Source organism: Stegodyphus dumicola, chromosome 7, assembly GCF_044657685.1.
Source record: "Stegodyphus dumicola isolate Sdum_Otavi_A_Nest chromosome 7, ASM4465768v1".
NCBI lineage: Eukaryota > Metazoa > Arthropoda > Arachnida > Araneae > Eresidae > Stegodyphus > Stegodyphus dumicola.
This window is the reverse complement of record NC_140774.1, coordinates 161,170,386-161,457,678: the sequence shown is the minus strand read 5'-3', so window position 1 is coordinate 161,457,678 and position 287,293 is coordinate 161,170,386. Positions and strand designations below refer to the sequence as shown.

The following is a 287,293-nucleotide window of genomic DNA, read 5'->3' as shown; positions in this document are numbered from 1 at the left end:
TTTCAGACTCAGACACTGAACAGCTTATTGCTGACTTCCACTCCATTTTTACAACACAGACATGCACAGACAACATTATCTCAGGCATGCCATCGGAGGTCTGTCTCTATATCATGCGAATTGCAAAAAGGAAGAGCCCTGGAGTAGACGGGGTCACAAATGAGATGATCAAGCACTTTTCTGTCAAGATAATACTTTACTTCACCAAGCTAGTGAATATCATACTACGATGGCAATACTTCCCAACTTCTTGGAAAACGGCCAAGATTGTCCCTCTGCTAAAGCCCAACAAGCCTGCGACTGCTCCTGAGAGTTACCGACCAATCAGTTTGCTAAGCTCAATTAGCAAAATCGTGGAAGCAGTTATTCTCCATAGACTAAACATCTTCCTGGATGAGCAGAAGATCTTCATACCCTATCAGTTTGGGTTCAGGCGTAAGCACTTGACAACGCATCAACTCTACAGAGTTGTTGAGTTAATAAGCAGTGGGATGCAACAACATCGTGTCACTGGTGGACTTTCCTTAGATGTCGCCAAGGCCTTCGATAGAGTATGGCTGGATCCCCTGATATACAAATTACACAACCTGGGACTCCCAAGCTACACCACAAACATAATTAAATCCTACCTAACCGGTAGACACTTTGTCGTTCATGTTTCTGGTTCATTATCCACAAACCGGCCTATACAGGCTGGTGTTCCACAGGGATCCCTTCTGGGCCCTACCCTATTCAATATTTACGTGAATGACATCCCCACTACACACAACACAACACTAGCCATGTATGCAGACGACACAGCGATCCTTACGCAAAGTGCATTTGTTAGTTCAGCAATACAACAGCTACAACACCACATCCACTCGCTAGAGACTTGGCTGACCAAATGGAAAATCAAAGTGAATTTCGACAAGACATATGCCATACTGTTTACTACTAAGAAGAATTTCCCGACTCACCTGCAAATGTATGGTGTGGACATTTCCTGGGTCAAGCAGGTCCCTTATCTTGGGGTGATCCTCAGTAAATCTCTTACATGGAACCCACACGTTACACATATTCTCAGGAAGTCAGTAAAGCTTCACTCTTCCCCTTAATTGCTCGAAAATGTGTTCTATCTATTGATAATAAGTTGCTAATGTACAAAACCATGTTGCGTCCAATTCTTAGTTATGCATGCCCGGTCTGGGCATACTCGTGCAAATGTTTGAGAAGGCAGTTACAAGCTGCCCAAAACGGGGTATTGCGTATGATATGCAATGCCCCCTGGTACATTCGGAATAACCAAATTCGTAAAGAGTTAAGAATAGAGAATCTTTGTGATTTTTATTGCCGCCTATCTAGGGCATTTTATGATAAACAGGAACTTCTGGACAATCCTGTGGTTGTTAACTATTGTTATGATACTAGGGACCCCAATTTCAGTAAACGCCCAAGGGCGATCCTAAATGTAAATAATATGTAATTTTGTATATGTGTTATGCAAATCGTTGCTCAGATTCTTTATTGTATATTGTTCTTTTTTACTCCTGATTGCATTTTGTTTTTACTAGTGGCACTAAGGCGTCGCACTTCGTATTTTGTTTCTCTTGTGTGTACATGTATTCTTCTGTGAAACAGTTGTTAAAAAAATAGTTAATTATGTATGGATTAGTAATTAGGTACTTAAGGAAAAAAATATGTATTTAACTATTAGCAATTATGAATTTAAACTCTTACTCAGTTAATTATTTAGCACATTCAGTTATATTTCTCATAATTCGAAACTTTTATCATGTTATTCGATGAGGGGTAGGGCTATGGCGTCCAGGCACCCTGGTGGTTAAGCACCGCAGTTCAATGTATCTTTCTTTCTGAATAATGTCATCTTGTGTTGCATAAGGATGCACAAATCGATTTTCAAAAGATTCCTGGGATTATTTTTCACGCGTAAGTATTAATTTTTTTTATGTAATTTGATAAATATGTTGAAAAATATTAGTGTCGTGACTTTCTTTCCAGATGTGAAAAAAAAAAAAAAAAAAAAAAAAAGGGGGGGGGGACTTGATCAAACTATGTTAAATGCATTTTAATGCTTCTGTTTATAGCTGGTATCTTCGTTCCTGAACGTACAGTGATAGATGCTAGGATTTAAACTGTATAATTTGAACGTTTTAGGTAATTCGTTTTATAATTTTTATGAAAAGTAAAAAATCAATTGTTACTATTTTTATGAATTGTAATGGTGTTGAATAAAGTATACGTTTCTTTATGTAATAATTATTTTTCATTTTTTAAGTTTCGTGAACTGTTATGAATATAATTTGTGCATTTGACAAGATAAACTGTTCTGTTGTTAAAAATTGTTTGCATAAACTTACAAATTTCTGAACAGTATAGCGATAACAGTAAGTAAAATATTAACACAATTCAACATGTGGAAAGACGAATCCAAAAATTTATATAGGATATTTCTGCAATTCATCTTAATTCAATGCAATTTGAACTTTGAGATTCATAAATATGAAACACGGATAAACTGAACTCATTAAATTCACACAAATCTCTTTTATTTTATTAATATTTATTTTCTTGTTGTTATAAGGTTGTTGGTTCTGAAAAAGGATATAAATTAAAAACTTTCATTTAAAAAAATGTAACCTGTGACTATTTTTTAGATTATTGCTAAATACGCGAATTTCGATTTAGTGTATTTCAACTTAAATCTGAAGTATTTAAGCATACTAAAATAAAATAACTTTCTTTCCTATCTCTTTGTATATGAAATGATTCTTTAATAAATTATGATAATACTGTGAATAAATCAGAAATATCACTTCTTAAAAGCAACAGGTTGCTAATAAAACCTAAACCAATCCTCGAAATATGCAGAACCATCATTTTTAAAACTTTAATGTTATACATATGCAATAGCGAAACATTTCATTATAAATTTAATATATTTTTACTGAAGAATATATGCACAGAACAGTTTAGAAACACGTACGTTTCATTGCCGTAATGCTATGTATTGACAGAACAAACGTGGACGACACTTGTTAGGTAGGGTTTCATTCCCCGATAGTGGAGGAAACTGTGAATCCTTCCTCTTTGTCTATCACCTATCATCTTTGTCTATCACCTTTGTCTACCACCTATCATCAATTTTCAGTTTCAGGATATCTCACTGGTTCACTACTGCAAAAATTTAGGAAGGACAAAACTTTAAGCGAAACATTTAAATTTCATTTGAAAATGTTCCACATAGTTAGCCAGGACATAGATTCCAGTTACAGGAACTTTCTCCTAGCAGAAAAGCTTGTTTGAACCCACGTGTCATTAGATAGGATAGTCCCATTCCCATTAAGAATAGCTAAGGATAAATACAGGAACAAATATGAATAACTCAGAACTTTCTAAGTTTTGCATCTGAGCATGCATGTGGTTATTTGGGCAAAAGATTTTGAACCAAATTTGGCAGTTAAAATAGTTTACCAAAGTACAATTTTTGGTTTTGAAAAAAAGCTTTAATTGTATTTTTACAACTCTTATCATTTGAAGGTCTGTATGCAGAGCATATTTCTGACATGGATTAGGTATCTGTGATTAGCTGAATTTTTTTTTAATAGTTTGAAGTTATTAATGCTCTCTTTTGCGCTGCCTTTTCCGTGCATATGTAAATATAAGCTTGCATGTGCTTTTTTTTATTAGATCAAATATCTCTGTTTTCATCTAAACTCAAGGACTGATGGTATAGATTTTTCTTTTATAATTTTTACCATGTTTAGTTTTGTAAAGTTCTTCGAAGTTGTCATCGTGCATACTGACAAAATTACATACTTGCCAACCTATGACACTCAAAAATCAGGAGATTTTTCACAATGTTAAAAAGACTTTTTAAATGATAAAAATATAGTTTTTAATAATGAATTAACTTTAAATAGTAATATAACTAATTCTTAAATGAAGCAGCACAAAAATACCTTACACATAAAAAACATTTTTATTACTTGCACCGTTTAAGATAAAAAAAAATAGACACTTTAATCAGTTTTCTTACAAATGTTATAAACAATGGCAGATTTTGCTTTCTTTAAGAAAGAAACTTCATAATTTTGTTCATAGCAATTGCCATGTAGGCTTGCTTTCGTTAATAAAAGTTTTTCTAATGTGTCATCGCTAATATTAGATCTAAATTTAGTCCTCGGTTTCGCAACAACATTGAAAATCCTCTCACACTCTGCATTACTATGGGGAACTGTCAAGATGGCCAACATGATTCTAGACCGTTCACTATATTTTAAAATTCCATCAGCACCTTTCAGTTTTCAAATTAAACTCCACTGGCTGTCAATCCTAGTTGATTTTATAACTTCATCCAATTTTTCTAATTGTAAACTGCTGTTATGCAGCTGTTGGAACTGTTTCAATTTTTCTTTCCTTTAAGAACTCCTTTCAAGATAATACTAAATATAAACAATGTGTTCATCCACATTTATTGGTAAAGAAGCTACCCCTTTTTCAGCTGCTAAATTTAAGAGGTGACAGGTGCACCTCATAATCTGCAAATCTGAATTTTCCTTTCTTAAGATGCCTGCAACACCAGCCTTCAAGCCTACCAATACTGGTGCATTATCAGCACCAAGTGCTAAGCAATTATTTAGAGGGACTGCATTTTCTTTTAAAAGTTTAATAATTAGCTGTGATATATTAAAGCCTGTCAAATGTCCTTCTAAAGTGGGGACAGAAAGTAAACTGCACTCAATTTCTGAAGACTCTGGATTAAAAAAAGAATTGGATACAGTTTTGAATTGGTATTATTGCTTTCATCCGTAGAGAGGCAGAACACAGCTGTTTTAATGCAATCAATAATTGAAGATTTATTTTTCAAACCCATTTCTTTAACAATCGCACCTGTTTTGGTTCTTGCACCTGAGCATTTCTTAGCGATTTCACTATCGGGAACATTTTTCTAAATAAAGCTGCAGCGTGATCCGGTGCATTCAGTGGCAGGTTGTGCTCCAGTAAACAGGCAGAGAACAGATATTCTGCATTAATAACTTTTTGGTCCTTTGTTTCCGAAGAAAAATTAAATTTTTCGTTTTTTTTTCAAAACAACTCATGTTGTTCTTGTGTTTTTGTGTACGCACATGTTTGAGAACATCGCCCTTCCACCATGCGAAATCGAAGAACCGCAACGACAGGCGTTACACATCGCAAATTTATTATATTTCCTTGAGGAAATAATGGAACGAAAGTCAATTGTGTACGAGTTTTGAAACGTACACGAGTATTTCTCCTTTCTCACAGAGATAACAAAAGATGATAATTTATAAAACTATTTCTTGAAGGCACGTGTACTCACACAACTCAGGACAAAATGAACGAAATAACCAAAGAACATCCAAATAACAGCTTGCTTTGTCCTCATTGGCTAATATACGCCAGATGACACGCAATGGAGCTCGATGCCTATTGGAGAACTGGAGAACGACGTTTCTGGATACGTATATGCTCTCACTCACAAAGCAGAAGTTATCTGATTCGCAAGGTTTTGTTTTAGATATAATCTAGAGAAAATTCAATTGCTTTCAGACATCCAAAATCACTTTTTTTTTGTTCATATAACAAAGTATTAACCCAAGTTCCATAAAAATCGCGAGAAATTTTAAGAATAAGAAAAAGTCGGGAGAAATATACAGTACACTCCCGATTATCCGCGGAATTGGGTGGCGCGGCCGCCGCGGATAATCCGAGAAAAGCTAAAAACGTGTATAGTACAAGAGAAAACAGTCATTCCAACTTTGAAAAATCGTTTTTTGTACAATAAAACGTGAAATAAACAGCAGGAAATGTTTAACTAATCCTTAATATTTTAGTATATCACTCAAAACTAACCTAAAATGCATTTTGTTAATGAAAACAGAAAAGTGCTTTGTACTTACGAGAGGCCTCAAGGATACACAGAAAAATTAATACATATGTACTCTTTTAATACTGCAATGTATTATGTAATTACAAAAGCATAACTGTAAAACTACACCTTTTTGAAGAATTCAGTCATTTGTGTTTGCTTCTTGCTTTGGAAACATTTTCTCTTTATCCGAGATTGCATTTTTCGTAGCATAATTTTCTCGGCCAACTCCACGTCGGCTTGTTGTTCCAAATAGCTCAGCAGTCCGTTGCAAAGCCGCTTCGTGAGTCTTCCGCATCTGCACAATGGGCTCTTCTTCGCCATCACTTCGTTCTCCTTCATTCTCGGTTTCTCCCCTTGCTTTCTTCACAATTTCATCATCTGTCAAGCGTTCGAAGCCAGGTTCATCGACGTCACACTCCAACCACTTGTTAATGTTTTCAGCATCGACGTTCTCACTACCCGGAACTGTTTTTACCATATCGGCAAGAGTTGGCATGGGCGTGTCTACATATTCATTCTCTTCCTCACAACTCAAAGGGTTGTTGTTGGCTTCAACATTAGGCATGAGTTTTCTCCATGATTTTATGAGGGTTGACGGTTTCACTGAGTACCATGCAGATGCAATATCGTAGATGCTGTCCAAGATTGTGTAGTGTTGCCAGAACTCTTTCAGATCATAACCTTCTTCAATTTTGGTCATTAGCAGCTTGGTTCGGTATGTTCTCTTCATTGTTGCAATGACTCCTTGGACCATGGGTTGGATTAGCGCAGTAACGTTTGGTGGGAGAAACTTTGCAAAAATTTGTCCATCAGGAGACTTTAGCACGCTTGTTGTTGGGTGAGAGGGTGCGTTGTCGATCAATAGCACAGCTTTTTCAGGCAGGTTTTTCGATTTAAGATGTTTATGCACTCGAAGAACAAAGATTTTTTCGAACCATTCTTGAAAAATGTTTCGGTTCGTCCATCCTTTTTTTTTTGGTTCAAGTAATCAACGGGCAAATTTTCTATCGTTGTGCCTTTGAGAGATCTCGTTTTTTTTACTTTCCAATGACAACAAATCTAAGTTTATGTCCACCGGTAGCGTTACTGCAAGACATTATTGTGATCCTTTCCTTGCTGCTTTTATAACCCGCCGCTTTACTTTCACTTTGAAATGCTAAAGTGCGAGTGGGAAGACATTTCCACAAAAGTCCCGATTCGTCGGAATTGTAAATTTGTTCAAAAGACAGCTCTTCTTTTAAAACAAATTCTTCAAATTCATGGTGGAAATCGTAGGCTGCTTGTTGGTCACCACTAAGTTTCTGGTCCAATTTCTGGAATTCCATGTCACTGCTTAAAACGAGTCAACCAGCCAGAAGACGCATCAAAATTTCCTTTCAGACCTAACAACTCAAAAAAGGTTTTTGCCTTCGCCGCAATGTGATAGGACCATTTACAGGAGTACCCTCTTTTCGAACTTGAGCCAAGCACTCTGTCAATGCCGTGTCTAGCTCATCAAAGGTGTTTTCATAGTTTTTCGCATTTTCATTGCGGCAGCACTGTCCGACATTGATGCAAAGTTCACCAGTTTGTCTTTTTGCTTTAGAAGGTCACGCACTGTTGTTTCCGCGATTTCGTAATCCAATTCCATCTGCTGCCTTGTAGCGCCGTTTGCTACTTTGGAAATTAATTATAGTTTTTGCGCAATCGTCAACACAACCTTCTTCCGTTTTCCTGACATTTTAAATCGATAACGAAAAAACAAAACTAAAAAGCACAAACACTAAACACAATAAAAGATAAGAAATTAACTCCGACCGGTTCGCAAACACCATCAGTCCACACAAAAAACTCAGCATACTTCTCTCCACCTTCAACTTCATGTGGACTAACTCGTAATTCCCCTCCTCCTGGAAACAATCTCTCATCATCCCAATCCCTAAACCAGGAAAAGACCTCTCATCCCCATCTTCCTATCGTCCCATCTGTCTCAACTCCTGTCTCGGAAAACTCTTTGAAAAACTTGTTAAGAATAGACTCTCTTGGGCCTTCGAAAACTTCAATATTTATAATCCTCATCTGTATGGCTTCAGATCAAATAGATCTGCTATCGACATCGTTCTACTCCTTACCCTCGATATCCAAGATGCCTTTCATCACAAAAAAGAGACTTCTGTTGTCTTCTTCGACCTCAAAAGTGCATTCGACTCTGTAAATCCAAAAGCACTCCTCTGCAAATTTCTTAAACTTGGATTTGGTGCAATTATCAACGAATATATCGAATTCTTTCTTTTTCCCCGTGACTCCAGTATTAAACTCGGCTCCAATCTTTCCAGCCCCTTCTCCATGGATCACGGCATCCCACAAGGAGGTGTACTCTCTCCTCTTATCTTCAACCTCATGCTCAATGACCTCCCCTCCCTCATCAACAGCAACATCAGCATCGCCATATTTGCCGATGATATTGCGATTCGGTCCATCTTGAACAAGGATATTAACTTATAATACGCAATAGACCAAGTCTGTGACTATTGCACAGAATGGGGTTTCTCCCTAGCCCCAGAGAAACGCCGCCATCTATGCTTCTCCAAAAAACGACGTCCATGCCCCCACCACTCTCTTGATCTATGACCTCCCCATTCCTCTCATCTCTTCTCACACATTCTTGGGAGTCACTCTTGACAAATCACTATCCTTTATACCACACATCAAACAACTAACCTCTAAAACTAAGTCTACATCTAACATTCTAAAATCCTGCACTAGCACTTCTATCGGCTCTAACCCACACTCGCAGCTCCTCCTTTATATCTCTACTGTCCGCTCTATCTCCATTTACAGCCTCCACGTGCTATGTAATCTATCCACAAATAAGCTCAAACCCCTGGAGATTGCCCACAAAATGGCCATTAAGAGAGCTGTCGGACTTATCCGCTTCACCCCCTCCACTGAGGTGTACATCGAATCCCAACTAAAACCCATATTCCTTGAAGCCCAACACCAACTCCTCCATCTTCTTCACAGAGTGTGCATCTCAGCCAACAATCATCCCCTAGCTCCTCTGCTACTTTCACCTACGCGTTCAGGCAATATAATGGAATTCCTCAAAATTAAAACTCCATACTTTTCTTTTCTTACAACTCCCCCTGCTTCTCCTACCAATTCCCCAGCCCCCTGGGATTTCTCTCCAGCACCCACTCGATTCTGTATTCCCTCCCTTCCCTCAAAAATCCTCACTAACTTCATCAGCTATTCAGTCCATTTGCCTGGACACTCTAGCTAATCTTACCCCTAATTCTATTTTCATTTTTACCGATGGCTCCCTTACACCAACCCACAATGGTGAAGCATATGTTATCCCAAAATTGGGCATTCAGCAAAATTTCACTCTTCAGGACAAATGTACCATTATGGAGCTGGAACTCCTTGCCATACGTGAGGCACTCTCCTGATTCTCTTCTTCTAATCTTTCCCATAGCTTTATTCTTACTGATAGCAAATCTGGCCTACTGGCCCTTCAAAAGCTCCCTTCATCTACTTCCCTTCATACGCTTCTATCAGAAATTTACTCCCTTTATCAGACTTGCATCTCCTTAAATAAATCAGTTAAATTTCAATGGATCCCCTCCCACATTGGCCTTATTGGCAAGGAAGAGGCGGGACCGACTTGCTAAACTTCCTACAGGTACTCCTATTTCTCTTCCACCTTCCGCCCTCCAAACAAAAAAATCTCTTATCCTCTCTCTCAATACTGACTTCACCTCCTATCTACAAGATGATTCTGCCAACCTTTGGCGCCCCCCTCTTCAATCACTCTGTCCAATAAGCTACTTTCTCATCCCCCCAAAAAGTTGACATCTGCCTGCGCCGACTAAGAACAGGCGCTATCCTCACCCGCGAATTACTATTTAAATTTAATAAAATTGACTCCCCCCTTTGCCTATTCTGTAAGGTTCCTGACACCCTCGAACACCTCCTACTTTATTGCTCTCTCTACTCCGTGCGCAGGAACACTCTTCAAAATCACCTTCTTGCACTTTCTGAATCCCCCTCTATCCTCACTGCACTCTACTCCACTTCCACTACCATTCTCAAACTCCTAGGAGACTTCGTTAAAGACTGCAATTTCATAAATATGCTTTAAATCACCTCTTTGTCCCTTCTACCTCCAGCCCTCTGTCTTCCTCAACCACTACCTCTTCACCAGCATCTTCTGGAGCTCTACATGCCTGATGTCTTTAGTCCTTCATTTACATCTGCCCACTATACCCAACTTTCATCTTCCCCTTCTCCCCCTATTATGCATTTCTACAAGACCGAGAGTCCAAAGCACTTCCTTCTGTAAAAGACAAATCATTCGACAAACGTTCTTCAACCGAGAAACTCTTCTCCTCGCTACCTCCAACACCCTACAACCAGCACCGACAAACCTCTGAAACAAGTAAGTACCCAAATTTATGCCTCTCTTCCTATTCTAAATTACATCTTCACTTCACCACGTCAGCTCATCACCTGCTCTACCTTCCTACTCTGAAATTGGTCATGCAGATCTTCATCTCCGGTTCTTCTGCTCCTTCATTCTACTTCCTTATTACCTCCATCTCTAAATCCTGCTCTCAAAATATTCCTCCTCAAGACGCACTTATCTCTACATTCTTTCACATATACCTGACCTTACTCTTTGAAATCTCATCAATCACCTTACATGGGTAAGTATGCACGAATATATGGATGAATGCTACATTCTCTGAATTTTCCTGACTTTACCTTCCTTCGCTTTCCCTTTACTCTATGGATATTTCAAGCTTTCTCGGTCTCTCTCCCCTTTATTATAATAATTTACATTTATACTTCTCTTCTCTCCAATGCCTTGAAAGGGGCCACTCTATCTCCCCCTTTCCCTACTAAACAAAATTCTCTGTCCATTCCTTTCATCCATTTGGATTTAGACTCTATCCCAAAGATTTCTGAAAATCCATACATTAACCATTCTAGACTGATATTTAGATTCCAGTGAATTGAAAGATAAAGTTCTTTGGCATCGTCAAGTTCTCGGGAGCCGATCAGGACATCGAAATCGGGACGCCAATCAGGACGTAAGAAGACCTAAAACAAGGAAATTGGTTTGAGACACTCCTGCAAAACTGTAAGAACTTTCCTTTTTACCCCCAACACTTTTTTTTCTCCAAAAATAACCTTTTCTTTTATATTTATGAATAAAATTAGTGTAAATTTTTCTTCCCCCCTTTTTTTTCCTCCATTTCTATCAAACATTTAATTCCTTACTCTTACTGAAGTTATGTGATAATATAATTTCTATGCGCAACTAGATATAACTATTCTATGTAGTTAAGTTCTCCTGACCATGGATATATGTTGTATTTACTTATTTATATACCCCCAAAAATATTTATTTATTTATTTTTAATTCTTCTTTTTCCTCTACGTACAACATGATGGCTTCAACCGTATATTCTATTGTACAGTATATATGAAAGAATAAATTGTGCAAATTAAACTACTTATAAAATTTCACAAGTCGACATGCTCTAGCACTGTATAATGTACTTATGTTCTCACCTGTTTTTTTCCCTCTCCCTCTTTCTGTAAATTGTGTGAATTTTAATTATGTTAAATATTTAATGCTTCTTTTGATATTAATATTCACTGACTGTGGACACAAGAATCTTAAAATCATATTATTTATCTAATTTTTTAACCTCCACTCATCACATAGTTCCACCATCATCATACTCATGTACGCATTAGCTAATTAGGTTTTTCTTCTCTTCCTTTTCCTCTAGAGGCCCTTTTTTATATATACATATATATATATTTCTTTCTTCTCGATATCGCTATGGGCCATTTATTTTGTCTCAACTTTTCTTTCGGGCCTTTTGAACTCGTATAAAACAATACGAAGTTCCTTTTTACTATGCTCTAAATCCCGAAATTGCCCCCTTTCTATATACCTTTCCTTCGCACCTATGCTTGATTTTTCGCCCATCGGTGCAGAAAGACTTAGCAGATGCAAAACAATACATCTGTCTACTTTGTCTGTCTAACAATGGCGAGTGGGAGGAAGTGAACGTGTCAGTAACATTAAGACGAGAGAGGGATGTGGAGCGGGCACTGCAAGGGTGAGTAAGAAATCACTTAAGGCCTGTCCACACGAGGACGCTCGCGACGTAGTTGACGCAATTTTTTTGACGCCGGCGTAAATTCGCGTGACGCAGAATACGTAAAACTCAGTACGCACCTGTTCAGCTTTTTCGCCCGCGTATTGCCAATAGCCGACCGAGTTCTTATCACGTGTCATAATCAGAAAACCTTCTTGCTTACCCGTTTCAATATGGCGTCAGAACCACACAGAGATGAGTTTTTGCTTAGAAATATCATAACTGTATACAGCAATAAAATTATCAGCATTGTTCACGCCATCTTCAGATTTCTCAAACCGTATAAATTTGAAATTCTTATTAAAGGGGAAAACTGTATATCCATATGTTTCACCTATTTATAACACCGTAAGTAATAGTAACCTAAATAAATTAGTTTCTACGAAATTAAAGTTTCTGCCTTACAAAATTCTCCTTAATTATTATAAATATTGGCTACATCATGTGTAATAAAAACCTCTATAAATATCCCAATATTAAATACACCAAAAACTAACTTCAGCAATATAACAACTTCTAAAATAAAGCAGTTGACTGTGAAAGAGTATTCAATAAAATAAAATTACGAAATTTTGGAGGAAAGTTACAACTTGTGCCATACAGCAATCATTTATTGAAGTTTAATTAAATTACCTTTGCAGCGACTTCTACTTGTTACATCATTTTTCACAAACACTGCTATCACAGATAGCTGAGTGGTCAACGCGCTGCTTCGCAAATGGAAAGGTGGCGAGTTCGAACCTCACCCGTAGACAGTATATAATTCAGTCAGCTTTTCTCATTTTGAAACGTGTTTCTTATATTTAATCATGAATCATTATATTCTTAACGCATATTTTATCATGCTCATAATTTCTCATAAACTGTACAAAGTTTGAACCTCATTCTAAATTCAAAAATGAATAAAAAGAAAAACAAAAGATCAAGGAAGGGAGAGTTAAAAAAGCATGAAGTTGGTTTTATTATATTGTGGATGGTGTCTATAAAGAGAATTAAGTAATTTAATTCTCTTTATATACTGTATTCCAAACCAATTTTATAAATACTAATTTTCATACAATATAGAATCTGCAAGTCTGTCAAACTGGTCGATACTCATCCTGCAGTAATTAAAAAACAAGTAATATACAAAAAAAAAAAAAAAAAAAAAAAATTCCTACTTAGATCCACAAAGAAAAATTAAAAAATACACACAGAATTTTTTAAAATTAAAAATTTTAATATGTGAAAAAACTGTATTAACATCAAGTGTCTTTCACTAAAAGTTTAAAAAATTGTATTTGAACTTGAGTGGATGAATAAAAAGCATTTTATGTACTCAAAATTTGAACAAGATATAGGGAGTGTGAGCTAATAGTAGGATTTTAATAATTCCGGATATTCATTTCGCAAACGAGGCAGTAAAAAAAAAAAAAAAAAACCTCTTTGAACAAGTCGTTCTAAATAAATCTATCGGACCCATTCTTGCGGGTTTGCCTCTGCTTAATAGTAAAGTTTCAGCTAGATATAAAAAAAAAAGTCATCTGATTCGGACAACTTGCCGCAAACATACAGAAGCACAACGAAGTAATAAGATACAGCTCTGTTGACGCTATATTACAGCGTCACGTGATTTGTGCGCAAAATAATTCTATTGGTTAAACGCACTCTTCGCAAGCGTACTCGTTTGGACGCTTTTACGCTGGTAACGTAAAAGCGCGTTCGTCAGCTACGTTTCGAGCGTACTCGTGTGGATGGGGCTTGACTCATCAGAAGGGAAGGTCCCGAGAAGGCCTCGGATATTTTTGCTATAAATAAGCACGTGGGCAAATTTAACGTTTCGCTCAGATTTTTGTTTTCTTTGCTTTACGCTTGTAACGGCAGGCGCAGATAATCGGGAGTCTACTGTATTGTAAATCGGGTTGGCGGGAGAGCGGTCGAAAATCGGGAGAGTTGGCAACTCTGGAATTAGTTCTCACACAGTATAACACTGCTGGTTAATACTGAATTTTTTTTCTGTACTCATGATAAGCTTTTTACTTTAAACACCTCTCTTAATGTCCAATACCTTATTCTGCAAACATGAAATTTTAAGATTAGGCCAGACTTTACCGACAGTGCTGTGAAATTAGCATAGCAAGATAACTGTGCTTCACAAAATTTAGGGAAGTGTCGTGCAAAATAAGATACAATGACGTCTCAGGAATGGAGTGAGGAGTTCCTACACCGATGATTAGGTGGTAAAAGGTGCAATGCAGCCAGCCCGTTTGTCAAGGTTAGCTTCCAGTGAAAACGGTTTTGACATGAAACCTGTAATACTTTGTTATGAAATGATGCATCAAGGAATTCTACTTTAACAAGTTGCATAATCATGAATAAATCTTGTGAATTCCATATTACCTCTCTAGAAGTTTCAGTGTAGCTGCAAATAAGAATATAACTTCAGGATTCCTTACTAAAAAATTTTGCCCACGAATTCAAATGTGCATATTTTTTCCTCAGGGCTCTGTCATTCACTTCATTGTAGAACATATCTTGAGTGATTTTTTGTTGCTAATGTTATGGTTTCATGTTCTTTATTTATGTAGAAACTGCATATTTGCCACAGTGAACTTACCACCTTTTACATCTAGCCCATAGACCAAAACATGATCTCGAACTCCAAAATATTATAAACTAAAGTATTTATTAAAGAGAACTGGCCCTAAGAAATTCTAGAAGGATCACTGCATAATAATCATTGAAAAAGCATCCTGCTTTCAGAAACTATCTTACATCGTATCTCTCACCAAGCCAATGAGTTAGTGGGCAATGATAACAGAACTTCACTCACAAGCAGATGATTTCTTTATAGAAAAGATGAATGAACCTTACTTAGGAGTTTGCATACTCCTAAGAAAGTTCCTACTGCTTTGCTACTCAATTTATGAAATTTTCTCCCAAAGTAACCTATTGGATTACATAATGAAGAATATCACCCCCTTCCAAATGCATTATTTCCTCTTAACATTTTCACAGGGGGATAGAACATATATTACAAGCAAGTTGTAGATGCACTGGGGCCTCAGGATACTATTTTTGTCAGTCACAGCAGGTAGAAATTCTAGTGCTTAAGGACTTTTACGATAGCCTGGAGATTGCATTCTTTTGTTGCAGCCCATTAATGGGTAAGAGAAAATTATCCGTCTTTCAAACCCACCTGGCATGCTAAGAGTTTAATTTTCTATGTTAAATGTTTTGTTGAAGGAAAGAATTTACTTCTTTTTAATAATATTTACCTTTTAAAATTAACCTTGATTGTTGCAAATATAGTCACTATATCTTTCAGCTAGTATATTTTATTATTTAAAAGCAATCTTGCAGAAATATATGTTTACTTCTTGTAAAAACTTTTAACAAAATGCTTGACACTAGAATATATTTTTTGCTAATTAGCAAAAATTATCTTACTTTTATGAAAATGTACTATTTTGAATTCATTTTGTAAACTATCGAAACATACTTTTGTACAGTGGATAGCTACTGTGCAAAGTATTCTGCTTCACTGCTTTTGCAAAAGTGGGTTTCCTCTAATCTTTTAATATTAATTCAATGATACCAATTTTGCCACCCAAAGCTAATGTATCGTGAACAATCTAACTCCAGGAATGGTTTGAACAATCTGAATGGTTTTTATTAAGAGCATATAAATAACAACAACCCTCTCGAACAGTAGTTATTAACTTTTTTTTTTTGCCCCATGCACACCTTTTAACAGATGTTAGGTTATTTCCCCCTTTCCAAAGCTTGAAAAATAGATTTGGATTACTTTAAATGAATCAACTAAAAGTATAGAAAATATTGATAAATACCATAACTTGAACTAAAATAGCTTTATATATGCATAAGCTAAATAAATGACCGACCATATTCACTTCTGGTAGAACTCTTCTAGGGATTAAAAAAAAAAGTTTAAGCGACACTTGCAGTATTGACGAAATTTAAGATTGTAGTACCCAAACTGAACTCTACAAAGGCAAGACAGACCATCTTGTCCCTGAAAGGGCACCAATCACCTATGTAAAAAGCCTCCAGTGAAGGAATACAGCTATTTTTGGAGCCCAAGTCCCAAGCCAAGGTTAAAAGCAAAAATGTATGGTTCTTGTGCAGAACTGAAGCACTCTCTGAAAGTTAAGGAAAGAGCTGATATTTTGCTTATTTACTTTTTCCTAAGGTGCATACTAAATCTTTGAATATTTCACTTTGTTAGTTAAAATTCTAATTACTTCTTGATTAATTAATGGTAAACTCATATCCAGTAACCTAAAGTTTTATGTAAAATATGTTGATAAATTGTTTATCACAGACTTTCAAACAACATCAATTAGTTAAGGAAAGTTGATGAAATATCCGGACTCGTGCATTTAACCTTTGTTCTCGACATTGTGCTACTGAATTTCCTTCATGGAATGCTCAACATTACTGAATGTTGTACTGAATTCTCCCTCGTACATTAAAATTGAATATGCCGAGGCCAAAGTCAACACTTAAACTGCAAATTATCAAATGTCAACCAGGCTTATGTCTGCATTAAATGAATAAAAAATACACATCCTTATTTAAATTTATTTATTTCTCTTTTCAATTTTTTCTTAACAGTCCTAGGGCCATCCACCATCTGCCCAGTCATTAGATGGAGGTATCGGTGCAGTAGTTGCAGGTCCTACTGGTGGTATATTAGCTGGCGTGGACCAATCATTTGTCTGAGCAGACCAGTCTTCTGCAGGATCCGTATATCCAACTGTCTGAGGTTCAGCAGCAGACCACTAGAATAATAATAAAACTTATCAAATTTCATTCATAAGGTTAAAGAGAACATAATTTCTAAAGCTTTAAATGCAATGTTTATTCCCTTAAAAATAACTTTAAAGTGATGTGCTACACTAATGATAAACATTACTTATTGGGGAGAAAGAATTTCACACTTCAATAGCAAACTGAATACATTACAAACCCATTTTGTAATGGATTGAATGCATGCAGAATCAATGACAGGTTGAGAAAATTTATTTTCTTAATAGAAACTATTTATAGTTCCGGAACTTTTCACAAAAGTACTTGTACAGATCTTTTCAGAATGACAGAGCACAATCAGTAGTTACACTTCAAACTATTAAGAACGTTGAATGCAAGACAATATAAAAAGCCCCAATGTGTCATATCACACAGCAATCTCTCAATAATCTGAGCTGAATTTGACGCTCTCTCTGAATTCATACAGCTTTCTCCATCTGCCAAAAAATTTCTAGTATCTTTGATCCCTCAAAACTGGTGGAAAGCATACAGTTATATATAGGTATAGGACCAAATAGTTCCAGAGTTTGGCAAATCTTGTCAAATTTGGTTACAAAAATTGTATCTATTTCTCCGGCCAAGCTTCATTCTTGGGGGCCTTTCATGTTACATTGCAGTACAAGAGATATTGCAATTTACATACAAGTCTTTCCATATATTTCATTATGTTAAGAACTTGAGCAACATTTTTAAAATTAAGTGGCAGGACTAAAACCATATCTGAAAAATGTTACTTTTATTTCATGTGCACAATGAGAAATATTATTCCTTGATAGAGTTTTGTGATAGTCAATTAAAAAATAATCATCAACTGCAATAAAAATACGATATAATCATGTAAAAATAAGTTATAATTACTGTGCTTGATTCAAAGTTCAAAACTTTTACTCAAAGTGTGTGTGTGTGTGTGTGGGATATTACCTCTATGTTTAAATTGCCAGACTAAATAAGTTTCCTAACACATGCACTGAAAAAGATTTTTCCACGAATCCTCATTTACAACAATTTAATAAATTCCAAGATTTTGCATTCTTTCTAATTAGTTGACCTATGTGAAACAAGTGCCAGATGGTACTCTTTTTTTTTACGACCATCTTAAAATAGCGTGGCTGGAAGTTCTCTGATTAACATTAGTCATGGGAGAATGCATTTCTAGGAAAATTTTTATGTTACGTCTGGTCATGTACATCATACTTTACTCACACAGATACTGCATAACATTTAACTGGATGATAATGGAAAGAATGATGTGGAGGAATCTGATTTGTTTAAAAAGTGCAATACCATTGCATATAATGGAATAAAATATTATGACAAAAAGAATAACCTCTACAATAAAGAATTTGCATAAACAAAAAATTCATGCTATGCTGTCAGACATAAGACACATCTTAATCAAATTTAATTTCTTATACGATCTTACAGTATAAACATTTTCAAAATAATATATTAAAATATACTGATGAGAAGAGCTGCTATTAATTTAAGATTCTTTAACTGCAACATCCACAAGATATGGTAACAAATATTGAAACTTAAAAAATTATTGTGTCAAACTTACATCAGTAACTTCAGTAGGATTAGGTGCAACATCTCCACCACCCCATGGTTCAGATGGAAATTCAGGCACATCTTTGACAGGTCTTTCAGCTTGAACCGCTGCCTGCTCTTCCTTTTCAGCCTGGAAATACATATGACATTTTAGTATTCTGATAAATTACCTTATATTGTAAAATTATTAAAAATATAATATCAAGAATTAAGTTCTTACATCTTCAGGATCTCTATAGAAATACAGATCCACCATAACATCCCATTTCAGTTCACGACTGATTGTTCCTCTCATGCGCAGAACTTCTCTTGCAAGCATCCACCACATCAACCCAATGGAATGAGGCCCCTGGAAATTTGAAACTCATGAACATTATAAATGCACAAAGGCAAGATAAGTACAATTAAAAGTAAAAAAATTATGAAAATTAAGTCCAACGATTGAGATGGCCTGTTTTCCTTAGTCCAGTTACTCTTTTTATTCTGTTTACAGCATGCACTAATTTGTTTTACTCTGTAAAATGGAAGCAATAATGTATATAGACCCACGGCCAATGATTGATATTTTGCCCACCTTGTGTGGTTGGCACATGCTCTAGTGCAGTCCTGTACAGACCTATTATTCTGTTAACCTTTCATACATGAAGTAATTCTTCTTTAAAAAGTGAATAAACAAACAAATCACACGACATTTCACTTCCTACACAAAGAATTTGTTTTATAATATGGAACTTTCTACTTCCTAATCTTTTCGACGATTCTTTCTGTCCTTACGATGAGTTACTATTTTCTTACTAAATTACAAAGGGTATATAAATATTTTTTGAACTATTTCAGGGTTAAGTTAATAGTTAAAAAATATTGAATAATAATTGTTTAAAATGTTTGATCCGATAAGCTTTTTCAGCACTAAGTCTGCGCTGTGATTTCCATGACTGAAGAACTTATTTATAAATTTTTCCAGAGTATTGATTTTCATTCCTCTTGTCAATCATGGGAGTTTGCAAAAACACATTAAAAGGGTATATATGCAAAACTTGTCTCAGTCATCTTTTTCAAAGTGACATGTTACTTTGTCTTGATGATGTTTCACTCTTTGAAAGTCATAATATCAGTCGTAAAACTTTCTCCTGATAATACACCGAGTTGATTTTAACATCTTTCTTTTCTTAATTTCCTACTGTATGAGAATCCTGCAATAATCATAAACCACTTACTGAAACTTTCTTTGCATTGATGGAAACAAACATGTAGCTTTTTTTCCTTTCCTCTTCATTTTTGGTATTTTTTGTTGCAATCATTTAGATAAACCCATGCTTAATCAAGGATCAAAATGTATTTCCCACTAAATAATTTTCACGCAGAATTCTACAAATTGCTCTGTGTTGAACCATATGCCTCAGCAAAAGTTAGCGAACATTAGCTTTCTTAAGTTATAAATCTTGATTTATTATTTTATTATTGCCACAGATGTATTTAAAGATTTGCAATTTATTTCTGCAACGGTGGATTTTCTCTTGTTACCAATGATTTAACTTAAGAAACAATGCATAACCTTTCTGGGGTATTTGTTTACAGTCTTTCTTTTCATGTAGAAGTAATGACTGATGGTTTTCCTCTTTCTGATTAACAACATTGCTTATTTTGCACTTGGAAATTTTAATACCATGCATTTAACAATGTTTATGAATTATGGATCAGGAATATTTCTCTTCAGAAAGAGTAAAATCATGTCTTTCAATCCCCAGCTTGTTCACAATGTGATATTTTGGAAGAAGAATAATTTTAAAAGTTGCATATATTTCTCACTTCAAATAATAAGCTGCTCCCAGAAATTGTTATTTTTAAACATTTGCTTTCTTTAAATTTTTTTATCAAAATTGTACTAAAAATTTATTAACACCCTCTGTACATTTTACATCATCACTTACAGAAAATATAAATACACAGTCAACCGACAGAAAGTTGACATTATCCAGATTAAAAAAAATCTAGATTGTGATTAGTTACTCTAAAAAACTGAACCTCTACTATAGTTCTACCATCTAAACCCCAATCCTGCTTGGCATTCTGCCCAAACATCTAGACTCGTCGGTTGTTATTATTTGCTACAATGTGAAAGTCTTCTTCTCCATAAAGAGAGTATTTATATGCTCGAGGGTCAGAAAGTCCACATCCCCATTTTGTGAATAATTTGAACCGAATTGCGCATGCATGTTTGCTCTCATGGTCACAGATGAGGCGATCAAACTATAATAGTAAATTAAATATAAGCAGTCTTACAGGATTAGACAGATTTATTTTATCAGGGCAAAACATAATAATGCTATCTGCTTAAGGAGAAAAGGCTTTATGCAGGACTCTGCGTGTGAAACTGGCTCATAGTCATGACATAAATAATGAAAACAGGAGATGAGTTTTGGAGACTGGTGTACTTAGAGGTGATTAGATGTGTTTTCAATTTGCTCATGCTGATAGCCCTCGCTAGGTGACCCACGCAGTTTTTTCTCGTGCCATTTTGGAGTGCAATTGTTTTCGATGTGATTTACTAATGATTCTTCGCTTATGTGATCTAATGACTGTGTAATTTGGTGCATTTTCTGTGTTTTCATCATGGCGGGAAAGGAAATTCCCCCATTTATGTCTGATTCTGGGATTAAAACAATTGCTGCTCGAAATCAGCTCACGGATGATCTGTTAACATATGCAAATACAAAATTATTCGAATACTGGCAAGATCTAATCGCTAAAGAGGCCTATTCGGAAACAGAATATGTGGACGCTATGTTATTCATGGACAGAATTAAATGGAATATAAAACGTGATGCAGAGATTATTGCAGACTATTCCAAAATTGTGAAGGATGAAACGTTTACTAAACAGATGCAACTGGAATATGAAAAAACCAAAGCCTTTGGTTAAGGACTTTACAGTATTTATAAAGGTAAGTGCGATTCTTTTTTGCACTCTGAATCCTTCCTATGCAAATTTAACTCTTCATGAATTACATGTTATGAAATATATGAGTAAAATTTCTTGTGTTACTGATAATGTGAATACTGACTGTTATGTCAAATGACAATACTAATGATGCAAATGTTGTTACCCCAAATGTAAATGATGCTAGCAAACCTAAACCTCGACGAGCTTCCAAAGAAGTGTCAATACATGTTCTCAATGAGGCTCAAGATCATGGAGTTAGGAAAGGGAGGAGGGGCCAACCCACGCTAAAAATGAAGCACTGATTTGAAGCTTGGGTCACCAGATGGGGTGTTCTTTGTTTACATTCAGAAGCTCGCTTGACAAGATTCTGATAGTATTTCGACACACGACGGTTCCATAGAAATCGAAAAAGGGACACTTTCGCATGAAAGAAACATTTATAGTGTGATGGATAATAGCAATTTGTATAGTTTAGTGACATTTACGCAAAAATCAAATCTTGGTTATTTTTGGATAACTAACAACAGCGATTTTGATTATGAATTTGTTTTATAAAATTCTAAGCTGTCGCACTACAAAAATATAGATTTTAAGAAAAATGTTATGCTTAAAGAATACTTATAATTTTCATTCAAATTATATTCATATATATTTTTTATGTAAAACTTTCGGGTGTATGCTAAATTAGTGTAAATTACTTTACACGAAAAATATAGTGAATGCGCAGAAATTAAAGATTTGCACATGCCGGAAATGAAAAATAGGAAATATGTATGGGTATTTATGCATGTGCTTGCAAAAAGCATGCATCTGCCTTTGACAAAATACTTAAATATTCATTAAATTATTTATAAATGTATTTGAAATGAAGAATTTATTCACTTATAAACAACTGTGAAAGTACTGAAGAAATCTAATGATTAAATGTATCTAATTTATAATGATTATAAATGTTATCTAAATATATAATAATCTTAATATTGAATTGTAAACATAAATTGAAATCCTGTTGACAAATACGTTATAAAACTATTTAAGCAAGAATTGTTCGTATTGGAAAGCAATCTGTTAAAAGGAATTGTGAAGCAAATGCTATGAGATGCGCACTTAAGAACGTAATAAAGAGTTTTGGAATATGTATTGTTGAAATGAAGGTTAAAAAAAATCTGATAAGTATAATTAAAAGAATTATTCCCCTTACATTTTATAATAACTCAGTTACAAGTTTTAAATAATACTTAAAAAAAAAAAACTTATTTTATTCCCTTTCAGAAATGTTCAGAGAAAGTCAAGTACTATTTAAAGTATTTCGCTAATTCCTAATAATTCTCTAATTTAAAATGAACCGAATAGAGCATTAATTATAAATTGACTTACATTTTTTGATTTAAAAGATGCCTCAGAAGCCAAAAAATCATGTCATATTTAAGAAATTATTTTAGGAAGAAGCTCTATGAATAGAAAATAATACAATAAACTTTGATCTTAATTTTTGTACCTTAACCGAATAAAATCGAATTACCTTAATTTTTTTTTCTAATGTAATTAACGAAAACTTGTGAAAATATTTCATTCAAATTAAACCATTCTGAGAAAACTGTCCTGTGAAAAGTATAGCATTAAAGTTTTGTGAACAACCAATGACTTTAAGATAACAAATGGTCAAATCTGCCGATGGCTGAAATGAAGACAATGTAAAATTGCGAAAAGAGTCTCTTAGTAAGCGCGAAAAACGACTATGGAGTGATCTCACCTGAAAAATTATTATTATGAAGTATACTAATTAAAAATTTCAGTAGCATTAAAGATTTAAAATACAGTTTCTATAAAGTGACTGAAATAAAAGATACCTTGTTATTACAGGGTATGGCTATGTCGACATAACGAAGTGGAGAATCGGTATTGCAAAATGCAATAACTGGTATATTGACGTAAGAAGCTTCGGTCAAGGGTTGATGGTCAACACGAGGGTCTGTTACAACAAGTAACCTAGGCTCTCGGAAAGCAGCTTGAATCTGATTAGTGAAAGTTCCAGGAGTAAATCGGCCAGCAATTGGAGTAGCTCCGGTGGCAGATGCAAATTTGAGAACAGCACGCTGTCCATATGTTCTGGAAGAGATAACACAGATATCGGCAGGATTTTCAATGGCTACTATAGCCCTGGCAGCAAGCAGAAGTTTTTCCCATGTCTTCCTTAAATTAATCAAGTAAACACCTAAAAACACAAAATAAATTTCATTAGATCTGAAATAAAAAAATAATATTAAAAGTATTCTTCATATGGATTTATTAATGTTATTACCTCTCCATAATTTGAATGTTGATTGAAGATCTCATCAACTTGATTGCCTAATACACTAGAATACTATACTTGTTTTGGTCAAACACTGATATTTAGCTCTTTGCTTTCATACAAACTCATGATATTAATATTTTGACTACTCTTATATGCTCCCTAAGATCACCAAATGTGGCGATATGTGTTCTGCGCTAGTTTTTGGCATGATTGCGAGTTGTACGGCAACCCTTTTGACGTTGACTCTTTTGCTGGAGTGGTTTAATTGTTCTTTGGTTCGTGTCGTGTGTGTTTTGAAATGGCCTATGTTGCAAGAGGGTCTTGGGCTGTGCATGATAAAAGTAAGGAAAAGCTGATGCAGTGCATTAACCCTTTTCCGGGCAGTGGTAAATATCCTACCACTACGCAATTTGTTTCCTAGCACTAGACGGAAAATTATTTACCATCGCCCGATATCAGAAATTGTCCTCAGGAACCACAGCTTCAATTTTTTTTCAATAGATGGCAGTACGGGCCACGTAAACCGCTACATTTCTGGATTCATTCAGTTTTCAAGCAAAAGGGAGAGGGTAAGCATGTATTTTTTTAATTTTGTTGTGTAATAATAAATAAAAACATGTTAAAAACTATATATTGATATATCTTGTATCTTAAAAGGTATGATAGCTAAATTTTATTATGCATTTAAAAAAATACAGCGAAATATTTTGTATTATACATACTTGCATTTGGTGGTAAAATATTTACCACAGCCTGCTTAGTGATTTTAGAGGTGGTATATAATTTACCACTGCTTGATCGAAGCATAGTTTTACTGAAATGTTTCGCTTTAGAAGCATTTGTTTGGCATGTTACTTGATTTCTTTGTATATATATTTATTCTAATAATTTTATATTATTTCAATTATTGATTATTATTAATATTATGGAAAATATTTTAGCATTTCTTTAGGATTACATAAATATTTAGATATTTAGAAATTATAAAATGTTACTTTAGTTTGCTATAAAGGTACTATTTTGGTCAGCATGTTCAAGCGATTTCATAATATAAGTAACTAATAAAATGTAATGAATATTATTTTAGGTAAATGCATTGAAAAAAAAGAAAAAATTAAGGAGAAATAAAGAAAAACTGAGGAAGCTGCAATCTATTGATGAAATAATGGTAAAATTCAAAGGAAGATCCACAATGAAACAATATATGCCAGGGAAACCCATAAAAAGAGGACATAAGATTTGGGCTAGATCAGATGCATCAAATGGTTATCTATATCACTTTGAAGTTTACACTGGGAAAAAAGACGATGGTTCCATTTCTGAAGGTTTAGGATATAGAATGAAAAATAAATCTAACCAGTGATTTACAGGGTACGTTTCCTCTTTTGGTGGTTATTGATAATTTTTTCACGTCAGTTCCACTGATGAACACTGTTTTAAAAAAAACATATATGCCATTCATTGGTACTGTCAGAACTGACAGAAAATAACCTTCCTGTAACTATGAAGAAAAAAAAAAAAAAAAAAAAAAAAAAAAACTTATGTTGTCATGTAAAAACACTGTTGCAGTGCAATGGAGGAATACCAAGATTGTTACTCTTCAACTGTACATAGTCTAAATGACATGACAGAGGTGAATAGAACACAGAACGATGGTTCGAAAAAGCAGGTTGCTTGTCCTAAAGTAGTTGCCGACTATACGAAATATATGGAAGGAGTGGATAAATTTAATCACTTGAAATCTTCATATAGTAAAAGTAGGAGATCAAAGAAATGGTGGCATCGACTATTTTATTTCCTATTAGATGCTGCTCTTATCAATTCGTATATTTTGTATGGGGGACATTCACAAATTGGCAAGAAATTCTCATCTTGAATTTAGGTTGAGAGTAGCTCGCGGTCTAATAGGAGGCTTCTCTAATAAAAAACGGAAGCTGCAATCAAACTGGTTATCAGCGAAAAACGAAAATGCTATACCGAGAGAAATCCGAACAGCTAATGTTGGAACCCACATGCCAGTCAATGGAGAAAGTTACAGAAGGTGCATATATTGTAGCACAAAAGTAAACCAGAAACGTACCAAAGTGTTATGTTCAACGTGTGTACGTACCACTGTGTGCAGCTCCTTGTTTTAAATTATTTCATGAAACTCAATAGAAGTAGTATATATCTAGTTATATTCATTTCTATAATCAATTTTATATTATGAATACATATGTATTTAAATAATCGAGAATAAATAGTTTCATCAAAAATATATGTTTATTTGTGATATTTTTTGTAATGCACATTTTTTTCTTTTGCAAAAATCAGTAAAACGCCATTGCTCACATCGGGCGGTGGTAAATATGTTACCACCCCTATTATAAACAACACCAACAACAACAAAATTTTTAAAATAGCTTTTTTGATCATGAACAAGCTACTTTTCCCTAATAATGGCATAAAATATTAATTTTGAAAATAAATGGCCTGCGCCCGATAAAGGGTTAAAGAGTGGATTGAGGCTTGCATAACTTTTTCTTCGAGTGGCTGGAATCTTACAAGGATTTAGGAAAAGGTTTTGAACATTTATTTGTGAACCATAGTATGAATTTTGCGGATAGTGAGTCTGGCTGTCATATAAATAACAAAGAGATTACGTGGCGGCATGTTAAAGATAGGTTCTGCTGTCCGAAGAAACATCTATTATGGCAAGTGCATTTTATTTTTTACTATGAATTTCTGTTATTGTTTTTTTGAATTATTTGTAATTTTAGTTTATTTTGTTGGTATGTGTGCAATGCCTAGATTGTGCAATTCGTAATTTTTTTTAAAGTTTAAAGAGAATGCTGTGTACATAGTATTCTTTGATATTTATTGTTGTTGGTGTGCGTAGTTTGTAGATTCCTTTGCTGGCTAGATTGTGCAATCGTAGATTTTTTTAAAGTATATATTGGTATGTACATGGATTCTTGTCAAATATTTTTGGTTAGAAACTTTATTGCTTTTGCTAAATTTTTTGTTTTGGATTTAAGCTTAAATTGTGTGTTCAAAACGTGGTTTTTGCATATGCGAAAACCGCGTTTTGAGACTTCGCTGTGTTTGGCGATCTGAGGGTGCATATAAGGGTAGTTCCAATATTTTTAATTCTGATGCATATCCTAGAGAGGAATAGAAGATGTCACAATACAAGAGGTCTAATTACTACTAAATAAATGTTCTTTTGAGAAAAGAAGCTTCATTTAGCAGCAAGGGCCAAGATACCATTAATTCTCAAATAAACCATGATCATAAATGAATACAAATTTTCTATTTAAAGATGCCATTAAAAAAAAATTTCATCTACATCATTTCATGACAAAACTTCCTAGCAGTGATACCAGTTCTCAATTACATGAACCAGCTTTAATTTGCATTACGCATGGAAGTTATAAGCACTATGATATCAACATGCACTAAAGGTCCTTTAACCCTTAACTTCCCACTGTTGCATTTCTGCAACACATGATTTATTTTAATTTAACAAACTCAATATTTTTTTAAATTACCCACAAATCACTTATCTAAGAAAAAAGATTACTGCAACAAAATATATGCTACTTTTATCACTAGATGGCAACACATTTTCCCCAGAAATCATAACAATTATAAAAATCTCTGATGCCTCAAGAACTGTGTTTTTGCTATAAAGAGAATCCATTATATTTTATGCTTCCCCTTGTTTATTGACGTAATAAAATTACCAGGTAAGAAATTTAAACATTTTATGTTCATTTAAAAGTAGGTTTGATTTTCTAATGAAAAAAGTTTGAAAGAAATTTGATTTTAATTATACGTTGCAGGTTTGCAACATTGGTCTTTGGTTACCATTTTGACATGGCCAAAACGCGTATACTAACCCAAGCTGAAATTGCTAGATATATGAATAATTTGGATGAATTAAGTGATTTAAGTGAGAATGGTCTCGAATATTCTGATGATAATGTTGATTTTTTACATGATTGTGTGTCATCTAATGAAGATTCGGATAGCGACTGTGAATAGTATTAGTTCATAAAAATACAATTCAGAATATAAAAAAATCCGATGATGATAATAAATTAAATAGAAATATTTCAGTCAAAGAATCTTTTTTAAATTTAACTGTTAAGAATAATAAAAGATTGTCAAAGAATATTTTATGGAAAAATAAAAAAATTCATTGAATGAAGAAGTAATAAAATTCCATGGAGATGATACACTCCCAAGAGAAATTGTGGATTTGGACACACCATGCGATTTTTTAAAATATTTATGGACGGACGAGATCATACATAACATTTATGAAGGGAGCAAATGATATGCAATTGAAAAGAATCCAAGTAAGCCTTTGACTATATCAGAGAATGAAACAAATCAATATTTGGGCATTTGTTTTTATACATCTCTAGTTCACCTGCCAAACTATAAAACATACTGATCAGAAGAGCTTGGATCTGATTGAATTAAAGAAACAATGCCTCTTGAAAAATTTGAAACTATTAGACAGTATTTCCATTTTAATGATAATGATAAACATCTACCAAGAGATCATCCTAACCATGATTAGGCTGCATAAAATTAGACTGCTTTATGATCTAAATAAAATTTTTGCTAAAGTTACTTTAGAAAAGCATCTGTCGATAAATAGCAAATATGCTCAACTAAAGTAATATATTGTATGAAACAATACTTACCAATGAAGCCACATAAACGGGGATTTAAATTTTTTGTACTTTGTGGGATATCAGGTTTTGCACATAAATTAGAGTTATATTCAGACCAAGAAAATAATGAAAAGTATAGGCAGAAGGGTGAACCAGATTTAGGTGCTAATGCAAATGTCGTAATACGATTAGCAAGAATTAAGTCGTAATAAAAATTTACTCCACTTTGATAATTATTATACTTCTATTACTCTTTTAGCATACTTATCTAAAGAAGGGATATATTCTTTAGGAACCATAAATAGGAACAGAATTCCTAATTCCAAAATTTCTACTGAAAACGTTTTCAATAAAATGGAACGAGGACATTCAATGGGATTTGTTGGGAATTATAATGATGTAGAAATCTCTGTGACAGCATGGAAAGACAATAAAATTGTAATAATGGCCTCAACATTTGCTGGTGAAAAGCAACTTGGAAAAGTATCGAGATATGACAAGAAAACTAAAGAACGTATAGAAATTATTAGGCCTCACGTCATCGAAGAGTATAACAAACATATGGGAGGTGTTAATTTACTCGTTAGCATAATAGCTCGACACAAAACATTAATGAGAAGCAAGAAATGGTATATGAGAATTCATTTGTTTTGAATTTTCATTTGCTAGATTTAGTTACGTAAATGCATGGTTACTGTACAAGTGAGTGGAAACTGATAAGAAATCTGAAAATACAAAAATCTAATGAATTTACAAAAATTCAAATCTGAAGTTGCATCATGCTCATGCAAAATGGGGTACCATCAAAATGCTAAAAGAGGAAGACCTAGTAATACTTCAATAGAACAAATGTTTCAGACTAAAAGATGCAATCCGTTCCATGTAAAGTCTTGTAATTTACAGCACTGCTGCAACAAACAAAAAAATGACTGAAATTCAATTTAAAAAAAAAAAAAAAAATTTTCCCCTTTTATTGCTACTTGAGAACTAGCTGATGTAGTTTTTTTCACAGAAATTAAAAAAATTGGGAAGTTAAGGGTTAAAGTTGGCTGTACAAAAACAGAGATTAGCACTGGCTCAAGCATAGATTTAGACTACTATATTTTCAAAAAGGCAGCTAAGTTCTTTTCAATACAAACGGAACAATATGTACTTAATAATTGATATTAAGGATTAGTGCCCTACCATGTTTAGGTATATCAAGTGGTAAAATTTTTATGGCACACATGATCAATGACATGCAACAAATTATGTATGCATATCTGCTTTCCTAATTAAAAAATATGACACAATAAAAATAAAGTCAACTGTTTCACATAAAAATATTTATTATCCACAAAAAAAGAAGAAAGGTTGAAGTACCTAAACATATGACAAATCAAGACAAGTTTCATGGCTATCTGAATGAATACATTATATGAATTTAGAAAAAATGGAATGACTTTTCCAACAAAGAAAATAAGCAATATACACTCATGTCCAAAATTATCTTTACATACCCAAAAATGATGATATTCAATGAAATATCGAATCAATGTGATCCGTATTTGCAGGGAATGTGTGAAAACCAAGCCTAATTAGCATTATCCAATCAAAAGTAATCAAACGGTTTGTGATATGCAAATCTCGACGTTACGTCATCCAAGGGTGAATCAAGCGCTTTGCGCAAACTGAATATTTGAGTGAATTTCTGCAACATAGCGTTTGATTTCAGTGTGTAGGGACTCAAAGCGGTTTGTTATGGCTTCGAAGTATCATTTGGAAGAATCTGTAAAGTGGCGAATTATCGGCCGTTTAGAAGCAGGGCAGTCAATCATGGAAACAGCCACATGTCTGAATATTTCAAGACAGACAGTCTCTAAGCTATGGAAACAGTTTCAAAATGATGGAAGTGATGTAAGGAGGCCTGGACAAGGTCAGAAACGAATGACAACTGCTTCTGAAGATCGGTATCTGGCATTAACTGCCCGTCGTAACAGAAAGGCTACTGCTCGCCAGTTAAGTTCAGAGCTTGCAGCCGCCACTGGAACTGTTGCATCACGGCAAACAATATACAGAAGGCTTAATGAAAAAGGCCTTTATGCCAGAAAGCCAAGGGTATGTGTTTTACTGTCTTCACAGAAAAAAAGGGATCGCTTTAATTGGTGCAAAGAACATCAAAACTGGACTGAACATCAATGGTCCCATGTTCTCTTTACTGATGAGTCGCGGTTTAGTTTAACTGGTGATTCTAAATGTGTTTACATCTGGAGGGAGTCAGGAACACGAAATGATCCCTCGAACATTGTGGAACGTGACCGTTTCGGTAGTGGAGGTGTGATGGTATGGGGTGGAATAATGATCGAAGGACGTACGCCCCTACACGTGTTCAGCAGCGGATCTGTGACAAGCCAGATATATCGGGATGAGGTCTTAGATCCTTATGTAAGACTTTTCAAGGGTGCATATGGACCTGACTTTTTATTTATGGATGATAATGCCCGTCCACATCGAGCAAACCTCGTTGATGAATTCCTTGAAAGTGAAGACATTAAGCGAATACCTTGGCCACCAAACTCTCCTGACCTTAACCCGATAGAGAACTTATGGGACTACCTTGGAAGAGCAATTGCACGTATACATCCTTCTCCTAGAGATGTAAATGCTCTGAAGACGGCATTGCTGGAAGAGTGGAGATTAATTCCCCAAACTGTGGTTAACGTTATTTCCAGCCTTAAAACACGTTGTGATATGTGTGTACAAGTCGGGGGAGATCATATTCCATATTAAATTCGTAAGACTTAATTCTTTTTCTGAATCATTCCTTTTTTTCTTGACTCTCTTTGTCACACTTTATTACCATTTTTATTGTTTCATGCTACAATTTTATATCATATGAGGTGATCTTCAATTTTTTCTTTTGCATTTATGTGTCATCATGTTATGTATGATTCCACGAAAATTCATTAAATTATAAGTCATAGTCTCTGAGAAATCCGTGAATTTATGCATGTAAACATAATTTTGGACATGAGTGTATTTCATATAGGCATAACTAACTACCTTCAATTTTTTTGAAAAGGGAAATGTCATTCTATTTTAAGGTTTGTAATGTAAGTATTAACACTTTAAATCACAGGATACACAACAGCTTCTCAGACAAAACTTATATTCATGTAAAATGTCTACTTTAAATTCAGAATGTGCATACATCTGCAAGAACAGCACTTTTATATACCATAATGCCATACTTATAAACTACCAGACCTTCATTGTAACATTTTATTTAAGATACCAATTGTTATGCTTTGTCCTTCAAGTTTTAAGAAAGATCAAAACATTTCTATGACATTTCCATTTTATTAAATCACGTAAAAAATATTTCAACAGCATTATCACATTTTAAATCTCAGTTTAGCACATACAATTAAGTGATTTAAACCTTAACTACATACATTAACACTACAATTAGAAACTGCAAAACTAATGCTAAAATCTTTCTTTTGAAAGATAATAAATATGCTATGTTAGATGGTTTAAGGACAATTGCCTGCCTGCATAATATATTTAACTAATCCTTCAGTAAGAGTAGGTATCAAAGATATTTTTCTTCATTAATTAAATAGACTGTCTACCTCACCATATTGTCGACTAGGATTTAAGAGTCAATAGCAGTATTTTATTTTCCATATCTAAATTATGACCTAATATCAAAGCTATATAATTTCAAATAAAGCAAGCCCATTTGTAAAAACGTACTTTTAATGACACATAAATGATACTTTATAAATAACAACTAACAGGGAAAAATCCCCATGGAAATACTTTTGAATATAACACATTTAACTGAGAAATAGATATCAAAAACACATTCTAAAAACAAGACCAGTAATTATGGTGATTTACAAATTTAGAGAATATGCACAACAGATATAAACTTGTATGTTATTTTACATGAAAAAATACGATTTCATAAAATATTATGGCATATCTTGTCCAGGAGGTAATGGTTCATTTAATCGATCACCAAGATCTTGTGAATGTGTTTCTGGTTCTGATTTATCAGCATCTGGTTTGAAAACTGCAATAACATCCATAATAGCTTGAGGAATGTGAGCTTTTTGATGTTCAGTGAAAGTTTCAACATGCTGGCACAAGGGATCGCGCAGATCAGGGCACGACTGCAAAACTTCTTCTAACTGAGGTGGAGGTAACTGCAATAATACTTGAAAGGACTGTGGTTTTGTTCGCTGACAACATTTAATGAAACCTTCCCATATCCTCTTTTGCTTCCAAACTTGTTTCACTATTAGTCGTTGCAGAATATTTGTAACAAAACCCAGAAGATGAGGATAATTAGCAAGAGACTGAATAACTGTTCTCATCAACAAAATTGGAAGAGGATTTTGGTCCATTAATTGCTGCATTACCATAGCTAAAACTACCTGTGTATAAACATTTTTTTCTTCGAAACATAATGAAGTAGCTTTGATAATTATTTTAAGATTACATTTTGCAGGATCAATATTATGGAGTGCTACTAGCAATTCAGCAGGTGAAAGAGGACTTGCAAAATTACTTCCCAGAAGACGATGAAATACTTCTTTAACCACTGTAGGATTGAGTTTAATAAGCTCTGGCAAAGCAGCTATAACTTCACGTTTAGTGAGACCATTAATTATTGGAATAAGGAAGCGCACATCAGGTACCCTCTTGTGATATAGGTCACGAACACGAGCTACAAGTTCAGATGATGGAGGAGCTTTGTCGGTAAGGATGTGGATTATTCTGGTAACTAAAGTTTCAGCCCCTTTTGGACATTTTTCAACAAACAGTAACAATTCTGGAGATGACATACTCATCCCTTTAACAGGAGCTTCTAAAGCTCGAAGAATTGTTCTTTTTACATCAGCTGTAGTTTCAACATAAACAGTTCCCAGATCATGAATTAAATGATGATTAATTGGCAATAATGCCAAATACAAGTGTAAACATACTTTTGTCAAATCCTCTGACCATATAACAGGTGGCTGACTGAACATTATAAAATCAGAACTTGGTGGAGTTGGATTAAGTAAAAATTTAAGACTTCTTAAGGCAAAAGCTTCAATAAAAGACTTCATATGCCCACTCTTATGAAGCTCTACTGCAGTATCTACAGCTTTTGAACGTACTTCAGATGATTCATGCAAAGTAAGATCACATATAACACTCAGAAATAATAACTTTTTTGGTGGCCTCCTAACTGTCATGCCTTTAGCTATCTGAAGAGCTTGGTTGGTAGCTGTTTCATCAGTACATATAACTTTAAGAGATTCTATCATTCCATCAGTAATAAATGGAGGATCTATGAAGAATCTGCTAAAAAGGATATTGTTCTGTTCATCATTTTCTAAAATTCCACTAAGAAGCTCATTCACCGTTTCATCATATTTCTCAATAGGGCCTTCTACAGATCCTTCAAACCCCCTGTAAGCAGCATATTCTTGATAAAACCAACTAAAGGCCAACTCTAATCGACCACGAGGATTTTCAAGAATGTGATTTTTTAAATCAGTGCTAAGGTCACCCCTAAATTGTGTAGCCAGTGTGGTAAGAATTTTTGTTCGCATAGCAGTAGCTCCTCTTTTATTTACACTTCTTTCTGCATTTAAAATTCGCTCATATGCACCTCTACAAAACTTGTTAGCATCTTCTTCATTCAAGGGCTTAGTAATAGCTTGGAAATCAAGCTTTTTTGAAAATTTAGATGTTTTTACTAGTGAGCCACTAGGCATTAGAACAAGACCAGGCTTCTTAGGCTTAATGTCAGTCATTCGACCTACAACTGTTTGTATCTGCTTTGCAGTAGAATCATCATCTTCATCATCATCGCTTTCTTGTTTTATATTATCAGTATCCATCTTCACTTCCTCAACACCTTTTCCAAGACCAGCAATAGTTAACTGCGTAGCCAAAAGTCGAGCTAAATGGCGTATTTGAGGTTCTGTCCCAGCAGCAGCAATAGGTGTATAAGTGGACTGAAAGTGAGCAGGCATTGCTTCAGGCAGACTTAACATGCTAACAAGAACTAAATCTGCAACATTTGTATTGCTGAATTTTGGAACTAAATCTTCTGCAGTAATATCAATCGCAGTATTTTTTGCTTTTAAGCTTCTTTCTGCTTTTGCGGATTCAACTTTTGAGCTCGCAGAATCATCTTCTGTTTTTATTCTTTTGTTCCATCCTTCCGTTTCTTTAGGTGCAATAGAACGTTTTTTATTTACTTCCACAGTGGGAAAACATTTACTTATTTGCTGTGGTGTTGCACCTAAATCAGAAAGCATAATAGATATACGCGCATGAAATTCTACAGCACCAGGATGTTTTACCAATGTCCATAATTGTAATTTTAAATTTTTTCTGACACTACTAACTTGAGACTGACTTAATGTTGGTGGTAAATTTGCATGCAAAGATTCAAAGGCTTGCAAAACTTTTGGGAAAAACTCAAATCTTTTCTTTCCTATAGTTGTCAGAACTTGCATACAAGCCATCAAATTATAGCTTGAGACATGAGAAGCACCATGAAAATCTATAATTCTTTGAAAAATTTCTTTTGCTTCTTCTTCCATTTTCTTCGGGCGAAATATTTTTAATATGACAGGAATGTCATTTAAAGACAAATCAAGATTTTTAGGATCTGCATACTGGTCCTTAAAAGTTTGTGTAATTACTACTGCTTCCATAAACTTGATAGTTAAAGCTCGGACACCTTCATTATCAGATTCAAGCAATGAAAAAATCTGTGTTTTAAGCTGTGTTATAGATGCCCAAGTAGCTTCCATTACTTCATCGACACTTTTTGCATTGCATAACCATCTGATGGCTACAGGATACAGCTGGGTTGTTGTCTGTATTACTTTCTTCTGGACATTTACAGAACTATCATGAAGCATCATGTTTAAATTGCCAACAACTTTTGGAAGAATCTGTGGATCTTTCTTGCAAGCTTCTTCAATGAATTGCACAACAAAACGACGGACTTCAGGATTTTGATCATGCTGAAAACTCACAACTTCATCAAGAAAGTTATCCAAAAGCTTTGGCTCTTTATGAATAATGAGCTCTTGAACAATGAGCAAATTTTTTAATGTTGCACCTTCTTCTTTAGGAACAATGGCATCATTTAAAAGCTGAACTACTCTATCAGTAGTTACAGTTTCTTGAACAGTCTCCTCTTCTACAAAGAACTGCGCTGCAGTACTGCGACGGCATTCAACTGCTTTCTTTTTGGATTTCTGGGAGGATTCACCTTCAGCTGAAAAGATGAGTTAAACACCTTAAGAAGATTGAAGCTCACATGGTATACACAGAGGCCTACAAAAGTCCTGTAATGTATACCACGTTATGCTTCTCAGCTTCTTTTAAGAAATGTTCCACAAAGTTCTTGATTAGTACAAAAGGCCCAGTTAAATTTTAAGAAAATGCTTGTAAAAATTCATTAAAATTCATATTTCAGATACATGCAAGACTTTTGATGGCCACTGTTACATTTTATAACATACAAAACAACCAATCTAAATTTACAGCAAAGTTAAATTATTAAAGTTCACTTTTCATAAAAATATTATAAAATATCACATGTGTAATCCAATGTGATTTTTCCTTTCTTGATGCACGTTACTGACATTTCAGACAGAAAGAACATGTCATTTGTCCATGAATAAAAGATATTCTTGCAAACTATATATTCACTTCAGTATAATTAAAACAGAAAAGTGCAGGTATGAAAACAAAAAGAATATAAGGTAAATTACTCTGAACACTGTCGACTGCAGTTAAAATTTTACTTAAATAGGAACACTGATTTGAATCTAGCATGCAAATGTGTATGAAGACAAAATTAAGATATAATTTTAAATGCTATTTCATTATGTTTCACCAGTGTTACTAGCATCAATTTTGGAACTCATATGTCTTCTTATACTGCTGTAATTGAGATACCTATAGATTTCAGCAGTTAATAAATAATAATAATAAATTGTATCAACCACACGCCGAGAATGTTTTACATGGAATGAAGACAAATATATCCATATTACAACAGCAGCTTTACTCCTGCTTCAAAAAGTTACAAAAAAAAGGGGGGAGGAAAGTACTTGAGGATTATTACAAAATTTGGTGGCTTCTAACTAAGGTCTAGTAAATATCCCCAGATTTTGTGCCAAACTATGGCAACCATAGCAGTAATAATCCTTTCAGTCATACAATGTTGCCATTTTTGTATGTGCTTCTTTTATTGCATTTCAAATTCCAAGTTTTTTAAAAATAAATCATGATATTTTGTACCTTAGTTTTAAAATATCTGGCTGTAGAAGTAATATTTCTACAGGAATACAGAATTTTGCTGCAAAATCTCTGAGGCATAGTGGCCAACTTAAAAATGGGAGGTCTTCATGTTGCACTGCAACACCATTTCAAAGGAACTCCATACTGACTATTCATCTAATTTATAATGCATGGTTCAGGTTATTGAACATTTTGTAATTCAGTTCTGATGTAAATATGTTTTATCACAAAAAGTATGCACTCAGAAGAAAACGAACTATCACAAAAAAAAAAAAAAAAAAAAAAAAAAACTCAACATATATGTAGCGTACGAGACGATAAACAAATGACTTCAAATTCAGAACAAAAGTTTGTTTTATTAAGAAGTTACAGCATAAAAAGGTTACAAATCAGTAAGTAGTAGAGCCACCTTTTGCAGCTATACAAGCCGAAACATACATGGTGTGGCACAGAATCAAATAGGTCAACTAGAACACACCCTGTGGAAGATCATGCCAGCCTTTGCAATGGGCACTTAATTCATCAATATTCCAGAATGGCTGCAGTTGCCTTCCAAGCATATCCCAAAATGTGCTCTATTGGCCAGAAGTCTGGTGACCTGGCAGGTCACAGGAATATGCCATATCCTTCAAGACACTGTTGGGAGAGTCGTGCAGTATGTGGACAAGCATTGTCTTACTCATAAACGGAACCTGGACGACTTGCACAGGCAGTACAACCGGCATTAAAATATCGACGAAGTAACTACGAGCAGTCACAGTGCCTTGAGGGATGACTAGAGTTGATTGTGTATCAGAACAAATCACTCCCCATACTACGAATGCCGCTTGATAACATATGCCAGATTTAACCGCTGGCCTGGTTGCCTCCACATGTGTGTGCATTGGTCAATCAGCATAGAGACTACATCAGGATTCATCGAAGATCACACTCCAGCTTGCCCGAGTTTAGCAAACATCCAACCGACACTACATATGATGCAAGGTCAGTGAGAGGTGTCTTAACGGACATCGGCAGCATATACCAGCGTCAGCCAGTCGTCTCTTAATAGTTTCCTTTGATACCACCAGATGGCTGGATGGAGGAAAATGATGTTGAATTGATGCTAACAATGTTGGTATGAAGTGGCCATTTTTAGATTGTGCAATCCTTGCACTCACGTATGTTCCTGGTCCGCAATGGTAGACTATCCCTTCCGTGATTCGTTGTCGCCAACATCCAGCAATTACCATATTGCTCCGACCAAGGTAATGGCTGATACACCTGCTTCTCTGAGGCCTACTATTTGCCCCTTTCTCAAAGTCTGACAATTGTCCGTACTGCCACTGGTTACATCTCTAGGGATAATAATGTCCATCTAAGTCGACAGACTTGTTTGAATAGCTCTACAGCACAAGCTATCATGTTTTTAAACATTCCCAGCAGCATACATTCTTGTCCCACTGGCAATGAAATTGTTTTCTGATTGTGGCTCGATTTCTTTTGGGTGCACATATTTTTTGTGACAGTGTATACTTTTTGCGACATAATTGGATATTGCGAGTTTTATGTTTTTTTGGCCAACTTCATTTTAAGACTTTTATACTGAGAAAATCTTGAATAACGAAGGAAAGATTTTGTTCGGTTTGGTTTATTAGGTTACGGCAAAGGACTCGGGGGCTATCTGCCTTAAGGGAGGGATGCCTTCATGGAGGACTTTTTAAGGAAAACTGGCTCGTAGACACATTACACATAGGGAAAACCACGAAAACACCCATGCAGCCAGCCCGTTCGGGGGATTTGAACCTCGGACCGAACTACCAGTGTTCAGCGACATTACCGCTTGGCTGTTGGTGGACCCAATTTTGTTTGGAAAAGTACTTTTAAGTATGATGAAAATAATAATTAAAGTACATAGTGCAGCAGTATTCAAACTATGGGTAGCGAATATTTATAATAGAATCATAAAGTAGATAAAAATCCGAATCAATGGTATATAGCTAAGGATCGAAATATATTACTCCATAAAGTTTGAACACCACTAAAAAAGTATTTTATGTAAATAAATTTAGTAGACTTATGAACTGAAGTAAACAAAAACAATCGAATAACCCCTTAACTGCTGCGGCTGTATATATACGCCCTTCAGAAATGCTTTCATTTGCTTTGCGCTGCTACCAGTAAAATTATCCTCAAAGCTTTGGAATGTAACACTACAATGACAGTATGCAAAGGATATTTCAGAGAAGGGGGGATGTTTCCGAAACAATGGAAGTAGTGACTGCACATTGCGCAATTACTGGTCGTGCTTCTGTTTGAGCAAAATGTATTTTTTTAATTATCTGTCTTCTGTTTTCGTTAACTGTTTGTAGTAGGTGCTTTTTAAAAATATGCCTGACAACGATGACTAATGACTGTGAAGTTATTGCTAGTGTTTCTGTTTGAGTAAAACATTTTTTGATTCTGTGTCTTCCGTTTTAAACCTGATGTTATACTGGTCAAATAAATGATCGAAACTCCATTTTTGGGGATCTTTTTTTATTATACTTTTTCTCTAAACATGAAACTTTTGTATTTTCCTTTTTTTGTGAAAGTAAACAGTTTTAGGCAATAAAACTTGCACTTTATTTCCTTCCTAATACATCACATAATTATGTGTGCCTCTGTAAAAAACGGTGGCCCTGGGGAATAATATCTTGCATGTTTTCTGCGGCAATTAAGGAGTTAAACACTGATTGAATCTTCATATAAAATTCTACAACAGATTAAGACAACTCAGATGAAATTTAATAACAAAGATCTGTATTTTTTCTGTTATTGGGACTGGATTCAAAATGTTATGTATGTGTTGACATATAGATGTCTGTACATATGTATGTAGTCTCAACAATAGAAGAGTACACAAGGATCAATAAACTGTAATAACAAACTTTACATAAAATAAAATTTAGCCTGAAAATTGTTTGAGGTGGGAGAAATAGAATTTTCTCCAATTTAAGTTTCATAATTAACTAAATTCCATTTATTGCTGGAAAACATTTTTCTTAATAAAGGCTAAAAATCTAAAGCAGGATGATTTCATGATCTGACTATGTACAGGTATGTCAAACACATGGCCTGTGGGATTGCTATTCAAATAGTTGCTAGCGAAGTTCTCAGAAAGCTGCAAATTTGCATTACATGTGATTTCCATGTACAATAGTATATATTACCGTGAACAACTATTCTCGCTTACAAAAAACATGTTTCCAAAGATCCAGTCACTGTGAGAAACATGCCAGACCGAAAATGGTGGATATTAGGAAAAACAACACGAGTTGTTCAACATGCTTACGTACCAGCTATCTTGATAACAGCAAATAAAACTCCCAGATCTTGCATATAAAGTGACTTGACTTGTGACAGGAACCTAATTCTAGTTAAAGAAACCCCAACCTCTAAATGTGATATAACAACAACAAAATCATCTTTCTGATTATTATGGTATTGTATGAATTCAGTCAGATCGTTTAAATCAGGTATATCTTTTGTAGACAGTTCGCTAATTTATAACTGACCATCTTGATATATGAAAAATTGGAAGTGTCCACACATCATTAAGTCCCGGAGGAATTAACCATAAGCATGATTAAGATTACTGAACTACTTACAGTACGATTCTTATGCAAAATAAATTTAGCTAGATAGTCTAAAATTATCTAGTACACATTTTGCCTATTCTGCAATTTTCTTACATTTTTTCGATGAAAAAATTTTGCGAAGTGAAGAAATGCTTTTATTATTTAACAATTCACTAATAAATATATTAATATGAGATTAAAGTTAGCAGCATTTCATTTATTGATGCAAAATAAAATTAAATACGAACATCACTGATTAAACGCCCACAAAATCTTCATAAAAATTCTGCAGATATCTGTAGTAGATTAAGACAATTCAGATGAAATAAAATTTAATACAAAAAATTAAGCTGGAAATCACTAAGTGCTTACAGAAAGGAATTTGCACAGTTTAATTCAAATGATTGCATTTATTGCTCAGAAATATTTTCCTCGGCAATTCTTTAAAAACCAGGAGATTCAGTAATCTACTGGAAGATGTGATGAATAACCAGTTGGTAGCTACACTCCACAATATCCAAATGCAATTACTTTAATTTTTGTGCATGTTATTCGACTTTTCAGCAAGCTTTAAAACACAGAATATATTGCTATGAAAAAAGCCTTTACAAAAAAAAAAAAAAAAAAAAAAGTACTTTTCAAAGATTGAAAATAATTAAACGTATGGGAAAGGTTTAAATTTATAAGATATGTATTTAGGCATTTCATTATTATTTTAAACTAAAATTCAATAGGTTAATGTACTTTTTATAAGCTCTGACATGTTACTCAATTCAGATACAGACAAAATTTTAAATTTTTCTTTCAAATCTAAATCATGAAAAATATCTGTGACAGATCTTTTTGTTTCTATGTGCTCTTTTACAGTTACTGCTTGTAAAAGTTTTCTTTCCATCTTTCTTTGATCAGTTTTAGTATATTTCCTTTAAAAAATACTATAGTTCTTATTTGACGAATTAATAAGCAATATAAAACATCTGTAAAACACATATACCCCTGAAATTAGAGATTTCTTTTGACCCCCCAAAAAACAAAGACAGATGATATAAACTAATCAAAATATCAAATGATCACTGAATGTAGAATTTGCTGCCTCTTCGATTAGCGACAATTTAAAAAAAAAAAAAATTGGCGATAAAACCTTGCTTTTGGTTACTATGATAGTTTTAACTTCCTGATTTTATTTAAATGAAAATAGACTGATGTGTACATGGACAAATTTAAGGCAGTGCACAATGCCTAGTTTGTGCAATTCTAGGATTTTTTTTTAAAGTGAAAACAGATCAATGTGTACATGGACACAGAGTTTGTGCAATTCTTTGATTTCTTTTGGTTTTGTGTTGCGTCCATCTTGAAATTGTCTTCCTGGTGCTGATCTTTGCGTCAGAAAAGAATCGCCAAAAACAAGAGGCACCCAATCGTTAACTTTTACCTATCACATATATTCAGCACAACTAACAGCAGATGATGTCTTGGGCTTTTAAAACAATGTTAAACACTTATGAAATGCAATGTTTGCTTCTGTTGCATGTTCATGAAACTTTTAAAAGTCTGTATATACAATTCATCACAAACATAAAACATTATCTCCTCAATAAATTCATTTCAAAAGAAGGTTAATACTCTCAAATATGAGGTAAAAACCTAAATATGCTAATCAAAGTCCACAACAAAATCTGAACTTTAGATTGACAAATTTATTTAATACTTAGCAACACATGGCTAATTTCATGCATATGAATACTTTAGCTCCAAAGGTATGTCAAAAATGAACTCCTCTGCCAAATGCAATTAACTATACTGATACCAGTGTTTATTCGGTTCTTATACACTTTTTGGGGAAAATGCAGAATCACCCACTGCTTGGCATGTTTTCAAGAATTGCACAAACTCGGTATCCATGTACACAACAACCTATTTTCACTTTAAAAAAATTCTAGAATTGCGTACTCCCTTGACCTTATCCATGTACACATCGATCTATTTTCACTTAAAAAGAAAATCGACAAAAATACAATTCTTCTTACTCTTGTAAAAAAGGCATCAAACAAATAAGTGAGCGATTCTGTCCTTTAACCTATTCTTCTATACACTGTGAAACTTGGCAAGGATACTGCCAAATCTGTGCCAAACAATCCTGGAGATTTCTGAGGAACAGGTGGCATTTTATTAAGTTAGATAATAAGATTCTTTCTTTTGATAGATAATCGAGAGAAATTACCATTACAACTGTAAAAAAAAGGACCTAAGCTTATCTGCCAAAGCAAATTCATTAAAACTTTTACCAATAATTTTAATGGCCGAAACTTTTGAAACTATTCCAGTGCTTGCTGTTAAGGGTAGGTCTTAATTTTTTACCTTCACAGTCAAGTCACCCAAAACACCCGACCATTCAGACATTGGCAGGCTCCCTGAATCATTTCCTACCTACTGCTTTCCTCCTTCACGTCAGTGCATTATTCATTGCTTTGGGGAATTGTTAAATGACATGCTTTTGGAGCGACTAAAAGTAGTTATGTTATTTGAATGCTCGTTCTTTCTATTTTGTTTAATGTCATTGTTTAGCTATTGATGCCAAAGTTGCCACTTTACTTAAGGAGGTTATTGTTAGCACTGTAGCTACTTGTCATAAGGGAAGGAAAGTTTTTGTTTGTCGACATGACTGACAGAAAATGTGAAGTACCATTTATTTAAACATCTTGTCATAAAAATAAGAATTTAAATTTTAAAAATATATATAAAACTTACCATCCGTCCTCCTCTTGAAAACATATTGTTCCATTTGAAAATCTAAATTAGTTGCCCCAATATGGGTTCCAGAAGCTAAGAACTTCGTGACATCTTCATCTTTCAAAGCTAAAGATGGAATACCTCCCGACATCTTGGAGTTGCCTTTTGAGTTACGTCGGCGGACCTAAAAACAACAAAAACTTCTTAAATAAAAAATTTTGCAATTTTCAAAAAGGCAGTGGAAAAATAAAATAATGTGGCTTAGTAGATAACAATATCAGCATCCTAAACAAAAAAAGAAGGGGGGGGGCAAATCAATGGTAATTTTTGAAATTGGTAAAAAATATGGATAAAAATCATAGTACGCAGCACAGCCTCGATGCAATTTAGAAAATTGTTGCCAACACCAAAATGATGCACTTACTGCTCATCATAAATGTCACCAAATCCCATGTGTACCATATAACGGGATTAAACCAAAACATGTTTGGCTTAAGTTTAACAAGTGCCCCACCCCACAATGATATACATTTACAAACATCCATGACTCTGCTGTAATTCACAGGTAAGCCTATAGCAGTGAGCATTAACCACCATCTTACCAAACAGAACACAAATATCATGTAAATTAAAATGCACCCATTCAGCACAGTACATAAGTTTATTTTGTATAAATTCGGGTTATGTAAATGCAACAACAAAACTTATAAGAAATAGTTAGATTTTCGTGAAAAATCCAAATATTTCTCAGTTACTTATTCAATGATTTCCAATTCAAACTAGCACAGAAACATCAATGCTGAATCATAGTAATAATTGTCAATAAATGACAATTGAGATTACTGAGTTACCCTATAAAAATGTCTTAGCCTTTCCAGATTCCCAATGCGAAGTTAATACAGACATAAAAACTGAGCTGATACAATAACGCAGTTTAATTAGTTCCTACGATCACTGATACGACATATAATGAGACCTAATAGAATTTTATTAAGTATGCTCGGGTTTTTGCACACGGTCTCAGCATCTGCCTGCTCAGACATGTAAATTTAATTCTACATGTAATTTTGAATGATAAGCTATAGCAAAGAGAAAAAAAGTAAATGAAGATAGTCTTTTGTACATTAAATACAAACAACACTGGTGCTTCAGAATTAAAGCAGCCAGCTTGATTACTCACCAAAATTACAACAGGAGGCAACCAAACTTCGTAAATATAATACCGATATTTGAATTTTAGACTATTTTGACTGTGATATCAATTCAGCAATTAGCTTTTTTCCTCTAATAATACCCTGATATTTGAATTTCAGACTATTTTGACTGTGATATCAATTCAGCAATTAGCTTTTTTCCTCTAAAATGTTTAACATTTTAATTAATTAGATAAGAAACAGTAACAGTTTGCGCTACATTTTTGTATGTACACAGAAACTTCTGAATCAAGTCCCGGTAACAGAAAAGTACCGTTATTTATGTTCCCCACATTCTGAAGGTTGACATGCTTTTTAATATTCATCAAATTAATTTTAAATGCCATCAAAATTTCGCTGAAACATAGACAGTGCTTGCTTTCGTTTAATACTGACATAGAGTACTAAATGTAAATCAAAAGAATTCACAGCAAGATGCCTCTAGGAAAACTCATTCATCGTCAAATGTAAATTTTTTTTTGCATCCTAACATAGTATTCTAGGTTTGGTACAACTCTGATATACGCCCTAATTTCACCAAATGTGGCGATATGCGTTCTGTTCTGGTTTTTGGCGCGATTGCGTGTTGTATGGCAACCCTGTTGCCGTTGAAAAATCTTTCGCTGGAGTTCGTTGGTTCTCGTCATGCTTTGTGTCTGAGAAGCTTAGGGGGAAAGATTTAATGGTGAAAGTTGTTGAATTGAAGTTTGGCATAATTGTCGTGGCCATCCTGTTGAGGGGCAATGGGTATTTGGAGGTATGGAAAGAAGGTAAGGGAGATTATTTTTAGTGGCTGTGCGTGATAGAAGTAGGGATTTGTGATTATTTGTTATTTTATTTATTTGCGAAGCATAGTATGAATTTTCTGGATAGTGTGTCCGGGTGTCATATAAATACGATAGTGATTACGTGGCGGTATGAAATTGGTATTTCTGCTGTTTGAAAAAGCATTAATGGTAAGTGCATTTTATTTTATTCTTGTTCTTATTTTGTAGAATTTTGTGAATGTTATGTTCATTGTTTTTCTAGTATGAATTTCTGCCATTATTGTTTTTTTGAATTGTTTGAAATTTACTTTAGTTATTTTGTTGATTAGTGCATACCGTCTAAATTGTGCAATTCGTAGATGTTTTTTAAAGTTGAAACAGAACGCGGTGTACATGATATTCTTTGAAATTTATTGTTATGTTAATTTATTAAAGTGAAGTGTGCGTAGTTCGTAAATTCGTTTATTGCCTAAATTGTGCAATTCGCAGATGTTTTTTTAAGTTGAAACAGGATGGTGTGTATATTGTATTCTTTGAAATTTATTGTTATGTTAATTTATTAAAGGGAGGTGTGCGTAGTTCGTTCGTTGCCTAGATTGTGCCACTCGTAGATGTTTTTTTAAGTTAAAACATATCGCTGTGTACATGGACTCAAATCAAATAATTTTGGTTAGAAACTTCACGGTTTTGCTATCTAAATTTTTTGTTTTTGTTTCGGATTTTTAGCTTAAATTGTGTGTTCAAAACGTGGTTTTTGCATTCGCAGAAACAGATTTTTTGGAGACATTTTAGGCTTAAAGTTCGAAATGTAGAAAAAATTTTAGATAGCAATATGGCAGCGTGGAGTTCCTCGCCAAAATTGGTGCCTTGAGGGCGCATATCAGAGTAGTTCCCTAGGTTTTTTCACTGTACATAACTCTTTTAGAGCGCTTTTGAAACACTAAATTACGTACTTTGAGAATCACCAATCACGAGCCAAAATGATTTCTATAAAATGCACGGAATATTAAAATCAGTGAAAAATAAAGATACGTAACAGGTACTATATTCTGCAAAACTTTGTAAATGTTTCCCAAATATCTTAAATTTGGGCACACTTATTGATCAGGAGTCATATAATACTAATTACAAGAACTTTAAATAAAATCATCTTAATTATATAAATGAAATGCTAAAAGAATTTACAAGGCTATGCAAGAATACGTTTTATTGCAATGGCATGATTTCAACACGTGGGTAAAAAATTCTGAAGATTAAAGCGAAATTTGTATAATATTCGCTATACTGAATCATATAAGGTAAAATATATATAGTAACCTAAGCATGATAATAATACGTTATGATTATTACTCATGCCGATTATTAGGCTTACACGTGGAATACTAAAAACATTTACGAATATGTGTAATTTTACATAGGGTAAATTAAATACACATAGTTTATACTACTGGAATGAAAAGAATTTCACAATTAAATCTACAACTGAAATTCATATTAATATTTCAACAATTTAATATTCTAACTTCAGTTACTTACTCTAAAACAATGCCACTGGGAGAAACGCGCACCAATAATCTACGGGGCCGTAAAATCTGCCACAGTGTAAATTACGGAGTTACAGTTATGATGAAAGATTTGTCGAGTGATAACTTTTCAGCGGCAAAAAACTGTAGGTTTCAGGATGTTTGGTATATTTTATTTATTTATTCTTTATTTTAAAACCTTTTCCCACTTTATATCTTTAGGCTATTATTATAAATACTAATACTATTTGAAATGACCACCTTCCTGTGAAACGCACACACACAGATCAGAGCATAATATTTTTGGAGTGACGAAAATGACTCTCAAAATATTTTAAGAAAAATTTTAAAACAAATAGAGAAACAAACATACATTTATGCAGATTTTAGATTACTTAATTTCTTTAAATATAATACAGGCCTCTAATATTTGGTGGCAACAACTTAAAAAGTGATTTGCTGTATAACATTATTTTGGTTTTCGTTGCTATGAGTTACCAGATTGGCAGCATTGAGTTGTAGTAGGCAGGTCGCCACAGTACTCCCACTCCAGTGTTAACGATACCTTACAAATACTTTGGGTTGATGCGAACTCGACCACCTGAGCGTGTTCTTGTCGTAGCATCTGATAAGTCGGAAGTCCTGGTTTCTGTCGAAGGCTTGGAACAGCTTGCACTGAAGTCTGTTGGAGACAAATGCGGATCTTCAGATGGAATTTGTGATGGTGAAGACGCATTCGCTCCAGTGGCTTCTGGTGTCCAGATAAATGCCGGCTTAAGACTGTCGATACTAATGACGACTTTTTTTCGTTGACCAAAATTTTAAAAGTTTTCTCGTTTCGAGCTAACACTTGATGGGGCCCTGAAAATTGTGGTGCGAGAGAAGGCTTTGAAGCATCACATCTGAGAAAAACATGAGATGAGTTTCTAAGTTCTTTATGCACGAACACAGTTTGTTTGCAATGAGCGCTGGCAGGAACTGGTCGACTGTAACAGGATCTACTTTGCATTTAGATGGATTGACTGAATGTACGAAAACTCCAGGCAAACGGAGATTGGTACCATATACCAGTTCGGAAGAAGATGCATTCAGATCCTCTTTTAACGCTGATCGAAGACCTAGAAGTACAGTAGGTAACACATCAGTCCACTGTAATGCAGTGTGGCATCGAATTGATTGTTTTAAGGAGCGACGAAATCTCTCAACTATTCCATTGGAACTTGGATGGTAGGGGCTGGTTCTCACTTTGTAAGTGCCCAAATACTCAGTTAGTGACGTGAAGAGTTGGGACTCGAACTGACGCCCTGGTCAATAGAAATCTGCTCCGGAACTCCAAATCGAGAAATCCAAAAGGTGTAAAATGCCTTTGCCACAGTATCAGGTGAAATATCTACCAAAGGAACGGCTTCGGACCAGCGAGTAAATCGATCAATGCAAATAAGAATATAGGAATATCCATTAGAAGGCGGAAATGGCCCGACCAAGTCGAGGTGCACGTGATTGAAGCGAGGTGATGGCAAATTAAAATTTTTAAATTGGCTGGTAATGTGTCTGGCAATTTTAGACCTTTGGCACTCCAAGCACGGACGTGTTCAGCTGGCCAGGAGAAATTCAAATCATTTTTCCACGGAGCCCATGGTGCTATTGTCGTGTACGACGTGACACAGAAACAAACCCTGTTAGAAGTAAGGAAATGGATAGCAGAAATAAAACACATATGCGTCGATGTGCCTTTCGTCACGGCTGGAAACAAATGTGACTCCCCGTCAAAAGATCGAGTGCCCGATGAAGAGATACTGGCCTTCATCGATGATTTGGTTTCTCAGATATTCATTTGTAAGTGCAAGGACTGGAGAAAATATAAGCAAGGCCTTCGAAGCTCTTACGGGTCTACTCGTGGACAGTATGCATGTGTTTAGCGTATCATAAGGTTGCGCGTTCAAATCACGTCCGAGTCACCAATTATGGTGGTAAAATTTTTTGAGACAGATAATTACACACTGCTTTTAATATAATAATTTAATTTGTATAATAGGCCCTTTTGAACAATAATAAATAAAGCGTAGCTGAACATGCAACTATGATAACAAAAACAGATCGTTAATCATATCAATCTTCTTCGAATCTATATTAACAACAGAAATAAACATTATTTTGTTTTTTTCGTTGCTATGAATTACCAGACTGGCAGCGTTGAGTTCTGGTAGGCAGGTCGCCACAATTAACATTATTTTATTCCCCCTTGCAATGCAGCGCGAAACGAATTTTAAGAGAAAGCTATGCCGGAAAAGTAAAAATACATGTGTACGTGCATTTAACATTGAATAAATGGATATCTATGTAATTTACATTTATATTGAATAAATGTAATTGACTTCTATGTTAGCTGTAACCATAATTCCACACTCATTTTGGTTTTCAGAAATCTCAAGAAGCAGAAATTATTAGAAAGATCTCGCGCGACCAATTGAAGGCTATAAAAAGCCAGAGAGAGAACATTTCAGCTCAGTTGTTTAGTTAGCTGCTGTTTTTCTTGTTGAGATTCGTTGTACTTCCGCGTAAACTGAGATAAATATGATTAACATTTTCTTTAAATGCTCTGTGAATTGCCTTCTGCAGAGCACCCCATCGAACAGGAGATAAGACCATTCCGCAACAATGGGGCAAGAAACAAATTAGTGGCCATTTCGTGGAGCGGAGTTTGAACGATAATAAAAAACCTCTTTTTAAAGCATTCAACATTTCTGCAGTGAGTGGCAACAGTAATGGACTATTCATCAATGGGCGTATCGATGGAGTTCCTTGCAATAGGACCATCGACACTGTTTGAAGAAAGAGCTTTAAAAGTTTATAACTGAAAAAAAAAAAAAAAAGTCTACTTGCAATGAAGATCTGAGCAATGAATTTCGGGAGTAATGAAAAGGACTCCAAAAATAATATTTAGCAGCGATGCGAAATTATTTTTAATAAGTACTGAAAGAGTTATCCAAAATTTTAAACTTATCGAGTTTCCAGGCTGATACCATAATAGACAGAAAATCAATAAAGTGATCTAGGTAACCCGCTACAGCTGAGAGCAAGCAGAGAAACAAAGTCTATTGCACATTGTAGTCTTTCCAACAGAAAATGAGATCAAAGAGGATCTTGCATCCAAATGACACTATTGCTCCTCTTCCCTTTTTTTTTTTTTTTTTGAAATTTAGTGTTTGTCCAAGTAAATTGCTTTTAATAACATCGCATATCCCTTTCCTATGTTTGTATATAAGTATAAACATTACATACTTTAAATCAGGCGTCGAAAACTTCTTTTGGCTTCTGGTAAAAATCAACCAAAATTATTTATTGTTGTGTGTATTCAGGTCAAGGGTATTTATATTTTAGAACAATTTTTCTTAGTGAATTAATACGATAAATTTTAAGGAGAGTATAATTGCAACGCACTTTTAACTTTAAATACAAAAATTAAAATTAAAATTTAATTAAAATTTCAATTCTACTTATTATAAAAACAAACATAACTGAATGAACTTTATTTTTCTTTTCGATATCAGTGGCTTCACTGATGCTAAACTTGTCGCGTCAATTAAGCCAAGTAGTTTATAGTTAGTCATCTTAAGACGAATACAAAAATCTTAATTTTCGGTAGTTAAGCTGCTCCTGTTCTTATTTAAAATAAATTTTATGTGTAAAAATATTTGCTCGCATTTAGAAGTTGAACCGAATGCGGACAAAATAGCATAGCCAGCTTTTGGAATTACGAAATATGTATCGACGTTGCCAAACTTATCGTTTTCTTCTTAAAATAATGTTTCAGTTTTTGTTTTTAAAAGATAAAATGCGTGTTTTTTACTGCAAATTTGTAATAACAAAAATGTCATTATTATTATTATTCTGTACTTTTTTATATATATTCTCTACGTGTTCGTTTCATATTTCTGTTTCATAATTTATTTTTCCATTACATTTTGTTTTATATATTATTTTCGGAACCCAAGTGGGTCATCTGAAATTGTGAGTTAGGGTCGCTCGGTTACCTTCTGATTATTAGTTTCCGAGGCCTGCTTAAATCATTGCATATGTATGAATTATTGCATATGTATGAATGTAAATTAATCGTGATTGCATTGCAAATAATAACTATTTATAGTTCGATAAATTTCTGTACAGGAACTTTAATTTTTTAAATAGTAATCTTTTGATTTCTTTGTATTGAAATGTACTTAGTTATGCAATAATACATTAATGAAATTAATGAAAATATAATATTATAAATTTTACAGTCAGTGAGGTACCCCAGGTTAAGAACCTGGATTATATTAGTTCAATTCTTCTCCGTCTTTTTTCATAACTTAGAAAGTTTATACATATCGGTCGTGAAATAAAAAAATGATTTTTATTAGGTTAGCGATTTTATTTCTGAATAACGCTCATCTATAAAATGGTTTGTGAGTGGATGTATTTAGCTGTCTTATCTCTTATCAAAAGTAGAATCACTTTTAACCAGCAACAATAGACTGCGCCTATCCCGGAAAGAGATTTTTACGGATAACTGACTATATATTTCGGAACTATATATTTCGTTGATGTTTTTGGATGACATCTATAGAAAGCGTAGCGTAAGAGATACATCGGTAATGTTTTTGATCTATCGGAAAAAATTAAATAATATCTAAAATAGTAATAATACTTAAAAAAAATTATTTAAAAAGTATATACACAGCACGATTTTATATTTCAGAAAAACAAAACTGAACAACAATTTAAAGTTACAATACTTATTATCAGATGAAAATTACGACTTTCTTAGTATGATATCATATATTTTCAAATATCTGCTTGCTTATAAGACTGTCGCGGTATTTTTAAAAATTCGCTATGTGTGTAATGAAACTTCCTTAAAGGGCGTTTCTTGTAACCTGAAAAACATTACTTTAAAAAAAATCTCTGAAAAAAAAATATCTGCAAAGAAATCTCAATTTTATCTCCCAGTCGGTGCTGTGTAAAACAATTTAAATGCAGATCTTATTAATTTTTACTTTTATAAAAGAATTAACCCTTTTTCTTTGTATACATGAAAAATACCAAAATCTTGCTGTCAAAGAAGTATTTAGAGATATAAAACTCGTCTTTTTGTACAAGAGTTTCCAGCATGGAATTAGCAATGTAGATCAGGAGGATGGTTAACAGAGGCCTCTGAATTACTGGTAGAACTGTTGAAGTGAATACTGAGAGATTCTGCCATTCAAAGGCCTTTTTCTATAACAAAGTGGTCGTGACTCATATGTTTGGCTGTATGACTATGGTTTACCTGAATGGCTTCTGAGAAGTGTTTATATACTTGAATTGGTCGAAGCTTGACTGGAAGACTTATTGTTCCAAAGGGAGTCATTCAGACACCAATAAAATTTGAGCAAAAAATGAGCACGAAGAATTATTGTGCTCTTTTGGGATATATTATATTTTTCTAATTTTTTTCATTTCTAAAATTTTTTCTCTCTAGTTTCTCAAAATACACAAGCGCTTTTTTCAAATGTGGATGACCCAATAGCGGTAAGATCGCCGAAGACTGGTAATTTGAAACGAGATCATGCCCCGGAAAATGAGCTGATTGCAGGGGAGATTTCGTAGTTTTTCTTCCATGTGTAACGTAATACGAATTGTTTTCCTTTAAACGTCCTCTACGAGACATAACTGCGTTAAGGCATACAGTACTCGAGTGTTTTGCTGCAAATAGTCTTAAATGTAAATCTGGATGATATAAAATTTCATAAAAAAATTAATCACAATCATTAGTAACAGCTTTTTTTATATTATAATGTTACGAATTTTGTACCTATGTAAATAGTTTTAGTGAAATTATATGTGAAACTGCAGTTGTTTTTCGGGTACAATGGAACATGAAAATCTAAAGAAACGAAGCTTTGTTGGAAAAGAATACAGAGGTAAGTCTATTTAGCATTGAGTAAATGGCTATCTAGCTAAATTGGCAAGATATCGCAAGTTAGCGAGAGTTCTGGTGACTAATTTTCGTCACCAAACTTGGCCACCATTTGGCGATATTTTGGTCTGGTCTCTGAATAATTGTAATGGGTACTGTAACTGAATAACTGTAACCGATCCTATATGTAGCTGTAACCGTATCTGCTCTCATAAGCCTTCCAGTTGTTGTTGCCTTGCCCGTGTTACATGGAACAATGGTTGCCAGAGCCTACTCGGAAGAGAGGTTGGACTTCTAATTTTCCACACCCTATTTTGAGGAAAACCACTCCAGGAGGATTCGGGGTTTTCCCTTCTATCAATACACAGGCGAGGACTTTCGGCCCGCCGCATATTTAGAGTGCTGCCGCACCGACACTATACATTTACAAACATACCTGTCTTCTCCGAGATTCGAACCAGGGCCCTTCGGTACCGTAGTAGGCTTCCCTAACCACTGTACCGTCTGGGCGACTGGCCTACCACTAATTTTCAGAAGTGGAAAGCACTAGCAATTTCCCGGCGACCGGGAGAAAACTATATGAGACCAGTTAGAGTACCGGTTTCTGAGTTATTAATGGCTTACTTCAGTGTGAGTTCGGAGTATTGAGTTATCTCCATGTGATATTCGTTCTTGAAATGCAGTTTGCACTGCGTTGTGGTTAACGCTATTAGTAGTTTGAAGTGCAGTTACTGACTGTACTGAAGAGTTGCACAAGTATTTTTGTGGAAAGTTCCAGAAGAATTGTTCCTTTTGGTAAAATAATTTTATCAAACTACCATCACTTCAAACTAATTTAACACTAACTAAAATAGCCGAAGCTAGACGCAAATATCTAACGTAGTTGGCCCTTAATTTAAACTAGCCGGCGATTATCAACAATACGGCCTAGCGTAATACCTTCAAGAATGAATTAGCCAGAAGGCAACATGCGCCGCTAAGGACTCCTAAGAACGCTCTCTTTTTGAAGTAAAGTAAAACTTTCTTTAAATACTACTTCTAACTCATTTGCATTCAACGCGATTCTAAAAGCTCATTCCGGTAGGGAGTTGTAAATGGGAAACAATAACTGAAAGCAAAGGGTTTCACAATTAAAAATAACTGTTATGAAATCAATATACACCTTACGCAGATTAGAATGTTTTTTCATTAAAGGACAGTATGCGCCAGACAGTTTTCTACAAAAAGAGCTAATTTTATACATACAGAGGAAAAGATATTATCGTCATTAAATTATTTTGGCTATCATAAAAGTTTTCTAAGTTTAAGATTCTGGATTATGGTAAAGCACACAGGGGTTATCTTCTAAGGAGAGAGAAGTCTTCTTGGAAAAGTAAAAAAGTAATATTCTCAAGACCTGCATATATTGCTTTTAAATGGCTTCGTTTGTTTTTCAATAACATTCTGTAAGAAGAATTATTTAATCTTTTATTCCCATTAAACTATATGATAAATTATTTTCCTCCTTTTAGTGCATTAACTATGACATTCATTTTAAATAAAAGTTTATTGCATAAAATCCATTTTTTTTTAAATAATATTTTAATTTTAGCCTGAAATGGCTATTCGAAACATAACTTTGCATTGATTTACTTTAAATGCGCTTTTCCATTTTTCACTCGGGTCTAATGAATGAATGAATGAATGAAAGCTTATACAAAGGTGTTTACACATTTTTAGAACGATTTCGAAGCCATTTAATTAATGTTTAAAATGAAGAGAATATTTATTTAAATGTTTTGTCTGATATCTTTTCTTTTTCCCTGGACTATCTGTGTCGTGATTTTCAGGATAGACGTGCTTTTCGTAAAATTCCCAGCGATATTGATTTCCAGTTTTCTTCAGCTACTTTTCAGAGTAGATTAGTCGTGGTGGGTTTGCATTTAGAAACTCTTTTCAGGAAACCAGAGACAAAGGGGTCCTGAAACGTCAGGGAACTTCGCAGGAATACGTTGAAACAGTTATGTATTCAATACCTGTATCAGTCTCCATTTTAAAAGGAATACAGTGGTACTCTTCGAAGCACGACTTGTTGTTCTGTCTTGCAGAAGTGACATTTTATGAATGGTCACTGGGTTAAAGAAATAAAATTTCCTCTGTAAATATCGGGCGTAAAACTTTCTCTTTACTGCGTTGACGGAACATGGTTTGTTCACATTTTCTTTCTTTGTTTTCAGTAATAAATATACCTATCTTTTTTTGGAATTATTTAAGCAAATACATGTTTGTGTAGAGTTGCAATGTATTTCCATTTATCTGTTGCTAAATAGCTTTCATACATTGTTCTAAAAATTGTTTTGCATTGAGCAACATCCTTCTACAAAATCTCGTGAAAATTAAACTTCTTAGCTTTTTTTTTAAGTTGTAAACTTTGGTTTATTATTTTATTTATTATTGCTTCATATGTATTTAAAGACTTTGATATGTTCGGTAGCGGATTTTCTCTTGTTACTAACGATTTCACCTTAATGAAAAATTAGAAACAACGTGTACCTTTTCATTGGATATTCTTTTTTTCATGTAGAAGTAATGATTGACGGGTTTTCCCTTCCGGTTAATAATGTTGCTTATTTCGCCCTTAGAAACCATGCATTTCACAACATTTTTTTTTTTATGGAATAGGAATATTTCTCACCGGAAAACGTAAAAACATCCTTCAATTCATAGCTTGTTTATATACCACAACTTGTAAAAAGTTTAAATTTAATAGTAGCAGATTATATTTCTCACTTCAAAAATAATAATGTGATGCTAAAAGTTTTTATTTCAAAGATATGCTTTTATTTTCCCTTTTCTCCACTTTTGATAATCATGAATTGAATAATCAGAGTAAATTTCTAAATTTTATGAAGTTATCGGCATCGAAATAGTTCTGCTTTTATGCAATATATCTATTTTAGTTCTCTTTAGGAAAGCTATATCTTTTTTAACATATTTTTCTTTTAAACAAGTATGTTTTCTGCTCTGTAATAGGGCTATGTGCAAGTTGTACCTTAGGTTACTAACTTTTCTCTGGTCTCACCTATAGTGTATATTATAATGAAGACTTGACGACTCTGGATATTTTTTAAGGTTGTATAAGGTTTCATTCAAATGAAGGGTTTTCGGTAGCAAAGCTTTGTGTTTTAAGGTGTAAAAGTTTTTAAGTCCATTTACATCTGCGTAACAGGGCTTAAGTCGTAGTCATTGAGAGACAGTACAGGTTACGCATGCGCATATGTGCATAAGACTCAACGTCGGTCGAATGTTACTTCTTGTTTGCTTCACCGTTGATTGATCGTTTCTTATTTCTTATTTTCATCTTGTATCTTGTTTTCTTTACCGTGATTGATCATTCTATCAAGTTGGCATAAAGTTGAAAAGTTAAAACATTTAGTCAAAATCCTCAAATCAGTTTTTGTGATGGAGAAATGTCAGGTTGACTAGCAACAAAGCTCAGTGTATACTTTCCATGACCGAGAAGTCATAGTATGAAAAGATCCTTTACGGAATAGTAAGTTCATGGAATGAATTCATAATAACTCTACAAATGATTTGATAAAGGAAAACGAAATCTGAAAAGTTTCAGATTTTTGAAAGCTTAATACGGTTTTCCAGCAGACTGTGACAAAATGGCTAACACAAATCATGAATCGAAAACAAATTTTCTATACGAAGTACAAAAAGAAAAAATTTGTGGAATAACGAGCAGTGGTAGTGGATGAAGTCACGGTATTTGGAAATTATTTTCAACTATAACGGTATGTAATTTAATTGTGTGCAACCGCAATATTTAAATACTGCACTGTTAAAGGAAGGGGAAAAAATCTGAAAAAGTTCAGATTTTAACGGTCACTTAAAAGGGCTCTTTTAAAATTTAATATCGTTTATCAGTAGAGATTATCAATTGAGACGGGCCAGGTTAAACATTTATAAGATGAATATACGTTTAGACATACCAACATGGGAATGATGTATACCTTTTGTATATTTGAAAAGTGCAAAAATATATACAGCAATTTTGTAAAAATATTTGATGCTTTTAATTAGCTATATCCTGAATTAAATGTATTTTTATTTAACTGAATGATGTTCAGAAGTAAAAAAAAAAAAAAAAAAAAAAAATATTCTAAAGAATTGCATCTATTGCTTTTGATAGTTTAGTTTGTTTATCAGTAGCAGACAGATTAAATATGAAAGAATAATGTCTTCTGTTTTTCCAAATGGCAGCCCTCGAATGAAAAGTAAAATAATGCTTTTACGATGGACCACGTAAAATCATGTTACGAATTTTTTTTGAGATGTTAGTAAATGTACTTATTACGAGTTAAGAGAATGAAATAATTTCGTCTGTTCTTTGAGAAGCGGCCATTCTAGGACTATAATGTATTCTTCCACTATAATATTAACTTTCAAATTAAAGTCTCAAAGGAATAATATTGAGACTTAGCCGTAGCACGTGCAAAATGACTGATTTTTGTGAAGGACCTGGGATTTAGGGATTTAAGTGTGTATTAAGGAATAGTTGAACTGCTATTCGGTGCGGGATTTCAGGTCACTGGCTATATCAGCGGGCTAGTAATTAGACAACACTGACCATTGAAGTGACTTCAGAGTCTACAATAACCTTTTCATAAAAAGTGCTAAATATGAGCTCAATAAATAAGAGACGTTAGTTCAGAATTTCTTTATTTTCGATGTACACTGTTTTTTTTTTTTTTCATGTCATAAGGAATATCCAACATTCAAAGTAAACAAATAAATAAAATAATACCATTATTTTCATCTTTACCACACAACATCTAAAATATATATATATATATATATGGATACATACAGTTAAAATTCATAACCTATACATCAAAAACACAAAGCACCTCTGAAATGTAAATCTATATGCAACTCATCATGCTAATCTATCGACAACATTTGTTTACCACAAATGAAGTTTCGATAATTCTAAAACGAACATGCGTATATAATATGCTGAAAAGAATTTCATATCTGCCAACTCTCACGAATTTTTCATTACATTTTACGAAACTTGTTCTAGCATTATAATGTTACGTGAAAAACTCATTTTGTAAATTTATACGAATTTTGCTAGGCGCGAAAAACTGCGCCAATTTGTCGCCAAATGTGCAGACAGACAGACACACAAGATAGCTAAAATAGACACATATCTTGTTTTGCACCTACTAAATCTTTCTGCCCATTGGGCGAAAATTTTAAAGCGTATGTCATTGGTAGGCATTTACAGTTACCGTTTCAAATTTTTTTTTATTATTTAAGAAAAAATATTCCCTTCTAGATTATGAATTCTTTTGTTACGCATCTCTAAAGTCAGCGACTTATGACTAACATCGATCTTTGCAGGACGATCTACTTACAAAAGTTTTAATTCGGTGGTTTGCGAATTTCATCATGAATTTTTTTAACATAATTTTGTTGTGATAAAAAATGATTTTTTTTATCATAACATTTGTTATGATATCATTAAAATGAAGCAATATCTACAGTAAAATGCTTCATTAAAAGAGTAAAGCCTTTTTACCTAATCTTTTTCACATTTTAAAATGTTTTTGTCTTACATTTTGACAATTAAGGGATACCTGAACACTGAAATTTAAGCAAGGCAACAAATATTTATTAATAATGAAAGCGAAAAAACAACTATAACTAAGACAAAATTGGTTTTATTTGTAAAATTTCCATTTTTTATGATTAGAGCCCCTTCCACTGTGTAATTGTTTCAAAATATTCAGATATCTTCCAATTTTCTTCATAAAATTTTCATTATGCAGTTTTCTGACATTTTTTCAAAACCATCTTGTGGTTTTTATTCTCACGAAGTTGGCAGGTATGCAATTTGGATATAGAATTGATATAACATGCTCAATCAACTTTCAGAACAATCTATCTAATCAATTGATTATGTTCTTTAAAAATTATGTTTAAAAAATTCGTCTGAATTCCGATTAGAACACAAAGAGAGTTTCATTTAATTTTTCTCGAAAATGCAAATGAATTAGGATGTCAATGGTGGTAATAAAATCTTTTCCAATGAAGTAATTCCAAATAAGATTATATCGGAATTAAATTATTAATTAGTTAAACTACTAATTAATTTAAATTCTAAATTTTAGGAAATTATTAATCCTTAATTAATTAAAAGTCTAAGAATTTGTAACAAGTTCAAACAGCTGTCTGCTTCATAAAATTTCCAACTGAATTATTAATTAGTTCATATTGAAATTATCAATTAATTTAGATTAACATTACAAAGAAATTACCAGTTATTAATTGATACAAATTTAAATTCTAGGTATTATGATTTAATTCGCATTCAAACTTAGGAAATTCACTAGAATTTGAATAATGAATTACAGCTCACTTTATATCAGTTAGAGTTTTCTTTTATATTTCAGTCGCCCCCCCAAAAAAAAGGCAGTTTAATAATTCAGTCTTGTTATTTGTCTAATAATTCCACTTTTCATAAAAAATATTGAGTGAACTGTAGGCTGAAGTACAACATTTCATATTCCGAATGCTAATCATTTTACTTCTGGTTAAGTATGAAATAGCAACTCGTTTGTTTGCTACAAATCACTGCTAGATTTTCTACTCTTTCTTTATAAAATGCCATTACAAAGCATGAACCCAAAAATGGAAATAAAAATATAAAGTCTTCATCCATTAGAAAGTTATTTTTTGTATATTAATGAGGTCCAAAAATCCCAAGAAGTATAAATGTATCGAAATTTCTAAAGCTGGTCTTTATGTGCTCTCAAAGAAGTTGCACATTAAACTATTTGGTAAAAGTAGAAACATTCAAGGCATTCAACCGTGAAGCTCTCAAAATGGTCCTCAAAGAACAGAGATAGAAGAGAACTGCTCTACAATAGGGAATACGTTACCTGGTATTGTCGTTTATTAAATTAAAATGAATCTCGAGATAATAAATCGCAGTTTCTTGCGTTTAAGAGATATTATCTTCTCTTTCTCAAATAGTATGAGCTACCAAAGAAGCAAATGGAATTGAAAAGGCTGTAGCCGTTTTCAAAAATATTGTTTCAATAAAACTGATTTTAAGATTTCCCTTTCAATAAATTTATTTTACAATGTCTTAAATATTTTCTTTTCGCTAAAAGTTCTTATTTAATACGTTTTATACTGAAATATTTTCCCACTTAAAATTCTCCGACTAATCTTTCGAGAAACTTTTTCTTCCTTCCAAAAATTTTTTTTCCTATTTTACTTTACTTTAACTTCTTTAAAGAAATTCTTAATAACTGCAGTTATTTCCCCAGTTTGAACTAGAAACGAAAGGTCTTATTTTTAAAACAGTGATGGCCATTTTTTTAGTTTTGTCAATACGTCTCGTCTGACAGTATACAACTTGCTGTTATCATAATGGTTAGCAAGATTCCTAGGCGAATTAGCTATTTAATGTGGCGAGAAGCCTCCTAAATGGGATAGTGACTTTGACTACCGCATCTAATCCCGGAGAAGGCATGGGTGCTTATAAATATGTATAGTATTTTTGCAATGACTAAATTGCTAACACAAATCATCAATCGAAAACAAAATTGCCTATGAAAATGCAAAAAGGAAAAATCGTAGGTTAGCCAAAGAATAGGTATTGATAAGAAGGAAAGCTTCGCAGCAGCAGGAGTGGCTCCTTCCGAACGAAAAGGGACACAACTGCGCATGAGTGAAATATCTGTCGCCAAAAAGCGCCAAAGCTCGAAGCTGATGTCGAAGTTCGAACAGGTTCGACGGTCACGTTTATCAAGAGTTTAAAGCTGTGTCACTCCATTTTTTCCCCATACATATTGACAAATATAAAATCAGACATCAAACTGCGCTATGGATAATACAACTTCAACTAGTAAAGCATGAAAATTCGAGTTTAAATTATCGCGAAAAGTCAAAGAACGATTCATCTTAACCCGTGTTCCTCAATTTCCTGTACACGTGGCGGAGGTGGAAAATCTCGGCCAGGTACATCACAAAGGGAGAAATTCTCGCCAACAGGTTCCGTCGCCAAATCCCTTGGCGAATTATCCCTTTTCTTTCTAGCGGCGTAGAAGACAAACTGGTTTACATTACGTCTATGGAGCCTTTCCTTCTTTACATAGACTTTCTTTGGGTTAGCAGCAGTGATAGTAGATGATGTCATCGTATTTGGAAATTATTTTCAACTACAAAGGTATACAATTTAGTTGTATATTAATGTATGGAGGCATTCTAAATATTTGGCTACCTGAACGGTTCCCTCATGTGTATTGCTGGTAGAGGAAGAGGGATTGGACACCCTCGGACTCATTTCCCCGGGGTGCTTTCTCCCAAAACTGGGCCCGGAACTGGGCAAAATCGTACTGTCACCTATATGATGCCCAAGGCTTTTACCAACGATAGGTGCAATCTTGTACTCCTTGCCGCAATGAATTTCATTGGATTTTCTGATTTCAAACAAGCGAGATAAGTCACAACAATAGGTGGCAAGAAAGGCTGTTAAGTTTCAGGCCGTTTTAAAGACGTTAGTATCTAAAAAATTATTTATTTGGATCCCTTGGAAAACTTCCGCTGTGCATGGATTTTCCCAGCTGATAAATCTGAAAGGAAGAAAGGGTTATTTGGCAACACTGAGTATTAGTCCAGAAAATATATTGTCATTAAATACGTCAATAAAAATGTACCAATCTGCAGTGGCGAATCTTTGCATTTAGCAAGTCCTCTAACAGGATTTCAGCCTTGAAATATTGTAAACCTTTGAAAAATAGTATTTAGAGAATGAATATTTTATTTTCACTTCCTACTTGACTCTTTTTCTTTAAGACTTATAAATTAAAATTAGTAAGCAAGGTACATTAGTAAGCAAGGTAACATTTAGAATTTTGACTCTGCACTTTTTTATAATTCGCTTCTGAGCTAAAATTGCATCAGAAACTTAGTTAAACAAAAAAGTATCTGACAAGAATTGCATAATTTTGATGAATTTGATGAGCTAATACATTTTTAGTTTTAAAATGATAGAATATTTTAGGGGCAGTTTTGAAAAATGTACTACATTATTCAAGTTTAATTAGAGAAGTATAAAAGCAAATTTAATGTGAAGCTTGTGTTTTAAAGTAGAAGGTTTTTTAAAATGATTGAAGCAATTTCGAATGACTTTACTTTTTGAAATTACAATCAATAAGTGCCAAGCAATCCATTAAATGTAAGGAAAATGTAACCGAATTTTACTTAATCTGCCTTGCTTCCATTAGGTACTTGGGTAACGTAATGATCATAATAAATTCTTGCCGTATGCAGTCGAGCACTTAATTTGCTATTGCCTCTACTGCAGTAAGACTAAGTTTGTTTATGTATTTTCTTTTTTGTTGGAAAAAAAGTAAGTAAATAAATAAAGTAAGTAAACAAAAAAGTAGTAAGTAAACAAAAGTAAAGTAAGTAAACAAAAAAGTAGTAAAGTGTTGTTTTGTTACATTTTTTGTTGTTTACTTTTTGTTTGTTTCCTTTTTCCTTTTATTTCTTGTAGACGTGTCGTAAAGATGATGCAAACACAAAATCTTTCATATACGTCCAAGAAAATGCCCTGTCTTCATAACGGTGCCCTTTTATAAAAGTACCGGAACTTAAGCAAATCGGCTTACTTTACGAATACACAAAAGCTTTTTTAAGGATGCCCCGGCATAAAAATGTCCGCAATCTCATGAAGACTAATTTTTACTTCCTTATACGAAGTAAAGGAATTATTGTAATCACGAAAAATTCTGGGTATCAAATTTCAACGAAAATATTCATTTTGACCTCTATCGAATGAAATTTAGCAACGTTTTTGCATGACATCTGTATGTAAGGACCGGATAAAGAACTCTTTCTCCCCAAACAAATTATAAAACAGATTCAAAATGGATTTTTTTTTTTCTTTTTTTGCCACGAAACGTACGTACGTAAACGCCATAGGTACACTGCGAAAGTAAAAAGAAGAAGGGGACAGTTCTGCATCTTCCGTTTTACTGGGCCGTTTGAGGAAATTTAACTTGCGTTTTTCATGTCTCGAAAGCGCGACTTAGGATATGTATTAGATTTATATATAGCATTGTTCTAACATAGGTATTTTGACACGAAATCGGACTTTTTCTAAAGTGACATGCCAATTTTTTTTCATATATCGATTCTAAGACTCAAATTATGCCAAACTGCCAAGTTTTGTAAAAATCACAAGAGCAGTTTTTAAAAAATTAGCTTTGAAAATTTTAACTCCTCAATGCTGACTTATATACATTTATTAATATCTTTTTTTTCATTAAACTTATTTGATTCTTCCTTTTATTATTACTATTTATTTGATCCTTCCTTCTCGAAATTTATTCCTAATAAAATTCACCTATTTTTTTACGATTTATTTTTAAAATTTGTATTTTTAAATAATTTTTATAAATTTTTCGAAAAAAAATTTGAATTATAACCTATAAGAGTTTTTCGATCATCTTAAAGTAGATTGGGAGTAATTTAAAATCCGAAACCTTTCAGATTTTTTTTTTGGCGCAGTGTATGTTAATCACACAACTTGTGTCTTTTTTGCCGAGTTGGATCAAAAGGAAAACTTTTAGTTTTGTGCACGGAAAAATCTGCCTTCTTGCCCGCTGGCTGAATTGCTTGTTTTTGCGTAAAAACTGTACTTTTAATTGTAAAAATTGGTTTTTACTTGCTTTAACTGTATTTGGTGTTTTATGATTTTTTGATCTTTCAATTGTTAATGAAGATATTTTAAGTTTTTATGTATTTTTGCCTTGCCGCGAAATGAGAACTGAATTAATTGAATGAGAAATATATCGCTAATGAAATTCGAGGAAGTAAATTTAAAAGAAATGCAGGAAAACCTGCGTATAATTTATTATACGCATTGTATATTATTATATTCCGTACAAGTATTCCGCAATTAATACTATATTATAATATTCCGCACAAGGAAGTCGTGGTGTATACATCAGATTTTTTATAAAGTAAGTTTTATAAGAACTTGCAAAGAGCAACATTTATTGTAAAACGCAATCTTCACATATTTAACAGATTTTATGACTTTTTTCGTAATTTTCACAAAAATGTCTTCAGTTTTTGATTTTTTACAAATTTGTTTTTTCAGTAGTGCTAATAAACGTGCCAGTCAATGATCTGCATTTTGCCAATTGGTCGATGATTTGCATTTAAAGTATGTAAATTTGGTTGACATTTGGGTTACTGTTTAAATTCTCGTTCTTTTTATTGCATCATAAGGAATTCCCCCCCTCTTTACAATGCAATTTTCTTTTTGTTGGGCGCTGCCGAAGATTTTTTTTTCTCGCAAATTTAAGAACGCTATTACGATAATGTAAAATTAAAATAACGACTATATGTTAAAATTAAGAATTTTTTTCGCAAAATTAGTATTAAAATATCTTTATTTCATGTTTTAAAATAACTTTACGTTTCATTTTGGTAATTTTTGAATATCTAAAGTGGGAAATTCAAACAAGAATCTAAATATACAGCAGCAAGACTCTAAATGCAAAGCAGAATTTTGAAAATCTTCAGATATGAGTTAGCTTTCTTTGTAGTTCTTTTTTCTCTTTGTAGTACATTTTACGCTTATTTTTGAATTGAAAAATGCAAAATTTCTGATTTTTATTTTGACAAAGTTGGTAGGTATGCCTTCGTAAAGACGCAATCACGTTTATAACAACAAAAGCTAGTTAGTTACACTTTATGATAGCGCCCCGATATATACGTAGAATTTACATGCATTTTGTTAATCAGAGTAGCAAATTAAAGCACTGTATTGCACAGCAAGGGCTTTGTGAAAAGATGCTCGTACCTCTATGAATATTGTTATATACAATTTGGAAACCGTTCTCTTTAAGGGTGAAAAACTCTTGAAGGCTTATGTCTTTTCGAACCAAAACCGACTTGTAGAAATACTATGCCGGGCCGCAGTTATGCAACGGTCCCACATAATTTAATATCCGGCGACCTTAAAAACAGCTAGATGTGAAAGTCATCAATACGCTGTTACCTATCAAATGTAGGCAGAATTTTCAACCTTCATTTCATGAAATTCCTTCAATTAATATACGGTTAATAAGTAAAGAATTTAGTTCACCCGAAATCCAATCAATCATGTTGAATAATCTTCTGATCTGGCATATCATTTTAAATTCAAAGATGGACGTTTACTGAGAGAGTTCTGTTATAAGACAACTCGCAGTAGAACCATTTATATTTATGTATATTCGGCACTAATATCATATGTGTGGAAATAATTTAAATACATTAAATAATTTTCTACTGTTAAATGGTCTACTTTACAATCTGATTACATTTTGAGGAAATACCATTTCAGAGTTTTGGTAACAACTGAGCTGAACTACAAAGACGTAAGAAACATTCAGTAAAATGGGAAAAAAAAAAAAAAAAAAAAAATCTGATGTGTACACCACATAACTTCCTTGTACGGAATATTAAATTATACGCATTTTTTCTTGCATTTCACTTATTGGATTGAATTAAATCTATTTCCTCGATAGAGCATAAACCACAATAGAATAAATGCACTCTTTAAAATTCACTATGTTTATTTATCATAGTGACTTTTTGGTGCTAAGCTCATTTAACAGCGTTACATTTCATTAATTTTATAATTCAGAATGCACAAAATTTACATCGTCTGAAAAATAATCGTTGCCACATGTTCTATTCAAAAATTATAATGAATCTAAAACTATGTACAAAAGAAATTAAACAACCAAACAAAAAAAGAAGTTTTTCACAGACAATTCAGTATTTCTGATTCAATTAATTCAGTCCACACTTCGCTACAAGTCTAAAATACATAAAAACTCAAAATATCTATATTAAAAATTTACTAAAGGTATAAAAAGCTTAACCAGAAGATAAGAACAACATAATTCAATAATTTTTAAAGCAAAAAAAAAAAAAAAAAAAATGCACAGTCTACAAACATATAAGAATAATGAAACTGAGATCACTGAGCCGAGTAACAGAGTGGATATATTTTTAAAAAACTTATTTTAACTTTAAATTTTCTTTTTTAAGTATATACATGTTTGTTAAAATTAAAATTTATATATGTACATATATTTATATACTTTTGGTGCGGCAGATTGCAACCAAAATACGAGGTGCACATCTACATGTTATCACAGTCCTATATACAAAATTTCAACGCTCTGAGGCTACTCGTTTTTGAGTTATGCCACATACGTATGTACGTACGCACAGATGGCACGAAAAATTCTCCTTAGAATTCATTTTAAATCAGTTTTATATTTTTTTGGGGAAAAGAGTCCTTTATTCTGTCCTTACGTACAGAAGTCCTGCAAAAACATCATTAAATTCCATTCAATAGCTGTGAAAATGGATATATTTTTTTTAAAATATGATGCCTGAAACGTTTCGCGATTACAATACCTCCCTTTTACTTCGTTTAAGGAAGTACAAAAGAAAAAGTAAAATGTTTCAGGAATTCAAATGTTAATTTTTTCCATTAAGTTAAGTAGATGATGAGCTTCATCACAATCCATATTTGAAATAATAGGTTGCTGCATAATAATATTTTTAAACTTGTGTTTATCTTTCTTGCCTTTTTAAACAATGAATTTTTTTAAACATGTCAGGAACTTTCTGAATGCTATATTTTGCCGTGATAATTTATCACTCATCTTTACATGATTAGTTAGTAGTTAGTAATGAAAAAATGACAGTATATTCTGTTCCTTATAAAGTCAGTTCGCCACACTGACTTTTAAAAAAATTATCAAATTAAATAACTTAAGATTAGTATATAATATAGAATGTGAAAATAATATTGGATACTATGTATCACATTTTTGCATTTAAAAATTATTTTTTTTTTTTGTTTATTATTTTCTGTTTTAATCTCCTCAAACAACTCCAGAAATGCAAGTTTTATTTCGTATTGTAAGAATGAATTTCTTCGCCCATTTTCTCAGTCACATGCATAAGGGAACTGCAACAAATATGGGATACAAAGAGTATAGATCGGACGCGAATATGAATATATTAAAAAACAATCCACTATAATAAGAGCAAAACTCTTGCTTTTCGCAGAGAATGGATAAGTAAACTTTCTTTGGATACACATTTTTTTCTCAGGGTGCATTATGTACGTTCATAATACTTATTTTATTTTAAATCTGATATGAACTCGGCTCAAGAAAGAAATTTAGAACTACGGTACTCATAGTTTCAATAGAGTAACATCTTTGACTTATCAAGGTATCATGATTATAAAACATGGCATGCACGACAGCACTCAGAATACTCACAAAATGGAAATTATGTTAATCTCCCTATGAAATGGACATTTAAGTAACATTTTTATGTCTTGATTAATTTGTATATATAGAAGCTATTTCCTTACGAATGATAAGAACTAACTTGTATAGGACAAAGAATAATAACACTCTTCACATTCAAACAACGTACACAACAAGAAACACAAGACGGATGTGAACGACAGAGCCACCCGTCGCTCGTTTTCCTAATTCAAAGAGAAACATCGGGAAAGCTCTTAAATATTTCAGAGAAAGTTCTTTTGTTCCACAGTTCTCACCAAATCGTCAAATATAAGTCAAGATATGCAGCAGTCATCAATGTTGGCAGTGGTGCCTTGAGATCCAGATGCAGGATCAGTTCTTTTAATTTTCTTGCTGCTTCTTCTGATAAGACTACGACTTCGAGGTTTGAAACTTCGCTGCGGAGGACTTGCTGCCACTTCGCCATCGGCTGGTGGACATTGCAGCCTGCCCGGCGTTCCATTGGTGGAAGAGGAGGATCCACCTGCAGCTGCATGAGCACTGGATCTCCTACGGAGGCCTTCAGCTGGTACAGGCAGCTTGGACATTTGTAAGAAAGCTCTAAAGATGTCCTTTATGTGGACATTGTCTTTAGCTGAGCATTCCAAGAGCTTGGCTCGGATCCGAGGCAGCTCGCAGTAGAACCATTCAGAAACTATCTCGCGAGGGATGGCTCGTCTTTCGTCTCCGAGATCGCATTTGTTCCCCACGATGACTATCGGCACTTCCTGGAAGTCAGACTTTTGTTCCCGAATTTCCTGTAGAATAGAAACAGAAATATCAGAAATACTGAAATTTTAAGAAAGAATGAGACAACTACATTGGCAAAGTAAGAGCCAATAAAATAAACATGCATATTTTTTAAGTTGCTTATTCTTTCTTTCAAAACAAAAGCTAGTTAAGTTAAATACTGTAATCGTTGACAAAATGGCACCTCATTTAATGGAAACTTCTAAGAAAGAAAGCGCTTTTAGAATTGCCATGGCAAAAGGAGAAAAACTGAAATGCTTAAAAGTTCCGAAAATCGTCAACTATCAAAAACCATGATTTATTCAGTTTTAAAACACTATATCTCTATATCTCCAATTAAGCGTAATAACCATTTACCTCAATATTAATTGAAATTGCCCCTGTAACCTTATTTTTCCAGCTAAGCTGAACTCTTTCAAGGCCTTTCATGTTACATTATACAAGAGATACTACAATTAACATGTAATTTTACTAAAATTGTTTATATATATGCAAAATTCGTAACAGTATTTATTATATTCAAATACGTATGTTACATCAAGTGAATTATACTTTTTCTAGTTATAGTTACTTTTATATTTATTTTATTATATTTATTCTGTTTTTGTAAAGATTAAACTTAAACAAATAATTTTATTTCCTTAAAATAATCCACAAAACAATCTTTTTCCACAAAATTATTTGATGAAATATTTTTTCTTATTTGCTTAAAATAAAAAACAAAATACCGTTACTTCATCCAATTTCTGTTTATTTACGTCCCATCTCTTTTTACTTCCTTGTACGAAGTAAAAAGGAAGTATTGTAATCGCGAAAAGCTTCAGGCAGCATATTTCAACGAAAATATCCACTTTGACCGCTTTCGAATGCAATTTAACGGTGTTTTTGCATGATATCTGTGCGTAAGGGCAGAATAAAAGACACCTTTCCTCCAAAAAAATTATAAAACTGCTTTAAAATTAATTCTGAAGAGAATTTTTCGTGACGTCTGTACGAACGTATGTACGTACGTATCTCGCATAACTCAAAAACGAGTAGCCTCAGAACGTTGAAATTTTGTATACAGGTTTGCTATAACATGTAGATGTGCACCTCGTATTTTGGGTGCAATCGGCCGCACCAAACGTATATAAATATATTTATATATATATCCACTCTGTTACCCGGCTCAGTGATCTCAGTATCTTTATATTATATGTTTGTAAATTGTACATTTTTTGCTTTAAAAATCATTGAATTATGTTGTTTTTATCTTCCGGTTAAGGTTTTTATAATTCTGGAAATCCTTTCGTAATTCTGGAAGCCATATTTGTAAAATTATCAACAATTTAAAAAAGCTGTTTAAGTACGGTTAAGTTTTAAATAACATGGCGGACATATTTGTTTACATTTGAAACAGCAGAATTGTAAATTTGTTGCCAATATAGAGAGACTAAGCTTCGCAACACAAAAATAACGCCTTCATTTATTATTGCGAATTAAATCATGCTTAATCCTTTCTGGAATTTTTTCGAGGAAATAAGTGTTAAATAAGTGTTTCGTAATTTTAATGCAGATATTTTGAGTTTTTATGTATTTTTGCCTTGTCGCGAAGTGAGAGCTGAATTAATTGAATGAGAAATACTAAATCGTCTGTGAAAACTGTTTCTTTTCTGTTTTGTTTGCTTAATTTCTTTCATACATCGTTTTAGCTTTATTATAGTATTTGAATAGAACATGTGGCAACGATAATTCTTCAAATGATATAAATTTTGTGCATTCAGAGTGTCGTTATAGTAAACAAATATAGTGAATTTTAAAGAGTGCATTTATTCTATTGTGGTTTATGCGCTGTCGAACGAAGTAGATTTAATTCAATCCAATCAATTTAAATGAAATTCCAGAAGAAAGTGCGTGTAATTTAATATTCTGTAAAAGGAAGTCATGTGGTGTACACATCAGATTTTTTAACTAAAACAAAACAATGGAATTAATTTTCATCCAAGTTAAATACTGTAACAGTTAATTTGGTCGGTATGCGATGGTACAGTCAGTCAGCTTATGTCCACTATGAACAGTATTGGTAACATAATGCCGGTTATATGTCTATGACGGCTGCAGGTGAGAAACTGCATCAATTATCCTGCTCAAAATTATATCATTATCGAAGAAACGTCTTTTTAAATTTATTACAGAAATCGTTTTACATTTGCTGTCATTTTAGAATCGAAGAAATATTATAATTTTCTTACCGCAAAACAATCTTTGATTATTTGAAATGATTCGGCATTGTCGATGCTGTAGACCAGAAGGAAAGCACTGGCAGTAGCGATGGACAGCCGCCTCATGGCCGGGAATTGAAAGTCGCCCGCAGTGTCCAGGATGTCCACCTTAAGTGTCATCGTGTCCAAGTCGAATTCTCTGCAGTGGAGGTCCTCGACAGTGGGTCTGTGCTTGTCACAAAATGCATTGAAGAGAAACCGCTTGATAATGGAACTCTTCCCCGTAGCACAGCCTCCCAAGACTACCAGGCGAATGCGATATTCTTCCGCCATCTTTAACTATCTGCAGTCTCCTGAAACAGTTAAAAGCAACTGTCACCATGACATGGAATGTGATATAAATTGGTTCCAATAACCACGTATTCACAGTAGTTTTTAAGAAAATTCCTTGAAAACTACAAATTATGGCCTTATCGGATCTACCGACGCGAAACGCAATGAGAAACGTTTTCAAGAAATGCGTCTCTCTTAGAACTAATTTGAAAGGCAGATTTCTAGCTCAATCTTTGGGGGAAAGTTACAGCAGTCTTTTTCACGTACCTACCCACAATATTTTACGACGTTGTGGAAAATAATGCGTTGACATTGTTACGCATAGGTCAGTCAATCACAGAAAGATTCTGCTTCTGGTTGGATTGTTTTGATTGGAAAAGTTTCTTACCGTATTTCGCGTTAGTAGATCACATAAGAGTTTTACAGAACACAACCTATGAAACACACAGACACACACACATACATATCTATTGAAATTTTGCATCAGGAAAGAAAATTGTTGTGAAATACGGAAGTAAATTTTTTTCTTCATTCTTATATGATGCATTTATTCCCGTGAAAAAAATGATTAAAAATTGATTGTGACAACATTTATTATGTGGTAGTTTGACAGCTGTGTGTACCTAAATATTATTAAAAATACACAATGGTCCTTTTTACATTTGTTTGTATATAGCTTTAATTACAAATCTTTGCTTTTTATCATTTTTATTATATGTATGCAATAATAAACAATTAATAAGTAAATTTGATGAAGTACATAATTTTCCAACTCTGTGCAGGCTTTCGAAATAGGTAGTTTTATTCAAAAATCTATGTTAAAAAAGGCTGCCTTCTTTGCATTTTAAACGGACAATGTTGTTAAGCAAGCTCATATAATAAAGTGCCACTTCATATCAGTCGGTTCATACAGATCTGAACTAAAATGCAGAATGGAAAGAAAAAGTAGATTCATTGCATTTCTAGCTCTAAAATCATAAAAAGCAATTAGAAAAAACGAAAAGAGTGAAATATAAATCCAAGTAGATGCAATTAGCCATTGTTCAAATCCTTTTTTAAATAGGAAAAAAAATATAGCATATTTGGTTCTGAAAACGAAGAATTTCTTGCTGTCTAGAATTTCAAACCTCATAAAGGCACAATACAATTGCAAAATCGCTGAGAGGGCTAATGCTATGCCTTGCTAAAGCTCAGAATTTGCACTCAAGGTGACTACAGAATTAGTTTTGCTATATGATATCTGAACTAAACTAGCGACATCTTCCAGCAGCTCTGATATTTTTTTTTTGTGGAGTGAGGACAGGAGAAAAAGATTTAGAATTTGCAGCTAAATTCCTTCAGCAAGCTTTTAGGATAGCAAGATCTCGTTTCAGGAAAATTTCACAACATCCCCAAATTTAGAGAGAATTTTCCAAGGGCAGCCAAAGTTCGCAAAAAACCTGATGTGGACACCACATTACTTCTTTGTACGGCTTATTAAATTATGCACATTATTTGCTGCATTTCATTTAAACTTATATGAACCGAATATTATTAGAGATATATTTTCTTTAAATCAATTCACTTCTCACTTCGCGGTAAGGAAATAATACATAAAAACTCAAAACATCTACCTAAAAAAATTGAAAAATACTGAAAAATCTAAAACACCAAATAGAGTAAAAACAGTTAAAAAACAATTTTTGCAATTAAAATTAGAGATTAAATTAATTAAAATTAGGCAGAAAGACAGATTTTTTGGGCACAAAAAGACACTGAAGTTGGTGCAGAAACTGAATTAATTCACTATGCTACGAAGTTTAGAATGTAAACAAATGGCGGCGTCGTTAGGCTTAGTGGAACTTAACGAACTTTTAAATTGTTAATAATTCTACAACTACTGCATGCAGATTAACTAAAGGCCTAAAAATCTTAACCTGAACATAAGAACAATATAATTCAATATCACACTTATGTATAATATAACAATATAACACTTTTAAATCAAAAAATGCACAATTTACCAACATATAAAAATAAAAAAACTTAGCTCACCGAGCCGGGTAACAGAGTGGATATATATATATATATTCTTTATATATATATATACATATACAGATATATATATATTTTTGGTGCGACCGATTGCAACCAAAACGAGAGAGGTGCACATCTACATGTTATAGCAGTCCCATACACAAAATTTCAACGTCCTGAGCTACTCGCTTTTGAGTAATGCGAGATACATACATACATACGTACGTAGAGACTTCACGAAAAAATATCTTCTGAATCCATTTTAACTCCATTTCACAATCTGTTTAGAGTAAAAAGTTTTTATTCTGTCCGTGCGTACAAATGTAACCTAAAAACATCGTTCAAATGGAATCGAGTGCAGTCAAAATAGATGTTTTTGTTGAAAAACGGTACCCAAAATTTTTCGCAATTACAATACTTCTTTTATTTCGTACAAGGAAGAAAAAGTTTTTTGCAGAGGATCGGTAAACTTTAAAAGCGCTATCTGAGCTATTTACAAAATTCCATTGGTTAACAATACAGAATTTAAATACGAACAAATTCATCTCATTGTATATGTAACATGTGATAACTAATATGTTTTATATTCAATTATGGATTTAGATTGTTACACACAAACTAAAAATAAAACAAAATATTAAGTTATAGCAAAACAAGGTAAAAAAAAACAGATAATTAATAAATATAAATTAATACAAAGTAATATAGTGTTATAAAATAGACTGAAACTAATTTATAGTTATAAAAGGTAGACCTTTGTCTGTGTTGTGTGTTAGTACAGACACGAATAAGCCCAGAGCTATGCAATTGTGAAGGTGTTCTCCTTGAAGTGATTTTTTTAAAATTTCATTTAGAATTTCCTTCATTTAATACTAAAATGCTTTTTTTTTCTATTTTCGCAAATATTTTAATTTAATTAATAATAAGCTCATAATACTGGACTAATAATCTTATGCCTCTTGCAAAATCTGCTAGAGCGAAAAAAAAAATCTTTTAAACAAAGTTTGTTCCAAGTAAAAAATTTTGCGAATTTTTAGGAATAAAAAAAATTCCTCTGTTTTTTTCAATGGATTCCAAAAACTGTTGAAAATTAATTTTGCCATATGATATCTATATTTGTTATATGGTTTCTATACAAATGAATCTACTATGATATCAGTGCGAATGGATGGTGAGCTATCGGTATTTTTTATATAACATCTGTGTTTTTCCTATCTCAAATGTCTAATATTACAAAGCAGGAGGGAAGAAAAGAAAAAGGAAAAAAGGGGGTGGCTTTGGAAAAAGAAAGAAAAGAATGAATCTAGAGGATTTCCTTTTTTTTTCACGGGCAGCAACAAAATCTATTCCCTATTTCTTTTGAGCAATAGGCAACATATTTAAGTTATTCCTTGGAATCAATACGGAGTATGTGGAACAGTTTATATCTGAGATTCGTACAGATAGCCAGGAAGCAAAATAAAATGTAAATAAAAATCAGAAAGATGACCAGAAGGGAGACGTATCAGTACGTTCAAATAAGACAGTTTTCAAATAAGACAGATTCAAATAAGACAGGTTAAGACCTGTCAGTCAAGACATAGATAGAGAACTTGCACCCAGATAACAGTACGGCTTCGTCTCCTATCTGCCCAAAATCGTAACACGTTTGATACATCTCATAAAACCCAATTTAAAAAGAGTTGTTTCACTAAATCTTGAAATTTATAAAATTCCTATTACCTAGCGACCAACTCCCTGTTTACTGGGATTATAAGGAGAACGATGTCCATGCCTAACTCAAAATTACTGTTAGTACGCAGACAGTTAAAAAATAGAGGAAATAGAAATAACCAATTTTATAACTAACAGGAAAAGGATATTCACAATTACCAGATTTTCAAGCAATTTAATTTGAAGAGAAAGTTCATTTGGTTATGTAAATGAAATCAGAATTCAAAACAAAACAAAACAAAACAACAACAACAACAAAAAAAAAAAAAAAAAAATGCACACTTTAAATAATTGGAGAATAAGCATCATTACAAATGGATTGGATCAGAATTCAACAAAGTACACGAGGTCTAAAAAGCAACCTTAGATTAACTTCGATTTTCAATAAAATTCCATCCATTTCGAGGGCAATCTGACATAGATCCTTCTTCTCCAAAGGCAAGAAAGTTTTGCAAAAGTGGAAGGAGCAAGTATCAAATTTTATATGAAAAACCATTGAGGAGTACAAACAAAAAGTGAAATTAGCGCCATCTATCAAGCAAGATGATGAAAAGTGATAAAAGCTAAAATATTAGCTTTTTGAAAGTGCTAAGAGACAACTGAAACAAGCCTGAACTCAGGCGATAACAATGAAACGAAGGAAATAAAGCTAGTGGTGCCATTGACTGATTAAAAATATAAACAACTGTCAAGTAATTTCCTTAAAAGCTGAGTGTAAAGACATACTGGAGGTGGGATCGTTAACTAGAACTAAAAGATTTTTATGAATGTGAAACGTTTCGAGAAAATCCAATTAGCTGATGTAAGATGCTTTTTGAATAATTTTGGCTGCAGAAAAATGAAAAATATGCGTTTCTGATCAACCGTATTGAGCAACAGAGAATTTCTGAGTTTCGTTTTTTTCTAACTTATGCTCTTAGCGCGAAATTTTAAGGCTCTCCTAGTTTGAAGAATGTAAATTAAACTCCATTAGCAAGGAATCCTATGTATATTCCAGAAGTTCGTACCCGGAATGGGGTCTTTAAGTATGGAACTGTGAATTTTATTGAGAAAAGAGAAAACGACAAGTTAAATTTCTGCAAAACATGTGATTTTATACACTGACGGACCAAAGCATTATAACCATCCCCACGTTTTTCAATGAACTCATCTGGATGACGTAGAGGGCATGTGATTAAGAGGAAATGGTATCTAACTGCTGCTAGAGAAGATAAGGAATAAATCTCTCACGTGACAAATGGTCACTCCCCCTACACCTGCAAAGCCGTCCTCTGGACTAACAGTCATGCATTTCCTCATCTGATGTACTCGAAGAAGCGTCTACATTATGACAGCCGGAATACAGTTGGCATTGCAGCGAGCTATTCGCGGCTCACAGCGGAACTTGGAACTTGAAATAAGGAATCATTCTTGCACTTACTTTTGCAAGTGATGAGAAAGGTTGAAGCGAATTCGATAGAGGGCAGATTGTAATGGCCCGAAGACTAGAAACTAGTATCTCCGAAGCTGCACGACTGATAGACTGTTCACGATCTGCCGTTGTTAGTATTTACGCAAAATGGATAAATGACGGTGAAATCAGCAGTAGACGCCAAGGTATTGGACGTTCTGGTGTCATCAAAGAAAAAGGACTCTGGTGACATTCCCGCTTGGTACAGCAAAATCGGCGCTATACAATGACTCATCTGACAGCCCTACACAATGTATGTCATGTTTTTCGGAATACACAGTTCAGCGGAAACTGTTGGGTATGGGACTGCGCAGCAGACGTCCCACTTGTCTGCCTCTGTTGACCAAGAGTCATTGTCAGCACGCCTAAAGTGGAATCGGGAACATCGAGACTGGGCCATAGGTAAATGGAAGGTAGTTGCCTGGTCGGATGAATTACGATTTCTCATTCATCATCTCGATGGCCGTATCAGGGTACGCCCTCTTCCAGGGCAAACAGTTGCTCCCCCTTGTACAGCAGGTCACACGCTGGCTGGTGGTGGCTGCATTAAGCTTTGGGGGAGTTTCATGAGCACTTTGGAATCCTTAGTTTGGGTAGAACAGACGAGGAAAGCTGCGGACTATCTGAACATAATTGCGTATTAGTTGCGGCCTTATATGGCGTCTGTCTTTCCAACTGGAAATGAAATCTTCCAACAGCACAACGCCCCATGTCACAAGACCCGAACTGTGTTGGGGTGTTTCGAGGAGCATAAGGGTGGACTCATACTAATACCTTGACCACCTAATCCGCCGGAATTCCGACATGATGGTGTTTGAGATCTGAGCTGCAGCTCAAAGCTCAAACACCATCATGCCAGAATATCTCGAATTTGCGTGACCGCTGATAAAACATTTGGTTCATCCTGTCTAAGTCATGCACTGTGAACTTGTGGCATCCAAGCCAAGGCGAGTTGCAAGCGTCTGGCAGGCCAAAGGCCGCTCAACGTATTATTGAATAGGGGGTCATAATGTTTGGTTCTTCATTGTACTTAATCGAGTTTTGGCGTATTGAGATGAGAATGTTTTTATGTCAGAAAACTGAAGAAATCCGCAATGTCCTTGCCAGGATTCGAACTCTGGACCTCCAGAATGTGCGTCGAGTGTACTTTCAGTTACATCACGAAGGAACACGGAAAGGAGGGAGAAACACTACCTTATAAGTCGGAACGACATGATTTGAAATACGGAGTAAAGCAAACAGATGAGGGTTTACTGTATACTTTAGTACTGAAGCTAGATATGTTGCGTTTGACCATGACATCGAAGAGTGGAAGAAAATTGAATGTCTCAGATTCAAAGATGAACTGAATAGCAGGATCAGTGGAATACATTGCTTGAAGAACTTTATTTAAATCACTTTTATCATCGTCAAATAAAATAAAGATATGGTTAGCATAGCAAAAATACACTGGGAGGTTTAAAATTTCAAATAATCTAGTTTCGTAATAATGCATATAGATATCAGCAAGGAAAAGACTAAGAGGGCATGCCATGGCTAATCCTTCCGTCTGGTTGTAATATTTATTTGGAAAACAAATGTGTTAACATTTAAGCGTTTAAAAGTATAGAAACCAGACTTCCAGAATTTCAAATCTCATCTGTCGAAATTGATGAGTTAATTTCCCTTATTCAACTTTGTCTGAAGCAAAAACATTTTGTTTTTAAAAATAAGTATTACAAACAAACTGAGAGATTAGCCATGGGAAGCCCTTTTTAGTCCTATCCTTACGGATTATGAATCCAGATTATATAAAATTTTAAACTTCATCGTGTGGTTCTGCTACTTTGAAGATACCTTTACTCCGTTTGACTATAATAAAGAAGATTGAAATAAAGTTCTTTCAGTAATGAATTCCTCTGATCCTGCTGCTCAGTTCACTTTTGAATTTGAGACGTCCAATTCCTTTCAGAATCTCGACATCTCGGGCACACGCAACATATCTATCTTCACTATTACTGTATAACGTGAACGTTCATCTATTTACCTTCCACCACCCTTCAGATCATATCATTCAACTAAACAGAAGTTAGCTTCATTTTTCCCCTCCATTTTCTGAGCACTTCTATCTAAATCGGCTCTTGAACAAGAATTAAACTACTTAAAAGCACTTGCTACTGACAAACGCCCTTTTTTCCATGCCAATTTTCTTGAAATTTTGCACACACACAAATTTGCGACAACAATAAGATATTTAACATAGATTATTTTTTCCAAAATTCAATGCAGATATTTCCTAAATTAATGCTAAAGCAATTTTTGATGATTTTTCTAAAACATTTATTATTGCTTAATGATCGAACAAAATTATTCTTGCTTAATGATCTGAAATCAAAACTGTCTAAGAGAAATTTAAATAAACTGAATATAATCTTAAATCATTGGATAACTCGGAAGACATGGAGAAAAGATAATGTGTCATGTATTTCGGTGCCGTGCTGATTGGAGGAGAGGAATACTTTCTCAACCTTCAAAGCCATTAATTTTTCATTCTTTGTTATTTTTTCTTCTATGGACTGAAAATATAAAATGGTGAATATATATAAATATATATATGTTCAATTTAAAAAGTTTAATTATTAGTCCAAAGAATATCTCTGAAGGACTATAGTTTCCGTTTTGTGATTTTGCGTTGAATCATGATAAATATCCGTTTCACGTTTCAAACTGTTTCCACCAAATGTCAGAGTCCTGACTTATATTTGAAGAAATTACATAACGAAAAATCTGCATAAATGTATGTATATTTCTCGCATTGTGATAAAACAACGGTACATAGAGCCATCGAATTTTGAATGACGTAATCCTCCTACAAATATGGGCATGTGGAAGACCAAATTTGAAATTTGGAGTTTGTTTTATTATCGATTTCATATTTTGTAAAACATTAACGAATTTTTGATTATAAAACTCAAGGATTTCAAAGCGAGCAATGGCAACATTCTACGAAAAAAAAAAAAAAAAAAAAAAAAAAAAAAAAAACCTTTTTATCTTCAGCGCGCGGAACTGTGTATCGGAAATTCTAAAGATATGCTCAATTTAAAATTATTTTGCGACATTGCTGTTGAACTGATATTTATAGTTAACTAAAACCATAAAATTAAATAATTATATAAATAAAGTATAACTTTTATTTATTAAATATCATGGAACATGATATTTAATAAATAAAGGTAACAACACGATACGTTAAAAAAACGCCCCTTTGGGCGTAATTTAAAATCTGAAAACTTTCACATTTTTTTTTTGTTTTTGTTTTCTATTTAATTTCCTTTAATAACAATTTTTCACTTATCCATGTTTGTGATCGAATTATTTGAAAATCCTTTTCAGCTCGCACACAAACCAGACCCTAAACTTCAGTAACTAAAACATTTGCTAAAAATTCTCGGCTAATATATGGAAATATCCGCTAATTCTATGCAAAGTGTTCAGATGATATACGAGAGTTTCTTTTTCCTCTGAAGCTTATTATTAGTGAAGATTATTTGATTAAAATGTAAGAGCTAATATTACCGATGAGATCATATACACAACCTCATCGAACAACCTAACCTATTCATACCATAAAACATAATAACGAAAAATTATTAAATAATATTGAACGATCAATTACTTATTAGTATTCTCTAGTGACAGCATTGTGTATTGCAGACGCTTAGACATTTTCTCGAAGAAGTTCAATTAATTTTTTGTATTTTGTTCTTCTAATGGCAACGGTGAAAGGAAGTAATAAACGTTTTAGCTGCATTGCAAGTGTCGGGAAGTAATAAACGTCTCAATGACAGGAAATTGGGAAATAAATATTCTGTTTAAGGGATCAGGGTTTTTTAAATGGTTTTCCCAAACATTAAACAGATGTAGGTTTAGAGAAACTATCCTCTCATATTAGTTTCAACGAATGACCGAAAGACCAACGGAAAGAGGGCATTTTGGAGGAGGAGACTACCTAATCCTAAAAGCATATTTGTTATAAAATGCTAATAAACTTGCTTATTTTATTATTTTAATATTAAACTCATATTTTTATTAGGTTTACGAAGGTTATTTAATACATTATAAGCCTAAGTATGACATAACACTTTTGACATGACGAGACGTTAACATTTCGGAGGGTGGGGTAGGAAGGCACATGCATACCAGAAACATAGAATGACCGAAATAAAAAAAATAACTAAGATGTAATTAATCAAAGACGCCCTTATGGTGTGGCGGCATAGGTTTGCCATAACCTTGAGCCTGGGCTCGAATTTCGGAGAAGATATGGATGTCTGCATGTGTCTACTATTTTTGCAGCATGGAGGCACTTAAAATACTGTGAAGCCTAAAATCCTTTCGAGGGGTTGTCGTACAGATACAGGTACAAGAAGGGAGCACCAGAATTTCACCAATTTTCACTGGTCGTACAGATATAGTCCTACCTCATTAATTGTGCAGATTCACCCAAATTTTGATAGAGAGCACCTGAGGTATGGCCCGAGGTCTCTTTCCTTTTCTCCCTTTACAAACAAACCAATTAGGGAGACTTTCGGGTCGTCAGTATTTTAAGTCATTCTCTCTCTTAGAATCTGACCCAGCAGTATGGCAGCCAGCGTTGATAACTATTATACAGATCAAAGCGGTTGAGAGGTTGCGGTCGGATACCTTCGGCATAAATAATTTCATGACACATTATAAACAAAATTTTTTATTTAACAAGATTAATTTTTTCTATTTCATACTAGAAGATACAAGTTTGAGTCTTCCTTGTAGAAAACAAGTCAGTTTCTTTTCAGTTTTCCAAGAAGGCATTTCTTTTCCAGGCAAATTTTCTTAATGTGCTCTGCCATAATCTAAATAATCCTAATTGGTTCGAGTCTCAGGGTGGGCGTAGTTAATTTCTGACGCTTCTCGTTCCAAAAACTCTAAAAATGTTTATACACGTTTTCTGAAATTTTCAGCTATCGTTCTGAGTCTAGCCAAAGAGGCAGCTTCAGGAATGCAGATACTCAAGTCAGTATCCCATGGCCTATTTCTTATCTAAAGAAATGCCTGAGATCGGAGGCCATTGGACGATGGCAAGAGGAATGGGACCAGGGCTCAACCGGTCGACGAACGCAGTATCACATAGCGTATGTGGATACCGACCGTATCATTTACAACCCTCAGCTGGTTCGATTTATCACTGGCCATGCTCCATTTCCGCAATATTTTGCGAAACTCGGACTCAGTCATACTGAGTTCTGCTGCTGCAGAGATACTGGGTCCCTAGAGCATTACCTGACACTTGTCCATTGACATCTGACCTTGATATTCAGCTGCCAAGTACCAACAGGCAGGCTTTCTGCAAATTTATCATAAAGCAGAGATATATGATTACAAAGTTGTCAATTTAATGGACAAACTGTCTGTGCTGGGCGTGGACTTATGTCAGACAGCGTAAATTCTCCTGCTGCCATACACGTATGCTCCGTATTGATTATGTGCAAATTTGTATCAGTAATATAACAGTCATACATCAGAAAAGTATAGTACCAGTATTAATCAGTATTGTGTCAGTATTAATACCAGTAAAGTATTGTATCAGTATTGTAACAGTTAAATATTGTATATGCATATTTGTATCAGGAATGTAACAGTCGTACATGAATAAAGTACGACAATTGTATCAATATTAGTATTATATCAGTCCTGTATGCGTAGTGTATCTGTCATATTTGCATCAGTAATATACCAGTAATGTAACAGTAATGTGTCGATAATGCATATGTGATGTGTTAATTAGCGTTAGCTTGAGTCTTTGTAACGTGTTATTTCGTGATTTTATTTACCGACTTGTACAAAATCATTCCCATTTACAATTAATCACTATTAATCAGTAATGTATGAGTATTAATACCAGTAAAAGTATTGTATGAGTATTAATATCAGTAAAGTATTGTATGAGTATTAATATCAGTAAAGTATTGTATGAAGTATTAACACTAGTAATGTATATGGATATTGCTCATGCATATATTGCATGAGCAATATAACAGTCTTACATACGTAAAGTATTGTATCAGTATTATATCAGCCTTGTATCAGTAGTGTATCAGATATATTTCATCAGTAATGTGTAAGTAATGTAACAGTAGAACAATGATCTGTGATATTTTAATTCGCAATATCTTGAGTCTCTGTAACGTGGATTTCGTGGATTTATTTACCGACTTGTGCAAAATCATTCCCGTTTAATCAGTATTAATAATCAGTGTTACATCAATGAATCAGTACTGTAGCAGTATTAATCAGTATTAATATCAGTACCAGTATTATATCAGTCTTTTATCAGTTCTGCATCTGTCATATTTGCAACAGAAATGTACCAGTAATGTATCTTGAATATTAATCTGTAACTCTGTAATATGTTATTTTTGTATGTCTTGACGTGGCATTATGTATTTTGTCTTCATGCGGCATTATGTATTTTGAGCGGGTGCTATAGATAGTGGTGGACGTGGTGCTATACTAATTAACTGTTTGATAAGGGGATAGTGCCCGCGTCCTCCGTTCTCTCTCTCATTGTTTGGTTGATATTCTTGCTTAGTTACATCATCATTCTGAGTTACATCATTATTCTGAAATTGCGTTATTTATATGCTCGCTTAACGTCTGAAACATCGGTATATGAGAAACAGTAATAGTCAATCCAAAGCAAAATTTGGCACAAATAAACAAAAAATAATTAAAAAAAAAATCTCGCTGACTGTAGTTTCGTTGGAGCTTAAATCAGTTTTGCCTACACCGGCAAAAAAGTTACATTGCTACACATTGCTTGAACGAAAAACAAACGTAACTGGCACGTAGTATTTACCTGTAACACATCAAACTAAGCTTGCACTATGAAGATGCTCTATGTCAGGGGTGGTGAACAAGTCGATCGCAAGGCTAATTTTGATCGATCGTCGATCGCTCGCAATGACTGGAGTGGAATTCCATGTACAATGATTTTGAAGCGATTGTAGAAGACAAAACCTTACAGCAATAGTACAGTGCAGTCTGGGAATTTGCCGAGGTCATAAATTCTTAGAATTCTGACAGCCGGACACTGTGATCTCCGCCCATCCAGTACAAATACATTTCGACTTATGTTTTAAACATGTCACCGGACGTAATACGTGAACGCAACTGTTAGGGCTCGACTCATCGAAGAACACAATCGATTTGCTCGAATATTTGGTAGTGTCATACGATAGCTTCTTTTCTTTTGTATTAACAGTATTATTATTAATCAATATTATTTATCCTCAGTGACCACTTTACGTTTCAATTTTTCTTCTGTTTAAAATGTAAGTACTTTTTCTTTGTTTTAAATAAAATTGATTTTCTTACATATCTATTTATTTGATAAGTGAGCATTCTCAGCAACAGATCTCTAAACTGCGGTTATTACAGAGAGAAAAATAAGGGGCAGTATTACAAATATATTTAGAAATAACAATAATTCTATTTAAATTAAGATTTCAGTATTTAAACCGTAATAAATATATTATAAATTTAACATACTTCTTGCGAATTTGAATATATCTTTATTAGATTTTAATACACTTTTATTGCTGTGTCCGATCGCAGTATACAGTACTGGTATCATTTCTCTCAACATAACGGAGATAATAGTCGCAGTTCATGAGTTTTTAATTTTCTAGAAAAATATTTAATTCAATATTTATTCTTTCAATTGTTATATTCATTTGCATTCTAGTATACCCATTATGAACATGAGTAGTAAACCGAAGAAATCGTAAAGTTATCACTTCAATGAAGAATGGGAACTCGATTACTTTTTTACAATGTTGAATGATAAATGTTGTTGTTTAATATGCCTTACCTCAGTAGCCATTGCTAAAAAGGGTAATCTGGAAACACATTTTTTTAGCTTAACATAACAAATATAAAACAGATTATTCATCAAATTCTGAACTGAGAAAACATAAAGTTAGGGATCTTAAAACTCGAGTAACAAATCAACAAAGCGTTTTTAAAGTCTCAAGCAGTAACTACTGCATCATTCCAAATAAGCTATCTCATAGCAAAAAATGTTATAAGGTATTTCTCCCGCATTCCAAGCGTCCTTCGTGGTGTAGTGGTTCTGCAAGCTGGCCCGGTATTCCAGAGGTCCGTGGTTCGATTCCCGGCGAAGGCGTTGTTAATTTTTCATCCCTCCGGCCTCCAAAAAATATCCTAATGACTCTACAAGTGGCGCCCGAACTAAAAGGGTTGTGGATGATGATTCTCCACACCCAGGATTTGGCGACTAGGTCCCCTAAAACCCTAGTCGCCCTTTAAAAAGGGGAGTATATAAGGTATTTCTCCCGCTTTCCAAGCGTCCTTCGTGGTGTAGTGGTTCTGCACGCTGGCCCGGTATTCCAGAGGTCCGTGGTTCGATTCCTGGCGAAGGCGTTGTTAATTTTTCATCTCTCCGGCCTCCAAAAAATATCCTAATGACTCTACAATGTAAGCCATTTTCCGACGGTGAATTTGTAAAAGCAATATTTTTTAGAAATGTCAGATTCACTTTTTAATGATTTTAATAGCAAGAGTGAAATTGTTGCTGCAATTCAAGATCTACAATTGTCTGGAACCCAGTGATGCAACGAATTGAAAGGATGAGTGGAATGTAAAAGAGCAGTTACATAATTACATTAATAGCTGTTCTTATTTTTTCCTTCAGTATGATGAATCAACAGACATAGGTGATAAGGCACAATTATTTGTTTTCGTTCGTATGGTTCGTATGTAAAATCCTTACTTTACATCTAAAGAAGAATTGTTGGGTATGACTTCTTTGAAGGAAAAAATTAGAGGTGTAGTCATATTCAAAACCTTGCTCAATGATTTGAAAGTACCTTTTTTAAAATTAGTCTCAATAATAACGGATGGCGCAACTGCAATGATAGGTAACATAAATGGATTTCTAGCCCTAAATTTAATTTTATAGCCTAGCCATAAATGGATTTCAGACATTTTCCTATGTCAAAAGCCTTTTTAAGCTATCACTGCATAATTCACCAGCAAGTGTTAGTTAGCAAGAGACTAAACACAAAAGAGGTCATGGACATAGCATTTTAGAGTTGTTAATTCAGTTTGAGGAAGTTCAATTAAACGGCGTCTCGTCCAACTGCAGCTCGATGAAGTGCAACCTGAATTACTACTACATATCGATGTAAGATGGCTAGGCAGAGGTAAATTTTTGCAGCGATTTCGTGATTTATTGCCTGAAATTAGAGATTTTCTTCACGAACAGTATGGAAACTGTGAAAATTTAAATACTGAAACTTGGCTTAGTGACTTAGCATTTCTTAGTGATTTAACTTCATTAAGTCATTTAAATTTAGAATTACAAGGTAAAAATAAAACAGTAATCGATATGATCAGCTCCATAGACGCATATAAAACAAAATTTATTTTGCTAATAAAAGATCTGCAACAAAATAATCTGAATCATTTTTGAAACATGGCGGATAACCTACAAAAACATAAAAATATGAATTATAAGATCGACAAATGTGTCGCAGAAATTCAAAAAGTAATTGAAGATTCTGAGATAAGATTCCAGGATTTTGAAAAAATTAAAGAAATTGTTGACTTCATATATTTTCCTTTTGAAAAAAAGATTTAAGTGTGAAAAGCATTATCCATAAAATTTCAGACATATTTCATGTGGATCAAAAGGCATTAGAAAATAAAATTATAATTTTACAAGCCCGAAAATTTGAAGAAGATTTTTGGAAATATGTCAACCGAGAAAACTATCCAAGTATCCCCAAACGTAGCCAATATATCTATTCTCGTTTCGAATCTACATACCTATGTGAATCGGCATTTTTATACTTGAAACTAACGAAGACTAAACAACGTTCTGTCCTGACTCATACTGAATACTCCTCATTATTATTATCTTTGTCAGGATATACAATTAATTATGATTCCTTGGTTAGGAGCATGCAAACTAAGTCTTTTCATTGATGTTAAGGCAACAAAGTAAATTCTAAATCTGTCTTTATCTGTAGCTACTTTGAATTAATAAATATTGTTAATAATTATCCATGTTCTTTTTTCTTCCTCTGACATGAGTTTTTGGGATCTTTAAATAATAATAATTGTTGTTTTTTATATAGAAAGCTTATATCTATATTGCAGTACTAAGTATGCTCAGCGAGATATTGATGGATGAGGAAAAAATTAAGCCATGTTATTCTTTGATGATAAATTCTCCTGGCTCCCCAAAAATGCGAAACTGAAATATTGAAATCAAATTATCAACCATACTGTGCATTTTTAAAACAACTTTTTCATATTAACGAACAAACAGTACAACAACTTATACATGGTAGTAGATAAAAAAAATTTGCATTTTAAAAGTTAGTAAAAGTATGTCTTGAAAAAATGGCGGAAAATCGAATTTTTTAGGTACCGCATGTACGGGATGCTGCTACTAAAAGTTGGGTATGGAAATTAATTTTCTTCATGAGCCTGTATCTCGAAAACGTAATAAGTGATTTAAAAAGTAAAAAATAGTTTTGAACGTATATTTTACTTACCTACCCATACCTTCCTGAAATGCACCTTATACTGAAACACAATGTATAAACATCGTATGTATTTTACACCCTTTTCCTCCCTTAGATTACACCTATGACAAAAAGTCGATCGCGACATATTTTTAAGATAAAAAGTAGACCTTATATACAAGAACGTTGGCCACGCCTGCTCTATGTGATACCCTTTCGACACACATCCAATTTGAGGGTAAACTGCAACGTATGGCTGAAAATTCGCAAGATGTTTGTCTTTCCAAATTAATTTTTCTTTTTTATGATGTTAAAAATATGGCCTCCATTGCCATCCGACAATAATGAATTCAAAATCCATATAGTTCTTGTCTTGATGTCAATCACCTCTCGTATACTTCAAGATGAATGGACTGAAATGGGTGATAAACTGCACATGCGCTGCGAGATAAAAATATCCCACTTCGAACATCTATTAAGTATTACAAGAAACTCGAACAGTCAAAGTTTAATTTAGTATATATCTTAAGTAAATATGAGCAAAATCACCATCGACATTGCAGCCTTAAATTTTCAAATAAGGACACTTTGGTTCTTTGATTCCTTCCATTTGGTTGCCATTCGTCTTTAAACTCAGCGCTCTTCTGTTAAAATGATACATCCAAACGTTTTCGGCATCACATTTTAAAAGTCTTTTGACAATAAGTTTCTTTTTCAGACGCATATATTGGGAACAATAAATGAATGAGTTTGAAAGCTTCGTTAGCGAAATTGTCTGCGTTTTTCATTTTCTCTTCTTTTATTTTTTTCAAGCTGTTTACTGAATGAAGTGATGGGTTAATTTGTTATGAAATATTAAAACTGAGTAACTAAAACTAAATTCTTTATTAAAGAGAAAAATCAAAATAATTAAGAATAACTAAGTAAACTAAAAATTAAATACTCTAAAACTAAAAAACTAAAAAGCTCTAAATCCCAAAGAAAGAGCTTGAATCATGTGTATAGTGATTGATCTCCATTTTAGTCCATAACGAGAGAACTGCTAAAAATGGATCGATAATCTGTAGAAGATGGTTCTCGTGATTGCCGACCATTGTAGACATTGACACCAGAAAATATTGCCTGCAGGAGAAAATATTGATTGATGGGAGATTAAAAGTCAAGAAAACGGTAGCAGGATTGGATGTAGCTGTTTAACGTAATCTATTCGAACATCTTTACACGAGCAAAGTATCTGCCAGATAGTGTGTCTGTGTGTGTGTGATTATGGCAAAGCCTCGAGGGCTATCTGCCTAAGGGAAGGAATGCCTTCGTGGAGGACTTTCTAAGGGAAACTGGCTCATATACATGTTACACATGGGCAAAACCATGAAAACGCCCATGCAGCCAGCCTGTTCGCAAGATTCGAACCTCGGACCGAACTACCAGTGTTCAGCGACTTTACCGCTCGGCCGCTGGTGGGCCCATCTGCCAGATAGATAGCCCGAGATCTTTCAAAAGTTCAAAAGCAGCAACACGTCGTTTGCTGCGAGCAGTTACTGCAGCTTCACAGAACAAATCGGAGAAATGTTTTACGCTTAGTCGTAACTAGTAATAAAACAGGAATCTAGAAGTATGATTCTTTACTGACGACAGAATCGATGGCATGAAGAGAGCCTGATGAAGAATATAAAAATGCAAAGATACAGCATTCAACAAAAAAGGTAATGGCCACAACTATTTGGGATTGTCATAAACGTTTTCTCATAGACTTCAAAAAATGACACATAATCATTAATGGGGAATATTATGGGGCAACTGCACAATAAAATTAAAACGAAAAGAGCTAGAGTTCTGAGCCGCAGAGTTTGTCTTCATAATAATGTGAATTCAGCTGTCTTTGTTAAAGAAGCAGTAAATAAATGTGAGATAAATGGAGATTGACTCTCTTTCTTTTTGCTAAAATTTAGCTTTAAACGATTATTATCTGTTTTCCACACTAAAATGCAACTTTCGTGGAAAGTTTAATGACGGTGATTATCCGAAAACAGCAGTTATGGAACATTTTGAGAACAAACCTTCAAATTACTTTTCCCAGGGCACCGAGTTGCTCATTAAGCGACGTGAAAAGTATATCCAAGTACAAAGAGATTATATTGATAAAAATATAAAAAAGTTAAAATTTTCTCTCTTTTTTTTTTTTAGAAGTACTTCAAACCAGAAAATTTTGGATCCAATCAAGTAAATGCTTCAGTAATGTATAATTTTCCAACTTCTACAAATTTTTTTGTAAGCTTTTTAAAAAATGTGATTTAGTTTTACCATTTCACAGCCAAAATTCATTATAAATTTTTTTTTTTTTTTTTTTTTTTTTTGCAAAAGTGATTGCGCCAGTTTGTTGATTTCTCGCCAAATTTGTATTTAAAGCAATACTCTTGGCGGGCATTTGGATTATATTTTGAATTACCTCTCATTCTTTATCAGAAATGAATTGTTCTCCTTTTGAATAGGGAATTGTTTTTGTTGCCTATTTGTAAATTTGGTTACTTATCAATAATTAGGCGATTTTTTTATATAAATTTGTTTATGTAAATTTTCATTTGATGGTCTCGCAACTTTTGGATGATTTTTTTACAAATATAACCACATTTTGAGGGTGCCATTAAAATAAATGGAATATAAACAAACTACATTTTTTATACATGTTTTTTTTTCTGGCAGTTTGCGTTGTAGGATCCTAACATAAGACGGGACGAAAACTAATCTGTCAGACTAGTGATGTAACAAAATGCTTAAATTAAATGTAATTTAGTGGGTAGGCTTATAAGCTGTATAGCATTTCATTCCTGAAATCTTGTTTTTGAGGAATGAAACGAAAATTTCAGGAAGTTTTACACAGATCTCGTTTTTCGGAGGTTTAATTTATTGCTCGCCTTAACGCCTCTCAGTCGGAATTTCTTGGAAGCTTCCAAAATTTTCATGTATAGCAATCTCGTTAATGACTTAGCTTTCGCTCCGTTTTTGGCTATTATATGCCCTCCCGTTTCTGTTTTTCGACAAAGCTATACAAATTTTACGTCAAACAACTATAACTTCTACTCCGTTCACAATAGTAACGACGCTTCATAAGCTTGGATCCCTAACAAAATTCATTTTTTGTTATTTTTTGGCAATATTTATGCATATATTGCATATATTGCATGAGCAATATAACAGTCTTACATCCGTAAGGTATTGTATCAGTATTATATCAGCCTTGTATATATAGTGTATCAGTTATATTTCATCAGTAATGTATAAGTAATGTAACAATAGAAGAATGATCTGTGATATTTTAATTTGCAATATTTTGAGTCTCTGTAACGTGGATTTCGTGGATTTATTTACCGACTTGTGCAAAATCATTCCCGTTTAATCAGTATTAATAATCAGTGTTACATCAATGAATCAGTACTGTAGCAGTATTAATCAGTATTAATATCAGTACCAGTATTATATCAGTCTTTTATCAGTTCTGCATCTGTCATATTTGCAACAGAAATGTACCAGTAATGTATCTTGAATATTAATCTGTAACTCTGTAATATGTTATTTTTGTATGTCTTGACGTGGCATTATGTATTTTGTCTTCATGCGGCATTATGTATTTTGAGCGGGTGCTATAGATAGTGGTGGACGTGGTGCTATACTAATTAACTGTTTGATAAGGGGATAGTGCCCGCGTCCTCCGTTCTCTCTCTCATTGTTTGGTTGATATTCTTGCTTAGTTACATCATCATTCTGAGTTACATCATTATTCTGAAATTGCGTTATTTATATGCTCGCTTAACGTCTGAAACATCGGTATATGAGAAACAGTAATAGTCAATCCAAAGCAAAATTTGGCACAAATAAACAAAAAATAATTAAAAAAAAATCTCGCTGACTATAGTTTCGTTGGAGCTTAAATCAGTTTTGCCTACACCGGCAAAAAAGTTACATTGCTACACATTGCTTGAACGAAAAACAAACGTAACTGGCACGTAGTATTTACCTGTAACACATCAAACTAAGCTTGCACTATGAAGATGCTCTATGTCAGGGGTGGTGAACAAGTCGATCGCAAGGCTAATTTTGATCGATCGTCGATCGCTCGCAATGACTGGAGTGGAATTCCATGTACAATGATTTTGAAGCGATTGTAGAAGACAAAACCTTACAGCAATAGTACAGTGCAGTCTGGGAATTTGCCGAGGTCATAAATTCTTAGAATTCTGACAGCCGGACACTGTGATCTCCGCCCATCCAGTACAAATACATTTCGACTTATGTTTTAAACATGTCACCGGACGTAATACGTGAACGCAACTGTTAGGGCTCGACTCATCGAAGAACACAATCGATTTGCTCGAATATTTGGTAGTGTCATACGATAGCTTCTTTTCTTTTGTATTAACAGTATTATTATTAATCAATATTATTTATCCTCAGTGACCACTTTACGTTTCAATTTTTCTTCTGTTTAAAATGTAAGTACTTTTTCTTTGTTTTAAATAAAATTGATTTTCTTACATATCTATTTATTTGATAAGTGAGCATTCTCAGCAACAGATCTCTAAACTGCGGTTATTACAGAGAGAAAAATAAGGGGCAGTATTACAAATATATTTAGAAATAACAATAATTCTATTTAAATTAAGATTTCAGTATTTAAACCGTAATAAATATATTATAAATTTAACATACTTCTTGCGAATTTGAATATATCTTTATTAGATTTTAATACACTTTTATTGCTGTGTCCGATCGCAGTATACAGTACTGGTATCATTTCTCTCAACATAACGGAGATAATAGTCGCAGTTCATGAGTTTTTAATTTTCTAGAAAAATATTTAATTCAATATTTATTCTTTCAATTGTTATATTCATTTGCATTCTAGTATACCCATTATGAACATGAGTAGTAAACCGAAGAAATCGTAAAGTTATCACTTCAATGAAGAATGGGAACTCGATTACTTTTTTACAATGTTGAATGATAAATGTTGTTGTTTAATATGCCTTACCTCAGTAGCCATTGCTAAAAAGGGTAATCTGGAAACACATTTTTTTAGCTTAACATAACAAATATAAAACAGATTATTCATCAAATTCTGAACTGAGAAAACATAAAGTTAGGGATCTTAAAACTCGAGTAACAAATCAACAAAGCGTTTTTAAAGTCTCAAGCAGTAACTACTGCATCATTCCAAATAAGCTATCTCATAGCAAAAAATGTAAGCCATTTTCCGACGGTGAATTTGTAAAAGCAATATTTTTTAGAAATGTCAGATTCACTTTTTAATGATTTTAATAGCAAGAGTGAAATTGTTGCTGCAATTCAAGATCTACAATTGTCTGGAACCCAGTGATGCAACGAATTGAAAGGATGAGTGGAATGTAAAAGAACAGTTACATAATTACATTAATAGCTGTTCTTATTTTTTCCTTCAGTATGATGAATCAACAGACATAAGTGATAAGGCACAATTATTTGTTTTCGTTCGTATGGTTCGTATGTAAAATCCTTATTTTACATCTAAAGAAGAATTGTTGGGTATGACTTCTTTGAAGGAAAAAACTAGAGGTGTAGACATATTCAAAACCTTGCTCAATGATTTGAAAGTACCTTTTTTAAAATTAGTCTCAATAATAACGGATAGCGCAACTGCAATGATAGGTAACATAAATGGATTTCTAGCCCTAAATTTAATTTTCTAGCCTAGCCATAAATGGATTTCAGACATTTTCCTATGTCAAAAGCCTTTTTAAGCTATCACTGCATAATTCACCAGCAAGTGTTAGTTAGCAAGAGACTAAACACAAAAGAGGTCATGGACATAGCATTTTAGAGTTGTTAATTCAGTTTGAGGAAGTTCAATTAAACGGCGTCTCGTCCAACTGCAGCTCAATGAAGTGTAACCCGAATTACTACTACATATCGATGTCAGATGGCTAGGCAGAGGTAAATTTTTGCAGCGATTTCGTGATTTATTGCCTGAAATTAGAGATTTTCTTCACGAAAAATATGGAAACTGTAAAAATTTAAATACTGAAACTTGGCTTAGTGACTTAGCATTTCTTAGTGATTTAACTTCATTAAGTCATTTAAATTTAGAATTACAAGGTAAAAATAAAACAGTAATCGATATGATCAGCTCCATAGACGCATATAAAACAAAATTTATTTTGATAATAAAAGATCTGCAACAAAATAATCTGAATCATTTTCCAAATATGGCGGGTAACCTACAAAAACATAAAAATATGAATTATAAGATCGACAAATGTGTCGCAGAAATTCAAAAAGTAATTGAAGATTCTGAGATAAGATTCCAGGATTTTGAAAAAATTAAAGAAATTGTTGACTTCATATATTTTCCTTTTGAAAAAAAGATTTAAGTGTGAAAAGCATTAACCATAAAATTTCAGACATATTTCATGTGGATCAAAAGGCATTAGAAAATAAAATTATAATTTTACAAGCCCGAAAATTTGAAGAAGATTTTTGGAAATATGTCAACCGAGAAAACTATCCAAGTATCCCCAAACGTAGCCAATATATCTATTCTCGTTTCGAATCTACATACCTATGTGAATCGGCATTTTTATACTTGAAACTAACGAAGACTAAACAACGTTCTGTCCTGACTCATACTGAATACTCCTCATTATTATTATCTTTGTCAGGATATACAATTAATTATGATTCCTTGGTTAGGAGCATGCAAACTAAGTCTTTTCATTGATGTTAAGACAACAATGTAAATTCTAAATCTGTCTTTATCTGTAGCTACTTTGAATTAATAAATATTGTTAATAATTATCCATGTTCTTTTTTCTTCTTTTGACATGAGTTTTTGGGATCTTTAAATAATAATTATTGTTGTTTTTTATGTAGAAACCTTATATTTATATTGAAGTACGAAGTATGCTCAGCGAGATATTGATGGATGAGGAAAAAAGTAAGCCATGTTATTCTTTGATGATAAATTCTCCTGGCCCCCCAAAAATGCGAAAGTGAAATATTGAAATCAAATTATTAACCATACTGTGCATTTTTGTTACAACCATTTTCATATTAACGAACAAATAGTACAACAACTTATAAATGGAAGTAGATAAAAAAAAATTGCATTTTAAGATAGTAAAAATATGTCTTGAAAAAGTGTCGGAAAATCGAATTTTTTAGGTACCGCATGTACGGAATGCTGCTATTAAAATTTGGGTATGGAAATTAATTTTCTTCATGAGCCTGTATCTCGAAAACTTAATAAGTGATTTAAAAAGTAAAAAATAGTTTTGAACGTATATTTTACTTACCTACCCATACCTTGCTGGAATGCGCCTTATACTGAAACACAATGTATGAACATCGTATGTATTTTACACCCTTTTCCTCCCTTAGATTACACCTATGACAAAAAGTCGATCGCGACATATTTTTAAGATAAAAAGTAGACCTTATATACAAAAACGTTGGCCACCCCTGCTCTATGTGATACCCTTTCGACACACATCCAATTTGAGGGTAAACCGCAACGTATGGCTGAAAATTCGCAAGATGTCTGTCTTTCCAAATTAATTTTTCTTTTTTATGATGTTAAAAATATGGTCGCTATTGCCATCCGACAATAATGAATTCAAAATCCATATAGTTCTTGTCTTGATGTCAATCGCCTCTCGTATACTTCAAGATGAATGGACTGAAATGGGTGATAGACTGCACATGCGCTGCGAGACAAAAAGATCCCACTTCGAACATCTATTAAGTATTACAAGAAACTCGAACAGTCGAAGTTTAATTTAGTATATATCATAAGTAAATATGAGCGAAATCACCATCGACATTGCAGCCTTAAATTTTCAAATAAGGACACTTTGGTTCTTTGATTCCTTCCATTTGGTTGCCATTCGTCTTTAAACTCAGCGCTCTTCTGTTAAAATGATACATCCAAGCGTTTTCGGCATCACATTTTAAAAGTCTTTTGACAATAAGTTTCTTTTTCAGACGCATATATTGGGAACAATAAATGAATGAGTTTGAAAGCTTCGTTAGCGAAATTGTCTGCGTTTTTCATTTTCTCTTCTTTTATTTTTTTCAAGCTGTTTACTGAATGAAGTGATGGGTTAATTTGTTATGAAATATTAAAACTGAGTAACTAAAACTAAATTCTTTATTAAAGAGAAAAATCAAAATAATTAAGAATAACTAAGTAAACTAAAAATTAAATACTCTAAAACTAAAAAACTAAAAAGCTCTAAATCCCAAAGAAAGAGCTTGAATCATGTGTATAGTGATTGATCTCCATTTTAGTCCATAACGAGAGAACTGCTAAAAATGGATCGATAATCTGTAGAAGATGGTTCTCGTGATTGCCGACCATTGTAGACATTGACACCAGAAAATATTGCCTGCAGGAGAAAATATTGATTGATGGGAGATTAAAAGTCAAGAAAACGGTAGCAGGATTGGATGTAGCTGTTTAACGTAATCTATTCGAACATCTTTACACGAGCAAAGTATCTGCCAGATAGTGTGTCTGTGTGTGTGTGATTATGGCAAAGCCTCGAGGGCTATCTGCCTAAGGGAAGGAATGCCTTCGTGGAGGACTTTCTAAGGGAAACTGGCTCATATACACGTTACACATGGGCAAAACCATGAAAACGCCCATGCAGCCAGCCTGTTCGCAAGATTCGAACCTCGGACCGAACTACCAGTGTTCAGCGACTTTACCGCTCGGCCGCTGGTGGGCCCATCTGCCAGATAGATAGCCCGAGATCTTTCAAAAGTTCAAAAGCAGCAACACGTCGTTTGCTGCGAGCAGTTACTGCAGCTTCACAGAACAAATCGGAGAAATGTTTTACACTTAGTCGTAACTAGTAATAAAACAGGAATCTAGAAGTATGATTCTTTACTGACGACAGAATCGATGGCATGAAGAGAGCCTGATGAAGAATATAAAAATGCAAAGATACAGCATTCAACAAAAAAGGTAATGGCCACAACTATTTGGGATTGTCATAAACGTTTTCTCATAGACTTCAAAAAATGACACATAATCATTAATGGGGAATATTATGAGGCAACTGCACAATAAAATTAAAACGAAAAGAGCTAGAAATCTGAGCCGCAGAGTTTGTCTTCATAATAATGTGAATTCAGCTGTCTTTGTTAAAGAAGCAGTAAATAAATGTGAGATAAATGGAGATTGACTCTCTTTCTTTTTGCTAAAATTTAGCTTTAAACGATTATTATCTGTTTTCCACACTAAAATGCAACTTTCGTGGAAAGTTTAATGACGGTGATTATCCGAAAACAGCAGTTATGGAACATTTTGAGAACAAACCTTCAAATTACTTTTCCCAGAGCACCGAGTTGCTCATTAAGCGACGTGAAAAGTATATCCAAGTACAAAGAGATTATATTGATAAAAATATAAAAAAGTTAAAATTTTCTCTCTTTTTTTTTTTTAGAAGTACTTCAAACCAGAAAATTTTGGATCCAATCAAGTAAATGCTTCAGTAATGTATAATTTTCCAACTTCTACAAATTTTTTGTAAGCTTTTTAAAAAATGTGATTTAGTTTTACCATTTTACAGCCAAAATTCATTATAAATTTTTTTTTTTTTTTTTTTTTTTTTTTTTTTGCAAAAGTGATTGCGCCAGTTTGTTGATTTCTCGCCAAATTTGTATTTAAAGCAATACTCTTGGCGGGCATTTGGATTATATTTTGAATTACCTCTCATTCTTTATCAGAAATGAATTGTCCTCCTTTTGAATAGGGAATTGTTTTTGTTGCCTATTTGTAAATTTGGTTACTTATCAATAATTAGGCGATTTTTTTATATAAATTTGTTTATGTAAATTTTCATTTGATGGTCTCCCAACTTTTGGATGATTTTTTTACAAATATAACCACATTTTGAGGGTGCCATTAAAATAAATGGAATATACACAAACTACATTTTTTATATATGTTTTTTTTTTCTGGCAGTTTGCGTTGTAGGATCCTAACATAAGACGGGACGAAAACTAATCTGTCAGACTAGTGACGTAACAAAATGCTTAAATTAAATGTAATTTAGTGGGTAGGCTTATAAGCTGTATAGCATTTCATTCCTGAAATCTTGTTATTGAGGAATGAAACGAAAATTTCAGGAAGTTTTCCACAGATCTCGTTTTTCGGAGGTTTAATTTATTGCTCGCCTTAACGCCTCTCAGTTGGAATTTCTTGGAAGCTTCCAAAATTTTCATGTGTAACAATCTCGTTAATGACTTAGCTTTCGCTCCGTTTTTGGCTATTATATGCCCTCCCGTTTCTGTTTTTCGACAAAGCTATACAAATTTCACGTCAAACAATTATAACTTCTACTCCGTTCACAATAGTAACGACGCTTCATAAGCTTGGATCCCTAACAAAATTCATTTTTTGGAAATATTTATTAATTTTTGCTGTCAACTTCTTAATTTCATAAAGCTAATTATTTAATCTAAACACTAGTTCAATTTTCTTAAACTGCTGGATAAATAATCGTCACGTTTATGTCTGTGCTACAAGATTAACTTTTCCCACCATAAATCTTTGTGCGTGTGATGTCACTGACTCAAAATTTGCTCAAAAGCAAAAAAAAAAAAAAAAAAAAAAAAAAAAAAAAAAAAAAAAAAAATAGGAAATCGATCATAAAACAAATTTCAAATTTCAAATTTGATCTTCCACATGCTCATATTCGTTGGAGGATTACGTTATTCAAAATTCGATGACTCTATGTACCGTTGTTTTATCACAATACGAGAAATATACATACATTTATGCAGATTTTTCATTATTTAATTTCTTCAAATATAATGCAGGACTCTAACATTTTGTGGCAACAGTTTGAAAAGTGAACCGACATTTATGAGTCCGACGCAAAATGCCAAAACGAAACTAATAGTCCTTCGGGATTCAAATCCCTTTGGACTAAAAAAAAAAAAAAAAAAAAAAAAAAAATCTTCCTAGTTACTTTTGTACTTCTTTTCCCTCGATTTCCATAAGCTGATGTTGCTGAATTCGACCGTTGGAAAGAGCATAATCTTGTTTGTCCACTGACTTTGGTCTCATATTCACTTTTTAATCACTAAATGATTACAACACATGTAACATGTAAAACAATTAACTAATTTGAACTTCAGCTTGAAAATACAGAAAATAAATCTAATAAGAAATTTAACTTCCCTTCTTGCGACGAAATAGACAACAGGGTTTCAAATTATTCACAATTCAAAATTCAAATGCTAAAATCTTGGTTTCGCTTTCACTTGATAACTAACTTACTTTCAATCACAGACAATTACTAACTAGTTAGCAACAGAGCTAAAGGCGACAGCAACGAAAGAATTTCGCTACAGTCGTCTGAGGTTACCAGTCCTCTCTCTCCACACTTAGATTCTTGTGCTGCTTAAAACTCATTTCATTTATACGTTCTGGTTCAGTAGATGAAATAGCAGAAGCGCAGGAAAGATTCACCCTGAAAAATGACAGGTAATTAAAATAAAACTTACCATTTTCTTAGTAAACTGTACAAAGTTATTTTCTTGAAATATATCAAACAGTTTTGTAACAAGAGAATACCATATCCAGTTATTACTCAGTTTTTCACTTAGGTCCTTCAGTTAAAAAACACTATTCTTCTCTCTTTCCACTACTCTGCCCTCCCTTTTTTCTCCCAGTCAGTCTGGAAAATGAATCATGTCATCAAATGCATTCATTCTCGAAACTTCCTTAGGAATAGCCGAAGAAATACTTCAAATTTTAACTCATTCGTCAGAAACTTCATCATAAAAATATCCTTTTCAATAAACAATCCGGAAATTTTTCCTCTATTAAGACTCATTCCTAGAGACTTGATTTATTACCGAATTCCTTTTCAGGAACAGATTTCAGAAAGACATTTTTCAGTTCTTGGTACATCAAGGGAAAATCCTTTAATCCTTTGCGAAACAAGAGCTCTACTACTCTTTCAGCGCAAGAATTTCGGGACGTCGGATTACTTTTCGAATATTTCTGTCTGACACAACAGAAAGAGGATTCGGAAGGAACATCATTGTCACAAGCTATCTTTCTAAAAATGTGCTGCAGAAGAATAGTTAGTAAAAATGTGCTGTAGAAGAATAGTTACGTGTAGTTTTATGATTTGGATTAGAATCGGGCTTTAAGATGTTCGCTAATTGGGCAATTTTATTACAAATAAAGATGCAGAACAATCAGAATGGCTTCATTAAAGCCTGTCTGGAAACATGTCAAATTTTTCCAAATGAATTTACTAACTACCAACGGAAATTTTTGCAATTTTGCTTAAGAAGCGCTAAATAACCTAAACAAGGATATCTAGTATGTTAAAGATGAAAATTCGCAACAAGCGTCGGCGTAATGCGGTAAATTTGTAAAGATAGTTTTGAAGGTCCTATAGAGCTGTCTTCTTCAGCTGCAGGAGTGAAAATCGCAGAAAACATTCGTACACGATTAAAAAAAATTGAGGTTTAATGTAAAGCAACGGTGGGCAAAAGCAGGCTCGCGGATGTTTGTATTATATAGATGTCCTGTAAACACGGCAACGCTTCGATCCCTAAATTTGTTCTCTTATCACTCCCCCCCCCATTCATAGATCACCTTCCTTCAAACCAATTTTAAACAATAGAAATTCCTATAATGACTTTAGAGTGACACATGGAAGGATTAGGGAATAGATTATTTTGGAATTTTCTATGTGTTTCAGCTGAACTTTTTCACATAATGGATGACGACATGATATCCCATACAGTTGCGGAGACTAACCGGTGTGCAAAACAAGTAAGTGATCATTCTTTTAGTGTCGTTGAATGCTAATTCAAACAATTCTTAGGTGTCTTCTTTTACAATGGATATCATATTTTATCACGTAAAAAATGTATTGGGAAAATGCCCTGACAGTGGTAGAACTTGAGTGACCCAGGAATTGATAAAATGATATCAAATGTTATGTTCATTCGAATGAAGACTCTAAAATTGTTATAGATGACCGTTACTACAAAATTCGACCACTATTAGAAAAACCGAACAGTTTGGAGTGTTTTCAGAAAATCTAACAAACGAGGAAAGAACAGTAGGTTATTTTGGTAGTCACGGTTGTAAGTTGTTCATGAAGAATAAACGCATAAAATTCGGCTACAAATTATGGATGCTGACATCTTAGTATAGATATTCCTTCAATAGTATTTCTTATGAAGGAGCACAAGAAAAATGCAAGGAACTTTTTTCTCAGCGCGTTGTGGAAAGCTTGTTTTCCACAGTGAAAAACCTGAAATTTCACAGGATATACATGGTCAGTTTTTTTCATATCTCGTGGGTTACTTTAAAAAAAAAAATTAATTTTATGGAACTGGAACTGTAGGAGAGGATCGAACGGCAAAACTATCCCTTGTGCCTTCGAAAACTTTGAGTGAAATGGAGAAGCTCTTCCGGTGACGGTTCGATGAAACAAACAAAAAGCTGCAATATGATGGAATGATAATCGTGTGGTATCTGCTGACAAATTTTTAAGAAACAAAACTGAAAAACAAAATGGAGCGCTGGGTAAAAGGAAGCAGAAAGGTAACTGTTGTTCCATTTTGTGTGACTTCATGCAACAAATACAAAAAATGGGGTAGATTTATTTGACAGCCACGTAGAAATTTATTTTATTCCTAGACAAGGGGAACTATCTTTTGTTTTGAACTACTACTTTGAAACAACTCTCATTTTCGCAGTATGGTAACTTTCCTGATTTCCTTGTTTTCTCCTGAAGAAGAGCAAGATATTTTAACATTTCGAAGATCCATTACCATAAGTTATTTAAGCTAGGCAGTACCTAGAAACAACACCAGGGAACGCAGTTCGCTGCCAAATAATAGAGCTCCTCGGTCTCAGCGACGAACATGCATTGATAAAAAATACCAGGGGGCGCCAAAGAAGATGCCAGTTAAAAACATACAAGAAAAAAATCAACAACAATATATGAAAATTTTTTGTTTTACATGTGGGACTATCTCATATTATTTAAGTGTTGCATTTTTCCAGCTGAAATTTTTAAGAGTTGTCCAATATGGATTAAAAAGGCATTTTTCAGCAAAGTATTTGAAATATGAAATATTTTTATCAGAGAAACTTTCACTTCAAAATAATGTCGACACAGCTACAAAAGCTAGTTATGTTGCAAAGTTGTGCAAAATGTTTGCTGAAGCAGAATTTGTCAAGGAATTCTTAGTTAAATTTTCAGAAATATATTACTCTAAAAGCATGCTAATATTTGAAAATATAAGCCTTTCTAGAAGAATGGTAATATGGCAAAGTGAAAATATTTCCATATTACCAGTCTTCATTATATATTATAATAATTATATATTATAATAATTATATATTATTCATTATATATTATAATAATATAAAAAGTGAATTTGTTTAATTAGCTGAGAACAAAACTTGCAGATTTTAACTATTGTTCTCTCGCTTTAAGGGATTTCTACGATGTAACTGACACAAACCAATTAGACATAGATAAGAAATTCGAAATTAACAAGGAACTGGTTAGCACACATTCAATGAAAGACACGATTACCGGGGAGCAATTTTTTTTTGTTGTTGAAGAGTATCTAATTAAATTGCATTAAACTTGAAACAAAGTAGTAAGCATCACAACGGACGGGTGCCTTGGCTGAAATAGGAAAACTTGTGAGACAATAAGGAAGGCACAACATGAAATAACTTTCCTGCACTGTCTCATTCATTAAGAAATGCTTTGTAAAAAAGTTTTAAAACTAGGTCATGTCATGAATGGTGTAACAAAAGTACGAATTTCATCCGGAAATGAGCTCCAAATCATCGGTAGTTACTGAATTCTCAAAACATACCTTTAAAGCAATTTTACTAATTTATGATATTTTTAAATGAATTTCACGAAATGTTGTACTGTACAGATGAGAGATGCCTTAGCGTCGGCAAGGTTTGAAGCGATTCAATAGTTTTTTTAATTAAATCGTAATTTTCTTGTGGATTAAAGGAAAAAATCAACAACTTTTCTGACTTGAATGATTTCTCCTGTTCTGTTGATAAGAAAAGTTAAACCACTTTATAGCATTGGAATCACTATGAGAAAACTTGAGAAATAATTATTTTATTAAGTATGGAAAAATAGTAAAAGAGTTACATGCTAAATTTGGAAGTTTTGAGGACTTAAAAAATTAAATTGAAAACGACCTGTGGTTAACTTAGACAAGTTAAAAAAAGACTTGGGGTTAAATTAAACGGCATAACTTCATCGTTTAATTTGTATGAGCAAGAAGCTCCAGTCAGATTCCGTTAGAATTGATTGATCTCCAATCGAATGATTTGAAACGTTCCATTCAAGTGAAATGACTTTTTGTTGTGGTTCCCTGAATGCAGTTAAGTTTAAAAAAATTCTGGATTATGTCAAAAAGTGTTTAATTTTATTATTTGGATCGACATAGATTTGTGAAAGATCATTTTCGTTAGTAAACTACACGAAAAACTAAATATCGATCACAAATTATTGATGAAAATTTACATTTGGTATTAAGGATTGTTAAGTTGGAACTTAATTTGAAACTTAAAAGTTGAAACTTAAAATAATCGCAAACGAACTTTCGAGATTTCGCGTCTCACACTGAGTACATATTAATTAATAACTGCTTTCACAATACACTGTTTGTAATAAAAATAAAAATGTATGAAAAATTAATAAACTTATGTAAATGTTTGATTAATCATAACTGGCCTTATTTTACTTCATAATTCTTGAAATTTACTTGTACATTTTATAGTTCATTGGTTGACCAAGGAGCAGGTATTTACCGTTTGGAACCCATATATAGGTGTTTACAGTTTTGATTCCTGTATTTACATAAAAATCATGAAATTAAGTGCATAAGTTTAACGTAAAAAGCAGGAAATTCAATGCATAAAATGATATTTAAATTGAAATGTCTTAAAACAATTTCCACTAGATATGGGATCTCCCATAGTAACGTGGCAAACAGTAGAGGAACTGCAAAAGTGCCCACTCCTGTTATAAATCTTCAAAATGTCAAAAGTCAATCCAAAATAAGGAATAGCTTAGAATATGCTCATTAAAAATAAGCCCCGTAATTACTCAAATACCATACTTTTGTCTATTTGAAGCACGCATTACAAGAATCTCCACCAGCTCCCAAATATGATTGTTTAAATGCTCAGAGAAAAGATGGTAACACCACCTTCTCAGTTTAACAACAGGAAAATAGAAGCTAAAGAACGATCTTCTCGTACTTCGCGAGAAGCCGTTGAGAGCATCTTATGAATCGGACTTCTGAATATGCTGATCATAGTGTTCTATCTCCTCCTCCTGTAATGGGATTGGCAACCGGGCAATCTGCCCGACTCTTGAGGCGGGCATAAAGTGCAAAGCATGCACGTTTTCTCTAAGGACCTCCCTGAACAACAGAATAGGATTTTGCACGAAACTCCTCGATCAATTTCCTTCCAACAGGGTTAAGATTTGTTGGGATCTTTGTGCTGACGGCAGCGAATCTTTTCCTGAGAAGGTTTCCACTCAAGAAAATCTTTTTTTTTTTTTTCTATTGTTTTTTCGAACTTAAGAGCGCAAGAATCTGAGAAATATTGCCACGAGTATTAAAATTCAAGAATGTTTGCTAGTAAAATTTTATAGTATACAGAGCATTAACACAGCAAAGCACACCAGGGCTATCTGCGTAAGGGGTGGAATGCTTTCTTGAGGAACTTTCTGAGAGAAACTTGTATTCTCGTTAAACATTGGGAAAACAACAAACTCCCATAAAGCAGTGAATGAGAATTCACTCAAGTGTTCAGCGGTCTTAATTACTCGACCACTAGTGAGGCCGGTATACAAAGGGTGCTAACGCATTTTTAGAACGATTTCGATAAAGGGTTGAAGAATGTAAATGCTGTAGAATAAAAAATTCTGGCAACAGCTTAATATTTGATATGAGACATATTTAATGTTACTTTGAAATTTATTCTTCTTTTAAAATGTCGCATATAAAAAGGCTGTGAATTGAACAGTATGTTTTTGCCCTTTAGGAGTCCTATGAATTCTGTTATATGCATTAGTCAGAAAGGCAGGCATTTAACACCTAAGGTGATAATTTAAAGGAAAATGATTTTATTTCTTAGTAATAAAATATATGATAAACAGATTCTAATGTTAAGCCAGAAAAATCATGTAATACTTATATGAAAGAATCCTCGGAAATTTTGTTTGAGGCGGCTTTGTTTGAGCCTTTTTAACTACAGAGTGCTTAGGTTAAATTTAATCCACAACAGAGACTGTGAATTTATAAGGTATTTTCTCACGGGCTCTAGTGTGCCTTCGTGGTGTAATTGGAAGCAAGCTCGGCAGGCAATGAGGAAATACAGAGTTCGAATTCCGGCGAAAGTGCAGATTTTTCGTGTTTTGCGATTCTACAAATTCTAATGGCTTTGCACATTTATCGAAGTTTTCAGTTACCGCTAGTTCAACAAGATTGTCAATAAAAACCGGTTTAAAAATTATTAATAAAAATTGTAAAAAAGCATTAGTTAACATAAATTGCAATGCTTATTATTCACAAAATGTTGAAACTGAAACCAAAAATTTATGGAAATTGAAAATGATGGAAAAATTAAGTCACCTCTTGTGGAAAACATTTTTTTAAATGTGGTGTATAATCCCCTCGAACAGATACATATACCACACATCTTTATTTCATAGAATGTTTCAGCTCCTACAGTATCTGGAGAGGAGTTCGACGTGTTGAAATTCGGCTCCCTAAGATATCCCACATATGCTCAATCGGGTTCAAGTCGCATGAGTAATGTTGCCGATTTTTTCGAGTGATATCTTCTGTTTGCAAATATTCTGACACCGTACATGCTCGATGAGGCCGAGCATTGTCATCCATTAACAAAACTCTGGGCCAACAGCACCCTAAGCAGTCTAATTTGGGGTTCCAATATCTCGTCCACATATCTTCGAGCAATTACAGAACGTTCTTGAAAGACATATGGTTTAGTGTGGCCATTTGTCATGATTCCTGCCCAAACCATTAAACCGCGGTCACGGAAACCGGATTTTTCACTGCCAACGGAAGGGAAGTTGGGTGTTTCTGCCTCTCCCCAGATCAAAACACATTTAGGATCACTGTTCAGACAATATCTGGACAGCTCAGTTAACAATACGCGGGCCCAGTCGTCTTGACTCCATTGAACATGCCGACGATAAAAGTTTAAAAGGGCCCCTCTGGAAGATGGAGTAAGTGGGGCACAAACCATTGGTTTTCTCGTATACAGTCCAACTCGTTAACTTTGAAGGCTATGCAAATCTTGTGCGACCTGCATTTGTGTTTCACCTCCCTTGATTCTACCAATTATTTGCCACTTTTGACTTCGCTTAAATGATGTCTTTGAGCCATAACTACTAAATACTGATCACTCTCAGAAACCACATTATTCACTTTAAACAACATTACAGACCGGAGTTCCAGCATGCGACCATAGCGCACCACAGTATCAATCACCGAATTTGCATGTTTCCGACGCTAACGTTTGCGTGGAAGTGCAATTTTGTGTTCAGTTGCATGTAATTAACATAAATAATTACAGTATTGGGCATTGATTGCATTATTAACTTAGTGAGCATATTTTTTCTCAATATCTTTTAATTTTGATGAATAAAAATTATCGCTAATTTTCTAGTATATTTCTTACCAAAATATTTATCAAAATATACGAATAAATGCTATAAAAATAAGATATTTTATATGAAACTTTTCAAACATTAAAAGAATATAGAAAAATAATCTGTATTTTGAATATAAAATGATGTAGTGCATGTGAAAAAATAATTTTAAATAACTTGCAATATGCTAACAAATTATTTATATAAATACAAAAACATTATCATTAAAGCAATGAAAAAATTCTTCATTTGTATGCATCAATACGTTTTTACTTATAGATTAATTTCAAAACGTAGACACAGAAAAACATAATTTATATAAATTTAGTCTCTGAATTGAAAATCTAACTTTTGTGCAAAATAAGCAAGCCTCTGAGAAAGATCTCTTGGGTATCAAATGTTTTGTCCTGGCAGTCATTAGAAAATCATATGCTGCTTTAAATATACTATTTTACTCTTCATTTTTTTCACTAAAATGCACCATCTTGTTTTGAAAGTTTCAATTTACCTTTTATTTATTTATTTATTTATTCATCAGAATTGATTCCTGAGGGGACACAAAAGTTTTGGTCTTTATTAGGAATTAAAGACTTTCCTTCATCAGTAATATAGCAGTAGAAAGTCGATGGAATTGAATCTGGAAAATTTTTGAAACCTTTAATACATACTGGTTCACCTAATTCAGTAGCATCTTTATTGTTATTATATGTATGGTACATTTAACTAATTCCAAGACTTAGATTCCACTCTTAGGAATCTTTGTTTCACTGGATTTATTGAAAACTCTATACTCTTCAACACTGCGGTTTTTCAAATCATGATCAAAACAATACTGTAGAATATTAGAATAAATAAGTGGCCTTTCTTTTATGTGATTTTTCAAAATATTTCTAACTTGATACTACGTTTTTATTTCGGTCCGTCAAGTTTGAATTTCATTACGACGTCCGAAATATATAAATTAACAGTTTTGCAGGAAAGTGTTCCAGTATCAAATTTTATCGGTTATAACTAAATGCTGCATCGAAGAAACACGTATGTTCAATGCTTATGAGATTTATATCAGATTTTAAATTTGTGAAAGTTTTTCTAATCCACTGGGGGCTGAATTTAGCGGCGTCAGATTTTAGAACTGTCATGAAGACCTGTATTTAAACAGCAGTTATTAGATAAATTTGTGTAATTACTTATTTTGGTCTCTATTTTCATAAACTTAAATTCATTAAGATGATGTTTACATTATCAAAAGCAAAATATCTTAAACAAGAAAGCAAAATATCTTAAACAATGTGCATTTAGAAGATTTCGAGGCAAATATCATGTTCTTCACAATTAAATTATAAAATTCAGTCAACAGCAATAGCGCAAAATAATCTTAAAATGAGAATTTCCGATACATAGTTCCGCTGTCGCTGGAGATAAAAAGGCTTTTTTCCCCCCGCCGTAGAGTGTTGCCATTGCTTGTTTATAAATCGTTGAGTTTGTTAATCAATAACTCGTTAAAGTTTTACAAAATAGGAAATCGATCATAAAGCAAATTCCAAATTTCAAATTTGGTTTTCCACATGCCCATATTCGTAGGAGGATTACGTCATTCAAAATTCGATGGCTCTATGTACCGTTGTTTTATCATAATGCAAGAAATATACATATATTTATGGAGATTCTTCATTATTTAATTTCTTCAAATATAATACAGGGCGATAGTACTTGGTGGCAACTATTTGAAAAGAGATACAGCCTTTTAAAGTTTTGCGATCGCAAAACGAAAACAATCGTCCTTCAGGGACAAAGCCCCTTTTGACTAATTATAAGCTGATATAGGCCCAGTGATAAAACATCTGATGACCGAATTGTGATGGAATAGCACCATTATGTACTGGTGTGTAGTTATACTAAATGAGATACGCTCTAGGCGTAGAAAAGAAAGTCATGTGTGCCCAATAAATTGCTGACCTACACTAAAAATTAGCACATTGCGCTGATAACCCTAGACAGAGATACACATAAAACATTTCTCTTACCCACTACCTTGGTACAATGCCGTTCAATAACTGCACTCGTAATGACATCAAATTAGTTTATTTAATCATTCATGAATGAATAACAGCTTACTCTCGGTTAAATATGGGACATAAGAACATTATCACTACACACACTGGCTACACACGCCACACGTGCAGTCAATTACTTTCGGATATAATCTGTCCACATCGCAGGGTATCGCTCTTTGCAAACATAAATTCATTCTCAGTTTCATTGGTACAGTCAAGCTGATCACTTCATATCACTTATTTTCTGCAAAAGGAATCTCCGTGGGATGGAATTAACTTCATTTTTTAAGCTCGAGCATTAGGCCTTTTTCAGCTACATCATACTTTTCAGAAAATGCGCTTCACGTGCTTCAATTCCGACGAGGGAATGCATAAAAACTGCAAAAATATAAACCATGATGAAATACACAAACGTTGTAGAAGTGTATGAAAACTCTGAAAACTTTTAAGAACATGCAGACTTGATTCCTTTCTCGTTTTCTCCAACTCGTACTTTTTCATTAAGCCTCAACTCCTCGTACCTTCTCGAACTCCATTACGGGAAGAGCGAAGGCCGAAACCCCACTCACACGTTCGGCGTCGTCGTCAGAAAGAGGAAGAAAAATCCGTTCTGCGAGAATTCATTCCCACGTGCAGCTATGCGATGAAAATTCAACTTACGATTAAATGGATGACGATTAAATCCATCAGTGAGTAAATTGTGTTCTCACATGAATAAAGCCGGTCATGGCGCTCAAAAGTTTTAAGACCTACACGGATAATTTTAATCTACGTTATACACCGCAATGCGAATAAAATTTAGTCATTTCGCAGGAAAAAAATTAGTTTAAGTTTCTCGATTTATCCATAAACCAGTATTAGAAGGGTTAGACAAAAAATGGTGGCAACACATCGATAGATCCTGAAAAAACTTTATTACCATAAATACCCAAATCGACATTTCCACAATATGATCGCCTGCCTTGTTATTAAAATTCTTGTCACTGAAAGAAGTCGGACGCCATCAGCGCGTCCACTTTTGTAGACATTTTGCAGCAACCGTCCCTTTAGCAAGGATAACTTTTTCTCTACTGTTGTACTGAACCCCTTGAGAACTAGATCTTGAGCGAAGAGACACGGACTCGTATCCGTGTCTCTTCGTTGTGTTACGTCGCCTGTAAGAAATACAGTGGATGTTTACATATTTTTAGAAAGTTTTCTGTACAGAATTAAAAAAATATGGTTTTGGTTTAGAATATAACCTTATGGCAACAGCTTATTATTTGAAATAAAAAATATCGCCTGCTACTTTTAAATTTCTTCTTCCTTCAAAATTTCGCATGTAATAAATAAGCTGTGGATTGAAGGCTATGAAGAGAAATATTCCTATTCCATATTTTAGAAACGTTACGCACGGAAAGAAGACTTCAAATGCTTTGGTTTATTTCAGAAACAATGGGAAACCTAAAGAACTTCCACACTGGCGGTGTGAGCTCATTATTTTGGCAGCACTGGAAGTTTTCTCCCATAAAATACCAAAACTTGACAGTGTGGCATTCTCCCACTAATTTGCGGGTACTTCAAAACTTTCCTATTAGAATCTCGTACATTTTTGGGGTCAAATAACTTTCTCTTTTTTTTTAAAGGAGCAGACAAACAGAGACAGTTAAAGAGAAAGAGACTTGATTGTTGGGATAACTGTAATATCGACAATGAAGTGCTCGCATGTCGAAGATGATTCTCTTGGCAGAGAGGATCTGCGAGCTGACGCGCGTTCGAATCGCAGCTTCGTATTCGGTTGTCATTAAGCGCTTATTTTGTGAGCAGCGAATACCCTTACTGCATCCATCTCTGACTCTCCGCAAAAGAGCACACTAACGTTGCAAGGAAATCCTTTCCTGTAACCCGATTGACTCCCATTATTTCGTTACAAAGCAGATAAAAGAACCTTAATATGAATCACTAATTTTTCTTCGGTATACATGAACAGATTATTCACTATGAAATAAAGCGACTTCAGAATGAAAAAAAAAGGAGAGAAATCCTCCTTACAAAAATTACTTTCTTGTAAACTTTTACCTCTACATATTGTTGAGAGGTACGAGTTCGTGGAGATTTTCTTGCTGCAGACGATCCCGAAGGAATTCGCAACTTATTGCAATTCGTAATAATACACAGCAAAAAGTAACAATTGTAATTCAAGGAGAACGCAGAGAGAGACAAGGTAAATCCTCCTTAATACGTGAGAAATATTTTAGATTTTTGATGTTACTCGCAGAGTAAATTCTAAAATGCAATGCTCTCAACTAACTCTTTGAATTGTACTTTGAAGTAACTCAGAATTAAACTGACTTTTGCGATTCAAACATGATCGCTTTTATAAATTTGTTTCTGAAAGCTTCTGGAAAAATAGCTCCTGTAGCTTCCTGCTTTGGAAAACTTCAAGAAAGTCCCTAAGTTGGAAAGATAACTCCTATATTGAAAAAAAAATATTTCGTGAAGACCCGGTAAGGTTTTATTTTATTCTAACCAGTTATTTTAGTTGAACTTTTCTGTTTATCCCAATTTCAGTTTCCCGCCGGAATGAAAATCTTGTATGACGTAGATGTAAATTTCAAACGTGTTTAGAAGCAGTATTTAAGCTGCATTTCAAGAGTTCAAAAGAGGAGTAGCGGACTTAGTTCCGATGTTTATGCTGCAAGTTTAAAATTAGCTCTCTAGTTCAGTGTTTGGCACATTCCAGTTTGTACTGATATTCCTCAGCTCGGCTCTGCTGTATGCAGTCGATTTAGCATTAGTTTAAGCTGAGGACCCAGCGATTAGATTATCTTAATTTTTCTAATGAGTTCTTATTTTCCTATTACGTAGCCACAAGCGGTGGTGATTTGAGAACGAACACAAAGTGCGTGCATCTGTTTTAATTTTATTTAAATAAAAAGGTTATTTAAACCTTTCTTCTGCAGTATTATGTTCTTAAAGACATAGCTAGAATTCGCTACTTAGTCTTCAACGTAGGGTCAAGGGTTTATGCTATCAAAGAAACCCGCAGACTCTATAAACCCGTCAGGACAGTTTTGCTGGCTCTAGTTGAACCATTCTCGCAATTTAAACTTTGGTATATTCAGAATTGCAAGATCTGCAATTCTATTAAAGAAATGAGCTCTGAACATATGTGGCCATAAATTGAATTACACAAAAATACATCCTAAAATGATCACCTAAAATGCAAGAAATAAAATAAATAAATAAACAGAAAACAATACATACTATTATAACAACACACAGAAGGCAACAATATAGTCAAATGGATTCTCAGATTTTTTATATAAATTTATTGCAGTATTTTTCGAGATGATATAAGAATTCTTTTAGAAATTACACTTCCATTTATTGCCATTTTCCAAGATGAATGAAAATATGTCACAAGAAGGTATTAAAAATTTCCACAAATGACAAAATGAAATTTTCCTGGAAAATCGAAACACATATTTGCATTGTATTTCGAAATTAATAACGTTCTGCAAATGGTTTTACTTTTCCCTGGCCTGTTGAAAGGAAGCAGCAGGTAGTCCCAGTCACAGCTTATGTGGAATCCTGGGCGCAGAAGTCCATTTCAGTAATATATATTCCTTTGAATGCACCTTTGAGTTCCGCCCCCTGAGCCTTCTGTCAAACATTCGAAAGCTCTCGCATTAAATGTATTTGAAAATCAATTCGCTCCAAATCCCTCACTTTGCTCCTTTAGGGATTGGGAAGAACGAAAATAAATCAATAGTTGAGCCATCACGGACCTCTTTCCAATAGATGGATGGAATGTTCTATCTAGCCTGTTCCTTGAGGGACGGCTTTTGGGCATTTAAAAAAAAAAGTTTTACAGGAGAAAGGCGAAGAGAGCCTCCCCCCCTCTTCAATCCAAGAAGAGAAGTTATTTCTTTGAAGTAAATGTTACATGTAATTTTCCTTAACTGTTGCTTATTGTTATATTCTTCTTCCGCTAAAAGAGTATAAAGAGTGACAGCAAGCGCTTCTGAAAATAAGGAGACTTCGAAAGTACTACATCAAAAGTGTGTTTTTGTTTTTAAAATAATAAAGATATTTATCATTTTCCATTGAAAAAAATATCTTCCGATAAAAAACATGAAATTTACTCAAAGAAACAAAAATCTGACAAAGGCATTCAGTATCAAAACGAATTTTATATACAGTAGACACTGGTACCTTGATAACAGTTCTTAATACCTGACTACTACTGAAAATGCATTCTAGTAAAATTCTTCGAAAGACCGACAATAATAGCTTCACACAGTAAGAGTTTCACAATAAGAGGTTCTCTAAACCAACAAGATAGCTAGTTCTTGAGGGCTGAAAACAACATCTTGTTGGTATCTGAAGGTACAACATGAAACAATTTAGGTCCATTGTCCCACATAAATATGAACAAATGAGTAATCAGTAGTGTAAACGAACAGAATACAATTATCAGGAAGTAAATTACATAAAGACATGATAAAAGAGAAAGTAAATGCAAATAAGCCGGTCGATCAGCAGAACCCCTATAAACCGGACCTTTATGTTAGTGGACTTGCCAGATCAGATATTTGAATGACTAGATAATTCGAAAAATGGCGTAAAATATCATTTGTAATAAAATAAGCTATAAATATATGATGGGAAATTAGATGAAAAACTTATGTTCTTGTATGCAAATATTTAGTATCTAAAATATCAACAAAATTTCGTGCGTTTTTTAACAATTAAGAATATTATTCAACAATTTTCTGTATCATTTACATTTTGCCAATGATTTCCGAAAGATCATTGGAACTTGTGACGCGTAATATTCCCAGTTGTTCTAAGCATTCTTACCCTAAACAATAAAGTATTCTAGTGGTGCGGGAGATGCTTTCGACAAGTCAGGTCTTTCTTAAAACGGTTTTAAAATACGGATCTGCGCTTTCAATGGAGAAACGGATAAACATTCACGCTAATGGCGTTCAAAAGTGAAGCGGGACCATTAAAGTGGTCACACCAAAGTGGATAAAAAATTAAGAAATGCTGATATTTTTACTTCAGAGTTGACTTAAATTGTGCTGATACTGTACATCCGAATTTCTAACAGATGGCCAAATTAATAACAAAGAACACTAGGCGAGTGTTTTACGGAGACTGCGTGAAATGATTCATTGAAACTTCAATTGATGTGACATAAATCATAGATTTTACATTGCTATAATGCACATGGTTCGCAGGGCTTTTGTTCGGGAACATTTGGCTTAAAATTTTAAAAACTCTTAAGCTCCGTATTAATCAGGCGTATAACCGTCTGTGACTTTTTTCCCCCCGTCACCGTCTTAAATCTATTTATGTATAAAAGAAAATTCGATGCGAATTCTGATAAAGTTTCATGAAAATGACTACATAAAGCACATTTCGAGGGTAAAAAAAATTGGTACAGGTACGTTGCAGTCACAGATGATTATTTAAGAGAATGTTATAAATATTGCCCAATAAAAATGGAACTGTGTTTTATGGAATCACTTCCGATACTTCTTGATCACAATTATATTTGCATCGATACAAGAAACTAAATCTTTTGTTTACTATAATCTTGCAGGTGGAAAATAAGGCTTTTATCTCAACCTGTAGGAGAAAATTACTTATTGTGTTATCGGTGCTTCATGGAAAGAACTTAGAGATCTCCAGAAGATTTATCCCAAAAAGCAAGGATTTGGGAACATTTTTGGCACAAGATCCTCCGTCTGTGATCATATGACAACGGCAATGAAATTATTGGCGTGTACTTTGGAAGAAGCCCAACGTGTCATGTACTTCTGAAGCAGTAATGGAAACTCTAGCGACGAAGTTTTCAGGAGAAACAACTCGTGTCTCGTAAACGAGATCTTTCTTCTTTATGATGCATGTACCGCAGTTGCTGGTCTTCCATTTGAACAAGTTATCGTAGGTATCAAACCATTTCGTGCAGGTATCCATGATAGAAAAACGACTTCTCGTTTTACATGAAATACTTACTGTCTTTTTGCCTTTCTATTTCACATTATACCATACATTGTATTATGAAAATTATTGCTTTTACCATGCTCTATCACCTCTCAAAGGGGTGCTCATCAAGCTTGTTCATCCTGTATATATACCCAGTATCACAGGTTTTCAGTTCAGTTAAATCTAAATCTTTGGAATCTTCGAATGGATGTTAAAAACTCAGTTATCCTTCATTATCTTATATATCTTCTTTAGGTTTTGTGAGAGACCCTGTTTTCTAGAAGTTCTCTAAAGCGGTCTCCCTGTTCTACAAGATGATCCTGAAATCATGCATGACATTATCATCGAAGAGATCACACTGTTGACCTTAGCGCATTAGAAGGCCACTGCTGGGCTATAATGCGGACTTCGTTCCACTTCTAATGAAATTAGTTTCTCTTTTATGAAATATGGATTCAATCTAATTTCCACTTCTTCAGAAGGTTTATGATAATTTCAGCTAACATAGATTGTTGTGTTCTGCACCACAATGAACTTTGCTCTAGACTTCTCCTGAAGTTCCTGGTCATGGAGGACTTGCATATTTTTAGTGGTTTAGTGGCAAAACAATGATGAGAAATATACTTGTTTGCTTGTTGAGTTCCTTGGGTCTCTTGTTTATGCACAGATCAGGTAGGTAATGAAGGTCGCAAATTAGGTGCCTCCACAAGAAAATGACCACCACTTCTGAACATAATAGTGGCGAAAGTCTAAAAATGGTTAGTGCCCACCATTAAAAAAATCACTTACAGTAGAATACGCTTGATAACATTTTTTACAAAAGAGAGTATTTCAAAAATGTAGGAGTTTGGTGATCACCGTGGGGTGCCAACAATAATAATAAAAATAGGTGTTAAATAAAAATATATAATAATAATAATAATAAAGAGATCTATTATAATAACAATAATAATAAAGAAATCTATCGTAATAACAATAATAAAAAATCAATGGATAATTTTATTAAAATAAAGTTCATTTATGTGGATTGTAAAATTTTAATGTTCTAGAAATTTTTTTTTTAATTGCAAAAGCGTGAAATGAATAATGAAAAAAAGGAATGTTACAGCACGCTATTCATAAATGTTACTAGCAAAGCAAGAAAATTACAAATTGTTGTTGTTGTGCACCTAAACTAAGTTGTTGATATACAACAATCAGCAGAAATAAAATTCTTTGTACAAATCATTACAAAAGCAATTTGTTTGTATCTTTTCACTGTCTTTTAATTTAAAGAGTACTCTTCTTACATCTCGAAATACAAATGCATGAAATGACAAGTGTATGTAAGAACAGAGGTTACATATCTAAACCGTGGTTGGGCAGAAGATAATAAGGAAAGAAAATAACTCACTGTATGTGGAAACAGAAGTTTCGAGCAGTCGAAAATTCATTCATCTAGTCATGATGTCGCTAAGATTCATATTTTGTCAAAAATTTAATCACAGTTCGAAGAGCTATTACTATGGCGATGATAAAAAAGGAATTTTTCTAAAACTATTCATTACAATACTGTGATTGATCATTTATCGTGGCAGTAGCGTCCATTCTTGTAGTAATGCATGCCGGAGATCGTGGAGGGCGCCTGGTGGCACACTGCGACCTGCTGTCCGTCGTCTCAACATGTTTCACACACGCTTTACGTAATTCAGGTCCGATGATCTAGCAGGCCATGGCATATGTGAAAACGTTTCACTCTCCAGATAACTCTGCACCACCCCCTCGAACTCTTCACGGGCGAGCGTTATAAATATAGCGTAGGTACTCATTGCAGCTATAGAGAACGCACAAGAGGGTGTAGAATTTCGTCGCGGTATTGGACGGGTTTGGCAGGATTACCAGGAGTAACGTAGAGGGTCGTCGCGGCCTTTCGTTGCTATCCCAACCCATACAAATAAGTACAGCACGAGCATATTCCTTATAAGTATATTATAAGAATAATAGTGCATTGCAATTTCTTATAAGTAACACGTGAAGCGATAATTCGTTATAAGTGGTATGTAAAATAATAATTCCTTATATATATATTATAATAGTACATTCCTTATAAGTATGTTAAATAGTATAGTCCTTATAAGTGTATTCCTTATAAATATATAAGCATAATAGTATATTGTTACGAAATGTCCAGGCGCGGTAAGATAGCTTTCCCAGCAAAGCATGTTTAGAGTTGCCATAAGATGGCAAAGGAAGATAGGGTTGCCACATTTGGCGAGAAATCGCCTATTTGGCGACAAAATTGGCGATATACCATGGACGGGTGGAGAACCTTCTGGAACGAATTCTTACCGATATAGCACAGAATGTTCTCGAACACAAGCCAAAAACAATATAAACCCTGCTGGTATGCGGAGAGCGAGTGCGAGATAGTTAGTCAGCCCGTGCTGAGTAGATCGAGTTGACAGCCGGGCAGTGACTGTAAGCTCCGGGAACAACTGAACCGAAGAGTCGGGAGCTGTGTTCTGTGTGTCGTCGAGTGCATCGCGAGCTGTAGCGTTGAGATTCGCGAGAGTGCGGGGAGTTCCGAGAACGACCGAGCAGAGTCGGGAGCTGTACTCTAGTGCTTTGCAGTGAAGCCATCTTCACCGTTATTGCCTGAAAGTGTGAAGGCTGTGTCGCTGATTGTTCTAGCGTGTTTATAGTAGATCTTCGACGGCAGTAAAAGTGTTTTGAAGCTGTCCTGATTCATATTGGTAAATAAAGTGTGTTTCGATATCTCAAGTAGTGTTGTCATTATTCACTCCAAATCCACACGGGGTTCCCGTACGAACGTGAAGGAAGAAAATAACGTAACAGCTGGTGTTAGGAAAAAAAAAGTAACAATATTATAATTCCTTGTAAGTAATACATAAAGCGATAATTTCTTCGTCTCTCCCACTTAAAGAAATCTATGAAAGCCTTACTGAGCTGCCAAATTGTTTCCTGAAATGCTTACTATTCTGGATTAGCAAAATTAGAAAGAATATCTCTAGTTCTAGCTTTTCAGTAACTACATAAAACATTTAAAATTTCTTTACCTACAAAGCAAATGGTACACCTATGGGAAGTTCTTATTGTACTCATTTATGTAACCTATATTTGTTTTCTAAAGAATTTAAATTTCTTAAAAACCTTTCCGATAATAATTTACATAATTCTGAGCACATTTTCAGCTGTACTGATGACACCACTTTCGACAATAATAACCTTATTGAAATTATCAACATCTACCTAACTGTCTAAAACTTAATAAAACCAATAAAAATAAATTAGTTATAGATTATCTATATCTTAGCATTCATAATCTTAAAGAAATAAGACTATTTGATAAAAGAGGAGAATTTAATTTTTCTACAATAAAATTTATAATAAACTGGTTCTCGAACATCTCTAAAAAAGTAATAGCAAACACAGTTTTCAATCAGATTAACATAATGCACTGAAATAGAACAGCAACAAAAAGAAATTGTTATTCGCACTAAAATTTTAAAAGAAAAAAGGGAATCCAATGAAATTCATTTACAGTCTTTTAAAAAAAGCTGGATTAGTCTACACGCTAATAAAATTTTTTAAAAGTACGAATGTTTTATCTGGAGGCTCAAAGAAGGATGAAGAAGGATGTTTTAGAAAATTTTATAGTTTTCTTCTATTTATGTATATTTTTCTTAACTTACTTAACTTACTTTTTCTTATTTTCTTAACTTACTTTTTCTATTTATGTATATTTTTCTTTCTTTTACTTTTACTAAATGGCTACTGTATTCTAGCGCTAGTCGACATGATAAAGCCCATGACGTAAAGACTATTTACTTTTCTAACCCTTTTTTCTTTACTTCCCTTTCTTACTTTAAACGTTTTCATACTTTACACTTTTACACATTCCTTTTATTAATTAAAAATTTTTTTACTAGCATTTACATCACCGTTTAGGAGATTTCTAACTGGCCATCGCCAATCTGTTTTGTCAATGAAGCCAAACTGGCAACCCTAGGCTTCCGTTTGGAATTTAACATTTCTTAGTTTCGAATTTTATAGTTTGATTGCAGTGATCTCTGTTAATTTCTAGTGATTTTGTATTTCAAATTTTAATTTCAATTTCTTTCAGTTTTAATTTTACATTCTGTGAAAAAATACACTTAATTATTTACTTTATTCAACTTTGGGATTTTTCATTTGGATGTGTTCAATATTTATTTTTATCTACGGACTGCTTGTTCGTTCTCTGAGTACGTTTTAAGTTCATGTTCTCTGTTAATTTATTAGTATTTTTGTATTTCTACTTAATTTCAATTTAAAATTCAGTGTCAAGTGTCTAATCAAATTGATTTGACATTGGAATTCTTACACTTTTGAGAGAAATTCAGAATTTTTGGGTAACCTATTATAACTAACTTGGAGTGGTTCATCAGCTAATTTTGGATAACAGAAACGCAGTGGTTTTTCAGTGGGGAAGAGGGCGTTTAATTTAGTCTGATATAGCTCCTCTTGATAACGTTATATCAAATATGATTGCATTCTTCTTGTTTGTTTGTTTTTTCATGCATTCGTATTTATTTTTTGTGTTTTTTGTATTTTGAAGGTTTTTAGTATTTCACATTTCTTTAGTTCTTCTGATTTTGGTTAATTTTACATATTTATAGGAAATTTTGAAATTTAATAGTTTTGAATGTCACTTCTTTTGAGTTTTTCTGGAATTGTTTCTAAATTTCTTAGTTTTTATCTATACTGATTAACTTTCAGCGCATATTGCGCGGAAATAATTTGGGATTATTTTGTTTGAAATAAAAAAACTGTGATTCCATATAAGTATATTATAAATATATTAGCATATTTTTATAAGTGTATTATCATTTCTTATAAGTAATACGTAAAGCGATAGTTCTTTGTAAGTACACTTTGAATCAGTCCCGCAAACGACACATTTGTAATAACAATATTAAGAATTGTTCTCTGTCTCTTTCAAAGGAAAATAAAACTTTTTCCTGCATAAACAAACACACAAACAAAATCTTAATTATATTGCTTTCATTTGTGGAAAGCTAATTTTTTATCTTTATCAGATATAAAAGAAATCCATAAACAAAGTAGGGTAAAGTAATTGATTTCAAAAGAAAAGGAATTAAAAAATTTTCATCCTCTTTTTTCAAAGAAAGGACGAGAAGAAATTCCGTTTTCATTTTGAATAAATTCTTGTAGAGATGATTTTTTTTCCTCCTCTGAGAGCATGTTTGCAGCTTTCAAATCTTATCTTACCATTGCGTCTCTGTAGATGAACATTAAAATAATGCATTTTACTTATTGCCGTACTGCAACTTTAACTCTTCGCTAAAGCTATGCCTGTATTTTTTATTCCCACTTGCATTTATTATAAGTAACACATTTTTATATGAGAAATTCTAAATCCGTTTCAATTTCACTCAAATGTCGCTGTGGGGTTTCCCAGTGTTTTAAATCAGCTTAATGTAGTTCGGTCGAAGAATGTGAAATCTTATTAGCATATTTAAAAGTTCTCATTATAGGCGTATTTTACTTTTTTTAGTTTAACACCCTATTTTAATCAGATATCGAAATATTATGAAATAATAGCTTTACTTCAGACAAAGTAACTAACTTTATACAGTTTCTTGTCATCGCGAAAAATGCAATAATTTTTATTATAAAAATATAATATAAAAAGTATATCCCTTTATTTTTTAAATATTAAAGTATAATATATACCAGGGGTTGCCATACCGCGGTTCTCGCAGGCGAGTGGTGCGGCTCTTAAGCAGATAAAATGTATGCATGAAATATGCTCAGCTATAAATACTTGGTGTCCAAAAGAAAGTAATAAATTTATTTAATTTCTTTTTACAAAGTTATTAGTAAACTTAATTATTATTAGATAATTACAACTTAATTATTAATTTAGTTATTAGTAAACGATGTCCAAACGTAATTATTTTATGTTATTTCTTGTTAGTTAAGAAAATAATGTTGTAATATCATAAATAAAAATTTAGCTAATTTTTAGACCTTGAAAGCTAGAATATTTAAGAACTGGGTAGCGAATTATTGCAAATTCCTCGTACGTAAGTAAATGATAAGTCCACAGAAGGGTTAAATTTACCCTTTATTCCAACTCAAAATGATTCACTGATGGCCCCTTCTCGAGCTTACAATAAGCCTTCACGAGGGTTTTAACTTAAGGTAGAAAGTAGGAAACTAAACTAATACTAACTAAATGAAAACTAGCAGTAGCTACACAGAAATAATTAACGGAATTGGTCCTTATTTTAAGATCACTGGCGATTAGTAGCAAGCCGAATACGGAAGAATTGTAGTGAGATTAGATTTAACGGAACAACATGGCCAGAAGGCTCTCTGTCTTCTAGGCTCTTTTAAGCTGTTTTAGTGAAGTGATTGAGACTTGAAATTAAACGCTATTTTCTAATTTATTTACATAAAACGTGATTCTGAAAACTCATTCTGTCAGGGAATCGTAGGTGGGAAACAAGAAAGTAAAGGAAAGGCTTGTTTCAAAATAAAAATAACTATTAGAAAATTAAAATAAATCCCTACATCGATATTGAAAAACATGAAAAATAAAGAGGTATTGTACTGCTTCTATTTAACAATTTTGTAAAAGCCTTTAAAAGTTAGATTTACTTGTGGATGTGGAAAAGTTTGCTAAATTTCTGAATCATTAGCAGAGGTAGAATATGAACGGAACAGGAAAAAGCATGTAATGCGTCAAAAGCGTATAATATCGTACAAAATTTAATACAAGTTAAAATAATTTAAAAGTTCCTTCAGTGTTCCAGGTAATGATAAATTTATGGAAGCTGAAAGCTTTGGGAATTTCTAATAAGTTCGATGACAGTCACATCTTAGAAGATGATAATGCCTTTAAAAAGTTTCGAGAATCTGTAAAATTTGAGGACAACAAGTATAGGGATTACTTGCCGTGAAACACACATACAGGGAATTAACGGGATAATTTTGAGATAGCAGAAAAACATTTGAGTCACTGTGGCCAAGATTTCAGAGGATTGGGAAATTTCATTAGCTGTGCTAGATCAACATTTGCAAGCTTTACATCAGTTTACGCATTTAACAACGCGAAAGAATCGGAGTATTAACTTTTTACTTATTACGTACTCCGACCTCAGGCACTCTACGGAAAGGAAGGGATGTCCCTTGGAGGTCTTTTTAATAGAAACTTGGATCGTTAACCACGTTACACATGGGAAAAACCACGAATCGCCCATGTAGCCAGCCCGTTCGCCGGGACTCGAATCCCATATCGAACTACCAGTGTTCAGTGGCTTTTACCATTCGGTCGCTGGTGGACTCTAATCGGAGTATTTAAAAACAGAAAAAAGGACTTAACCATATCAAGATGTAAGTAGGAAAAACAAAGAAACCACAAAACTATACGTTTTCTTCGGCACATCATCACATGTAAACTGTCATTTTGCATGTGATTGTTTAGAATGAGAAGTTTCTTTACATTTGAAACACCTGTTTTACCGCTATTCAAGTGATGTATATGTATATATCAGGGGTGACCAGACTTCATGTGAATAAGATTGGCAAATAGATTTTCCAAAAGCAATATATATATATATATATATATAATTTATTTCCTAAACAGTATTGATTAATTGATTATATTATCTCCTAAGTTTAATTAAAGTAGAATTATTTTAATAGTGTGCATCCATACTGGTAAGTTATATTTTGAAAGATGTTTTGAAGTAATTTGAAAGCAAAATGATAATAATGTTTTAACGGGGACTGGAGTTAAATCATCACGAAGATATTTAAACAATTGTTTGCCAGTAAATGACATTGATGTGTTATCAGGGTCAATGTTCCTTCTTACCTTCTTCGGGAACATACAAGGACCTGACTCGGAACAGAGAGCTTACTAAAGCTATGTTCAATAACTATGGGAAGTAGACAGGATACACAAGAAGGGTATACAAAACCCTTTATTTTTCTCTATTTACAATAACTTCCGTACTTCGGAATACAAAGACCCACTACTTGTGGTCTAAACGTAAAAATATAAAAATAAAACTAAACTCTAATTTAACTTTAGAATAATAAACGTGGAAGATTGGCCTTATATTAACAGGAAGCGTATGTAGTACAGAGACTGTGAACACTACAATACGTTTAAAAGTTATCAAGAGGATTAAAACCTCTGGCCTGGAAGGCAACAAGCAACTGCGTAACTTCTAAGGTAAGCGGCCTGCTTTGACTCAACTGCTTCCTCTCTCTCGCTTGGCAAAAGGCCACAACTTAAATACTTGGCGTTCGCCAGACAACTTTGCATAAAAACCTTAACGCTTATAATTCTGGCCGGAAGTAGAAAATAAGAAGTGATAGTAAAGATTTAAAATAAAATAAACGTTAGTAAAACTTAAGATCCTTACATACTTCCCGCCAGAGTTAATTAGTTTGAAACTGAGGTCTAAAACGACCTTGTTGAAAACTTTTAGCTCTAGAAACTAACGCGAGGCCAACCTTTTACAATCATAACTTAGCTAGAAACTAGAAAATTTAAAAGAAAGAAATTTGTTACAATAGCAGCTCCCGGGATATACAACAATCTTTTTTTTTTTTCATCTGTACTGCATCTAAACAGGAGCTTTATTCAATTCTGGTGGAAGGAAAACTAGTTTAATGAAATGTTACAGAATGACATTGCAAATAACATATAGAATATACTTCTCTTAACATTCTTATTTCATTCATGACTATTTTAATTATCTCTCCCCGTGCTCTCTGACATGTGTTGTAAAAGAACACCAAACACGTATGTGTTTCTGTCTACGTGTGCCACACTTCCTCCTACAATCAAAACACTAACGTGTTAAAATTCAACATAACCAGACCTCTTAACACACCCTAATTTCAACTCTAAGCCCTGAGGTACTATTCTAAAAGTGGCTAACTCTAAAGTGTAGCGTCAGAGAGCCTAACTACATCATTCAACCTTTAACACACATTCGCCATGCTTTAGTCTTTTTACAGTCACACGAATAAAAAAATTTTAACATTCACTTTTACCATATCACGGTATTTCTTAACATTTAAAATAACAGTTCACATTGTATATAAGAACATATCAACATGCCGTTAATTTTACACATTTGAAAACATACATTAGTAGTACATTGTTAACTTCTATTCTTTTCAAAGCAAGTGCCAATTCTTTCTACATTGAAATACTACATTTCAAAAAGTCTTTCAGACTAAAACTTCTCTCTTGCTAGAATGTTTTAAATAAAATTTATACAATAACTTTTTTCAATATTTAAGTCTTTACACAACGCTATTATACATCAACTTTAGTTTTACGCGCGAGTAATTTAAAAACATGATACGAAAATCGGTAACAACTCATTTCTCGCCCTTTTAGCGATAAAGGTAGACCTCGCATGAGGTAAAACTTCTTGAAATCTGCCACTTGCAGTAAGAATGAAAGATTAACTTAAGTTTGCAAAGTAACATAAAATTTTACTTATCTTTGTGATATTCGGACATCCTTTTCTGGACCCAGTCTTTAAAGGTATTGTAGATAGTTGTGTGATTTATCTTCCTTCTTGTACGGGCTCGCCCTTCAGTGCTTTCCTCTGGAAGCTTCCTTTTTTCACCAGTTCGGTCATCCTTGAATACCTTCTTTTTCTCCTCTGCTTGTGGTCTTGGCCGTTTGATGGCAGCTGGTCTTGGCGGAACCGGGAAACTTCTGTCGTGTTCCTGCTTGGACCTCGTTGTTGGCCGTTCAAATTTTCCTTGTAACTTTTCTTCCGTCGCTGATGGCCCTTCCGCAGTTCGTCTACATTTACTGCGGAGAGTTCTGTCGGATGAGTCGATCTTCCGTTTTAGAGCCGGGTTATAGTTGCCGTCATTTCTCCTGGTTCTCTTCACATACGTCGTCCTTCTCCCTTCTTCATTCTGGTGGTGTTCGTGAACTCTCTTTTCTGGACGGTGGAACGGCTTCTTTTTCTTGCTACCTTGAATTTTTCCGCGGGGCAATTTTCTTTTCACTTGCTCCTGCCTCTTATTGGCTTGCCCTTGTACTTGTCGTTTTTCCACCTCTGGAGCTTGTGCCTGCGGTGTCTGTCGTGCCTTCCTTCTTTTTCCACTGGCCTTGAGACTTTTTTCCTGGGTTGCTATTGAATTGTCGACGTTCGCCGGCTGTTTTTGAATGCTCGGGTTTCCTTGCCCACTGATTCGCTTTTTCTCCGTAGCCATGTGCTTGAGTTTGCTGTAGTCTTGGCGTACCAAATTGGTTTCGCTGTTGATACTGGCGTCTTCTTTCGACGTCCGCCGTTCTTCTACTTTCAAACTGGATTGCTAGCTCAAATAACTTTTCCAGTGTAGTCGGATTTCTTAATTCAATAAAGTCTTGCACTTGGGGTAGTAACCTCGGCAAAATCACTTGAATTATTTCAGGATCCGGACGGTTTCCATACAAGAGCTTGAAAACGTGAATTTTTCTTAAAATAAAGCTCGAGAGGTTTTCGATTCTTTGCTGATATATACTGAAAAGTTCCGTTTCTAATTTCGCACGATCCCTTACAACAGGGAAGGCTTTTAGTAGGGCAGTCTTGAAATTTTCGTACGTATAGGTAGGACTTCCTGCTTGACCCAAGAGACTTCTGCCTATACATTTGAACCAGTTAAGCGCTTGGCCCCTCAAAGCGCTGGTAGCTAAGGTAACTTTTTGAAACTCGTGCACGGGGTAGAGCATGAAGTGGTCATCCAATTTTTCCAAAAAACTGGTTACCGGTGAGTTTCCATTAAATGTTGCTTCTGGTTTCATCGAAGCGCGCATGGTCTGGACGATGTAACCAAATCCTTCCAGGGCGGCAGCTGGCATTTCTGGATTCTGAGCCGTTTCTGCAGGCAGCACAGGTTCTTCTTGAAACTCAGCCATGGTTATTCTTCTTCGTTGGGCGCCACTATCAGGGTCAATGTTCCTTCTTACCTTCTTCGGGAACATACAAGGACCTGACTCGGAACAGAGAGCTTACTAAAGCTATGTTCACTAATTGTGGTAAGTAGACAGGATACAGACGAAGGGTATACAAAACCCTTTATTTTTCTCTATATACAATAACTTCCGTACTTCGGAATACACCGACCCGCTACTCGGGGTCTAACGTAAAAGTATAAAAATAAAACTAAACTCTAATTTAACTTTAGAATAATAAACGTGGAAGATTGGCCTTATATTAACAGGAAGCGTATGTAGTACAGAGACTGTGAACACTACAATACGTTTAAAAGTTATCAAGAGGATTAAAACCTCTGGCCTGGAAGGCAACAAGCAACTGCGTAACTTCTAAGGTAAGCGGCCTGCTTTGACTCAACTGCTTCCTCTCTCTCGCTTGGCAAAAGGCCACAACTTAAATACTTGGCGTTCGCCAGACAACTTTGCATAAAAACCTTAACGCTTATAATTCTGGCCGGAAGTAGAAAATAAGAAGTGATAGTAAAGATTTAAAATAAAATAAACGTTAGTAAAACTTAAGATCCTTACAGTGTAATCAAAGAAGTATATATGATCTGAAGCATGCCTTATTCCAATAAGGCATGTTAGTAACGATGACAGCGAATTCTAGACAATTGCTTTGGAAGAACTGTGTATTTTGTGCCTTTATGCTCAATAACAGGTTTTATAATACAAATTGTGAATTTATTAATAGTATTTAAGTAGTTGATGAAACCACATATACATTAAATGTATATACTTGCCGACTCTTTGAAAATAAAAGTCCGTGACAGTATCAGCGCATTTAAAAAACAATTTCTGAATAAAGCGTGATGAGAATTTTACAGAAAAACAGACATATGCCTGAATATTTTGTAATAATATCATAAAAGGGAAACTCTTACCACAAAAAATGGAAAATTAGACAAATATAATTAATTTAACTTAATTTCAGTAGCCTTTCCTTTTCCTGCTTTTCATTCTTTTTCTCTCTTTCTTTCTTTTAAATGTAATTTGCAAACTGTGCTTTATAACATTTATTATGTTATTCAGAATTAAGGCACTATTTTCCTTAAATATCAAAGATCGTCAAACTTAAAGGCATTTAAAAACAATATAAAAGTAAACACGATTTTTTTTTACTTATATTTATTCAATTCGAGTTTTGTTAACAATGGCAAGAACAAGCAAACTTTTGTTTTTCAAAATTTATTTTCAGTAGAAATTGAGACAAGGAATTACACTGAATAAGAAAAGAATATTCAACAAGAGACGCATAAAAAAAGAAACGTAGCATAAACACTAGTAGAGCCATCTGTTCATTGCCACTATATCATCTTAGTATCTATACCAGCCGGGCGACGATATTAATGCTAGTCGTTTAAGGTGTGTCATCAAAAGTCTATAACTTAATAGCTACCTAAACGTTTAAACGGCATATCGTCTGCGCAAAAATAAAGAAATTTTAAGCAACTAAATACATATGGCAGCTATTACGAATTTTTCTAAAGTTTTACAAAAGAACGTTCTACTTTTGCTATCTGGGAGAAATTAATTTTCAATGATTTTTGCAATTTTTTTTAACTGCACAAAAATTACATCAGTTTGGCGATTTCTTGTTAAATGTGTTAAAAGAGCAAGCTCTTGGACGGCATTCGAATTACCGTCTGAATTTGTCCTCTTTATTACATCAATAATATGTTCTTTGCTTTTCGGATAACGAATTTTTTATGTATCTCTGAATTATACTACTTATCAATAATTTGGCGATTTTAAGATCAATTTACTATAAACAGCTTTAGTTTACAGATCTGCTTCAAATCAGCTAAACAGGTCTGGTGGTTGGCGAATTTCATAATTTTTAAATAAATATAATAACATTATTTTGATATCATTAAAATAAGGGTAATACAACAAAATTATATTTTAGAAAATAACATAAAAATATATTCCTTTGTCATGTTTAAAAATCTCTCATCTTTCATTTTGCTGAGCTCAATAACTTCTTTCCTTTATCGCATTTTCTTCCAGGAAGAAAATTAAGATCCTGGTTCAAAATGCATAAGCTTATATTTTACAAGAACGCATAATAAAGCTGAAACCATGAAAGTAAAACATTCTAAACTTGAAATAAAAAAACCTTAGGACTAAGTAATGTCTACCAGGAGGGTCAGGTTGCGCCAACCACATCACAAAACATGATATATGTATATTTTACTAAAGAATTTTAAATGAAAAAATTGTAAACTATTAGAATATTTCTGAAAATGTCATGCCAGTAGAAGAGCTTGTGCGTTACATTTCTGTTCTATTTTAAGTTCACGTGTAACCTTTACTCAACTGAGTATTCTGATTTCCATCTCAGCATTTGCATCCTTTTTATTTATTAATAATTCACCTCACCGGATTGCGAACGATACTTAGCGCATCGCATACTGCAGTAAGTTGACCAAAAAAAAAAAGTGAATGTCGGAGGCTCAGATAACATTTCTGTAACATTTAATGTTTATTCTTTTTTATATCAGAGCACATAAATAATTCAAATTCTGATAAAAGTTTCATGTCCGAAGCCTAGATAGCTTATGTTTCTATCCAAAATCAGAAAGCTCGAGATGTGATTTTTTTCCATCTTTCATGACGAGACAGGATATGCTTATTTATTTGTTTTCTTTTTATGGGGAAAGGAAGTTAAGGATTTTTGTATTGGTGTCTGTTGAAATGAAATCTAGTCTATCGTTATAGAAAAGGATTGAAAAATGAGTAAAAAAGCAAATAAATATTTTTAGTTAAATTAAATAAAATAGCAGAAATAAAAAAAAAGCAGTATAGGATATTCATTACATATTTTTCGTATTAAAATTCTTTTTCTCCATTATTAAGAAAACATCTTATTCTGAAAAGATTCGAAAATTTTCTCTTCCACAGTGTTTGTTAAAAACATTTAACAAATTTGAATAAATTCTAACGAATAAATGCCATATTTTTATTCGCATATTTCATCCCTTCGCGTATTTTTCTCTGTAGTGTTTTTAGCATATGATAGCACTTCTGATTTATGGTAATAATAGAAAATATATGCACAAAACAAGAACTTATTTTCTGCAAGTAAATAGGACAGTACTGAAATCGCTAACTCCTTTTAAATGCATAATATGATAATATTAGTGCGTCTTTTTATGTGCTTTTAAATGTTCTATGTTTATTATTTATCTTCAGAAATTCTCTTTTCGTTTCTTCAGAAATAGTATACATAGCGTATTTCCTCCTACTTGGTTTTCATACGGTAAAATTAACAGAAAAAGGGGGATATGCCAGTAATTACTGTAGTTATTATAATTACTGTACATTTTTATGTTATGTTTGTAGAAATAAATTTGTCTTTTTTTCCTCAACATTTTTAAGGATTAAATGACATACTACGACGTTATTCAGATTATCCTGATGCTTATCTATTGAAATATTATTTCTTCTTTAGGGTTAAACAGTACTTTTCAAAGTGATTAATTTCTATATTAAATTAATATATTTAAAACTTGTTATTTCAAACTTATTATTTTTGCATATTTATGTAAATATCTGTGTTCGTCTGCATAGATTTCTAAAGTATTTTCTAAAGTTAATTAATTTATTTATGCATTTTTACGCAACAATATTTTTTTTTCAATTAAACCCTCTTACTAGGTCTTTGTAACAGCTTTTATCACAAAACGATGATTTTTTCCCAAGTTAGCGACATTCCAGAAGTTTCTAGAAAACTCATTTTCGAAGCCGAAGAAGAGATTTTTCTCGAATCTTTCAGATGTGGCTGGCCAACCTTACAAAAACGGTTGCGTTCCAGCCAAAAGTCACTTAGCGTTCTACAATGTTAAAAGCTGTTTCAGACACTCCTAGGAAGATGAGATTTTTATTTCGTGTTATTTTGTTTCGTTTTCAATTTTTATTGGAGTTTATGTGTGCTAAGAAAGAATGAGACTCTTTATTTTCTTTTTCTTTTTCCATTTCAGAAAGTTCAAAACAGTTATTGCACCCTCACTGCTTGATATTCTTTTTGGTAATCTTTCCTCGCAGAAAATCCTTCGGACAACGTTAATTCGAAAGAAGACCACTTCCTCTTATTTAACAAAGTTGATATGGAGACACATTAGATCCGGAGAATAATAAGTTACTGGGGCGATTTTGAATATGATAGCAAATCGTATTCACCAAAAGAAGAGGAAAAATGATTTTGTTTCATATTTTTTGCTGAAATCTCAAATGGCTGGATACTTTCAATTTAATGCATTCGTCGAGAATGACCCAAACCCACTGAACATTTAATTATCTCATAACCAAAAGGTTATCCAGGATCTAACCTCTCGACAGGATTTACATCTTGACAGTAATTAAAGTGTCCACATATCGCAAATACAGTATGCACTAATAAACATCTATGACTTCTCCGGAATTTGAACTTGGGTCCAAAGCTCTCCTACCATCAAATCGGAAGGGCTCCTTTCTGATGAAGTTAAAAATACATCTCATTGAAGAAAAGATGCCAAGAGATTATTACGAATGTAGCGGAGGATATTAGTTAATTTTCAAGGACTAAATTATATATATAAACTAAACTCAGTTGCGAAACAGTCCTAGTGGGCCACGGCCTGCAGCGCCCTTTTTTTCTTTCTTGAGCTTTGGACCTCGGAGTGCATCAGTATATACCCTGAGCAAGTGGTCAGGTTGTCGCAGGAGCCCCCCCCCCAGTGTTGAGTCCCCAAGTGAACTTGGTACTAATTTTATCGACGCATTTAAGAGATGAAAGGCTGAGTACCCCTTGCCGAGCCCAGCAATCGAATCCCGGAACTGTGGTGCAGCTGCACGACGCTCTAGCCACTTATATATATATATATATATATATATATATATATGTAATGAAATATATCTTATATATATATATAAACGATTATATATGTAATGAAAGCACAAATTTTTGAAGCACTATGGAAGTTAGTTCCACGCACTTTTTCTGAAAGAATTTGCAAAATGAAGTAAGCACCATATTTGAATACTCGATGATATCTAACTTTAAGAACAATGAACTTGCAGATACTTTTCCCATTGGAGCTCTAAGCAGCAGGTAAACGAATCCTACCGGCTGAAAAATGTCATGATATAAAACGAATGATTTGGAGCTTGGTGGTGGCGTAATAGATGAGAAGCGAAAGAAACGTGGCAAACATGCCCGGATTCAAGATAACTTTATTATTGAAGAAAGCAAGTCGGGATTCGCAATATTTGGTTCACATACGGACGAGCGTCTTATGCGCTATCCATTTTTGTTACATCAGCACTTTGAACAAAGAAAGTAGCCGCAAAAGCGTCTGGCCAGGAGAAAAGCTTAAGTGAAAGCTTCTTAACAGGATTGAAGCATAAGCCATAAGAGAGTGAGTGTCGAAGTAGTAACACAGAGGAAGAAGGGGCGTTGGCAAAAGTTTCAGTCTTGAGTTTTCGTTTACAATAAGCCCCGTGTTGTACATTTGTGGTGCACGGGGAGTCTGTATGTTCTCAAAGGAAATTAGGTGATTGGTCATGAGAAATCTGCATTAAGGGTTACGTAAGATCACATGACTAATTTGAATGACGCAGTTTAGACTTAAGTGCTGTTTTTAGAACAGATAGATGAAGTTCCAAATGAAATAGAGAATAAGAGATTATAGTGAATTAACTTTAGAAGTTTGCTTTCATATTTTTAATCTTACACACACACACACACACATATATATATAAGTGTAAGATAAAAGATATGTAAATCAGCTTTATAATTTAATTTAGCAATAGCCTTGCAATTCCTCTTTTTCTTTAAAAAAATAGGTATTTTCTTTCCTTATTATCAAAGTAGTAACTTTCCTGACTGCTCCATTTCTAGATTAATATATGCCCAGAGCTTGCGTAAAGCTGATGATGTAGCTTATTCGAAACTTGAACTTAAAATTTTGAGAACTGGAATTTTTCTAACCTAAACGGAAACCTTCCTCTTGGTAAGCTTCCATATCGGATAAATGCGCACTTTGCTTCTAGCTCTCTTTGCTGTTCAGACCCTGGCGTGTTTCTTTTCTTCCTATCGCAATGGTATTCAAAAATGTAAATGCTCTTGAATAGGCATCATTAGAGTGCCGAGGAAATTGTGGCCATAAATGTGAATTGAAATAAAAATGAATATTTAATATTACTCGTCTGCCTAAGTTTCCTAGTTATTACGGATTCAACATTTTAGAATTCTACGCAATCAAAATAGCATCACTTCAGTATTGGATCTAAGTTCTATGCTATTAACATTTTCTAAGTCATTTTTCTTGTTTTCATTATATTTATTTATAAGAATAATTTCAGCAAACGTGAAGGAAAGCCATAACGACTAATGCCATGAAAGCTGCATCATGTAAAATGTTAAGGAATAGAGTAAATTAAAACAAAAAGTTGTTTAAAAGGGTATGTTGTCAAATCAGTTACAGATTTCATTAAAATCAAATATAAAGTAACGATCAAAGACAGTAAGAATAGGCTTTTAGAGCAAACAAAGGCAGAAAACGCAATATATAATAAAAGAGTTTTAAGTTTAAGTAAGCAGTTCAAATTAAGTGTATATTTGCTTTAAATATCAAGGAATGGAATTTAAAAATTGCCAACGAAAGGTATAAAACTCGAAAAATACCTCCCTGTAGCTTTGTCACAAGCTGAACAGAGATTAACTAATAATGTTTACTGAAAATTCTATTTATCTTGTCCCCATTGACTTCTAATTTATTTTGAATCAGCAGTTTTTGGCTCTTTGTTTGCTTAAACCATTTGTTAGCCATTGTTTCGAAACACCTTTTTTTATAGTTTTGCATACATCCCAAGGCGATCGGCTAAAGTATTTTTGTTTTAATTTATTCTTCGTTCGATTTTTATATGCTTTTACGCATACAGACCCATTCATACAATGCAATTAATTACGAGGGACTATTTTCAGTCGTAATTAATGTTTAGATGTACTCCGAAAGTTGAGAACTCCAAAAATATCACTACGTAATGTATAAAAAGAACAAATCATTCGGTACCTTTTAAAGTACGGATGAAACGACAGATAATGAAAATCAAAAAATTGCAGCTATTTTCCCGCATCATCGAGAGAGTGGAGTGTTTGTTTAGATTTATAAATGAAAGAAACTTGCTTAAATTCCTCAGAACAAAAGGAAATTAAAAATGAGAAACAGTTAAATATAAGGCAAAGAATCGCAAGTTCAAAACACAGTCAGCAGCTATTGATTGCCCGATGGCTTTGATGGTTGATTCAAAATCATGGTTAATCAGGAGACAGTAAAAAAAAAAAAAAAAAAAAAAAAAAAAACAGGAACATGATATTACTAATTTATCTATAATTTCCAAACAGTTTAATATGGGGAAAAATCTCATTTGGTTATGCGAAGTAAACCAATATTTAAGATAAAAAGGAACGTCAATAACAGAAGAATAAATACCATTAGAATAAAAAAGAATTGTCCATAGTCTAAGAATAAATATTAGAAACGAAGAAATTAAAGTTATGAATGGCATAAAAAAACAACATTTACGTAAGATATATGTTCTTATCTGAACAATGACAGGCCTGAACATTCAGGTTAGAAATTGAACAATGCCATGTTCCAACTCGCGTAAAAATAGTAGGTTAGATTAGTTGTCGCAAACTCGTGGCCCGCAGGCCAAGGAATTTTATGCGGCCCGAAAATACAGATATGAAATGATCTTGTGCCCGACTGCTGTTGATGGAAAAAAGACATAATGGATAGGTTGGAGCTTTGTTACTATATACTTGTACGTCAGACCACTTGACAAGATAGTGTGGGAGAATATCCTACGTTGGTGAAGGCAGTAAATCTAGTCTACTGGTGGCACTTCGGAGCAGCTGGTGGTACTTCAGTATTCTGAAATTTCCAATTTTATGCTATAAGGTTTTTCTCCCACCTTCTTGGCATGCCTTCGTGGTGTGCTGGTCTGCACGCTGGGCGCGTATTCCAGAGGTCCGCGGTTCGATTTTCGGCGAAGGTGTTGCTAATTTTTCATCTTGCCTGCTTCCAAAAAGAAATCCTAATGTCTCTTATTTTAACCGTATAAGGTTAAAATAAGGTGGTTAGTGGTTAAACAACCACTAAATTATTTAGTGGTTAACTCAGCCTATCTGAATTAGTTGAAATAAATGCTATCTAGAATTTAATATTTATCTGTAAGTGTTCTTGAATTGCAAAGTGTAACCAATACAAATTTCTTGCTGATGCCAAACTTAAGACTTCAAATATATAATAAAAACAAATTTGAATTTTCCTTTTGTGTTACTTATTATTATTATTCATGCATAGTTTGATAAATATCCATTAATTGAAATTTTAAATTTCTTCTTTTTTTTTTGCATTTATTTACTTATTTTTTGTTTTGTTAAAAATAAGTTAAAAATTTTTTAACAAATTTCCCTGGTCCATCAGCTACTTTCAGCATTCGGACCGCATGTAATTAGAGTTTGAGTTGTTGTGTTTTGTATTTGTAGATTTTTCTTGTGTCACGTCTGACACCTAGTCTGGTTAAAAACAACCTTTGTGTCTTTTTTCGCCAGCTTGTGTAAGTTGCATTGAGAAGAGCCTAATGCTGTTAGGCTCTTCTCAATGCAACTTACACAAGCAATGCAACTCAATGCAACTTACTGTCAATAATGTTTCTACATTCTGTATTACGTACGATTAAATTATGTATGATAAATGGTATACAGGGTGATTCAGAATTCCTCATCAATATTTGGTGGGGAGGTAGGGAATAGGAAAAGAAGATTTCACATAGGAATGCATGGGCGCATATGCCACGTAGTAAGGCAAAATGACCCTAGTTCAATGATGGAAAGAACACATAAAAAAGAAGTAGTAAAGGGAAAAACATTTATTATCTTACATGTAACATTTCTTTGCATCCGTTTTACAGACTTACAAGAATTGCTCGAACTCCTGACCATGTGCTAGAATGCACGACTCACAACGGCGTTGCATGGACAACCAGACCTTCTGGAATATGCCTGGCATTTACATGCAAATCTGTAAGTTCATTCCACGTATACCGGTTCATGTTACTTCTGAAAAGTCACCTAGTTGAATGACGATTGGCTGCACACATCAAACAGCTGTGCTTATGTATGGAAGTTGTATACACACGGCGCCCTCTACACCACCATGCGTGCATCTGCGCCCATACGTTCCAATGTGAAATCTCTTTCTTTTCCTATTCCCTACCTCCCCACCAAATATTGATGATGAATTCTGAATCGCCCTGTATATGATATATATGATTTGGGTATTGCGTATAAAAGCAATACCCAAATAGTATAGTATCGTCTGCTATCACTATTATTTATCTGTACATTTTTCTTTTCTTTGTTGTATCATCTTAAATTCAGTTAGTTCGAAAATAAGTTTTTATGTATTTTACTTAGACAGCCTTCCCCGCTTTTCGTTTTTTCGTTTTTTTTTTGAAGCTAATAGTAATATCCATCCCCGGTTAACCGAGATTGAACTGTAAGATGAAAAGAAATATCCCTAATTTGCCTTCGAGAATCTTCAAGGCAAAAGAAAACGATAAACAAACGATTGCGTGTTTTCTTAAAATATAATTACATGTGAATTTATCTGTAGATAAACTTGTTGGTGTTAAAATGGTTAAACATTCGCAACTTAATGAATGCATTCATCGGAAGTGGTGAATAAGGACTCTTATCGGTACCAATAATTTAAGAACACTGGAAATATGGAACATAGGAAAGGCGTTGGCAGGCCATAGATCTCGATCAAGGATGTTGATCGCGTGAGGGAAGCTTTTATGAAAACCCCGAATACGTCGACTCCTCGTGCCAGTTTGAAGCTGAGAATACCGAGAACAACTGTTATGAGAGTTTTGCATAAACGCCTAAAACTTCATCTATATAAAGTGAAATTATTGCACGAATTAAAACCAAACGACAAACCTAAATATTTCGATTTCGCCCTGCATATTCTTAACAAAATCAACGAAGACAACTCTTACTTAGAAAATGTCATCTTATCCTATGAAGAACTTTCCATATTTCTGTTTATGTTAACCTTCATAAAAGCACGTAATAGGTCGAAAGTGAATGTTTGCTGGGCATTGGTTGAAGAGGAAAACTTCGGATAATATTTCTCCATCGAACAGAAAATGACAAGCGTTACATAGCTGAAATGACAAGAGCACTACGATTTTCCTCAGTTTGAATGCCGTCAGCCTCCACTTACCTTTCAACAACACGGCGTTCCACACACTCGGGTTCCACAGTTCTAAAAGAGCTGGACAAAACATTTCCTGATCGCTGGATCGTTCATGGGGTCATAAAGTCGGGGGCCATGGACGCTGAGATAACTCAATAATACACCCCTTGACCTTTTATTTTAGTGGTATGTTAAGGACGAGGTGTGCGCAGCTCTTCCGGATAGCGATGACCTAAAATTACGAAACGCTGAAGTCACTGGAGGAATATCTGATGAAATGCTGCAAAACACTAGACGTGAAGTTGAATGTTGGCTGGATATTTTGCGTGCAACAAATGGAGCTGATGTAAAAGCTATTTAATGTTTAAAATTTGTGTAAAACTGTTTTAAATTGTCTTTCCAAGAAAAGAATAAACACATGCATACCTCATTTTGTTCTTTTTTTTTTTCCAAACATGAAATGAGCTCAATAATTTTGGACCATCCTGTCAAAAATCAGTTAGTATCAAATATATATTCTAGAGAGGTTGGTGGATGAGAAGAAAAGAACTTTTGGATTTTATTTCCAGGGCAGCACTTGGTCAAAACCCAAAAACTAATTGACAAAGTCATATTGCCTTCATTTGATGCCCATAGATGCATTTCCTCCTCCCTTCCAACGTGATTATTCGTGGGTTTCACCATACTAAATATTCGGAACGAATATATATAACTACAGCATAATAACATCTGTCTTTTGTTAGTTGGTGTTGGTGTATTTAATTACGGCAAAGCACACTAGGGCTATCTGCCTAAAGGGAGGGATGCCTTCGTGGAGGACTTTCTAAGGGAAACTGGCTCGTATACACGTTACACATGGGGAAAACCACGAAAACACCCATGCAGCCAGCCCGTTCGCGGGATTCGAACCTCGGACCGAACTACCAGTGTTCAGCGACTTTACCGCTCGGCCGCTGGTGGGCACTGTCTCTTGTTAAAAGAAGTTTAAAAGATAAATTGCCAATAAAAGCAGCCACGTTTTCAACTCATTAGAAATAAAATCATGTTACATATCTCAGCAAAAAAAGACACGCTTCGCTACGGAAACATCAGTTTGGTAATTATCGTCTGGAAAAATCTAAATGTAAAGACAAAGAAGATTTGTTTCAAACATAAATGAGTGCATTTGGTTCTTTCAAAAAAGAACAAGGTATGCTAAATAGTAAATACAAAAGTGTTTTGTCTTTTTTTTTTAGAATGAACAAGGTATTTATTCCCACAAGTAATTAAATTTTAATTTTTACACGCATGAATATGCATCAGATATCTAAGTGGTGAAATGCCTTTTAAAGATCAGTTATTTTTTGAACGAGTCATAAACTTTTCGGGTTTTAACAATGCTTTTAAGAGAATGGAATTCATTTTGAGTTTAAAAGTTTTTTTTTAACTTAAACATGTATTTATAAATTGGAATTTATATTAACAGAATTATTAATTGCTCTTTTAACGGTTAATGAGCAATGTTTACTTATTAGAATGTAAAAAAATTAATCAGGAATGTTATTAAATTTTTAATATCTAATTATATATTGCTTTTTTTTCAAGTTTTTAATACAAGCTTCGGTATATTTGCTAGAAGAATTCTTCCTTGGGTTAAACGAAGCAGTGGAAAAAATGGCAGCGTTTCTCATCAAGCATTGTTTTATACTCTTGTTCTTTCTCTTTGTCAACATCAGCTCTAAAAATTGACTATTTCTAAACTATTTACAATTGTTTAATAAGAATCTCGAAATGGTTATGTGAAAGTTTTTTTTAAAGATTTCACGTAGTTTGTTCACCTAGTAGATTTTTTGAAAAAGATTTCACATCAATTTTTGCACTCCGAAAATTTTAATTTACGGTTTAACGCTTTAAAGAAGAGTTCAGCGTCTTACCGCTCAGCCATTGGTGGGTGGGCCCGTTATAGAAAGGATGAGTATAAAGGTTTTGCGTGATTACAAAAATTTTACAGTGAGGAAACTATTATTATTACTTTTATGTCATTGTTTGGAAACGATAATCGCAGAAACTGAGTATTCTTTTGAAACAGTAGTACTGCAATAATAAATTTCACTGCATACTAAATCGTTATATAGAGGCTGATAGAGCTGTATAGAAATTCTTATATAACTTTATAAATAGTTCCCTAGAGAAACTTTCCTCTATGAAATTCTATAGAAATTTTATCATATAGCTAATTCACAGAGCTGAATCCTATTGAATTGCTGTTCTGAAAATCATTTAGAAATTGTATAAAGCATCTGTAGAACGGCATACTGTAGAAATCTGTAAAAGTTTCAAACTGTAATCAAAGAAAATTTTTAGCTTCTGATGGGATGAGAAACAGCGTAAATAAACAGATGTTATTCGTTAAGCATTAAATCCGTTTTTAATGTAAATTTTATCTTTTTACTTCAAACTTAAGGTTGTTTTGACTCCTAAATTTATCTAACAGCAATCTTTTATCCTCTGTTGCCTGCAAACTACAAAATCTTTTTAATCTAAGGACCTATTCGACCACGGCTACTCTTAAGATCCAGAAGTAGTGACCATTTTATTGCGAAGACATCTACTAGATGGCCACCGTTTCTTTCTATGCAGGGACGGACAGTTTACAACCATACCCTTACCGGGATTCGAACCCGGGCCCTTTGGTATCGTAGTCGGCTCTCCTAACCACTATACCATCTGGGTGGCAAACTAAAAAAATTAAGCTTCGTAAGAGCGTAAATTCAGTTTAACTTTTGACGCAGCACCTGTTATTCTGCCTTTCAAAGTCAGTATCATTACAAAAGTTCTTTACAATCGCATCGCTCACATTAAGCTTTCCATTTCTTGGAAAGTAAGCAATTCTACCAGTTTCATTACAATATTTCCAAACCAATTTTGATGCTCTTATTACAAGTGGAGGATTGCTTGCATAAGAATTTCCAAGCTGACGATGATAGGTGATTTAGTTTCATGATGCTACGAAGCCTTACTTGACCTTTTTTCTTTCACCAGTGCCCTTTTGTTACTATCTATTCTTGTTTACATTCACTGTGAAGTCATCTGCTGTATGGCAAAAAACTCTGTAAGGACAAAAATTTTACAATTCTACCTATGGCAGTTATTTCACGTACAATTTTTTAAATCAGAAAAACCTTTCATGCTCATCTTGTGGGTGCGAGCCCATTTAAATGCGCGAAATGCTCTTCAGCGATAAAAAACTTATTTTAATACAGTATCGTTTGCTTTCAGAATTATTTCACTTTAAGTTGACTCAAAATCTAAATTACTTGTACCACGATTTACGTGTCACCGTTGCAGATGGGCTAATCTTCAGACTTCGAGATAGGAAGACAGCTGAAGAAGTTGTCATTTCTAAGAAACAAAACACATAATACCGTGAAGAAAACATGCAGAGAGGAAAGAGCACTCAGCGCCATTTTGTTTTACAGCACTACTTTATTCTGCCACATAAATTACCTGATAAAAGTTGTAGCGACTTATTTTAGAACGTTATGCATAAGAAAGCGAAGTCATTGACATTCAACGTGGGCAGAACTCATAAAATGAAGTCCTGCCTCCTCGAAAGAAGTGAAAGTGGTAAACTTCGAACAAAAATATTCTGCTCTGAGTCTTATGGTGATGAAGTGCTTCCTCCAGCAGTAAGTCGTATGAGAAACTTCGAGTAAAATTTCATTTTCGACTCAACTCACGAAACCATATCACCTGAAAGGGAACATCGAAAAAAGAGAATATTACTCTTTCTTTCTTTTTTTTTTTTCTTTTCATTTTGCGGTATTTTTCCCATTCGTCGGCATTACAGGTATTACCAAAGAATGGATCGCAGAAGAGATTTTGTGGGTATATGCTACTTCTAAAAGAATATTTTCCCCCTTTCTCATACAATTCAAAAATCATTGGTATTCCTTTGAAAGAGTTTTGTCCCCACCCGAAAGACTTTTAGAACATAATGTAAAGGAAAAAGTTAAAAGAAAACTACATTTAAAATAAAAGTCTGCACTATATTTAAGGCTAAAAGATACTCACACGTTTTGGCGTGATGATTCTCCCGGATAAATATGAGACAACTATGTTTCGAAGTACGAATCTATAAACACATTGCATAATAAAATAACTGGTTATTTCCTTCTAAACTACAGCAGTTTCAATTAAATGTTAGGTGGTTTATGGGGAATTGGCTCGTATACACGTTACACATGGGAAAAACTACGAAAACGCTTATGCAGTCAGTCTTTTACTTCTATAATTGTGATGTCAAAAGAAATCAAAATGCTATGTTAAAGAGTTACAGAAATGGTCTGAAAGAAGGCGTCTGGTTTGGTTTATGTAATTATGGCAAAGCCTCGATGGCTATCTGTCTGAGAAGATGGATGCCTTCGTGGAGGACGTTCTAAGGGAGACTGGCTCGTACACAGGGAAAGCTCCGAAAGAGCCCATGCAGCCAACCCGCTCGCGGGATTCGAACCTCGGACCGAACAGTCAGTACTCAGTGACTTTACCTCTCGGCTGCTGGTTGGCCGGAAAAGAAGTCTGAAAAAAAGACATAAGAATGCTGCAAATAGTTAAAAATAGCACTTTTCTTGGGAATTCCTCAAGAAATTGGACATTTCCATTTTTCAGATAGCTTCAAAAAGTGAGGATACGAAAATAAATTGTTAAAGAAGACCTGAACTTAAAATCTTATAAAAAAAGACAGTTCTAAAGTACAAAAAAAGTTTAAAGAAATTAGAGGTAAAACTTGCCTTAGAATCGAAAGCAATTGATCCGATCTGGAAGTGAGTGGAAATTCATCATAGATGATAAGATGATGAGTCATATTTTATGTGTAACGCCTAATTTCAGAGTCTATTCTAAATATTACCATTCGACATTCCCATGTGCACAGCAAGATAAAAACTAAATAAAAATGTCACAAAGAAATTAATGATATGGCCTGAAAGGATAATGTTCATAAACTTCCCTTTTAAAGGGATTTTGTAAATGGTTCTGTTTATTTAAATTAGAGTATTAAGGAAGGTTTGCTTCATTAGCATGATCAAAATGAAGATAACCCCACCCATGGTCGACTGTAAGACCGCTAAGTATATCGATTTCGAATTGAGATTGACCCCATTCAAACGGGCTGGCTGCATTGATTTTAGCAGTTTAACTCATGTGTAACGTGAAAGTGAGCCAATTTCATTAGAAATACCTCCGCAAAAGCCTGCCTTCACTTAAACAAATAACTTCTGCGTATTTTGCCACATTTGAATAACCTAACAAAAATGAAGGTAATTTATTTTGGTCAAATTTAGCAACCATCCGTTACACGAAAGTTCTTTCAATAGTCAGTAATTTAACTTTTTTGGCTATATCTAATAATACCCTTAACGTACCCGGAATTAAAAGTAAAAATAAGTTTTGAGGTATTATTAAAAGCAAGCACTTCACTGAAAACAAATCCTGAAATCTCGATTAAATCCTCAGCATTAAATATAATTTTTGTTTAATCAGTAACTATAGTATTAGTGCCAATTTCTAAAGAAACAGCCCAAGATGCATTCAAAGGGAGCCTTACCAAATCTACATAAGATGGACCAAAAAGGAATTTACCCAGCAAATTCAATGTGCACATGGGGAGGGGGAGGGATAAGACTAATTGAATAATATTTTGATGTACGTTTTAGTTTTATAGGAATCAGAGTGAAGATACTTTTGTCTAATTCTTGTCTGGAAAATACTTTATTTACCTCTTTACAGAGATAACATTTTACAAGGTTCTTTTATTCTAGTTCCACTTTCAGTTTGTTAGATTGTTTCTGCGAATATCTCAATATATATAAGGACTAACTTAAAGGAGTAATGCTTTCATGGAGGAAATTCTAAAGAAAATCGGCTGTAATACATTTTAGGTTTCTTAGCTAGTACGGTAGCCAGTAGAGGCTCCTTTTGGGCTGGATTTGAAGCGCAGATAATATACGGATGTTTATTCCTGAGCACTCTACTCAAAGGAAAGGCTCTTAAAATTGATCTGCTTTCTTTAAAATTACGTGAAACAGCAGCCTTATTTTGACGCAGGTTTTGAATAAAACTCTATCGATCTCGAGGGTAATGGGATGCAGGTTTCTCTTCTTCAGGAGAAAACAAAATCAGCAAAATGGGAACAGTGACGATAGTATTTAAATCAAAACATTCGGTAAAGCAAAGCGAATGCAAATGCAACTTAATCTGACAAAGAAAACAGTAATGAAACATGAAAAATTAAGCGAATAGATTTCTAAAAGCTTTAAGAAGGACTTGATTAGAATTAATGCCATTAACTAAAGAAGATGAATTTTTTTGAATGTGAAAAGCTTCAAGGAAATCTATTTGACCAACTCAAGAAGCTTTATTGAACCCAAGTCAAAATTGTGATTAAATTTCCAACCACGAAGAGCTATCCGAAGATTTGTCTATTTTACTTTTTCAGACATAACATTCATGTTCCTTGAGCCGAAAGTTTAATCCTCTTTCAGTTTAACCGGTATATCTAAAATTATACTGACAAGATTGCGACAGATTCTCAAGAATTAAAGTCAGAGAATCGGAAAAAAATTAAGAAACTAACAACGAATGTTATAGGTTAGAAAAAACGATCTGAAAGTTGAATTTCTGGAGAATCGACACAATTTTATTACTAACAGAAGGATGAAATAAAATGAAGACACTATTAATTAATTATTCGTAAAATGAAGACACTATTAATTAATTATTTCTATCTGTGGACTGTCTTTTTCGATGGCAAGATGAAAATAGTTTAAAAGCGTTCAGAGCATAGGAGACAATTTGCCTTCGGCAACCGATTTCAAATAATTGATATGATTATAAAGCAAAAATTTTAAGGAACAAACTGTAGTCATTAGTTTTCTTTCTTTCTTTCTTTCTTTTTTCTTTTTCTTGAAGAAGGAGAAGTGAAAAATGTGCATTGCCTTTGCCGGAACTCGAACCTTGTACCTCTCGAATACGAGTCGAGTACGCTTTCAACTACAGTGTTTATATCTGTAACATTGAACTTAAAGCTAATTAAATAGCGTATTTATTTATTACCAGTTATTATGCTTAGTAAAATTAAGCAATAAATATTTCTTTCCGTTTTTTATTTTTCTTTTCTTTCTTCTTCTTCTCTTTTTTAGCTCAAAGGAGCGTTAGCTCATAAATTTTTACCCAACAAATATTATTGGGTAAAAATTTATTTGCGGGTGCCACTTGGCGAAAATTGGAGATTTTTGGCGGCACATGGACACCGAGTTTGTGCAATTCTTTGACTTGTTATTTTGGCTTTTTGCGCCAAAAATTGCCGCTACGAAAAGCCACAAAAAGCCAAAATAAGAAGTCAAAGAATTGCACAAATTCGGTATCCATGTACACATCGATTTATTTTCACTTAAAAAAAATCAGAGAATAGCACAATCTCGGCATTGCGCCTCCATTAACTTTATCCATGTACACATCGATCTACTTTCACTTAAAAAGTCAAGGGAGCAGCCATTTCTACACTAGAGCCAAACAAAAAGAATATAATCGCAATAAATTACATTTTAAATGAAACAATGAAATGACATAAAGAAGGAAAGTCATTTTACAGCATCTTAGCTTTACACAAAGGAAATCTCTACTTACCTTATTTAGAAATTTGAGTGTCTTCAGTCTGTGGGATACAAAATTTCTTAACAGCGTCCAAATCTTCCTAAAATTGTCTGAATTAGAATCTGTACTTTGGATTCGTCACATAAATTCACAATAAGAGTAAAAGTTATCCTCCATAGTGCCGCTATCCTCCGCGTTTGACCATACGCATTTACTTCGTACATACAAGACACTTATAATAGCTACTAAGTAAACCTTCATTTACACACCAGTCAATTAACGCTTTTTTTTTCCTTTCGTTCCAAATCGTTCAGGAACTTCAAATTAATTTTACCACATTCATCCATTTTACCGTGTAAACCATAAAATAAGCAACGTGCTTCCTAACATCCAACACACAAACAAGCCCTTACAAATCTTTTTCCATCAGTCAAATTTACCGCAGTCATTCAACCTATTACGTCATAATAGGAATGTACATAACATTCAACTACTCAGGTTACCATAAGTAAAACAATAATTTAGCGATAAATGAAACACCAACTTCGCGATAATCCAAGGGGCACCCTTAAATGTAGTCTAATCTGTTACTGCCCTGTAATATTCCAAAAGAAACTAAATAATTGGAGAATGTGCATGAATGTAGGTATTTTTCTGGAATTGTGAAAAAACAACGGTACCTAGACCCATCAAATTTTGAATAACGTAATCCTCCACCCGAAAATTAGCACTTGGAAGCCCGAATTTTGAACTTCGAATTTGTTTTATTATCCAATTCCCATTTTGTAAAACTTTAACGAATTTTTGATTAACAAACTCAACGATTTCAAAGCTAGCAATGGCAACACTTTACAGAAAAAAAAAAAAAAAAAAAAAAAAAAAAGGGGGGGGGGAGTTTTATCTTCAGCTTTCGAAACTGTGTATCGGAAATTCTAAAAGTATGCTGTTTTTAAATATTTTTGTGATATTGCTGTCGAAGTGAATTTTATGCGGTTTAAGTGAGAAGAACATGCTATTTAATAGATACAGATAGCACACAAAACGTTAAAAAACGCCTCTTTAAGCGTAATATAAGATCTGAAAGCTTTCGGATATTTTTTTAAAAATGTATGTAAACTAAACTCTTGACTTTTTCTATTCAACTAAATTAAACTGAAAGAAATTAAATGTTGCATGAATTCTCAAATATGATACTGAAAGTGAATTAATGGAAGTGTTTAAAATCAATTGAGGAAAAGCGGATTTTGCGTCAGATAAGTATGTGTCGCGAATAATTGTTTAAAACAACCCCGTAATATGAAATTAACTTAAAAGACGACGGTAAAATTCAACAAATTCCTCCCACGCTAATCTCATTTCTGTTTGAACAAATCTTCATGACGTAAGCTAGCTACGCCCACTTTAATTTGGTAACTCAATTAAGGTAGCATTCACGGCGATAATTAATTTACCAAGAGAAAACGTTGTTTAACCAAACAACTAGAAAAGAAATGGAATTTGCTTAAGCATAGAAATGGATGGAATTCTTGATTTCGTGCATTGCTTTTTTCGTTTGATCAGAATCGCAAAATTACTGGAATATCTTACATTATTAAATGAGTTGAACAAGTTGTTAAAGCATAGGAAAGTTTCTCTTCCTTTCTAATCAGGTTTTGTTCGATATATTCTGAAATGAATATTGAAGCATAACGCAGGCGAAATACAACAGAATTTCAGTTATTCGCAATTAAAATTCTGAAATTAATTTATATAATGCATTCTGAAATACAGTAGAACTCCAGTTATCCGTACCTAAAATGTTGCCTTCTGAAATTAATATAATACCAGCGGGCTGCGGCTAAAGCAAAATTTATAAGTTCTACGTACGCCTGAAAAGAAAATGTATAAAAACATTTAAATAAGAATTAAATCAGTTCATTCTTTCCAAGCAACAGCCAATTCGTAGATAATGTTTTTGTTGCCAAACCAGGAAACAAAAACTTTTGACACTTCAAATATGTGTATGATATCATGAATTAAATTTAATGTAATATAAAAACTTCGTTTCAATATCAATAACGTAATTAAAGTGGCAATAATATAGCGGGCTGCGGTTAAAGCAAAATTTATAAGTTCTAAGTACGCCTGAAAAGAAAATGTATAAAAACATTTCAATAAGAATTAAATCAATTCATTCTTTTCAAGCAACAGCCAATTCGTAAATAATGTTTTTGTTGCCAATCTAAGAAACAAAAACTTTTGACACTTCAAATATGTGTATGATATCATAAATTAAATTTAATGTAATATAAAATCTTCTTTTTAATATCAGTAACGGAATTAAAGTGGCAATAATATATCGTGTCAGTCATCCTAACCTGAATAAAAAAAGTTGCCAACAGCAGCCGTTTATTTAAAATGCTTAAATGACATTAACAAAATTAAATCAAATAAATTAAATTTTAATTTAATTTATTAAATTTTAAATTAATTAAACTTTATTTAAAGTTTAAATGCTTAATTGACATCAACGAAAAATTTTCGAAGTACAGTGCACATGCAGTCATATGCAGTCACGTGCTTTATTCAACGTCAGAATACGACCTTATATAATAATAATATTATGAGGTATTTCTCCCGCCTTCCTGGCGTGCCTTCGTAGTGTGCACGCTCGGCCGGTATTCCAGAGGTCTGTGGTTCGATTCCCGGCGAAGGCGTTGCTTATTTTTCATCTCTCCGGCTTTTCCAAATAACCTAATGTGTCTACAATATATTTAATGTTTGGCAATGTTTTATATCAGATTTTGTAAAACTTGAAAAAATTTTTGATTAACAAATTCTCCGATTTGAAAGCAAGCAGTGGCAATACTTTTCGAAATAAAGCATTTTTATCTCCAGTGCGCGATACTCTTTCTACTCGAAAGAATGAGGCAAAAATGAGCGTTTTCAGAGTTTTTAATTCATAACACGGAATTTTGGAATCCAAGGGTCTCTCGATTCTTTGCCTTTCAGAGTCCACCAGCGGTGAAGCGGTAAAGTCGTTGAACACTAGTAATTTGGTCTAAGGTTCGAATTCCGTGAACGGGCTGGTTGCATGGGCGTTTTTTGGTTTTCCCCATGTGTACCTTGTATACGAGACAATTTCCATTAGAAAGTCCTCCACGAAGGCATCCCTTCCCTTAGGCAATTAATCTTGGAATGCCGTAATCACATAAATCAAAAAACCATAGTTCAATTCCAGACAGACAGACACGCACAGATTTTAATAGTATAGATAACGCAATCCGACATACAATAGCACTCCAGTTATACGTAATTAAAACATCCAGAGCTCTTCTTTCTAGATAATTAAGTTTCTTGTTAATTATTTGCATATTTGTTCTACTATGATCAGAAAGTAACGGAAATGATTTATTCAACATGCGCAAGAGTAAGAAATTGCTTGCAAGCTTTTTGAGAAATTCTTATGACTTTCGTGAACATCTTGCATTTCATTTCCTTTCATCATTTGCAAATAAGTTCATTTTTAATGAATAAGGAAGTTCTGTTTTTGCAACTTTTTCGCCAAAAAATGAATTTAATTAAGGAAAGAATATGCATTAAACATTGTTTCAGCAATGGGATTTCTGCTACAAAAGCGTTTAAAACGTTGAAGAAAGTCTTTAAAGAAGTACATTATAAACAATAGTCTCTCTCAGTTATATAAGGTGTTTAAGGATGGCAAACAACGAAGATGAACTCTACACTGATACATACTTCACATCAATTAAGTCTGTCTGATATTTGGTATTTAATGATTGCTCTCTAACAATTAGCAACATTATCAAATCAATTTTTGCATCGTTTGGACCCTGCTAAGTACATTTAAGAGATCATTCAGGCTTGCGACATTCAAGTACTCCAAACATGTTGAATTTAAAAAAAAAAAAAAAAAAAAAAAAAAAAAACAGCAACTTGTTAAAACGGCTAAGTAATGATTTCTGAATCTCTTGGTTTTTTTCAGGCAACTAAAAGTAAGTTTGTTACTAATTCATAAAGATCATTAGGTTTTTCGAAGCACGAAACATGAGAAATGTGCCTTTGCTGGTATTCGAACCAAGGATCTTCCAGTCGCAAGCAAGATGGCTTACGCCACAAGAGCATGCATGAGAACAGCGATAATTAGTTACAAATTCACTTATACCTTTTTGATATATTTATTGATTTTAGTAGAAAAATGGTAATACTGTATCGAAAGTAGCTTCTAAGGTTGCTGAACACTCGCAAGAATCACATGCGACATGCGACGGAGGACGTGGGCACTACCCCTCTACCAATACAGTTAATCGGTATAGCGCCACGTCCACCTTTATCTAGACAATCATACGTAGTCATTGTGCTAATACGCTGTTCTATATTAAGTATAGAACATTATAACATATAGTCACATTTACAATAGTTATTACCAAACATCATCACTGTATAATAGAAAATGTTCATGGTATAGCTAATATGGATTTTGGATGATATGGATGATGTGTGAATATGTTCAACATCAGTAAACATTTTCTCAACCAATACTGTGCCAATCACATTAATTAACAATTCGTGTAAAGATCAGAGTGAAACCAATAAAACAATTCTAAATTACAAAAAAGGGTTTGCGTTGTGTTTCTATTTATCGGGCAAAAATCCGTTCAATTACTATGGTCCAGTGCAAAGTTAATTAAAATTAATTACTATACAAGGTAAGTAAAATCAAACTAACGTTTATTCATGGTGATACGATTAAGAATACAAATCACATTACAAATTGGTAGTGACTGGTCATCTAATTATCTGAGGAAACAACGGTAAAAGTAAAACATATCTTCTTTAACATATATAACATTTCACAGTTCCCAGATGGGATCCATCATACAAAATTTTGGATACTTTATACAGGTGCAAAATTAAGACAGGATAATCACGAGGCGGGGAATAATAACTATACGTCGGAAGCTACATCTGCAAGAAGAAAAGAAAATATGAGAAAAGTTAATCAAAGAAAACTGTTTCGGATTCTAGGCTTCCCTCCATTTCGCCGCTTCCAACCGGTAGGAAACCGGTTTTCCCAAATCCACAGGCCATTATTAAATCAAGAACTGAGCAAGAATTATAAATTCAGTACGTCTATCTTCGGTGCAGGTTATTTAAACGTTCTTCACATCCTCGTCTCCGAAACTGCTGGCCTCCACGCTGTTCCGTAGAAGTGTCATCGTTAGTTTTTCTTTGAACATCTATATGAAATTTCTTTTCTCCGTCTCTCCTCGTCTCCACTGCGCAGCCACTTTAGTACCTGGCGGGAACTTGAAAAAATTGGCGAAGTATGATTATCGGAAGAACGCCAAGCACAGCAACCCAAACAGAGAAATCTTCACGGGAAGGGATTTCCCTACTACCAGAAGACGCCAACTATCGCGGTTCAACCATGCAGCCTTCAAGATTACTGTGCTGGATCCACCTCTCTCTGCTGGTGGAAATGGGGGGGGGGAACACTAGCCTCGTCTCGAGGTGCAGCTACAATACTGCGAGCATCCTATCCAACGACTTTTCACTCTCATAAACAAACTTTCCGTAGAACATTTCCCCGCTAGAGATGTCACAGCAGACGGGGTCCCGGTTATGCAAATACTGCAGGTGTTGCAGTCATCAGAACATGTGGTGAAGACATCAGACATGTGTTAAAACGCTTGCCGAAAGAATTTAGGGGTGCAGAAAAACTCCAGATAAGAGATTCTGAGAATGAATTCCAAGCCGACGGTTTGGGTGTGAAAATTACCTAACCAGTGAATAGTTTTTCAACGCAAAACGAATTTAGCACACTAAAATTAAACTATTACATAACAATTAAATTCATTAAAAATGTCAGCACCATATAAATTGTTTCTTCAGCAGAAATTAAGTATGCACACTCATTATTCAGATTGAGTTTCAATTACTATTGATTTACCTTACCACCAGTCAAAAAATATGAATTCAATAAACTTTAATAAGAGAAGGGTAAAATTAAAAAATTAACACACCAAAAGTGCAACAACAAGGCTTTATAATAATTAAAGTTAAAAGTTAAACAACCTTAAGGGTCAAAAACAAAAAGTACAAAAACCAAGTGAACTTAAATCCCTAAACTCAAATTAAAATAACAACTTCAACTAAAGAAAACTTTTAAAGCAACCAGACCTAAATTTAAAGTTTACAAAAAGTTACAGTTGAAACTTACAACCAACTTTAAACAACTAAAGAAAAAATTAATAACTTCAATTACTAATCAAAACTGAATTAAGTAAGCAAAACTTAAAGCTTGAAAATAATAACAATTAATACATAACAACGCTAAGACATAAACATACATACAAATTTGGTACCTAATATAGTGTTAAAGCTAATTAATGTTAGGCACTAGATAATACATTGCCATGTTACAAGGTGTATGCAAAAGCATGGATACGGTAGCATATAAACATAACGTCTGTACTTTTATGTTGGTTACACTATGATTCTTTGAAGCATTATCATTAGATGCACAACACATGTACATACTGAAACATTAGGTGCACAATGTTATGCTAGAAAACTAATTAGTAGAGTGAATTAAAAGTTAGACCCCAGATTAGAACTGTGTGGTACAGTGTCTTGCTACTGGATTATTTGTACTGTTTCCTAAGTATACATTAACCTATGTAGATACACAATAAGCAGTGAGTACTCAAGCTTTAAGTGCGTGCTACTTTAACATACATTAATAATAGGTACTTAATACAATGCTGAACAGATAATTGGTGCAACTAATTTTAGATTGGGACCATAGTTTGATTTTTGCGATACGGTGCCGTGTTACAAGATAAAATGTGCAAATGCATAGTTATATTATCACATATACAGAACATAAATTCATATACATATATGCAGGCATTTTGGGTACACAATAGCTATTGGGTATACACACATTAGGTACATGATTATTCAGTGCGTAAGAGATGTATATTAAGCTATATAGTTCCAAGTTATGTGGTAATATTAGTAGATGCATGGATACAATTACATGCACAAACAAAGACATACAGACAAAATTACATATAGACAAAAGTGTATATACGCTTATATTTGGCACATAATATTCATTGGTGACATAAACATTTGATAGTTACATCATATACTTACATAAATTCTAGATCCATAAAACAATGTTATAACTAGTAATGGGTGCTTATTAATTTCATAATAGGACACTAGGTTGAAATTTTGCCTTACTGTGTCACGTTACGTAGAAATATATGCGGGTGCATGGGTAACCGCTTCCTATTCACAATGCTATGCTGTACTACCTATGTACGAGTACCTCGTACAATACTTATCTCATTCGATTCATAAACAATAGGTACATGGTACATTTATTACATGTGCAGATGGTATATTGTAGAGTGCCATTGAGGGTAATTGATGTAATTAATTTTACAGTATTTTAAAAATAAGACCCCTAGATTGACACTATGCGACACAGTGCCATATTATGTGATGTTATATTCGGTTGCATGGGTGCAGTAACATTTATATTGGAACAATTATACGCAATTATAAGGTGCAAAATTGTCATTGGGTACATATACATATTTATACATCAGTTTCGTAATACAGTGCTAGCGCAAGTAATTGGTGTTGTTATGTTTACTGTTACATGATGCTGTATGCGGTTGCATGGGTACACTAATATATATACTAATATACATATACACAATTATTAGGCACATAATAATCACAAGATTCTCAGACATTAAATACATTGTATACATACATATATATATATCAACTGATGGTTCATAATACAGTGCTATAGAAAATAATAAATGCAGTTAATTTTAGAGTAAGATTCTAGTTTAACTATGCGAAACGGCTTCATGTTACGCAATGTTAAATACTGATTCTTCATCACTAGGACTTGGCGAGTAGATCCCGTAATCCCTAGTAGCCGTTTAAAAGGGTGAGTATATAAGGTTATAAGGTATTTCTCCCACTTCCCTAGCGTGCCTTCGTGGTGTAGTGGTTCTGCACGCTGGGCCGGTATTCCAGAGGTCCGTAGTTCGATTCCCGGCGAAGGCGGTTGCTATTTTTCATGTTTCCTGCTTCCAATTAACCTAATAACTCTACAGTGGCGCCCGAACTAAAAGGATTGTGGATGATGATTCTCCACACCCAGGAATTGGCGACTAGGTCCCCTAAAACCCTAGTCACCCTTTAAAAAGGGGAGTATATAAGGTATTTCTCCCACTTCTCTAGCGTGCCTTCGTGGTGTAGAGGTTCTGCACGCTGGGCCGGTATTTCAGAGGTCCGTGGTTCGATTCCCGGCGAAGGCGGTTGCTATTTTTCATCTTTCCTGCTTCCAAAAATATGCCTAATGTCTCTACAAGGTTACAAATGAGAGTAATACGAACCGATCCATCTGATCTAAAATAGACCTTATAATCTTGTTTGGGTCGCCTTTAAGTTGAGTATATAAGGTATTTTCTCCCTCCTTTATGCATGCCTTCGTGGTTAACGGTAGCACACTCGACGCGTATTCGAAAGGTCCAGGTTCGAGTCCCGGCGAGGCCATTGCACATTTTTCATGTCTTCTGCTTTAAAAATAACCTATTGACTCTATAGTGTATCGTCGGATTCCGGTTAATATACAAGTATCAACAAGTCGTAAATTTCTATTTCGAAAGCGATTAATGAATTAAAAGTAACGACTGCTTCTGTAATCATATTTGGAAAAGATATGCTGCACTTTTAATAATTTAAATTATTATAATTAGCATGAATACTTAGCTTTTAACTGAATATATTTGGTTATTCAACTTTGTAAATAAACTATCAAAGGAAAACTTATTTAATGCTTTCATAACTGCTTTGCGGCATTCGAAAATTGTTTTTTTTTTTCGATTGGTATGTCAATAATTAAAATGCGCTTTGAAACAAGTAATATATTTATCAATTATAGAAAACGAACGGTAGCTGCTGCTGAATGAAAAATAAATATTAGCGGCGTTTCTGCAATCAGTATTTTAAATTACTGTCGGAGAACTACTCAATTAAAAATTCGCTTCCTTACTGCAAATGATTTTCTTTGCTTTAAGTGTGTGCATCGAGAGAAGTATTATGAGACAGAGAATGGGCTCTGATTAATAATTAATTAAATGTCAGTTTGAAATCCGAGAACGCATTTTCCTTTCCCCTTGCAATTTAAAACAAAACTTATAATTGATAGTAAACTAATTATTTTTTGGAAAGGGTTTGAAAGGTTAAAGGTATAGCCATTTTGCTTTAATTTTTATTCATGTATTTCGTATGACAGCTTCCGTAACTTTTAGCGTCCTCTTTTGCTATTTTATTTTCTGTCGTCACACTTAAAGTTTGGCAAGTATTTTGCGCTTATAATACTTTCCTACGCCTCAGGATCATTCAAGATTGTTTTATTAGAAAAAATTGCTCTGCTGCCAACTCAGAAATAAAATGCTGGATTTTTAATTTTAATTATAATTTCGAGAAATGAAATTCATTATCAGTAATATTTTTAATGTCGCTAAGGTCCCTGATGCGACATCATTGAATTTAAAGGAGCAGTGGAATAATAAAATTGAGCTTGAGAAATAAATCGACAGTAAAATACTATGGCATTGGAAATTCTGTGAAACAACCTACAAGTATAAGATATTTACTAGCCTTTACTGTTAGATCTAAAACGTTGATATTAAAAAATATGTGCATTAATTTGTATTTTGTGATTAAAATCAATTAATTTCAGAACCACGTTATCCGGATAATATATCACAAATAGTATGCACAAATGTATTCATTCTTTAGAAAGAAAATAAATTTCAACCAGTTAGATATCCATAAATCAGTTGTAATCACATTGCTTTACTCTAGAACTTGATAATAAAAAAATATTTTAACATTTCCAGTTTTTCCAACGCTTGAAGAAATAAACACAGTAACGATGGAATTTTCGAAACTGACTTGAGAAAATATGTATGTTGAATTCCTCAGTTATAAAAAAAAATTGGGTAATAAATTTATGTTGCACATATGTAGTGGCAATAATAAATGAATAAATTTGAAAGTTTTTTTGGGAAAATCGTCTGCGTTGGATTTTTGATTGTTTAATGAATGGAGTGATGTACTAGTCTGTTCTGAGATGTTTAAAATTGTATATCGTTCTGTGATTAAATTTTTGAATAACGAAGGTCTTAATTCTAAGGAAAAAGAAATAGATCTTGGATATGTTGATTTGTTTCCTTCCTATTCTACAATGAAAGAATGGATAAAGAAATTTTCGTGGACCGAGAGTCTGTAAATGATGATTCTCGTAAACGTCGAGCATTGCAGAGATTAATAACAGAAAACATTACCCGTGTTTAGGAGGAAATACAAAATAATAGGAGATTAAAAGTCAAGAAGATAACAGCAAGATTGGATCTATTTAAACCAACCGCTTTGCTCATTCTACATGAATATCTTCACATGAATAATATCCTCTACGCGATGGGTATTCCGGCTCCTTTGAGCAGGTCAAAACCAGAAATATGGATTTAGGAAGTTTGATCAATCCTTTTACTGCTAAGATTAAACTTCAAGTGATTATTATCTGTTCTCCGAGCAAAAATCTAGCCTTCGAAGAAAGATATTTAATGATCACGACGGCATGAAAAGTGGAGTTATGGAACGTTTTTGAAGACAACCCTTCGAATTACATTTTTAGGGGCATAGAGATATTTAATGAAGGAAATGAAAAGTGCATAGAGTACAAATAGATTATATTAAAAAAAATTATTCTTGGCAGTTCCTCTATTTCTTTCTTCCTTCTTCTTCTTTTTTTTTTTTTAGCCCAAAGGGCGTTAGCCCAGAAAGACTATTAATTTGTTGTTTTGTAGCGTTTTACTATAAACGATGTTTCACTCTTCAAATTGTTGCCTCCAAATATTATCGCCCTGTATTATAGTTAAAAAAATTAAATAATAAAGAATCTGCATAAAATATATATTTTTCGCATTGTGATAAAATAACGATACCTATAGCCATCACATTTGAATAACGTAATCCTCCACCGAATATGGGCATCTGGAAGCCCAAATTTGGAATTTGAAATTTGTTTTATTATATTTTTCATATTTTGTAAAGCATTCATGAATTTTTTTTAAAGAAATCCAACGATTTCAAACTCAACGAGAAATGCCAACACCGTACTGGGAAAAAAAAAAAAAAAAAAAAATCTCCAGCGTACGAGATTGTATCGGAAATTTTAAAGATATGCTGTATTTAAATTATTTTACGATATTACTGTTGAATTGAATTTTATGGTTTTCATTGCAAAGATAAAGGTAACATAGAAAACGTTAAAAAAACGCCATTCTGAGCGTAATATAAAATATGAAAGCTTTCAAATTTTTTTTAAAGAGGGCTGGACATTTTAGAATCTACCTATGCATTTTGAAAAGCACCAGCCAAAAATATTTTTGGTATCCTTAGAATTTAACTTACCGAAGAAGCAACATCAGATGATTAGAAATGCTTGTTTCAAACTAAATGTAGAATCATGAATAGTTATGTCAGAAATCAAATTTTAATTTCAAAATTTCTGCAAAGTAACGCGATATTTAGTAGTTTATATTTTATATTTTCTCTTCATTTAAATCCTTTAAAATCTATTTTTAATTTTAAAAATTGGGAAAGAAAACAACTTTATTCTGGCGTAAATTTTAAACAAAAATTCTACCGATTTCGACGGTGATCAAACAGGTCCTTTTTCTTCAGAATTCGTTTTACTCTTGAAGAAGAGGGATCCGTGTCTGATCACCTTAGAAATTGATATTATTCAATGTCTATGTCACAATAAGGCTGCTGATTTGCCTAATTTTCAGTTTTACTTTGGCATTTCTCTTCCATTTGAGTTTTTGATATTTTTAAATGGTTCATAATATAATTTATAATTTTGTTCTATTTATTTATATATTTTGCTCATTTGTAGATAAAAAAGGCCTATTTTTTGCAACTACTGGTAAAAAGTAACTGTATAATAAGTTTTTTTTTTCCTTTCCCAAAGGGTAACTTCCTAAAGAGGTTTGACAATATTCAACAAAACGAAAAGAACTGTCGAAATGATTTTATCTCAGAATTCCTTTTAACCACATGTACTGTACTGTTACAAGGCTTTCGGAAGATAAAAAAAATATATTTCCCCCTGAAGATAATACTAAAATTATTAACAATATTTAAAGAAGTGACATTTAATTATTTTCTAATTTTAAATGGCTTTTATTGCGTTTAAGTGCAGCAATATAGTGTTCAGCTACATTTTATATTTTACAATGTTCTGTCCCTTTATTACCCTTTACTCACAACTACTCGTATATTTAAGAAGTTTATGAAAATCTGAACCACGCGAGAAGTTAAATACTGCGTTTTTTTAATTGCAAGATTAGTACTACTAGCAAAGGTGCTAGTGGCTGTTGTTAAACTACACTTGCCCTGTTGATTGCCGCGATTCTGAAGTCTTGAGTTTAGTTGTTGTATCTTGAGTTTAGTTGTCTTGAGTAAGTGTGAGTTTGAAGAGACTTAAAACATTTTCAAGAGGCTTATTTATTAACCAGTTAGAGTTGTGTATTTTAGAAACTGTAGATAAGTTGTATATTTATTCGTAAGTTAGTGAAAACTTCAAGTTTTGCATCATACATTCATAAAAAAAATCTTCAACGATTACCACATTTACATGGTTTAATTTTATATGAATTTTTAATATTACAGAACTAGCGTAGAAGTTAGATTGAGGGTAGTTTATCTAACAACGGAGAGAACGATGCCGTTGTAATTCTCTAATAACGATTCAAAAAATACGATTCATACTCATACATTTTTCTATATAAAGCGATTTGGAACCCACATAAAAATTCGATAGAAAAATAAACTAATTCTATTTCATTATATCAGCAACAATGGCACGTAGTTTTTAATGATTTTCGTCTTTCTAATCAAATGGTCGTAAAAGATCAAGTTCCATCCAATATTTCACCTATACTCAAGTTTAGTCGATTAAATGTCGCAAAAATTGATCATAATGGATCAGAAATCAATAACGCAAACAAACACACAAACAGGCATTCTCCTTTATATGCATAGATTTTGTAACACTTACAAATTTTTGACTAACAAACTCTACGATTTGAAAGCGAGCAGTAGCAACACTTTTCGAATAAAGTATTTTTATCTCCAACGCGCGAACTGTTGCCACTCGGAAAAATGAGTGCGAAAATTAGTGCTTTCAGAGTTTTTAATTAATATTTCGGCAGATTAAAGTCGCACAAAGATGGGAATAGTCGAAATGGCTTCCCATGAATTTTTGGAATCGGGAATAATCTATTTAGAATTTGGGCAATGCTATTTTTATTTCATCACGTAAATTTTTTATTAACAAACTCTAGGATTGAAAGAGAGCAGTGGCAACAACTTTGAAATAAAGCAGATTTTCATCTCCAGCTTGCGAGACTGTTGCCACTCGGAAAAATGAGGGCGGAAATTATAGTTTTTTAGAGTTTTTAATTAATATCTCTGATTTTAGCTACTCATTTTTGGAAAAAAGTAGAGGTCGACCTTTTCCAGGACACAGAAAAGATATGCAGAAAGTTTGGTGACGATAGCTATAGTATTGACTGAGTCATTAGCGAACAAACAGACTTTCTTCTTTATATGTATAAATTAAAACAGTATTTCACTATAAATATAATGAAAAAACAATCACATATTGTTGTACGATATGATCCACTTTATAACTATTCTTTTGTGCTTATTTTTATACTTAGTTTTCCTGTAAATCCGTGTCTACCTATTGGTTTACATCAGCGGCTGGCAGAAAACACTGATGAAAAGGCTAACGAATAATAGAAAATGAAAGAACAAAAGACTGTTGGATAATAGAACCTGATATTCAAAAAGTACGAATAATAGAAACTGATACTTAGAAGATGACGAATTATAAAAACGGATGGTCAAAAGGGTGTCGGTTAATAAGCAATGGTGTTTAGTTGATGAATGATAGAATGTGAGGTTCAGAAAACCGATGTTCAAAAGACTGAGAGATAATAGAACGAGATGGTCAAAAGGGTGACCGGTAAAATTAGAAACAAATGTTAAAAACTGACTTGTTATAGAAATTGATGTTTGAAAGACTGACGTATAATAAAAGTTATGGTTTCAAGAGTGACAGGTAACAGAAAATATTGTTGAAAAGAATGATGGATAACAGAAACTGATTTTCAATACTGATGGATTATAAAACAGATGGATAATAAAAAGTTATGTTCAGATTAAAATTTAATTTGAAACTAATGTTCAAAACTTTGATAGGTACGAGACTTTGGGTAGGTACTATACTAGTTAAAAGACTGATGGGAAATGGAAATTGATGTTAAAAATCTGACAAACGACGTTAAAAAAACTGACGAATAATAGAAATTGATATTTAAAAGACTGAAGGATAATCGAGTTTCCACTAAACTTTACTAAACTGGTGAAAAGAAAATCCACTTATCCGGAATATCCAGACGAACTGTGGGCTGCAATAAACGAGCATTTGAAGTTACTCACATAATTACAGCACTGTTAATTTTCAGATTACAAAACCTGCTGCCCGCAAATTCCGAAGACAAAACGAAACATGTTCAACAACGTAAATGTGAGGGAGTGGATCTCGATTTGACAGCAAGACCTCAACAGGCGAGCTGCGAAACCATCAGTTGCACCCTCGTTTGATTCGGAGTCTCCTCTTCGCTTTCCCCTCATCCATCCCTCTGTGTCTTACTCAAGCACACTCCTGAGGTTCCGCTCCCCCATCCTCGCTCTGTTCGTGTCATTGACCGAGGGGCTATTTAATCGAGAGTAATTGAAGGAACCCATTACAGTTTGTCACGTGCCGCCGCAGCCACCCCCTGTTTTCTCATAAATAAAATCGGGCGGATACACGAATGCTCTCGCCCACAGAATTTGTGTTCAATCAGGGAGACTGATTACCTCCGTTGTGCTTTACGACTCTTTCTTAACCATTATTAATGTCATAAGGAAAAATATGGGGTCAGTAAAAATTATTTTCGGTCAGGAACTAGCCTGAGATAACTCAGCTCGCGTTGAGTGGGTTACCATTCAGGAAAAGGATCATCTTTCATATATTGTTCTTCTCTTGATTATCCCTAGTTGCCGCCTTTTTGTTTCATTTTAAGAAAAACAGTACAAATAAAAACTAGAAAAATAGTAAGATTATTTAGGAAAAACGAGCGAACTTCCATAACATCCATTTCATTATCAACATCCCCGTATACTGACTTATTAGAAACAAAATGCAGTTTCTTCCTTTTTCCTCTTTAATTTCCTCGCATAAAGGTTGAAAAGAGAAAATTAAGTGCTGTATAACAGCGCTGAGAATAAAGAACTTTTCTGAGAACTTTATTAATTAAGCGTGAAAATATTACTCTTAGTAATTATTTTAGTACATTTTTGATATTGTGCATTGCTAATTATTATTGTACATTCCTGGGCTTCAGTATCATACTCGTATACATTCACTACGGCTAAAAGTAAAATTTCAAGTTGAGCTACGTTGTTAAAATCTGAAGTTTTTTATTGCTGTAAAAGTTTTAAAAGGAACTAAAAATATAGGAAATGGAGAATTTGTCTTCAATGCCCCTAGCACCATATTGCAACTAGTTGCTGCAAGTGGACCCACAGGGAAAAAGATAATGTTATAGTATTCGATAACTGCAACTAAGTCTTCAATGGAAGGTAGGTGTCCACTCTCAAAGAATTAAAGACTCATTTTTTTATCTTTCATTTTTTCCCTACCTCTAGATCCATGAGGGTCTTTGTGTTGATTTTATTTCCCTCATTTTCTTTAAGCGAAAGGAATGATGTCTTGGTTCAGACTGAGTGCCTTTAAGCCTGAAGTTCATGTGCAAGGAATAAAAATCTCCGAAATTCAGGAATCTACTCATTTTTCTAGATGTATCTCTATTTTCCTATCTTCACTAGATCTTTTAAAATTCCTTTTCTAATCTTTTTAATTTTGTGTCCACTTCAGTTGCCTCTTTTATTTTTGATGTAAAGGAAAGGTACGTACGTATTCCTTTCAAGACATCAAAGTATCCCTAGCATACGGCATATTGTTTTTCTATACCCGTACAATATCCCGTATTCTGACCTAATGAGGAACGCCCAGGTATATGAGATAAGACACTAAGCACACGACAGGATGTGTTTAGGACGTTAAGGGGAAAATTTGGAATGTTTTGTGGATATGAAAAATTAAGATTTTAAATCCTTACAACATCTCATACACTGTCGGGGAACCAGGATGTCCTTGTTATATACTGGGATGTGACATTAAATCACTCGGTAGGATATATTTAAAAAATATTCTGGGATGTCTTGAGGATATGCGACGGGTCGATGAACGTCATTCTAAAGATATCTCGAGGAGGTTTTTGTACCATGTGGGTGTGCAAAGAATAGATAGATTATTTGAATGTGGCAAAGCACGCGAGGGATATCTACCTAAAGGGAGGGATGTCTTCTTTAGGACTTTCTAAAAGAAATTATCTCGTATTTACACTACATGTGACGAAATACCCGAAAGCCAATAACAGGGTGCATTTCGTAGTCCGAGTTAAATGAAGAGAAATCATGGTATATATCATTGAATACATCTTCTCTTTATGAAGCCTATCGTTTATGGCAGGGGTTTTAACCGGTGGTACGCAAGAGAAAAATAGGTGGTACGCAACGAAGCAACGTATTTTTAACTTTTAAATTCAAAAATTAAAGCCCCAAAATACTGAGAGTTTTTTCTCTAACAATCGTAAGTTTATGCGATCTGAGCTTTGTTCAAGAGTGGTGGTGGTAGTAGTACTTTATAGTGGTGGTACTAAAGGTTTTAAATTTTTATTTAGATGGTACGCGTTAGTTAAAAGGTTGAGAACAGCTGGTTTATTGTATATCTGGATAGTCGAGTTCCTGTACCTGCAAGCGCACTCCTCTGTAAGCTAGGCTTACGTCTGGTTGGCTTTCTTTTAGCAAGTGCTGACACATAAGGATCTTGAGAATTTGTTGGGGCATATTTGCGACCATGAGCTGATTGTCTGTATACATCTCTAGAAGCTTTAAATGGAATACAGATCCTTGACCCTTCGCACTTTTAGCTACTTTTTAGTCTTTACAGATCTACAATCTATCCTATTTCCATTCTCCGAATGGCAAGCCATTTTTCATACCCCACCAAATGCCTTCTCAATTACATATTCCATGTACCATGCGCGAAAATTTTATCCTGCTGTTCGTAAAATCCTCGAAATGCAAAATCTGAAACACCCCCTTGCAAACCTCTCCACAGCTGTAGAAGGAATGGCCGCAAAATTTTGCATATTTCTTTGAGGCGTATAGAATATTTTTTAAAAGGTTTAAGTGAGAAATATTCGAGCGGTGAATGTGCGTATTACTTCGTCGTATGAGAATTATTAAAGCATTCAAAAATATTTCGTCATGCGTTGAATAGACTAAATGACTGCTAATATTAATTATAGTTTTTTTTGAAAAATATTTTCTTTAAAATTTCAGTTAAATAAAAAGTATCATTGATTAACATTCAATTTTTTTTCCTTCTGTAATCCTCATGTTAAGCAGGAACATTTTAAAGGGGATCCAAAACGTTCGACATTCAGTAGATGCGATTCCGAAGAATGAATTTTGTTTGCATCTTTTTCACTAAGGTGCTTCAAGATTATATATATATATATATATATATATATATATATATATATGCTTATACATATTTCTTAGAAGGCATGAGAATGATAAGATAAAATATTCATAATATCTTGTTTTTATTTTTGCGCTTCTCTTTAAAATGTTTTCAGAAATAAATTGTCTCTCAAAATTAAATCGAGTCGAAAGAACTGATAACGCTGATGAAAAAAAAAGTACGATGCTAACAGAAAGCTCTCTGTAAATTCCGAATTTTGCAATTTTTGATGTCATTTTCAACTTGCTTTAACAAATCTGTTAATTAAGTTAAAATAATTTGAGGAAAAAAGTTATTGAGTTAATTTGAGGAAAAAAGTTAATTTGAGGAAAAAATTAAATGAAGTGAAAGGAAATGTATATAATTTAATAGGCCATGAGAGGAAGTCATGCGATTTCTACATCAGATTTTTTAAAGAACTTAGCGTTAAGCCTTATGTTCTTATATTACCATTTTTTAAGTTTTCACCACAAAAATGTCAATAAACCCGTGAGTTCCGGATTGTTTTTTCCGCAAATGTGTGAATTTCGGATTTTTAGCCAAAACGTGCTTTAGATGAAAGGAGCTATGACGGTTAATCTCATAACGGGATTTTGCTCTTCCACTATAAACGGCTATACACTTTTCAGATTGTTGCCATTAAATATTATCGCCCTGTATTATTTTTAAAGAAATATTATAAAGAGGAATCTGCATGTATGCATGCATGTAACTTCCTGGCATTGTTAAAAAACGTCGGTACCGAGAGCTATCAAATTTTGAATAGCGTAGTCTTCCACCCGAACATGCACACCTGGAAGCCCGAATTTTGAATTTCAGATCTTATACTTCTCATTTTATAAAACCTTAACGAATTTTTAACTTACGATTTGAAAGCCAGCAATAACAACACTGTACGGAATGAAACATTTTTTCTGCAGCCACGATGTAGTCCATCGTAAATTCTAAAGAGATGCTGTTTTTAAATATTTTGTGATTTCGCTGTTGAATTTCATGTGGCGTAAGTGCGGAAAACGTGATATTTAATAAATAAAGTTAACAGATATAACGTTAATATTAAAAAAAAATCTGAAAGTTTCCAGATTTTATAGTACGTCCAAAGGGGCCTTTTTTACATTTATATTCACATACACATTTCGAGAACATTTGAACTAAAAATATTTTAAACATCGTGTCTTTAGAATTTCCGATAGACAGTCTCGCACGCTGGAGATAAAAAAGCTTTATTCCGTACCGGGTTGCCACTGCTCGCTTCGAAATCTTTGAGTTTTTTAATCGAAAATTCGTTAAAGGTTTACAAAATATGAAATAGATTAATAAAACTAATTAGAAATTCAGTCTTCCAGATGCCCATGTTCGGGTGGACGATTAGGTTGATTACGATTACTTTTGATGGCTCTAGGTACCGTTGTTTTTTCACAATGCCAGAAATAATACACACATTTATGTCTGTCTTCATTATTTAATTTCTTCAAATACAATACAGGACGATAATATTTGGCGGCAACATTTTTAAAAGTGGTTCGACATGAAATACCGTTTTGAGACTAATATCCCTTCTGGGCTAACGCCCCTTTGTGCTAAAAACAAGCAAACAAAACTTTGGAAGGCATCTTACTAAGGAAACTAAACATTGACATAATAAACTGAGGAAGACTGAAAAAATAGAAAAATGCATGCCAACGCTGCATCGGGAATTCTAAACATATACTGCTATGATGTTTTTAAAATTTTTGTAATTTTGCTATTGAATTTGTATATGTCGTTAAGTGCAAAGAAAATGATGCTTTATAATAAAGCTAAAAAGACAGAACGAAATGGATTAGCGTGAAAGAGTGCAACAGCAAACTAGGTCGACTGCAAGCTCAAGGAGAGTGTAAAAAAATTTAAAAAATCCTTTTGAAGGATCATTAAAATCTTAACCTTTTCAGGTGTGTTTCCTTTCTTTTTTCTCTTACTTTGTAACTTCCGTTTTAAATGTTAGGCTTATTTTATATTTAAGAATTTTTCATGCTACGTTATACACTACAACGTACGTATACGTACTGTAGCATCCTCATATCCGTATATCCGTGGTTTTCCGTTCTAAGGCTTGTGACAGTGTTGTACACAATACAGTATTCGTGCAGTGTGCAGTACTGTTAAATTTAATTGATAAATTATTCACAGAAGGACATTAATTGAATTGAATAACGTAATAATAAAGTATTTTGTGTACTGGAGTACATTATATACAGCATTATTAAATAACGTAAAATGTACTGCATATTAGAATATGGTCACTCTCGCACTGTAAAAATTACAGAATCTCGACATTTTTAATTAATTCGCAAAAGACGAGTGAGAAATTGCGAAAGGCAATTCTTCTAATGTACAGCACAATAGTTTTCAAGCATTTGTGGCATCCCTAATCTTACGTTTTGGTGCCTTTTATATGATAAACAAGAGATAATCCTATTAATATCAAAGACAACAAGATTTAGCAAGGCTAAACGAAGTCTATGTTGCCGCTTTGAACCGCGGGAAGAGAATGTAGAATTACGATTGTAATCCAGATCCAAATTCAAAGCTAGAAGCTTGATCTTTGAATTAATCCAAATTTTGCTGGACTTTTGGATTATGTGAAAAGTCTAGTTACATAAAGTTGCCCTCGGTTGAATTTTAATACCAAAATTTCACTGATGAATGGTTAGGTTAGAGCTATCTGCTTAGAACATGGATGCCTTCGCGGAGGATGACTTAAGGGAAATTATCTCGTAAAGCCACGAAAACCAAATACGTAGCCAGCCATTTCAACCAGGACTTGAACCCGGATTGAACTGTTATTAATCAGGTGCCTTAACCACTCGGCCACTAGAAGGGATTCAGCGTCAAATGACCCTTTTTCAAAGATGTGTTGCTTAATGGAGATAAACTATCTACATACAGTATAATGTATAAAAATATTGTCTAAATGAAATGGTAATGGTAATTCAAAATAGCAATTTTTAATTCGTTTCCAGAATATGAGAAGTTTATAAACGTAACTTTCAACTAAATATCGCACAACAAAATTTTTATTTAATGAAATATTAGTTATTTGTGTTAGTTTTGATACAGTTCTTGGCCCATTAAAATGCTAATGTAAATCCCTGAATGTGAAATTGTTACTTTAAAATCTCGGTATGCGGAAATTTCTCGGAATTTTCACTACTTACCCCACGATCGCCTAGCAAATTCAGTTTTTTTTTACCCTCAATAAAATGACTGCCGTAATTATATTAAACGTATTTCTTCCTTTTTATGATACTTCTAGTATTTCTTCTCTTTACCACTAGCACCTTACCTTGTTGTATCAAAGGTCACTTAATTTTTCAAAATTCACGCCTCCTCAATAAAATGCAGTGGGAAAATCTTTACCACCTTGGATTATATAACTCTCTACTAATCTTTGTTTGACAGAGGGGAATGTATGAAATTAAATGCTTTCCAACCATGTGTTTTTGTAATGTGTAAGCTGATAGCTCATCGAGCTAACATGGCTTACATTCATGCGTAGAGTCGACACTGCAGAGTACCCACATGGTTGACACGGTATAGAATCGACACAAGAACATATAACCAAATCCAATTACCTGTATATTATCAACAAGATTATAAAAAAATAGTAATGATATAATAAGAGGAAAAAGATTAAGTATACATTTGTAAGCTTTTTAAAACCATCACGGGTATATCATCGGCACTATGTCGGATATTGTCATCGGCATTGTCATAAAACGTACAATGCGTAGGACTAACTCTAGCATAAGATGGACATAGCGTAAAATTGACACCGCAATGGGATAGACGCCGCACGGGAATAGCATGACGATAAATCGCCATAGAAGGAACACTGCCTACAATCGACATTAGCATAGGACGGGCTCATTGTAAAATCGACACTAGCATGGGATTCACGCCGTAGGTATGACATGGCGTAGACGCGATTTCCGAATAAGATGGATACTGCATGGAATCGACACTAGCACAGGATCGACATGGTGTAAAATTGTCATCGACCTAATATTGACGCATTATAAGATGGCCATGGGGTAGAATCAGTTTTGGAATAGGACCGACCCTGCAGTATCGAAATGATGTAAAACTGACGCCGGCATAGTATCGACACAGCGAAGGATCGACGTCAGCATAAGATGGGAATTACATAGAAAATACATTAGCATATAATCTACATAGTGTAAAACTGATACTGGCTTAGGATAGTGGCTTCTAGAAGTGTACTAGGAAAAATATGAAAGCTGAGCAGAAATACTGAAATAATTATAAATTGTTCTTCTGTGTACAAGGCTCTGAAAAACAGAAATAGAAAGTATTATTTATTTACACTTGAATGTTCATAAATTAAGGATAATTCAGAATCACACGAGAAATCATAGAATCATCGTACACATCTTCAAAAATAATATGCAAATTACAGATGACGTTGATAGTACGTCACAATGACGAGAGTGTAAGAGGGGTGTATATGAGGAATGGTAGCAAAGGAGTAAAATTGTTCACAAGCGTTCTGTAAGTCGTTGAGCGCCACAACCGAATGGCTATTACACAGGGGACGCATGTGGATGATTTTTTACGTCGGAGAAATATCGTCTGCTTGGAATGCGGGCGTAGTCAGATGGAAGTATCCAAGGAACTTGGAGTAACCCAAAGTATCATCTAGAGGCTTTAGAAACGATTCCAGAATAATAGAAAGGTCAGTAGATGTTACAGTAAAGGTCGCTTTCGAGTTACAACGCCGAATGACGACTGGTATTTGGCAGTAACTGCCAAAAGAAGCAGAAGGAACAGAACATCAAACCTGTCTCTTCAGGTAGCTTCAGCCATGGGTACAACAATTTTAAAATAAACCGTGTACAGACGTTTGGGACAGATTGGTCTAATGCTCGTAGACCTGTCAGATGAATTTTGCTCACGGCAACTCACTGTCGCCAGCAGTTAGCCTGGAGTAGAAAACATGCAATATGGACATCGTCACAGTGGTCTTGAGTGATGTGTTCCAACGAGTCCAGGTTTAGCTAGCAGTCTGTTTCACGTCAGACTTTCATATGGAGAACTCCAGGTACCCGCTACCACCAAGAAGCTTCATTAAATGACACCATTTTGATGATGCAGGTTGGGATGGAATTATACTGGGCACCAGAACAAATCTGCATATTAACATTGGAACCATGGCAGGCCAAATGTATCGGGACATCACTCTGGAACAACATGTATGTATGTTTGTTTAGGGATACAATGGGCGCTGAATTTGTGTTTATGGATGACAACGCCCGTTATCACCGTGTAAACATGATTGTAAAGGAATGCCTTCAATCTGAGGATATCAGCCGTATGGAACCCGTATTCTCACATAATTTTAATCCGATAGAACATATGTGCGACATGCTTGGCTGACGAATTGCAGCCCGTCAAACACCTCCTACACGTGTACCGGAACTTTGGAGAGCATTTCTTGACGACGGAGTAATCCTTCCCAAGATCAGCTCAATAATTTGATACTCAGTATGCCTAGGCATACTACGGATTGTAGTTCATCGTCTGGGAGACATACAATGTAAGTTTTTGTAAGATATATATATATATATATATATATTGGTTTTGCTCCCGGGAGCAAAACTCGTAGCTTTTGTGAATAGTATCACACATTCACCATCTTTTTTTGTTCTTTATCTTTTGTTTAATAAATGGGCATTATGTGTAAGTCCTGCTGGCTTTGTTTCTGAACCTTTATTTCCCAGAACTGGCATTACCCTTAATTTATAGACATGAGTGTATTTAAATTAATCTTCAGTTTCAGAAACCGTAAATTACACAACTTGTTTATTCTTGAGTCCTTCCGGCTGTTGAAGAATATATGTAATTCAATATCTGTCAGTTTAGAAAATTAAGATTACAGAGATTTATTAAAGAGGGGAAAAAAAAAGCAAATTCTTCGTTTACTAGGGGCAAATGAGTGAAGGAACAGGTAGATAAAGAAGATTACAAACGAAATTTGTACAATAATCAGTTCTGATAATTAAGCTCATTCTAATTTTCGAGGATTACATTTCAGAATTAAAAAAAAGAAAACAATTTTGTGCACGGCAATTTCAGTCCACCCAATTAAAAATTTCGGAGGTAATTAGGAGGTTTAATGAAAACAAATATGGAGGGAAGGAAGTATTTTCTCTCAAACATTATTAAGAAAATTAAACAAAATGTGAGCTTTTAAAAGCCGAAGGTATATTTTTAGATTAAAAAAAACTTGTTTAATTTTCTCGGTGTTACAAATTTTTTTCACATAAAAATAATACAGGTTAGTAGAGGTATTTCAAAATGTGACTTTTTTGTAAATAATTCGCTAATCTGAGTTTCTTCTGATCAATGTAAATAACGTTTTTTTCTTTTGAATTTTCGAAACAAAAGCACTTCAAATAAATATTCATTGCCTATTTTATTCAGGTTTTGATTACATGTTATTTATCATTATAAAAGCATATCTTTATTTTTTAACAAGGTGTTTAAATCTTATGGCAATTATGACAGCTATGTTACGACTTTATTCAAATAACATTTCTATGTTGAGCTGAATAACAGTAAAAGTATAAAGAGGCTTTCTGTCTGTGTTTCATGGAGGAAGTTAGAAAGGAAACGGCTCATATTTGCTCATATCACTTGGGGAAAGAATAACTCCCAAGCAGCTAGTTCATTCACTGGCTCGGATGCATGCAGTTTAGATATGTGCAACATTTAATCTTAAACTTTTTTTAATGAATTATATGAAATCAGTTTGATCATATGCAATAATTTAGATGTTTTCGCGGCAGAAAAAAACATAATTTGCGAAGTAATGGAAATTAGGTGCATTAAAGATGTTAACAGTCTTGCCGATTTACTATTCGTTTACTCTTGAGAAGTGCCCACCAGCGGCCGAGCGGTAAAGTCACTGAACACTGGTAGTTCGGTCCGAGGTTCGAATCCCGCGAACGGGCTGGCTGCATGGGTGTTTACGTGGTTTTTCCCATGTGTAAAGTGTATACGAGCCAGTTTCCCTTAGAAAGTCCTCCAGGAAGGCATCTCTACCCTTAGGCAGATAGCCCGAGTGTGCTTTGCCATAATTAAATACACCACACCACTCTTGAGAAGTACATTCTTAATTTGAATCCCAGAAAGCAGTTGCACATCCATTTATGATTAGATTTGTGTCTTTCCTTCATCACCGTAACAATTAATTTCGGTGAAATAAGGAAAGTAAGGCAACGGGACACAAGTACGTTGACATTATCCAAGATAAAAATTCAGTAAAGAATAATTTAATTTCGATTAAGCTTTATTTGGATAGGCTAATTTCAAGCTTCGATTTCCAAATTTGAAATTATTATTGGCTGAAGAGTAATGCAAGTACTAGCGTTATGCTAGAATCATATCACACAGATTAATTTTGAATTGGCGCAGTTTGGATAGATTTGTTATTAGTAGTATATAATGTTCCTCAGTACTTTGTCTGTGTTAAATGTAAAGAAACTATGTAACGACTTATCGCTGAGTTCTAATAATTGACGACAGACTCAAAAGAAGGGTTAAAATACCCATTTATTCACTCAATAACAGATGGCCCCCTTCTCGGGCTTACAGGAAAGCCTCTACTCGAACTTTTTAATCAGGGTAATAAAATAAGAAATTAATCTAATACTAAACTAAACTGACTTAGCCAAAGATAGACACAAATACCTAACGAAGTTGGCCTTTAATTTAACCTAATCGGCGGTTATCAACAGGCACGTACAATATGGAAGAGCTTTGTAGATTTAAGAACGAAGCAGCCAAATTGCAAACACGCCCCACTAAGAATTTCTAAGTTGAACCTTCCTTAATATTCCTTCTAACTCATTTGCATAAAGCATGATACTAACAACTCATTCTGATAGGAAATAATAGACGGAGAAACGCGAATAGATAGTAAAGCATGTTTAAACTTAAAATAAATGTTAGGAACTTAACCTCTACAAATAGTTATTATTTTTAAGGATGGAAGGGGAAAATAATCAAATTTAAAATAAGGGATTATTGCAGATTAAGTTAAAGCCGCTAGCTGACTGTAGATATAGGCGCGCCTATGTTTCAAACTGAATTATTTAGAATTCTTGGAATAAAATTCATTTTAATTTGATGTCGTTCGCAAATATTACCGAATTTCTATTTGAATAGCTAATAATATTATTCTTCGCTGCACTATTCAGAAGCACATTTAATTAGGTGAAAATGTATTCTCTTAATTAAATGTAAAATACGTAAATTTATAATTTGTAAAATTAATTAGTTTATTTAGCACACTTGACATCTCTAATTTGATGCATTATGTAAAAATTCTAAATACTTTATCTCTGAAATTAAACTGTCCTTAAAATGAGCAGCACTTTACATTTTATCGGAAATTTCCATTTGATGGCTGATGTGAACGCGTCACAGTGATTTTATAATGTAGTCTATCAGATATTCTATTTCTTCTTTTCTAAGGTGAATCCATTAATTTCAGTGCTTCCGTGAGGAGGGGGAGGGGGGGAAGAAAATAAAGTATTCGCAACCTTTGAAATAATAATAAAAAAATGAATTACATAAAATGACAAAATATACATTTAGCAAATATTTTTAGTAATCGATTTAAATTTATTAACAGTAATAGTGTATGCATAAAAAATTAATAATGAGGGAAATTAATTAACTTTTCTAATAATTCGGAAAATCTGCGATTATAGGATGCTATCGATTTTGAATTAATTGATACTATTTTTACGACGTTGCGATACAGTTATTCGATACCATTTTCACCGACGTTTATATGAAGATCTGTCTGAGAAATAAATACTACAGACTTCCTATCAACAGGAGCAATACTAGGGATGACGAGGACGGTTAATGAAAAATCACAATTAATCCGAAGGCAGCTAAAAACATTAAAAAGTAGACTAACTAGTACTGTGATAGATAGAAAAATACTGTTAATAGTTTACCTATATTTTACAGATATTTAATATAAGGGATAAGTTCACTTAGGTAAATTGAATCAGTATTCAAAACAATTGAAACAATTGTAAATTAAAAGAAAAATTAACATCATTAGAAATTAAACAAAATTATAAGCAGTATTAACGTACAATGTTTGCAAAAGAACCCGAAGAATATTGTTGCGAGTTACTGGTTCTAAATGGTCATTCTAGGTAAACAAGAAGAAATTAATAATTTATTATAAAAATTAATCATATCCAGCCCATTATATAACTGCAAACAGCTCAAGGAACATGTGGATATTAAGCATTTCCTTCCTAGCGCAAGAAAAATATCGTCAGTTGCCAAAATCACTCTCAAGGTAAATCATAAATGACAGTTCAGCTAACGCTAAATCTCTTAACTGAATAACAGCTCAATGACAAAACAGCTCCTCCGAACTAGAGATATTATGATTTAGAGGGAGATTACCGTTTGGGATAGTGAGAGATTACTGTACTTAAGCCCATTTTTGGGATTCCTGCACATCTAGTTCTTTTCCGCAAATTTCATCAAAGTTTCAGCTGCTTGAAATCCCACAGTTAATCTGTCTGTTAGGTTTTCGGCCAGTCTGATTTCCTTTAAAAGAACAATTACTTCCCTTATAAAGGAATCGGTGGTTCCTTGTTGGAACCAGAATGCTGCTTCCGGCGAAACCTTAGATAGGTTGGAGACTTCTGCAATTTAGATAGATTGGATTTTTGAACGTCTTGGTAACTTCTATTGATCTGGCCGGAACAGATTATCCCTTCCTGAGGAAGATTTTCTTCAATAATTTAGTGGGGCTTTCTTCTGATGACAAAAAGATTTTAGGTTTCATCTTCTGAAGCTTCTTCTGAAGCTCTGAACATTCACGAAAGCTACTTACATGGGATTCTTCACGGCATAGAAAAAAAGGGCGTGTCTTCTTTCTTGAGTTGACAGGTATTATTTCTGTGTGCTTTAAAACATTTAATGACTTAGCCAAAGATGCATCAAAACACAAATGCTGAGTGGGTCCAAATGGTTGACACTTATAACACTGACTGCATCGTTTCTTGGTCGAAAGATTTCGATGTGCACATTTATATTCAGAATATTGTCGACATGGAACACGGCTTTCCGGGATCAGTTCTATCAAGTTCAATACAAAATACTGCAAAGTTTCCATCGTATCATCTTATATGCTAACAATATGTTTCACTTCTTGTTAGCATATAAGATGACAACTAGAAGTATTCATTCGACTAAATTCTCCTTGATCTATTCTTCCGGAATATTTCTAGGGAAATTCTTTAATATGGGTTTGATTGACTTCTCAATTCTGGTTTGGTAGGATGATACGGCCATTTGTCTGTATTGCAGAGGAACATTTACGGAACGAAAGTCCTGCGCGCTCTTCAGATACAAAAAGAAATATTAAAAAAATCTGAAAGGTTTCAGATTTTCATGATCGCCTTAAATGATTTGTTAAGGTCTTTTAATTATGCAATTTTAATTCAATTCAATTTTACAATAAACAATTTTAATTCTAATTCTACTAAAATTATCTACTAAATACAAAATTCGTAATAATGTCTATCTTTAAGGCATGAAATATATCTGCTTTACGTTTACGAGCAACCTGAAACGGTATACATAATCTGTGGACACCCTACATATCTCTGAAGTTAGTTATTTTAATAAGTGGAAACGAAATAGATAAACATCATTTAAAAAGTTTTTAGCGCTTAGGTAGACTTGATGCATATATATTTTCCTGTAGAAAATCCTTTAATGTATGTTACCCTATAACAGAAAAGATCAGTCATTTTATAAATTCTAGTACTCATTAAAATGTGGGCACATACATGCCGTCTAATGCATTCTTCCGAATTACATGATTTAATGCCGTTATCACTTTTCAAAATAGTTTTTTTATACGAAAATGCGTATTTAAATTGAAAAATATAATGCGTTCAATCTTCATTAACATTAAGTTTTTATACTTATGAAATGCCTAATTCACTAACGTACTTCAGAAAAAGCAATATTTCAGGAGGGTGGGTGTGAAGATAAAGTAACTTAAAAAAAAATCTACTTAAAAAAGTGAGCTCTTGGAAAAGGAAAAGAAATATTTTATATTCTCATGAAAAATGTAACCATACAAATTACGGATAAGACATCGTAAGCAGTAAATTTCATGAATTTTAAAAAACATTCGAAGACCGAAAATTTTAGTATTCTTGGCTTTTAGTCATTTAGATATTTAAGATCATAACCTGTTCAAATTTAAGCTTAAATGTTTTGAAAGATACGTTTTATAGGTGTCTAAAACGTATCTTGTTAGGTTATATTTGATCACTAACATCAGTACTTAGTGGTCTTAATGCACAAATATTCAATTATCTGTTTAAAATTTTATGTTCATTTTTTTATCTAGGCTCACCAGCGACTGGACAATAAAATCGTTGAACACTGGTTGGTCGGCTCGGGTTCAAGTTCCGGCGAGCGGGTTGGCTGCATGGGAGTTTTCAGGTTTTTTCCCATGTGTAATGTGAATGCAAACTATTTTTTTTTCAGCAGGTTCTGCATGAACCGTTTCTTTGGTAAATAAACTTCACCCGAGACATTTCAATTTTACATTTTATATAGGTTAAGTTTTGATACAAACCTTGCTCTCTACATTTGATTTAAAATTTTTTAGAAAAACTTAAAATTTGGAACTTCTACTTAAATATACGTTACCGAACAATAATGAGATAATGATCCTTAAGACTCAAGAATTATAATTACGTGCTTTTTTTATTAAATTTCATTAGTATATTATTAATAAAAAATATATGTGTTTTCGAAAATTGTACTCATAAATTTATTTTTTGTAGAACACAGCTTTCGAACTTTGCTTTTATTGAAAACGTTTAATTATTTTATTGAAACGTGCTTTTATTGAAAACGTTTCATTACATATTATCATTATTATTCTAAAGGGAAGGATTCAAGAAATTCAAGAACCTTTTAAGATTTCAGTTATCAGAAAGCTTAGAATTTGACCTGCCTATAAAAGTAATCATTCAATAATTTTGTAAACTAAGGTTTTTTATATATTTTGTGATAGAGCATATATTAAAAAATATTTTCTAAATTATTCGAACTTATATTGCAAATAACTAAAACGCAATTATAGCTGAAAGGAAGCTAACAAAATAACTTCTAAAGTTACCCTTATGAAATATTAAAATTCATGAGAAGCAACTACGTAATCTAATTTCAAAATGAAAAAAAAAAGTTAAGACTAATTACGCATTCTCTTCCAAGTAAGATTACCTTAGATCATTCTGAGTTTTAAATGAAAGAAATATTTTTCATTATTCATTCCATCGTTCATTAGCATTGAGCATAGCAGAAACTTGAGATTAAAATCTTTATGCCTCTGAGGTTAAAAATGAAATTAAGTGGGATAATTATGAAAATTTAATTGAAGTTTGGCGTAGTTTCACCACAAAACTGACTCGTAGATATTACCTGCTACTGAGAGGATTAGGTTGTGTCTACATTAGTCATTACACAGTGTGTTTACAAAGTTTTAGCCCGCAGTCACAATTTGTTTGAAAATATCAGTATTAATTCCTGCTAACAAAACATTTTTGCTATTCTTTATTCAGCTTTCGAATCCATGAAAGCAGTTGTTAATTTTATGAAAGTAAATTATTTACTGTAGAACATTCTATCCAAAAACAAACGATATTTTAAGAAAAGCAAGTTGAGATGTCAAGGTAAAAATATTGCTAATTATCGTTTGATAGGTTTGCTGAAAGGTGTTAAAAATTAGTATATTGTGTATTGACAAAATTACGAACACCGAATCTAGACAAATTAAACAACCCGTAGAAATACATTATGTATTTAAAAGACTACTCGCAATCGTATTCATATTACTAAATTTTATACTTCTGTGGAATGAATACATAAATGTACAAAATCCTTATTATAATAAAAATTACAGCAAACTGTTTGACATGTAACAGTAACAGTTAACATATAAACAATTAACTTCTGAAATATACTATTAACTTTTCTTGTATTGATTTTTGAAATTAAACACTCACAAGCGTAAAATGTCTATTTGGCATAAAGAAAGGAAAGAACATAATACCCGAATTTCTCAGAATATCCGAGTGGACTGTCGTCCCAATTAGACCGCTCATGTGAAATTTTATTTTATTAAAAAAATTAATTAATAAAGGTAAAAAGCAAGAGATTTTGTTTTAAGTTACATAACATACAGTATTAGGATCATTATTAATTACAATACTGCAGATATTTCTAAAAATTATCAGCTTGATATATAACAAATTAAAAGTATTTAAAATTATATCAGTTATTCTCATCATTATTCAGAAATAAAAGAAAGATTCAAATTATTATGACTTCTATTCATAGATTTTAATTATCTCAATTTGCTAAGCAATAGCAACATTCTGGAAGCTGACTTTTGAAGATACTTGGAAAATAAATGAAAGATTTTGATGTTTTTCGCAATGGTAATGTATAAATGCAGGAAGTGATCCAAAGTATTTTAGACCAGATTGCGTAAAAAATGTTACTGCCAGGAGTGATGATCCAAAATATTTTCATAGCGGTCCAAACATTTTTGGATAGACTCCATTAAAAACGTTCATGATATAAAAATACTCTGTTATAATAAAACATACAATTGCTTATTTAAGCAGGATACATCATTCTTGGTCCTTTTCTAACTATGTCAATATTTACTGCAGGAAAGAATTTTTCCGTCTCTTGCGAAATTTCGGTGTAAAATATATTTATCTTCCTTACAGCCGAAAAGGCATTCTATCTAGAGTAAAAAATGTAATCTCTCAGTGCCCAAAAAATAACGCTCTACAGAGGGTTTTAATAAGCTTTTACGAGCTACGTCTAAGAAGTTCCTGTAATCTAAGTTCTAGGCGGACATTTTTTTTCACTCCCTAATGAAGTTGCGAAACAAGCAAGCTACTTAAATATTATTTTTTGTTCTTCTTTTTGGTGCACACGATGCAGTTCTTTTCCTTTCTTAATCCTCTATAAAATAAACTCATTAAATACATTTTTACCTGAAAAATGGAGTCTCTGCAGTTTCCTGCGGTGAAGAAGTTATTGGAATAAATGTCAAGAATAGAGAGACAGTAAATTTCTTTAGTTTCATTCTGTCTCTTTTGGCTCCGTACTAAATTTAATCTGATTAACAGACGCTTCCAGTTTTCCGCGTGATAAATTCTGTCTGCATTAAATATGCATACGACACAGAGAGTTAAATAAGAGTGTTTCTTTTACTCTGAACTTCTGAAAATACTATCGTGATACTGTAAGGTGGAAAAAGTTTCGAAACCTGGCAATACCTTTATTAAAGCTGTGTTTCCACCTTCTTTTATTATATTTTTAGTTATAGGCATAGAATTCATTAGCCTAAAACGGACTATTTTGAGTATCTATGTACTTAAGTGAACATATCAGATCTAAGTTTAACAATAATTATTATCTTAAAGTGAGGCAAATTTCAACGAATTAAATTCTGTTTCTTTTTATTAAATAAAAATATAAGTACAATATGCGTTTAGCCTGCAATGTATAATTTCTGCAGTGCAGTACAGAGTCTTTAATCCGGACTCGTCGGTACTTTGGCGATTTCGGATTAGGGGTTTTTCCGGATTATAGACCATCAATTTAAATCTGGTAAGATGGCATGCAGAAATATAAAATTAAAAATATGAAACCGTAATTTATGAAATAAAGAGCAATTATGATCTAAAGGGTATCGAAATTTACAAAGAAAGATTAATATTTATTTGTTTACTTTATTAAACAGTTCTTTCAATGTAAGTTGTTTAAGTTGCTTCGTTTTTTGTGCTAATACTTTCTCTTTAATTCTATAAACAGACATAATTTCTTGTTCAGTTCCACTGTTCAAGTCCTGTAATTGCTGTGTCGAGAATACCGACTAACTTGCCAATCGAAATTTTTTCGTTTTCAATAACCTTTCTGTCACTTTCTTCACTATCGGACATCGAAACATGCTTTCGCTTTGTAGATCCTTTGGCAGCTCCAAAATCGGAAACTCTTTTTGACATAATCGAAAGTTCAAGCTTACTTTTTATAAAATTGCTCTAACAGTCTGCAAAAAATAATAAGCCGGATCCAATTAGAAGATTAAGGAACAACGCAATCTGCACCATTAACTGAAATAGATAATTAGATAATTTTAGCCTAGCTTATACCGTCCGTTATACATTAAACGCGCATGCGTAAACATATTATGCGCATGCGTAAACGAGCTACGTCTAAGAAGTTCCTGTAATCTAAGTTCTAGGCGGACATTTTTTTTCACTCCCTAATGAAGTTGCGAAACAAGCAAGCTACTTAAATATTATTTTTTGTTCTTCTTTTTGGTGCACACGATGCAGTTCTTTTCCTTTCTTAATCCTCTATAAAATAAACTCATTAAATACATTTTTACCTGAAAAATGGAGTCTCTGCAGTTTCCTGCGGTGAAGAAGTTATTGGAATAAATGTCAAGAATAGAGAGACAGTAAATTTCTTTAGTTTCATTCTGTCTCTTTTGGCTCCGTACTAAATTTAATCTGATTAACAGACGCTTCCAGTTTTCCGCGTGATAAATTCTGTCTGCATTAAATATGCATACGACACAGAGAGTTAAATAAGAGTGTTTCTTTTACTCTGAACTTCTGAAAATACTATCGTGATACTGTAAGGTGGAAAAAGTTTCGAAACCTGGCAATACCTTTATTAAAGCTGTGTTTCCACCTTCTTTTATTATATTTTTAGTTATAGGCATAGAATTCATTAGCCTAAAACGGACTATTTTGAGTATCTATGTACTTAAGTGAACATATCAGATCTAAGTTTAACAATAATTATTATCTTAAAGTGAGGCAAATTTAATGCATGCGTAAAATATTATGCTCATGCGCAGAAAGTTTGTAGTTTTGAGGTCCGGATTATAGATCATTCTGGATTATGGACGTCCGGATTAAAGACTTTGATCTTGTTAATACAGCGCTTTTTAAACTAAGCTAAACAGCAACCTTATTTTGAGATAGGATTTCAATAAAACTCTTATCAGTTTCGAAGGCGGTCAGAAAATGGTTCCTTTTCTTCAGCAGAAAAATAATTCTGCACGCGTGACAGTCGCATTTATATAATAGTAATGTACTGAATGAAGCAAACACGAACGCAGCGCCATCGCTTAAGAAAAAAGTAATGAAACGTGAAAAACTACACAAACGCAGCGCCCTCTGTCGAGAGAAATAGTAATGAAGCGTGATAAACTAAGATATAAGAATACTAAAAGCATTAGGAAGGACTGGATTGCAATCATTGACTTGATTAATATCATTTACTAAGGAAGCTAAATTTTTTCTGAATGTGAAAACCTTCAAGGAAATCTATTTCACTACATGAAAAACTTCATGAATTATTTTTTCAGAGCCAATATCAAAATTGTGATTAAGTGTTCAATCACAACTTTAACTCGGATTATGATTTTGATCGCAGTTTTTACTTTGATTGGCTACCGAAGATTTATTTATTTCCTCTTTACGGATGTAACCTTCATGTTCCTTGAGGCGAATTATTAATTGGACAATATATCTGAAACCACACTCATAAGATCATTTCTATGAAAATTAGAAGTCAGAGATGGAATCTTTATGAATCGAACAATGAGTTTTGTTAGGTAAGAAGACAATCTGAAAGTTGAGCCTTTGAATAATTCGTGAAATGTTTTAACTGATAAAATGAGGGTTATCAACCGGACAGGAATTCATCTCTAGAGAAAATTTCGTAGTTTCAGAAGAAGGATGCGGAGAGGCTTTTATTCATCTGTTAAGTATTTAATTTTAGTTTATAAATATAAAAAACTACTTTTATTAAAGTTTTTGTAAACATTTTCTATACTTTTCTCTTTTAATTTATAAAAAACAATATAAATTTAAAAAGGCATTAAAAATAACGTAAATTTAAAAAGCATAAAAAATAATCTAAATTTAAAGAAACACTAAAAAAAACCTAAATTTAAATAAACATAAAAAATAATCTAAATTTAAATAAATGCACATGTATTTATTAAGTCTTGGAAAGGAAGGGGGGTGATCACCCAGCAGTGGCGAAAGGGGTGCATGGGACAAAAAAATGTTGAGAACCACTGCGATAGAAGGGCGAAATGAAACAACGACAAAGTAATTAATGTTATTTCGAACAGCGAAATGTCTTTATGGCAAGACGAAAAATACTAAGAGGATTGGCTTATCAAAGACCATGAAAGACACGTCCTCTGTAAGTGGCAATTGATTTCAAATAACTGAGATCATTAGAAAACAAAGATTTTGAAGAACAAACCTTGACAGCGAGAAATACATAAAAGAAGCAATTTCTTAATAGGGTGACATAATTTATTCAACATTTGTGCAAAATAAGGTTTCTGATATGCCTAATTTAAAACCTTGCACTAGCATGCTTCCTTTATATATACAACCCTTGTTGATTCCTTCGTAGAATTCATGTTTTGGAACAATATTAGAGTGTCTGGTTACGCTTTTCTGAATTTCATCCGTGTTATTAAAAGGATAAAAGCGAGACTTCCTTTTAGTTAGCTGAAAAAAACGTTTTAGGTGCCATGGTGAATAAGATAGTTGATGATTGTGATACTTTGCTAGAAACTGCATGATGAGAATGGAATCGCTCTTATGCAGCAGAAATGAGTTATTCGATTGTGCGTTTTACGGCCTAATGAATTTTATTCTCTTCAGAAGTGTGTCTATTCAGTCGTTTCATTTTCGAGTCAAAATAGGTCACCAGCATGGTCTTTTATCGAGACACCGATTTCACCAGAAGCTTCCAGATGCTCATGCTACACCATACTTCTCTGCCTATGCAACACTACACAAAGACGATTCTGAGCATAAGAGTGAGTTAATTAATCATCTATGGAATTTAACGGTTCAATGACAGCTAGCTGAATTGTGATTTAGAGTTTATACAGTCTCTTGGGTTCTTGTTCTTAAACTAACCAGCTCTAAAAGACTGGATGAGGAACTATCCCCAGGTCATAATGATAGCAGAAACGTCAGAAGAAAGGTGTGAATAACTTTTTTTTTCAATCAAATATATATCCACAGATTGGGCCCATTTGAGATTACACAAAGCTGAAACTTCTGGCTTAACTCGAACAAATAACATTAAAATAAAATGTATTAAATTTAGCCTAATGGCTCACAGAATAATTTAAGACGCAGGAAGGCTCTGACTCGTAGAAGTCGGCGGAAACAAGCTCAATGGCTAGAATAATTCAACGTCAGAGAATGAAATCGCTAGCAATTGAAAATAGCAATTTGTAGTTTTAAGTAGGCATAAAACGCTCCAAAATTATCTTCCAAGAACTTCAGAACTTCTTTCTACCTCATTTTAATACTCGCGCTAGCGGATTAGCATTCTGGCAAAGCGTGGGTGAAAACAAGACTGAAAGTTGCTTTAACTACACATTAACTGTTATCTAGTAAAACTAAATAAATCTCCACAGGTTTACTCTGCGAGTGATATCACAAATTCACATTTTTCACTCGCTAAGAAGGATTTACTAATATTCTTCTTCTTCTTCAAGTATTTACAACTATTTATTATGCTAGATGGTATTTTTTACAATAAATTGTAAGTTTCTTCCTGCTGATCCGGATGAATTTTAAAAGAAAGAATCACGAATCCGCAAAAATATTCAGTAAACCGCTTTCGATCTCGAGAATGATCAGACATAGGGGGCTCTTCCTCACAAGGCAAAATAACCACATTTATAATGAAATCAACGGGTACAGCAAAGAGGAAGCAAGTGTAGAGCCACCTGTCTAGGAGAATTATAAAGAAACCCCCCAAAACTAAGATATTAAAATTTTGAGAGTACTCTAATGGAATTAATGTCGTTAACTAAAGTCGACAACTTTTTTAAACGTTCAAGGAAATTCAGTTCACCAACAGAACAAGCTTTATGGGTAATTTTTCCAGAACCTAAATCTTATACTTTGAATAAGCTGTTTAAAAAGCAAAGTCCAAAGGTTGGGAAAAATTCACTATGATATAATTTCACTATTAAATTAACTCCTCCAGCAAATTTGTGTTGTTATTTAATAAAGAAAAAAAATTAATAATTCAAAACTCACTTGTGGATTTATTGCATTGGATTTCTTTCAACGAGATTTCCAAGACTATTTACCTCAAATGCAATACCTTCTATCTTGCAAATACAGGAAAATCATGAATTGAAAACAATGTGTACCGCATTTACTCGTGTACTTCGTTTAATGTATCTCATAGAAGCTTAACAAAAGATTCTGAAAACGTTTTAACTATTCAAGAAATTCATATTCTTCAAGGAGTTCAGAAACTGAGCTTCCCTAAATTTTAAAATGAATTCGTCCACGTAATGGTTGTTTTCATCTTAATAATTGATTTGCTCGTGTATTTCAAGTGCAGAAACAATAATAGTGAACCGATTCAAGAAGCTGGCATATCTAATGATTTTGATGGCTCTGAAGATCTTTGCATATAGCAAGACAGACTGAACGGTGAAGAAAACTAAAACAACAGTGACGATGGCGACGATTTGCGAGCAGTAGCAAACGACCCAGATAGCGATTCCAGCTTCATTTAATGATTTGAAGCCTAGGGAGTAGCAGTGTACAACAATAACAGCGATTGTAATTAATATGTTACTATAAAATGTCTGTTTGTATTATATTGTTTTTTTTTTTAAGTGTTAGATGCAAAACGTAGTAGACAAGAAACTAATAATACCTCTAAGAGTTTAAAAAAAAGCAACATTAAGTATTTTTTAGGGGAGGCTTAGAAATAACGATTTTTTGTTTTCCCCTTTCTGTCATCTAATTAGTTTCTTAAAAACAAGCACGTGCATTTAATTATGCCAAATCGTTATCTGTCTTAAAAACACTTACTTGACAAATGCCAGTTACATTGGCCGGTAGGCCATTAAACTCCTTGCTTGCCAATAGCGCTTAAATCTACAAGAAAAAATTGTCAGTGCTTCACACTCGTCCAAATGTTCCGCCGTCATTGGCCGTTCACTATTACATAAAACACACAACGGCGAATCAGCTAGTCCAGTGCGAAATAAATGATTCTGTAGACAGTCATGTCCCATCGATAGTATTGTATGGTATGTATGGTATCTTATATATGTATTGTATATCTTATGTATAGTATTGTATATCTTATGTATAGTATTGTATATCTTATGTATAGTATTGTATATCTTATGTATAGTATTGTATATCTTATGTATAGTATTGTATGGTATCTTATATAAGTTATCTTTTATGCAGGTAACTGCATCAATTTATTTGCTGCATTAGGATCACTGGTATCATGACAATTTTAAATGTATTTTTGTGTCACCAACACTGAATGTATTTTGTATTTTCATCACTAGTGTCATGACAATTTTAAATGTATTTTTGTGTCACCAACACTGAATGTATTTTGTATTTTCATTGTATAGTATTGTATAGCATCTACTGTATCGTATTATATTGTGGTATTGTATCTACTGTATCGTATTGTATTGTGGTATTGTATGGTATTGTATAGTATCTTATATCAGTTGGCTTTTAGTACAGGTTAAATATGTTAATTTTTTTTGTATTGTATTGTAATATTGTATAGTATTGTATAGTATCTTATATTCGTTAACTTTTATGCAGGCTAAATATGTTATTTTTATTCCTCATAATCGTATAATTAGCCTTATTGCATGTTTTTCCCACAATACCACGTGATCAAGTGTATTGTACCGCTATTGCATTCTGTTACATTGTATTCTTTTATTTTTATTTCTTTTGGTATATCCTCTGTGTATTGCTGTAATCATTTACATTCATTATTTCACTATGTTCTCTATTTTTATGTTATATTGTCATTAAGTCTAATTCTACTGTCTATATTTATTCATTGTATATTATTGGGCTGCCCAACATCAGACTGTACTTTAGCTTATGTATATTCTATATTTGTGTGTATTACACCTTTGTAAAATTTTTGCTTATTGTCCAAACTCGCCCTTTTTGGCCCTGCATGCTTTTGTTATTTTATTTAATAAATGTGGGGCCTGGGCGGTTGTTGGGACTGTCTTTCGTGGGCATTTGGTCTGTTGGACTGCCCCCGGGTTGAATTTGGCTCTGGGTTTGGGCGCCCGGCGCGTGGCGTCTTGTAATTCCTCTTTAGGCTCTAGATATAGGTGGACGTGGTGCTATACTGATTAACCTTTTGGTAAAGGGACAGTGCCCACGTCCTCCGTTGCTTATCGCTTATCGCTTATGTCCCATCGATAGTCTAAAAGTACAACAGCCCTCTTGAACGAGCTCAGTCTCAATGATAATTGTTGGAGAGCTACATGAATGGCTTTCAGGTCTCCATCAAAGTGAAAGGAGTAAGCCCCTACAGGTATGTAGAAACTGAAAAGCTTGCTAAAAACTCCAGCTCCAGTCCCTTGAATCCTATCCTGTCTCGAAAACAAAATAAAGCGAACTGAAGATGTCTCATTTTGATTTCTTTTTCTTAAGAGTTTATCAGCAATCTCAAATCAGATAAATTCATTTCCACATTCCTGTAAGGTAAAAAGTATTTAAGCATTTGGGCTTCTACATTTATCTAGAAATTGAAATGCTAATTAAAATTCCTGAAAGTGCAGAGGAAATGCTAGTACGGTGTTCTTCTACATGTGGCTACCCTAGATGCGTCGAGATGCTCCTTAAAGTGTGTGTGTGTGTATATTTTTAACGGACACTATTTGTGTTCAGGGTATAGTAATAGTCGCTAATAAAATAATAAAACTGGTTATTTTTGTTTTGGACATTGTTTGATAGTTGTTCAACGTAACCAGTGCATTGGTATAAAAAAATCTCAATAAATTGGTTTCAAAATCACCGAGTTTCGATATAAATTTTATGCCGACTCCAGAAACTCAACGTGTTTTTAAACGAGAGCTATAAAAACACGCATATCTCGTGCAGTTCTTCCCCTCAAATTCTTGTGAACAAATATTTATCCCGTCTAATATTTTTCACTTCAGTAGTTTTAATAACGCGGATAAATTTCTTGCTCCTTAAAAGTTCCCATCCCTTAAAGCTCATTTTTGAGTTTACTTTGAATCAACCTCTTTGTTATTGCTGCCGGAAATTCTGGAAAATTTGTATTTTCAGGAGAGCCTTCCCGTTTACTTTGTGGAGTGTTTTTGGATCGAGAAATTGATAATTCTACGCGCTTAGCACGCACGCACACACATATGAACAGGCTTCTTTCCACTTTTTAAAGACTTTCGTTGCTGTTGCGTGGTTATTCAAGTTTTTCTCCTCTGTTTTTGATTATTTTTATGTAATGATTTTGTAAAGTAAAACGCTGAACGTCTGTATCAGCTATTAAAGAACAGAAAACAACGGTTGGTTTTCAAACTGTGCTTAAGTTGTTGTGTTTAAATTAAAAATCTTCTCAACACTGTTTTTACAAGTGACGAAAAAATATCAGAAAAAGCCGAAGGGCAAGAAAGGAACATTCTGTAGATGTAGGAATGCTTATTGATTTGTACAAGCAATACAGATAAGAAAATGCAAAAGGAGCTTTAAAAGCGAACTGAAGACAACATACTACATCGAAAACCAAGCAAGATACATTTTTGATTGAGTGTGAGATAATGCGATTAAGTGTAAAGCAGAATAGCATTTGTCCTTCTTTAACTAGTGATCAAGCAATTAAAACTGCTGAACACTGGTTCGACCCGGGTTCGGATCCTAGAGAACAAGTTCTGTACATGGGTGTTCTCTCATGTGTAACGTGAATACCAGCCAGTTTCCTTAGAAGGTCCTCCCAGAAGACATTTTGCTCTTTTAAGTTGCTTTTCTGTCGCGTGCTCTGGCGTATTCAAATAACCTAAATATAAATCTTACTTAATTGTATTAAATTATGCCTTTTTGTACTATATCCTAATGAATGGATTAAATTGGATACAGCTAGGCTGTATGATTATGGAAAACATACAAAAGAGATTTATCTAGGGGGGTTATCTAACTGGGGGAAAGAATGTCTTCACGGAAAATGCTTTAAGAAAAACTAGAATACACATGGAAAACCGCTGAGTTTCCCATGCAGTTAGCCTGTAAGACAGAATTGTAATCCGGGTCAAACTATTTGGTCTCAAATAAAGAATGCAGTACTATTGTCGAAATAAAGGTAATGAAACTAGATACTTTCAGTAGATATATTATTACACCATTAATTTAAATGATAAATAAAAACAATTTAAGTAAAGTTCCCTTATCAGAACTTTCGTACAATTACTAAAGAATTTAGACTTCAATAAAATATTATATCTCTGATGAAATGTGAAAAAAATATATCGTCGTTGGGAAAGATTTAGCCTAACAAAATTGTTTAAGAAATTTATTTTCAGTCTTCTGTTCTGACTAGCTCGAGCAGCACCATTTTCATTTTCCATCCTTTATCGAAAGCATCTCATAAAAAATTAACCAAAGAATGTGCGAGGATTTGAACACTATATGTACACCAAAACTCTTCGTAATCCGTTCTTTGTGTTCTTGTTACTGCCTGTACAAGGTCTTTGAGAGTAACATGAGAGATTCATAAGGTCTTTGAAATATGGATCATGGAAAATGCATAAAAGTGAATATTTAATTTAATATCTGAAACTGATATGCATTTGTGTTTTCCTTGTGTAAACGAAGGCACCGCTGGATGCAGAAATCAAGCTTAAAATATTGAGATTACATCTCTATAAAGTTTAATCGAACCGTGATACAAGGAGCTTAAGTTTACATACGCTGTTAGCATTCTACAAAAATCTAACACCGACACAAACCATGTTTCAGGCTACGGTTCAGGTAAACGGTTGTGTAAACCGCCACATTTGAACTGAAAATCCATATATGATACAGAAACACATTTTTTTTTTTTTGGAATCAGTTTTGGTTGCGGGCTAATGAGGAGCATGATCTTTTGGCCCATTTGTTCAACTAATATCAACTTAAATTTCGATGCGGTACATATCTTTTTATTTCTTGAACTTGAACAAATGGAAAAAGAAGATGCTGTGTCGCAGGGGTTCCTTCAATACGAAAGAAAACCGCCATGATTTGCGAAACGAGTTGAATCGTCGATATCCAGGAAAGTTTTGATAACTTCAAGATAGTTGTATAATAACCACTAACGAAAATTTAGGGCTGTATGTTTAGGATCGTAATTCTCATAGGATTTGAATGTATTTTGCGTTCAAAGAATGTATTTTGTGTAGACGTTTTCAGGCTTTCATTAAGAATATTTATATATGTATACTAATCCATATTATTTTCATTAAGCATTAAATTTCTAATTCATATGGCAGTGAAACATCCCGAAGCTATTAAGCCTATACCTTCGTGCTTAGCATTAAGGAATGAGATTTTCGAATTCGTTTCTTTTCGAATTTTGCCTCATATTAATTCTCTTATCGGATCCAAATGTATTAAATTTTGACTTTCCTGTAAATATAATGCATTGTTCTGATGTGATAAAATTTTGTTTAATACACATTTTGTGAACGCCAGGCGTATTTTACACGTTTTCTTGCTGACAAAAATTTCTTTTTTGCTTATCACGCTTTTAATACACGGCCCTTAAATGATTCTTCTGAAACCTTCAGGGTTAACATTTATCACAAATTGTTCTTCTAAATCTGAGAACATTTTACAGTACTAATTCTTGGGTTTTGGTGGTTTTTTTTCGTAAAACAAATCTAAGATTTCTTGGTGTTAGCTTGCCAAGTATTCCAGACTAAAATCCATTTTCAGCTGTGCCACGCCATTTCCATAGTTTGTTATATCAAAGGTAGTTAAATGCTTTACATCAAAGATTTTGTTTGGATATTTGAAATATTTTTACCATTTTTAAAGAGATAGTCCATTTTTAAAGATTTACTATTAAATTTCTAACAGAATTAGTTGTTAATTTGTAGCGTCTTGCCATATTTAGTTTATAATGAATGTTAATACATTTTTCTAAGCAAGTAATATTTTCCAAATGCAGATGGAAATTCTTGTGACGTTTATTTCATTTAAAACAATAAGTATTGTGTATCAAAAAATTTCAACAACAAAAATTCAACAAAAATGTCAGATGTCCTTATTATGACGTGAGTTACTGATTAACACGTTTTGAACAAATTATTTTACTACAAAGAATGCTATGATAACATATATTTTATATAATAAAGGCTTAAAATAGAGAAAAATTAGTTTATTAGGAAAAAAAAACTGAAATCTATGGTTTCAGTGTTTTTTAGAAGATATATGTAAATAAATTTCAAAAATATAAATATCCGAAAACGTGTGAGACACTGCACTTACATACATATTATTCATTTGTTTAAAAATAGTGAATAGTGGAATAGATTTTCAAAGATATTTTGGAATGCAAGAGAATACAAGAGAGATGTTGGAAGTTTCAGAATTTCCTGACATTTTTTACAATTCCTAGCAAAACGAATTAACACATTTTACTTTACATTTTCTTAAGAAATATCACAGTTGTTGGAGAAAAGATAAATAAAAAAAGAACTTGAATGTTCTTGATAATATTTTAAGAAAGAATTCTAAATAAGAAATATTAGATATTCTATCATATTTATTAATTTGAATATGGAATAGGAAACGAAGCGTATCAGTACTTCTAACAATTTACTTGATTAAATGCGCATTTTTTGGAATTTTTGCAACTATTACAGTAGCTTAAACAGCAGATTCTTAAAGCAGATTGTACGCAAAACATCAACTAAATCTAAAAAAAAAAAAATTCACTTCGAAGGGAAAAAGTATCTTTTTTAGCAAGTCAAAAGGCTTAAGATTACTAATCGCTAGTCATTATACAAGGATTAATGGTGAGATAAGTCTGTTCACTTCAAATACTGTTATCACAACATCCTGGAGGAAAAAAAAGGGGGGAGGGGGGACTCTGTTCTGTCATTCCATGTCGAAGCATCAGAATAGCTGATTATGAAAGAAAAACATAATTATTAGAAACTAGAGCTCTGCAAACGATGATTAAGTTGTCACATTACCCAGACAGTTTCCATCGCTTGGACAGGTAATGTATATTAGAAAAAATAAAGAAAAGAAAACGGCGCGACAGCCGATACGGAACGTTGGGGAAAAGAGAAGAGAGGAGAAGAAGATGGAAGAGGAGATTACAGAAGAATAAAGCGGAGAATTATTTTGCCTTTAGGCCGCTAAGTGCGTTCTCACTGATCCTTTCGTTTAGTGCAGATTAGCAAACAGTACGTGTCTGAAAGCAGCAATAAACAAGAAATATATGTACAAATAAGGGGGGATGGTGGCAGCACGTAGACTTCTTTGCCTCTTGTAATTGTGGGGATTAGAGTCTTTCTGCAGAGAGGAGGGCCTTTCACATATATATCCGATTACAAAAACTAGAGACAAAGTATTCTGAGAAAGATGGAATGTTTCATGAAACGTTTTTATCTTGCATATATTTGAAATCCCTAAATAGAATCTACTAAAAATGAGAAAAATAGTTCCATACATTTTTCTGTGTATACACAGTGAACACTTTATCAGGTTCTATGTTCCGCCTTACTTTCTTTGGGAACATGCAAGGACCTGACTCGGAACAGGGAGCTTACTAAAGCTATGTTCAATAAATGTGGGAAGTAGACAGGATACACAAGAAGGGTATACAAAACCCTTTATTTTTCACTCTTTACAATAATTTCCGTACTTCGGAATACAGAGACCAACTACTTGTGGACTGAACGTAAGAATATAAAAATATAACTAAACTCTAACTTAAATTTGGAATAATAAACGTGGAAGATTGGCCGTATATTAACAGGAAGCCGTATGTAGTACAGAGAACTGTTAACACTACAATACGTTTAAAATTATCACGAGGATTAAACCTCTGGCCTGGAAGGCAACTAGCAACTGAGTAAAACTTCTAAGGCAAGCGGCCTGCTTCGACTAACTCCTTCCTCTCTCTCGCTTGGCAAAAAGCCACAACTTAAGTACTTGGCGTTCGCCAGACAAATTTTGCATAAATAAGTTAACGCTTTTAATTCTGGCCGGAAGTAGAAAATAAGAAGTGATAGTAAAGATTTAAAATAAAATAAACGTTAGTAAAACTTAAGATCCATACAACTTGATATTCAGAATTAGGCCATTTAGGTTGGCAATGCGAAGTATCTGAAAATAGAATTGCTTCAAAAAGAAATATTACAAAGAAAAGGTAACTGAGTTTTAAGAGGAAAACTAATGTCGCTCTGGTTTGTTTGGAGGATACTGTCGAGGTCATTTGAACGCCTATAAAATTTTAGCAAACAAAACTGGTAATTGGTTATTTTTATGCCTCGTTTCATTTGAAAAACACCGTTCAAAATATACAAAAAAAAAAAAAAAAAATCAAAAGCTAGGTGAGAAATCATAAGAGTTTATAATATGAAGTCAACTGAACCAAAATGAAGATGATTTTTGAAGTAACATTCGCAGTTGTCGCAAATCAAATGGCTGATATTTAAGGACGACTGAAAAAGAAGAGAACAAACAGAGAATAATACATGTTAAATCAAAGCAATCTCCAACAGCATTCATGCATTGCTGTCAACGCGTGGCAAGATCGTTTATATCACATTAATAAAAAACAGTGTCTTTGTAAGTCATCAAATACTCCACGGTCCATTAAACTGATGCGTAGTTGGCAATGTATTTCTTGGGAAAAGAGTGGCTCAAGTGCTGAAAACATAGCAATCACTTGCTTGAGAACCATCAATGGTTGATGCTAATATATGTAGTAGGGTGTTATGCTGAAGCAGTAAGACACTCCATATCTGTTCATAAGTGTTAGTTTATTTAGGGCATAACCATACAGTATTTATCCTTTCACGATGTGGAGAAGGAACTTGTAGTGAATAACTTCAGCAGAAGACCACCATACAATGAATAACATCTTCTTAGGCTGCAAAGATGCCTTTGCAGTCTTTCCTGGAGCATACAGTCTTTGAGACGAAAGGATACAACTGTTTTAAATATACATGCTTCATCCACGGTCAAAACTCATTTCAAGAAACTTCTTAAAATCGAAGGACACATTATTAATGATTGAACAAAGCTGGTAATTTAGTTACTTTATAGTTATGTAGAGCCACCAGCTTATTTTTGAAGCAGGGGACGTGAAAATGTGCAAGTCGAGTGTGACACCATGAATGCAGGCGGAAAGGAGGGAGAAAATACTTTATCCCCCTTTTAAAGAGCGAATGGGGATTAGAGGACCCATTCGCCAGATCCCGGTTGTGACGAATTATCGTACACCACCTTTTAGTTCGGGCGTTCCTTGTGGAATCATTGTTTTGATGCTCGAGATGTGAAAAATGGGTAATGACCTCGCTGGGATTCGAATTCCGGACCTCCCGAATACGCGTCGAGTGTGTGTCCTACTACACCTCGAAGACATGTGGAAAGGAGGGAGAAAATGCCTTAAACTGTATTTAACCGACCTATAATTCTAATTATAACATAGTGGCATTTTAAATGCCAATATAAACTGGAAAAGCAATTAAATTTTTGGCTTAGCGGTAACCGAGAAGTTGTGACTTTTTTTCTTAATAGTAGTAGATAGATCAATTCGGGTTAGAATTCCAACGAACAATCTAGATGTTTATTAAACTATCTAGATGCTTGTGATTTTCATTCCATAAATACAAATTAGTTTTCCTTAGTAAGTACTCCATGGAGACATCCTTTACCTTTAGATACCAGTCGCATTCAATTGAACAAGTAGTCATATCATACTTTTGCTTAACAAATGCACATGTATTTAATGTAGCAAAAGTTTAATTTTGTTTGAAATATTTCCCGCGTAAGCAATGCGCTAGCAGCAAAATTTACTTTGACCATTTATTGCAAATATGCTTTGCATTTAATAAAGGTCTAAATCATAGTTAATACCATTGTTACAAATGCAGTTCACGTAGTAATTCTCATGCAGCATGCAATTCTTTCACATGCAGCATGCAATTCTCTCACGTAGCATGATCTCAGATGGAAAACAATGCCATTTTTTTCTGATGGCAACTGTATTTTCAGATAATTATTCTTAATAATGTTTTGCTTTTTTTTTTTTCCTTTTTTCCTTTTTTTTTTACTGAAGCTATGGAAATAGTTTGGGCAGGTGAATCCACTTGTAAAAATTAATATATTTTAACTATTGATTGAAAATACTGGTTATATTTAGAAAAGACTATTTCATACTTATTATCAAGAAACTTGTAATGATATTAACTATGGAATTATGAAATACTAATTACGAGTTCACTCAAGGAAATTATGAAATGTAACTATTAAATTATGAAATTATTTTAACCATGAGTTTACTCAATGATTATGCAGGATGATCTCGGATGGAATATAAGCCCGTTTTCCTGCATTAAATGTCTACCAACGGCCGAGTGGTAAGATTAGTAATATTATTAAATCATCTCCGTTTTTTTTTAAATCTCGCCTGACGGGCTGGCTAGATAGAACGTTTCGTGGTTTTACTCACTATAATATCAACAGCAGTCAATTTCCCCTAGTAAGTCCTCTCCAAAAGCATCTCTCTTCTTAGGTATATAGCCTTTATTTGCTCTGCATTATCCATATAACCTAACCTTCTACCTTAACAGTAATCTACAGGCAGTTAACAAAATTATGCTTGTTTATTTTTACATGAATGTCTGGAAAAAAGAATATACAGATTCATTTAAAAGGTATTTCTCCCGCCTTCTTAACGTGCCTTCGCGGTGTAGTGGTCTGCACGTTGGACACGTATTCCAGAGGTCCATGGTTCGATTCCAGGCGAAGGCGTTGCACATTTTTCACTTCTCCTGCTTCCAAAAAAAAACAACCTAATGTCTCTACAGTGGCGCCCGAACTAAAAGGGTGGTGGATGATGATTCTCCACACCTAGAATTTGGCGACTGGTTCCCTCAAAACACCAGTCGCATTTTAAAAGAGTGAGTATATAAGGTATTTCTTCTTAGTGTGCCTTTGTGGTGTAGTCTGCAAGCTGGGCACGTATTCCAGAGGTTCGTTGTTCGATTCCCGACGAACGCGTTTCTCATTTTTCACTTCTTCTGCTCCTAAAAAAATACCTAATGTCTCCACATTCAATTATAAGTAAATAATGTTTTTTTTTATTTATCGAAAATATGTGTTGTATTTAACATTAAAATAAATCGCAATCAATACTCTAATTGAAGACTTCAGTATACATAGTAATTAAGCGGGAGGATCAGAGTAATTTTTATGTGAGCTAAGACGAAGAAGGAATCAATTAAATAAGATTATGAAAATTAGTTTAGCCTTACTGATCCCTTTGTTGAAACGGGAAGCCTAAGTGGAACTGTCTTGATTTATTCCCTGTGTAATAAAATAAAAGACTATTTCCCTAAATTAATCTTGAACAAATGCATCCTTTTCCATAGACGTATAGTCCTTGCTTGTATAGATTACTGTTAATAAAATAATTCAAATCTACAAGTCTGTCAGAGAACATCATAAACACAAGTATTTGTTTAACAAAGTTACCTGTGTTTAATTTTATATAACATAACCGAATTTAGTTTTTTGTAAATTCTTTCCGCTTTAATTATATGTTTCACATATTTACTGAAAATATACATAATATTTATCAAAGAGTTAGCTAATAATTTATGTTGCTATTAAAAGCTGTAATATATGCACAAATTAAGCAGGATGGTTTCAGATAGAAAATATAATAACTTTTTTATAAGCGATTATCCCTTTGTATTATTTAACAATCCGTTAGCCAAAATGGCGAAACATATCAGATGTGCTGTCATTTGCTGTAGTTTTCAATTCCGATCATGATTTCCCTTTGCATTATTTAACAATTCGTTACCCAAATGGCGAATCATTTCGGATATAGTCTCATTTACTGTAATTTTCAATTCTGATCATGATTTTCCAGGCGAGTAATAGAAATTAGCAGGCGCAGTTACATTCCTAATTAAGTAATTATAATTACCTATAGGAATTCGAATTGCATTACAATTACAATCACGATTATATTGTAACTGTAATTGTATTATAACAGTAATATAGCAATAATATAAACAATAAAAACATTATATCATGGTAATTGTGTAACAATAATAATTAGATTTCAGGGTTAGTATGCAAATGTAATTAGAGTTTACGATTACTTTGTAATTAGATTATACAGTTATTTTTTAATTATAATTAAAATGTAATTGCAATTACATTGTAACTGTAATTAGACTTCCCAACTACAATGTAATTATAATTGAAATTTAATTTTAATTGTATCGTAATTATAGCTTAAATGTAATTGCATAATCTAATTACAATTACAGTTTAATTTAAAAGTGTTTGCAATTACAATTTTTCCATCTTCTGATTGAGAATATTAGTAATGATAGTAATATAACTGGTAAAACAATAGAAAATAAATTACTGTGAATGATAGGCACCTATTATGGCAAGAAATAATACGAAATGAACTGATAAGATTTAAACTGTTATTATCACCTGCCATTAGCACAACTCGTAGTTATTAGCCATTTTTCAAGAATTTTTTCAAGTGCAAAGCATTCCGAAAAAGCTATCAAATTCGAAAATAAAGCTGTATATTATAATGCTGTTTTAGTTTCTCTAAATCCGGCTCATAAACCTTAGTAACGAATTTTCTACTAATTAAGGTCTAAAAGCTTATTATTATTACAATAAAAATCACAATAATATAATTTACGAGCAGTTGTGATGGAGAACGTTTTCATACTTGAGGAAATGACACCTTTTTGAAGAAGTAAGGGCCGGCCGAAAACGAATGTGTTTGCGATACCGCAACACACAGTCACTTCGTGTAAAGGCACTGGTGCCACATCGAGAGGATTTCATCAGTCCAATTAACGCAGTACTTGGAGTTTACATTCTTAGTTATAAATAAATGTGCCACCTCATCCATCCATAATGCCCCAGAGGAGGTCACCTGGCGTCTTCATCACATCTGATGAGAAAACAATTCGCAAATTCGACACGCTGTTGCTCGTCTCTAAGTTGCAACATCTGAACGCGCTGGAAGCGATAAGGATACGCTTGCAGAACCTTGAGGACTGTGGTTTTCGGTACATCCAAACTGCGGGCAATACTTCTTGCAGTTTTCAGTAGACTTCCGCAACAGCTTTAGCAGAAATACGAGGTTGTTCAGATATGGTTTATCAAATGTGTGTCCATTTCCTTCAACTGTTTTTAACAAATTACGTACAGTTTTATGGATCATGGGCTTCGTCATAGCTTATTTGGGGGATAAATTCTCACTACTTCGGCAACATTTCCCCCTTTCAGATAAAACAGTTTTATCAATTCAGCTCGTTGTTTCCCTGACAAGTGTCATCTTGTTAGCACGATTGAACACCCGATTCTTGTAACTTGTAACACCCGATTGAAGGAACAGTTTTCTCACACTGCCTATTAAATTTTTTCCACAAGCAATGCTTTACACATGGTGTTCTGTGATTGGTGCTTCTACTGTCTATTGCTATGAACTATGCAAAGGACCTCAATGCAACTCTGTGTTGAAACTGGTTCTTTACAAATGTTTTATAGCGGCAATTTTCTCCATGCGTGTATCATTCTAATGCCATTTATGTTTTTTAGTGCTCTGATCAATTTTAGAAGGAAATAAGGTGGTGTTACCATCCGAAAATTTCGAAATGTTTTCAATATAACCGTAACCGTGAGAGCTCTGTTATTTATATGTCAACATATCTCGAGCACATACATTTAAATAATAATATCTGAAATGTCATTTCGATTAGTTGTGCGGATAGGTCGCTAGATATAACGGGGAAGTTTTTGTATGGCAACCCTGTACATAGAGAAGTATTACTGAATTAAGTGTTCAGTGAAGATCAGTAAAGAGGTGCTGCTAATTTGATCTTGACATCGGTTGCAACACGACGAGGCATGGATTCAGGATAGTTTATTAAAGCGTGTCGGATACCAGACATTCATCTAAAATTTACGATTAACGAGCTAAGGACGTTGGCGGTAGTTGCCATGCTTGGATACCTTTTTTCGGGAGCAAACTCCGGAGTTACCGGTGCCTATTTCAACGAGGAGAATTAACTGGATGTCTTATTGGCTGGGTGTATTATATTAACTGGATGTTTGGTTAAAGTACTAAGTCTTTCAAACACAGCCAAGACAAAATACCATAGACGATTACTAAGCAGCCACATACTTGTAAACACACGTGATCAACCCAGCACATGTGATCCATGGTTTGATAAAGATGTTGCCATATTCTTAGCCTACCATCAATGTGATTCAGTGGAAATCAAGACTCATTACTCAGTGCTATTCGCTTCTAGTCGCCGAAGTCCAGTCATGGTATTCTGAGTCTCATGTAGTAATAATTAAATTTATTAGCACAATAAACGACACCTCAGAGAAGAGAAGAAATTCTTTATTTCCAATATTGGATAGCTTCGTTCTTCTGTAACAATGTCTCGCATTTAGTGATACTGGGTAATTAAAAGGAAAGCAATTATAAACCAAAAGTAATGAATTACGAAAAGGATCTAAAAAGTAGCCGTAAGGACAAGAAAATGAATAATTTTTATTCTTTAGGATGCACACGGGGTATTCTCTTGCTATGCTAAATTGACGATGGTATTTAGTACATAAATATTCCATTATAGTCCATACAAGACGCTAAACGTGGTGGCGTGCAGTGAGATGTGGTACTCTCGTGGCTATGGTTACCTGAACTATGGTTTGGCGCTGCTGGCTACTTATGACAGGGTCAAGTCTTCGAAAATTATGACCATTCAAGGCTGCTTGTTCCTTGCAGTTTGGCTGATTATTTTTTCTTCTTTCATTCATTATCCGTGTGCTCTGAGCGTACTCTTGATGCTGTGGAAAAAGAAAATGTGAATTTTCGAACTATTTCTAAAACTGAATGACTTATGCTTTGAGCACCTTTTTTTTTGTTCTCGATCGGAGGTATTTGAACCGCAGATTTTGCTCATCATATAACTTGATAATTGCTTACGGAAGGCTACATTTCCAAATTTATACGTATACTACAATAGTTTCTTCAAACGTGTAGAAATGGGACGATAGTGCCGCGATGTTTGCTGGCACTAAGGCTGTCTAGCCCTAGTTGTGATATATCAGTGCATTAAGATACACGTAGGATTAAAACTTCAGAATATTTTGTAAATTTAAGTTCCGTGACCGAGTACATAAAACCTCATAATCTTGGTAGTTTCATCTAGATCGAATCCTCTGAGGAATATGGTTTTCGAAGAGTACACTATACTATCAATTAAATCATGTATTTTACACAGACTATAAGAGGCACTATAAACTTGAAGCCTATCCTACACATAATGACAGGAATGGACAATCTAACCAAAAATTAGATGTGAAAAAACAAGCTCTTAGAGAAATGTTTTTATGAGTTTAATACTGGAAGCAAAACCTCCCCTTGAATTTCAAACTGTGAAAAATATACATTTTCGTGCAAATTACAAAAACAACCTATCCAGTTTTTACAAACTGCATCAAGGAACTCTACAAGTTTCAGCACTGGGCTCCACACTTTTACCTTTGCTTATTGCAGAGATTCAAAGAGTAATTTCATCATGTCAGTTTGGCTTATATGATGACGTCATTTCATTACATAGTGACTCGGACATGAAAAGTGTTAGAATATCTCTTTATTGAATCCTTCAGGGATTTGCGGAGAAGCATAGATCTTATTAATCAAATTCAAATATGTCGTTGATATAATGCGAAGCCCGCGAATCTGCATTTTCTAAGTTAATATTTCCCAAGAAAATGGAAATGGAAATTTCATATTTTACACATTCATATCCCAAGAAAATTTCATATTTTGTGTACGATAATGGGCTCTCCTTAAACATTTAACATAGCACATAACGAAGATTTTGTTAATGCATACTCTTTTAAAATTAAAGGCTGCATTTTTAGGGAAAGAGGCATTTTAATCATTCTTGAATCCTATATGTACATCTAGCAGACTTTCTAGACGAGGAATTCCCAAACTTGTTCTTGCATTGATCCCTTTTAGAAGAATAGTCTTCATCACATAACCCCCTTACATTATTCTCTGATATATAGCATAAAATCGTAAAATATACTAAAAAAAATCCGAGAGTTTTCAGATTTCATATTACGCCCAAAGGGTCTTTTTTAAACGTTTTGTGCGTTACCCTTATTTATTAAAAATTATGTTCTTTGCACTTAAAATATAAAACTAAATTAAACAGCAATATCATAAAATAATGAGCATATCTATAGAATTTCCGATACACCGTCTAGCGCGCTGGAGATAAAAATGTTTTTCCCCGTACAATGCTGCCATAGCTCGCTTTGAAACAGTTGAGTTTGTTAAGCAAAATTGGTTAAAGTTTTAAAAAATATGAAAAAGGTATAAAAGAAATTCCAAATTTGGGTTTCCAGATGCCCATATTCCGGAGGGTGATAATATATGGTGGCAAAAATTTGAAAAGTGATATGCCGTTTATAGTGAATCTTAGCAAAATGCCAAAATAAATTAACAGCTCTTCTGGGCTAACATCCTTTGAGTTAGTAACACAAAAAACTGGGCACATGTAACTTAAAAATAACAATTAAACTAGGAGTACGAAAAAAAAAAAAATTGAAAAAATAATAAAACACTGTTTTACTCGTGTTTAACACCCCATTCAAGGGAGACACCGCCCACGGTTAGCTTAAAACATTGTAATTAACACAAATACGATTAATAATATTGTTACGTTTTTTTTCCTTTCTTACTTCTGACACCAGTTGTTACGTTATTTTCTTCCTTCACGTTCGTACGGGGTTCGTAGATTTGGAGTGAATAACGACGACACTTGATGAAGCGTCGAAACACACTTTATTGGGCCAATATTTAATCAGGACAGCTCCAAAGTCACTTTTACAGTCGTCGAAGATCTACTATAAAGACGCTGACACGATCAGCGACACAGCCTTCAGGTTATCAGGCTATCACGGTGGAGAAAGCTTCCTGCAAAGCAGCCGACTCTGCTTTCTGGAGTATAGCTCCCGACTCTGCTTGGTCGCTATCGGAACTCCACGTACTCTCGAGGCTCTCCACGCTACAACTCGCGATGCCCTCGACGACACACGAGCACAGCTCCTGACTCTCGGTTCAGTCGTTTCCGGAGCTCAACACGCTCTATCGACGATGCACTAATCGCGATACACTAACAGTCTCCTTCAGTGGACTCGACGACCCACTCGGCACTCGCTGCCCGGCTGTCAACTATACCGACTCCGCAGGGATTGACTCGCTAGACGAGGCTCACACACTCTCGATGAGAGACACACTCTTCCTCTCGATGAAGCACACTGACTGACTGCGGAGCAGCAGGGTTTATATAGCTTTCGGCTTGTGTTCGGGAACATTCTGGACTAAACCGGTAAGAATTCGTTCCAGAAGGTTCTCCAACCGTCCACGGTATATCTCCAATTTTGAAGCCAAACGTAACCAAATGGACGATTTCTCGCCAAATGTGGCAACCCTGCTTTCTCTTACCATTTTTATGGCAACCCTAAAACTGCATTGCAGGGGAAGCCATCTCACCGCGCCTTTACATTTCGTAACAATATTATACAATCATTAGATTTTTTTTTTATGCTGGAGACGCGAGAAGTGAGCAATGGGGATTCGAACATGGATTTCTCGAACACGCGCCGAGTGTGCTAACTTTACACTACGAAGCACGCAGAAAATATTTTATAATTCATTTGTGTTTTTAAACAGTCTAATCTGAAGAATTAAATTCTTTTGGCTAAATAAATTATATCAGTATTCAGGACAAGAACAATGCTTCTTTAACCTTTTATTTAGTTTACTAATGGCGTTTGTCGCTATGATCGAACTTTAGTCATCGATGTTTAGACTCGTGAAAAGTATATTTGATTTTAATTCTGATTTTATGGTACTTTTATACAATAAATGTTTTAAATTTCGTATTTTTCCTAAATCTCGAAGATTTCGAGAGCAGTCCTAATTCCGAAAGAAAATGGAAAGTATAGACCAATTGTTTGTCAAAGCTCCTGGTAAAGGTTATAGACAACGTATGTACAAAACGACTCTACCATTATGTGTTGACTTCAGAAATTATGCCAAGGAGGCAGCATGGATTTGTATCTGGCCGCTTCGCGTATGATGGATGCATTACATGATTTTGTAAATCATTTTCGAGAAAAGAAAAAAATGTTTCGTGTGGCAGCTGTCTGCTTTGATATTAAAATCTTTTGATTCAGTTATTGAAGCATACTTTTAAAGATTTTATTAAAATTAAGGGTACTTATTGACATTTTTGAACTTTTACAAAACGAGTTTGAAGAAAGAAGGGTATCGTTTCATTCAGAAGATAAAGTAGGTGAGAAATTACATGGAATGAAGAAAGATTGTCCCCAGGGGTCATGCAGCGCTCCGCTGCTTTGGAATCAATGAATTAGTAAGGAGTTCCCCCGAATGTGTAGAAATGTTCTATTTTGCCGACGACTTAAGGCTTGTTGTGTCAGAATGCTCCCTGTAGAGGCCGGAGAAAAAATTTAAAGATGCTGTAAATATAATTGATAGCTAGAGAAAGGAACAGAGATTAGAGTTCAACTTTAAGAAAATCAAAAGTTTGTAATTTTCTAAGGTAGATAAAATCCTAAGGAAACCTCTTTTTTATAATGAAAACGATTTTGAACTAAGGATTTGAAATTTTTGGGGGCATTTTTTGATAATACACCGACTTTTGTTGAGCATTTAAATATGTACATAGAAAAAGTGATTTGATTAATCAGCTTTATAAGAGAAGCTTCCCAGGTGAGATTCTGACTCACAAGAGCACCACATTACGAAAGATCTTTAATAATATGATTTTACAAATTATATTCGACTGTACTAGTCCTTGGGAAACTCGAGTATCGGACGTACAGCGGATTTGAACAAAATTAGATTTCATTCAGAGGAGCTGGCTGCTGGCGATCACAACACTTTTTAGAACTACTCCAACGAAAAAGGCATGCGCGTTAGCTAGCATTCCGATCCTCTCACTACGATACGCCCCTTAGGCATATTTCACAAGTGCACATCAGCGCAGCCACTGAGGGAGGAGTTTCGAAAATGGACCAATGAGCTGCTATTGCTCTTGTGACGTAAATCTTCGTGCATGTGAGCGTATGTTGTTTACGTTTTAATTTGCATTTGTTTCGCAGTTATATGGCGTAATAGTAGAAATCTTGTAGTGCTTTCGTTTTCTGAGTTTAATTCATCGCTGACATTTCACTTTCGAGATTTATATCACGCATTAATATTTAGATTGATGTTCACAGCATATTATGTGGATTAAGAGAATTCAAGTGTATATTTTTTAATTGAGATGAGAATGACTGAAAGTGTTACAATGAATCTAGTTTTTTCTTATTTCAGTGCATTCTTTTGATTTTTAAAGATTTTTAAAATTCAGAACACATATGATCTATTGTTAAAATTAAAAGTTATATGTGAATAAATTGAATATACTCGTTGTGAATAAGATAAATTCACTCTGCTTGATGAGTATTTCTTGTGTACACAGTTAGTTCACTTAAGAGTGAGCAGTTATTAAATGCGAAATTTAACACACTAAATGTATACGAATGCAAATTACTCGTAGTAAATTTCACTTTGACTAAAATTCTGCATTGGTTATTATTATAGAACATCTTTTTCATATAGACTGAAATAAAAAGTGCTGACTTCTGTTTACATATATAACTGGGGAAAATATTTTTCTCATACGCATAGTTTTATGTAAAGATTGCATTTCGGCTCTGATGTTTATTTATTGTTTCTTCATCTTATTTACCACTTATTAAGTAATATTTCACATCGATATTTTTGCGAAGTATCCAACATGTGTTTGTATTTATTTCAACCAGGTAATGAAATCTTCATAATTGCCTATATTTGATCTAACTTCACAATGAAAAAAAAGTTTCAGAAGCAATCGACGATCCTTTAATTATTTTTTACAGAAAATTGCGTGGCAGAATATTTTAAACCATCTTGCTTAAATCTCAAAGCACGCGAAAGGTCATGTGACATGACAGAAATATTACTGGATGCTCATTGGTCCATCCTAGAAGCCACTCCCTCTGTGGCTACACAGATGTGCACTTGTGAAATATGCCTAAGGTACGGCTTTTACTATAAAAAGCTTTTATTAAGCACTAGCAGATTAGATATACACTTGATTGAGGTCTATATCATTATTAGTTGCAGTTTTAAAACCCATTATTATTAAAACCCATTATTAAAACTGCAATTAATAAAATCATTATTAGTTGCAGTTTTAAAATTTACGTTTTAATAAAATGTGAATTTAATTCATCCCAAGAATAGAATCCCATTAGGATACTGTAAGACAGAACCAAAAAATTATGGTACTGAAATAGACAATGAAAAATTTAAATTGGAAAATTGTAACTGTATTTTTCAAGCGGAACTTCTTGCAATTTTTAAAGCACCGCAGTCGGTATAAATAAAGATAACTTATAATAGGAAAATTATTATATATTTTGATTGTCTTTCGTTTCTACAAGCCCTCTCTAACCCGCACCAGCCGAATAATTAATTTGATTCAAACAACCAAAGAGCTATTCACAAGCCTTCTTAAGAAACACGAAATTTACTGGATTACAACGAATTTTGGCTTTTCAGCCTAGTACTTCAAAAGCGGAAATACCAGGCTCAAGAAGAAAGGTCATTCGAATTATGCTGAATAATTTGTACAAGAATTGGGATATGCTGTGGTAGGATTCTATAAAAAGAAAATTTTCTGCATAATTTTAAAATCAAAAGAAATACTAAACCTATCTTAGGCGCAGATGTTAATCAAATTATAAGCGACCGTGGAAGATATTCCCTATTATTTTAATAGGTTTGGATTTCAAGATAATGATAAACGCAAGTTATGCATTGTGACTGCAGATGTTTGTCATTTTGTTGAACAGTGTACTATCACTAGAGATATGGAAGGAGCAGATAAGGACTTTAAAACATTGAAATAAATAGTGTAGCAGTAAAAAGGAATGGAGAGAAAAAAAAATCTGAAAGGTTTCAGAATTTAAATTACGTAAAAAAAAGGCGTTTATTAAACATTTTAAGGGTTATCATTATTTATCAAATATCAAGTTCTTCTCACTTAAACCATAAAAATAAGTTCAAAAGCAATATCGCAAAATAATTTTAAATTGAACATATCTTTAGAATTTCCGATATAGAGTCTCGCTCGCTGGAGATAAATTTATTTTCTGTACAGCGTTGCCATAGTTCGCTTTGAAATACTTTAGTTTGCTAATAAAAAATTCGTTAAAGTTTTACAAAATATGAAATCGATAATAAAACAAATTCCAAATTTTAAATTTGGGCCTCCAAATGCCTATATTCGCAGTAGGATTACATAATTCAAAATTAGATAGGTCTAGGTACCGTTGTTTTATCACAATGTGAGAAACAGATATACATTTATGTAGATTCTTCATTATTTAATTTCTTCAAATATAATACAGGGTGATAATATTTAGTGGCAACAGTTTGAAAAGTGAAAAGCGGACATTCAGAGTGATTCGACGCAAAATCGCAAAACTAAAACGATAGTCCTTCAGGGACAAAGCCCCTTTGGACTAATTATGGAAGGAATAGGTCAAGACAGATAAAAAGTAGGCATAACATATTAATTTGTACATGGGTACGTGTTTGTGTTAGTGTCTTGAGGGCTTTTTTTTTCAGTTTAGTTTCTAACGTTGTTTTCCCTTTGCTACTCTTTATCAGTGCAAGAAATATAAAAGTACCATCTGATATTAGTACCTTCTGGTTGCATTTTATTTCTCTTGTTAAGGTACTTTTTTTGCGGGGGAGGAGCTGTTGGCTGTTTTTGTTTCATGTCTGTTCTGGCGCAGTTCATAAAAATATCAAAGAGCGATGTAAGTCTGCCGGGAGTGTCGGGCTGCATCGTCCAAATAATGCACACAGTCCCCGGATGTTGCTATCGTTGGTCTCGGCATGTGCTTAGCAACTCTACTATAGGAACAAAGAATTGTGGCAGGTGCATAACGGAAGACCACCTACAATTGTAAATGAAATTTGTGACGAGCATTATTTAATCTCTTGTTCCTATGAAACTATAATTTAAATTAATTTTCTCTTTTTCTTTAGTTTATAAGATTTAAATTAAAAGCTTCTTTATAAACGAAATTTTATTTAATATTTCATAGAGTTTGGTTAATCCGAAACTTAGTTTATCTACGTTCAGCCAATTGATTTTATTTAAATTATTCTTTCTGAGAGTCAATGACATAGCTTTTTAAATAGGTTGTAAAGAGCTCCCATTTCTCAGAGCAATGCCCAAATATATATATTATACGATCTATAAATCCTGATGAAATGTGCTTCCAGTAGGCCATTCGTTCCTTCTGTGGAAAACTCACAAGCCGAAGCATGTCTCTCTTCAACCCGATTCTGTTTTTTTTTTATATTATCTTTCTTTTACCGGCTGGGGAGTCATCTTTTTACCCAAACGTCGCAACCTCAGATTTAGGAAAAAGACCTTGTAAAGCTGGAGTACGTCTACAAGAATGTAGGTTTTAAAATTAAAAAAAAATAGAAGAGGGAGGAGAACGCATAACTTCTGTATGTTCTGAGCTACGTCTCATCACTTCGTTTTTTTTTTATTCTGACGGCGTAAAGTGTTACGAACATAAAATGTGGAAAAGTTTGCAAAAGTTGAGCTGCATTTCCAGTTTACGATCGATGGTACTTTTACAGACGAGGGACTGGGCTCCCACATAAAAACTGTTTTTATGTACTCCTGGATGTAAAACTGTTCGTAAATTGAAGTCGATTGCATGATTTCTGTTCGTTTGGAAGAAGGTATTTTTCTGCCTATATATTTTTTTTACAGACAGGAAATAACTAGGACTGAATGAGGTTTGACTTAAATTTCTAATATCCATTTTACAACATGGAATTGATTAGAAGACAATACCAATTATCTGAATTCCAATTCTGTTATCCGGATCCGGACTTCAGTATTAGAATTTCATGTTATTTCTAACCTGAGCCTTCTGCCATCCATTTATTCAAGTTTTTCTAGTTTTTTCATTCAAAATATATATTCAAAAATATATTTTCATTCAATATATATATATACATATTAAAAAAGTGTATAGTGCACATAAAGGTTACTCAATTTTTCTGAGATGCGTCGATTTATTTCATGTTTTCATAAGAACCTGCTGCAGTTTCTCGTTTTTATATTGTACTGCACGTTGCAAATTGGTAACAAGGAAAGCAAAAGTCAGCATGTTTGCGGTAAATAATAAATAAAGAAAGAATAAAATCTGAAAGATTTTACATTTTATATTACGCCTAAAGGGGCGTTTTTTAACCTTTTATATGTTACCTTTATTTATTAAACATCATGTTCTTAGCACTTAAACCACATAATTCCGATGCACAGTCTTGCGCTCTAAAGATAAAAATATTATTTTCCGCAGAGTGTTGCCATTGCTCGCTTTGAAATCGTTGAGTTGATTAATCAAAAATTCGTTAAAGGTTTACAACATATGAAACAGTTAATAAACAAACTCCAAATTCGGTCGTCCAGGTGTCCGTGTTCGAGTAGAGGATTATGTTATTAAAAAAAATCTCTCATGGCATGCTTCTAACAAGAACTCTAACATAGGTGAATTGATTATAGAAAGAATTCGTTTTTTGGTGCAAAAAATGGGAAAAACCAACTATGCATTCGATAGCATTGGAACCAAGGATCAACTGCTAGATCAATCAGCTTATATAATGAAAGCAATCATAGGAGTAGGTAATAGTTCATTACGTTAATTTAAATTAAAGATAAGTGGAGGAGAGGCATGTAATCCAGTTGACATATCCAGATATAAGTTAGAGTTCATCACATTATAATTTGGGTAATATTGCAATGACTTTTTATACTTTTTTGGAGCCAAGAATGGACTTTTCTTCGGGGAAAAAAAAAACATGGATTTTACTGTTACATCTTGAAGTTGCTAACTATTAAGAGCTCCACAGCAATAACGAGGGAATGTAATAATTCCTTAGAGATGTGACTCTTATATTTATATGAACGAATTTTGAACGAGAATCACCATCTAGCGCAAAGGTACCGCAACTACGTCATGCATATTACCTACGTCACAACTACCTACGTCATGCATATTCGCTTTAGAAATGAATCTTGGATTGTTATGTTTATTGTATACTTATCTTAGGAGTCAGTTTGAAGTACAGAAGGCAAAGGTTTGAATAGTTAGTAGCCGAGCGATTTTCTAGGTACGTTTCCTATAAGAGACATGCATTTTCAGCGACAGATCGGCAGCTCGATATTAACCCGTCCAAATATTTTTTGTCCAAAACGCGTTAGCCCAGAAAGGCTATTAATTTCAAAACGGCATTTTGCGTCGATTCACTTTTTAAACTGTTGCCACCAAATATTATCGCCATGTATTATATTTAAAGAAACTAAATAATGAAGAATCTGCATGAATGTTTTCGCCTTACGAAGAAACAATGGTAGCTAGAGCCATCGAATTCTGAATAACGTAGTCCTCCAACCGAACATGGACACTTGGATGCCCGAATTTTCAATTTCAAATTTGTTCTATCATTTATTTAACATTTTATAAAACATTAATGAACTTTTGATTAGCAAACTCAACGATTTCAAAGCGAGCAATGGCAACCCTGTACGGAGAAAAAACATTTTTACCTCCACTGCGGTAGACTGTATATCGGAAATTCTAAAGATATGCTGTTTTGCTGTTTTTAAATTTTTTTGTGATATTGCTGTTAAACTTTATGTCTTTTAAGTACGAAGAACATGATATTTAATAAATAAAGATAACACACAAAACGTTAAAAAACGTACTTTTGGGCATAACACAAAACCTGAAAGCGTTCAGATTTTTTTTTCTTTGATTTGTTTCAAGTTTTCTTACATTTTAATTAAATTTCTGTTGGAAATCTTTTCCCTTGACTTGAAGAAAGAGAAAGAAGAATATTATTATTTATCCTTCTCTTTTACTTCAGCGGTGGTGGTTACAGAAGATTGTTTCCTCCTGAAGAAGAGGGAACTATATCTAGTCGCTTTAGAAATTAATACAGTTTTATTCATAATTTATATGAATCTAAAGTTTGCGATTTTAAAATCTGGCAATGATGTGTTTCTTTTGTACTTAAAACAATTATCATACCACATTCTAAATAAGATTAAATTCGCAAGTCTTTAATTTTAAAAGTTATAGCTTAAAGCTAATTTCTTCAGAAATGCATATACTCATTATTTCGGCATTAAAATTTGCCTAAATGTGCTTTAGACGTCCCTGAATTATCGCTTGTAAATTATGATGTTTACTAATTTTTTTATATTCATAATTACATCCGTGCATAATCAGCAAATTCACTTCTTCCAAAAATACTGCCTCCAGTCTAATAAATTAAGCGTTATATTTCGAACACAAAGAAATGTATCCTGAACTTTTAGGATCAATATATGTATGATTATACAGAAATGCAAAAAATAATTGAATTGTTCCTTTTAAATTACTGTTATTTGATTTATTAAGGGAAAAAGACGTATTCTTATAATTAAAGCTGAAGAAATTAAAACAAAATTTAATGCTCTTCTTTCAGGCTTATATATTGAATCTTAAAAATGTTAGTGCTTTATAACGAAAAGTAAACAATTCAATTATTCTCTGTTTTCCTTTGAAGTATATTAAGCCAAAAGCTTTTAGATCTTATTTCAAACTTATTTTTTGCCCACGTACCGTGCAAAGATTCTGAAATTGGCCCAAACTGCGCTCTTTGGTAAGAAAAAACAACACTATTAATGTTAAAAAGCGAGTGATTACAAAATTGTTCAGACTAGATCTAAAAAAAGGAGCGAAGTTTCCTATTAGCTACAGCTTACATTCCCGCTTCTTTATCTAGCGTAGAACCTTTTCTTTTAATTAAATAGTTGCACCTTATTTAAATACCATATTAAAAAGTCGCCTCTTGAGTAATTTTAGTTTTTAGAGAGATTTTTGGAGCACATTTAACGTACAGCGTGCTACTGCAAAAGAAATTTAAATAAAAAAAATTGCAAGCTTTCAGATTTTACATTATGCCCGAGGGACATTTTTTAACGTTTTGTATGTTACCTTTTTTTAGTACAAAGGGGAAATTTGCCTAGAACGACTATTAGTTTCATTTTGGCATTTTGCGTTGATTCGCTATAAATGCCAGTTCACTTTCAATTTATTGCCACCAAATATTATCGCCCTGTATCATATTTAAATAAATTAAAGAATGAAGAATTTGCATAAATGTACGTATGTTTTACGCATTGTGATAAAACAACGGTACCTAGAGCCATCAAATTATGAATACCGTATGTCTCCACCCGAATATGAGCATCTGGAAGCCCAAATTTGGAATTTGTTATAGTATATATTTCATATTTCGTAAAATTTTAACGAATTTTTGATTAACAAACTCAACGATTTTAAACCAAGCAATGGCAACAATGCACGAAAAACAAAACAATTATCTCCAACGCGCGAGACTGTGTATCTGAAATTCTAAAGATATGCTCATTTAAAAATTATTTTGTGATATTGCTGAACTGAATTTTATGGTTTAAGTGCGAAGAACATGATATTTGATATTTAATAAATAAAGGTAACACACAGAACGTTAAAAAACGTCCCATTCGGCGTAATGTAAAATCTAAAAGCTTTCAGATTTTTACATATACGTATATATGTAATATATTCAAACTCAGAAGCAATGACCAGGAAATTGGAGGCGAAGGCAGGTTAAATCTTCAGTTTTATTTTCAGCGACATGTTTCGGCTATACACAAGTTCGCACATTAAATGTTCCTATTCCAAAAGACTTACATTTTTGGTAACTTTGTAGCAAGAAAGCAGCAGCAGACAGGCAGCAGTCTAGCTAGGCCAAAGCGTACTGTTCAGGATGAAATCTCAAGTCAGACTGAGTTAGTTTTGGTTTCCAAAGCATTTTGATTGGACAGTTAATATTGCTTAAAATTACTATTGGTTGGTTTAGTTCCATTTACATCATCATAATTACGTAAGAATCATATGACATAGAATAGCCTTGAAATGACGCAGTGCAGTTACTATTTTTAGAATAGAGAAAGGAAATTTACGTTGCTAATTTAATAATTTATATATTCTTTATTTTTATTGCATATATATATAATATTAAGTATCATGTTCTTCGCACTTAATCCATAAAATTCAATTCAACAGCGCTAACGCAAAATAATTTTAAAATGAGCATATCTTTAGAATTTCCGATACATAATCTTGTGCGCTGGAGATAAAAATGCCCCCCCGCACAGTGTTGCCATTCCTCGCTTTGAAATCATTGAGGTTTTTAATAAAAAATTCTTTAATGTCTGAAAAAAATGAAGTAGATAATAAAACAAATTCCAAATTAAGGCTTCCAGACGCCCATATTCGGTGGAGGATTACGTTATTCAAAATTTGATTGTCCTAGGTACCGTTGTTTTATTACAGTTCTAGAAACATAAATACATTTATGCAGATTCTTCAGTATTTTATTTCTTTAAATATAATACAGAGCTGTAATATTTGGTGGCAATAGTTTGAAAAGTGGATAAAAGCAAAATGACAAAACGAAATTAATCGCCCGTCTGGGCTAACGCCCTTTGGGATAAAAAACACGAAAACAATAAGTTCTTTTTTAAGCATGCAGAGTAAAAGAAATAAAAATAGAAGTAACATATCAATACATTAAGACACAATAACACGCCAAACAAATATTAATTCAGAAGTCAAACAACAAAAGTCAGCGTTATAAGAAAAATCAGCATCCTGTGAAAATTTGAAAATGTAACGCTGATTTTTGTTGTTTGACTTCTGAATTAATATCAATACTTGTTTTTATTTTGAATATACCCGATATTCTATAGCTAAAGACATGGACAGTTTTCATCACATAAAATGCTGCATTTTAGGAATATTCAAAAGCCATATAAAGATTTTCCAAGAACTGCAGCTAACACTTATATCGTTTTAAAGTAATAAAACAGTTTTTCAACGGAATGAAACATTTGAAGTCAATTAAAAAGAGAGAATTCCAAAGTTTTGAAGGAAAAGAATGTGATTATTTATAAAATGAAAACAAATGATCCCTGTCGTTCCTGTTTTGTATCAAAGAAAATCATATAAGACACAAATTTTAAAATTTTGTACAACATGCTTAAGAGATAGAAAATCAAAATTTTGTGAATAATGCACTGAACACTGGTAACTCAGGTTGGAATCCTAGTAAAGGGGCTGATAAAGACTTATGCGTATTTAAGGGGTATATTATAAGCAGTCTGGTGAAACATTCCGCAATAACAAACGTCCTTTTCATATTAGAAATTCCGCATTATATAGAACCTTCAACGACAAGAGCATGTGACTCAGTAATTTTTTCAGACAATATGGCGAAATTAAACTATTTGAAGAAGCACTCAAACAAATATTGTTTTCTATATGTAATAAACAGATTAATTTTGAAAACAAAACAAACAAACGAACCAAAAAAGCCTAATCCTATTACTTTGTTGAAACTTCTATCTAAATTAAGACATCATAATTATGCTTTTATAATTTTCTCCAAATGTAACTTGAATTTGACCCACTTTCTTTCAAAACATTCTCCTTGGAGGCATATCTTCCTCCGCAGGTAGCCCTAGTATTGTAGAACATGTAGAAAACGTTTAAAATTTTAATGATTTGGAATCAGATTTTACATTATTTTTAAAAATACAACCTTACAGGAAGTCTACAAATGGAAATAATTAATTTAAACTGTGATACAAACATTTTATTCAAAGATTTAAACATGTACATTTTATTAACATTTTTGCCCTTGACAAAACATAAGCATCTTCAGTTACGAATTTTCGCAATAAGAATAATCGCTTTGTTTGCGAGTATATTTATATGTGAACAGTTTTATCTGTAGCTGAAAATGAATAAGACCCAGTCGACCCATGACAATCTATCCATGATGAAGAATGTTTCCAGACAATTTTCTCCAAGGTTACGGAAATTATTAGAACACAAACTCTATCAAGAGACAAGTTGTAGTAAAAATTAAGATGTTTATTTTTTTTACATAAAAATTTACGCATTTTTTCTTGTATGTGTCAAAGAAAACTTAATAAGTAAAAAATGAGAATATGGAGCCATTATTTATTTTCAAATCTGTCCCACTGTAAAATTTTTATAATTTGTTTATTTACAGAGTAAATTAAAAGTATGTTTTTTAGTGGTTACTACAACATATTTTTGGAAGTATTTGAAATAAATGCCGAGTTGAAAAATTAATATTTATAAGCCAATGCGTTTGAATTAAAAAGTATATTCATTTCTTAAAGATGCCAACTTTTAGATTTCAGACGGAAAACAAATATTAATTGATTTTTTTTCCTTTGCATCAATATTATTACTCTTTATGTATACTTTGAAAATATTTAGTAAATAGAATTTATAATTTAGTTTAAAACATTTTGCTTTGGTATTAAAAAAACCTTTTCATTTCTTTCAAAAAAATTTCGGTGTGTCAAGTGCATTTGGGCCACATGCAGTTTGAGTTTGAGACAACTATTGTAGCTAATCCCCTCGATTAGTCAGTATTTGTCCTGTTCGGCAGGATTAACAGGAAAAAAATGTAATCCTAAAAAAACTGTAGAAGCACCATGTATTTACTCTTGATTCATCGTTCAAAAATAATGTAAACAATAATGTAACCAGACACAATTAATAATAATGTAACCAGACACAATTTATCTTTCCCGGTCTATAGTTGATTTACGGAGAAAAATACCACTTTCAACGAAGACATTTTATCTGAGGCTCGAAACAAAAGCTCTAACATCATCCCCATGATCGATGATATGAGAGCATAAGAGAAGGTCGCATTTGAGCGTAGTTACAACGGAAAAGAGTGATAGGACTCAGGAAAAATAAATCGAGAGGTAATTACAAAGCTTGACTTCTTCTTTACATGTCAGTGAACTCGGATATGCTCAACAGGCAACCGTTTTGAAAAGAGCACAGCAAAGTATAGAATTCCATTTAAACAAAATTTGCTTAAACTGAAAAAATGAGGAAAAAAACCTTTTCCAGAAACTGTCTAAAGACAATGAATCCAAAACTTGTTTCCCCTCTAGTTTGGTTTTGAAACCAGCTTTATTCAATATATTTTTTTAGAGGTAAAAATATATTTTGTAATGAAAATATGTTATCTCAGTGTATTTCAAGCACATATAGTGGACTATGAAATACTTGCTTTCACCTCCTAATTGGCTGAAAATCTACAATTACAAACCATCAGGAGCGGATTAACTGAGTTGCAGTTTAACCCAGACCCAGCTAAAAATACAAAATCGCAAACAATCACAAACCATCAGCATAAAACAAGCCTGCTTCGGGTAAAACAGAATGGAAAAGAAGAATGCATGGAATAATAGCGGCAATATTATACGGTATAGTATTTGAAAGTTGTTTCTATTCACACCATTATGTAGTTTAATGATACGTAATCCGGAAAGTACAGGATGATCCAAACATTGCGCATACCAAACTCACGAAAACTGAAGAAATTTCAAACTTGATATTAATAGAAAAATCTGAGTGAATAGTTTACTACAATGTTACCATGAATATTATTTCTTGAAATTTCAGTCGCAGTTTATGCTATTAGTTTTAGAAATTTCTATGATTCTAAAGTCATAAAACTTCATGAGAATATTAATAACGCATCTTTAGACTTTGAAAATTTATAAATTACTTGTGTGAAAATATTTTCGGCGTACTAATTGTAACAGTTAAGAATAAGAGGCTATCTTCCTAAGGGGACGGATGCCTTTATGGAGGTCTTTCTAAAGGAAACTGGCTCGTATAACGTTACACATGAGGAAAACGTTCATGTAACAGTCCGTCCGCCGGGATTTGAATAGCCAATGCAAATTAAAAACGAAGTTAAAAATCGCAATTTTCGAAATTAAATATCTCGGTCAATTTTTTTGGTCGTACTAGAGTCAAACATTTTGTGTTTAATTTCTTATAACGTATAAAATTTAGTAAAAATTTTTCCTAAATATAGTAAGGACCATAAGAAAGGGTATAAAATTTATGTTTTCGTATTTTATACAAAATTAATATTTTAAATTCAAAAATGCCACAATATGAAACTTTGCGTCATTTAAAACCTTTTTGTAACGGGAAGTATACGTCTATAACCAATTGTTGCGAAAATAAAAGACAGGTAAAAACTTTTGTGGATACAATGTATATATATATTTATTTATTCTAAATAATAGTAATTACTAGTAAATTAAAAAGCCTATAAAATGCACTAAAGCTGCAAAGCAATAAACCAATAATTTATATTTAGAAAACTTTTTATGTACCATCTCCAAGGAAAAGAAATTCAATTAGCATTTTTTAGACCTCTATTGTTTTAAAAACATAGAAAACTGTAAAGAAAATCCTTATTTGCAAAAATACCAAAATCGAAAGTAAAAATTTTAATTATTGAAAAGTAATTATTGTCACTGACCGCAGATTAATTGACTTGGCAAGGGGAACAAACTAATCTACTATCAATTAACATTAACTAAATTAAGTGATAGTGTTTCGTCTTTCTTCCAAGTAGGGACCAATTTATTATTCTGAGAGCCAAATCATAAGTGACGAACAATACTCAATCAATAGAAAGACATTAGTTCAAGCAAAAAGAACCTTCATAAACAAAATAAAATTAGTAAATAATCTTTTAATTTTAAGTTGCTCATGAAGTCCACATTTGCACGAGATCCTTACTTTAGAAGAGATATTCCTTGACACTCTCATTTTCAAAATCAAATTCAAAAATAAAAACATAAGTTATACATTTTTTAATATTAAGAAGTAATTCAAAATCAAATGAAGATCAAAATTGACATAATCCTTTCAATTAAAATTTAATAAAAGTGTAATTAGATATTTAAAGATCAAACTCTGGAATAAAATATACATAAAGCTCTGCTGAAAAACAAACTATCGGACATTTAACACGGAAGTTTGAACTCAAATTCTAGTTCTTTCAATTTCATTTATAACCCTAGTTTCTTCCCTGCGAATTATGTTTATTGTTCAGTTATTTACAGCAAGTTCTTTGTTTCTGATACTTATTTTAATTCATATGCTATTATTGTGCCAAACATTTAACTTCCGCTTCATTTTACCCTTTACTGCACAAATTTTATGCCGGTTGCTTTTAAACTTGTATAATTTATTGATTAAAATACATAAAAATATTTTTGAATATCTGTATCAAATACGCAAGCAGGCGACTTTCTGAGGAATGGAAGAAAACTGAAGAATACGTTCCCCAAATTCAAGTATCAAGAGTAAAGTTACTTCTGCAGTTTATGTTGAAGGCTTAATAACGTTTAGATTATGGCAATCAACAATAAATCATTTTCCGCATTTTCCATCTCCAAAATTTAATCCCTATCAACTCTAAAAACTAATATATTTATTTATATTAAAGTAAGATATGGAATAAGTTGTCCTATAGGTGAAAGATTGATAGCAGACGAGTGAAGACAGCTATTAAATATTGGCAACTATCAACGTTATTACAACACGTCGGTCACTTGGTAATTTCTCCTAGAAGAATTTTACTGTCTGCATAAAAAAGCAAGTTCTTGAGATTTTAAAAATTTAGTTATACTTATTTAACAATTTATTTAGGAAGATTCATTAAAAATACTAATATAGGTACATTAGAAATAATTAAGACAACAGCTCGTTGGAACATTCAGAAGGAGAGGGGGCGGGCTTTGTACCCCTTACCTGAAATGTGGCGTTAAAACATCTTTTGTAATGACAGTAATACTTTAAGTATTTTGATTTATATTAATTATACGGAATCATCTCATCGTCTGGTGTATGCTGTTGCGTCGTAAGTGTCGACACAACAGCAAGTTGTGTCGTTGTGTCGAAGCGCGGATTTCGCAGACTTATTACTTGCCCATCTGGAAAGTAATAAAGCTCCGGTTCAAATTTCATGGAAGGCACAGTTGATTTTTTATGTTCCTTTTGGCTTCGAAAATCCTAACAGATACACAATGGCTTACGAATTAAAATTTATTCGACGATACATCGTCGGCCCTTAAATTCCATCAATCAGATTTCTTGCCTCTTCCAAACTCACTTTTGAAGAGGAGGAGAATAGAAAGTATACTTGCAGTTCACCTGTCGTTACCTAACTTTTCAATTGGAAGTCCATACGCTGGTTTGCGATTTGGAATTATATAGTTGCAAAGGTTTTCAGTTTTATTATCCAACTTCTGTAGTTCGCGACTTCTCCTTAACTGAAGGTACAATCTTTTGCGTTTGAATGCCTTAAAAGAATAATACAGGGACAAAACAGAATTTAATTTAGGCCTAAAGTTTGAAGATGACTGAAAAATAAGCATGGAATATGAGAAATGGAGACAGAAGCAGACAGACTGGATTATAGTAAAAAACATTAGGGATACCTATCTAAAGGGATTGATGTCTTCGTGATGGTTTTTCTAGCAAAAAGTAGCTCATATTTGCGTTGCCCGTGGTGAAAAGTATGGAAACACCCACGTACCCAATCCAGCCGACGATATTTAAAAATCATCGAACAAAACAGCATTTCGTCTAAACTGTCTTTTCCATTCAACATATTATGCGTCGAGTTATTGCGAGAAATGGTAGAAATTCAAAAAGTAAATTGTCGAGTATTAGAAGGAAAGCGATAGGAATTCTACGAACTATTTCATTCATTATATCTATCCCCCTTTATTTTAGCGTTTTTTTTTCGGGAATCTTCGCCAATTTTTCTCCAAACACTTCAACTAAATATGATGTTCGTTGTACTGTTTGTTCGTATAATTAACTGTATGATTCTTACATAACGTTTATCCTTTTCCACCACCGTAGAGAAGGAAAAGCTTAAACGCACCCATAAGAAGTTGAGAACAATGTGCAAAATAAAAGACTTTATATGATTTAAGTATTTTTAACATTCTTAATGAACGGTGGTTATTCAAAAGATAGTATCCAAAAATGTATTGAGAATGTGGAAAGAAAATTTGAAAGAATGTTATTATTACATGGGAAAATTGTATGCGAAGAAATAAGAAATTAAATATTGTATATTTCCACATTTAGAAGTCGAGAAATTATAATAGATGTTCAGCAAATAAAGTTTGGAAGTCTGCCATTTACGAGTTTAAAATGATTTCCAAATTATTTTAAACGTATAACATTGAAAAGATATTTATCGTTTTTTATATAATCCTAATTAACATTATTCTGATATCTCACTACCAGTATCTAACTCAGAATTTTGTAGCAATTATCGGAGGTGTCTCTCTGCTATATGTCAGTCAAAGTAATGGTATAGTTCTCAATTTTCCCATTAATATCATCAACTGAATATCATCTTCAGTTCACCATATCACTGTAATGCGATATTTTTGAATAATCAGACCAGCTTTTCTGGCCTTTTTTCAAAAAGGGACGTCTTCCCACTCAAATTTAATTCGTCTGGTAGATTTAGCTAAGATAAGAAAGACAACCAATTATTTAAACATTTGGTGATTATATTTTAAGTCCACTTATACAACCATTCTCAATTCTGACCCAAGTTTTGCAGAAAAATCCTATCTCTCAGGTTAAAGGAAATAGCTTATATTCGGAAGTGTATGGTATTCAATATTTTTTCACCAGGAATAAAAACATACCTAATCAACCCATAGCCTGTGGCCCGACAAGCTTTTTTGTGCTGCCCGAAATGGTCGTTTGTTAATTGTAAGTTCTGCCACAAGACCTAGTTTTAGATTTACCTAATTATAGCAAAGCACAGTGGGGATAGTATCCTACATCAGAAAAGAATTTTATAATAAGATCCGCAGATTCTGTCTGAGAGAATGAAATTCAGTCCCCATTTCCCACATCTAAATGAATTTGTGATAGTTTATAAGGTTATTTTCTCCTTCCTTTTAGTATGCCTTCGTGGTGTCATGGTTAATGCACTCGGAGCGTATTCTAGAGACCCAGGTTCGAGTCCGGCGAGGGCATTGTTCCTTTTTCATGTATTCCTACTTCAGAATAACCTAATGACTCTACAGTGGCGCCCGAACTAAAAGGTAGTCGATGATGATTCTTCACCATTGGTGCCCCAATCCCTAGTCGCCTTTTAAAAGGGGGTATATAAGGTACCAGAAGCGGGCGCAGTCCATCCCACCTAACCAAATAAGTTTGTCTTATGGTCATAACAGGCCCCACCAAAGATATGAGGTGTTTTCTCTCTCCTTCCAGCATGCCTTCGTGGTGAAACGATTAGCACACGCGGCGCGTATTTGAGATGCCCAGGTTCGAGTCTCGGCGATGGCATTGCTAATTTTTCATGTAATCCTGCTTCAAAATAACCTAATGATTCTACAAGTTCACAAAAATTATCAGAAATCCGGTTCTTCTTCCTTTTATACACGAATAAAAACACGAAAACATCCACTTAGAAAGCCTTTTCATCATCATTTAAATCCTCATCCCAGTGCTCAGGGGTCTTATGAAGTCGACACTACTCGTTAACCTACACGTAGTTTCGATAAATATTTTAGTTAAGTTAAAACTCTTGTCTGTGTTACTGAGGTTTATTTAGATTTTTGTTTATAGCGAAGATGAGAATTAATCAGAGTAAGATAAAGTTAAACAGCTGTAGTTTAATATGGAATCGGGCTTAATCTTACAGACATTTGTTCTTGAAAAACATGAATTTTCAAGAAACGTCATAACCAGAAGGGGCAGGGTATGAGAATAGTGATTGGTGGAAGATAGTGGGTGCATGCACAAGGAAAGCCACGTGATGTGTTATTGTTATTAGTAAATTGGTTTAAGAGGTCATAAAACATTTCGGGGTGTAAAACATGAAAAATCACGTGTACCCTCACGGAGATTCGAAATAGGCATCTTCCATTTGCTAATTGGATGTGCTTACCACTTACATTACGAAAGCATGAAAAAGGAAAAACGATAATTTTTTGTATTTTTCACTGTTTAAAGGATGCCTGAGAAAAGGCACGAAAACTAAACAATCCAGTCATACCAGGGGGGGGGGACGAATTATTATTCACCATATTTTAATTCTGGTCTCTTAAGACTTTTAAGATTTTCGAAATAAAGAACGTGAAAACATAGTCGCTCCGCTCCGCGATTTAAACCACACATTTTCTACTTGTTGTTAAAATTTGCTAATTACTGGTACCACGAGAGCACCAAAGAAAAATACGATAATTACTTACAATTTGAGTAACACGAACTCTAGTTCGACATAGCTGTAGGACAGTCATCAAAGATTCTGATTTACCATCAGTTTAATTATAGCCACGTTACAAAGCGATTCTAGAGAACGCAATCATACATTCTGATAATTAATTATTTTCGACTGCAGTCTCATTTTGGCTAAAAATATGCAGAATCTATAAACGTATGGAAACCTGGAAAAAAGAAAAGAAAAGCGAAAAAAAAAAAAAAAAATCAGAAAGCTTTCAGATTTTATATTGCGTCCAAAGGGCCTTTTTTTAATGTTTCATGTGTTACCTTTATTTATTAAATATCATGTTCTTCACATTTAAACCATATATTTCAACTTAGCAGAGATATCAAAAAATATCTAAAAAGAGCATATCTTTAGAATTTCTGTTAGACAGTCTCGCGCGCTGAAGATAAAAATGTTTTCTTTTCTGTACAGTGTTGCCATTGCTCGCTTTGAAATCGTCGAGTTTGTTAATCAAAAATTCGCTAAAGTTTTACAAAACGTGAAATAGATAATAAAACAAATTCCAAATTCCAAATTTGGGCTTCCAGATACCCATACTTGAGTGGAAGACTACGTTATTCAGAATCTGATGTCTCTAGGTACTGTTCGTTTTTCACAATGCGAGAAACATACATACTTTCATGCATAGTCTTCATCATTTAATTTCTTTAAATATAATGCAGGGATCTAATATTTAGCGGCAACGATTTGAAAAGTGAAATGCCGTTTTATAGTGGGCGACGCAAAATGCCGAAACGAAATTAACAGCCCTTCTTGGAAAATTGCTCTTTTGGGCTAAAAAGAAGAAGAAGAAGAAAAAAAAAAAAAAAAAAAAAAAAGAAAAAAAAAAAAGAAAAAGGAAAAGAACGATTTCGAAGAAGAAACTTAATTAAGTTGTTAATGCGTCGAGGGAAAGAAGGAATCCTCACAAAAGCTAACAGAAAGATGGAAATAATCGATTTAATTAGTTTTGGCTTCCAGATTAGGCCATCAGATTGAATTCAGTTACTTTCTAGGAACTTCTAAGAACTGAAAGAATGGAGGATGTATTTCCGAGAAAGAGGGAGGGTGTTAAGTGCCAAGCTGTCGGCCAATGAGTGGAATACGATTGCCTGCCGAAAGAGTGAGAATATATCTTACATTGTTTGCAAGTGAAAGCTTCATATAAAAAAACAAAGAAACCGAAGTCAGTATAATTGTTGTATTTTGCTACTGTGCAACTTTGTCTACAAGACTTGAATAAAATCAGTCTGGATACTATATACAACACAAGACAGCCCCTCTGCTGCCAGATAATCGGCACACAGCTGAAAAAATCGAATTCTATCTTATACGTATTTCGATTGTATGCCATTGCCGATTTTGTGCAGGTAGTTTGAAAAGTAATAATTTAGCTAATGCCTAATTCGTACTGATCTAATCGCGCGCCTTTGCCGGTCGATACTATCCAATTTGAATCGTATATCTGCTACAACTTTGTGGAGATAATAAATGGGCCTTAATCCTGTTATTCATTATTACATTATTATGAAATGTTCTTTTTTAACGTGTCAACTGTATGCTGTTAACTTCAGTCTATTACATTATAATATGCGTTTCAAGGTCATTCCCAGTCTTCTAGTTTACCTCGTAATCATGGAAACGGCTGCTGCGGCAGATGGTCAAGCGTTGGCATTTGCTAAAAGCCCCTCTGTGTGGTGAGGACGACATATACTATGATCGTAACTGATGGGCGTGTTGTTACGACCTGAAGTACCTATTTTAAAGCAACAGATTACAGGGTAGGCTGTATGTCAGCTCAAAAATCGGTTTCGAATTCTATGCAGCGTCACTTTAACGTCGGTTCTGATCCCGTGTCAGTATACTAAAAATTATGAATTAAGTAAATTCTCACCCTTTTGATTATGCGATTTTGCTAATTTAAAATTTTGTCTAGGCTATGCCAACACTGGTAGAATGCCGATGTCGATTTTATGCACTGTTCGTTCTACGCTGTGTTGATTTTATGCTAGGTCAAATCTACGTCGTAGTAATAGTATCGACAGGCACTGAATCTCTCTTTTTCATCAGCCCAGCGTACCAGTGGCCGATAGGTTGTGGTAACAGGACGTTGATAATTTAACCATGATTCTAATTTCAGGGAATGAGTTTGTTGCATGAGCGCTTTCTCCGAGATCGGAATCCGGATCAAGAAAACAAATTCTATATATCTCAGAATTTGTTATTTTTAAGTTCAAATTATTAATTATTAAGTAAATCCTCAATGTATTTGTATACGTATTACACATTATTAATTTATCTAAATATTATTGCAGTCTACTCTTGTTAGTTATAATAAAAAATCAGTTTCTTTCTCAGGATCTATAGCAATTATTTGAAGATATTTTCAGGAACACATATGTTGGAACAGTATAGTGCTGAACAGGTTATCATAAATATCGATACTATAGAAAACTTTTCGGAGAAATGCATTTCTCTCAGCGTTTGTTTGAACGGAGACGTCAGCCGAAATAGCTGCAATTAACGCTTTGTTCCGCGTATGTACCTGGGATATTTTACCAGGTTAGGCAAATTTTTCGTTTGCAGCTCTGTTTCGTGTAGGAAAGGAAGAAAAGAATATACTTTTGGGAGGTCTTCCCTTAGATTTATCATTTAGATTTGCTCGTAGTGAGGATTCACTGAAGTTTCCTTCACCGTGTAGTTGAGGGCATCTATCAGGTCTGATAATAGTTTTAGCTGTGTCGGCTGTCATAGAATTGGGCACAAGCTCAAATGAATTCGAAGACGGCACGGATGTTATAAAATTTATATTGGCCTTGCGTCATGGAAACATATAAAAATAAAAAAGCGAAGTCCCTCCCTCGAGCCTGACCCTCGGATTTCGTCTTCCAGAATATTCCCAATCAAAACAGTAATAAAAGTAAGCAAATTCGTGTTGTTACCTATAAGGCGCGGGAGGTTTTAGCTAATGATACACGCTGTCTTCTTCTTGGTTATGATGAACTCACGGACCTGATCTATGATATGATTCAGATTACGAGAATTACTAACACCAAAGTTAAAATGTGATTACTGCACCTTCAGTAAATCTGTGTCCCTTTCAGTGTCGATTTTCACTCTCTCGTTATGTGTATTTACTAGTAATATACAACCGTGAATGGATAGATGAATTTAAGGTTAACTCAAATACCCGATGTGTTCGTGTGTTGTAATGCTCTACAGTCACTCACGTTAATGGTCATTTTAGCCAAGCAGCTTTGTAACTGCAAGCGCCATACGATATAAACGAACTGAATTCTGAGTAACTCCGATTCGAGGTGAGCAAAACATCTTGCATGATTATGACTTCTGTGATCATAAAAGCGAAAACGACTTATCGCAACACATTTCACGTGTGGAAAAATTATTACCTTAACTCGGAGATCCAGTTCATGAAATGAGAGCCGGGAGGTTATATGAAAACAAGAATCTATGGGTAGAAACCGAAGAGATGGAAATCGTAGTCATAACTACAGACGGCGCGTAACGAGAGCAGAAGCAGAATATTGAATGGCTAAAGGTGCCTAAACCCTGAGCTTTCTGTTATGTTTTCTAAGCTTCTATTTGAGCTTCAAATATAAACAACCTAGTCACTAAAGCGATTGTCTTCTTTGTCTTTAACATTTCATTTTAAAGAAAAAGGAATTCCGGCTGCGAAAAGGAGTCTTTATTTTTTTAAGCGAAATTCTAAACTAAATTTCATTGAAATTTTTGTTGTCTTTTATTACTATTGTTTGGCTTTAAGTCATGATTCGAAAATTATAACGCTGGTTTTTCACATGAAAGCTAAATATATTTGAAAAATCGTACAAATTTTCCTCAGTTTTAACCAAATTTGATTCTAGGATTCCGGGACCAGATCGCGGAGACGAAGATATCAGATTTAGGAGATAAGTACGGGAATATAATTTTTCTTGTTTATTTGTTTACACTTTGATATATATTTTGATAATTACATTTTGTTATACTTTGTTTTGTTTACATTTTGTCTCTGTTTACATTTTGATATACTTCTTTCTGTTTACATTTTGTCACTATTTACATTTTGATCATTACATTTTGTTATACTTTGATTTGTTTACATTTTGATCATTACATTTTGTTATACTTTGATTTGTTTACATTTTGATAATTACATTTTGTCTCTGTTTACATTTTGATAAATTTATCATTCATTTAATTCTAAGTGTACAGTATTTGTTGTTAAGATGTCTACAAGAAATTCAACACGAACCTATCAACTTGAACAATAAAAAACTTAGACAAAACCTTCAATGGGATACATTCGCTGTACGTGTGTGCGATATTTATGGAATCGATAAGCAAAATGGTTTTCAAATTCAGTAAAGATGAAAAACAGCTGAACGATTTTATATTGATTTATTGAAGACCCACTACAACACATGCGCTTTCAAATAAAATGCAAGAGCTGCCACAATACATCTGGGTATTCAAATACAATGCAGATGTATTGTGGTAGCTCCTCTGATATATATTTCTGAAAGTCGCGATTCATTCAGTTAATTTTAACATTTACCTAACAAAATAATATACAGATTCCATTTAATATTTTTTCAACTAGATTTTTTTTTATCTGGTTTACATCAATCCGGTAATAAAAATATCTTAAATACGAACTCACTGCAGCATACTTCAAGAATGGGGTTGCTAATTTTCAAAGTAAACTGGTGTGCAAAACTTAAGCAACAATGTAAATTTCAATCAGATAGCCATGAAATTACGGGAAAGGGGTTCTTGGGATCAGTACAATGAATAAGCAATTCAGTAGAAAGGTCATGCGTATGCAAATCTCAGGAACAAAACGTCACAGGCGACGTGAGCGTACGCAAAACGCGTGCGGTCGATCCGCTCAACTCAAAGCTACAATAATAGGAAGGACGGAGGCGCAATTAAAGACACTAGCTGCAAGTGAGTTCTTTCATGAAATATGGCTAGAAGAAATCACCTGGATGACTTCACGTGTGGAAGAATGACCGAAAAACTTGAGGAGGGGCGTAGCGTGACCAGTGTAGCTGAAGAGTTCTGAATCATTAAAAGTGTCGTTTCGCGAGCTTGGAAAGCCGTCCAAACTATAGGTACAGTTGTTAGAAAGGTTGTTGGTAGCCGCCGTAGGTCAACAACAGCAGCGGATGACCGATATATTGCCCTGCAAGCGAAAAGAGCCCGAAGCCAGTCAGCAAGCGCCATAGCTCAGCCAATTGTATACAGCAACGGGGCGACAAGTGTCGCGGTTTACTGTGTCCAGACGCCTTCACAAAGGTGTCCTATTCACCCGCCGTCCGTCCTGAATGCAGCATCGCTTTGAAAGTTGGCCATCGGCGCCACCGTTTAGAGTGGTGCAAAGAACATAAAAACTGGACATCTCATCAATAGAGGCGTGTCCTCTTTAAGGATGAGAGTCGTTTTAGAGCCATAAGTGACTCTCAACGCCAGTTGATTTAGAGAGGTGTCGGTACACAGTTTCATCTCAGTAACATCATGGAAAGAGACCATTACTGTGGCCTTGGATTTCCCGTCTGGGGAGGCATTATGCTGAACGGGCGGACAGAGCTCCACGGTTTCGACAGAGGTTCTATAACCGGAGATCGCTACTGTCAGGAGGTGATCCTTCACCATGTGTGTCTGTTCCAAGGTGTCATTGGAGCAGACTTTATTTTTATGGATGACAATGCACGGCCACACCGGACTCCTGCGATTCAGAAGCTAGTGGGGAGTGAAGATATCACTCGAATGGCTTAACCAGCGTACTTCCCTTATTTAAATCCCATATAACATGTGTGGAATGCTTTGGGGAAACGCCTTGCGGCACGATTACATCCTCCGGGAAACACCCAACAGCAGAAACAGATGCTGATTGAGGAATGAGCACTCTTACCTCAAAACCTGTTGGACAATCTGGTGCTAAGAATAGAGAGACGGTACGAAGCAACCATTGCAGTAAGGGGAGGTCATATATCATACTAAGCAACATCTGCTTGTTGTTCTTCCTCTTGTACAGACAATCATGTGTAACGATACTATAAGTTCAATAAAGCCTTTCTTGTTTGATTCTATACAGTATGCATCATATTCATTTTTGCGCAACTATGCTTTCGTCATCGTTTAAATACAAAATGCCGTCTCTCATTCTGAATTTCATGTCTCTCAGATGATAGCTCGTAGAGTTATGGCAAAAAGAACACGTGTTGCTTAAGATTATGAGGAAGCTTACAATTCACATAATAATTTAAACAACGAATAACATTTTTCTTAAATTATCGATTATTTATTTTTTGCCTCTCTTAGCATACAATGAACTTTATGGAAATATGTTTAAATTTTGTTTTAAAAATAATATCTGTTAAATACCAGTCATCGAGGTAAAAGCATCATCGTAGAAAATATCGTGGTAAAAAATAAAACGCCTGCAAATCATCACAGACATGAAGTTTTACGACAAAAAATTTAAGTGAATTTTCAGTAGATGAGTAAATATTATTTTTACTTCTGTATTTCATACTTTTTAATTAATTAATCAAATTTTACTGAAGGAGGAAAATTAAACATGAGTAGAAAATTAATGTTATGTATAGCAGTTAACAGAATTTTAACTTATGTAGTTAAATACTAAAAGTCATTATTTAATTAATCTCTTTTATAAATTTGGATTAAAAGTAACCTCTTTATAATTTTGGTTTAGCAGTTCGATCATACATGTAGAAATTTAAAAGTCTGAAAACGCCCTGTGTGACTTTATTATGTCATAATGATCATGTCATCAAGTGCTTTAACTTTTAACATGAATATTTTCAAAGATGATACTCTAAAAGTGTGAGTTGTTTAACTGCTTTACTTCTGCGATGATGTCTTATAGCACAATGTTTTAGAGCTCTGATGTTTTCTCCTTGCTTTCTTTTCTCCCGCAATGTTTAGTGTCGATTTGTTTTTATAGCAATGTTTACTTCTGTGATGTTTTCCTCGGACACATCTTAGTGGACCCAATAAGTGGAAAAGAGGTAAGGAGTTGTCGCCTTTCTTCGTGCTTGCTCTCGTGATGTAAGTGGTTAGCTTATCCAACAAGTAATTTGAAGATCCCCGATTCGATTCGCAAGAAGGCTAGCTGACGTTTCCAAGTTTGATGCTCCAAAAATATTAATAATCCCACCAAATTTATAAAAAACAGATAATTTAATTGATGCAATAGGTTTCAGTTTATAGCATTAGTCTTCATGTATCATTTATAAAACATACATATAGGGAGCACGAATAAAAATGCACATATTTTTCCTCTCTGGAAATATATTCTCCTGTTGATTGAACTATGAAATCTAGTCCCCTTCTACCAGCTTGCCAAACAAATAGTGTCAGACAAAGCAGCAGAAGTCTCTTTGGAAAACACAAATTGGAATCCTAAAATCGTTTTGGTGCGCCGCCAGATTTTCCTAGCGAATACGTGCTTGTCGCCGTAACGACAGGATAAAGCGGCGTGTAAGAACATGAGATGCATTAGACGGTTTAGAATTCTCTAGTAATAGACTCCCAGTGAGAAATTGTTTGCATTTCGTCATTATTAGTTGAATGGCAAGTTCTTTGAATATATTAACTTGCAGTAACTGAACCATCAATTCAGGTAACAGATACCAGAAATGTCTAACCTAATGCTATCCAATATCTGACCTGATAATTCTCTCTGTAAAGGGAGAGGTTGATAATGGTATCGTTCAAAAGAGTTGCAAATTTCGCAAACGAGTCAAGCATTTCATTAGGATGGGTTACAGAGCCGTGCATAGACAATAATTTTATATCTAACTAAGAGTCATTGAGTTTTATGTTAAATCCTTGCTAATAAGTCGAATTTATATCAAATACTAAATCAATATATCAAAATGCGTAAAAGAATTTCTAATAAAATATACAGTGTCTCAAAAAAGTGATGGGACACTTGTGCTTTACAAAAGGAAACTGCAATAAAATAAATTTAAAAAACATGTAAAATTTTTTGTGGGTGTGTTTCATACTTAAATTTAGTAACAATTGTTACATAACATACATTTTCTCAAAATATTAAAATATTAATTTAATAAAAATAAAATTGTTTAGAACGGAGCAGAAAATGGCTCACTTAAGTGATGGGACACTTACTTTTCCATCAAATATTTATCCAAAAATTTTACTTTTTAAAAGGTTTTAACATTTTGTTGGATTTCCTTTTACTTTTAAAACATGATTTAATCTTCTTGGGATGGATTCGACTAATTTTTTTGTGATTTCTGGAATGATTTTACCCCATTCTTCTTGAAGGACCGATTTTAATTTTTGTTTTGAAGAAATGGTGTGTTTGCGAATTCTTGATTCCAATTCTTGCCAAATATTCTCTATGGGATTTAATTGTGGAGATTGTGGAGGTGTTTCTATTATTTCAGGACAGTTATACAGCAGCCAGAGTCTAACGTTCAGAGCACTGTGCTTGGGGTCATTGTCCTGGTAGAATTTAAAATCGTTATGAAGGTTCAATTTTTGTGCTGAAGATTTCAAATTTTGATTTAAAAATGTCAATATACTTGTACTGATCCATTATACTGTCAATAAAAACAAGATTACCAACTCCAGCGGACGACGTACACCCCCATACCATAACTCCTCCTCCACCATGTTTTACTGTTGGCACCAAGTTCTGTTTGCAAAATTCTTCCCTGGGTTTTCTCCACACCAAGATTCTACCGTCAGAACCAAATATATTAAATTTACTCTCATCAGCAAATATAACTTCATTCCAGTAATCAGAATTCTTATTTATATTGGATTTTGCGAAAGCCTGTCGGAGTTTTCTATTCTTTTCACTTACGAAGAATTTTTTCCTGGCTGCTTTACCGTGATATCCAGTAGATCGAATTACTCTTCTAATAGTCTCAGAATTAACAATTACTCCATATAATGCTTTTAAATCAGCTGCAACTTTAGGAGCACTCATTCTTGGATTTTTTTTAAATATTTCGAACCATAATTCGCTTTATTCCATTGGATAGTTTTGATGGTCGGCCAGGTCTTCTTTTATCCTGAATCCTATGATTCTTTTTATATCGTTTAATGATATTGAAAACTGTTGAATGACTGAAGTTAACTATTTCAGTAGTTTATATAATAGATTTTACACGTTCAATATGCAAATTAATAACTAATTTTCGAATTCCAGGCAAAGTTTCTTTTCGTTTAGCATTCATGGCTGCACAGAGCTAAAAAACACAAAAATTCCAAAACAAACTGGAGAGAAATACTGCAGACGATTTTATAAATTATTGGCAATTGCTTTTGAGTAAAAATAAATACCCCAAAAGATATTTTTATTGTTTACTTCAGACGATTTTTGTTGCATAGTACGTAGTGTCCCATCACTTAAATGAGCCATTTTCTGCTCCGTTCTAAACAATTTTATTTTTATTAAATTAATATTTTAATATTTTGAGAAAATGTATGTTATATAAGAATTGCTACTAAATTTAAGTATGAAACACACCCACCAAAAAGTTTACATGTTTTTTAAATTTATTTTATTGCAGTTTCCTTTTGTAAAGCACAAGTGTCCCATCACTTTTTTGAGACACTGTATTTAAAAACCTTTTAACCATCAGTTTTAAATTTCTCTCGACTCCTGGGGAAAGGGTAAGCCAGGATAAACATGCCCTGGTTGGTTAACTAAGAAAAACTGAGGCTTAATTACTCGAAATTCTAGCTAACTGTGGCCACTTGTCCACAGTTGCTAGACATTAGAATTTTAAACGGTTGTAATATTTAAAAACAAAAGTAATGTTTACAGAAATGTAACACTTGCATATACAACAAAAACAAACATTTATATGCATTAAGTATCTAAACTACGGAGTTAGAAACATCTTTTATTTCTTATAATAATGATGAAAATGCTTAAAAATTACCAGTTAGACAGGTTACAAATTATATCGATTATGAATATGAAATAATCTGGATATAGTTGGCGTTGTAGATGCACAAATGCGTAGTTTCATTAAACATGTTAGCAGTGGTATCGATTTTAATATTTCTAAATTCTTGTTAACAAATTAGCGCAATATACGCCAGTTCTTGAAGACCTATATCGTTACCTTATATATTTTTTGAACGTATTTGAAACAAGGAGTAGTAATAGAGGTTCGGAAGTTTTGCAACAGCGAAGTGGAAAAGAGAATGAACGCATTAAAGATGAAATCTTCGTTCAGAATAATTTGGTTTTAACTTTATTTTGATTATAAGGTATTTTCTCTCTTCTTCCAGCATGCCTTAGTGGTGTAACGATAACACACTTGGCACGTATTCGAGAGGTCCAAATTGGAATACCGACGAGGGAATTTCACATTTCTCTCGTCTCCAGCATCAAAAACCCTAAAGACTCTACAGATTAATTAAAAATAGCTTTCGTAAATTATTATTGGTTGAAGCCTTCTTTAAGTATCTGTGTCATGGGCGCTGTGCAAGAATCATGTGGTATGGATTAATTTTGAAATGACCTAGTTTAAACAGTTTTATCATAAACAGTTATTGTTTTCAAGTTGTGCAGATAAATACCCAAATTAAAATGAAATTTTAAGGGAATGCTGTAAAATAAAGTTAGTATTTTGGTTTACGTTTTTTTATTTTATACATACGTATATGTATATGTATTATTTGATTAAATATATATATATATGTGTGTAAAAAAGATAAAAAATATAATTTAAATTTACAATAAGTTCTTAATGTTTAATTTTAATTTGAGTATTTCCCCTCTCTATTCTAAAATTAGCAATACCTTTTGATGCACTGCGTCATTTCGGGACTTGTCCAACTCATATGACTCTTACATAATGCTGGGGATGTGAATCAAACTCAAACAGCCAATGATAATTTTACAGCAGTATTAATTGTTCAGTCAAATAATTGAGAACCCAAAATAACTCATTCTGAATTAAGATTTCACCTGAACGCAACTTACTTGCTTTCTGCACTTCGACACAGATACACTGCTGCTTGCTGTTTTCATCTTATCGCAAAACTGCCAAAAATGTAAGCCTTTTGAAAAAGCGTGAAAAGTGTGCCAGGTTGCTTGTAGCCGTAACATCACTGTAATGAAGCAAACATAGTTTCAATGTTTTTAGGATAAGCTGATGGCGTAGAATGCTGAAATGTTGATCCATAATGTAATAAAACTTGGCAGTCGAAGCAGATAAAATATTCCTTTTTATTTTAGTAAATATTTTGTAGTCAAACTGAAATTGGCAGACTACAGAGTGTTTTTATATAAGCATATTTTTATTACTGTTTTTATATAAGCATTATAATGTATGTTAATTATTCAGAAGTACTTATTAAATTATGAAAAAGAATGATTAAAATATATATAAATTATAAATCAGCATTTGACAGCATTTTAGATTGTATGAGTAGCTTCGTGTTGTGAAATTAAATTTGTTAAGAGCAGAATATAAGCGATATAATTTATTAAGGTATGCTTGCATGTATGTCTGTACAAAATTCAGTATAAATAGTTTCTGAAGGGTTTAATTTCTTAATGTGGCAGTTGTATAAAATTTATTCTATTTTGATTTAAATGTGTTCTCCATTAAGGCTCCGCAGTCATAAATTTAGGCTTATTTTATTTTCACTAACCTATATTATACTAAATGTTTACATTCCTATATAACATCGTACCAAGAGATGTATTCCGTCTGCAGAAAAGTGGAATTTGCTTTTGAATAAATTGAACAATTTGAATAGATTTGTAAGATTTTCTTTGTTCCACGGAATATAGAGATCATATTTTAGCATGCTTAAAAATGGACTTTAATATATCGTAAATGAAAAATTAACATCAATAAAAATTTAATGAAATCTCTATGGTTTAAAGGACTGTGCTGAAAAATTCTTAAATAAAACTTGTTTTTGTGCGGGAAGGAAAGAAGGAAAACTTCCCAGATTTGGCAGCTATTTCTACAAAATCTTTCAACTTTTAGCATGTTATAAAGGGTAAGTGTTATGGAATATAAATGAAAATAAGAATTATGCATAGAATAATCGGATTCGGATAGCTAATCATCTTAAATGTCTATTAATTACACATTAGGAAAAAAGTATAACGTCAATTTTATTATGAGAAAAAAGCAATTTCTCTTTTAAGTACTGAAAAGTATAAACCTATTCTCGCTGTTATGTATGTTTCTAGAATAGCAAATAAATATGAGATAAAAAGCTAATGTTTATTTTGTACTGTTCTTAACTTTTATATTTGTTATTTGTACTGTACTTAACAGGTATATAACATTAAACAAGAAAATTGCTTTTTTACAGATTTTTGTATGAGGATGTAAAATAAACCAATACATTTTCTATGAATATATTAGACGTGTGTTTTATAATACATGCAGGATATATTTGGTAGAATGAAATAACAAATGTAGCAAATAATAATCAATGCAATTTAATTTAAATGTGAAGGTAAACACAAATGTTTACTGAGACTCGTACCAGTTATAGAACAGTTGTGCAGCGATTTTCAGTGAAATCATTTTCTGTTCACATAACTCCTGAAGTATTTTATTAAGCTGTTGCGATGGGTAGTGATATTTTAGCTTATTTGTGCCGGTGTGAAAGTCATTCAGATTTGTCAAAATATATTTTCATATACGTGTTAATATATTCTAAGTATGTATTTTAATAAAGCATGTTATATACTTTCATTCTCTCAAAACTGAATCACAATCCAACGCAAATAAGCCAGATTGCTATAGAAGGCAAATTGCCAATAATTATTGCTACAGGTATACTTATATGCTTATGCAAATAAGGAAATTTGCTTATTTGCATTATCAGGTTCAATGTTCCGTCTAACCTTCTTCGGGAACATGCAAGGACCTGACTCGGAACAGAGAGCTTACTAAAGCTATGTTCAAAACTGTGGGAAGTAGACAGGATACACAAGAAGGGTATACAAAACCCTTTATTTTTTCTCTATGTACAATAACTTCCGTACTTCGGAAATGCACAGACCCGCTACTTGGGGTCAAAACGTAAAAGTATAAAAATAGAACTAAACTCTAATTTAACTTTAAAATAATAAACGTGGAAGATTGGCCTTATATTAACAGGAAGCCGTATGTAGTACAGAGAACTGTGAACACTACAATACGTTTAAAATTTATCAAGAGGATTAAAACCTCTGGCCTGGAAGGCAACCAGCAACTGCGTAAAACTTCTAAGGTAAGCGGCCTGCTTCGACTCACTGCTTCCTCTCTCTCGCTTGACAAAAAGCCACAACTTAAATACTTGGCGTTCGCCAGACAAACTTTGCATAAATACTTTAATGCTTATAATTCTGGCCGGAAGTAGAAAATAAGAAGTGATAGTAAAGTTTTAAAATAAAATAAACGTTAGTAAAACTTAAGATCCTTACAGGATAAGCAAATACACATATCTCTAGCAATAACTGAACAAAAGTACCAGGAAAAGGAGCAGCAGGAAATGGCTAATATGAACGTTTACGCCAGAGCTCTCAAATAACTTCCTATACCTTAATATTTCAAAATAGTTAAAGTTAATGGTAAACATAATTATCATCTATAATGGCCTAAAGTATTTCTTATTCATGGTTCAACATATTCCCAATCCGATGGGTAACATGTGCCTCTATTCATGGTTTAACATATTCCCAGTTTATGGATAAACATGTTCCTAATTCATGGTTCAAAACTGCCCACCTATGGGTCAACGTATTGCCAATGCATGGTTTAACATATTACCAAATAATGATTCAACCAAAGCACCAAATAATGGATCAACGTTTCACCATCTTTTGATTGCAACGTTTTCTTGTCATAATTTGATGAAAACGTAACCCAAAATGTTAACGGTGCATAATTACATTAGCAAAATGGAACAAATTAATTTGAAACACTTAGTCGAGTAAAATTATTATAAAGAATATTATAAACAATTTCTACTTTTAGAACAGAAAGGGGAGCTAGCGAAATTAAAATGAGGAATAAAAAGGACCGTTGCGAAATTAAAGTTAATAGCTTTCTTTTATATTTAATATTTTACATACCTCCCCTTCAAAGACAAAAAAGCTTAGCGATAGACAGGATTTTTAGAAAAAAACATCAGTACTAGTGAGTGAAGATAAATATAGTTTTGGAAAAAATATACAATTTTGAATATAAAATGTTCAGCCAATGAATGAAAATTTTAAAGTTCTACTGAAATTTTTAAAAAATCTGAAAGTTTGTTTTTCCTCTAAATATTGTAAAAAATAATCTAAATTGTGCAAGAAATTATGGGGAAATTTAACATTTCTGGAATATCATTGTTTGAGTATGACAATGTAATTTTTACATTACTCCACAATGATAATTTTGAAAAAAAAAATGTTTAGATAAAAAGGCAGCCAGATTGAAAGAGAATCAGATTTGCAAGTAATTTGTTACAATTAAATTTAGAATCTCCTTAATCATGCTCAGAGAAGGCTTTTCAAAACTCCTATAAGATAATTCAAAATTTTTAACAATAACCCAAATTTTTAACTATTATTACCATATTTTTTAATAACCTTTCCTAAATAAAATAATAAATTTTTAAAATTATTTAATTCATGAAATCTAATCACTAAAATTTGTAAAAATTTGTAAAAATCTTCCATAAAATTTTAGTCTGATATCTTCATAAAACAGTGCAACATTTTAAAATTAAATATTTAGACAAATATAACATATTCAATTTAAAATTGCAAGAATTAATCAATAAATTACTTACTTCATAGTAATGAAAAAAATTTAATATATATTATTAGCGAAATAACGAGATTAAGTGTACTCACGAAATTTATAAATGCAAAACCTTTTAAAGAAAATATTGAATTATTAAGTTTTCATTCCATCAGCGATATACTTTTATGGTTCCTCAAAATAGCAAAATCAAATTAAGTTTAAACATAAATTTCACATACTTATATTGAAATAAAATTAATTACCGGGCTTTATTTTACTGAAATATTATTATTATATTATTATTATTATTAGCCCAAAACTGCGTTAGCATGAATGGGTCTTGAGACGGAATTTTTTATTCTAATTACTTTGCAATAGTGCCTGGAATTCCCACTTCGAAACGAAAAAGTATTGAAAGAGATTTTACGTCGTCCACTATAAAGGGCGAGTCACTTTTCAAATTTTTGCCACCAAATACTATCGCCCTGTATTATCTTTAAAGAAATTAAATAATGAAGAATCTACATGAATGTATGTTTGTTCTTCTCATTGTGTAAAAACGGCAGTACCTGCAGCCATTAAATTTTGAATAACGCTGTCCGCCACACGAACATCTGCACCTGGAAGCCTGAGTATTGGATTCCGAATTTTAATATTTCATATTTGTAAACCTTTATTGAATTTTTAATTAACAAACTGAATGATTTGAAAGCCAGCAGTGGCAACACTGATCTGAGTAAATTATTTTTATCGCAAGAGAGCCTGTCGGAAATTCTGATATGCTGTTTTTTATATAGTTTGTGATTGTTAAATTGAATTTTATGCGGCGTAAGTGCGAAGAACAGGATATTTAATAAATAAAGTTAACACACAAAATGTTATTAATAAAAAGCTAAAACAATTTTGAAATTCATCATCATAAGAAAATTGAACTTCATATGATGATCTAAGAAAAGAACAAGATAAAATAGAAAAGCATATACCAACACTTTAACACTGCATCGGGAATTCTAAATACAATGCAGCTTTTAAAATGTAATTTTGCTGTTGAATTGTTTATAGCGTAAGTGCGAAGAAAATGCTGCTTAATTATAAGCTATAAGGAGTGAGTGCAACAGAAGATTGGTAGACTGCCAGCTCAGCAAGAGTATAAAAACCCTTAACAAATCCTTCAGGGCACCTGTTAAAATTTGAACTTTTTCAGATTTTTACTTAAGTATGGTAATCGCGAAAAATTGCGGGTATCATATTTCAACGAAAATATCCATTTTGGCCGCTACCGAATACCGAATGCAATTTAATGCTGTTTTTGCTTTACATCTGTACGTAAGGACAATAAAGTACTCTTTTTCCTCAAACGAATTATAAAAGTGATTTAAAATGGAATCAGAAGAGAGAATGGCGTATGCACGTACCGTACGTACGTATGTATGTCGCATAACTCAAAAACGAGTAGCTTCAAAACGTTGCAATTTTGTACACAGGACTACTATAATATGTAGTTGTGAACCTCCCACACCAGAAATATATGTGGCATGTGCCCGCACCAAAAAAATATATATATGTAATTAAGGAGCTCAGTTTTTTAATTCTTATATGTTGGTAAATTGTGCATTTTCGTTTTAAATATGATTGAATTATATTGTTCTTGTCTTCCGGTTGAGGTTTTTATGCCTTTAGTTAATCTGCATGTGATAGTTGTAGTGTAATGACCTTAAGTTTTACTAACGTTTACTTTATTTTAAAACTTTAGTATCCTCTCTTATTTTCCCCTTCCAGCCAGAATTAAACGCGTTAACTTGTTTATGCAAATTGTACTTGCTAACGCCCAAGTACTTAAGTTGTGGCTTTTTGCCAAGAGTTAGATAGAGAGAACGTGAGCCGCCTTGCCACTGTTATACGCCACGCGAGTTTCCAATCAGCTGCTGTCCGCCTTTAAGGCCAGAGGTTTAGTCCTCTTGTGATATTTAAAGCGTATTGTAGTTTCGGCAGTTTGCTTACTACATACGTAATAATTTAAAAAGGCCTGTCTTAGCGTTAGTCAATTGTGTAAAGCACTCGAAGTTAACGCTTATTTTTAGTTGCTTAGTAGTTTTTATATTTTTACGTTTAGACCATAAGTGGTTGGTCTTTGTATCCCGAAGTGCGGGAGCAGCTGTAATATCGTGGACAATAAAAGGTAAAGTTAACCCTTCCTGCTTGTGAGGTCCATTCCACACATATTTGAACATAGCTTGAGTAAGCTCCCTGTTCCTATTCAGGACACGTCATATTCCCGAAACAAATCAAAAGACATACAAGTCCTGACAATAGAATTAGTAACAATTTAAAAGTTGTTTAAGCGCGGCTAAGCCTGACTTTTCTTACCATAGCAAGCATATTTTTTTACATTTGAAACTTAGCAGAAAGTTTTAGCTTTGTACACCGAAAAATCTGCTCTTTTCGTTTGCTGGCCGAATTGCTTGTTTTTGCTCAGAAACTCTACATTTAATTGTAAAAATTGTTTTAACTGTGTTTAGTGTTTTATGTTTTTCTATATCTTTCAATTTTTAATGAAGATATTTTGAGTTTTTATGTATTTTTGCCTAGCCGCAAAATAAGAACTGAGTTAACTGAATGAGAAAGATATCTGTAATGAAATTCGAGGAAATAAGTGTTGCGTATTAGCAGCAAATATTGTGGCCAATCTGCCTCGAACAGAGGAGAAAGTTTACAATTAGCTCATGCGCATTAGGTAAGCGGCGCTGAATTGCCTGTAAAAACATTTTCTTTTTTATTTATTAAATTTATTTTGTACATCGTTTTAGATTTATTCTAGTATTTCAATAGAACATGTGGCAAGCGTTTGATAATTCTTTAGATGATATAATTTTTGTGCATTATGAGTTAAAAATCAACGAGGTGTAACGCTGTTGAGTGAACCTAACGCCAGATTTTCGCTATGGTAAACAAATATAGCGAATTTTAAAGAGTGCATTATTAAAGAGCGCATTATTTATTCTATTGCGGTATATGCGCTATCGACGAAGTGGATTTAATTACAATCAATAAGTTTAAATGAAATGCAGGAAAAATGCATATAATTTAATATTCCGTACAAGGAAGTCATGTGGTGTACACGTCAGAATTTTTTCTGTTATCATTTTTAATTTCCTTATTTTACACAAAACTTTAAGAACCCTCAGCTTTCTCCAAATGCAAACATATCCATTTGTTTGGGCGAATTTACATGAACTGATTGGTATATCAATTCAACAATGTTAACTTTGCCATTGTATTTTAGCATTCCACAGCCATCAGCAAATAGTTACGCTGATTCGCGTATGAGGACAGGTCCTTTTTCTTACCAAAGTTAATTTGGGTACGTTTTAACGTTTATTAATTTCTAAAATTATCTTTACATTGCTTTACAATACATAAACGTAAATAAATAATTAATAGAATTTCATGAATATTAAAAAAATGTCTTTCGAAAATTAACCCCGCATGATGTTTATATTAAAAGTAACGTTCGGCTAGAGGGGAGAAAAACTGATTTTTTGGTGCAAAAAAATAAGTTTACAATTGGTCCCACTCTGCAAAAAAGACTGGAGTTGGTAAAGAAACTAACATATTCACTTTTTTACTGAGAACTTCAAATGTAAACAAATTGTGGCCTAGTTAGGCTTAGTTCCACTTAAACAACTTCTAAATTGTAAATAATTCTCCAACTACTGCATGCAGATTAACTAAAGGCATTAAAAACTTTAATCGGAACATAAGAACAACATAATTCAAGCAAAAAGCAAAAAAAATCACTTAAAGAAAAAAAAAAAAAAAAAAAAAAAAACGCAATTTACCAACATAAAAACAAAAAGCAAATAAAAAACTGAGCTCACCGATGCATACATATATACTTTTGATGCGGCCGATATCAACAAAAAAAGGGATACACATAACTACATGCTATGGCAGTCCTGTATACAAAATTTCAACGTTCTCTGAAGCTACTCGTTTTTGAGTTATGCGAGGTACATACATACGTACGTATGAGCAGACGTCACGAAAATTGTCCGTACGTACAGACGTCACTCACTGTGAAAATGAATACTTTGTACAAGGATATAAAAAGTGAAGTTTTTTAACTGTAGAATGTTGTGATAAATTATCTCCCTCATGTATATATCCCAATTATTAAAATTTTTTTGAAGCTGGAATAGTAAACAAACAATTATGCCCTCGCCTGGATTCGGAAAACGGGTCTTCCAACTGGTACATTGACGTAAAAATACTTACATCAGAAGAGCATGCGCGGGGAAAGGCGGTCTCCCGTTATTTATCAAATAAAATAATCCTTCACATCAAAGTACTTAAAAGTATAGGTTAATTATTTATTGTGTTTTCCTTTTAAATTGTAACGTACATGATTCCTTTTTTCCTGTGTTTTATTTAACTACCGTGATTTTGATTTAAATGTTGATCTTGTCCCCGGAAATACCATTGTTTATTGGGAATAAATTGTAAATGGCTTCTCACGCATTCGAAGGAAATGTATCTTAATATGCCGTGTCACGTAATTTTGGTGAGGCAGTTACAAGCCATGAACAGCATTTATTAATTTCTGCGTTGCGCAGCAAATTATTTCATAAAATATATTTATTTAATGCTGCAGAGAGGGAATGAATGAAGGTCGGCTCGGACGATGGTGAAAATTCTTCAGGGTCTTTGTAATTATTCTCCTGCCACTGTGGCCGAGTGCTCGAAGGCAGACGAACATAGCTGTCTCTGTGATGATATGAGGGCAGCGGGAAAGTGTACAGAGGAAGAGGAGAGCTGTCGTCTTTGTTTGCCTTCTATTTAACCGTAACCTTGACTGTATTGACTCAGATTGTCCGGGTGTTTGAAAATCGCCAAAATACATTTTGGAACTCTGACAGAAAGTTCTCAAATTACACAGAGAAGTTATCAGTTTTAAAATAAGTTATAATCATATACTTCAAGGTTCTTGCAGATTTTGAATCTCAGTAGCAGTCTAGTTATCCGGACACACTAAATTTTCTCAAATACTTTTAACAATTTTCATTGGTTTAAACAGCATAGAGTACAAATTAACACAGCATTCAGGGGCGTAGCTGGGGGGAGAAAGTACACCCACCTGTATCCGGGCGCAGCATCTGCGAGCCAAACTGATGCAGAAAATGAAGTTACAAAATTTTAGAATGAAATGTTTTCCATTCATGGCAAACAAGAAGGGGCGCGAAACCTACAGTTTTCACCGAGCGCTTAAAGCCCTAGCTACGACTCTAATAGTAATGTTCTTTGCACAAGTGGATCAAGTATAGATCAGTTCATGTGAATTAAGTTCATGTGAATGCGTCTCTCATGTTCATGTGTCTATCAAGTATAGATCTGAGAGTTAACACCACATCAAATACGCTATTCGAGACAAATCACGAAGGACTGAAAACAAAAGTTGAACTTTATACAGGATACAGGCATGTTGGCTGGTCATTTTAGTTTAAACGATTATTCGATTGGTTAGACAGCTCACCATTAAAATTACTATTCTGTGAGTTAAAGCAGACAATTGGCAGAGCCATAATGTTTTAACAAATGCATTATAACGAATAAATGAAAGTTTGGTCTTCTTAGTTATCATTAATCGTATCCAAACTCTAGGTGTATTGACAGCGAATTATAACTATGTTTGAAATAACAGGTGGGACTTGAGAAGGGTGTAAAGAGCTCTTTTATCAGAACTAAAGCGGAAAAAAATACATAACTGGTGCTTACACACTCAGTCAGCACTTACGGGGAGTTATTAAATAAGAGTAAATTGTAAATTTAAATTTAAATATGCTAGTATTCAAACACTACACAACTCAGGTTTGTTTAGATTTATAAGAGTACGACAAATCCTCGAGGGTTATCTGCTTAAGGGAAGGGATGCCTTCGTCACTAAGGAACTAAGAGGAACTAAGACTAAGAGCACTAAAAGGAACTAAGAGGACTAAGGACTAAGAGGAACTTTCTCGTATACACGTTACACATGGGGAAAACCACAATGCAGCAGCTCGGTCACAGGATTCGAACCTCGGACAGAACTACCAGTGTTCAGAGACTTTATCGCTCGGCCGCTGGTGGGCCTATACAATTCAGTTTAACGCGAATTAGGTTTATAAACTTAGCCGGCGTATATATTCAAATAGTTGCAGCTGGAAACTTTGTACGGTATTTTTAAGACTATTTTAAAATTCATATGATTTCAATTTTATATCAGAGTTCATCTGTCATATTAGCTGATAGAAACAATAGTGCCACAATCTGTGAAATCAATGACTAGCCATTTTCAGTTAGTGAAAGATTTGGATTTTTCCAGGCAGCAATCAAAAATTCGCGCATTCTGAAAACGTAGAACGGCGATCACAATATGCGGTCTCGAGTTCTCATTTTGAAGATGGGGCGACGAAGGTCTTTAAGATATGGCATAGCCATGAGCAATAAAATTTCGGTATTGTGGTGATGACTGGTCAGAATATCGGATATACAGACTACAGGTGAAGGCTTTGTATACCGAATGGGATTATTTCAATCCAAGCGCAAGGATGGTATGTCGATTCCAATGAAAGCTTTCTACTTTCATTCCTTCGATACCTTCATACAAAGATATGGTCATTATGAGGCTGTAAGCAAGAGGCGGACGTCGTCAAGTTATTAGATGCATCCTATGTGCATCACTGAAAAAAAAAATCTGAAATGTTTCAGATTTTAAATTACGTCCAAAGGGGCGTTTTTTAACATTTTGTGTGTTACCTTTCTTTATTAAATAACATGTTCCTCGCACTTAAACCATAAGATCCAGTGCAACAGCAATATCGCAAAATAGTTTTAAAACGAGCATATCTTTAGAATTTCCGATACAGAGACTCACGCACTGGAGATAAAAATGATTTTCTGCACAACGTTGCCATTGCTCGCTTTGAAATCCTTGAGTTTGTTAATCAAAAATTCGTCAAAGTTTTAAAAAATAGGAAACCGATCATAAAACAAATTTCAAATTTCAAATTTGGTCTTCCACATGCTCATATTCGTTGGAGGATTACGTTATTCAAAATTCGATGACTCTATGTACCGTTGTTTTATCACAATACGAGAAATATACATACATTTATGCAGATTTTTCATTATTTAATTTCTTCAAATATAATGCAGGACTCTAACATTTTGTGGCAACAGTTTGAAAAGTGAACCGACATTTATGAGTCCGACGCAAAATGCCAAAACGAAACTAATAGTCCTTCGGGATTCAAATCCCTTTGGACTAAAAAAACATTGCGGCTAAACGACCACTTACAGCAATGCCGGCAAGATTGTTCTACAGGGGGTATTGCTCTACAGTGAAGGACCAATGAGATTTCGTGTGTGGCCTTCTTGGATTCGTTAATTAAAACTTCTCATAAATGTCTTTGAATCTGCACTAACGCGAGCAGCAGTTGCGCGATACATTAATTTGTAGTCCAGGTAAGATATGATTTTTCCGCTATCGAATTACGAGACGAGCTAGAATGAGTTCTAGTTCTTTCTGTCACAGTTTGAAGGTGAGGCGATGTGACATTTATGCTTTACGTTATGCTAACAGTTACTTTAAAATTAATTTCTAGTCTACTTCCTTTGACTCATTATAATTAATACTCACTAGCAAATTGAATGGCTTGTAGCATAGTTTAAAAGTAGGAGGATAATCTTAACTTCGAGCTTAATGGAATCCAGGAAAGCCTACATTTTAATTTTGAGGCCTTACCGATTAGAGTCCCCTACAGCAGCACCCCCTAGATACAATGCCACGGTGCGTTTACCAGGAGGAGGTGTGACGTCAGTTTTAGTAGGAATTTTATTTCACTTAATTCTTCTCACTCAGATATTTGGCGGGTGGATTTCCGAAGTTTCGACGGTCACTCGGTCACTAGGCATATACAGTCCTCTTTTCCCAAGCGTATTCTACTTCTCTTTGGAAGTTCAGATTTGTTGTGCTGTTCGTTCATAGAACAGCAATTTTAATGATCGACAATATATACTGGATGACTTTTGTTTACATATTTTCCACATCATTTTATATTTTATGCTCAGGTTATGTTATTTTAGATTAACTGCTTAAGGCAGATCAATTAGAGGTTGTCTGCCTGTCTGCATATACTGCGGTAGCATCATGGAGGGCGTTTTAAGGAAATCTGGCTTTTACCAACGTGGGAAAACCATGAAAACTCCCATGCAGCCAGCCCGTTAACAGAGATTCGAGCTCGGATTGAACTGCCAGTATGCAATGACATTATTGCTCTGCCGCGATGGGGTATTTATGTTCAGAACATAAGTTATTTCCATACATTTTTTGCACTACCTGGGAAGCTTTGAATAAAATACCTGTTTTTGTATCGTAAAAGTTGTTTGGAAATAAAAAGTATCAGTATATCGAAATTTAATTGGCATTTTCACAGACTTACTATTAATTAAGCAGGTAAATAAATTTATAATCCATAATCTTGTCCAATGTATTAAAACCTCATCCCTTATGTCCAGGCAATTAATCATTTCCTATGTCCAACGTATCAAGCCTAAATTCTGCAGATTATTCCCAGATTACGGCCATCAGATGCTCAACTCCAGAATTAGCAACCCGTCCCCGGGAATCATCAACAACTCGGCAATTTTCTGATCGGACAATTTCTCCCTCCGCAGGGGATGGACGCAATATGATAAAACGGGATCCTACTAAGGGAGAAAAAGGAACTGAAGAAGAGGAAATTAATTCCTTGGTCTCTTGAAGAGGAGAAAAAGAGGAAAGTATTGAAAGACACAATGCTTTCCACTGACACGTAACAGTCGAAAGGAAACAGAGGATCGATTAACGGCTATAGACGAAGACTAGCCCTTCTTACATGAAAACAAATTGTGCTAGTGAAGTTTAGAAAAAGGCAAATGTGAAAGCCTATAGTGCCTTACGGTGGTACATTCCAAATATACGTGGTTTCCCACAAAACTCCTTACCCAGCATTTACTTTCTGAATCGTTGATTTTGATGTTCAAGATACAAAAATGTATTAAATGATGTAAATATTCACGTTTAGGCCTTTTTAAATTTAACAGAAAAAATCAGTTTTTTAAAAACTACAAAATATAATTTTTTATACGTTCCTGTGGTTCTTATACTTATCTTCAAAAAAACCTTATACTTCTTATAAAATAAAACATAACACTTTGATTCACGCAAGACAAAAAAATCTGAACGTTCAAAATTTGACACTAGTTTGAATTTGCAGAGGGCTCGGTTAATAAAGAAAATAGAATAATTCGAAACTTTATTCGACACTTAGTTTAATTTTTGTTCCCTTAATTGCCTTTCAGTGATATACTTTTGTGAATTACCAGTGCTTTATAATTTTGCTACATTTTGCATGCCGAAAGAATTTTCACACAAGTAGTTTATGAGTTTTCAATGATTAAAAATACATTATTAATGCTCTTTCTTACGAAATTTTATTATTTTAGAATAATTATCTGACATTCATGAAAAATCATTAAACTACAAATACTTTTCATTTAAATTAATAAAATAGTATTAAGAGTTCCTATGCGTCAGTACCGTACATGTGTTTTTTTTTACAACACGAATTCTATAAGATTTTGTGAATAAGATCTCCATTTTGGAAGAAATTTATATTGATCAATATTTTTCACAATTATCTGCTTATAATTAATTGCTTATCACTTAATCTCTTAACATCAAGAATCTGTTTCTAAACAGTATTTTATTTTCAATATTCAAATACAAGCATTTCACTCTTCAATTTGAGTCCTCTGAGTATGATCTCCGATATTAATATTAAATATTTCGGTGAAGTTTGGTTGCAAGGTAATCATGCTTTTAATGTTTTATTATATTTATTACGACAACAATTTTTAAGTATAATAATAGGAATCGGATTTACGTATATAACGTTAGCGTTCGTATTTTTTCCGAAACTACTTTTTTAATTCAAAATATCACAACATGCATATTTTGTTTGTTTAAAACCCTTTTGTGACTGTCTATGAACAACATTTGTGTGAGCAATAACTGATTAACAGCTAATGTCCATGAGCAACATTTGTGGAAATATATGTCGCATAAGGACTTTTATAGATACCATATACAATAAACATGCAGCTAGACCATTCAGCACTAAAACAGGAATATTTGGGTTATTTGAAACATTTTTATAACTGGAAGTGCACGCATTTGGCTAGTGGCTGCTAAAATAAGAGCCATGGAAGGACATTTGTGCACACAATGCACAAGAGTAAGAGAACTGTAATTGCGCAGTAGATAATAATTCACTAGAAATGTAAATATTGCGTAGAACTGTAAACATGGAGTACCTAATAATGCAGTAGAACTGTAGCTGAATTGCACATACGCAGTAGTTAATAATGCGGTAGAACTCTACATATGCCGTAGAACTGAAAAACTGTAAATATTCAGTAGAACTGTAAATATGCGAAATCACAGCTCATTCCAATATGCTACAATTCTCAATAATTAAATGATCTTTTTCTTCATGCGGGAAGTTCAAATTATAGAACTAAGTATAAGCCTCTGTGTAATTTTGTGTATTTGCAGCAAAATATCATGAAGTATTTAGGAGTATCATATAAATTTATTTTATTTATTACTTCAGTGTGATCCTTGCGAATTTTCGCACAGACTAAAAATGAAAATAACCAGTGAAGGGCGTAAAAGACCCTTTTATTGAACAAAAAATATTTAACAGATGGCACGACCTTACATGTTTATAACAACTTTCGGTGAGAACTTGAAAGATAATGTAACACTAAATTTAGCGGTAAACAGCAATGCGAGACTACACAGGCTGACTCAACCTACAATGGCAGGGTAATAACTTCGTGGCAAGAATGCTTAGACCTTAAGAGCTGGTAGAAATTAAAAACGTGCGCTCACATTAGCCAAATCACGCTCTGTCTAACCTTTTCGCTCCATTTTAAATACTTTCATTCACCCTAACTCTTTACATCCTGGCGAGGAAATGAGAGGGAAGTAACAGAATTCAAGAAAAACTCACAAAATAAAATAACAGTTAGTAAAATAAATAGAACTCTATATAACATACACAGGGTGTAACGACTTCTTAACTCACTATGTTTTGAAATTTAATAACACTTAAAAAAGAGGAAACAAATACATTTCTGAAGCGAAGAGTGAAAAACAGCTCATAGTTATTTTAGAAGAGACACTTCAAGGCCATTGTTTTGGCCCCAAACCATGTCTCATAACCATTGTAACAACTGTTGCGGAAAAAAAGATGGAATCCTTTAATTTGCTCAAATCCCCTAACTCCCTCTCTGGGTGATGATGACGACGTACATTACGATCGAAAATAAGGGAAGGTTCGCAATTAAAGTACCTATTTTAACTAACAGACTGCAGTAGAGAAAAAAGCTATTGGCTGATAGAATTACATCAGATGTAACATTATTCATGTTCATTATGCACAGATGTAACATTATGCATATACACTTTCGAAAAAAAAAGGAGAAGAAGCACCATGAAGAAAGTGCCTGTTTTTATTGAAGTTAAATATGAGTAAAGCTTATAAGGTTGTGCTTAGTCTAATACTGGAAATTTAGTCTTATAATCCTAACAGACATGTAGCGAGTTATCGCTATGTCTGAGATAGTACAACAAAGACATACCAAGGTTTTAAAACAGCCTTTTTATTTAAACTGAACTTTTAACAAAACAGTGCACAACTCGTGCTACAGATAACTATTGCTTGTGGCGATGCAAATTAAATAAGAACAACCAAATAAATTTAAAACTTTGAACAGCAGACTAAGGCTATATAGTTAAATATTAAGCTAGAAACTGGCTTAATAAGTTAATGAGGCGTATATTCAAAGTATTGGCTTGTAGAGTATTCAAATTCAAGATAGTTACAACTAGCAAAAGCTAGCAGGAATCTAGCACACTGCGTGAATGCCAGAAAACACTTTCTTCTTTAAGAACCAAAAACCTCAAGCTCTCAGATCCAAAAAAACTCAGTAAATGCCCTACTAACTAATTTGCATTCTGGCGAGGAATATGGAAAGAAAAAATCAAGTAAAGATCCAAATCATAACCGGTTAGTATAAAATAAGAACCGTATAAGCTCCTACACAAGTAATGAAATGATTAAAAACTCGGGAGCATAGGGTACATTAGTGGCCGGCAACTGTAGATTGAATGTTCAAATCAATGATTGGTGAAACCCACACACGTTGGCGGCTTGTAAACGCTGTAAACGTTGTAAACATTGCACACGCATGTAAACGTTGAGATAGGAAGTGATAAAGATTCCTAATTTAATCTGCCATGCATTCCTCATTTGCTCCAGGTCCACGACATTTTGGGTTGCCAGAATCAGACAGCTACTATATCTTATACATTTTCGACTTTTAAACGTTCTGATGACTTCGTTGTCCAAGCAAGAGTATCAACAGCTAGTCCAGAGATATGCTAGCCGTAGGGATTCAACATTATCCTGTTGGAAAATGGTCCCAAGATGGCGTGCTATAAAGGTTAACGCAAACGTTTGCAAGATGTATTTAACATATCGTTGAGCTGTCGTTGATAACATTCCATATCATCATACAAGTGGGAGTGGCTGTATGCCTCTATAAAATAAAGGCTGATTGGGACTGCCAGTCCCTCCGTATCTGGACCCGTTGGTAAGTGGCTCGTATATAACAATGAATCTTCTGGGGAAGTTTTGCGTACTTTTTTGGCTGCGTTGCTTTTTGTGTTTCTGCATTTTAATTTTTTATACTGCACCTTTTGCATAAAACCATGGTAACAACAGCTGTGGAAGATGATCGAATCCCCTAATTGCTAAAATTCCTTTATCCCATGTGCTGTAAAGAAAAGGCGCATTACGATCGTCAGAATGGTGGTTGCAAACTTGAAGCGCTTAGTTTAATGTAACGGGTGAAACTTTAACCTCTCAAGAGCACTTATAAGTCCAACTGCCACTATGAAGCAAAGACACAATACATTTGCAAAAATAAATGCCTTCTCTGAGATTCGAACTTGGGACCAATGATATAGTATTGCTATCTAACGATCAAGAAGACGTACTATGATATTTCATATAGGAATCGCTTATCTCGTATCACAAAAATTTCGCAAAGTAAGGAAATCTAAGAAACAGAAAATTTTCATTTTTCAGTGGCCAATAGCTCTCCGAAGCGAAATCTAATTTTTTTTTCCAATTTCACCTATTTACTTATTTCATAGCATGATTTTTCAGTTGATGAAACGCTAAAAAATGAAGTTGGTCTGCTAAAACTTTCAAACGTCTTTAATAAACCAGCACGATTATGCAAACATCAATATTTGTTCAGTGGTTCTTTTCCTTTTTTATTATCGATTTTTACAAGCAACGAATTGAAAGTTTCGAGGAGTCATTTCTCTTCTAGACAGAGATTTAATAACCTGAAAAGCTATAAAGGATCGATATTGGTTTAATAAGGGGAAAATAATGAAAAACACTACCTCATATCCTTTAATAAGAAATTTATGTTTATTAGAAGATCATGATCGATCTGATTAGGAAACCCGCAATTCGTGTTTTCAATGTTTTTTCCTTGTTAGCTCATGTTTTTCATTTCATATTACTGCTGTAAGATGTTTAAGACTGTTCTTTCTTTTTAGATCGTTTTTATGTACAATATGTGAAATTATAGTTATAGATTTGTTGTTCTGAGCAATTAGAAAACATAACGATGCGTTATCTCCGAAAATAAGAAGAAAACTGCCTCCTCACCAATAGGAGCTGCAGCGCCCAGGATGTTCGCAGACGAAATTTGAAGACAGGTGGAGCGTGGATCATATCAGAGCCAGCTGACTGATAAGGGGAAAGCCAAATGGAAGCAAGATAACAAAGATTGCTTGGTAGGATGGCATCATTGTTTGATAAGAGATTAAAGTGACACACATTCGTTTCTGGACACATGCGCTTTTCAGTTTTATTTGGAAACATCAGTTACTAATTATTAGCAATATTGTAGAGTCATTAGGTTAATTGGAAGCAGAAAAGATGAAAAATATGCAACCGCCTTCGCTGGGAATCGAACTACGGACCTCTGGAATACCGGCCCAGCGTGCTACCGGTACACCACGAAGGCACGCTAGGGAAGTGGGAGAAATACCTTATAATATGACTTTAATTTTCTGTCGCATATGTTAAAGATAATCTATTTTAAAATCTGCTTTCTTTGAAAAAGTTATTCAAAGTGTTTTTGATTAAAAAAAAAAGTTCTCAAAATGAATTCACATAATAATTCGGACAATTTGAATAAACAGTTTCTATTTAATAGAACCATGAAAATGAATAGATATTCAATATTTTTTTTTTCTGGGATTGGCTAAAATTATACATTTCAAGCATTTCGGCATGGATTAAACTAATTTCTTCTGTAAGAATGTTCACTTGTTCCATTCCTATGTAAGAATTACTTTTAGTAGAGCTTTCAAGAGATTGCCAATTTCCTAATTCTTTTATTTAATGCATATTTCACAGCAATTAAGTCCTTAGAATAAGGAAAAGCTTTGATAACTTTAGAATAGTTGTATAATAACCACACGCGAGAGTTTAGGATCGTTACAGTGATGGAGCTTGAATATATTTTGTATTCCGAATTTTCTTGCAGTTTTGAGGTTTTATTTAAGAATATTTATATATTTATTCTGATCCATATTATTTCTGATAAAAACTAAAAACTAAATTTCCAACTCTAAATTCACCTAAATATCCCCAAACCATTACGCATTTACCTTCCGTGGGTAACATTTAACTCCGTGGGTAGCTCCGTCATTACCAATTTCAAAACTTAATTCGGATTTTACCATCTATTAATTCGTATAATGAACGCAAATATATTAAATTTTAACTTTTTTGCAAATTTTCTTCGTTTTACAGCATAAAAAAATAATAGTTGAACGCTTTATATCAAGGATGATTAAGAATATTTCAAACACTTTTGGATATTTCAACACTTTTTATTTGAAATACTTTTACCATCTTTAATAAGATGAGCTGTTAAATTTCTTACAGAACTGGTCATTAATTTTTAGCGTCTTTCCTTGTTGTTCACTTCAGACATGAACTGTTAACATATTTTGCTAAACAAGTAAAACGTTTCTAAAGCAGACGATAATTGGTGTGATGTATTTTCATCTAAAAGAAAAAATTATAACATGAAACATTGTTTTCTAAAATACTTCAATAAAATTTTGCCATGTTCTAATTGTATATTAAAGATCATCTATTTTAAAATTTGCTTGCTTTAAAAAAGTTATTCAAAACGTTTTTGGTTAAAAAAAGTTCTGAAAATGAATTCATATAAATATTCGGACACTTTGAATAAACATTTCTATTATGTGAGATAATAACTAAAGCTTTTTAAACAAATTATTTTATTGCAAGGAATATTTGATGATATTTATTTTACAACAAGCAATTCTTAAAATAGAGAAAATATAAATGCTTTTTATAAAATTTTTATATTTAGCACAAGATGTATGCAACTATATTTCAAAAGTACAAATGTCCGAAAACAAAGAGCATTGTAGATATTAGAAAATCGTTTAGTGATTTTCTGGGAGTAATTTCACTAACTATTGCCTTAAGTTTAGGATTTTTAACCTCTGAAACTTGTTCTTCGTATTTTATCTAGTAGGAAAATTTTCTTGTTAGTTAACCCATTTTGAATGACATATATCTTTACTACCACTTCTTCTTTTCGTTAGCTGTCGCCAGTATGTATATGATTTATGACTATTTAAGTTGCAGATAACTTTCTTCTTTTCTTTTGCTTTTTAAGTGTCTGCAACGAATTTGATTTCACCGCTACTATTCCATAGATGTTTTTTTTTTACTGCTTTCATTTCCGTGTGAAATGATGGCAGCTTTCTTAAAACAAATAGCGTCTTTTTTATCTTTTTTTAAGTTAGCTACCCATTTACGCATGAGCAGCTCTAACTTTCCTGATTGGCTACGGCTTAAACTCTGTTCCAAAGCTGTGAACGACATAATAACTTCTGCGTCTTAAGCCTATATCGATAATAACGGCTAGACTCTCATATGAATGCTTCGTAAGGAACTATTCCATTCGCCATTGCGTGCTGTAGTGGTTAGCGTGGCCAGCTGCCAGAAATTGGAACAACATTGTTCGATTAACGAAGAAAGTGCAGCTGATTTTTCAGGTTTCCCGATCTTAAATCTTTAATCGTCTATACAAATGGCGCCTGAATTAAAATATGGTTATCATCATCTCCTGAATTTGATTTTAATGAGTCACTTTTTAATTGAGGGAGAATGTAAGAAATTATCATAGCTTCCATCCATTCTGTCACAGTTTCCATGACGTAAGGGGTTAGCTTTCCTAGGTAGCAAATTAGCAAATTGAAAGATTGACGGTTCGGATCATTAAGGCGCATTTGGTTTCGCAGATCGTTTTGGTTCGATATTTGTAAAGATTTACGAAGAGTACATCGCCAGTATCGCCAAAAGTATTAAAATAGTACAATTTTGTTAGCCAAATCTGCAGCAGATCCTTGTTAAATAAGTGGATTATTTTTAATCATCACAAAATTCCATATATTGTCTATGGGATACAGCTGGAATGCACTGAGATATTTAAAAAATTAAAAATTTGCTTAATAAGGAATAATAGTAGAAAAATTGCTCTCACAAGTCATAAGCTTTAAAAATGTGCTTTTGAAAAGTGCAAAAAGAGGACGAAAAATGTATGGATTGATAGTAGTACAGCAGAGACGTCATAGCATTTGGGGATATTTTACGCATATAATATAATTGGTTACATATGTAATTAAATTGTACACATTGCAGAATATATTGTTGAAACGTCGTTCGCAAGATTTCAGGGTTAAAACCGTAATACTCTTAGAATTTCAGTCAGTCCTGAAAACTGAAAGAACAACTGACCATAACGGGTTCAAAGTTCCTCAAAACGTCGTGAATAAATAGTATTTTCTCGAATATAATTAAAACTCGACTTTGTAACTTGCACTTCCTTTTCTTCCAGTACACATCCAACTCGAAATCGGGTACATTAAAAGCTGGCAGAAATTTTTACATATAAAGATTATAAAAGCTACCGTTCTGGGCGAAATTTTTCGTCAATAACGCTGACAAGAAACGTAACTTAGTGAACTTATTCGCTACATTAAATTACTTGAAAGTACACATAATTTGTTACCGCTATTTTTCTATTAACAACAATATGGATTATTCCCGTCTCCTGTATCTTTTTATAATCGCCCTCTTATTAACTATGAATTTGGATTATACTTTTTTGAAGTATTACAGAATAATAACATGTAATAAAAATGTAGGAGCTTGATATATCAGTATGTCTTTACATCAGTGGCCAATGCAATCTGTCACAAAGATTCTTATGGGAATATGGAATGAGAAGTGGGCGACCAAAGCGAACGATTACCGCTTCGCATTTCGAAAGATAAACACCCACTATTCATCTCACCCCCCAATTCTTTCTCTCCCGCATCCTACGCGAACACGATAAGCCCAAGCTTGATCGATCTGTGAGTGGATGGTGTGTTAACATTGCAAATTGGACAGACATTCGAGTGTGTCATTTGTAACCGCCCCCACTGGATGCATATTGCTTCTTGAGCTGCAGGGGATCTTTCTTAAAGCTTTCCACAGATTCTGATTCTGCATCTGTCAATAGCCGAAAGCGAAGACAGATTGGGCATCAAAGCATCGCGATGTTTGTCAGCAAAATTGCTGCCAATCTGTTATCTCTAGAAATATGTAATCCCGATTTTTATTTCTGGTAAAAGAGCTCATGCATTTACAGCAAATGCTGAAACTAGGAATTGTCAGACCCAAATATTTTTACGTTTGTGAAGTAATATCTTATTGTTTGCTTTTCATATATTCAATCTTTAAACAGTTATCGCATTCTTCAGGGTGTCTTTTCATTATTGTTAAATTCTCAGTGCACATATCTATCTACCAATTGAAAGAACCGTCGTTCAAATTCCGTCGAGGGCAAAGTTAATTGATCAAAATTACCTTTTAATAACAGTAGCAAGAAACCGAACTACATAAAACTATATTTTAGCTGGGGTCTTTTTTTTTGGAGGGGGGGGGCCAAAGGGGCAGTTTGCCCTGAAGGACTATTAATATCGTTTTGGCGTTTTCCATCGATTCACGATAAGCGTTGTTTCACTTTTCAAATCGTTGCACCAAATGTTATCGCCTTGTATTATATTTAAAGAAATTAAATAATGAAGAATCTGCATGAATGTATGTATGTTTCTCACACTGTGATAAAATAACGGTACTTAGAGCCATCAAAATTTGAATAACGTAATCTTCCATAGAGTATGGGCATGTGGAAGCCCTAATTTGAATTTGAAATTTGTTTTATTATCGATTTCCTATTTTTTAACACTCCAACGTACTGTTTTATTAACAAACTAGACGATTTCAAAGCTAGCAAAGACAACACTGTACGGGAAAAAAAAAAAAAAAAAAAAAAAAAAAAAAAAAAAAAAAAAAAAACATTTTTATCTCCAACGCGAGAGACTGTGCATCGGAAATTCTAAAGATATGCTCATTTTAAAATTATTTTGCGATATTGCTGTTGAATTGAATATTACGGTTTAAGTGCGAAGAACATGATATTTAATAACTAAAGGTAACACACAAAACGTTAACAAAGCCCCTTTGGCGTAATGTAAAATCTGAAAGCTTTCAGTTTTCCCCCCAGCTAGGAAGTGTGATAAGACATTTTCAGCGAATGAGCATCTGCGAATCTTTCAACGCAGTGATCTTCCAACTGCTAGCTTGACGTGCTAATAGATACCTATATCATCGAAGCACGCACGAAAAAATGCAATGCCTTACAAATCAATCATATTTAACTTACCTACTTCCCTTACATAAAAAGAACTGTAGGCCAAAAACGTTTATCAACTATATAATTAGTTTTATTATACACTATTATAAATATATCTGAATATTAATACACATATAAAAAGAGAAGAAAAATATGTGAGATAACAGCAGTGACAGAAAATTATATTACATCACTTAGGAATTGCTTTTATCTGCAACAGTATATAATTTAATGGTGCATAATCTGGAATATGTAAACATTGTAACATCATCCCTTAATAATACACTGCTCAGTTTCCATTATTTAAAAATAAATAATCTGTATTTGTGGAGAAATGGCGACATCTAGAGTCACTAAATTTTGAAAGCACATAGCCTCCATTCGAAAAAGTTAACCTTGAAGCCCAATCCTGGAGAAGGCATGGGTGTTTGTAAATGCGTAGTTTTTGTGCGGCATAGGGGCACTTTAAACATACGGCAATCCAAAAGTTCTCTCGAGAGGTTAGTGGCAGGGAAAGAGGGGTGGGAGATACTTGACCCCCCGGAGTACTCAACCAAATTGGGGGGGGGGGAAACTGGGCAAAGTCGTACTGTCACCTGCATGGTGCACTAGGCTCTTGCCAACGACAGACGGAGTCTTGTCCCCTTGCCACAATAAATGTCGTAGCCTTGTTCTAATTTCAGAGAACTCATCTGATGTTACTGTCGATCAGGTGGGATAAGTCACAACACAACAATACCATTTATTTTTTCATTTGTTTTTAAGTTTTGCAGGACTTACTTTTGGACTTTAATGAAATACTGGTTAACAAACTTAGCGGTTTAGAAGCAATTACTGTCATTTGGCAAAGCCTAAGATACATCTGTTTTAAATTTAATCAGTAACTCAGCGATTCAAAAGAAATGTGTAGCCCATCGGCAAAGCGTAAGATATTTGTTTTATTCAGAGTCTGCAAGCTAAAACCTATCTCACCGAAAGAGAATACCTGTGCATACATAGTCTTAATCCTGGGTAACTTGCAAAATAAAGTTCGAATTAAATGAAAACATATCGAGGGTTTTAGATGATAACTCATTCTGTCAGACGATGTGGCAGCAAGGTTATGGTAGTGAGCTGGCCATTGGGTGAAGAGCATGGAGTCTGATTACTGGTGGAAGAAAAAGAGTACCAAAGTTAGCAAGCTTTTAGGGAGCTAAAGGGAGAATCTCTGAGAAACCATACAGCTTGGAAGAAATAGGTGGAAAAATTCCGGAAACATATAGCCTTTCAACCCAAGCATGTAAACCTCGAAACTCGAATTTTGAAATCATAATAGTTTTTAATGATTTGCGCGAAAGTAATGAATTTTTCTTAACAAACTTATTAATTTAAAAGTAATTTGTTGGTAATGCGTAAGAGAATTTCTTTTTCAATATAATTTCCAAACCCAATGATTTAAAAAAATGTGTTGCCACTACTTCAAATTCAAACTTTATTCAAATAGAAACTAAAATGTAACATAAACATTTTATTCATCTTTTCCAAGTGTGTGTGTGGGAGAAGAAACCACAGTAATGACAGTTAAAGTGATTACTCTGCCAGTTGATGTGTTTGATAAACAAATCAGCATCATTGCTAGATACCTCGCTGATGAATTTCATTCAAAATATAATTCAATTAAAAGAGCCTTATATTTTTTCCTGCATTCCATTTTTTAAAGTTACGCATATCTAAAAAAATATCAGAATAGTGTCATATACTGTATAAGTAGAATATTGTATAGGCTAGACAGAATTTTAATCGCTCAAGCATAAATTATATCATGTCAGGATGTCTTTTATTAACTACTAGTAAACTCCCGATTTTCTAATTAACCGAACAGATCGCGAGAAATTACTAGGGTATGAAATGCATGGAATGAAAATGGAAGAATTATAAACTAGAGAATAAATTCAACTTTAGTGTTGTATACACATTTTGAGACTTGCGATAAGATTCAAAAAAATTAAATAATAAATAATTAATATTAAACAAGAAGATAGATTAGTTATTTTATTGTTTTATTTCGCAACATAACTTAAAATTTGGACAACAATGAAAGAAAAATTATCAAAATAAATCACGAAATTTATCAAAACCTTCACTGCACAATATGGCTTTGATAGAAAATATCGTTAAACATTAATAATGATGCCTAAAACGTAGTAATATATTACGCCACATTTAATGGTAAAGCATGAATTATGACACATTATATTATTATTATTATTATTATTATATATTATGCCACATTTAATGGTAAAGCATTTCTGCATGATGCGGTAAACATACCGCATGCAGATTATGTGAAAAATTTAGCTTCTCTTTTACGTTGCGAAAGGATAGGAGGTAAAGGTTTTTAATTTGACTTTATAAGGTCAGCTGAGTGTATCTCGTACATAAACATTTCTAATATAAGATACTATCAGCATAAATGGTAATAACTCTTCTTGCAAAATATTAATCAGATGTTAAAAAATGTTAAGGTGTTAAAAAGATGATGATAGATGTTAAAAAAAGTCGGTTATGATGTTAAAAATGTTAAGAAAGTCATGCTAAAAAGTTAAAAAAAGATGACGATGTTGTTAAAAAATCAATCTGTGTCACTAATAAGCAACGGGGTTTGTACTACGGAAGAAGAAAGGCCTTTTGCTTTAATGAACATCTAAACTTTCGCTTTCAAGATCGGTTATAATTTGAACGAAACGAAAGCAAGAACATTTCAGAAAACATCCTTGAATATTAATGAAAAACCTAACTAAACTTTACATAAGAATTTTAATTTAAGGCGACTGAACAGGTTTAGCCTTTGAAATTTCTGTGGATGTAAATTCAGTAAAAATCTGAATACTTCTGAATGTATATGCAATAAAAAATTATATACTTTAATTTTGTTTTAATTCTTCATCGAGGATAATTTATACATGCTCACCTTAAATAAATCTTAGATATAAAAGAAGAAAGGCTGGAACAATATATTAAATATTTTTGTGAATTTAATGTTTCATGGAAACTTTTTAATTACAATAAGAGAAAAGAAAATACAGCATGGTGTTAATTAAGATACTTAATTAAAAAGAAAGTAAAGCATATAAATTTACTCATGATTTATTGGGGTAATCCACGTTAACAGGAAAAAAATCCACGTTAACTCAGAACCACTGCTCATCTGAGGGAAGATAAAAAGCACAGCAAAGAGAAATAATGCAAATTTTAAAAATCAGAAAAATACTAGTAACAATTCAAGTATATTAATCTGGACAATTAAGCTCATTTAGTTACGCAAATTAAATCAGTATTCAAAGCAGGGAAAAAAAGCACAGCCATTCCTTTTTGTTTACATTACTTTTGTCTGTGGGTAGGAGTCAATATGAAATTAAGTAACTTGGTTTATTTGTACTTTTGTTTAATTTTCTTTTAGCAGGTAAAGTAACACTACTTGTTCATTTCAGATAACGTAGAATTAAATCATGTATTGTAGCGGATAAAAAAACGCCCATGTGTACTATAAAACAACATATCCTCCCACTCGCGTTATACTAAATGTTTTTGTTTTCCTTTCTGTATTTTCCATAGACAGTTTAGTTTCACGTTGACAGTTTTTAATAGGAAATTTTTCATCACTAATTTTGAGAGAGAGCACCCTGGGGGGGGATCAGGGGTCTCTTACCCCTCTCTTCTTCCACCAATCTACACGAGAGAACTTTCGGCTCGCCGCATATTGAGAGTGCCGCCGTGCTACACCGACACTATACGTTTACAAACATCCATGTCTTCTCCGGGATTCGAACCCGAGACCTTTGGTACCGTAGTAGATTCCCCTAATCACTATACCGCCTGGACGACTTTAGGGATACATAATAATGAAAAGTTATCTGACCCATAACAATTGGGAGTTGTGTTTAGTTTCATTTAGCATATAACGATTATAATTTTAAGCATAGTAAGACTATGTTTCACATACCTAGTTAGATTTTAATTCATTGATATTGTTACTTTTATATTTCGCAGAACCATCTATACTCAACGAACTGCAAATTAGCTTAAGATAAACGGAACAGAAAATAGTGGTTAGATAGGAAATATATATTATAATTTAAATAGCGTTCCCGTTATTATGAACAACCTTATTTGCTCAACTCGATTTATAGTACCCTAGCGAATTTATAGTACCATTAGAGTACCATTATTATTAGTATTTATAGTACCATTAGAATGAGGATAAGATTGACAGAAGATTTCAGGATTTCTGAGAGGCAAATATGAAATAAAATAGTTTTCGTTTGGAAAACACAGTCAACTCTCTTTTAATTACTTACTACTTTTCTTACAAAGTCATAGCACTTGGAGCAGTTTTTGGTTTTTCATATTTTCTAGACTCCAAGCGCTGTCAGTTAGCTTTGGCTTCATTCCTGGTGGTAATTACCTCTATAAAGACCGCTCGCGCAACCCCATATTTGATCTAATCGGTTTTCTTTTCACTGCATTTAATTTCACGACCTGTAATTTGCCAAGAAATGAACAAACGCCTACCCAGGTCCTTAAAGACAGAGATATTCTTCATGCAGAAAGTTGATTTCGAATAATCACCTCATGGAATTAAAATGTGACTATGCAGTCTTCATTGATGTCGAAGAGAGAGAGAGATTCCGCCCTCCTTTCGTTACTGCCAGGAGCTTGATTTAGTGAAGATGTCAGAATCGGACCTCTAAGATCTGCGAGCCAAATCCTGCTCCAGATGAATCATAATGCCATGGATAATTGGAATGGTACTTACATATTTTTCAGTCGATCATTGCAGCAAACAAAAACTGCCGCTACATGGCGCGTTTTATTCCCAATAATTGATAAGCGGGGCATCACCTGCCTTCTACAACACAGTAAACAGTGAAGCATTCTCGAAATCACGGGATCCTGCCGTCTTACTCAAAGCATCGAAGCACTTTGTGATTTCGCAAAATGGCGCTATAAAGAACAAAGCAACGCAATTTAGATTTGTATAGAAGCGATTCTGTGTTGCGCTGTGTTCATAAAGATTATGTCAATTTTGTAGCTTCCATAAATAATACCATAAGGAAATACCATAAGGAATTTTCAGCTACCAGATCGACCAAGACAAATATTGATGAAAATTATTTCTGAGATAATCAAATAGATTACGCTTTTATTTTTTCCATGTTCTGCCAGTTATCTGTATCTCTCTATTTATGTAATTAAATAAAGCATGATCTATGGTTATATAGCTAAATAGAAAAGGTCATACATGCCTTAAAAATTCTGTCGGAACGATTTATGCAAGTTTGGCAAATTTTTACCAGTTTTCACGGTCACTGGCAACCATATTTCATGGTCGATTACGTAATCACTACCAGCGGAATAAGTACACGTCCGAGGCATGTGTAAATTCCTTTTTATCTCGTCTAAAATTAGAATCGATAGATGATAAAAATTGTGGAAACCGACGAAAACTTATTTAAGATAAAATATAAATAAATCTGAAAGGGTTCGTATTTTAACGGTCGCCCAAAAGAGCTCTTTTAAAGTTTAAATTATTTACTGTACAGATTATCATAGAGATGACACAGGTGGAATATAGAAACATTTTACAAGATACAAGATACTATATATTTAAATTATATATATTATATTTAGATTAACACAGGAATATCATATATCATCCATATATTCGAAAAGTGAAAAATATATAACGTGTTCTATAAGATATTTAATATTTATTTATTTATATGCCACGAATCAAATACATATTTATTTAAATAAATGGGATTGAAAAATTTAAAAAATATATTCTTAAGAACTGCATCCATTGTTTTGAATAGCGTAGTTTGTTCATCAATAACAGATAGATTAAACTTGATATATAAATATCTTGCATCTTGCAGAATGGCAACAAACTCGAAAAATGAAACAATTTACAGTGGACGACATTAAAGCGAAACAACGCAAAATAGTGTTTCGAGACCAGTAGTTCTTTTGGGCTAATAACATGTACGGAGCTTTTAGGATAACGGTCCATTTTAGAATAATGGGCTTTGATGCGATTTTGTCATGAAATCAGATAACATTCCGTTTCTTCCATTTCGTCTAATACTGAGCCAAAGACGCGCGGGAAAAAAAGCCAGAAGGAATTAATATGACGCTGAAAAATGCGTAATATGACTGTAAAGGAAAAGTGTAGAAAAAGTCGTAGTATATGCAAACATGCTGCGAAAGGTTTCACAGAATTCACCTTTTACCCAAGTGGATGTCCAATTAGAAAGAGAAAAGCAACATTATGGGAAAACATTATGCTGCGGAGGTAGATCAAGTATCTCAGTTTCAACATTTGCTTAAAAAAAGCTTTTTCATTCTTTTAAAAAAGATTCAGCGTACATTCTTTGAGAATTATAATTATTTACCAAAAAGATTAATGCGAATTACGATCTAAAGAGGAAAATAAAGACGAGAAAAGAGATAAAAGAATTCTCAACGAATGATTAAAAGCTAGTGAAAGCAATTTAAACTTCAGAAAATTAAAAAAAGTGTTCCAGGATTAGAATATTTTCTCTCCCCATCTCTGATATACTCCTGCTTAGAATTCTCGCCCAATTGAATCCTGAGATACAAAACAAGTTGTCGCCGTCATAATTGAGTTTTGAATTGCACGTGACGACTGAGAATGGATGAAAGAATTTATGTGGAGCGAAAAATTCTAAATTTAAGACTTTATCGTAAATTAAGCTTCTTATCAAATTCTGCGCGAAATGCTTCCAAAGTTCTAGGAAATTTCGATATATCTTTTTTATTTCGTCAATTTTCTTCAATATTATAAAGCACTTTTTGAACATAATTTCCATTTAATTGAAGGCACCTATCTTAATGAAAAACTAACATTTTTAGGCCGGCCGTTTTCAAAGACTAAGTGTCCCCTCAATCCACCTATTTTAGCATGGTTAAATTATCAAATCGAATACCCTATATAGGTCTTTTCTAATGTGCGAACAGACTAGTTCTCCCAAACGTTGAATAATCTCTGAAGTTTTCACATCTTCTTTCCGCAAAGGAAAATGATTGATCTTCGATGCTTGCAAAAACAGTGCTATACAAATGCTCTTATATTTGTCAAACAACTGAATCGGACTGAACAATACTGCATGAGATAGCTGAATAATCATGCCAAGACGTGTCTGTGGGCGATAGCATTGCTTATAAGTTCTAGTATTTGAACTAGAGCTCAATACGTAGAAGTTTGTAGATCACAAAAGAAAAGAATATTTTTAATCATTTTATTAACTTATTTCACAATGAATGCAGTAAGCGTATAATGTTTTTAAGATAAAATTTTAACATAATCCTGCAAAACTTCCGAACGATGATCAATAGCGCTTATTATTATAACATCTCAACTTACTTCGGTCCTACAGCGGCAGAGTGATACAAATCGCTGTTCACAAGGTAGTTAGGTTTCCTAATTTCGATAATCGAGCTGGCTACATGAGAGATTCAGTGATTTTACCATGTGTAACGGGAATAGAACCACTTTCTTTTAAAAATCCTGCCTAAAGGTAACTCTACCTTTAGGCCTACCAATGGCCGAGTCGTTAAGACCATTGAATGCCGAGAGTACGATCCGAATTTAATCCCAGGGAAAAGGCCTGGCTTCATGATTGGGCTTCATGATTGGGCTTCGTGGTTTTCCCGACTTTTTATGTGAATATGAGCAGTTTTTTTTTCATAACGTTCTCCATGAAGGTCCTCTACATTTAGATAGATAATTCTGATGTGATTTTCCATGTTGTAATAATATAACCTAATTTTTTATTCAGATAAGCCTCAACTGCTTTACCCCATTCAAAATAATTTAACACAAACTATAATTTGCCCATTATAAAGTATTATCTTGTAGAGACATTAGGTATTTTTTGAAAGCAGGCAAGATGAAAAATATGCAACACCCTTCGCCGGGAACCAAACCACGGACCTCTGGCATAGGCGCCCAGCGTGTAGATCACCACACCACGAAGGTATGCCTAGGAGGTGGGAGGACACCTTATAATTTGATCAGAGCTGTTGCTGGGATTTTTAGTGCCCGGAGACAACTGAAGATCTCACGAGCCTCATGTTTACCAAGAGTGGAAAAAATTTCCTTCTAAAAATCTGTAACATCAATTTGGCGCCCATTGGATGTTGCGCCCAGGAATAAATATCCCCTTCCCCCCTCTAGCTACGTTCCTGCATCTGATCTCTGATGGAATTTTCTGTATAGTTAACTGTTTAATTTGTTGTAGTGATTATCAGCTGTCGCGAATTCCAAAGTTGAACAAAGAATAACAATAAAATTTCACCGTAAAACAAGTGAAATAGAAATGGAGATATTTGAAACAATGTGTGAAAGATAAATCAAAATATGAATACGTTAGGCCTCAGAAAATCAGTTGAATCGTCTGCTACACGACGCTGCGACGAACTTAGCTCCGTTCTTATAAAAAAGTTTCTAGCAAAGAAAAGTGATTCAGTTCTCAAGCACTTGCCTTATTTACCTGATTCCGTATGTAAAATTATTTTTTCTTCCCTAAAATTAAGCCTTACCTCCAAATTCATTATTTTAACAGTATTAAAATTATTCAGAAATCCATGAAGGGTAAGAAACAAGAAACTATCAATATTTTACGAACCCAATTAACAAAGCTTTGCAGACGAACTGTGTATGCACATTATAAGCTCACTATTACTTTATGACTTTAGTACGTTCACCTTGTATTTACTTTTTTAAAAGTACTAACTACCAAATCTTGAAAATCACACTGCCCAAAAGCATCGTTCCTAAAACTTCTTCCCATCAAATACATTTACACAATATTCTAGGCCTAGTAGTTGGCTTGTATCTTTGAAAACTTCTAGAGGGCACAAACAGTGAGGCAGTTAGAATGCGAAAGTAAAGTGATATTTACAAGTTTTTCTAGCTGTTATGGTAGCAGGGTTTCATTATCTTCCAACCAGGAGTTAAATACTAAGCGCATTTATTTAGCGGAAACTCACTTAAGTTATTTAGAAAAAATTAGTACTGTTTTATAATTGTGATGCAAAAAGAAACTAAATTATTGGGTTTAAGAGTTACAAAAATAGTCCGACGTAAAAAGTAATAATTTTTCGAGTTTAAAAAAGCACAAGTTGATATCAACCAAGAGGTTGGTTAATTAAGCCTGACATATTCGTCCGTCAGATTATCGAAAGCTGAAGACACCTAAACGACATGTGCATCTAATTTAAGAAAAATATAAGTTTGAAATCTTGTACCAAAAATAGGACTCGAAAATAGAAATATGAACAAAAACTTCGAGAGAGATGGGATGTACCTTAAAATTTATAGGCAATCGATTTCATCCAGGAAATGGGCGGAAATCCGTCGTATTTGATGAATCGCTTTATATATTTGATTCTCATCGCAGTGATGGCCCAAAGCATCATCACTCAATATTTTCAATTTATGTCCGTGTAAACTTTAAGATAAAACTTAAAGGAGTGTTCTGAAGAAACGTAATGGCGCCATAGATGAAGCGATGAATGTCTCTAGCAGTCCTTTTTCACGGAACTAAAAATAATCGCGTTTATTTAACTCAGTGCATTAAAAATTACACCGTGAATACACGTGGTAGGAAGGAAAAAGAATTTACAGCTACAAGCCATGCTCCCAGCTGTTTCTGAGAAACCAAAAAACTGATTTTATGCTTAAATCAAACGACGCCCGCAACATACCCCAAGTTAAAGACATCAAAAGACATTTCAGCATTATTAAAAGAATATTCTATTCCGAAAAAGAAACTTAGAAATTTGACTCAATTTAATAGAATTTTTTTAAATTTTCATTCTTCCTAAAGGAACTGTCTAAAGTGTGCAGTAATAGTTGGAGTAAATGTTAATAAGACAGGCCAAAAAATGTTTGAGCAGTATTTTTAATGTGAACATCGGCAAAGAATTAATTGAATAGTGCTGTAATGTAAGATTTATCTTTATATGAGGGTTAACCTAAAAACATTCTGATTTGTCTCATTCTTATTCGACTATTAACATGAATTCTGACGTGAAACAGAGAATTTAAACCAAAAATGAACGTATTAAGTAAGTAGAAAAATATTTAGTTTGAGATATACGTTTAGTTTAAAAATATAAATTATTAAATTATTAAAGTTTTCTTTAAATTATTTCTATTTATATTCCACCTTTTCCTATTTTTAAAACCAGGTTACATTTTATTTGATCTGATCACAAATTCTATATTATTTACATCCCAGTTGTCATTTATGGCTGTCGCAATGGTCCTAAATTCTAATCGCTGTGTTCTGAGCTAAACCAATTATCAATAGATACAGATAATTCAAAATAAAGCTCTTAGAGAGATAACAGATGCCCTATGATGCTTTAGAAATACGTAATGCACCAGAAACTGAAAAATCTGTACCAGATTAGGTCTTATCTCAAACGCAGCTGCTAAATTTTATAAAAGTGTGAAGTACGTGTAAATGAAATTTTCAGAATACAAAGACACAACCCATACCTCTTGCACGTACAGTTTCTGCCAATACTTCTCCCATAGCTTAATTGAATAATACAATTATTATTTTTCCTTAATAAATTAATATAATGGGCGAGGATTAATGGGAAATTATATAATTTACAATTACTCTTTGTAATATAGTCTGTTTCGATATTTTGATAAAATACTGCTATCTCTTTTCCTTAAATTAAATTCTAAAGAAATAAAAAATTCTGTTTAGAATTTACGATCGTACGTAATTAACTTCGATACATTTCTTTCTATGTCTGAAGCAATAAGTGTTCAGGAAACTTTTCAAATGTAAAGCAGCATACCTCTTCCATAAATACAATGACCTGGAAGAAATAACACACCTTAAGAGCGCGAAATAACTTAATTAGTTAATTGTTTTCTTACTATTTATTAAATAACTTTTCAAATGGAAAGCAGCATACCTCTTCCATAAATACAATGACCTGGAAGAAATAACACACCTTAAGAGCGCGAAATAACTTAATTAGTTAATTGTTTTCTTACTATTTATTAAATAACTTTTCAAATGGAAAGCAGCATACCTCTTCCATAAATACAATGACCTGGAAGAAATAACACACCTTAAGAGCGCGAAATAACTTAATTAGTTAATTGTTTTCTTACTATTTATTAAATAACTTTTCAAATGGAAAGCAGCATACCTCTTCCATAAATACAATGACCTGGAAGAAATAACACACCTTAAGAGCGCGAAATAACTTAATTAGTTAATTGTTTTCTTACTATTTATTAAATAACTTTTCAAATGGAAAGCAGCATACCTCTTCCATAAATACAATGACCTGGAAGAAATAACACACCTTAAGAGCGCGAAATAACTTAATTAGTTAATTGTTTTCTTACTATTTATTAAATAACTTTTCAAATGGAAAGCAGCATACCTCTTCCATAAATACAATGACCTGGAAGAAATAACACACCTTAAGAGCGCGAAATAACTTAATTAGTTAATTGTTTTCTTACTATTTATTAAATAACTTTTCAAATGGAAAGCAGCATACCTCTTCCATAAATACAATGACCTGGAAGAAATAACACACCTTAAGAGCGCGAAATAACTTAATTAGTTAATTGTTTTCTTACTATTTATTAAATAACTTTTCAAATGGAAAGCAGCATACCTCTTCCATAAATACAATGACCTGGAAGAAATAACACACCTTAAGAGCGCGAAATAACTTAATTAGTTAATTGTTTTCTTACTATTTATTAAATAACTTTTCAAATGGAAAGCAGCATACCTCTTCCATAAATACAATGACCTGGAAGAAATAACACACCTTAAGAGCGCGAAATAACTTAATTAGTTAATTGTTTTCTTACTATTTATTAAATAACTTTTCTAGCTTGAACAAAACATAACCTTAACTATTAATTCCAAAGATATATTATCCAAATTGGTTTCGTTGCGCACAGTAATTTTTTTTAATTATCAGGATGTAGAGATTGAGTATTAAGAAATATTCTTCCAAGACCCGGCACAGCAAATTACTCAGAGAGAGCTAGCTGCACAGCCAGGACATTCTGCAACAGAGCCGCCATTTACGATCACACCAGTGCGTATTTAAAGCATTACATACTTTAAAAAATGATGCACACAAAATCCCGCAAATAAAAATGTATAGGGTTTGGAAATCTCAATGGTTTTCTTATTTACATGTTATTAACAAAACATCGAAAGTTAGTATTTAAATTTTAATGCACATTAAAAATACATTTTTGTAAAACGCTCATTCTTCGGATGCTGCTACTTGCAAGAGATCAAATATTTCCTAAAACCCAACTTATTAAATTATGCAAATGTAAATTTATGAAAAATAAAGAACAAATATTCTTGTCCTTCTGGAAATGTATTTTTTATTGATAAGAAATATTTTGTTTAATTAAACAAAAGTAATTATAAAAGATCACTAAATTACGCAATTTAAAGAAAAATCAGCGAAATAAGCATTTTATTCAACCATTTTGCCTCACAGTATCTCTAAAATTCTTCTACTGTAAAAGGATGAATATAACATTAAAAACGGAATACACTTAATTACAGATGGCACTTCGACATTAAGCTGGAATCCAAAATGTCTTCCGAAGTATCTCGACATTCTAAAGTCTTACCCGGAATATTTAGGTCTTGAAAAAAGCCACCACTTTTTTTTTTAAAGCAAAGCATCTTCTGACGGAATGCAAATTTGTTTATAATTTTAATCCCCAAGACAGAGTTTAAACACGATTAAATGAATAATATTAATTTAATCAAGTAAAAGAAGTCATAAATGCTTTCTCGAAGTTATCATCGGTACCCAGTCAACTAATAAGCATGGAAAATTCTCTAGAACTAAGGAAAAATACATTTGGACAAAGAAAAAAAGTTTTTTAGCTCTGTTAAACTACACTTTGCATTTTCTTCTGAAATATTTCATAGGATTATTCATTCAGAAGTAAGATATAAAATGAATCAAAATGCCTTAAGGATGCAAATTTGACATAAAAGGACCTATAATCTCTATACGCGGTATTAGAAAACTGCATATTTAGTCTTGCGTTAGTAAATTAATAACGAATAGTTTAGGATAATGCCCTTACAAGAAAATAGATAAACCGTACTTGTGCACAAAAAAGAAAAAAAAAAAAACCTGTGCAAATATACTTCCTAAAGGCATTGCATTATTTATTAGAACTACACATAGAAATTCTTTGTATATGTGAAAAATATGAAATCCGTGTATATGAAATATTTGATCGAAAATTAATAAAAATTGATGGACATTTTCAATCAAATCTTATTAAAAAGCTATTATTTCCAAAATTCTAGTTGAAAAAAGATTTCTATTTTTAATTGGTATGGCTACTTCTAATAAAATACATTTTGAAACCATAGATTAATATTTTGAAAACGAAAAGTAACTCTCAGGTTATGTAAATAAATTAACCAACTTAATGACATATATGTGTTTCTTTTGTTTAGGCATTTTATGATGTACCTAGTTAAAAATTACTCATAATTACACACGCATAATTTATAAAACTTAAAAATACATGTTTTTAGAAATTTATATATAATGTAGTAAACTTCTATTATATAATTAAATTTCCTTCACACAGGATAATAATTTCCTTTACTTTTTTCTAAATTTAAATTCTTTTCCACTTTTCGCTAAAATATTTTAGAGGCCAGATGCATTTGTAAACAACATAAAAGTACAAATTTTATTTATTCAAACATTTTGTTCCAAGAGAAAGAGAAATAATTATCCATAATATATTCTTTATTTCAATATTAATAATAATATGTCATGTTTGTAAAAGTCGAAGTCACGAAAAACTTGCAGTTTAATGTTTATCCTTCTTGAGATTCGTAGCAATGAAGGCTTTTAAACTCCGAAAATTCCCAAAGTACAAAACGATATAGCATTCAACTTACCTTTTGAAGTTTTCAAAGAATACTTTAGAACTTCAGGTGTTCAAGGTACTGGAATCCAGTCTGGTGGCGTAAACGAACAAGCGTGCACAAATTTCTGCCGCCTTAAGAATGGGGACCGAAAGGTAAATGGCGCTTAGATTTTGCGTGGAAACACAACTGAATTCCATCGGCCAACTGTTTACGCGATGCAAAAAGCTCCCGAAGATTTTCGTGGGATCCGCGTCTGCGCAGTTTGTTTTACGCGCAGACGGTTTCGAATGTTTCCGCCTGCACGATTTCTGCTGCTGGGAAAAGGTTCTGAGATTTTTCCCGCCTAGAGCTTTAATTCTTAATCACTTTTCGTTGTTCTGAGACATTAATGAGGTTAGAGGAGAGATTTCGAGTGATTAAACGTTGATTTGCGAGTCTGTTTTGACACGATTTAGTACAAGAAAGAATTCCAGGGGAAAAAATAAATTATTTAATTTCCTCGACTGTGCTGGTATAAGCACAAAATTTCGTGTCATAAAAGTGAAAAATTATTATAACTTTTAGTCCGCATAATGATTGTTAATTTGTTTTTTAACTTGCATTTCGTTTCGTTATAAAAATCTTGCCTATGCCAAAGAGTTTTTATTAATTCGTTTTATTTCATGACCAGGTCCCAGTTTCTATATGGGCAAAACGAGGTACAGTGTCTCAAAAAAGTGATGGGACACTTGTGCTTTACAAAAGGAAACTGCAATAAAATAAATTTAAAAAACATGTAAAATTTTTTGTGGGTGTGTTTCATACTTAAATTTTGTAACAATTATTACATAACATACATTTTCTCAAAATATTAAAATATTAATTTAATAAAAATACAATTTTTTAGAACGGAGCAGAAAATGGCTCACTTAAGTGATGGGACACTTACTTTCCATCAAATATTTATCCAAAAATTTTACTTTTTAAAAGGTTTTAATATTTTGTTGGATTTTCTTTTACTTTTAAAACATGATTTAATCTTCTTGGGATGGATTCGACTAATGTTTTGTGATTTCTGGAGTGATTTTACCCCATTCTTCTTGAAGCACCGATTTTAATTGTTGTTTTGAAGAAATGGTGTGTTTGCGAATTCTTGATTCCAATTCTTCCCAAATATTATCTATGGAATTTAATTGTGGAGATTGTGGGGGTGTTTTTATTATTTCAGGACAGTTATACAGCAGCCAGAGTCTAACGTTCAAAGCACTGTGCTTGGGGTCATTGTCCTGGTAGAATTTAAAATCGTTATGAAGGTTCAATTTTCGTGCTGAAGATTTCAAATTTTGATTTAAAAATGTCAATATACTTGTACTGATCCATTATACTGTCAATAAAAACAAGATTACCAACTCCAGAGGACGACATACACCCCCATACCATAACTCCTCCTCCACCATGTTTTACTGTTGCCACCAAGTTCTGTTTGCCAAATTTTTCCCTGAGTTTTCTCCACACCAAGATTCTACCGTCAGAACCAAATATATTAAATTTACTCTCATCAGCAAATAGAGCTTCATTCCAGTAATCAGAATTCTTATTTATGTTGGATTTTGCGAAAGCCAGTCTGAGTTTTCCATTCTTTTCACTTAGGAAGAATTTTTTTCCTGGCTGCTCTACCGAGATATCCAGCAGATCGAATTACTTTTCTAATAGTCTCAGGATTAACAATTACTCCATATAATGCTTGTAAATCAGCAGCAATTTTAGGAGCACTCATTCTTGGATTTTTTTTAATATTTCCAACGATAATTCGCTTTATTCCATTGGATAGTTTTGATGGTCTTCTTTTATCCTGGATCATATGATTCTTTTTATATCGTTTAATGATATTGAAAACTGTTGAAGGATCAAGTTAACTGTTTCAGCTGTTTCTCTAATAGATTTTCCATGTTCAATATGCAAATTAATAACTAATTTTCGAATTCCAGGCAAAGTTTCTTTTCGTTTAGCATTCATAGCTGCACAGAGCTAAAAAACACACAAATTCCAAAACAAACTGGAGAGAAATACTGCAGACGATTTTATAAATTATTGTCAATTGCTTTTGAGTAAAAATAAATGCCCCAAAAGATATTTTTATTGCTTACTTCAGACGATTTTTGTTGCATAGTACGTAGTGTGCCATCACTTATGTGAACCATTTTTTGCTCCGTTCTAAACAATTGTATTTTTATTAAATTAATATTTTAATATTTTTAAAAAATGTATGTTATGTAATAATTGTTACTAAATGTAAGTATGAAACACACCCACAAAAAAATTTTACATGTTTTTTTAATTAATTTTATTACAGTTTCTTTTTGAAAAGCACAAGTGTCCCATCACTTTTTTGAGACACTGTATGTATAATTTTATATATCTGTTTTAATTCCTATTTTTAAGTATTTTAATTGAAAAGAAGGAAAAAATTGTAAATTTTGTGTATGTGTATGTATGTTTATGTCTTACTTAAAATATAAGAACAATAGATCGCTTACACTACGATAGCACGCTTGCAGTTGGAGGAAAATTCGTTACAAACCCGTAAATATGTTTAGTTAGTATAGTTGAACTTCCGGTATAATTTTTCAAACATCAATATATCAGTTACTGTGGATTCGGTTAACTCTACTAAAATTATTGTATTTTTGAATTCTATAGTTTTCTAGGCAAAATGTAAAGGATTTATATTTATAAAGTAATTTTAAAAAATTATTTTAAACTACTTTAAGGATAATAGAATACATTTCAAGCATTCCTAAACATTCATTTTAATACAAAACATACGTAAATGTATCATATATATTTATGTATATACATTAATATAAGTAAGCATCGTAATTCCAGGAGCATTTGCGCAGAAAAGCTGTTGCAATTTTGTTAAGTTTGTAGAATGCGGCTTCTCAGCGAATGCGAAGTAGATGCGGAAAAGAATGTTTTACAGTAAATGACCAAGCTATATCCTATAGCTGAAAAAGATTGGCTAATTTAGGAAATTTTTTAACATCTCAAGAACTTGTCATTATTTTATTTTGTCATTATTTATCTACAAATAGATATTTATAAAACAGACTAATGAAATAAAAAAATGTACCAATTAGCAACGTAAGTTTAAAAGTCTATTTAACTGCTTTAAATAGAATGTATTTTTACTAATTTCTGTATTTTAAATGCTTACATTTCTTTACTGCTTTTTTAGTAAAAATTTGTTCAGTTAAAACAAAAATAAGCAATAGAAAGGTAAAAATATTACTTACTTCTCGTGTTGATGCAAAAATTCGTTTATGGTCAAGAAACGCATTGTCTGTGATGGTATCATAAGACGATGATTTGTAGGTACTTTATTTTTTACTACGATATTTTGTATGACGGTGTTTTAGAAATGCGAAATTTTTTAAACAGTTTATTTTCGTGTGTAAAAAACGTAGAAGGTGTTTCCTACTATGTTTTTTTAGCACTGACATGTTTTTCCTTGTTTTCATTTCCTCCCACGACATTTTATGTGGATGACGTTTTCTCCTTATATTTATTTTCTCGGCGACGTTTTGGTTTGAGATGCTTTTTCACGATGCTTTCTGCGGATACACTCTACAATATAGGTATCGTTAGTTTTGTACTTGAGGAAAGTATTTATAAAAATTCTGCGCACAAATTATGCAAAAAGAAAAATGCACAAGTATGTATTGAATAATTAAGCCGCTTTTTGATTCAATAAGTGTGAAAGTTTCATGTAGTGTTAATTTACGAAGAAAATAATAATAAAGTAAGTTTTTTTTCCCTATTGCTTTGCGATGTTGTTTGGAAATAACAACTTATGTATGTTATTGTATACATGTAAATGTATACAATAACATACATAAGTTATTATTTACTTATGCATGTTATTTTATTATGCAATAATATTTTTTATTGCAAGGACAGCATGTCAACATAAAAAAATAAAATTTGGCAATAAAACGTAATAGCTTGCCACAGACTTTATTGATTTGGAAAGCAAAGGAGCATAAGTCTTCATAAGGTGACTTCTTAATAAGGGAACCTCTTTTACTCCTCCTGAAAAAGAGGCATCTTTGGGAGATTGCTGTTGAAACAGAACAGTTTTATTCGAAATCGACACCAAGATTGATTGCTTTGCTGCCTAATAACGAATCTACGCAGCCTTTTAAATATCGACTACACTGGCATTTACACTCTAAGCATTTAATTAGCGCATTTCTCGTTAGAAGCGCAATAAATTTACATTGGAATATCAAAATAAATAATACAGATGAGCGTATACGTTGTAACGCTTTAAATGTACGTTGGTAGGTGCATAAACTAATGTATATATATTATAAGGTATTTTCCCTTCCTTCCTGCATGCCTTCGTGGTGTAACGGTAGCACACTCGGCGCGTATTCGAGAAGTCCAGATTCGAGTCCCGGGAGGGTATTGCTCATTTTTCACGTCTCCTGATTCAAAATATCCTAAAGACTTTACAGTATAAAATTATATTCATAAACAAAAGCTTATAGAATTATTACTGTCGTAAGAATGGTGAAGTTGTACGATTTAAGCAGTATAAAACAGGTCGTAGCGTTTCGAAGGTGTACATGAAATTTAGGCGTTCACGCATGGCCGTTTCAAAAATGTGGCGTGATTACATAAATTCTGCCAAAACATTGAATTTAGGATAAAAGATGTGGCCATAAAACGACTGAATGAGCATGATCAGACCAAAACAAAAGTACGACATCGCAGCAGATAGCATCAGAATCCAATACTTGAGATTCAGCAAACACCAGCACAAAGATTATGATACATACATTTGTTTCATTATACAGCCTGACATTTAACTAGAGTATCTCTGATGAATGTACGACACAGATCTAAGCAGTGTGATGGACTGCTGCGATTCGATCTCTTGATGACTAGAAACGAGTTACCTGGTGGGTCTAATCGCATTTTCATGTGTCTCAGTCCAGAAGAACATATCTGAATGGGAAGCAAAACTCACGGAATTCATAGACTCTGGATGTGAAAACAGACTGTATAGGCTGTGGTATATCTGTGATGGTATAGAATTTGTTTAATTGGCATTCAGTGATATCCGTGGTCTGTGAAATTTGAATACTGTATGTTCACCGTTTCCGATGAATTACACTTATCCATGTCCTTTTCATTTTGCGTGGTAGACGTTTGCTAACAGGGAAAGCGCAGCTGTACATACAGAGGTTGGACAAAAATATGGAAACACCTTTAAAAAAAATGTTTCTTTGCTTAATATGGTGTAGGAAACCCGTTGGCATCCAAAACAGCTTGCAGTCTTCTCGGAATGGATAAATACAGTTCTTGTATGTTTGCCAAGGGAATATTATACCATTCTTCCTGCAAAACGGTGGCAAGTTCAGATAACGATGTTGGCGGTGGATAACGAGAACGCACTTTCCGTTCCAATGTAGACAACAAAGGTTCGATAATATTCAGGTCTGGTGACTGTGGTGGCCAGGGGAGGTAGGACAACTCATCCTCGTGCTCAGAAAACCAGTCCTGGACAATGTGAGCTGTGTGAACAGGGGCTTTGTAGTCTTGGAAGACACCATCACCATCGGGGAACAAAGTTTGTACCATGGGATGAACTTGATCGGCCAAAATGTTCACATAAGTCTTGGCAGTCATGTGCCCTGACACAGTTATCATGGGGCTACCAGAGAACCACGACAGGGCTGCCCAAACCATAACAGAACCTCCGCCATGTTTCACTCTTGGCAATAAGCAGTCTGTATTATATGCTTGAGATGGCGTTCTCCAGACGTAAACTTGGCCAGAAGCAGGAAACAATGTGAAAGAAGACTCATCAGACCATATTACTCGCTTCCACTGCTCTATAGTCCAGGCTTTATGACTTAAACACCACCTTTTCCTATTACGGGCATTAGCATCACTGATGAGTGGCTTCTCAATTGCAGCACAGCCAGCAATTCCCTGTTTATGAAGCTCCCTTCTAATTGTTTTGGTACTCACAGGGTTCGGTAACACAACATTCATTTCAGCAGTAACTTTTGCAGCTGTGGTCTTCTTATTTTTCGTCATTAGCAGATGATGTTTTTCCGCTTTTCAAATACGCGGAATAAATCTTCGATACAGTACCTCTTGAAACACTTAACACCTCGACTACCTTGCTTACGGAAGCACCTCTACCATACGTGCTCCAACAATTTGCCCACGTTCGAAGTCTGTTAACTCTGACATAATGCAATGACAACCTCACATAACAGTACTTCGACAATAACTAAAGTGTTTAGCACATTTACGAAGTTGTATAGGTGGAGTCAGTAGTCAAAAATGCCAACGCCACCTACATATTTCATTAAAATCAATCTTTCTTTTCAAACATGCATTTCACAAGGTGTTTCCATATTTTCGTCCATCCACTGTATCTAGACATCCAGATTAGAATCTACAAGGAGCTGGAGAAAAAATTATCAGAGTTTGGAGTATACCAAGGGCAACTTATTGAATCAGATCTAAATTTTATCGAACACATCTGTGATGACAGGAAATACGCTGTGGGAAAGAACAATAAAATTATGAACTGCTTTTAGGAAGTTTGTTTTTCTTGCCTGTAGAATAGTCCTTCTTATTTTTGAGATCCATGTCTCTGCAATCCTTATCTTCCATAAAGGATCTACTAATGTTAATCTAATGCACCACTTTACTGATACTTCTGTACAGTTAAATTGAGGAAAAAAAGAATTAAAAATTGGACCATGGAGATTCATGGTTACCAATTACCTATACCGTGATATTTACTAATAAAAGACAATACAATATTACATGCAATTTTAACATTTGCCAACGTGTGTGGATTTGGATTATTTGGGTTATAACAAAGCACACAAGGGCTATCTGCTTCACCATGTATGAATAATAATTGCATGGTAGTTCAACGTAATCTAATGTAACAAAACAGCTCTAAAATGTTTAAGGTACTCAGATAAGGAATGCCTTAAAATAATATCAACTGTTCTTGCCTAAACGATCAAGAATGCCGATTATTACTTAAAATATGTAGCTGACTCCGAAATGAAATTGATTTTACATTAGAATCCAGCTCCTTCTAGCATATCTATTAACGATGAGAACGGCTGTGTGGCAAAAAAATACGAACCTGAGTACAAAAATAATCAATGTATTTCTTATAAGGCATTTTTCTTATACAATGCTCAAGCTAATAGTCAACAAAATTTAAAATTCTTCTTCAACAATGGGATTTCTAAAGATTGGGATCTTCAAAATTCCTTAAAAAATGAAGTCTGGAGCAATAATCTTGATGTGTGATCACAACAGTCCCGAGATATTTTGTAACTGGTTCGGAAAGACAATCGCGCATTACTTCCTGGTTGTCCACTTGAACAACATTGGGACGTTTTGACAGCCCAAAACGTCTTCTTTTTTCATGGTTTAGAGACATTAGGTTATTTTGAAGCAGGACAAGTTCAGTGCCCTCAACGGAATTCGAACCAGAACCCCTCGAATACGCCGAGTGTGCTACTGTTACTCTACGAAGGCATACTGGAAGGAGGAAGAAAATACCTTATATAGTCAATGATCACTTTCTTCACTATCCTTGCTCTAACAAAGAGTTCGTATTTCTTAAGGTGTTGAACATTTTGCTCTCATCGCTAACGGCTGACCCTAAGAAACTACATCTAATGTTTGGCAACCTATCGAATTTTACCTTAGCTAGGAATGCATACGATGCAACTAAAAGTAAAGTTTAGCTGAAAAGTTTATTAGCTTCTACATGGTAATTAACGCAGCTAAATGTAGTAACCAATTAATTCATGTTACTTCTCGTCGACTATCAGCTGCAACAACTACATGCTAAACTATCGCTAGGTCACGATTATAGCCACAAGACTATTCAGAACTACATAACCATTTTTGGTTAGACGGAAAACCAGTTAATTCTCTAAAATTTACTGGATTCGACGTCTGTCATTCTAACTTCTGCTCTGATAGTGGCTTCCTTTCAGAGCAAGACGGAAATGGATCCAAATGAATTCCACTGAGATCCTGGCTCTGATTTCTAACAGACGCAGATGGCTGCACAGTTTGCACAACCTCTGATATAAGCGGGTAATGTGACGTGACAAGACATACAGGAAACAAATTAGTGTAAGGCTAACTATTAATAAAACTTATATCGCAAATTTTACAAGTTCACTCTTCAAAATATTACTCGAAAGCTGAACATTGTATCATACTCTGTTTGTAGTACTTTAACATTCTGTTTTTATCTCGTGTAGATTCCGTTTTTACCTCTGTATTTTATCTGTAACTTATTTGTATTTTATGGCCTAAAGACAAGTTTCTAAAGTCTTTTAGAGTATTAGAACAAAAAATGTCAACAAGTTTTAGAAGATCAGAATGGGAATAAGTTAGCGTTGGCGATTCAAGTCGTTACATTATCACTGGAAAGAACTATCATGAAAACTTTCTTACTGAGCGAACGTAAAATGGCGGAAAGCAGAGCAATAATATAGATTTCCGAAAATATAAAAAAACTCGTCTTCTGATAGCTGAAACTCCCTGTTTTGGACATCTGCCAAAGCTGAAAACAGCATTTCGAATTTCTGTGCTTAATATCAATAGTATATATCTTCGCAACATACGCCTTCTTTACAAATAGCTAGCAGTCGGGAAAAATAATCCCTTGTGCATCGTAACGTATTTTATCTAAAACTAATCGAGCGCCTATAAATATACCATTGTGACCAAAGTTCCTGAGCAAACTAAAGTGAAAGCTTTTATCCCACCGGGAGTCATTAACTGCCATTCTTTGAAACATCAGGTTAGTTTTACAGCTTAAATGGTGTAAAACGAAAAACACTTTCAGGCAGAGGAACTTCATTACTCCTATTCAACACAAAAGATGGCCTGGCTTTATATTAATTGTGTCTTTAACTCACATGCATCGAGTTTCTGGGATTTATGCAAGATTTAAAAAGCTTAAAAATAAAGGTATTTTATTTTTATGTATGAATTCAAGTAAGAGACTTTCTCTTTCTATTAAGTCTATGGTGATTATGAATTTTTTACTTCCTTGTACGAAGTAAAAGAAGCATTGTAATCGTAAAACATTTACGGTATTATATCAAAATAGCCATTTTGACTGCTCTCAAATTCATTTGAATGATGTTTGTGCTTGATATCTATACGTGCAGACAGAATAAAGAACTCTTTTTCTCAAAACGGATTGTAAAATGGATTTAAATGGTTTCAGAAAGATTTTTCCCTGACGTCTGTATCTATGTATCTTGTATACTTTAAAAACGAGTTGCCTCAAAACGTTGAAATTTGTACATGGGACTATCATAACATGTACTTGTGCTCCTCCCTTTTTTGTTGAAATCGGCTGCACCAAAAGTATTTATATATATAAAATATGGCTATGGCTTTAAATAAATTTCTGTTTCTTGGAGACAATATATAGGAACCTTCTTCTAATAATAAATTATTCTAATAATAAACTCTATATATAAACACTCACTCTGTTACCAATCTCTTATATGCTGGCAAATTATGCATTGTTGGCTTTAAAAGGGATCAATTATGTTGCTTTCATTAAGGTTTATACTCGTTAAGCTTCTTTACTGTAATAGCTGCAGAATTACCAATAGTTAAAAAGTTGTTACTAAGTGCTACTAAGTCTAATGAAGCCGCCATTCTTTTACATTTGAAACTCTTAGTAGAAGAATGAATTAAGTCAGTTTTTGCACTAATTTTAAAGTCTTTTTGTCGAATGGGACCAAAAGAAAACATTCAGTTTTGCGCACTGAAAAATTTGTCTAATTTTAATCGTGAAAATGTTTTTTTAGTTGCTTTATGTTTTTATGTATTTCACAAATTTTAATGAATATGTTTTGAGTTTTATGAATTTTTGCCTTGTATCGAAGTGAGAACTGAATTAATTGAATGAGAAATATATCTCAAATGAAATTCGATGAAATATGTTTAAATGAAATGTAGCAAAAACAAAGTGTGTATAATTTAATAGGCCGTACTAGGAAGTCGTATGGTTTCCACATCAGATATTTCTTTTTAAAAACAAGCAGACAGAACTTTTGTAGTAGACTCAATCCATGATGAAAAAGGAAGCTTGTCAAAATTATTGAAAATAAGATAATGATAAATATAATAACAGATTCTGAAATTGATTTATTTTCAATACTTTCTTTGTAATAAATAATAAATATATTAATATTGCTTCATATGAAATAATTTTGAATAAAATAACATCTCGATTTTACATCATTTTCGACTTTTCTTTATAATAATTATTATAAAAATATTAAAATAATCCGTTGTGCATCGTAACGTATTTTATCTAAAATTAATCGAGCGCCTATAAATATACCATTGTGACCAAAGTTCCTGAGCAAACTAAACTCCTGAGCATATAAACTGCTAATCAATTGTAAATGACATTAATAGAAATTTAATTATTGGAAAATAAGACATTTTGAATAAAATAATAGCTTCAGGCGTTTAGTAATTTCAAATTTTTATCTTTGTAATAATTAATAAAAAATAAAAAAAAACAATAATTGTTCTCATAAAATGTTAATTAATGCCAGGGATGGAAATTAAAAACTATCACAATTATTGCAAAATATCTTTATTTTGAATAAGAAGTTTAAATGACTTTACTTATTTCTCTGTTATAGTTCATAAAAATATTGATAAAGCTTCATATAAAATGATAATTAGTTGTCGATGACGAAAATAGAAATATATCAAAATTATTACAAAATAAATTAGGTTAAATAAAAGCTTCAGGAAATTAGATGATTTAACTTTCCTCTTTGTAAAAACTAACATGAAATATTAATATTAGTTCATAGAAAAAGTTAAGCAACTGTCGATGATATAAATGGAAATGAACCAAAATTATTACGAAATAAAGTATTGTTGCGTGCGTACGGGTTCGTTATGAAATGAATGCACCAGTTCGATGAAAAAATGAACAAAAATTTATTATGATCACAACAAAAATGCTTAAATCTTCTTAAATTATCATGCAGTATTACAATATCTCACAGTAGTTATCTTTTAACTACTCAAATGTCCAATAGAACGTAATTCAAAACAGCTAAAGAAAGCTAATCCGCGAATTCGCTACAATCAACAACAGTAGTTTTCTAAACAACAACAAACTAAGCAGCTACTACAAACTGAGATGTTTTCCTCCTTTTATAAGATTTTAAAATCACGCGCTAGAATTTTCCAGTACTTTCTCGAAATCAAAAAGAGATATTTATTTATTTAATGCACGCGCTCTTGTATTTTCAATTTTCCGGCTTAGCTTTCTTTTAATATTCGTCACGCGCTGCACTGCGCGAGAAATAAAACCATTTAATTTATAATTAAACTAATATCAGCTTTTTAAATACCAAATTCGTAACAGTATTTTCAATAAAATAACAGCTTTAGAGGTTTAAATAATTAATAGAATTATTTATAATGTTTCATGTAAATTACTGACAATCATTAATGATGGAAATGGAAGTTATCAAAATATTCGGAAAACAAGATAATTCGAATAAAATACAACTAAAGCTTATATTATTTTAGTTTCTTTCTTTTAACAGTTATTAAAAAACATTAAAAATGTTCATATGAAATGCTTATCAATTGTTAGTGACGGAAAAAGTAATTTATCAAAATTATTTCAAATTAAGACGCTTTGAATAAAATAACACTTTTAAAAGCTCAGAGGCTATCAGATTTCCTGTCTTTGTAATAATTATTAAAAATGTTAATAATGTTTAACACTTTCGCCGTCCTCTCCTGTCCGCGAAAATTCCCCCCCCCAGCGGTCGTCTGTTTTTCGTAGCGTGTAATGTTGTTTTCTCTGTACATCATAACTTTCCATACATGACTTTCGTAGTGGATGAATGTCAATGAATATTAAGTAAAATTATAAGGAAATAAAGCACAATGGAAAAATAATAATATCTCTGCTTATTTCTAACAGCAGGATAATTTGATAACATCTGATCCAGGCGGTCCACTCCTTCCATTTTGTTGTTGTAATCTTTTACAATTATTGGTTTTATTACAGTTCTCTTCCGTGTTCTAACATCAATCATCGAGTTATTATGGACTGTACTCATCAAACGTATATCCTTCATGTCTTTCCAATTCGCAACCTCTTTTTTTTCTCTCTTTTTCTGCTGAGTAGACATTGAAGCCATCTCTCACTGTCTTGTATCTTATGTAAAATGGCGCAAATATTCAGAAAACTCAGGACAAATTCAATTAGAAATAGAATGCTTGATTAGTGCTACTCTCTAGGAGATATTAAAACAAACAAAAATAAAAACTCAAACAAGTAAACATTTATAAAGCGTTTTAAACGTTTAAAAGTTTTAAAATGTAGAAGAACGCTTGAGGCGCGTTACGGCGGAAGTTTTCTCTTGAACGCGCTAGATGCCTTACGGACGACGAAGAGGTTAATATGAATACTAACGGATTGTCAATCATGGATATGGAAATACATAAAACCTATTGCAAAGTATATTTTTTGTAAAGGAGTTCAGTCGGTTTTAGGTTTTTCTTGATAACAGTAAAGGAAAATATTAATAATGTCGTACAAAATGAGAATGATCTGTTAATTATGGGAATAGAAGTTTATCAAATTTATTTCAAAAGAAGATATTTTGAATAGACTCATATTAGAATGTTTGGATCCTTATAGTGTTTACGCTATGTCACGCTAGCTTGGTTTTTCTCATCCGCGTGGTTTAAGTCGTAAATATTGACTTTGCTTGGATCACAAGAACTTTAATTTAATTTCAGTGCGCCCTAGCAAATACGCTATTCTCAAAATGTTGTTAATCGGTAAAGCGTAAGATCTTTAATTTACTTGATAAGGTATTTTCTTCATCCTTTCTGCAGCCTTCGTGGGGTAACGGTAGCACACTCGAAGCGTATTCCAGAAGTCCAGGTTCGAGTCCCGGCTAGCGCATTGTTAGTTTTTCATGTATTCCTGCTGCCAAATAACGTACTAACTGTACAGAATTTTTAATTTGATAAAACAAAATTTCATAAAAAATATTGATATATTAAGTTGGCGCAATTTTAAATGCATTTAATTTGCAACATTTCCAGTTACAATAACCATGAAAGGCTCATAGAAAAACACCGAAGAACATTTATAGCTTCTGCCATTTTACGCCTTCAAGGACCTTTATCAGCATACTGACAACCTGAAGCTATGAAGGGATTAAAGGTACTGTTATCTCCGAGATAATGTGATATGAATGTTGGGCGCTACTTTATGATTACGCTAAGTAATTTAAAGTGGCAATTAACTGCTGAGTAACCATAGAAGACAGACGTATGAATTTTCTTCGTTTATAATTGCTAACTTACATGCTAGCTGGTTTAAAAAAAACAATCTGAAAGCTTTTAGATTTTACATTACGTCTCCCAAAGGGGTGTTTTTTTACGTTTTGTGTGTCAGCTTTATTTATTAAATATTATGTTCTTCGCACTTAAACCATAAAATTCAATTCAACAGCAATATCGCAAAATAATCTTAAAATAAGCATATCTTTACGATTTCCGGTGTATCGGAAAAACACTGAAAAACATTTATAGCTTAGTCTCGCGCGCTGGAGATAAAATTTTTTTTTTCGTACAGTGTTGCTATTACTCGCTTTGAAAGCGTTGATTTTGTTATTAAAAATGTGTAACAAAATATGAAATCGATAATGAAGCAAATTACAAATTCTAAATTAGGGCTTTCAGATGCCCATATTCGGTAGACTCTTACGTTGTTCAAAATTCGATGGCTCTTTGTACCGTTGTTTTATTACAATGTGAGAAACATACATACGTTAACGTAGATTCTTCATTATTTAATTTCTTTAGTTAATATTTGGTCGCAACATTTGAAAAGTGAAACAGACATTTAATGTTTTCAACGCAAAATGCCAAAACGAAATTAATAGCCCTCCTGGGCTAACGCCTTTTGGGATAAGAGAACTATTTCAAGCTTAATCAAATTCAAATCAAATGCATAACAAAATTATAAATTAATGATATTAATAAATCACAAAACTATATAATCGAAGGGCATTTAAGGGGGAGGGATCAATCTCGAATTATTTTAATTAATCTATTAACCGATCCTTCAATGCAAATATAAAATGATATTAAAGATCGAAAATTTTGAAATCAAACATCTCTGTCTATTTTTTTGTAATCCGAGGATAAAACGTTCTGCGATTTGTTGTATTATAGCAAGGAAATCATTCCCTAAATATACAATAAGAATCGGAGAAATATATAAAAGCAAGATTTCGTACTTTTTATAAAAATGATGTTTTTGAATTTAAACAATGCTATAATATGAATATTTGCGTTACTTAAAGTATTTTTGCTAACGGTATCCTTCTACAACTGACGGTTGCGAAAATAAAAGCTGTGTACCGACTCCGGAAATAGTGTGCAATCCTACAAACATACATAACCCATAACCGTTGGTAAATTCATTCTTTTGGAAGGAGTTTGAAGTCTCTGGTTACTGTTATCTGAATCTCTTTACTGCTTCTTTGAGGAGAGATTTTATTTTAGAAAAATAACAGTTGCCTGCAGGTGCAAAATCTCATAAATAAAAGAAAGTGGTTGAGAATAGTAACACATTTATCTGCACACAAAGAAATGAACCGGGTGACAGCGCATTGCTGTGTAGCAGAAACCAGCTATTGGATTGGAATTTTTAAACTTAACGCGTCGAATTCATTTTTGCGAACGAGTTACGAGTGTACTAGTGCAGTTCAAACAAGATAGCGTTTATGAAAATGCTTGTAAACAGAACATGAAATAATTGTTGCTGCTAATGCTCACTTGTCTGACTTACAGTCAGCCCAAGACCACGAAATGTTTCTTGGCTAGGAGCACAAATTTACGCCTGTAGTTGGTAACAGACATGATCACCTTCCTGCTGACAGTACGATTTAGCTCAGTTCTTTCCGCAGTTTTGATGGAGAGCCTTCCGTAGGGGATGGGTCCAAGGGTGTCTATTTAGAGTGCCCCCACGCCGCACAGACACTATACATTTAAAAACATACATGTTTTCTCCGAGATTTGAACCCAGGTCCTTCGGCATGGCAGTCAGCGACGCTAACCACTATACCGGTTAAACGGATGAAAAGAGCTAATGGAGGTAATTAAAGGCAATATGAGAAGGAACTCAAGGGTACTTAGTATTTACGGAGTGCTGAAAAATATACTGGACGCAACATTACACAGATGTTATCAAAATGTCATTTAAGATGTTTCGTTGCCAAAAAATATCTTGGCGCCTAGAATATTTGAAGCAGTTTATACAATTCATACCCCCCCCCAAAAAAAATTTGCAAAATAGAAATTTAAAAAAGAGGAAGATTTTTTTTTGTTTTCACTGTTCAAAAATTTGAAATTTTAATTTTCCTCTTTCCTACTTATTCATTCTGTAAAACGACTTCCAACTAACGCAGCGCCGAAAATGAAGATGACCTGGAATTTTTATGTCTTGCTAATAAAGCAGATATGATCATGCCAAACGTCAATGTTTGTTCAGCGGTTCTTTTTTTCTATTTATTATCGATTTTTACACGCGACAGATTGAAAGTTTCGAGAAGTCATTTCTCCCCAGACAGGGAATTAATAACCTGAGGAGTAATGCGAGATCGATATTATAAAGGAAAAATAAGCAGAAATTTGCCCTACCTCTTTAAACATGAATGAGACGAGTGTTTACTAGGTAGCAATGATCTAACTCTGAGCACTTGAATTTTCATTAAAAAACTTTTTTTTTGCTTAGTTTGTGTTTTCTATTTCATTGTACTGCTTTGGAGCAATGAGAATCTTGTTTCGTTTTAAAATATTTCTATAAAGTATAGATGAAGGTGTATTCATGAATTTCTATGATGTATAATTAATAGGTTTGGAATTTTAAGTTATAGTTCGAAAATGTGTGCGATGATGTGCTGCTATCCCTGAAGCATATGCAAATGTCTTTTTTTATAATTTGCAAATCTGAGTTTAAACATTGTTACATACCTCATACGTAGATGTAGCCTAACATAACGGGAATGGCGACACAGTAAGTGAGAAATTTTTAATTACAGATCGTGCAATTAGGACTTCGTAGCTTAGGACAGGGGTCTTAAACTCAAATTACAAAATTTTCTTTAACAAAATAAAAGTGAACACATATATATATATATATTATAAAGTATTTCCGCCCTGCTTCCAGCATTCCTTCGTAGTGTAACGGTAGCACACTCGGCGCGTGTTCTAAAGATTCAGGTTCGAGTCCCGGCTATGGCAATGCACATTTTTCAACTCTCTTGCTTCAAAATAACCTAATGACACTAATATATATATACATGGTGTCCCGTAAATGTTGCGACAAACTTCTGGGGGAGGTAGGGCACATCATACGTATTAAGAATTGCATAGGAACCCACGCCCAGAAACGTCACTGTACGCCGCCAGGGATTGCTCTACAGGAGAGTGCTACTGGAAAGTGATGATTGCCTCATTTGTGCGGTAGGCATAATACGAACAACGTGGAACGCTATACGAACGGAGAGCTATCAGACACGCACTATCGAGAACGCTTCCCCACACAGACATCAACCAAACCACAGTTTGTTTGCACGTCTGCATCAAAATTTGTGCGACTGTGCAAGTGGCAGGATGAAGCCAGGCCACGATCGACTCGCTCGGTCGTTAAGGAAGAAAGTGTGTTGGATACGGTAGAGAGTAATCCAAGGACCAATATACCAATATTGTCATTGCCTCTCAATTAAATATGTATCGTAGCAATGTCTAGCGTGTCTTTAACGCCGAGTCCTTCCACGCCTTTCGTCTCCAAAGGGTTCAGTTAACTGCTCCCCGATGGCCACCCTGAACGTGTGCATTTTGCACAGTGGTTTCTGCAAGAAAGTGCCCGGGAAGTTAATTTCTCAGCTTATGTACTTTTCGCGGATGAGACCACATTCAATAGAGATGGCCTATTCAATCACTACAATCAGCATTTGTGGGCTTAGGAAAACCCCCACGGTGTGTGGCACCACGCAGCACAACAACGCTTCACAATTAATGCGTGGACAGGTTTGTTCGGCGACTGCTTAGTCGAGCCGAACCTTTTAACATCCAGGTTGAATGCCGCGAATAATCTGATCTTTCTGGAGCAGGTTCTGGACTATCTACCAAATGCAAGGCGCAACATGTGTTTCCAACATTATGTAGCGCCTGCGCATTTTGGACCAGATATCCGTAGCTATTTGAATGGCCCTCTCCCGCTCACCTAATTTATCGAGCCTTAATTTTTTTTTTTTGTGGGGAGACATCAAAAGTGCCGTATATAACGATCCTGTTTTGTCTGAAATGGATCTCGTGGCAAGACTCGCCTGCGCAGCTGCTACAGTCAAAGAAACTCTAGGTTGTTTGAACATGTCCGGCAATCAATGGTCCGTCGGGGTCAGGCATGTTTGGCATCTGATGGTGCAAATTTCGAGCATCTGTTGTAACATTCAAGGTATCGTACATCATTTGTATGCATGTCAAATAACTGTTCGAAATTACTCATTCTCTTGTTTCCTTTCCCATCTTCAACCGCTTACCCTTGACATTTCTGGGTATGGGTTCCTATGTAATTCTTAATCTTTATGATGTACCTTACTTCCCCCAGATGTTTGTCGCAACATTTACGGGAAACCCTGTATAAATATATATATATATATATATATATATAGAGAGAGAGAGAGAGAGAGAGAGAGAGACTCATATACACTTACTTCCAAAAGTTAAGTACGAAGATGTAAAATGCAAAAAAATCAACAAATACTGCTTTGAGAGACACAAAATTCGGCAGGAAAGTAGCACATATAATTATGCATAAAACAAAATCAATAATTATATACAGAAATGAAAACAATATTAAATTTTTCTAAGTGATCAGATAATGACATAATGGAAACTTAAACAGAAATATGTATAAAGTGAAAATAAACAGCATATAATGAAAAAAGGACATTAATAGGGTATGTGATCCCCCTCATCTGTATACAAAGTTTACACCTTGTGACCGTGCTTTCAATTAGGTGGTCAACCACCCTAAAATTAAGCAATCGTCATTCTTCTTGTAGAGCAGTTTCCAGCTCAATAAGAGTGGCTGTAGGTGGGAAACGTGAAGATATAGCACGGCTAAGAGCATACCAAAGATTTTCAATGGGATTAAGGCCTGGCGAATATGCTGGCTACGGCATACGCGCAATCCCTTCACTCTCCAGGTAGTCATCGACTATGTCAGCTCTACGGGGACGTGTGTTATCGTCCATTAAAGCAATAGTAGGGCCAACTGCTGCAGTGTACAATCTCACAATGGATTCTAGGACTTCATCTCGATACCGGAAAACCGTCAAAGAACCCCGTTTAAAGATGTGCAGGTCGGTGAGGTATCCTAATGAAATCCCTGCCCACACCATAATGCTTCCGCCTCGGAATGCGTGATGTTCGGTGATGTTTTGGGATTAATTGCGTGTTCGTTGTTAACGCCATATCCTTTTGTCATCTGGCTCCAGAGCAAATCTTGACTCGTCAGTAAACATGACACTGCCCAAGTCAGACACATTCCAATTGCCATGTTCCCGGCACCACTGTAATCGTCCCCCTCTTGATTGGATAGATAGAGGAACACAAACTCGAGGTACCCGGGCGTACAGTCCACTCATATGTAAACTTCGGCGTACATTAGCTGCAGATATCGCCTTACCAATGGACGCTGTAACCATAAATGTCACACGTGTGGAAGTCGCTCTGTGATTCCGCTTGGCTACAATAGCAATATATCGATCTTCCTCGGGGGTTGTCACCCTTGAGCGACCGGCTACGGGCCTTCGGACAACTGTTTGTTTGGTTTGGATTTGTTTCCATAAATGTAAAATTATAGAATGAAGAACGCCGAAGAAAAGAGAAACATCTGTGATTGACTGTCCTGCTTCAATGCGCCCCACAGCCCGCCAGCGCTCAGATTCTTCCATTCGTCTTCTGGAAGTCATAGAAACACATATGTCTTGAAACTAAATTGTACGAAAGTTTTAAAGACCTTCTATCAGCACTTACAATCAACTTCTGTAACCCTGTATATATATTTAGAGAGAGAGGGATGTGGTTTCAAAAAGGAAGATGAAACCCAAATCACGGTTCAGTAATGGCCGAAAAGATTTTTGTAAGAACTGCTGCGAAAATCACAACTTGCTTGCTGGTTAAAATATCATTTTTATTTTTTACAGGAACAATTATCCAAGAGTATGCTTCTGGAAAAAACTGATACAACGTTAGAAGTGCTAAGTACGTTTCATAATTTCAATATACGCAGTTTACATTTCAGACAATGAAGAAGGGGAAAAAGCAAGAGACTTGGCAAGAGGAAGCGAGAAAACATAGCACGGCATATATCGATATCGGTAACGTTATGCCGCGATATTGCGAATTTCGCAATGTGTCTGCAGTGGCTCAACAAAAATATTTCCGTAATGGGATTTCTTGTAAGAATACATCAAGTGAGATTCCCAGAAGAGAAAATTCAACAAATGTGGAAGAGAGAATAATATTTTCTGCTAGGATTGAGAGATCCGACTAAATTCCTAATGGATTGGAATATGTAGTTAAAGTCATAATAGAGATAAAAACAGATACACAAGAAACAAACAATAAATTCAAATAGAGACAGAAAAATAACCATATGCAATAAATACAAAAAAATGGGTGCATGTGTATAGTTTACGTTCGAAAATGTAAATCTCTTAGGAGATGTGCAGCATAAGAACGTAATTTTTTATTCTCTTGTAGAATTTCATATTGAAGCAAGTTAAAATTCACGAGATGGTTACAAGTAGTAATTTTTTTGCAGAAATTTTTATTGATTTTGTTGAGAAACTTATGAACAGTTTCAATGTTCAGGTCCTCGCGCAATCTTTGATTGTGCTCGTAGAAGTGGGGGTTAGTAATTTTGATGTGCAGATATCTTTTCGGAGATTAAACAGAACATTTTTAGTAAGAGTAGACGAAGTAGGTGAAGCATAGATAAGGACTGGACGCGCAGTAGAGATATAAAGGTTAAATCAAATGCGCATTCACTTCACTTCTTTTCTGTTAATTCTGAGCAGCGACTGGGCTTCAGATGTCAAAACGTAGAGAGACTGCAGGGAAAGCGTGACGTAACATGCGGCAAAAGAACACATATCTTTTGATGCGAGGATGCGTTTAATTAAAATTTATGAATTTAAAGATCTATCGCCAGTTGAATCCAATTAATTTTAATAATTTTGTTTCATATTTTACACTTTACATATTCTCCCTCCCCCCTCACACACACACACGCACATTAAAAAGTGGCGACTAAAAAAACCTTCTGAGAAGAAATAAGTAGTGTTAACAAACGGAAGAGAAGTTTTGGAGAACACCTAAATTATTTACAATTGCAATTAAAAAAGCAAATGAAATGCTTCAAGGACATAGCGTTTAGGTTTTAATCATGGCCCGTTATTTTGAAGCAGCATACATGAAAAATGAGCAATGCCTTCGGCGGGACTCGAAACTGGACCTCTCGAGCACGCGCCGATTGTGTTAACTGTTACACCACGAAGGCATGATGGAAGGAGGGAGAAAATATATATAGTTCCTTAATTTAGGAATATAATAACAAAATATTACACAGTTTGAGAAATGGAATGCATAAATTTACTTAAATTTGAATTTGAAAGTCTCCAAGAAATAAGTTTGTAAAGTTCTTGAAGCATTGTTGAAACATTCTCTCCAAATTCCAATTTGAATTTCCTTGAATTTTTTAGTCAGTCGAAAGTCTTGTAAAGCCATGTGTTACAATCAATATAAAAAACAAATTGCTTCTAAGATACAAAGTTATATTTTACGCAGTATAAAACAAATTCAAATTTTATTATAGTAGAGCGATATAATGCAGAATATATAAAAACAAGCAAAATACAGTAAAATATAAACTTTGACAAAAATGCAAGATTCATTGCATTTTTTTAAAAATCGATAGACAGTTGCTTTCTTCTTAATACGACTATTTTCGTAACGTTCAAATGCAATAATTTTACTTCTTTTGGTAACACAATTTACAAAAGCTTACAATTTTTCCTAGACATTGTTATGTGTTATTTAAAAGTGCGCCTAGAATTTAATTGGAGTGGTATTATTGAAGAAAATGCATTACTATTGTTACGGCAACATTAACAGTTTTCTATTTATCTTTACTGGCTCATATTTATCCAATACAATTGATAATTTTTATCCGGACGTTTCTGAAAAGACACAATCAAAAATAAAAATTTAATTTACAGCTTAGTATTTTCATCTATACAAAAGAAGGACGGCGATTTCTATTGAAATAGAAGAGAGAGAAAGAGAAAAGAGATTTACATTTCTTTAAATTCCTCCTCCAAAACCTGAATGTATAAATCATACTACGACAAATTTCAAACACAAGTTGCTGATCAATCGAAGAATTAAAAGCTGCATCTTTTTTTACACACCCACATCTTTGATCTTTTAGAAAGTAGGTCATTTCAAATCCTCTTGAGATAAATTGAATTCAGAGGAAATAGTTTTCATCAAAGAAATTTTGAATCTAAATAGGTGGCTTGTATCAAGGATTTCCGCAGCTTCTCAAACGTTCAAATTGAGAAAGAGAAACTAAATCTTTAAGACTATATTAAATGTAAGCTTCCAGTTCCTTAATATTTCATTAGTAAGAGAAGTTTGAGCTTAAAAATTAGATAAATTTCAGTTTTAGTTTAATGAGATTTTTAGCAATGCTTTATACAAAACAGATCAATTTGTTATAATAAAGACAGGAATTTTCATTGTTTTAGTAATTTTGAGGTACTGTAGTTCTGAACGTTAAACAAGATCTTCCTCTTCAGTGTCGGGAGTGGAAAGGGCGAAAACGAATCATGTGCTTATATAAAAAGAACAGAAGAAATATCGAGAATGTTCTAGCTGAATAATAAAAAAACGAAGTCTATATATTTGTCTATCTGCTAACGTAAACGATAAGAAGCAAAGAAATACATAAATGAAAAATTGAAGGTTATAAGGTATTTTCTCCCTTCTTCCTGCATGCTTTTGTGGTGTAACAGTCGCACACTCGGCGTGTATTCGAGAGGTCCAAGTTCGAATCCTGGAGAGGCCATTGTACATTTTCTCGTGTCTCCTGCTTCAAAAGTCCTAATGGCTCTACAGTGGTGCCCGAACTGAAAAGGGGGTATATGATGATTTTTAACACCAGGATTTGGCGACTAAGTCCCTAATTTCCAGTCGCCCTTTAAAAGGGAGAGTATATAAAGTATTTTCTCCCTCCTTTCTGCATGCTTTCGTGGTGTAACTGTAGCACAATCAGTGCGTATGTGAGAGGTCCAGGTTCGAGTCTCGGCGAGGGCATTGTATATTTTTCATATCTCCTGCTTCAAAAATATAAGGACTCTACAAAGTAAAGATGGGTTACGATTATTAACTACTACTAAAATAATTAATGTATATTAGTGGCTATTATTAATAAACCGTCATATATTTATGGATTCGAAACGCCTTCAAAAAATCTAATTAACAAACAGAAAATTTTTTTAATAACGTTTGGCTATAGATAAACGAAAAATGTGATTCACTGTCCAGCAATGATACCCAATGAAGGAATTATAAATTTCCATTATCCCAACGCGAGGCTGATGCTCTTTACTATGCATTTTCAAAGCTGAGCTTGTTTGAGCAGTATATATTAAACCACACTTGAAAGAAATACAATACCTTAGTAATTTCTACCTGGAATAGAATCTTTAAGTAATGAAATGTGAATTTTATTCGTTGAAGATTAAAACTTCAAAAGTTAGTTAGATTCACATACAATGTATGCAGTTTTATAGTTAAATAATAAAAAGGATCAGTAATTATTGAACTCATGATTGTTCGAAACAGAGTATGTTTTTCTTGCATCGAAATGAAAAATATTTTATTCATGTGGTAAAGAATGTCAGATAAGAGATTCTTTTCTTTGCAATTGCTCTTAAAAAGCTAAGTTCCTGATCGTGAGTTTGTAAGGATCTTAAGTTTTACTAACGTTTATTTTATTTTAAATCTTTACTATCACTTCTTATTTTCTACTTCCGGCCAGAATTATAAGCGTGAAGGAGTTTATGCAAAGTTGTCTGGCGAACGCCAAGTATTTAAGTGTGGCCTTTTTGCCAAGAGAGAGGGAGGAAGCCGTGAGTTCGAAGCAGGCCGCTTACCTTAGAAGTTACGCAGTTGCTATTTGCCTTCCAGGCCAGAGGTTTTAATCCTCTTGATAAATTAAACGTATTGTAGTGTTCACAGTCTCTGTGCTACAGACGCTTCCTGTTACTATAAGGCCAATCTTACACGTATATTATTCTAAAGTTAAATTAGAGTTTAGTTTTATTTTGATATCTTTTATGTTAGACCCCGAGTGGAGGGTCATTGTATTCCGAAGTACGGAAGTTATTGTATATAAAGAAAAATAAAGGGTTTTGTATACCCTTCGTCTGTATCCTGTCTACTTACTACAATTAGTGAACATAGCTTTAGTAAGCTCTCTGTTCTAGTCAGGTCATTGTATGTTTCCGAAGAAGGTTAGAAGAAACATTGAACCTGATAGTGGCGCCCGACGAAGAATAACCATGGCCGAATTTCAAGAAGAACCTGTGCTGCCTGCAGAAACGGCTCAGAATCCAGAAATGCCAGCTGCCGCCCTGGAAGGATTTGGGTACATCGTCCAGACCATGCGCGCTTCGATGAAACCAGAAGCAACATTTAATGGAAACTCACCGGTAACCAGTTTTTTGGAAAAATTGGATGACCACTTCATGCTCTACCCCGTGCACGAGTTTCAGAAAGTTACCTTAGCTACCAGCGCTTTGAGGGGCCAAGCGCTTAACTGGTTCAAATGTATCGGCAGAAGTCTCTTGGGTCAAGCAGGAAGTCCCACCTATACTTACGAAAATTTCAAGACTGCCCTACTAAAAGCCTTCCCTGTTGTAAGGGATCATGCGAAATTAGAAACAGAACTTTTCAGTATATATCAACAAAGAATGGAAAACCTCTCGAGCTTTATTTTAAGAAAAATTCACGTTTTCAAGCTCTTGTATGGAAACCGTCCGGATCCTGAAATAATTCAAGTGATTTTGCCGAGGTTACTACCCCAAGTGCAAGACTTTATTGAATTGAGAAATCCGACTACATTGGAAAAATTATTTGAGCTAGCAATCCAATTTGAAAGTAGAAGAACGGCGGACGTCGAAAGAAGACGCCAATATCAACAGCGAAACCAATTTGGTACGCCAAGACTACAGCAAACTCAAGCACATGGCTACGGAGAAAAAGCGAATCAGTGGGCAAGGAAACCCGAGCATTCAAAAACAGCCGGCGAAC

The 287,293-nt window shown here is 33.6% G+C and overlaps 3 protein-coding genes across 3 annotated transcripts; all 3 read right to left on the bottom strand.

Moving 5' to 3' along the window:
• Positions 1 to 16,673: 16,673 nt before the first annotated feature.
• sta (stubarista 40S ribosomal protein SA) lies at positions 16,674 to 24,463 on the bottom strand. The gene is made up of 5 exons (XM_035355275.1): positions 24,379 to 24,463; positions 23,211 to 23,575; positions 18,638 to 18,766; positions 18,428 to 18,547; positions 16,674 to 16,838 (listed from the first exon to the last, which is right to left on the bottom strand). The coding sequence occupies exons 1-5, from the start codon at positions 24,461 to 24,463 to the stop codon at positions 16,674 to 16,676; spliced, it is 864 nt and encodes a 287-aa protein (XP_035211166.1).
• Positions 24,464 to 29,633: 5,170 nt separating this feature from the next.
• Positions 29,634 to 46,609, bottom strand: Sym (symplekin scaffold protein). The gene is made up of 3 exons (XM_035355273.2): positions 46,459 to 46,609; positions 42,981 to 43,146; positions 29,634 to 35,602 (listed from the first exon to the last, which is right to left on the bottom strand). The coding sequence occupies exons 2-3, from the start codon at positions 43,111 to 43,113 to the stop codon at positions 32,283 to 32,285; spliced, it is 3,453 nt and encodes a 1,150-aa protein (XP_035211164.2). The 5' UTR covers positions 43,114 to 43,146; positions 46,459 to 46,609; the 3' UTR covers positions 29,634 to 32,282.
• A 10,470-nt stretch (positions 46,610 to 57,079) lies between these two features.
• LOC118185429 (ras-related protein Rap-1b-like) lies at positions 57,080 to 262,945 on the bottom strand. Its single transcript, XM_085820996.1, has 3 exons — positions 262,790 to 262,945; positions 69,767 to 70,089; positions 57,080 to 67,543 (listed from the first exon to the last, which is right to left on the bottom strand). Exons 2-3 carry the CDS (start codon positions 70,067 to 70,069, stop codon positions 67,061 to 67,063), a joined length of 786 nt encoding a protein of 261 aa, XP_085677122.1. The 5' UTR covers positions 70,070 to 70,089; positions 262,790 to 262,945; the 3' UTR covers positions 57,080 to 67,060.
• Positions 262,946 to 287,293: the final 24,348 nt, after the last annotated feature.

What these genes read in the sequence shown, in the direction of transcription:
- sta (XM_035355275.1), bottom strand. Translation starts at nt 24,463, where the DNA reads ATGCTTCGATCAAGCAGTGGTAAATTATATACCACCTCTAAAATCACT. An exon ending in CCATACCCTGTAATAACAAG is followed by an intron (nt 18,767 to 23,210) that starts GTATCTTTTATT and finishes TCAAATTTCCAG; the next exon opens with GGGCCTCATTCCATTGGGTT. An exon ending in TCTATAGAGATCCTGAAGAT is followed by an intron (nt 18,548 to 18,637) that starts GTAAGAACTTAA and finishes ATGTATTTCCAG; the next exon opens with GCTGAAAAGGAAGAGCAGGC.
- Sym (XM_035355273.2), bottom strand. Translation starts at nt 43,113, where the DNA reads ATGTCGGGAGGTATTCCATCTTTAGCTTTGAAAGATGAAGATGTCACG. An exon ending in TTTCAAGAGGAGGACGGATG is followed by an intron (nt 35,603 to 42,980) that starts GTAAGTTTTATA and finishes TCATCTTTTCAG; the next exon opens with CTGAAGGTGAATCCTCCCAG.
- LOC118185429 (XM_085820996.1), bottom strand. Translation starts at nt 70,069, where the DNA reads ATGGCGGAAGAATATCGCATTCGCCTGGTAGTCTTGGGAGGCTGTGCT. An exon ending in TAATCAAAGATTGTTTTGCG is followed by an intron (nt 67,544 to 69,766) that starts GTAAGAAAATTA and finishes TCTATTCTACAG; the next exon opens with GAAATTCGGGAACAAAAGTC.